General features: G+C 48.8%; 8 protein-coding genes, 1 long non-coding RNA gene and 1 pseudogene across 18 annotated transcripts; 9 read left to right on the forward strand and 1 right to left on the reverse strand.

Annotated features, from left to right (window-relative positions):
• Positions 1–13,039: 13,039 nt before the first annotated feature.
• Positions 13,040–43,566, forward strand: PRPF8 (pre-mRNA processing factor 8). The gene is made up of 43 exons (XM_058560126.1): positions 13,040–13,090; positions 13,282–13,392; positions 13,870–14,038; positions 15,043–15,207; positions 15,297–15,515; positions 15,648–15,860; positions 15,987–16,112; positions 16,206–16,311; positions 17,709–17,899; positions 18,028–18,147; positions 18,234–18,423; positions 18,556–18,675; positions 18,776–18,910; positions 19,268–19,397; positions 19,797–19,993; positions 20,122–20,328; positions 20,458–20,621; positions 20,773–20,899; positions 21,017–21,209; positions 21,491–21,678; positions 21,833–22,071; positions 22,296–22,442; positions 22,629–22,839; positions 23,030–23,146; positions 33,867–34,114; positions 34,216–34,395; positions 34,588–34,723; positions 34,839–35,008; positions 35,167–35,296; positions 35,417–35,563; positions 35,726–35,886; positions 36,194–36,385; positions 36,643–36,880; positions 37,021–37,149; positions 38,044–38,157; positions 38,239–38,412; positions 38,707–38,900; positions 39,633–39,872; positions 39,971–40,112; positions 42,357–42,497; positions 42,634–42,773; positions 42,876–43,078; positions 43,229–43,566. Exons 2-43 carry the CDS (start codon positions 13,293–13,295, stop codon positions 43,381–43,383), a joined length of 7,008 nt encoding a protein of 2,335 aa, XP_058416109.1. The 5' UTR covers positions 13,040–13,090; positions 13,282–13,292; the 3' UTR covers positions 43,384–43,566.
• LOC131417123 (small ribosomal subunit protein uS8-like) lies at positions 23,659–26,208 on the forward strand (annotated as a pseudogene).
• A 586-nt stretch (positions 43,567–44,152) lies between the features above and the next one.
• Positions 44,153–50,025, forward strand: RILP (Rab interacting lysosomal protein). 2 transcript variants are annotated; one of them, XM_058560130.1, is made up of 9 exons: positions 44,157–44,550; positions 44,622–44,715; positions 44,805–44,911; positions 45,001–45,246; positions 45,536–45,681; positions 46,075–46,197; positions 49,053–49,136; positions 49,405–49,519; positions 49,554–50,025. In XM_058560130.1, exons 1-9 carry the CDS (start codon positions 44,323–44,325, stop codon positions 49,797–49,799), a joined length of 1,389 nt encoding a protein of 462 aa, XP_058416113.1. In that variant the 5' UTR covers positions 44,157–44,322; the 3' UTR covers positions 49,800–50,025. The 2 variants fall into 2 exon arrangements, with proteins under 2 accessions (XP_058416112.1, XP_058416113.1); XM_058560129.1 differs by having other exon boundaries at positions 44,153–44,550; positions 49,405–50,025.
• On the reverse strand, positions 46,326–51,350 carry LOC131417124 (uncharacterized). Its single transcript, XR_009222683.1, has 3 exons — positions 51,145–51,350; positions 48,379–48,471; positions 46,326–47,117 (listed from the first exon to the last, which is right to left on the reverse strand). It is a non-coding gene; the product is annotated as an uncharacterized LOC131417124 (long non-coding RNA).
• SCARF1 (scavenger receptor class F member 1) lies at positions 50,368–61,488 on the forward strand. 2 transcript variants are annotated; one of them, XM_058560127.1, is made up of 11 exons: positions 50,368–50,513; positions 50,858–50,919; positions 51,165–51,266; positions 52,133–52,658; positions 54,948–55,166; positions 55,574–55,702; positions 56,498–56,601; positions 57,084–57,204; positions 58,583–58,704; positions 58,787–58,933; positions 60,050–61,488. In XM_058560127.1, the coding sequence occupies exons 1-11, from the start codon at positions 50,413–50,415 to the stop codon at positions 60,895–60,897; spliced, it is 2,481 nt and encodes an 826-aa protein (XP_058416110.1). In that variant the 5' UTR covers positions 50,368–50,412; the 3' UTR covers positions 60,898–61,488. The 2 variants fall into 2 exon arrangements, with proteins under 2 accessions (XP_058416110.1, XP_058416111.1); XM_058560128.1 differs by having other exon boundaries at positions 50,384–50,513; positions 58,824–58,933; positions 60,050–60,241.
• A 4,646-nt stretch (positions 61,489–66,134) lies between these two features.
• SLC43A2 (solute carrier family 43 member 2) lies at positions 66,135–103,781 on the forward strand. 2 transcript variants are annotated; one of them, XM_058560135.1, is made up of 14 exons: positions 66,135–66,229; positions 67,095–67,292; positions 75,172–75,379; positions 77,068–77,123; positions 78,262–78,338; positions 91,208–91,300; positions 93,460–93,593; positions 93,679–93,881; positions 94,359–94,505; positions 97,633–97,774; positions 99,191–99,320; positions 101,295–101,368; positions 102,629–102,752; positions 103,322–103,781. In XM_058560135.1, exons 2-14 carry the CDS (start codon positions 67,133–67,135, stop codon positions 103,481–103,483), a joined length of 1,710 nt encoding a protein of 569 aa, XP_058416118.1. In that variant the 5' UTR covers positions 66,135–66,229; positions 67,095–67,132; the 3' UTR covers positions 103,484–103,781. The 2 variants fall into 2 exon arrangements, with proteins under 2 accessions (XP_058416118.1, XP_058416119.1); XM_058560136.1 differs by lacking the exon at positions 66,135–66,229 and adding an exon at positions 66,274–66,707.
• A 13,173-nt stretch (positions 103,782–116,954) lies between these two features.
• Positions 116,955–154,991, forward strand: PITPNA (phosphatidylinositol transfer protein alpha). Its single transcript, XM_058560144.1, has 12 exons — positions 116,955–117,175; positions 121,082–121,112; positions 125,896–126,041; positions 129,493–129,584; positions 134,268–134,275; positions 135,337–135,411; positions 136,807–136,890; positions 139,577–139,654; positions 139,807–139,917; positions 140,716–140,838; positions 151,271–151,339; positions 152,414–154,991. The coding sequence occupies exons 1-11, from the start codon at positions 117,156–117,158 to the stop codon at positions 151,313–151,315; spliced, it is 813 nt and encodes a 270-aa protein (XP_058416127.1). The 5' UTR covers positions 116,955–117,155; the 3' UTR covers positions 151,316–151,339; positions 152,414–154,991.
• A 1,015-nt stretch (positions 154,992–156,006) lies between these two features.
• INPP5K (inositol polyphosphate-5-phosphatase K) lies at positions 156,007–174,949 on the forward strand. Of its 4 annotated transcripts, none has more exons than XM_058560137.1 (12): positions 156,007–156,338; positions 158,484–158,591; positions 158,925–159,033; positions 162,388–162,504; positions 162,861–163,036; positions 163,614–163,725; positions 164,474–164,583; positions 171,595–171,781; positions 172,690–172,827; positions 173,091–173,174; positions 173,343–173,447; positions 173,635–174,949. In XM_058560137.1, exons 1-12 carry the CDS (start codon positions 156,022–156,024, stop codon positions 173,692–173,694), a joined length of 1,623 nt encoding a protein of 540 aa, XP_058416120.1. In that variant the 5' UTR covers positions 156,007–156,021; the 3' UTR covers positions 173,695–174,949. The 4 variants fall into 4 exon arrangements, with proteins under 4 accessions (XP_058416120.1, XP_058416121.1, XP_058416122.1 ...); XM_058560138.1 differs by having other exon boundaries at positions 156,217–156,338; positions 158,484–158,638; XM_058560139.1 differs by having other exon boundaries at positions 156,217–156,338; positions 158,932–159,033.
• Positions 174,950–176,982: 2,033 nt separating this feature from the next.
• MYO1C (myosin IC) lies at positions 176,983–198,968 on the forward strand. Of its 3 annotated transcripts, none has more exons than XM_058560131.1 (32): positions 176,983–177,235; positions 184,147–184,302; positions 184,400–184,515; positions 185,064–185,262; positions 185,339–185,419; positions 186,903–187,082; positions 187,164–187,262; positions 187,472–187,585; positions 187,671–187,742; positions 188,155–188,274; positions 188,411–188,493; positions 188,720–188,825; positions 188,922–189,002; positions 189,304–189,395; positions 190,701–190,795; positions 190,876–190,922; positions 191,035–191,115; positions 193,178–193,283; positions 193,384–193,501; positions 194,097–194,210; positions 194,285–194,361; positions 194,712–194,780; positions 194,878–194,962; positions 195,063–195,222; positions 195,510–195,593; positions 196,303–196,396; positions 196,490–196,545; positions 196,676–196,811; positions 196,887–196,957; positions 197,070–197,167; positions 197,240–197,339; positions 197,754–198,968. In XM_058560131.1, exons 1-32 carry the CDS (start codon positions 177,161–177,163, stop codon positions 197,778–197,780), a joined length of 3,192 nt encoding a protein of 1,063 aa, XP_058416114.1. In that variant the 5' UTR covers positions 176,983–177,160; the 3' UTR covers positions 197,781–198,968. The 3 variants fall into 3 exon arrangements, with proteins under 3 accessions (XP_058416114.1, XP_058416117.1, XP_058416116.1); XM_058560134.1 differs by lacking the exon at positions 176,983–177,235 and adding an exon at positions 178,021–178,109; XM_058560133.1 differs by lacking the exon at positions 176,983–177,235 and adding an exon at positions 182,700–182,781.
• A 6,177-nt stretch (positions 198,969–205,145) lies between these two features.
• On the forward strand, positions 205,146–230,679 carry CRK (CRK proto-oncogene, adaptor protein). Of its 2 annotated transcripts, none has more exons than XM_058560143.1 (3): positions 205,146–205,483; positions 215,465–215,830; positions 228,059–228,142. In XM_058560143.1, the coding sequence occupies exons 1-3, from the start codon at positions 205,243–205,245 to the stop codon at positions 228,064–228,066; spliced, it is 615 nt and encodes a 204-aa protein (XP_058416126.1). In that variant the 5' UTR covers positions 205,146–205,242; the 3' UTR covers positions 228,067–228,142. The 2 variants fall into 2 exon arrangements, with proteins under 2 accessions (XP_058416126.1, XP_058416124.1); XM_058560141.1 differs by having other exon boundaries at positions 205,147–205,483; positions 215,465–216,000; positions 228,059–230,679.
• Positions 230,680–255,351: the final 24,672 nt, after the last annotated feature.

The following is a 255,351-nucleotide window of genomic DNA, read 5'->3' on the forward strand; positions in this document are numbered from 1 at the left end:
ACAAAAACATCTTCTTGAGTTTTCAAAGAAAAAGAAATGTGACAAGCCCATTGGAGGAATCTGTTCCCTAAGCGTGTGTTGAGGTTATTATTGATTCATTCCAAGCCCTACACCTTTTCTTTTGCCACTGTCAGAAATTCATGGTCCAGGTGAGTCTTCCTCTTAGTAATACTTGATAGTATCTATGAGAGGTGCCCAAGAACTTGATTAGGGAACTATGGCTGTTTCTGTGGGTTAACTAGGAAAACCCATACAGGAAGGGTGAGATTAGCTACTGGCATGGGTAGCGCATAAGTGGACACCTGAAGAGTTTGGGATCACACACAAATTTCCGTCATGGTGACCCAGTGAAACTTCAGGAGAGCAGGACTGGACTGTGATGATAATTGAGTAAGTGGATATATCATCAACTGGACCAGTTATAGATGGTGTGGAACAGATATAGATGATGGGAATCCAGGAGACATGGTCAACTGGGACCCTAGAAAAGAGATGCTCAAAAATACAGAGGCTGGCAGGTGCTACATTTGGTAGGAGTTGGGTCACCACAGTGGTGCCACATCAGACATCAACATAGCCAGGTGAAGTGGTCCTCAAGACTGACTCTGTGCCTACTGAGCTACTGGCTGATGAATTATGTGTCTTCTGGCACAGGGGAGGAGCTTTCCTGAGTCAGGGATATTGATATTTTATGGTCTCAGAACACTTCCCTGATCAAAAATTAATAAATTGCCATGTAAATAATTGCATCCGTCTTTTGTGAATGTGGTTACTTGGAGTCACTTTTCTTGGATCCAGTGATGTCCTGGTTCATAATGCAATGCTGGATTCTGGAAGCTTTGCTTTGGGAAGGTTTCCTCTTGGCACTAACTTTTTAACCTACAAATCCCTAAAGTGTTCTAAGATCCTCTACTGTCAAAAAGCAAACCCAATTTATTCAGTAGAATGGACTTAGAGCAAGAGAATGGATTCAGCCAAAGGTGGAAACCAAAAGAATCTTTTAGCCAAATTAATCTTGAGTTAACAAGAAAATCAATTAAACAGAAATCTCCATGACTGGGTTGTCAGGGCTTTACCTTATATAAAATCTGGATTTGTCGGGCTGAAAATTAGAAGCCTTCACTCTGCAAGAGATTACGTAAGGGAAGTTATTCTTTAATGAGAAGCTCTTGTATTGAAATGAAATGTACGTTTAGAATCATAAACTTAAAGTCGTAGCATACCAGGCCAGACATTTGTTGTGCTCCTACCACGGCAGTTACCTTTTATACCTTATCCCGTTTAATCCCACACAGCAGAGACTCATCCCATTTTTTAGATTGAGAAAACTGAGGTAATTTACTCAGGGTTACCTACCTAGTTAGTGACAAGGCCTGAACTCAAACCCACATATATTTTTTTCTATTATACCACCTGTGGCCAACATCTGCTTTTTTTGCCTGCCTAGCAGTGTAGGGATTTTTCTTTGAAAACCACACCTCTCTCACTCCCCTTCAATGAGCATGAGACCCAGGTCTAGCCAATCAGAACACCAAATCCTCTTTCCCTGAAATGAGCTCATGACATAAGCAGAACCTAGGAACCTTAGCATCTTGACTTCTGCTAGAACTTTTGGCTAAGATGTACTATGTGTACTAATATTGCTAAGCCAGCAGAATGTAAGTGAGCTTCCCTGAGCATGAAGCCAACACAGAAAAAGAGGACTCAAAAGATGGAGAGAGGGGGGCTGGCCTGGTGGCATAGTGGTTAAGCTCCCACGCTTTGCTTCTGGCAGCCCGGGGTTTGCAGGTTTGGATCCTGGGCACAGATCTATGCACCACTTATTAAGCCATACTGTGGCAGGCATCCCACATAAAGTAGAAGAAGATGGGCATGGATGTTAGCCCAGGGCCAATTTTCCTCAGCAAAAAAAAAAGAGAAGGATTGGCAACAGGTGTTAGCTCAGGGCTAATCTTCCTCATACACATACACAAAAAGATGGAGAGAGATTTCTAGCATCATTCATATAGCTGGATCAAGCTCTGCCTGAAACTAGAACTACCCCTGGACCGTTCAGTTACATGAGCCAAAAAACTCCAGGATTCACTTAAGTGAGTATGAGTTGAGTTTTTTTCACTTGAACAATGTCTTTATTAATACGTCACCTTCAAGATTATCCAGTCTTATCATTTTGTTTCGCAGAAAATTGAAGCCTAGAGAAGTTCAGTGACTTATCCAAGCACACCCAGCTAGTTTGTGGCATGGTCAGAATTCGAATCCAGGTCTTTGATTTGGTTCTTATACACTATTTTGCCTCTTTCTTTACAGAATGGCTGAGGAGTGGAGAAACTTCAAGGTAGAAAGACAGGAACCAGTTGACAACTGAAGATCAGTCAAATCAGATAACTGCTTCTGAAGTATTTTTAAGTCAGGATGCTTCTGTTTAAAAGCCAGAATTCTATTCACCAAGTATTGATGGCTACACTTTTCAGGAATGCAGTAACTTGCAGCACAGAGGTCTATTTTGGCTTTCCCTTGCAGACATGAACACCATTTAACTTGGTGGTGTGAGCACAGTCCTTCCCTGCCTCTAACGTGGTGGGGGACAAATCTTCACTTGCCACCTCTTCTGCAAGAACTGGACACAGAAGTGATTTTCAGACTGAGTGAACTCTTTCAACTGAGAAAAAGATGCAAGCCATGTGGGCTTAGCAGTAAAAGAATGGGAGGTTGTTTGTGTAGCTCAATATGAGGGTCCCTGGAAAGAGCTCCCTGCCTACCACCACCCAACCCCCCAAACCAGACTCTGGGGTGCTATCTGACATTCCAGGGATAGTAAATTATTTCTGTGGGTTAAGCTTTGCCCTCTGGTTCTGGCCTGCCTGCCTGTGCCTTTGAAAGTACTCCTTCACCTCTTTGAACTTCACTGGTCGGCATTGCTAATCCCAGGGGCTGAGAGACTGGCATGGCGGCTCTCCCTGAGCCAGATCCCAGGTCAGGGCACCGCTAAAGGAGAATGGAGAAACCTGAAGAAGTGGGGTGCCACAAATTCCTGCTGCTGCACCGATCCAAAACCACACTGCTCCTCGGCTATTCACTCGCTCCCCACGGCAGCTTGTCCAAACAGAATTTTCTTCAAGCTCCTGCCCTTCCTTCCCTAACCCCAGCTTTATCATAGAATCCAAATGTTTCCACCTTGGCAGCAAGCAAGGGGGGCGGGCATGGGGGGTGGAGGAAATGAGGGGAGAGAAACAGGGGGCGCAGCTTGGGGCAGCTGCAGCAGCATTTCCTTGACATATACTGAATTTTAAAAATTCATATGAACTTTGCATTCTGATTCAAAATCTATTCCTACTTGTTTTAGTATAAAATACCATTTGAAACAACTTAAGATTTATAATACCTGTTTTTACAAAATGTCAAGAGAAACTGTCAGTTTTAGGATCCAGGAAGATGTGCCGTTTCATTCTGCGGTTCCAACTATCACTGGCATTCTTCACTTTTCTTTATTTCTCCTTTCAACAAATATTTATAAAGGACCTACTATGTGCCAAGCACTTAGTAGAAGATAGAATAATGGGTAAACAAGCCGCAGCCCTGGCTTTAGGGAGCCTGCAGTCAGAATTTTGTTAAAGTGGGAAATCAGGAAAGTAGGAGTTGTTGAGAGGAGGGAAAGCAGAGGTAAGGGATGTAGAAACAGGTCATCCAACGAACCACAGACTGAGAATGAACAGATGACTGGTAGAGGATGGGAGTGTGGCATTCTGACATCCAAGGGGTTGTCCAGAAGCTAACCCAGGGTCTTTCCTCCTGAACCTGCACCATTTCCAGCATTCTCTCAGTCTGTGCTGTGGGGGATCAGCATTGGCCACCCCAAATGTGTCTCTTTGGTTGATTATTTTTAAGGACAAAAGACTCGGAAAGAAACTTTGACCTTCCCCCTTACTACCTAAAAGAATTTAAGATAGAAGGCCTGTCCCCAGCACAGGCCATCACCATAGATAACGCTAGGTATCGGTAGACTGTGAGGGTCCTCGCTAAGCCCATTCTTATCAAAGTTCTGTCTACCAAACATGTGCTTTTCCATCTCCATGTGAATTGCCTTCCTCCTCTTTGAAGTCCCAAACCACTATCCCCAACATCCTCCTTTGTCCTTAGTTGAAGATGATATTTAAGGTGGTTTTGGCCATTCTGGCCAGTTACTCAGTTTTCCTGGGGTTCTCCCATGTATACATGTTATATGTTGTTTGATTTTCTCCTGTTATTCTGTCTCATGTCAATTTAATTCTTAGACTAGCCAGAAGGACCTAGAGGGTAGAGGAATTGTCTTCCTCCCCTACAGTGCATAGCACTGCCATCAACTCACTGTGTAATTCAGAAGCTTAAGAATCATCCTCAGGGGTCAGCCCTATGGCCTAGTGGTTAAGTTCTGTGCACTCCACTTTGGTGGCCCAGGTTCGCAGGTTCGGATCCCAGGTGCAGACCTACCTCACTTGTCAGCCACACTGTGGTGGCCACATACATACAAAATAGAGGAAGATTGGCACAGATGTTAGCTCAGGGAGAATCTTCCTCAGCAAAACCAACAAACCAACAAACAAAAAAAGAGAGACTCAAAAGATCATCCTTAAGCCATGCCACCAGACCTCCCACTCCATATACACATATCTAATTAATTGCTGAGTTTGGAATGGCTTTCACATCTGTCCATTCCTTTTCCATCTCTGCTGTCTCACCCTGGTCAGAGTCACCATCATCTCTAGCCTGGGTGACATGATGATGACCTCATAACTGTTCTCCACGTAGCAGCCAGTCTGTGACTGTTAAAAATGCAAATCTGGGCCAGCCCGTGGCTTAGCGGTTAAGTGCATGCGCTCCGCTACTGGCGGCCCGGGTTCGGATCCCAGGCGCGCACCGATGCACCACTTCTCCGGCCATGCTGAGGCCGCATCCCACATACAGCAACTAGAAGGATGTGCAACTATGACATACAACTATCTATTGGGGCTTTGGGGGAAAAAAATGCAAATCGGATCACGATTGTTAAAGTGCAAATCTGATCACGCCATTCCCCTGCTTGACACCAGCCAGTGGCTCTTCCTCCTTTTTAAGATAAAGGCATAACCCATGGTATGGCCTGTAAGGTTCTACATGATCTCCCCTTGTCTACTCTCCACACTTATAGTACTTTCTGCTACATTCTTTGTGCGACCTTATTCAGTTTATTAAACGTGCCATGCTCCTTCCTTTCCCGGGACCTTGCACAGACAATACCCAATCCCTAGTAGGCTTTCCATTTTCCCTTGCTCCCATCTTTCTGGCTCCCCTCCTCCTACTCCATTCTCATTATGTTATACATTCTCACTTTTCAGTGCTCATCTTCAACACCTCTTTTTCCAAAGAAATTTCCATGACCCTCGCCTACAATTTGGTCAAATCTCTCTGTACTTCTCATTGGAAGCATTTATTACAAGTCTAATTGAAGAACCAATTATGGGCTTTGAGGAAAGCCTCTAAAATGAAATACGTAGAAAAAGAAAAAAAAAGGGAAAAACACAGAGAAAGCAAAGACTATGCATGGAGGATAAAACTTCAGAAAAGCTCTTATTATTTTCCTCAGAGAGACAAGGGAATATATTGTAACTGTGAAACAAGAGCATACTACCAAAAAAAAGCACTCAGAACTAAAAAGAGTACTTGGAAATTAAAAGTGTGACACTAGAAATGAAAAATTCATGGAAGAGTTGGAGGATAAGGTTGAGAAAATATCCCAGAAAGGAGGTAGAATTAGGAAAGAAAAGATGAGACAATCATGGGACCAGTCCAGGAGACCCAACACCAAAATAATGGGAGTTTCAGAAAGAGAGAAATGAGAATAGAAAGAAAAGAAAATCATCAATGAAATAATGAAAGAAAATTTCTCAAAACAAAAGAACGTGAGTTGCCCTATTGATGGGTCCACGGAATGCCCAGAACAGTGAAAGAAAATAGATTCACATCAAGTAACATCACAGTTAAATTTCAGAACATTGAGATTAATGTTCCAGAGAGGAGGGAAAAGTTATGTATGAACATCAGGAATCAAAATGACTTTGGACTTCTAAACACCACGCGGGAAGCTAAAAAGCAATGGAGCAATGTCACCAAAAATTTGAATGAAAATGATTTCAAACTAGAATTTGATACTCAGCCAGACTATCAATCAAGTGTGAAGGTTGAAAAAGGCATATCAGACATGAAAATCTCAAAAAATTTATCTTCCATGCACCCATCTCAGAAAGCTACTAGAGGATACACTCCACCAAAATGAGGGAGTTAACCAAGAAAGAGGAAGACACAGATATAGAAAACAGGAGATTCAACATAGAAAAGAAAGGATTTCCCAGGACAATGGTGAAGGGGGATCCTAGGAAGAGAGCTGTCCAACAAGCAGAGAGGGAAACTGGTATATACTACAGCAGGTCATGATGCTCTGGGAAAGACTTTTTTTGGGAAAAAGCGAAACGGATAGACTACCTTATATATCTGAACATTTGAAAAGAGATTTAGAAACTAATGAAGAGCTAGGGAGTAATTGGCAAAGAGTCCATATAAAACTAAGCAAATGCAACTATTAACTATAAGCAAAACAAACTGTTGTTTAGGAAAGGAAATGTAATCATAGTTTACTACATGAATGAGCTGCAAATCTGTGGGTACCATTTGTATAGAGAAGCATAATAAAGTTTTTTTGTTTGGTTGGCTTTGTTTTTTGTTTTTTTTACATTTTAATCTCATATAAATTGCTGACAATAGACACACAGATGGCAGCTGGAGGTGAGTGCACTCAACAGGGAGACAGGGAAGGTAATAACTTAGGGGGAAGTATGAGAGGAGGTGCCTGTTCTTTCCCTGCAGCCTGGATCCTTAGCAAGAGGGAGATGTCTGCCCAGGAGGTGGGGCCCAGCACAGCCCGCTGTACCTGAGGGTTTGGGAAGTAAATTAGTGTCTCAGAGGCTGGGCACTCAGTCCGATACTGCTGTGTCCTCCCACAGGGAGCTGAGGAGGGGCTCCTAGGTCCTCACTTCTAGAGCCAGACTACTTGGATTTAAATCCCAGATCTTCCACTTATTAGCTTTGTGGTCTTGGGCAAGTTACTTGACTTCTGTGTGGCCTGGTAGCCTCATCTGTGCAATGAAATAACAATAATAGGATTATCATGGGAATTAAATAAATTAATACATCTAATGTGCTTAGAACTGTGTATGACACAGAGTAAATGCTATGGAAGGGCTAGCTCTTATTATTACATGAACAATTATGTAAACATTGCTTATCAATCTCACCAAAATTATAGTATAACCATATTGGGAGGCCGAAGTAGTGGAAAGAAAGGGTACACATGTATATGGGAGGCTAAGGGGAGAGTTGGATTTCCATTTTCTGTAGTGGAAAATGAGTAGATAACGTCTAAAAGTAAAAAGTCAAAAAAGTAGCAATACAAGCTTATTACTTGGAGGTATGGAAATAAATGCCAAAATAATCAGCTAAAATTGGTGAAAGTGGTTTCTTCTGGGGAGGGAGAAACCCTCAGAGGGAGCATAGGTAGCTGTTCTTTGTAATAAATTTTTGTAACAAATTCTATGAGACTGTATGACTTTATAAAAACCAAAACTAAAAGTGTTAATTGTGTAACTGGTTATTTAATGTCCACCTCCCCAGCTAGAATGCAAGCTCCCGGGAGGCATAGCCTTGGTCTGGTCTGCTTTCCTCTGTATCCCGGCCCCCTGGCAAGGCCAGCGCCTGAAGGTGTGTGTTAAGCCTTTGTAGAAGGAAATCTTTAAGGGCATGTGTGCTTTGGAAAGACTTCCTGCATTGACTAGCAGTTTGGAGGAGATAATTTCTGATGTCCCTGCCAGTTCTATGATTCTAATCTACCTTCCTTCTCATCTCAATTTCTCTTAACCCTCTTACTGCAGTCCAAATTCTTGTCTTTCTTTTATGCCTAAATTTTCAAATGAATGGTCAGTTCCCATTGGCTCCATTGTTTCATGAATCTCCTTGGCAACCAGGAACCTTCCTCTCTCATTATTTTTCTGAAACTGCTCTCCTACGTCAGAGAATTCTTTCTCGTCAAGCTCGTGTCCTTTCTCAGTCGTTCTCTACCTCTTGCATCATCTAACATGACAGAGGGCTTCCTTTTCTTTTTCTTTCTTTCTTTCTTTCTTTTTTTTGAGGAAGATTGGTCCTGAGCTAACATTTGTTGCCAATCTTCTTTTTCTTTTTTCTCTCCAAAGCCCCAGTACATAGCTGTATATCTTAGTTGTAGGTCCTTCTGGTTCTTCTGTGTGGGACGCCACCTCAACATGGCTTGATGAACGGTGAGTAGGTCGGCACCTGGGATCCCAACTGGCGAACCACAGGCGTCCGAAGCAGAACTCGTGAACTTAGCAGATACACCACAAGGCCAGCCCCAAGGGCTTCCTTTTCTTGAAGTTCTTTCCTGTGGGTCTCTCCCAACCTTTCCATCTATTCCTTCCATGGCTTTTTCTGGCCTCCTGTCCAAGACTGTGTGTGTCTCAAGCCTTCCTCATCCGCTTTTCTGTTATTCTTTCTTCTGTGAACTGATCCTTTCTCATGGCTCTAGTATCAACTTTGATCTGATGATTCAATCTCTCCTAGACTGCCGCTTGTGTATTTCTAGCCAGAGGACTCCCTCATTTGTATGACCCACAGTTACCTCCAAGTCCAATTTTAAACTCCTCAAGGAATGAGGAGACTGATTTAGGTGAATGAGTGGTCCATAATAACGGCAGCTAGTATTTTCTGTTCAGGTCTGTTCCTGGCTTGGTCACTTTCCTACTCAACAGAGCTTCCTCAGATTAACACAGACAGACTATATTTGACCAGTTAAGAGACCTTAAATAAGAGAAGTTCTTAATTTTTTAAGTCTTAGTCTCTTCATTTGTAGATTATTTCATTTGCACAAGTGTTTTCCAGCTTTAAAAGAAAAAGCTTGGAATTCATTGTTAAATAGGTCAAATCATGGGCAAAAGTCTTGGAATTCAACACCAGCTTTTAATTTGGCCCAAATTTTTGCATCCAACATCATCTATGCTTCTTAGCATGAGCATAGAAGATGATATGGCTATATGATTAAGAATCTGAGCTCGAGACGCATTATTTACTGTCTCCATTATTTACTGTCTGTAGGAACTTGAGCAAATGGGTCAGCTCCTCTGCACTTCAGTTTCTTTGTCTATAAAATAAGGCTAATAATAGCACCTACCTCATTGGATTATTGTGACAGTTAAATGAACTAATGAATATAAAGTTGTTAGAGGGCCGGCCCCCTGGCTTAGCAGTTAAGTGTGCGCGCTCCGCTGCTGGCGGCCCGGGTTCAGATCCCGGGTGTGCACCAACACACCGCTTCTCCGGCCATGCTGAGGCCGTGTCCCACATACAGCAACTAGAAGGATGTGCAGCTATGACATACAACTATCTACTGGGGCTTTGGGGGGAAAAAATAAATAAATAAAATCTTTAAAGTTGTTAGACAGAACCTGACACATAGTTTGTGTAATTAATCATGTGACCCAAGGCAGATGACTCAACCTTTCTGAGGCTGAGTGTCTCATCAGTAAAATGGGGATAATAATAACACCTATCTTGTAAAGCTGTTTTGAGGATTAAATTAGCTTATTTATTTATTAACTCTTCATTTTGAAACAATTTTAGGCTCATGTGGAAGTTGCAAAAATAGCACAGAGCATAAAAATAAACATATAGATCATTGGGATAGAGTTGAGAGTCCAGAAACAAATAAATGGTCAGTTTATTTTTGACAAAGTGTCCAAGACCATTCAAAGGGGAAAGAATAGTCTTTTAAACAAACGGTGCTGGGACAACTGGATATCCACATGCAGAAGAATTAATTTGGACCCCTATTTCACACCATACATAGAAATTAAATCAATATGAATCATAGACCTACATGTAAGAGCCAAAACTATAAAACTCTTAGAGGAGCGCCGGCCCAGTGGCTTAGCAGTTAAGTGCGAGCGCTCTGCTGCTGGTGGCCCAGGTTTGGATCCCAGGCGCACACTGACGCTCGCTTGTCTGGCCATGCTGAAGCTGCGTCCCACGTACAGCAACTAGAAGGATGTGCAACTATGACATACAACTATCACAAACATACAACAACAACAACAAAAAACAAAAAAATAACTCTTAGAGGAAAATGTAGGAGCATATCTTTGTGACTTGGGTTAGGCAATGATTTCTAAGATTTGATACCAAATCTTAAGCAATAGAAGAGAAGATTTGATAAGTTGGGTTTAATTAAAAACTTTTGTGCTTCAAAGAACACCATAAAGAAAGTGAAAAGATAACTCAAAGAATGGGAGAAAAATTTTGCATATCATATATATGACAGGGAACTTGTATCTAGACTATATAAAGAACTCCTACAACTCAACAATGAAAAGACAACCCAATGTTAAAATGGGCAAAGGACTTGAAAACATATTTCTCCAAGGAAGATATGTACGTATATATATAGATAATATATATGTAGTATTTTATTACAACAAGGATGAATCTCAAAATCATTATGCTAAGTAAAAGAAGCCAGTCACAAAAGACCACTATTCTATGATACCATTTATATGAAACGTCCAGATCAGGCAAATCTATAGAGACAGAAAGTAGATTAGTGGTTGCCTAGGACTGAGGAGTAGGAGGTGGGAGGAAACGGGGAGTGAGTGTTAACGGGTACAAATTTTCTTTTCGGGATGATGAGAATGTGGAACTAGATAATGATGATAATTGCATGACTCTATAAATATACTAAAAATCATTGGATTGTATACTTTAAACAGGTGAACTTTATGAAATGCAAATTATATCTCAATAATGTTGTTTAGAAAATAGTAAAGAGATTTCCTGTATACTCTTCACCCACTTAAGAATTTCTTTTCTTTTTTTTTTTTTTTGTGAGGAAGATCAGCCCTGAGCTCATCCATGCCAATCCTTCTCCTTTTGCTGAGGAAGACCGGCCCTCAGCTAACATCTATTGCCAATCCTCCTCCTTTTTTTTTCTTCCCTTTTTCTCCCCAAAGCTCCGGCAGATAGTTGTATGTCATAGTTGCACATCCTTCTAGTTGCTGTATGTGGGACGCTGCCTCAGCATGGCCAGACAAGCGAGCGTCGGTGCGCGCCTGGGATCCGAACCTGGGCTGCCAGTAGCAGAGTGCATGCACTCAACCGCTAAGCCAGGGGCTGGCCCAAGAATTTCTTACATGACAATAGTAGGACAATAAAAACCAGAAAAATGACATTGGTACAATACTATTAAGGAAGCTATAGAGAATATTAAGATTTTACCAGAGTTTATAACAATATCTGGCACATAGTGAAGCTTACGCAGGTGGTAAGGACTTCACTACAATGACGATGATGAACATAATGATGATAATGTACATAATAATGATGATGCTGGACTTTCTACTGTAGCCAGATTGATCGGCTGCTGTTTTAGAGCATGCCATGTTCGTTTCTCTTTCTAAACTCTAACTGTAGCAGTTTCCACCACCTGGGATTCTTTTTTCCTTACTCTTTCCTTATCCCATCAAATCCTTCACATCCACGCATCTCCACCAAATCTTTTTTTTTTTTTTGTGAGGAATATCAGCCCTGAGCTAACATCCATGCTAATCCTCTTCTTTTTGCTGAGGAAGACCAGCTCTGAGCTAACATCTGTTGCCAATCCTGCTCCTTTTTTTTCCCCAAAGCCCCAGTAGATAGTTGTATGTCATAGTTGCACATCTTTCTAGTGGCTGTATGTGGCCTCAGCATGGCCGGAGAAGTGGTGCGTCGGGTGCGCGTCTGGGATCCGAACCCGGGGCCACCAGTAGCGGAGCACACGCAATTAACCGCTAAGCCACAGGGCCGGCCCTCCATCAAATCTTTAAAAGGCAAAAGATTTATTCCATCTGAAGAGAAAAAGACGCATCATCAAATCTTTAATAATGCTCCTCTCCCTCCTTTGAACTGTAGAAGCCTCCATACCAGCCAGCACTTGCCTGGACTCTCCTTTGCATTTTCCTCTAGTTATTTCACCTATGAATCCTGAATTCCCAACTAAACTGAGAGGCTATATGGGTTTCATTTCCTCTGCACCTTCCACAATAAACTTGGTGTGAATTCAAAAAAATTTATCCTTAAACTAGATTCAAAGTTGTTACCAAAGGATAGAGCAAGAGAGAAAACAAGGATGGCAGGAGATGGAGAGCAATTCAGGCAGTAAGACAGGCAGAGCCTGAGGGAGTCAAGAAGCATTTATAGGGTGTCTACTATACACTCCATAGTGTAATCATTGCCAGAGAGAGAAAAGAGGAACGGAGGAGAGGAAAAAGACACCCAGCAATGTTGTTCCCCAAGGCCTCTTTTATTTTTCTAGGTTCATTGACTAACTCTTCCTTGACTTCGCAGGCAGGATTAAAATGCTCTGCCCCTGAACTCCTGTACAGGGAGTTCACGCGGCACTGTAGGAACCTGGGTTTTTGCCTGCCTTCCCGCTACCCTGTGAGCTCCGTAATGTTGGCTTTTTCCCTGCTGTATTCCCAATCTCTGATACATAGCGGACGCTCAATAAATGATGGTTGAATGAACGAATGAATGAATGCATGAACAAAGGACTGATTGACTCAGAGCTACTATTGTACCCCAAGTCTGCATTTATGAGACTAGACACAGAATAATGTGCAAATTTTGACAAATTTATTAAAAATCTGGAAGCCTGGGTCTTTGACTGTCCGACGCCAGTCACGGATAACAGTGCGAGGTCGCCTAGAGACCGGAGACAGCCCCTGAAACGCGGGAGGCGGAGCTTACGGCTCCTCCGACCACACCCCTTCGCGTTCAAATCTTTCCGCCTATGGACCCGCCCCCTTCAGCCCGAAATGCAACTCTAATTGGTGAGCTCTGTAATCCATCTGAGCTCTTCGACGTCTATTGGATCCACTACTGAACTCCGGTTGCGCACTTCCCGGTGTTGGGAACGCAGAGCGGACGTAGGCTTGCCGCCATTGCGCTGCGGGGAAATCGGCCGACGGTGTGAGGGGCTTTGGGGGTGCGTGAGGGGCTTCAAGGGCCGGGCTGCGGGGGGCGTGGTTGGATCGGGCTGAGTGGCCCGAGGGATTGGGCAGTACGCACTCTGAGCGAGGCGGGACTGCAGGCCGGGGTTCTCGACGTGTTCCTGCTGCGCCTCTTGTAGGCCCGGGCCTTGTGGCTTGTTAATTTTTCCCTTCCGCCGCCCCCCAGATTCTCCGGGCATGGCCGGAGTATTTCCATACCGAGGGCCGGGTAACCCGGTGCCCGGCCCTCTAGCCCCGCTGCCAGACTACATGTCGGAGGAGAAGCTGCAGGAGAAAGGTGAAGAACGCGTGCAGGCCTGGCTACTTGGGGGCGGGTGTGCGCGTGCGCGCAGCGGGTTTGAACCCTTTCCCCGTTTTGGCAAGTGTCAAAACGTTAGGTGTCAGTTCCCTTATTAGCCCCATTTATTTTTTCGTCTGATCAAGTCTTTAAAAGCGTCTGTTATTTGCAGGCACTGATCCAACCAATGGGGATACAATAGTGATGAAGACAAACTCCTGCCCTGATAAGGTTTAAATTGCAGTGAGGGAAATAGACAATAAAAACTTAAAAAAAAAAATCTGTAACAAAAACGTCAGGCAGTGATAAATGTGATGAAGGAAAAAATAAAGCGGAGTGAAATGACGAGAATTGGCAGGGAGCACTCCAGCTGTACGCACAGCTCTCCCTCATCCAGACAGGAGCTTACCCTAGGGCAAGAGGTGGGAATGATTAGGCCAAGGGTGTGCAGTCCTTTAAACTGAGGTGTCTTTGTAGCCCGCAAATGGCAGCAATTGCAAGCCAAGCGCTATGCAGAAAAGCGGAAGTTCGGATTTGTGGATGCTCAGAAGGAAGACATGCCCCCAGAGCATGTCAGGAAGATCATTCGAGACCATGGAGACATGACCAACAGGAAGTTTCGCCATGACAAAAGGGTCTACTTGGGGTAAGGAGCATCCTGGAATTATTTCATTTGGAGCTTGGCCCCTTTCCCTTCTCCCTATCTCATAGGTCACAGTCCTGGATAGCTGCTCTGTCATTTTGGGACAGGCATCTTCTGTGACAGCCCATCTTGGTGGTTATAAGAGAAGAGGGAAAACCACTAGAATTCTGTGATAATTTCCAGATCTTCCAGTTATATTCTTTATTGCCCTAATTTTTCTTCTTGGTCTGGGACTGGAGCTTAATTTGTCCTGTTGGTGCTATGGTAAGATGTTCCTATTTTTGAATGGATTGGAGCCCAGAGCAGGACACTTTGTACATTCTTGTTGCCTGTAACTCCTCAGTGACCAGAATTCTGAGGTTCCGGATGTTTAACTCCTGAGGTGTCTATAATCTTGTTTTTCTCTGTCCCCAAGCTGATTGAGTATAGGTACAAATGCCTTAGCAAATCCCTTTTCTGTTTGGACACAAAAATGTTAGCCACTTAATGAGCTGGTCTAAGACAGACATGGAAGTTTTGTTTATTTCAAAAAAAAAGAAAAAAAAAGTGTATATATATGTTTTTTGAGAACTGTGCTAGGTGCTAGGGATATAGCAGTGAACAGGAAGTAATGGCCTTTTTGGAGCTTACGGTCTAGTGGCATGACAGATATGAGACAAATGGTTACAATAAAGTATGGTAAATATTGTATTATTATTTATGGGACGGTACAGAGAGAATAGAATGTGTGACAGCCTAAAAGCTGTCTTTAGAGGGACAGCTGTTGATTTAGAGGGACTGAAACCCAGTATTTTGGGACTGTGAAGTTTAAGAAGAAGAGTGACATAATTGGAGAGGGAGAGGCAGAGTTGCCGATCATGGCGGGCCTGTCTATGTTTGGGAGTTTGGACTTTGAGGCAGGGTTTTCCGTGGAATGTGATACTATGGTACCGTGTGGCTTCTGTGCACGGCACAGGTAACAGCTAACACTTTGTCATTTCTAATCATCTCTCTTCCTAACGTTGCAGTGCCCTAAAGTACATGCCCCATGCAGTCCTCAAGCTCCTGGAGAACATGCCTATGCCTTGGGAACAGATTCGAGATGTGCCTGTGCTGTACCACATTACTGGAGCCATTTCCTTTGTCAATGAGATTCCCTGGGTCATTGAGCCTGTCTACATCTCTCAGTGGGGGTGAGATAGTGCTGGAATATAACCATGTGTGGTGGTGGTGGTTGTGGGGCAGTGGGTAGAAACCATTGTGTGACATTGTTGGCTTCCAGGTCAATGTGGATCATGATGCGTCGAGAAAAAAGAGACAGGAGGCATTTCAAGAGGATGCGTTTCCCCCCTTTTGATGATGAAGAGCCGCCTTTGGACTATGCCGACAACATCCTAGATGTTGAGCCTTTGGAGGCCATTCAGCTAGAGTTGGACCCTGAGGAGGATGCCCCTGTGTTGGACTGGTTCTATGACCACCAGCCACTGAGGGACAGCCGGAAGTGAGTGACAGTTGGAGTTAACACTCCTGTGGGAGTTTTGGAAATCCACAAGGAGTTCTGGGAGAACAACGGGTAGTGTGGCTTGGCTAGCTGGTATACCTCCCTGATGCGGGCTCTTCTTTTTTTTCCTAGGTATGTGAATGGCTCCACTTACCAGCGCTGGCAGTTCACGCTGCCCATGATGTCCACTCTCTACCGCCTGGCCAATCAGCTCCTTACAGACTTGGTGGATGACAACTACTTCTATCTGTTTGACCTGAAGGCGTTTTTTACCTCTAAAGCACTCAATATGGCCATTCCTGGAGGCCCCAAATTTGAACCTCTTGTTCGAGATATCAACCTACAGTAAGTTGGAGAGAATAGGGATTTTAGGCACCTTGGGTTGAATAAAATCTACTCTTGATCCTTAAGATCTCCTTGTAGCTTCCAAACTCTCCAACTAGTCTGCTCATCCTTGATTTTGTACCGTAGGGATGAAGACTGGAATGAGTTTAATGATATTAACAAGATCATCATCCGGCAGCCTATCCGCACTGAATACAAGATTGCTTTTCCTTACTTGTACAACAACCTTCCACACCATGTCCACCTCACCTGGTGAGAGAGCTAGAACACAGCTGGGGGAAAGAAGGCTGGCATTTAGGTTGGGCCAGGGCAGGAGAACCTTGGTTGACTCTTCTTTCGTTTTAGGTACCACACCCCTAACGTTGTATTCATCAAAACGGAGGATCCTGATTTGCCAGCTTTCTACTTTGATCCTTTGATCAACCCAATTTCCCATAGGCACTCCGTCAAGGTGAGAGGAAGGGACATTTGACCTCAGCTCTTCCAAGAGAAATTTCCTGGCCATGGTTGAAGTGTTATTAGATAAAAGTGCAGCTAGAAGGGAGATGTGTTTTCCATCCTGTTAAGTGTTTCCCTTGAGCTATAAGCTAATTTCATAGTTTGGCCTTGGTTCAAACTGAGTTATTGGTAATCTTGGTTTCTGTGATTGTCTGTCTGGGCTTTATCATTACTCACTGGGTCTCTCTGTATAGTCTATTCTGATCTGTTTCCATAGTGTTCTTTTTTCTTTAGTTCCTTCTGTTGAGGTATAATTCACATAGCATACAATTTACCCATTTAAAGTGTACATACAGTCCAGTGGTTTTTAGTTTATTCACAGAGTTGTGCAGCTGTCACCACACACAGTTTTAGAATATTTTCCTCACCCCAAAAAGAAATCCGATAGCCATTAGCAGTCACTCTCCATTTCTCCTGAACCTCCCTTGCCCAGGCAACTGTTAATCTGTAGTCACAAGTCCCTTAACGATGGGGACACGTTCTGAGAAGTGCATCGTTAGGCGGTTTCGTCGTTGTGCAAACATCATAGAGTATACTTACACAAACCTAGGTTGTGTAGTCTAGTACACACCTAGGCTATAATGGTACTAATCTTGTGGGACCACTGTTGTATATGCCATCCGTCATTGACTGAAACGTCATTATTCAGTGAATGACTGTACTTTCTGTCTCTATAGATTTGCCAGTTCTGGACATTTCATATAAATGGAATCATATAGTAGGTGGTCTTTTGTGACTGGCTTCTTACGCTTAGAATAATGTTTTTGATGTTCATCCATGTCCCATAGTGTTCTTTTTTTTTTTTTAATTTTATTTATTTATTTATTTTCCCCCCCAAAGCCCCAGTAGATAGTTGTATGTCATTGCTGCACATCCTTCTAGTTGCTGTATGTGGGACACAGCCTCAGCATGGCCGGAGAAGCGGGGCGCGATGTGCCCGGGATCCGAACCCGGGCCGCCAGCAGCGGAGCGTGCGTACTTAACCGCTAAGCCACGAGGCCCGCCCTCATAGTGTTCTTAACATGAGTAGATTTCTTTCTCCAAGCCCAGCTTTTGGAGCTTGGGCAAGAAGTGATGGCAGTGTTTACCTCTTATGATATTGGAGCTCTTTTGGGAGGCCTTTGGTGGAGAGCCGGTTGGGGTGTGAGGAGTGATGCTTTCCTTGTTGGCCCTGGCTTGTTCTCTGCTCCCTTGGCCCCCTTTGCCCTGGCCATTTAGGGCTTCTCTTGTCAGGCAGCCCAGTTGCCATGGCAGATGTAGCCACTCTGCTTGGCCTCAGAGAGTTTCCCTTTCATCTCAAGCCTCTGCCCGGTTCAGTGGGAGCTGAACCCTTGGGGGTTCTTCTTTCAGAGCCAGGAACCATTGCCGGATGACGATGAGGAGTTTGAGCTCCCAGAGTTTGTGGAGCCCTTCCTGAAGGACACACCCCTCTATACAGACAATACAGCCAATGGCATTGCCCTCCTCTGGGCCCCACGGCCCTTCAACCTCCGCTCTGGTCGCACCCGCCGGGCCCTGGACATCCCCCTTGTCAAGAACTGGTGAGGCTTCTACCTCGGGGGATGGTAGTGGATATATAGGAGAAAAGACTCCAACTGAATGGGCATGTAGCCTTTACCCGATTGGCTGGAAGGAGAGATGGGCCAAGATGGTGGGCTTGTTTTCTCAGGTATCGGGAGCATTGTCCTGCTGGGCAGCCTGTGAAAGTGCGAGTCTCCTACCAGAAGCTGCTTAAGTACTATGTGCTGAATGCCCTGAAGCATCGGCCCCCTAAAGCCCAGAAGAAGAGGTAAGGTGCCCAAGAGCCCCTGCTCAGACTTCTTTTGTTCCAAAGATAATCAGGAGGCTAATTGTCCCTCTCCTTCTCCTTCTCAGGTATCTGTTCCGCTCCTTCAAAGCCACCAAATTCTTTCAGTCCACGAAGCTGGACTGGGTGGAGGTGGGGCTCCAGGTTTGCCGCCAGGGCTACAATATGCTCAACCTTCTTATTCATCGCAAAAACCTCAACTATCTGCACCTGGATTACAACTTTAACCTCAAGCCTGTCAAGACGCTCACCACCAAGGTGCCTGCATTGGACCTCGAGTCTCCTGGGCTTGAGGGATGGACTGGTTTTGCTCTGGCCTCTGAAGAAGGCATACATCCAGTCGGGACCATTGCCGATTAATGTTTTTTCTGTTCTTGGCGTCTTTTCCAGGAAAGAAAGAAATCTCGTTTTGGGAATGCTTTCCATCTGTGTCGAGAAGTTCTGCGTTTAACTAAGCTGGTGGTGGACAGTCATGTGCAGTATCGATTGGGCAATGTGGATGCCTTCCAGGTGAGGCTAGATAGTCCCAGTCCCTTTCCCAGATGGGGAAGCTTGGGCTGATCCTGGAGCTGGCCCTAGCTCAAAGCCTGATGGAGCGATTGTGTTGCAGCTGGCAGATGGGTTGCAGTACATCTTTGCCCATGTGGGGCAGCTGACGGGCATGTACCGGTACAAATACAAGCTGATGCGGCAGATTCGCATGTGCAAGGACCTGAAGCATCTCATCTATTACCGCTTCAACACGGTGGGACCCTGCCCTCATATACTCACTTTCTTAGATCCGTGGTAATTTTTAGCTCTAGTCAGGCTCTTTCCAGGGACCTGTTTGGAGAGAGGCTCTGAGTGTGTCATTATTGTCCTCATTTTGTGAATCTCAACACTTCCCCCAAAAGCCCACTTTTAGGTCTAAATAGGGAATCTCAGTTACTGGTTTCTGTCTTAAAATTGCTCACTCCGTTTTAGCTGTTGAGGTCCCAGAGTTTTTCCTTTTTTTCCCTTCATTGCCATACATGTGCTCCTCCTGCCCCTTGTCTGCCTAATTTTCTGTTGCTGTCTAAATGAGTTGCTAACTTGTATTCTTGACTCCTACTTGGGATTGTAGGGTCCTGTAGGGAAGGGCCCTGGCTGTGGCTTCTGGGCTGCTGGCTGGCGGGTCTGGCTGTTTTTCATGCGTGGCATCACCCCTTTGCTGGAGCGATGGCTGGGCAACCTCCTGGCCCGGCAGTTTGAAGGTGAGTGTTTTTTTCTGTGTCCAACTTCTCCCATTATCGTTTCAAGGGTAGATCATGCGTGTTGCCATTCTGTCCCCTGCCCTTGTTGAGACTGTGAGGATCCCTTCTTGCTGGATTTTCTTTAATTCCCATTCTCCAATGACTCTGACCTAGTATTCTCTTTCTTGGGCTTCTCTCCAGGGCCTTGAGGCTATCATGCATTTGCAGGATAGAAATTCCTCAGAAGCGCAGTTGTAAATATTTGCAGTAGCTTGTCTTTTTGCACTTGCTAGGCACATGGATGCTTTATTTATACTTAGTGATTACGTTGTAACCATGGTTAGTGGTGGGGGGTGGGGAGGGAAAGTAAAGACTCTCGTTAAAAGCAATGAATCTTGATTGTATCACTTTCACTTCTAGGCCGGCATTCGAAGGGGGTGGCAAAGACCGTAACAAAGCAGCGAGTGGAATCGCATTTTGACCTTGAGCTTCGGGCAGCTGTGATGCATGACATTCTGGACATGATGCCTGAGGGGATCAAACAGAACAAGGCCCGGACAATCCTGCAGCACCTCAGTGAAGCCTGGCGCTGCTGGAAGGCCAACATTCCCTGGAAGGTGGGTGTCTCCTCGCCTCCGAGGAGGCGTGGACATCATCTTTCTTGGGTTAGGATTACCACTCCCGGACTCCCTTAGGGGGCCGCGTGGCTCCCATCACTTTCTCATTGTGCCTTTTGCATTTTCAGGTCCCTGGGCTGCCGACACCCATAGAGAATATGATCCTTCGATATGTGAAGGCCAAGGCTGACTGGTGGACCAACACTGCCCACTATAACCGAGAACGGATCCGCCGTGGGGCCACTGTGGACAAGACTGTTTGCAAAAAGAACCTGGGCCGCCTCACCCGGCTCTACCTGAAGGCAGAACAGGAGCGGCAGCACAACTACCTGAAGGTTGGGCAGAGTAGGCTAGGCTGAGTGTGGGGGGGGTGGGCAGGAGGGTGGACTGCAGTGTTGGGACCATGCCTTGTTTTGGAGGGATTGGGCTCTAGTGGGAAGCTAATTATCCCATCCACTTTGCAGGATGGGCCTTACATCACAGCAGAGGAAGCGGTGGCCGTGTATACCACCACCGTGCATTGGTTGGAAAGCCGTAGGTTCTCACCCATTCCATTCCCCCCGCTCTCCTACAAGCATGACACCAAGTTGCTCATCTTGGCCTTGGAGCGGCTCAAGGAAGCTTACAGGTGAGGAGTAGAGTAGATAGGTTCCTGTGGGAAGGTGACGGGGCAGAATGGCATCAAAGTCAGAGTCTAAAGAAAGGAGGTTTAGTTTCAGTTCTTTCTGGGTTTGGCTTCCTCTTGGTTTTCCCATTCACCTTTCCTGTTGCTTTGTTAGTGTGAAGTCTCGGTTAAACCAGTCTCAGAGGGAGGAGCTAGGTCTGATCGAGCAAGCCTACGACAACCCCCACGAGGCATTGTCCCGCATCAAACGTCACCTCCTCACACAGAGAGCCTTTAAAGAAGTGAGTGAGATGCCTCCCAAGTTTTCTTTTGACTATGCTATTCATTCATGGCACTTGGGTGGCAGGTTGCCTCAGGTGATTGGTGGATTGGTGTGAGCCAGCTTCCCTGTCCCACAGGTGGGCATTGAGTTCATGGATCTCTATAGCCACCTGGTGCCAGTGTATGATGTGGAGCCACTGGAGAAGATAACTGATGCCTACCTGGACCAGTACCTGTGGTATGAAGCTGACAAACGCCGTCTTTTCCCACCCTGGATCAAGCCTGCTGACACAGAACCACCTCCTCTTCTTGTTTACAAGTGGTGTCAAGGTAAAACTTTGCTGGGATTGCCCCCTGAGGAAGGGAGGTGAATTGAGTTCTGCATCAAATTTCTCATCCGGGCAGCATAATTAGTTTATTCTCTTGCTACATGGTGCCAAGGAAATAGTGTTGATGTTAAACTGAGCAAAGCTGACACTCCTAGCAATCCACATGAATAAATGGAGTGGTAGTGGGATGTCATGGGGTTATGGAATATGATAGCTACCGTAGGCACTAGTCATGAAAGGGAATTTCTAACCTGCTGGAGACCTGTCTTACCTACTCCTCAGGCATCAATAATCTGCAGGACGTGTGGGAGACAAGTGAGGGCGAGTGCAATGTCATGCTGGAGTCACGCTTTGAGAAGATGTATGAAAAGATAGACTTGACCCTGCTTAATAGGCTGCTGCGACTCATTGTGGACCACAATATAGCTGACTACATGACAGCCAAGAACAACGTTGTCATCAATTATAAGGTATGTCTTGGAGGCAGGGTAGAAAGGAATTGGGGGGAAACTGGCACACTAAGTTAAGATTTGTCAAGGGGAAGATAAAAGAGGATGGGCCCTGGAGAAGCCTGGGACATGGCCATGGGTTCAGAATTGTTAAGAGTTATGTCTTTCTTTCTAGGACATGAACCATACGAATTCATATGGGATCATCAGAGGCCTGCAGTTTGCCTCATTCATTGTGCAGTACTATGGCCTGGTGATGGATTTGCTTGTGTTGGGATTGCACCGGGCCAGTGAGATGGCTGGGCCCCCTCAGATGCCAAATGACTTTCTCAGTTTCCAGGACATAGCCACTGAGGCTGCCCACCCCATCCGTCTCTTCTGCAGATACATTGATCGCATTCATATTTTCTTCAGGTGAGGGCTTGCCTGGATTCTTACCCTGCAGGGCTTTGAGGCATATGCCCTTCCTCTGGAAGTGGCTGTTGTATCTTAGTTGACTTGCCGCTAGGTTAGGGCTCTAAAATGGAATGAAGTCCTGTGAGTGGGTTGGGGGTTGGAAGTAGACTCCATCAGTGAGCTGTAGGTCTCCTGAGGTCCCAGTGTATATGGGTCTCAGCAACGCACCTTGCCTGGTGTAGGTTCACAGCAGATGAGGCTCGGGACCTGATCCAGCGTTACCTGACAGAGCACCCTGACCCCAACAATGAAAACATCGTTGGCTATAACAACAAGAAGTGCTGGCCCCGGGACGCCCGCATGCGCCTCATGAAGCATGATGTCAACTTGTGAGTCTAAGTTGGGGCTGTGGGAGCTGGAAGGATAGCCTGAGGGACCCAGAGAGCAATTAGAGGGAATTTATGAGGCTGTGTCCTGGGTGGGAGCAGTGTACTCTGTGGAGTTATCATCCATCAGGCCTTTGAAGCGAAGTTCCTTTCAGGAGACTGATAAGACCTTATGTTCTTTGTGGGCAGGGGTCGGGCAGTGTTCTGGGACATCAAGAACCGTCTGCCACGGTCAGTGACTACAGTTCAGTGGGAGAACAGCTTCGTGTCGGTGTACAGTAAGGACAACCCCAACCTGCTGTTCAACATGTGTGGCTTTGAGTGCCGCATCCTGCCTAAGTGCCGCACCAGCTATGAGGAGTTTACCCACAAGGATGGGGTCTGGAACCTACAGAATGAGGTACAGCCTGGGAAGGGGGCTAGGAGTGCAATGGCCACCCTGTACCTCCGGGGTAAATGGGAGTGAGGAACATTAGCACACTTTTTCATTATCAGTCAGTTGGGTGGATAGGGCTTAGTGGGTGAGTTAGAGTTGGTTCTTGCTCTTATGGCAGTTGCAAAGACAAGTTAACCTTGACCTTGTGGTTTAGGTTACTAAGGAGCGGACAGCTCAGTGTTTCCTGCGTGTGGATGATGAGTCAATGCAGCGCTTCCACAACCGTGTGCGTCAAATTCTGATGGCCTCTGGCTCCACCACCTTCACCAAGGTATATGAGGCAGTCACCCCCAGCGTCCCTCATGTCCTCTGCCCATCTCACATCCCTTTCAGCTCTTCCCTGGTTTGTTCTCCTTTCTTCCGAACTTTGCTCAGTGTCCCAGTCTCTGTGATTTTTGGTATAGCAGCCTAGTGTCAAATCAACTCAGTTATTTTCTGAGAATTCTCTGTAGGAATTCTGTGGCCTACTTCTGTGTAGTTGTGATGACTCTAAGTTAAGTCAGGAATAGAAGTGGGATTCTTTAATTTGAACAAAAATCACCATTTTTGCTTCTTCCCAGGGGCTTGTTATCCAAGTCGTATAGCTCATCTTTTAACCAGTAACATAGTGTGCATGTTAAAAAGCAAGTAAAACTAGTTATCTCAGTGTTTGTTTCTCCTTCAGTTGCTTCCAAAGGCCTAGCTGAAGGCAGCTGGAATTGAGAAAGAATAATCTGAGGATTTGTTAACTGTGTATACTTAAGTTTTTGCAGCTTAAAAAGTTAAAAGTTAAAAAGTTACCTTGCTCTTTCTGCTGTCTTTCCATGCCACCATAGTGGTGCACATGAATGTCCTGGCTGATGCTCTCGAGAGCACCAGTAATGCCAAAAAGAGGGACATGCTAGGTTTTTATTAGGTTGTGCTGCAGAGTCGTTGTCCGGTTTCTAACTGTGATAATGAGACAAAGTTGTACTGATGAATTTGAAATCATTGATGATCACAGAGCTGGAGAAATTGTGAATTTCAAGAGGAGGTTAAGAAGTATGATGTGATCTGCCCCAGATTTGATGTGCAACTGGAAGGTCTAGAGAAATAGCAGAATAATCTGCTCCTGCCCCCTCAGTTTGGTTTCATTGTACTGACAACTTCAGCTGGCATCATGGACTGTGAAGAAGCAAGACAAAAAACAGGAGGGAAAATTCTGGGATTCTTTTTCTAGGAACGTAATACATATGTAGAAATAAAATGTCTCAGTGGATTAAAAAAAAGGGTCATCACATTCTGGTTTCCCTTAGAATAACTCTTAGCTATAGCATTTTTCTTTCATTCTTACCTTCATGTTCCTTTAAATATGCAGCATATAAAGAATGCTTTAAATTTTTTAGTAATGCTTCTGTTAAGGATACATTTTCTTAATATTCCTTACCTAAAATCCCTCATGATTTTTTGGAGTGTAGTGCAAGGAAAAAGTATTTTTTTTAAGTTGATTTATTCCCTGCAAAGGTCTGATAACAAGAATTATGTAACTCATTCATTCCATTGATGTTTGTTGATAAGTACTGTGTTCAAGGCATTATGATTTCACTACATGTAAGATAGAGTCTCTGCGTTCATTGAGTTCACCTACCTAGTTGGAGAGACAGATGCATAGTTAAGAAAACTAGAATAGGATGTGGTGTTTCTAAAGCTATTGTATTATTTGGGAATTTGTGAGAACACTCGAGTTAATGACTCTAGTCCAGTCTGGGAGAGGGAGAGGAAAGGCTTCCTGAAACAAGTAACAAGTGATGAGGCAGGTGAGGGAGGGCATTCCTTCAGCCAGAGGTTATAGAGAGGTAACTAGTATGGTATATGTGGGACTATAAAAAGTTCAGAGTTTACTGGAGTAAAATTGTGCAGGTGGGACTGTTAGGAGATGGAGGCTGATAGATAAGCAAGAGCCAGATCATGGAGGGCCTGGCACACCTCGTTAAGAATCCTGTAAGGGTCTTAAGCATGGGAATGACTTTTTCAGATTTCTGTGTTAGGTGGTTCACTCTTGCAGCTGTGGGGAAGACAGATTTAGAGGAGTAGGATGGGAGATCAGGTTGGGGGACTACTGCTGATGTCCAGATGAAAATGAGAACAGTGAAAGTAGAGGTCAAGAAAGGGGAAGAGATTTGATAAGTAGTTAGCAGGTAAATCAGCAGAGCTTTGTTTTGGTGGGATGCTAGAGGGAATGGAAGAAGTCAAGATAATGTTCAGTTTTTGGCATGGGTGCCTAGATATTGGTGCCACTAACTGAAAGACTACAGGAAAAAGAGCAGCTTTAGGAGGGAAGGTAAGTGAATTTAGTTTAGGATGTAAAAACTTTGAGGTTCCTGAGAGCATCCAGATGGAGGTGTCTAGCAGGCATTTATTTATATCATATTTCTTCAATTCCAAGATAAATATATACATATGTGTGTGCGTGTGTGTATTTTTCCCCTTAGTGGTGCCTCTTAAATTGATGGTCTCTTAGATTTAATGAAAAATACTATGAATTTGAAGATCCAGGGAGAGAAATGACAAGAGCAAGTAAGAGCAGTCAGGGGTAACTTAGAGGTTCCTTTCGGATGTCCAAGTGGAGATACTTTGCAGTCTGAAGCTTGGAGAAGATGTCTGGGTTGAAGATGTCGATTTAGGAGTCTCAGCATAAAGGAGATGGTTGAAAGCTCCAGTGAGCAAGATTACCCAGGGAAAGTGTAAGGAGTGAGGAGCACAGAGCCGTAGGGAACACTGATTAGCAGTGTGGCCAGACTGGGAGGGTGCCGGGTCATTGGTGCCAAGGCTGTCAGGAATTGGGGCGGGCACTTAACAGTGTCAGTTGCCTAAGAGCATTTCAGTTAGATAAGGCCTGAAAAGTATCCATTGGATTTGGCAGTCAGGACGTCATTGGTGACCTTAGCAAGAGCTGTTTCAGAAATAGTGGGGATAGAAGCCAGATTGCAATGGGTGAGGCTTTATGGGAAGTGAGGGAGTGGAGACAGCAAGGACTGTTTATTTGCCAGAGCTGGAGTAAGAGGAGGAAGGACATTAGATGCCGCCTAGAGGGACATATAAGTCAAGGCAGGCGTTTTTAAATGGGAGTGACTTGAGTATGTTCACATTAAGAAGGAGCCTGTAGGGGTTCAGAGTGCAAGAGAGCAGTGTGATAAGTGATGGAGCAGTGTTCTGGAGGAGTTGAGTAGGGATAGAGTAAAGGGCAAGCAGCAGGCAACATCCTCTGAACCTAATAGAAAAGAGGTCTGGATAGATGTGAATGTAGATAGGTTTAGTGGGACGTTATAACAAATCTTGAATCTTTCAGCTTTGCCTGGGCTGGAGTGAGGGGCACGGGGTGCTGGACTTGAGCACGGTGGTGAGGGTATGATAGGATTGTTGAAGAAACTGCGCTGAGGGCCCAGATGGGTTTCAAGAAAATGAAGACCACTGTAAGTGAGTGTGAATTCTTCCCCAGAAGCACTCAGCTACTCATTGACAGGATGGGTAAAGTGGATAGATTATATTGGTGATGTAGGATTGTGGGTTTGCCACAGGACTGTTGTGGCATGGTAAGGGATTGGATGCAGGGGAAACAAGAGTGCTGGCCCCTATTGGAATCCTAGATCATGGGAGAGGAGAGAAGGAAGAGACCAGAAGAGGCCAGTGGCCTTGGGGAAAAAATGTAGGGATCAAGGGAATAGATGTGTGAGAGGTAAGAGCCTGAGTAATGGAGGAATGTCAGATGTTAGGGAGACAGCTTACAGTAGCGGTTATAATAACGGGTTCTAGAGTCAAATTGTGTTCAGATCACAGCTCTACCACATTACTAGTTGGACCTTGAGCAGGTCACCCACTCTGGGCCATAGTTCCTTCATCCACAAAATGGGAATACTAATATATTACCTAGCTCAGAGGGCTTTTGTGAGAATTAAATAATGCATATAGTAAGCTATATTGTTTGATAAATTGCTTAATAAATGTTTTCTCTTCTTAATTAGAGGAATCAGAGATTATGTTCAGATAGTAGAATATTGGAATTTGTTTCCCGAGATGTGTTAAGGTAAAGCAGTTCTTGTAATAAAATTTCTTGGTCTTCCGAGGTTGATAATGGAAGGGAAATCTACAGTAGGGCTAGAGGCGGCTAGGCCTTATGGCCCCATTCTTGTCCTCTCAAATTTTGCTTGCCCTTTGGACTCTCTTGTAATCATTGCTGCCACTACCACTTTAGGTGCTGCCACCATTCTTGCATTAGGTATGTGCAGTACTAGCCCACGCTTGGAGACAGGACCCTTCTCTTCAGTCCTAGTAGTAGCTATGAAATAAGGCTAGAATGTTTAAACACAACTTTGATAAGGGCCAGGAATAACAGAAGGAAAATAGAGGGGCTGGCCAGGTGGCGTAGCGGTTAAGTGCGCCCGCTCTGCTTTGGCCTGGGATTGGCCTGGGATTCGCAGGTTCCGATCGCAGGCGCGCACCAACTCACCGCTTGTCAAGCCATGCTGTGGTGGCGTCCCATATAAAGTAGAGGAAGATGGGCATGGATGTTAGCCCAGGGCCGATCTTCCTCAGCAAAAAGAGGAAGATTGGCACCTGATGTTAGCTCAGGGCTGATCTTCCTCACCAAAAAAAAAAAGAAGAAATTAAATACTAACAAAACCAAGAAAACACCCTGAATCCCATCATCCTAACATCAGTTTTTATTTTTCCACATTCCCTTTGAGGTTGGTCATGTCATGTGATGGGCAAGTTATGTAATTTGAATTTGTTTCTTTTATGAAGACTTAAAGGCATAATATATGTAAAATTCTTACCATGGTACCTAGTACATGTAGACACTTATTAAGTGTTATTTACCATCCTGCCTCCCCTCATCCCCAGGAACTTGTGCTATTCTTAAAGGAATATGGGACTTCTTGGGAATTCATATTATTCCCCTCCAGGAATAAAGCACTGGTAACTGCAGCAGAACTGGATGTTCTGTGACACAAACCATGTAGCTGGAGATTCCAAGGACCAAATACAGTCAGAGAACTTACTAAGCCTCGGAGTTGTGCTGCTGGAGTCTGTTTGCCGTTACCCCTAAATCTAGCCCATTCTGGCCCCTGGCTCCTTTCTGTAGTTCTGTTGGCTTGGTTGTCTTATCCTGAGCACAAGCTAGATGCTCACTGTAGCTTTTGTGATTTGATTCAGGCAATTACCTCACTCCACAGTCCCTTCATCCTGCCTGTCTGAATACTACTATTTGCTCAAGACAGATTTGTATGATAACTCCAGCCGATGTGATGTTTCACTTCAATAATTGTCCATAAAACATATTCTTTACCTTAAAGTCTTGATTATATCGTTTGGCATTTTGTGGTTTGCTGTCTTTTTTAATTGATCTTTTCAAAGAACTAGCTTTGGTTTCATTGATTTTTATTGTTTTTCTCTTGTCTATTTCATTGATTTCTGCTCTTATAATAACTTTCCTTTGCTTGCTTTGGGTTTAACTTGTTCTTAGTTTTCGAGTTTGTTAAGGTAAAAGGTTAAATGATCAATTTTGGACCTTGCTTTCTAATAGAAGTATTCAATACTATAAATTTCCCTCTAAGCACTGCTTTAGCTGCATCCCTCAGATTTTGATAGATGGTGTTTTCATTTTCATTCAGTTAAAAATATTTTCTCATTTCCCTTGTGAGTTTATATTTCATCTATAGGTTATTTAGAAGTATGCTGTTTAATTTTCAAATATTTGAGAGTTTTCCAGGTATTTTTCTATTATTAGTTTCTAGTTTAATTCCATTACAGTCAGAAAACATACTCTGTATGATCTTAATTTTTTCAAATGTATTAAATCTTGGTGTTTTTTTTTTGTTTTTTTTTTTTTTGTGAGGAGATCAGCCCTGAGCTAACATCCGCCAATCCTCCTCTTTTTTTTTGCTGAGGAAGACGGCCCTGGGCTAACATCTGTGCCTGTCTTCCTCCACTTTATATGGGACGCCGCCACAGCATGGCTTACCAAGCAGTGCGTCGGTGCGCGCCCAGGATCCGAACCAGCGAACCCCGGGCCGCCGCAGCGGAGCGCGCGCACTTAACCGCTTGTGCCACCGGGCCGGCCCCTAAATCTTGTTTTATGGCCTAGCACATATGTTCTATTTTGGTAACTGTCTCCTGAGTACTTGAGTCTGTATTCTGCTATTGTTGGGTAGAGTGTTTTATAAATGTCAGTTAGGTCCAGTTGATTGATTATGTTGTTCAAGTTTTCTAAGTCCTTAATGATTTTTTTGGTCTGTTTCTGTCAATTATGGGGAGTGGAGTGTTGGAAATCTCTAACTACAATTGTGGATTTATTTATTTACCCTGTCAGGTCCATCACTTTCTTTTTTTTTGGCCTCAGAGACACTGTTGGTTTTATTAAAGACATCCAAGCTTATAGCATAAAGCAGCATGACATTTTTCAAGGAAATTATATATTTTTTGAGCATGGAAGAATGTCTGAAGTTTAGACTGCTTTGGTAACTTTAAAATACTTAGTTGAAACAAAATTACCCCCATAACAATTAGATTGTAATTGTTTAAAAAGGCAAATAATCAGGACATTTTGTTGAACAAAGCTGAAAGTTGGGCAAAGTGTACTTTGCTTGCAGATGAAAAACTAACAAGGAGTCATCCAGGATATTATTAGCAGGCTTAGGGGAGCTGTCTCTTTGATACCAAAATGCAAACTGACAAACTTTTTGTCCAGGGAGCGTTGAACCTACATATGGATGATGACCAAGGAGTGTGCCAGGTGGAATGCTGTATCATGTACTGAAGGGACAGCTAGAGTTAGAAATGGACTTTACAACTGGTGCACTCTATAGACACTTCTTTAGATAGAAGCAACTCTGTTGATATCCCCAAAAGGAATATCGTTCTGTACCCTCAGGCATAATTATATCATTTTTTGAGTCTTATGCTTCAAGAGGTCCCTCATTTTTTGCTTCATGTATTTTGAAGCTCTATTATTGAGTATGTAATGTATTTAGGATTATTATGTCTTCTTAACGAGTTGACTCCTTTATCATTATGGAATGTCACTCTTCATTCCTGGTAATGTTCTCTGTTGTGGAGTTTACTTTGATAGTAGTACCACTTTAGCTTTGTTTTGTGTTTGCAGGGATGTTGTTTTCTGTCTTTCTGCTTTTAACCTTTGTCTTTATAATTAGAGTTCATTTCTTATAGACAGCATATGGTTGGATCTTGCTCTTTTTTTAAATCTAGTTTTTTTTTTTTAATGTTTTTTTTTTGTAAGGAAGATCAGCCCTGTGCTAACATCTGCCAATCTTCCTCTTTTTTTTTTTCTTTTTTTTTTTTTTTTGCCGAGGAAGACTGGCCCTAAGCTAACATCTGTGCCTGTCTTCCTCCACTTTATATGGTACGCCGCCACAGCATGGCTTGCCAAGCAGTGCGTCGGGGTGTGCCCGGGATCTGAACTGGCGAACCCTGGGCCGCCACAGCGGAGCACACGCACTTAACCGCTTGCATCACCGGGCTGGCCCCTTAAATCCGGTTCGACAATCTTTGCCTTGCAGATGGTCTAATAGTCCAATTAGGTTTACTATAACTGTCAATATAGCTGGATTTAAACCTGCCATCTTATTCTTTGTTTTTTATTCTATCTGCTTTTTTCCTCTTTTCCTGCATTCTTTTAGATTGTTTTTTTGTATGATTTTAATTTATCTCCACTCTTTACTTATTAGCTACACTTCATTTTATTTATTTATTTATTTATTTATTTATTTATTTTGTGAGGAAGATCAGCCCTGAGCTAACATCCATGCTAATCCTCCTCCTTTTGCTGAGGAAGACCGGCTCTGAGCTAACATCTATTGCCAATCCTCCTCCTTTTTTTTCCCCAAAGCCCCAGTGGATAGTTCTATGTCATAGTTGCACATCCTTCTAGTTGCTGCATGCCAGAGGCGGCCTCAGCATGGCCGGAGAAGCGGTGCGTCAGTGCGCGCCCGGGATCCAAACCCGGGCCGCGAGTAGCGGAGCACGCGCACTTAACCGCTAAGCCACAGGGCCGGCCCTACACTTCATTTTATTTATTTTTATTGGTTGCCCTAGGGTTTACAGTATACATCTGACTTACCACAGTCCACTGTGACCATTATTCTATTAATAATAATCACTTTACATATAATATGAGAACCTTACAACAGTATACTTAGATTCCCCCCCAATCTTTGTAGTATTTTTGTTATATGTTTTAATTGTACTTGTATTATAAACACCGCAGTACTTTGTTGCTGTTTTTGCTTTGTAACTATTTTACTATTCCTTTATGTTTTATATAAGTTACAAAATGAGAAAAAAAAGTCTTTTACATTTTATCCACATACTGTTTCTGGTGTTCTCCATTACGTTATGTACATCCAGACTTCCATCTGGTATTGTTTTCCTTCTGCTATCTCTAGAAGTTCCATTTGAGTCTTTAACATCTTCTGTTTCTCTCATTATGTTCGTGTTTCTTTTTACATACTCATAGGATTTTTAATAGCTGTTTTAAGGCCCTTGCTACTAATTCCATCATCTGAGTTGTTTTTGGGTCTATTTGTTGATTGATTTTTCTTCTGGTTATGGGTAATTTATTCCTGCTTCTTTGTATGCACAGTAATTTTTGATTGAATGCTAAAAATGTGAATTTTATATTGTTGATTACGGATCTTGTTATATTCCTTTAAAGAGTGTTGGGTTGTGAGGGCCGGCCCCGTGGCTTAGCTGTTAAGTGCACGCGCTCCGCTGCTGGCAACCCGGGTTCGCGTCCCGGGAGCGCACTGACGCACCGCTTCTCTGGCCGTGCTGAGGCCGCGTCTCGCATGCAGCAACTAGAAGGATGTGCAACTATGACATAGAACTATCCACTGGGGCTTTGGGGAAAAAAAAGGAGGAGGATTGGCAATAGATGTTAGCTCAGAGCCGGTCTTCCTCAGCAAAAAGAGGAGGATTAGCATGGTTGTTAGCTCAGGGCTGATCTTCCTCACAAAATAAATAAAAAAAGAAATAAAACTTAAAAAAAAAAAAAAGAGTGTTGGGTTGTGTTCTCGTTTGCTGTTAAGTAACTTGTGGATTGGTTTGATCCTTTGAGGCTTGCTTTTAAGCTTGGTTATGGCAAATCAGAGCAATCTTTTTTCCTGTGGCTAATTTACCTCCACTGCTAAGTTGATAACTTTCTGGAGATTCTCAGTTCCCGTGTTATTATAAGGTCTCTGCTCTGGCTGGTAGAAATACAAATTGTTGCCAGCCTTATATGAGCTGTGGGCTTGGTCAGCCTACTGCTTTCTGGTGGTTCTTTCTCTGGCTTCAGGGAGTTTTACCACATACAGATTGGTATTCAGACAAAAACACGAGGGGATCCCTTCATGGATCTGCAGAGATCTCTTTCTGTGTACTTTTTTTGTGTACAAATTCTGGCTGCCTTGGCCTTCCGAACTCTAGTCTCTTCAATTCAGTGAGGCTGTTAGGCGCTGTTTCCGTTACCCCTCCATGTATACAGCTTGGAAACTGCCACTAGGCATTAAGCTGGGGCAGTTGTAGGGCTCACTTCGTTTGTTTACCTTTTTTTAAGATTTGTAATCTATGCTGCCTAATTGTCAGTTGTCTAAAAGTACTGTTTTATATGTTTCATTAGTTTTCTGGTTGTTTCATTAGTTTTCTGGTAGTTTATAGTGGGAAGGCGATTTCTCTGGCCCCATTAGTTTTTATTCCCCCCATTAGTTTTTCCTCCCCATTAATTTTTAATAGTTTTTTTCATCTCTTCTTCTCCACCCACTCTAGGATTACTTACTGGATTTGGTCTTATTTTAACAGTGTTTATATTGCCTCAATTCATTTTTTTATTGAGATGACATTTACACTTTAAAAGTATTCAATTCAGTGGTTTTCAATATATTCATCAAATTGTGCAACTATTACCACTGTGTACTTCCAGAACATTTTCATCACCCCAAAAAGAAACCCTATACCCATTAGCAGTCACTCACTCCCCATTGTCCCTCCTGCCTAAGCCCCTGGCAACCACTAATCTACTTTCTCTCTCTATGGATTTGCCTATTCTGGACATTTCATATAAATGGAGTCATACTATATGTGGCCTTTTTTTGTCTGGCTTCTTTCACTTAGCCTAATGTTTTCAGGGTTCATCCATGTTGTAGCATGTATTAGTATTTCAGCCCTTTTCGTGGCTGAATGATATTCTATTATATGGATATACCACATTTGTTTATCCAGTTATCAGTGGATGGACAATTTGGTTTTTTCCACTTTTTGGCTATTATGAATAATGCTATTATTCATATATTCATAATACCATTATTTGGCTATTGTTAACATTTTTGCACACGTTTTTGTGTGGACATATATTTTCATTTCTCTTGGGTATATATCTAGAAGTAGGATTGCTGGGTCATATGGTAACTCTGTTTAACCTTTTGAGGAACTGGCAGACTGTTTTTCAAAGGGGCTGCACGATTTCACATTTCTGCCAGCAGTATATGAGAATTCAGTTTTTCCACATCCTCATCAGCACTTATCACTGTCTGTCTTTTTTTTTTTTCTGTGAGGAAGACCAGCCCTGAGCTAACATCCATGCCAGTCCTCCTCGTTTTACTCAGGAAGACTGGCCCTGGACTAACATCTGTGCCTATCTTCCTCCACTTTCTATGGGACGCCGCCACAGCATGGCCTGACATGCTGTGCATGTGCATCGGTGCGTGCCTGGGATCCAAACCCAGGCCGCCAGTAGCGGAACGCGCGCACTTAACCGCTACTCCACTGTGCCGGCCCCTGTCTGTCTTTTAATTATAGCCATTCCAGTGGGTGTGTAGTGATATCTCATTGTGGTTTTGATTTATACCTTCCTAGTGACATTGAGCTCAAATCTTTCTTGAGAATTAGGGAGAATGTAACTAACTAGATCAAGTAGTCCCCAACGCAACTGCCACCCTCCAGTGGCTCCTCTGTAATTTACTTCTTTCCACTGTCTTCAGATTGTGAATAAGTGGAACACAGCTCTCATTGGCCTTATGACGTACTTTCGGGAGGCTGTGGTGAACACCCAGGAACTCCTGGACTTGCTGGTTAAGTGTGAGAACAAGATCCAGACACGTATCAAGATTGGCCTCAACTCCAAGATGCCGAGTCGGTTCCCTCCTGTTGTGTTCTACACCCCTAAGGAGTTGGGTGGACTTGGCATGCTCTCGATGGGCCATGTGCTCATCCCTCAGTCTGACCTCAGGTAGGACTTCACTGAAAATCTTGCTAGACCCTGAGGGAAGGGAATGTTTCTTTACTTTTAGGCTTTATTTTTTTTCTAATCTTTGTTGTGCCCCAAAACAGGTGGTCCAAGCAGACAGATGTAGGTATTACACACTTTCGTTCTGGAATGAGCCATGAAGAAGACCAGCTGATTCCCAACTTGTACCGCTATATACAGCCTTGGGAGAGTGAGTTCATTGATTCTCAGCGGGTCTGGGCCGAGTATGCCCTTAAGAGACAAGAGGCCATTGCTCAGAACAGGTAGGCATTAGCAGTTCTGTTGGGGGATGGGGGTGACCTTTGAGCCCTGCATGGAGGGCAGGGGCAGAGCATGCCGTAGTTTTGTGGAAACAAGGAAGTAGGTTCTACCTCTGACCTTATCTTTGGCCAGGGAGGAATGCTGAGCTCTTCATATGAGCTCATGGTTGACTTTGATCTTTTTTCCTTTGGCAGACGATTGACCTTAGAAGATCTGGAAGATTCATGGGATCGTGGCATTCCTCGAATCAACACTCTGTTCCAGAAGGACCGACACACACTGGCTTATGATAAGGGCTGGCGCGTTCGAACTGACTTTAAGCAGTACCAGGTACATGGAGGGGATAATGGAGAGATTTTCCCTGAATTAGGAGAATCCATGGCTATGCCAGCACCTGTGGCAGTAGGCACCCAGAAGTTTGATTGTACCTATCCTCACCATCTAGGTTTTGAAGCAGAACCCTTTCTGGTGGACACACCAGCGGCATGATGGGAAGCTCTGGAACCTGAACAACTACCGTACAGACATGATCCAGGCCTTGGGTGGTGTAGAAGGCATTCTGGAACACACACTCTTCAAGGGCACTTACTTCCCTACCTGGGAGGGGCTTTTCTGGTGAGGATCCTCCTCTCCCCTATCACAACCCTCTGAGCTCATCTCTTTTGTGCCTTTGAGGTCTATTATGGTATTTCCCAGACAGCCACCTCCATAGGGTCAGCAGTGCTCTGAGAGATGGCAGGACATCACTCTACCTGGTCTCTTCTGCTTCCTAGGGAGAAGGCCAGTGGTTTTGAGGAGTCTATGAAGTGGAAGAAGCTAACTAATGCTCAGCGATCAGGATTGAACCAGATTCCCAATCGTAGATTCACGCTCTGGTGGTCCCCAACCATCAACCGAGCCAATGTGAGTGTGATTGGCAGACATAGGAGATGGGAAAATAAAAACAAGTGTTTCTGCTTCCTTAATTATGTCCTAAGAACCAAAGTCTCTCGATCTCTAGTGTCACTCTCTTTTTCCTGTCAGGTATATGTAGGCTTTCAGGTGCAGCTGGACCTGACGGGTATCTTCATGCATGGCAAGATCCCCACCCTGAAGATCTCTCTCATCCAGATCTTCCGAGCTCACTTGTGGCAGAAGATCCACGAGAGCATCGTTATGGATTTGTGTCAGGTGGGCTAGACTTGAGGGGAGAGGGTGCCACAAAACGTCAGGTCACCTAGCTCAGGAAATCCACCCTGGAAGCTCTAGAGGATGAGACCACATTGTCTTAAGTTCTCCAAGCCCTGAGTGGGCTTCCATAACTACTCATAACCTTTCCACCTTTGCCTCCAGGTGTTTGATCAGGAGCTGGATGCACTGGAAATTGAGACAGTACAAAAGGAGACAATCCACCCCCGAAAGTCCTATAAGATGAACTCCTCCTGTGCAGATATCCTGCTCTTTGCCTCCTACAAGTGGAATGTTTCCCGGCCCTCATTGCTGGCAGACTCCAAGTAAGTGCCTTATGACCCAGCCCTAGGCATCCAGGAGCTTTAGTTTACTGTTCTTCTAAAGAACAGTACTACTTTAGGAATTGTCTTGCCTGCCTTTCTTTCTTACTTGGAGCCAGTGCTAGCCCTGGATCCTAGCTACACCGTCAGTAAGGTCTGCTGATTCTCTGGAGGTCTTGCTGATCTGAAACAGGCAGAAGGGTTGGTTTTGAGATTTAGATTAGTGATTGTGAATTCTTGTGGTTCTGGGGACATTGGTTGTGCTGGTAGCTTCCTGGAGCCTGGACTGCTGACCCCTCTCCACCCTCAGGGATGTGATGGACAGCACCACAACTCAGAAGTATTGGATTGACATCCAGTTGCGCTGGGGGGACTATGATTCCCATGACATTGAGCGTTACGCCCGGGCCAAGTTCCTGGACTACACGACAGACAACATGAGTATCTACCCTTCACCCACGGGTGTGCTCATTGCCATTGACCTGGCCTATAACCTACACAGGTATGTTGGGGCTCAGAAGCATGTATTTTCTGTCAGCCTCATGCTTTAATTTACATGTGTTTTTTAGTTTGCCCAGGTGAGATGAAGTTTGGCCCTTTCCTTCTCTGGGTTACTGACTCTTCCCTGCCTCCATGTACATGAGCAACACTCGTTGTCAGCCTGGCCAATAGTCTTTTCTTCTCCATAGAGTTGCAGTTTCCTTGTTCCTGGGGCTGCCAGCCTGGTCTTAACTTTTCTTGCCTCTTCCACCCTCACAGTGCCTATGGAAACTGGTTCCCAGGCAGCAAGCCTCTGATACAGCAGGCCATGGCCAAGATCATGAAGGCAAACCCTGCCTTGTATGTGTTACGTGAACGGATTCGCAAGGGGCTGCAGCTCTATTCATCTGAGCCCACTGAGCCCTATCTTTCCTCTCAGAACTATGGTGAGCTCTTCTCCAACCAGATTATCTGGTTTGTGGATGACACTAATGTCTACCGAGTGACTATCCACAAGGTGAGAGTTAGAAGCAGCAATGTAGGGGTTGGGGACTCTCTGTTTGCCTATGGGAGGGTGAGAGGGCAAGTGTGTGCATATTGAGATGAAGGCAGTATGGTTGTGAATAGGCTCTGCTAACTGATGTAATTATTCTTTAGACTTTTGAAGGGAACTTGACAACCAAGCCCATCAATGGGGCCATATTCATCTTCAACCCACGCACAGGGCAGCTGTTCCTCAAGATAATCCACACATCTGTGTGGGCTGGACAGAAGCGTTTGGGGCAGGTGAGCAGGCTAAATGATAGAGAGGCTGTAGAACCTTGCTGCCTCTTGTTCTTTGGTATGTGGGAGTGTGTGGGTGTGTGTGTGAGAGAGCGAGAGAATCTCCTGTTTCTCTCTTTGAAAGATGGAGGACACCTCATTTAAACTTTTTCCCTGAATTACTTAACTTGGGAAGTATTCTATAGGAGGTCCAAGAGTGTGTGAGGTCCTTCATTACCTGGTCTCTCTGCTTCTAATCTCCCATCCCTCTCCTATCTGGAACGGGGCTACTAAAATCATCTTTCTAAAGGGAACAAGCATTCTTAAAATTTCACTTTCACCAACTCTGTTCTCTACCTCAAAGCCTTGGTAGCCTCTTCCTTCTTGCTGAATTAACTCTTCTTTGGCTTCCTAGACACTTGATATCTAGCTGGGCTATCACCTGTCCAGCCATAGTTTTCCTTCCTTTGTAGCATATTTCCGCCTGAATCAGTCCAGGATCCTAGTGTCTCAAAACCCAGATGCTCATCTCCACCTCTGTGGCTTTGCTCATATATCTTTCTAGAATGAGTTCTCTTATTTCCTCTGTTAATCATAGTCTTACTCATCCCTTAAGACCTGTTTCTTTGTGTAGCTTTTTATGACCTTTAGCCTTAATTTCTTTTGTCACTGACTTTGTGTAGTATGTAATCAGATACTGGCTTGTGCTATTATCTTGTATGAGTTTTGTCTGGCCAGCTAGGTTGAAAATCCCTTTTGGGCAAGGCTGTTTGGCACTTTTTCTGCACCTGTGAAGTACCTAAGATTCAATAGCAGTGCTCAGTGGAAACACAGTTTATTTCAAGACCAGAATCTTCTGTTTTAGTTGACCTGGAAGGGTGGAGACTCAATTTCCATTTCCTTCTCTCTTGCTTTTAGTTGGCTAAGTGGAAGACAGCTGAGGAGGTTGCTGCCCTGATCCGATCTCTGCCTGTGGAGGAGCAGCCCAAGCAGATCATTGTCACCAGGAAGGGCATGCTGGATCCATTGGAGGTGAGAGGTGGATGAGGTAGAAGGAAGGAGAGCTGAGATCGGCAGGTTCTGTTTCTAATCTTGGACTTGATCTTCTCTCAGGTGCACTTGCTGGACTTCCCCAATATCGTGATCAAAGGATCAGAGCTCCAGCTCCCCTTCCAGGCTTGCCTCAAGGTGGAAAAGTTTGGGGACCTCATTCTTAAAGCCACTGAACCCCAGATGGTTCTCTTTAACCTCTATGATGACTGGCTCAAGACTATCTCATCTTATACGGTATGAAGCCACCTCACGAAGAGGGTCACTCTAAGAGGGGTGGGTTTGGGGGCCACGAGAAGATCACGTGCCTTAGCTTTTCCCACAGGCTCCTTATGGGGCCTTTTCACATCTTCACCCTGTGGATGGGACAGTGACTCTGTGCTCTGCATATCAAGTTGACTTGTGGTGGGGTAGCGGGGTGGTACCTTAGAGTTTGAAATCAATTCCTGGGTTCCCTGAAAGGGTAGGATCAAGGAAAGGGGAAGAACATCAGGGGCTGACCTCCCCCTACATTGCCACATCTTTTCCTAGGCTTTCTCCCGCCTCATCCTGATTCTGCGTGCCCTGCATGTGAACAATGACCGGGCAAAGGTGATCTTGAAGCCAGATAAGACTACTATTACAGAACCACACCACATCTGGCCCACTCTGACTGATGAGGAATGGATCAAGGTGGAGGTGCAGCTCAAGGATCTTATCTTGGCTGACTATGGCAAGAAAAACAAGTGAGCAGTGGTGGTGGGGAGACAGGTGGAAGATCCAGAAAAGGTGAAATCACGGGCTCAGTGTATGGTTTCTGAGTTTTTTGAAACATTTAGGCTCAGAAGTTTCTCAAGAAATTGTCCTGGAGATGCCTATAGAAGAGAGGTGGGCAGTGTCTTCAGACAGTGTAGGAAGTATCTGCGTTTCAGGGCTTCAGTCTGACTCTCGGGCGTTGTTTCTCAGCGAAGGCACTATTGCCATTTTGAGCAGGGCATTTCTTTACTGTCCACACATTACAGGAAGTTTTAACATCCCAGACCCCCAGGTGCCACTGCTAATAGCACACACACAGCTTCTTTCCTTGTCTTTTCCTGTCATTATGGCAACAGTGCCACAAAAATGTCCATAGATTTCCAGATACCCCCTAGGGTGACTGACCGTTACTAACTCTGGTTGAGAACGTGTTCTAGGATTTCCGTTTTTGAGAATTGTCTTGTGCCAGAGAAAGTGCAAGCTATGGATGCTGAGCAGGTTTAAGCATGGCTCAAAGGTGCACAAGCACAGGGACATCCTGGGATGTGCCAGATCTTATCAGTATTAGTACATCTCCACTTCAGACTTCTTTTACAAGTGTCACTTGAGGATTATCTGGGGTAAGAGTGTGGGCTCCCCTGTCCCACCAGGTTACACTCTTGCCATTGAGGCATAAGTGACCAATGGGAAGGGATCCTTTGTGACCCACACTGTCCCCACAGTGTGAATGTGGCATCACTTACACAATCAGAAATTCGAGATATCATCCTGGGTATGGAGATTTCAGCACCATCACAGCAGCGGCAGCAGATAGCTGAGATTGAGAAGCAGACCAAGGAACAGTCGCAGCTGACTGCAACACAGACTCGTACTGTCAACAAGCATGGTGACGAAATCATCACCTCTACCACCAGCAACTATGAGACCCAGACATTCTCATCTAAGACTGAATGGAGGGTCAGGTACTGTAAGGGGCAAGAGGGGTAGGGATGGAAAGGCCTACTGGTGCTACCTAAGGTTCTTGGGTTGAGAAATGCTGGCATTACCTATCTGTTCTTAGGGCCATCTCTGCTGCCAACCTGCACCTAAGGACCAATCACATCTATGTTTCATCTGATGATATCAAGGAGACTGGTTATACCTATATACTTCCCAAGAATGTGCTTAAGAAATTCATCTGCATATCTGATCTTCGGGCCCAGGTGAGTAAGTGTGCTCAACTAGGCCATAGTGTGTGCCCAACATTTTATGTGCCTAAAACTCACCTGAAAGTTCTTGGAACTTGAGGTGCTGGTTTTAAGATGCGTGGACGAGAGGCCGGCCCGGTGGCATAGCGGTTAAGTGCGCGTGCTCTGTGGTGCTGGCACGGGGTTCGGATCCCGGGTACACACCGACGCACTGCTTGTCAACCCATGCTGTGGCGGCGTCCCATATAAAGTGGAGGAAGATGGGCACGGATGTTAGCCCAGGGCCAGTCTTCCTCAGCAAAAAGAGGAGGATTGGCAGATGTTAGCTCACGGCTGATCTTCCTCACCAAAAAAAAAAAAAAAAAAAAGATGTGTGGATGAGTAAATACATAAAGAGAGCCAAAACAACAAGGAGGGTTTTGGCCCCACCAGATAGTAAAACATTACAAAGGTATGGCAATTAAGAGAATGATGTGGGGCCGGCCCAGTGGCATAGCAGTTAAGTTTGTATGTGCCGCTTTGGCCACCTGGAGTTTGCCACTTCGGATCCTGGATGTGGACCTATTCACCGCTCATCAAGCCATGCTGAGGCAGCGTCCCATGTAGAAGAACTAGAAGGACCTACAACTAGGATATAAAACTATGTACTAGGACTTTGCGGGGAGAAAAGAAAAAGAGGAAGATTGGCAACAGATGTTAGCTCAGGGCCAATCTTCCTCAAAAAAAAAAGAATGATGTATTATTGGCCTAGAAATTACTGGAAGAGAATAGCATATAGTCAGAAACAGATTCATGTGTGTATAATAAATGTGATGTATCAAATCTATGGGATTAAGGATGCCTTAGGCTATTGACACAGAAAAAGGAGGCTAGATCCCTGCCTCACACTACTTATAAAAATAGAATCCACGTGGAGTAAAGATCTGAATGTAAAATACTAAACTGTAGACTATTGGAAGAAAATGTATATTACCTTCATGTTGAGATAGCCTTAAATAAGACACAAAACACAAAACCGTAATTAAAATTAATAACTTTTGTGTGACAAAGGGTACCACAACGACAAGCTAGAAACAGGAAGAGTTGCATAACTCTAAGATACAATGCATCACTCTAGAATAGGGAATTCTCAGAAGTTGATTTAAAAAAAAGTTAACTGTAGAAGAACGGGCAAAGAATATGAAGGTATTTCAGAAAAGGAACTACAGATGGCAAATATAATATGAAAAGATGCACAACTTTACTAGTAATCAGGGAAGTTCATAATTTATAAAACACCAATTTGGGGCCTCAGATTGGTGAATTTGAAAAGATTATTAATATCTCATGCGGGAGGGCCAGCCTGGTGGCTTAGCGGTTAAGTGCGCGTGCTCCACTACTGGCGGCCCGGGTTCAGATCCCGGGTGCGCATCGACGCACTGCTTCTCTGGCCATGCTGAGGCCACGTCCCACATACAGCAACTAGAAGGATGTGCAACTATGACATACAACTGTCTACTGGGGCTTTGGGGGGAAAAAAAAAGGAGGAGGATTGGCAATAGAAGTTAGCTCAGAGCCAGTCTTCCTCAGCTAAAAAAACAGAAGATTAGCATGTATGTTAGCTCAGGGCTGATCTTCCTCAAAAAAAAAAAAAAAATATGTGGGCAAGTTTATGGGAACATGAGTCCTCTTACTTTGCTGATGGCAATGTAAAATTTAACATACCACCTAGTGCTGGTTTTAAAGATATGTTCAGGGCCGGCCCCGTGGCTTAGCGGTTAAGTGCGTGCGCTCCGCTGCTGGTGGCCCAGGGTTCGGACCCCAGGGGCGCACTGATGCACCGCTTCTCTGGCCATGCTGAGGCCGCATCCCACATACAGCACCTAGAAGGATGTGCAGCTATGACATACAACTATCTACTGGGGCTTTGGGGGGAAAATAAATAAATAAATAAATAAAATAAATAAAGATATGTTCAGCTTGTGAAAATTCATGAGTTGTGTGCTCATTTGTTTATGGATACTGTACTTAAATAATTTACTGGAGAGAGTGTGAGCAGTACAGATTCCTGGACCCCACTCAAGAGATTCTGATGTAACTCTGTGATGAGGTTCACGTTTAACATTTTGAACAAGCACCCTGGGTGATTCTGCTGCAGATCTGACCACACTTTGAGAAATTGTCCTTGTTCTTGGGGAAGGGAATGAAACACAGGGCTGACAGCCCAGAGTCTGGGCTGGTACTGAGAATTGTTTTGGTTCTTGACCCTCTGTTCTCCAGATTGCAGGATACTTGTATGGGGTGAGCCCACCGGATAACCCCCAGGTGAAGGAGATTCGCTGCATTGTGATGGTACCACAGTGGGGCACTCACCAGACCGTGCACCTGCCAGGCCAGCTGCCCCAACATGAGTACCTCAAGGTCAGTGGGGGTGTGGGAGAATGGGGGCTTTCTGCTGTCAGGGTGGTGGAGGGAAGGCAGGCATGTTACTCTCATTGGTGGGATTCCTCTCTGCAGATGGGGCTTTAAATAGCTGTTCACTGCTCTTTGCCTACAGGAGATGGAACCCTTAGGTTGGATCCACACTCAGCCCAATGAGTCCCCCCAGCTGTCACCCCAGGATGTAACCACCCATGCCAAGATCATGGCTGACAACCCATCTTGGGATGGCGAGAAGACCATTATCATCACCTGCAGGTGGGCTTGGGCCCGCTTGGAGGAAATATGGTGGGCAGGCATTGCAGGCCAGGGCCCAGAGTGGTGGCCTGAGCTCTGACTCTGTCCTCGTCCCTCTTCCAGCTTCACACCAGGCTCCTGCACATTGACAGCCTACAAGCTGACACCCAGTGGCTACGAATGGGGCCGCCAGAACACAGACAAGGGCAACAACCCCAAGGGCTACTTACCCTCACACTATGAGAGGGTCCAGATGCTGTTGTCGGACCGTTTCCTCGGCTTCTTTATGGTCCCTGCCCAGTCCTCATGGAACTACAACTTTATGGGTAGGTAGGGGAGCACAGGAAAGTGGGGATGGGGTTAGGCCATCACCTTTAGCACCTGAGGCCTGGCTCTGGTTTGGAGCTGGCCTAGGGGCCTGGGCTGGGTGAGGCAGGTGGACCTTCTTAATACTGGACATTTCCTTCTACTCCAAGGTGTCCGGCATGATCCCAACATGAAGTATGAGCTACAGCTGGCAAACCCCAAAGAGTTCTACCACGAGGTGCACAGACCCTCCCACTTCCTCAACTTTGCCCTCCTGCAGGAGGGCGAGGTCTACTCTGCTGACCGAGAGGACCTCTATGCCTAGTTGTTTCCTCACCTCCTGCTTCAGACTCCTGAAAGGCTGGAGCCTTTTACCCCCCAGACGAGCTGGTGACATTCAGCAGCTTGGCCCCTTTTTCATCTATTTTGTGCTTGTTGTTGTGTTGTTGACCTCCTGGTGGCTTGTAATCCTGAACAAAGTATAATAATAAATTTTGTACAAATAGGAGTGTTTGAGTTTTTTTTTTTTGCCCCTGAGCTCAAATTCTGGGTGTAGGGATGGCAGGAGGCTGGACTGACTGACAGCAAGGTAGTGGGCTCAGCCTTGGGGGGTGGGGTACAAGGCTTCCCAGGGGCTGAGGCTCAATATCCTCCAGACTCAGGCAACTGAGGGGGGGTTGGGCTTTCACACTCCTGCTTCCTTGACCACATTTGCCATTTTCCCTCCAAAATACTTAGAAACCATCACCACTTTTCAACATCCCTTGGAGCAGTCCTTGCCATTTTCTGTCTCTGGAAGTTCATGGCTTGTTCTCTGCAGGTGTGGTGCGCAGCCAAGCTCCTTAAGCTTTGTGTCACTCCTGGTCAGGGAAACGGGCACATGGTTGGACAGCTGGCTGTCACTGGCCTCAGCCTCTTGTCTGGAGTGCTTGGCAGCCAAGTCAGGCCCCATGACTCCAGGCAGGGGTGGAGCATGGACTGGGCGTTGTGGGGAGGGCTTGACGGAAGTGACCACTTACCCTGAGCCTCAGCTCTTGGCTGCCTGGCTAGGAGTTGGTTGTCCTGCTTCCTGTGACCTTGGGGGCTTGAACAGGGCAGGGTCCAGGATGCCCAGGCCACTGTCTCCTTCCCCTTAATCGCTCCGCCCTGTCGCTTCCACCCCGCCCTGTACTGCTAAGCTGCTTCCTTGGCCGGGACTGTGGCTTTTTCCTGCCCCACTGGGGCTGGGGGCGCGGGGTGTCGCAGCCCTTGACCGTCTGAGAACATGGAGCCCAGGAGGGCGCCGCCTGGGGCGCACGGCTGGGGGCCTCAAGTGGCCGCGGGGTCGGGGACGGCCGCGGAGCTCGTGTACCATCTAGCGGGAGCCCTGGGCACTGAGCTGCAGGATCTGGCGCGCCGCTTCGGGCCGGAGGCGGCGGCCCGGCTCGTGCCGCTCGTGGTGCGGGCGCTGGAGCTCCTGGAAAAGGCTGCCGTGGGGCCCGTCCCGGACTCGGTGAGTCACTGCGCCCTCCCTCGCCAGCGCGGGTCCAGTGGGGCCCAGTCCTGAGAGCCTGGACTCCCCAGCTGCAGGTGTCGGCGCAGCAGGCCGAACTGGAGCTGCGGCGGCTGCGGGAGGAGAACGAGCACCTCCGCAGACAGCTGCGCTCTGGGCCACAGGGTGAGCGCGGGCCCGGCCAGAGGGACGGGGCGGGGGCAGGCCCAGGGCCTCCCTCCCGCGGTCCGCCGCTAAGAACGCCCCTTCCTCAGAGGATCGAGCTCTGCTGCGGCAGCTCAAGGAGGTAACCGACCGACAGCGGGATGAACTCCGGGCGCACAACCGCGACCTGCTACAGCGCAGCCAGGAGACCGAAGCCGTGAGGGCGGGGCGCGGCGACGGGCGCGGGGCGGGGTTCCCTCCGCTCGGCGCCTCGCCCGCCAGCCCCACTCTCTGCCCCGCCCCCAGTTGCAGGAACAGCTGCAGCGCCTCCTGCTGGTGAACGCAGAGTTGCGGCACAAGCTGGCCTTGGTGCAAACCCAGCTGCGCGCAGCGCGGGACCGCGAGAGCCAGCCAGAGCCGCGGAGCGAAGGGGCCGTGCAGCTGGCTCAGGAGCGGGAGCGGGACCAGGCCGGGGGGCCCGGGTGCGAGCAGAGGCAGGAGCCCGAGCCGGCGACTGCCGGCGCAGGAGCCCCGGGGACCCCTGAGGATCCGGCAAGTGCCCGATGATGTCAGTGACCCATTCCAGGACTCACAGCCTGCAGCACTTGGTGGGCACTCGGGAGAGGTTTGCCGTGCAGGCCCACTGGGAAGTTGGAAGGTGGCGCACAGTGTGCGCCCCCAGCCGGCCTCCTCCCCAATAGAGCATTGGTCTGTCATCTATTGTAGCTCTCTTGCCTCCCAAGTCTCCCTGCTAGTCACATCCTCTCGCCTTCCTGTGATGGCCGGGGGGCAGGGGAGGGCACGCTGAGGCTCCCCTCTGACCCAGCCTGTCCTTCCGCAGGCCGATGCCCCGCAGCAGCCGGGGCGCCCCTCCAAGGTAGGGCAGTGCAACTTCAGTCGAGAGGAGCTTGAGCAGATCCTTCAGGAGCGGAATGAGCTCAAAGCCAACGTGTTCCTGCTGAAGGAGGAGTTGGCCTACTTCCAGCGGTGAGGGCGCCAGGCAGGGGCTGGGAAGCTGAGTGGGGCTCCACTCACACCTGCTCCTGGGCCTCAGGTCCCTGGCCTCATTCTTTGGTTCATTGATATATTCACAGTGCCATGTGCCAGACCCTGTGCTGGGCACTGGGAGGACGTGAATCACACAGCCCCTGTCCTCCTGGAACGTCATCCAAATGCAGGAGGGGGCGGTGCAAAGGGTAACAGCTACTGCAGCAGCAGTCAAGGAAGTATTTCTAGGAGGGGTGACACCTAAGCTAAGGTCTGAGGGGTGATAGCAAGGCAGAGTGTTTCAAAAGGGGGGAACAACATGCACAGGTGCTTGGGTGAGACCTGCTGTTGGCATCCCCACTGCTTTTCCCTGCCCCTCCTGCTCCTCTGTAGGGAGCTGCTCTCAGACCACCGGGTACCCGGGCTTCTCCTAGAAGCCATGAAGGTGGCTGTCAGGAAGCAGCGGAAGAAGATCAAGGCCAAGATGTTAGGGACCCCAGAGGAAGCAGAGAGCAGGTAAGTCCCTGCCTCCATTCCCTCTAAGCCAGCCTCCCTCTCTTGTTCTGCTGAGCCTGATGACACGACATGGTTATGCTCTGCCCAACCTAGCAACCTCATGAGCCTGCTGACCCAGCCTCATCATCTTCTCAGTCTGTTGTCTCAGACTGATGCTGTCTCCCCCGTCTAGTGACCCCTTGAACCTGTCACCTAGCCTAGTCACTCTTGAACCTGCTAACCTGGCCTGGTCACCCCCTGAGCCTGCTGTCCAGCCTGCCCTGCTGAGCCTACCATTCTGGCTTGGTCACCCCTTGGGCCTGATTATCTAGTCTGGTCACCCCCTGAGCCTACCATCCAGTCTGCCCTTCTGAGCCTGCCGCCCTCCTCTCTGGACCGCACTGCTCCCACTTGCCACGCTCGCTGTGCATACTCCTGAAGAAACCTGCTAACATTGCTCCTCCACATTTATTTTTCGGTTCCCTGTCTTGGCTAGATCTGTTTGTTCTCAGAGAGGTAAGACTGTACGGTAGTCCCCCCTCATCCGCAGTTTCGCTTTCTGAGCGAAGTCAACCATAGTCAACCACAGTCCAAAAATATTAAATAGAAAATTCCACAAATAAACAATTCATAAGTTTTAAATTGCGGTCCATTGTGAGTAGCATGATGAAATCTTGCGCTGTCCTTCTCCTCCTCCCCCAGGATGTGAATCATCCCTTTGTCCAGCATATCCACGCTGTATACTCTACCTGCCCATTAGTCATTTAGCAGCCCTCTCAGTTATCAGATCAACTTCACGGTATCACAGTACGTGTGTTCAAGTAATCCTTATTTTACTTAATAATGGCCCCAAAGCACGGGAGTAGTGATGCTGGCAATTTGGTTATGCCAAAGAGAAGACGTCAAGTGCTTCCTTTAAGTAAAAAAGTGAAAGTTCTCAACTGAAAAAGGAAAGAAAAAAATCATGCTCAGGTTGCTAACATCTACAATAACTTGTATTACAGTATATTGCTATACAGTCATGTGTCACTTAACAATGGGAATATGTTCTGAGAAATGCCTTGTTAGGCGATTTTGTTGTGCAAACATCACAGAGTGTACTGAAAGGGAACAAAACTTCCCACCCCAGGGGCCGGCCCCATGGTGCAGTGATTAAGTGCGTGCGCTCCGCTGCTGGTGGCCTGGGTTCGGATCCCAGACGCGCACCCACGCACTGCTTGTCAGGCCATGCTGTGGCGGTGTCCCATATAAAGTAAAGGAAGATGGGCACAGATGTTAGCCCAGGGCCAGTCTTCCTCAGCAAAAAGAGGAGGATTGGCATGGATGTTAGCTCAGAGCTGATCTTCCTCACAAAAAAAACAAAAAAAAAACTTGTCACCACAAAATATATCTCTTTAACATGAGAATTATTTTTAAGAAACAAAAGATTCAGAGCCTGCCCTAATGGTCTAGTGGTTAAAGTTCGGCATGCTCCACTTCAGTGGCCCCGGTTCAGTTCCCCGGGACAAAACCACACCACTCGTCTGACAGTAGTTATGCTGTAGTGGCAGATTACACAGAAGAACTAGAAGGACCTACAACTAGAATATACAACTATGTACTGGGGCTTTGGGGAGGGGAAAAAATATGTATATATCCTGTAAAAGATTCAGAAAGTTTTTCTTGTTACTTCCCTCTTACCTGCCTAAAAGAATTCAGATTAAAAAACCTGTCTCAGGGGGCCATCCAGTGGTGTAGTGGTTAAGTCTGTGGGCTCCACTTCGGTGGCCCAGGGTTCACAGGTTCAGATTCCAGGCACAGACCTACACACTGCTCATCAAGCCATGCTGTGGCGGCGTCCCACATACAAAATAGAGGAAGACTGGCACAGATGTTAGCTCAGGGACAATCTTCCTCACCAAAAAAAAAAAACAAACAAAAACAAACAAACCACCTGTCTCAGGAAGCAGCTATCACCTTAGCATAATGAACTATGTGATAGACAGGGAGGAACCTAGAAAAGCCTGTTTGTTGCGTTCCCCTCTGTGTTCTTCTGTTTCTGTGTGGCCAGACACTTGTTTTCCAAACGTTTGTTGCTTTTCACCTACCTGTGAATTACCTTTCTTTCCTTTGAAGTCCCTGACTCTCCCCACCCACAATATCTTTCGTTTTTAGCTAAGGCTGGAATTTAAGGTGAGGGCTTCAGCCATTTTGTCTACTTACTCGGTTTTCCTGAGTTTCTCCCATGGGTACACGTTTTAAACTTTTGTTTAATCTGTTTAATGTCAATATAATTCTCAGACCAGCCAGAAGAACCTAGAAGAGTAGAGGAAAATTTATTTCTCCCCTACAGTACTTACACAAACCTAGATGGTATAGCCTACCACACAGCTAGGCTATATGGTACTAATGTTAAGGGACCACCATTGTATCTTCAGTCTGTCATTGAAACATCATTATGCAGCACATGACTGTAATTGTTCTATTTTATTGTTAGTTATTGTTGTTAATCTCTTACTGTGCCTAATTTATAAATTAAACTTTACCATAGGTATGTATGTATAGGGAAAAACATACTACATATAGGATTCAGTACTATCTGTAGTTTTGGGCATCCACTGGGGGTCTTGGAATGTATCCCCCACAGATAAGGGGGCCTAATGTAGCTGCAGCCTTGTCAGGGGCCTGCTATCTGTCAGGTTATAAAATAAAAGCCTCAAGATGGCCTTCATCTCCCCAGCGCCTCCTCTCCAGCCTTGGGGGCCCTGTGTCACTCTGTCCTCCCCTGCCTGGTCCTGGGGGCTATACAGAAGAATGAACACAGGTAGATTCCTGTGGTCCCTCAGGGCCTTGATAAATGACCCTTACATCTCCTTTCTCCTCTCTCCCTGCCTCAGTGACGATGAGGATGGCTCATGGCTCCTGCTCTCTGGCGATAAGGGAGACCACCCCCCACCCCCTGAGTCCAGAATACAGAGTTTGTATGTTGGGAAAGGAGGAAGGGCAAAAGTGGGGTGAAGGAGGGGCCCCACCATGGTTCTTTTCAGCATCCCCTTCCCACTCCACTGATGCTCACCCTGCTGTCCTGTCCCCTCCTGCTTCTCTGGCCCTGGCCCATTCTCCTCCCCACTACCTCACGCTGCCCTTTCTTCCTGTTGTATCTCCTTTCCTCCCCACCCACTGTCCTCAGGCCTTATCCTTGACATCTCTGGCATCCAGGCTCAAAGTACCTCTTGACTCTCCCCCCAGCTTTGGCCTGTGGTATCGGGGTGAAGCAGAGGCCGCTGAAGCCGAGACCAGCAGCACAGCTCCCAGCGAGCTGGGGGGAAAAGAGGAGGCCCCACAGCATCCCCCCTTGGAACCTGTGGGCAGCCCTACAGCCCCCAACTACTGACCAGCCCTGCTTTGCTGTCAAAGAACATCTTTGTTTGGGGGTCTCAGCTGCCCCAGAAGCCTGCCTTTGGTGCCCAACTGTGGGAGGATGTGTGACCTCAAATGAAGACAGGGCTCCCTCCTTCCCAGCCCTCACCAGGCTCTTTCTCAATCCTGACCTGAGCCAGGGCATGACAGGGAGCTCAGCCTACTCCCTTCCCTCTGTCTCTGTGCCAAGCCTCCAGGGCCAGATAAAAGTGCTGCCTCTCTGAGTCTCAGTTTCCCCCTCCATGAAACGGAGAGCTGACTACCTACCTCCCAGGGGTTTGTGCGGATGGCCTAAGCTAATGTAATAAAGCAACTGCCCGTGATACTCAGAACTGCTCCATGTCTGTCTGTCAGTGGTCAGCCCCCACCCAGCTCCGCCAGGAGCCACGGCAGGCTGCCATTTCCTCACAGGGTCTCCTTGGTTGTCACCAGGTGTGGAGGCTTCTCCCAGCTGAGGCCTCGCTTGGGGAGTATGGCCTAATGGAAAGCTGTGGCTCTCCTATGGCTTACCCTCTCACCCCACCCCCTTGCCTGTCCCCAATACTGGGGAGAGAGGGAGATGGGACACGACAACTTACACCTTCTTCTTCCTGCCCCCTCCAGACTGAGACCAGCTCCTTAAGCCCCCACTCAGCCCTCACCATTGGCTTTCCTTTCCTTTTCGTTTTTTTCTGGAGCTGGTCTTCCCAGCACCCGCCCGCCCTCTCAGGGAGGTGCCTCATGGCAGCCCGCCCCTCGGGCCTGGTTTCCTCAGGAAAAGCCTTAGGAGGAAGCAGGAAGGGGGTTGGGAGCTGTGGGGGCCAGACTAACCTAAGCCCTCCCGCTGCACTGGCTGCCATGGGGCTGGGGCTGCTGCTCCCACTGCTGCTGCTATGGACTTGGGGGACCCAGGGGTCCAAGCTGGACCCCAATGGGCAGCACGTCTGCATAGCCAGCAGGTGGGTCTTTTGGGAGTCTGATGGGGGGGTGGCTGAACTGGTGTTGCGGCAGTGGGGGGAAGGAGGATGTGAGGGAACAGGTCATGGGGCTGAAAGGAGTGGGGCTTGGGGACAGCCTGGAGGGTTGTGGAAAGCCCGGGCAGATGCTGAGAAGGCCAGGGAAGGAGAGGGAAGGGATTGGGGGCACTGAGGCTGTGACACTTGACGAGGCCTGCCTGATGGGGCTGAGGCAGCCTCCCACATCTCAGCCAAAGATAGCAATCCACCTGCGGAGCCAGGCTACCTGGCGCCCCCCGACACCCCAACCCACTCCGACCCTGGGCTGACCCCTCTCTGCCCCACAGCTCCTCTGCTGAGCTCCAGTGCTGCCCAGGCTGGAGGCAGAAAGATCAAGAATGCACCATCCGTGAGTAGCCAGGATGGACCCCCACCCCTGGAGAAGGGAGGACATAGCCCAGTGACCCCTTCTTCCTACCCTCTTGGGGCCTGTTTCCTCTCCTGAGCCCTAGAGCCAGAGTCCACCCTGTGACACACACCCTCAGCTCCACGGGAACTGGCTTTTGAGGGGCAGGGCACCCGGAGCCAGTGCGAGGGGCAGAGTGTCCCCTGGTCTCACTCCAGTCCTTCTGACCTGGGCGGGGTGTTTTTCAGCCATCTGTGAGGGGCAGGATGCCTGCCGGGAAGATGAGGTATGCATGAAACCAGGCCTCTGTCGGTGCAAACCTGGATTCTTCGGGGCCCAGTGCAACTCCCGTGAGTCCTGGGTCTCGACTGGAGGATGAAGTTGCTGGGCAGAACTGGGGGCGCGAGGAGGCAAAGCAGGTAGAAAAGTAATCGTAGAACAGCAGGGCCAGAATCCTTTCAAGCTTCACTGAGGAAATTGAGACCCAGAGACAGGAAATGACGCACTCCTGGGAGATGCCGTGAATCATCTGGTTTTTACTCATATCCACAAAGCCCTACCCACAGGTTCAGTTCTGGGCCCTTCACCTTCCCTTTCAACTTCTCAGAAAGGATGCTGGTGATTCCCGCAAATTGCAAAATGGGTGCTTCACAGTGCCCCCCCACATACACCTTGTCTATGTGTGGAGGGTGGAGGGAGGCCCCTCTCTGGGCTGTCTGCCCTCTCTGGCAGAAAGAGGGGCGTGGGAAAGGGGTGGTGGGCAGGATAGCCAGAGGGCAGCCACCAGGCATCAGAGTTGAGAGGAGACCTTGGGGAAATGTGGCTTCTCCTACGCCTCTGATGGGCAGCGTCCAGGCCGGAGAGACACCCAGCTCACCCCTAGTCCGGCGGGGGAACCTAATGAGAGGGAGGAGGGGCACGAATGAAGTCCCACCCACTTCTGTGTGACTCTGGGCAAGTCCCGTTCCCACTCAGGATCTGCGTGTGTTTTGGAATGTGAAGTGGGAGGCTGGGCCACCGCTAAGAGTTTTTGTAGTTCAGAGTCTGGGGCAGGAAGTGAGCTGTGCCCCAGGAGGATAGGCTGCCAGATGTTCCAAGGGTCTGTCCTGGCTGTTGGAGGGCGGGCCTTTCTTGTGGAAGGGGAAGCGGGCGGGGATCCGTGCCTGGCCCCGAGCACGCTGACCTCCTTCCGTCCCCTCCTCCCCGCCACTCCCAGGCTGCCCGGGCCAGTACTGGGGCCCCGACTGCCGTGAGAGCTGCGCCTGCCACCCGCACGGCCAGTGCGAGCCGGCCACGGGCGTGTGCCACTGCCAAGCCGACCGCTGGGGCGAACGCTGCGAGTTCGCGTGCACCTGCGGCCCCCACGGGCGATGCGACCCCGCGACGGGCGCGTGCCGCTGCGAGCCCGGCTGGTGGTTGCCCACGTGTCGCCGCCCGTGCCAGTGCAACCCGGCGGCGGCACGCTGCGATCAGGCCACCGGCTCCTGCCTGTGCGAGCCGGGCTGGTGGGGCCGCCGCTGCAGCTTCCGCTGCGCCTGCCACCGCTCGCCGTGCGCGCAGGAGACGGGCCGCTGCGCCTGCCTGCCGGGCTGGTGGGGTCCCGAGTGCCGGCAGCAGTGCGAGTGCGTGCGAGGCCGCTGCAGCGCCGCCTCCGGCCAGTGCGCCTGCCCGCCCGGCTTCCGCGGCGCGCGCTGCGAGCTGCGCTGCCCCGCCGGCAGCTACGGGGCGCAGTGCCGCCACAGGTGAGCCGGGGCGCGGGCCGGGGCTGCGGGCAGAGCGAGGGCGGGAGGGGCGGGGGGCCGAGGGAGATGCAGGAGAGGGAGATGCTGGAGAGGGGTAGGGGATGTGAATGAGAAAAGGGAGGGGAGGAGGGAGTGCGAAGGAGGGGAAGGGGATGAGAGAGAAAGGGGAGGAGGTGGGAAGAAGTGGGGGCCAGGGAGAAGGTTGCACGGTGCTCGCCACAAAAATATACACGGACGGGGTGCAAGGGGCGAAAAGACCCTCGATGCCCCTAGGTCCAGCCTTGCCCACTCCTTTCATCTGGTTACTGTTAAACCAAAAAATACTAGTACGTACTAGCAAACCATACTTAGAAACAGATGGAGAATGAATCACGTGACAGAATGACTGCAGGGTCCCTTTGAGACTCAGTGGCTTTCAAACTTTGACCGGCTCCACCCACATCAAGAAATACATCCCACCTAAAACACACACACACACACACACACGCACGCACGCACGCACGCACACACTATATACATATATATATACATATATATATGTATATAACTGAAGTAAAAGCTTAACCAGACAACACATACTTATCTTTACTACATATACAATATATAATATATGTATATATATATTGTATATATTCTGTAATGTTTTTTGTTCTCTCTTTTTTTGTTTTTGATGCTGGTCAGGATCCACTAAATTGAGTTTATGAACTCCCCTCCTCCCCCTCTAATGAGTCTGATCCAAGCATATGATCCCAGATAATTAAGTGTCTGGATGGAGAAACTTCAAGTAATTGTTAAGGATCAATGAGAAATTAAGATGGGGGCCACCCCGTGGCGTAGTGGTTAAGTGCATGTGCTGTGCTGCTGGCTGGCTGGGTTCGAATCCCAGGCATGCACCGATGCACTGCTTGTCAGGCCAGGCTGTGGTGGCATCCCATGTAAAGAGGAGAAAGATGGGCATGGATGTTAGCTCAGGGCTGATCTTCCTCACCAAAAAAGAAAAGGTTTATCTTATCTTAATTTCTTTTTTTTTTTTTTTGGTGAGGAAGATCAGCCCTGAGCTAACATCCATGCCAATCCTCCTCTTTCTACTGAGGAAGACTGGCCCTGAGCTAACATCTATTGCCAATCCTCCTCCTTTTTTTTCCCCAAAGCCCCAGTAGATAGTTGTACGTCATAGTTGCACATCCTTCTAGTTGCTGTATGTGGGACGCCGCCTCAGCATGGCTGGAGAAGTGGTGCCTGGGTGCGCGCCCAGGATCCGAAGCTGGGCCACCAGTAGTGGAGCACGCACACTTAACTGCTAAGCCACGGGGCCGGCCCTCTTGATGTAGTTTTTTTGTATGTGTGAGGAAGATCAGCCCTGAGCTAACATCCATGCCAATCCTCCTCTTTTTGCTGAGGAAGATTGGCCCTGAGCTAACATCCCTGCCCATCTTCCTCCACTTTATATGGGATGCTGCCACAGCATGGCCTGACAAGCGGTGCGTGGATGTGCGCCCTGGATCCCAACCCAGGCTGCCAGCAGCGGAGCGCACGCACTTAACCGCTATGCCACAGGGCCGACCCCTTAAAATAAGATAAACCTTATTGGAAAAGTTGCTAAGAGAGCAGATCCTAAGAGTTTTCATCCCAGGGGAAAAAAAAACGTTTTTTTTTTCTTTTTTCTATCTATATAAGATGATAGATGTTAACCAAACTTTTGTGGTAATCATTTCACAATATATGTAAGCCAAGTCATTATGCCGTACACCTTAAACTTATACAGCGCTGTATGTCAATTATATCGCAACAAAACTGGGAAAAAATTTTAAAGATAAGATAAACCTGAAATTATAGTGGTGAAGATAGACATTTTATGTTTTTATTTTTATGCATTTTCATGTACTGGGATAGAAGATAAACTCCTGAGGCCCATTCCTACCAGACCTCAGGGAGGCGTGAGTGGAAGGGAGAAAACGGAAAGGAGGAGTGGGGGAGCGCTGGGCAGAAGGCACGCTGAGGCTGGGGGGGTGACTTGGCTGCTCTGGCTGGGCTAGGTGCTCCTGGTGACCCTAAGACCCAGGGAAAGATGAGTCTCAGAATGGGGGGTGGAAGGAGAGGGCTGGAATCCTATTAGAGCCTGCAGAGATCATCTGTCCAACCTCTTTATAGTACAATATGGGGAAACTGAGGCTCAAAGCTGCCCTAGTGATCCAGCTGGGACTGGGATGCTCTCCATTGCCCCTGGAGGCCGGGGGGGAGCACTCTATCCATCTGCCCCCCAGTGTTCCCATGAACTCCTCTCCCCAGCTGTGGCCACTGCAAGCGGAATGAGCCATGCTCTGCAGACACAGGCAGCTGTGAGTCCTGCGAACCAGGCTGGAACGGGACCCAGTGCCACCAGCCCTGCTCACCTGGCACCTTTGGCGAGAGCTGCAGGCAGCAGTGCCCACACTGCCGGCTTGGGGAGGCCTGTCAGCCGGACACTGGGCACTGTGAGCACTGTGACCCTGGCTGGCTAGGACCCAGGTGAGGGGGCCAGGTTGCTCAGGGTGGGTTCCACCTTCCTTTGGGATCCTCACCCCAGCTGCTCCCTCTGGGATAGCTGCCCTTCCCCAACACACCCACTCACACAGCCCTCTGAGGCCTGCCTCCTGGCAAAGACTCTGAGGAGAGAGATGGGTGCTGATGAGGCCCTGGGCAGGGTTCTCTTCCAGCTCCCCCACCACTCAGGCTTCCTGCTCTCTTCTCTCTCCAGGGATCTGTCACCTATTGGGTTTGTCCCCAGGTTCAAGGCCCTGTTTGCACCTGAGCTTCACTGCTGAGGAGTGGACAACAGGGTCCCTGAGTCCAGAAGCATGGGGGAAGATGGGTAGGGCCCCCCTTTAGGGGCAGGCCTGCCCTGCCCCTCCATTCTGAGTCTTGCCTCACCTCAGGTGTGAAGACCCCTGCCCAAATGGCACCTTTGGGGAGGGCTGTGGCTTTACCTGCCCTCCCTGTGTTCAGGGGGCGTGTGATGCTGTGACTGGGGAATGCGTCTGCAACGCTGGCTACTGGGGGCCCAGGTGAGCACTGGGGCCCTGGCAGGGAGGCAGGGGCCTCAGTCAGTCCTCTGCAATCTGTTTCCTACACTTCCCTTCTTGGGCTTCTCCACCTCCAGGGTACCCCTCCAGCAGCCTTATAACTAAGAAGTTATTCCTTCTGTTGTGGGGTCTACATCTTCCAAAGGAGGGTCAGAGTGATGCTTCATCTAAAAGGCCTGGCTCCCTAACTAGATAGGGGAGTTATTTAGGGATAGGGCTGCAGATCCCATTGTTGTTTCCCTGATGTCTTCAGGTGTTAAAACATAATCAATGTCAATGTCTCAATGTCAGGTTTTCCACCTATACGACAGAATGTAGGATCAGATGGAAGAGATCTCATTTTATAGAGGAGACGACCGAGGCCCAGAGAGTTAGGGCCAGGGCTGGGCCTGGCTGAGACCTCCAGACCCAAGGATGTTTCTCTAAATGGCATTGGCATCTTGCTTATTTCACATTAGTGCTGGGGGGCAAGGCATGAGGATCATGAGCGGTGGACTCTGCCCAAGGGTTACCCCCTGGGGGGCTGGGGGCAAGGGAGCAGCTTGTGGGAGGTCTCTCTGGAAGACTGGCTTAGGGGCTGAGGGATTCTCCCAAATGCTGCCAGGGGTACATAGAATGTGGCTCAGAGGTTGGAGGAGTCTGCTTGGGCATCATCCAAGGAAGTCTGCGTGGCAGAGGGTGGGGAGCAGTGCCCAGATATCCACCTTCCCCTGTCCCCTGCCCACCTCCGTCCCTGCTCACCCAGCCTTCAGCCTGTCTCTGCTTATCACCTCACAGCTGCAACACTTCGTGCCCACCTGGCTTCCATGGAAACAACTGCTCTATTCCCTGCGAATGCCCAGAGGGACCCTGCCACCCTGTCTCTGGGGCCTGCCAGCTGGGTAAGGTGGAAGGGAGGGTGCGGGGTGCAGTAACCAGGGAAAGACTGGCCCTTTGCACGGGCTCCAGGCGCTCGTCACTTGCCAGGGAGGCTGGGCCCACTTCAGAGACATTCAATGCCTGAAATCAGTATGGATGCTTTGGGGGCCCCTGAAGATGTGACAGAACCCCTGCCCCCTGAGAAACCAGGCTAGGGCCCAGGAAATGAGCAGGCAGGGCTGGACACTGCGATGTGCATCAGGCATGAGAATTGGGGGCAAGAACTTGTGGAACAGGCCATGGACCCTCAGGAGGCGACAGACCAGCATGGAGGCTGCCTGGAGGAGGGGGCCTTCAGGCTGAGCAGAGTCTACATCTCTCAGAAGAGGGGGAGGGACCCAAGGTGGAAGATTCTGGGAAGGAGGCAACTCAGAGCTAGAGATGAGGCATAATGTATGGGAGACAGGAAGACCCTGAATATTTGACCATCCCCTGCTTCCCATAGGGTCTCACAGTCAGGATGCTGCCGTCATCGCAGGCATCCTTGTGCCTCTGCTGCTGCTCCTCCTGGGCCTCGCCTGCTGTGCCTGCTGCTGCTGGGCTGCTCGACTGGACCCCAAGGACAGGTGAACACTAGCTTGTCCTTCCCACCCCACAGCTCAGGCCATGGCGTGGGAGCAAGGTCGCATCTCGTTTCTTTCCGGAGGTGGGAAAGGCCTGGCCTTGTTACACACTTAGGTCTGAGGTAATGAAATAGGTGGCAGTGGCTGTGGCCTGGTCACCAGATCAGCTGCCTGCCTTCCTCAGAAGCCTTCAGTGGGAGAGTTTCCGGGTCGCATGAGCATGAGCAGGGGGCACCGGGCACCAGGCTAGTGAAACTCAAGCCCACAGCAGGAAGCGGAGGGTCTCTTAATGGGGAGCAGAGGAGGAGGGCAGGGAAGGCAGAAGCAGCCAGGTAGCTCTGGGCAGGGAGGGGAAGAGACCAGGCCTCAAACTCCCCAGAAAGGAGAGTGACACAGAAGTCTGAGCAGTGGTTAGCAGAGAATGTGGCTTTCCGAGAAAAGGAGAGAAGAGGAAGGATTTGGGCTTATGGGGCCTGCTGCAGGGGAACGTGGCTCGCCCGGAGCTCTGTTCCTTCGCAAAATCTCTTCACATTTCTTGGCTCCTCGGAGGCCCACAGTAGCATGGAGGTTTGGAGCAGGGAATGTGGGGGGCGGGAGGATTAGCATTCTCCATTCACGGAGGAGGACACCGAGGCCCAAGGTGACCCAGCTAGTCCCTGGTATGCACAAAGCCCGTGCCCTGTGTTCTGGACTCTTTGTCCGGTGCTGTCTTATTAGTTCATGCACAATCCTCGAGCACGTCCTCCTCCTCTGTGCTGTGGGGCGTTCACAGACAAGCAGAGCCAGCAGCCCCTCCCCTGGGGCATAGAGCCTGGGGGTGCAGAAGAAGCCCCTCATGTGAGGACAAGGACATGTGCAAAGGCTGTCAGAGGAATGGTGATGGGTGAAGCCATCACTTCCAGCTTGACAGTGGGGGCAAGAGCAGGCTTCCTGGAGGTGGTGCCACCTCCAGAGAGATAGGTGAGCTGGGACTCAGCTTGGATGCTAATAACACAGAGCTGCATTTTAGGGAACTCTACCAGGTGCCTGGCGCTGTGCCGGGTCCTGAAAAAAGCTCTGATAGATAGGAGCTGTTGTCCCCATTTCACGGATGAAGAGACTGAGGCCCAGAGAGGTGAAGTCTGAGCCAGAGTTGCTACCCAGGTCTCTTTGACTCTAGAGCCACGCTGCCCTCTGTGACAGGCCCCAATCTCAGGCCTGTGATGTCAACGGTTTGGAATTTACTCTGCAGTCATAGGGAGCCATTGACCTAAACATAGTCCCCCTGGCACCCTGTCTCCCTCACACTAACCCCGGGACCAGGATGGTCCTGGCCCTCTTCTCCTGCCCCCACTCTGCCCCAACCAGGAGTTATGCACTGACCACCCTCCCATGTCCTCAGGCCAGTGAGAGATGGAGCTGCTGTGTCCAGGATGAAGCTGCAGGTCTGGGGGGCACTGACCAGCCTGGGCTCCGCACTGCCCTGTGGTTCCCTCAGCAGCCACAAGCTTCCCTGGGTGACAGGTAAGTGGGTGCTGAGGGTCAGGGGCTGGGATGGGACAAGGCTTCCCATCGGGCTCTGTGCCTGACCTGGAGGATCCTACAGTCTCACACCACGACCCGGAGACCCCCTTCAACCACAGCTTCATCGAGCCACCCTCTGCCGGCTGGGCCTCGGACGACTCCTTCTCTTCGGATCCCGAGTCTGGAGAGGAGGATGAGGGTCCTGCCTACTGCGTGCCACCCCAAGAAGGTAGCTCCCAACAGCCCACTCAGTCCCTGAGCAGCCCTGCCCACCACAACCTCTTCCTTAGTCCTTCAGCAGACATGTATCAAGCGCCCATTCTGTGCCAGTCACTGTTCCTGGCTGTGGGACACAGGAAGGAACAAGACAGATTCCTGCCCTCACCACGCTTATGGTCTTGTGGGCAGTAGTTAGACACTCATAGGACAGAGTGATACATGCTTTGATGGGAGACATACAAGTAGGGGCATAATCCAGCCATGTCAGGGCTGATCAGGGTCAGGGAAGATGTCCCAGTGTTAGTGATATTGGGGTTGAGTCTGGCAGAATCAGTAGAAGTTAGTGAATGAAAGTTAGGGAGAGGAGGGAATGATGTTTCAGGAAGAGGGAACAGTGTCCACAAAGGCCCAGAGGTGAGAGGGGTATGGCTGAGCAGCATTGAAAGAGTTTTAGGGGCCAGCCCGGTGGCCTAGTGGTTAAGTTCGGGGCGCTCTGCTTCAGCGGCCTGGGTTTGCAGATTCGGATCCCGGGCCCAGACCTACACCACTCCTCAAGCCATGCTGTGGTGGTGACCCACATACAAAATAGAAGAAGATTGGCAAAGATGTTAGCTCAGGGCCAATCCTCCTCAACGGAAAAAAAAAAAAAGATACTGGAAATAAATTTCATTAAAAAAAAAAAAAGAGGGCCGGCCCCTTGGCTTAGCGGTTAAGTGCGTGCGCTCCGCTGCTGGCGGCCCGGGTTCGGATCCCGGGCGCGCACCAACACACCGCTTGTCCGGCCATGCTGAGGCCGCGTCCCACATACAGCAACTAGAAGGATGTGCAGCTATGACATACAACTATCTACTGGGGCTTTGGGGGGAAAAAATAAATAAAATCTTTAAAAAAAAAAAAAAGAGTTTTAGCTTGATAGAGTATGACTTTAGTTCAAAGTAGGAGGAGTGGTGAGAAAAGAGTGTGACTAGTAGTGTCCACCTGAACAGGCCCTTCTCCGGCCTCTCTGCATCCTCCCCCTCTTTCTTGCCCATCTTTGAGGGCTCCTGGAAGATGCTGGGCTGGGTAAGTGGGATGGATTGGGGTGGCCAGCCCAGCTCTAGCCAAGCTCTTCTGTCTCCCCTGCCAGGGATGGTCCCTGTGGCCCAAGCAGAGTCATCAGAGGTCAGCCTGGCTGGAGGTCCCTTCCCTCCCCCTGAGGATGCCTCCACACCATTCGCCATCCCTCGTACTTCCAGCCTAGCACGGGCCAAGCGGCCATCAGTCTCCTTTGCTGAAGGTACCAAGTTTGCACCGCAGAGTCGCCGAAGCTCAGGGGAGCTCTCCAGCCCACTCCGAAAGCCCAAGAGGCTCTCCCGGGGGGCCCAGCAGGGTCCTGAAGGCCAGGAGGCAGAGGAGTCCACAGGCCCAGAGCAAGCAGAAATGGACAAGGTCCCTCCTGCTGCTGCCAGCCCCAGGGATTCAACCACTGGCCACCGCCGGCTCCCACTTGGTGGCCGGACAGTGGCTGAGCGCGTGGAAGCCATCGAGGGCAGTGTCCAGGAGAGCTCAGACTCCGTGACCACTATCTACATGCTGGCAGGGACACCCCGGGGATCTGAGGGCTCTGTCCGGTCTGCCCTCCGCCGTTTTGGTAGCTTCCAGAAAGGCCAGGCAGAGCCCAAGGTCAAGAGTGCCATCCCTAAGCCTCCACGCCGGGCCCTGAGTCGGAACAAGGGCAGCCCCGGGCTGGCCTCTAGCTCTGCCAATCAGAGCCCCGGCTCAGCCCCAAATGGGGAGCTCACAGGGACCTTGGAGTCTGTAGGAGCTGGGCCAGAGGAAGTGGCCAGGGGGCTGGGGAACTCAGGGAGGGCCCAGGAGCCGGCCCCCGAGGGTATTCCCTCAGAACAGGATCCCCAGAAGCTGGCTGAAGAGGAAGGGCAGGAGGAACCTCAGTATGAGAATGTTATACCCATCTCTGGGCCACCAGAGCCCTGAGGACCTTGAATTTGGGGAGTGGGAAGACTATGGATGGGGGTGGGCATTGAATTGCTCCTGGATTAGATTGTGTTTTGTGTTGGAAAAAGATCCCAGGGCCAGGAAAGACATAGCAGAGCCTCTGCCCTTCCATGGGGAAATGTGAGTTAGAGGCCAGTTGGCTCTCGGCCCTGGCAGTGCTCTGGGAGTGGTCTGGAAGGCCTGGGCAGAGACCCCACAGGATGGGGTCAGGAAGGGGGAAGAGATGGCTGCAGGGACTTTTTCTCTTTGTCCTGGACTCTGTTTGCCCCCGAAGACTGTTCTTTCCTTCATCTGCAAAACATTTTTCGGAAATGGGAAATAACCTAAACGTTTGATGATAAAAGATTGGTTAAAGAAATATTTCTTATGATAAGGTCCTAAACAACCACAAAAAATCATGTTATGCAAGAATATTTAATATGGGCAACATGGGAGAATGTTCATGCTATACCGTTAAGTGTAAAAAGTAAGTTTTCTTTTTATAAATGTCATGTCTTTTTGCCTCAGGATACATGTTTAGATTCTTCCATATTGTGTATATTCTGTGATTGCTTTACACACTTTTTTTTTTTTAAAAGGATGTATGTACATTAAAAATATTCGAGAGAAAGGCATCATATGGCATTTTTCTCTGGGAGACGAGATTGTGGCTGATATTTATTTTCTTAAACTTTTGTATAATTTGCAAATTTTCTACAGTGAACATTCTTTTTACTTTTCTCCCTAGATTGCATTTTTTAAAAAAATTGTAACAAAGCAATGTTCTTTGTTAAAAACAAAAAGTACTAACATTACAGACATGTATAAAGTAAAAATGAGATTTCCCTTCTCCCCAGAGGAGTCTGAGGGACAAGGGAGGGACTAAACTTACTTTCCACTGAATGCCTTTTGGTCTTGTTCTGCTTTCTTTCCTCACATAGTACTTGTATTACCTAGTCAGGAAATGAAGAGTGGCCTCGCCTTCTATCCCAGGGCTCAGAGAAGCTCATGAACAGTAGAGATGCTTCATTTCAGATGTTTTCCTGTGCATATGAAAACAAAAGAGCATATTGTTCTGCAATTTGCTTTTTTACTTAACAATATATCCTGGATATCTTTCAATGTCAATAAATATAAAGCTACCTCTTTATAAAAAATGGCTACATGGGATTCCATCATGTGGAAATACACAGGTTATTTAAACCATCCGCTACGTATGGGGATATGGGTTGTTTCTAATTGTGTTGATACAATAAATGATGCAATGTACAACTTTGTCCATATTTCTTTTTGTACTTGTGCAAGTTTTTCTGTAGAAGAGTTTCCTAGAAGTGGAATTGCTGGGTTATGGGGTAAGAACATTAAACATTTGTATACTTACTCCAAATTGCCCTTCAAAAAAGTCGTATGGTTTTGTACTCACACAAATTATGGCAGCATCTCTCTCTCCAATCTGAGAGGTTAAAAATGGCAACTCATTATTTTAGCACAATAAAAATAAGTAAATAAAGTAATAGCATGTTAAAGCTTCTCAAAAAGTTAAAATCTTTGTATAGCTAAAAGGTTTTTGTTTTTGGTTTTTTTTATAATTTTTATTTATTGATTGATTTTTCCCCCAAAGCCCGAGTAGATAGTTGTATGTCATAGCTGCACATCCTTCTAGTTGCTGCATGTGGGATGCGGCCTCAGCATGGCCGGAGAAGTGGTGCGTCGGTGCACGCCCGGGATCTGAACCCGGGCCGCCAGCAGCAGAGCTGGTGCACTTAACCACTAAGCCACGGGGCCGGCCCCTAGTTTTTGTTTTTTAATCATCAAAAATACTATCATTGGGGCTGGCCCCATAGTGTAGTGGTTGAGTTGGGCACATTCCGCTTTGGCGGCCAGGGTGGTTCGGATCCCGGGTGTGGACCTATACCACTTGTCAGCCATGCTGTGGTGGCAACCCACATATAAAGTAGAGGAAGATTGGCACAGACATTAGCTCAGGACTAATCTTCCTCAGCAAAACAAATAAACAAAAAACCTATCATTAAAATTTGAATTTCTATGATTTTTCTAAGGTTGAGCTTCTCTTCATATCTTTAATAGTTATTTGTATCTTTCCTATAGATTATCTGCTTATATACTTTCCCCAGTTTTCCACTGAGGTGTTCATCTTTTTCTCACTGATTTATAAGTGCCTTTATATATATCAAGGGTAGTAATTCTTTGCCCAGTTTGTGATTGGTTTTTAAATGCTGTTTATAGTTTCCTTCTTTTTTTCTGTATAGAAATTTGAATTTTTGATTTAGACAGTCTTTTTTTTTTCCGAATCAAACTATACCACTGTTCTTTTTTTTGTGTGTGTGAGGAAGATCAGCCCTGAGCTAACATCCGTGCTAATCCTCCTCTTTTTGCTGAGGAAGACTGGCTCTGAGCTAACATCTATTGCCAATCCTCCTCCTTTTTTCCCCCAAAGCCCCAGTAGATAGTTGCATGTCATAGTTGCACATCCTTCTAGTTGCTGACAGTCTTTTTCTTTTTGACTTCTGGGCTCCATGTCACGCTTGGTGGAACGGTCTTCTCTATCCCAAAATCAGTGAAATAATCTACATTTTCTTCTAGTACTTTAGTGGTTTTATTTCATTATGATTTGCCAACAGTGCTGGTGTTGGGGCTTTAACACTCCTAACGAAACAGACTGGAAAAAAACCCAACAGACTTTCCGTTCAAATAGACTTGGGTTCAAATCTCAGTCCTTACATACTTGTTCTGTGACTTTGGAAATGTTACTTAAAGCCCCAGTTTTTTCATCTGAAAAATGGGGATAATGGCCATCTCCCAGGGTTATTGTGGGGATTAAATGACACAATGTATGTAAAATGCCTAGTAAATTTTTAGCTCTCGATAAAGAGTAGTTATTATTGGCATTACCATCATTCTCCCAGCTTTGACTCCTTTGTCCCTAGAAACTGATACCTTTCACTCTTTTCATTGTTCATGTTTTCATTCAATAAACTCATATTGTGCGTCTGCTTTGTGCTTACTTCTGTATTAAGGGCTGGTTATATGAAGTTGAATAAGACATAGTTCGTGCCCCTAAAGAGTTCATAGTCATCGGGAAGAGAGACAAACAGATGAACAGTCATAATTATAAAACAATGCAATCAGCCGATAAAGTGGAGAGTATTGTGGGGAGTGGTAAGGGAAGACTTCCTGGAGGAGATGCTGTCCAAGAAGAGATTTTGTTTGAAGGCCAGAGGTGAGAGAACAGCATGTGCAGGAACCACAAGCAATTCCATGTAATTGGAACATCTAGGACCAGGGAGGTCAACCAGTCTCCAGAGAGAGGAAGAGACTGGTGGGGAGAAGCCTGTGTGAGTCAGCTTGGAGAACTCAAACCTCACCCTGCAGGACAAATGGAAAAGAGTTTCTGAAGGATTTTAGCAGAGGTCAGATTTACCAAGGTCACATTTACATTTCCCATAGCTCATTGGATGGGGTGGGGTGGAGAGATGGATTTGTGGAGCTAAGAGTGGAGGCTGGATGAACAGCAGTCCTAGGGAAACAGATGGGCAAATTAGATAAATATATAGGAGATAGGGCTGTATTGGTGGAGTGGGGTGGGGTAAAGGAGTAGGAGAATAACAGCAGGTGCCCAACAAGCATTTGTTGAAAGGATGGTTCACAGTATCTAATTTCTGTAGATAGTGGTGCTATTATCTAAGAAAGAATGGGAGGAACAGTTTTGGCAGGGGGGAGAAAGTGAATAATTAAGACATGTTTTTGAAACAGTTTAGAGATGCATACGGAACAGCTGCCCAGAGACAGCACTCAGGCAGGTGGATCTAAGAGGAGGGAGGGAAGGACTGAAATTTGTCAAGTGGCAGTCACAACCTTGTGAGAGGGTGAGATTCTGCAAGGGAGGTAACTGGATGGGTAGGTAACCAGCCAGGATTCCCCAAGCCCTCAGCGCCAGGCGGGGTCTGAGCGAGGTTGCCAGTGGCGGGTTCACGGCGGCAGGGGGCGCACTCGCACTGGAGCACGTGGAGCATCCCATAGCCTTGGGATGCTAAGGCAGCTCCCAGAACGTGCTAGGGAGACCAACCCGAATCCGGGGGACACCGAGGGTCCTCTGAGGTCGGGGCTAGTGCCTCGGATCGGGGAGATGCAGCGGGGCACCTGAATCTCCAGAGCCCGCCCTCCATTCCCCTGTCCTGGCAGTTCCTCGGGGCAGGTCCAGCTCGCTGATCAGCCTGGGCGTCCGGACCCTTCCTGACCCCACGCGCTCTCCCGTAGGCCTGACTTGTGCTCACAGCTCGGCGCTGCCCCCAGCGTCACCCTGCAGAGAGGGCCCCTACCTAAAGGAGACTTCCGGGGTGGCCCTTTCCTAAACGGGGTGAGGTGGCGCATGACAGTGGGTATGGGGTGGTCAACTGAGGCAGGGAGCACCAAGATGACCGGTCCTGGTGGGGGGGTCCCCGAGGGCACCAAGGAGAGCGGGAATGGGATGAGGGGGTAACAGTCTGGATGGGGCACCAGAGGAGACACCGTCATAGGGGACAAAGAAGCCCCAAACTCCCACCTGAGGATCCCCGAGGAACACCTTCCAGGGACCGAGCAGATGGCACTCAGGAGAGGGGTCAGTGAATCCGGAGAGCAGGGAAGAGGCACACCACGCCTGGACAGGGGTCCGGGGATCCGGGATGTGCAGACAGCGCCTGGATGGGGGACACTGGGGACAGGAGAGCGAGGAATCAGAACACAAAGCCCGAGGCAGCCGGGATGGCAGCGCTGCGTGGGGAGGCGGCGGTAGCAGAGAGACCCACGCGGAGCCAGAACATCGGGGAGTGGTGCCCAGAGCAGAGCGGAGGCTGGGGCCTGTGTAGCGCGCCGGAGGAGAGCTGAGTGCGGGAGCCGAGCTGGGTGCGCGAGGAGGCCGGGCGCGCAGCAGTGGAAGTCCGGGGGGGGGGCCCCGAAAAGCCGAGCCGGGGATTCAAACCAGGGGCAGGGCTTCGGGGTGAGGCTCTGGAGAGGCGATGGGGCAATACTCCCGGGGGTTCCCACCCCGGCCGCGACTCCAGTTTAAGGCGGCAGAGCTGAAGCTCGGCCCCACACTGTCCCCAGCCACCCCCCCCCCCCCAGCTCTCTTGTTTGTCTTCAAGTCCGGCCGGAACCGGCTTCGGCTCGCTGCCGGGCGGGCGGGTAGTGATTGGTCAACGCCTGTTTCCAGCCCCCACTCAGCCAATCAGTGCGCAGCAGTGTTTTCATCTTCGGGTCGGAATAAAAGGGCTTGAATAAAAGGGGGCAGACAAGGCACCGGCTGGGTCCGATACACACCAGTAGGAGCCAGGTGAGTAGGTTCTGGGAGTCTGGGCCCTGGGCAAGGGTGCGGTGGGCAGAAGGCGCACGAGTGGGGACGGAGGGAGATGTGTGAATATGAGACCGGATGGATGAGGAGCTACCAGGGAAGAGATGACGAAGAGAGGAGAGAGCTAGAGGATGGAGGGACGGGGGTCCACTTCCATGGAAACGGGCTAATTGCCGAGGAAACGGCCTGGGATGGGGGTCGCGCGTGTGGCTCGCGCCGCCGGTTTGAACCGGCTTCGCCTCTCCCATGCGGGGTTCGCGTGGCCGCAGCGCCTAGCGACCTAGACAGCGGCCAATGGCGCGGCAGTTCCTGTGCCGCTGGGCCAATGAGCGAGTCTTGGGCGGGTCGTTCCGGAGCTGGGTGAGCTGATCTTGTGGTTGAAGGAACCGGCTCTGGGAAAGGGTCTCGAGTGCGGGTGGGAGGGCGCCTGTTAGGGTCCCAGGACAGTGGCAGCCCTCAGGTATGCCCCTGCCCAGGTATCCGCACCTCCAGCCGCCTCCCCTGTCAGCCCCCAAGCTGTGTCAATCTTGCTGGGAGCCAGGACTAATTCCACGTCCCTGAGCATGCGTTAGTCCCATCCTGCTTCCATGCCTCAGTTTACCTTTGAGTGAGCTGAGGGAGAAGTCGCCCTGCCTGGACGGGGCGGCTCTCCCGTAGCCGAGGGCAGACGTACGAGCCAGCCGCGGAGAGGGTGGCCCAGGTGCGGGGCAGGGCTGGGGCTTCCTTCTCTGCTCGCACTACAGCCGGGGTCGCGGAGGGGTGACGAGTTCCGCGCGCTGCGGCAGCGGCCGGGGGTGGCTGCATGGGCTGGGCAGGGCCGGGCGCTGACGCCTAGGTCTGTGCGCAGGTGGCTGCAGAGCGGGAGCCGGGCCGCCGCGCCGCACCATGGCGCCCACCCTGGCCACTGCCCATCGGCGCCGCTGGTGGATGGCCTGCACGGCCGTGCTGGAAAACCTCCTCTTCTCGGCAGTCCTCCTGGGCTGGGGCTCGCTGCTTATCATGCTCAAGTCGGAAGGCTTTTACTCCTACCTGTGTACTGAGCCAGGTAAGACGGGCGCCTCGGGCTCGGGGTGGTTCCTGGAGTGGGGGCTTTGGGAGAGGGCGGGATGGCGGTGAAGACCTAGCCAGCAATACCACCTCACTACGCAGCTTCTCCCCATTAGCAGAAGGCCCATTTGATCCTCACCCAGCTCTGCTGGGTACGTATCATTGTCCCGGTTTTGTGCATGAAGAAACCGAGGCTCAGACAGATCTTCTGACTTATGCAAGGCCACACAACTGGGGACTGTGATAGATCCAGAACCCCCGAGTCCAGAATGTTCTTTCCACCACCTGGGAACATTGCTGGGCTCCTCTCCTCCCAGGGCCTGGCACATCACTTGCCTTGCAGTAAACATGTTGCTGCCTGACTGTCAGAAAGAGGAACTCCTGACTTAGTGGCTGGGGTGCAGCAAGAGAGAGGAAGTGGTTTGGCCTCCACCCCATGGAAGGTTCTTCTAGAATCTAGATGTTTTTTAGGCCGTTATGGGGTCTCTTAAGGGTTTGCTGGATACGATTTCTTGTATATTTTTGCTGCTTTATGATTTTGCAAAGGACATTTCCTCCCGCAGGCCTTAAGAACATGTTGGTGGCCTTCCACCCCCCATGGTGGGGGAGGGGAAGAGAGGCAAGGGGGGTATTTATGGAAATGATACTAGGTCTGTCCTCTCCCTTTGCCACACCATTGGTGTTGCTGAATACAGACTGAGGATGCTTGTCTACAAGAAATCTAACCCCCACCCCTACCTTCACACGCCCCAACCCCATTTGAGGCTCCTAATTGCTGCAGGTCAGTAGGTGCAGCCCAACAGTGGGATCCAAGTGGCTCCCAACCTCTACCCTCCTACCCTGCTTCCTAGGCAACCTTCATAGGAAATGTTTCCCTCTGCCCTCTCGCTGTCCCCAACAGTGGCTACCTAATAGTTGAACTCAGTAATGTCTCCCCTCAGTGCCGTTGTCAGTCAGCCCCTGCCCAAGTCCCCTTAGAAGGAGAGAGCCCAAGTTTGACCCCTCGAATCACACCACCAGCGTGATTTTTCTTCCTAGAGTTCTAACTTTGGGGGAAGGGAAAGCTTTGGACCAGCTCATGCTGCCTGTAACCCTGTGTAGAATCTTCCATGTTTCCCTTCTCTGATCTTCCCAGGAGATTCCTGAGTGTTCCAGTCTCTAGAGAAGCTTCCCTGGAGAGGTTAAGGGCAGGAAAAAGGGAGGAGATACAGAGGCCACCTGAGGGAAGGCAGAGAGTATATCATTTATAACCTTTAGCCTTTAGCTACTGAGAAACGTTTCCTAATAGCCTAAGGGTTCTTGGCAGACCTTTCCCCACATCAGCAAGAAATCTTGGGAGATGGGAGAGTCATTCAGACCTTGTTCCTTGAACAGGCTTTCTGCTTTGCCTAACAGATGTTGGGAGATTAATGAGTCTCTGGAAGGAACAGGTTAGAGTGTTTGGCTCCTCCTCTCCCTCCCTCTCTCGTCTCAGATCGTGACCCTTGCTGCTTGCTTCCTGATGGGCTCTTTCAGGCTGCACAGAGGGTGTAAAAAACAGAAAGAAACGTCGTCATCCTCAGATGAAGCTTTTAGCATCTCATCCAGACTGGAGGACTATTATCATCTATACATATATATATATATTTTTTAGACCCACTGTGGTGTCAGATTCTAGGATTTTTCCCCAGTTTGTCCACTGATTTAATTTATTTTATGATATTGGCACCACTGGGACTGGTCACTTCATTCCTGCCTCAACCTTGGCTTCCTCCTTCATTTGAGTGGGAGGAGTCCCAGAGATTGTGCCGACGCAGTGCTGAGTCGGTGTTGAAGCCCTTGAGAGGCTTGATGGTCCTTCCTATAAACCAAAGTGAAGGTGAAGGGTCAAGATTGTGGGTTGAACATCAACTTCTTATCCCGTGCCTTTGCTCCTGCCTCTAATTTTGGTTTCTCTGACTATCTGGCAAACTGCTGACCCAGCATCCTCGCCAGGCAAGCCTGCTGATTCTACACAGCTTATCAGTCTGGCCTCCCTGTTCCTTGCTTCTTGAAGTCTGTGTAGCCTGTTGCTTTTTAGGGCCAGGAATCGCCGTGCCTTGCCTAACTGGGAGTGCCTAGAGGGTTTAGGATCAAGGTTTCTGCTTAGGTCTAATATTCTCAAACTGAACCGCAGAGAAGCAGTTAGACCATTTATTCAGCTTATTGAATTAGACTTGTGAAAAGCTGACCAGTCTACAGCTGATTGAGATGCAAATTTGTCAAGTTTTTGTTGCTTTTAGGACTCATGCTTTGGTTTGTTCTCTAAAGAAAATTTGCCTGAACCTGTTCAAACGTTCTCAGAACTCTTTCTTGGGATTCCGGCCAGAATCTGGCCACAGACATGGTGTTGGGTTCCAGCTTGGTGAGGTGGGAGAAGGCAAGAAAGAGCCCATTTCCCTGTAGCCCCTCACTCTTTGCCTTGCCCACCAGACAGTCAGGACTTTTGACAGGGGCTGGACATTCGGGCTTTGCCTCTGCAGTCCCCCTGGTGTGGACAGGAGACCCACTGGGATCCCAGCCTGGGAAGAACGGGGCTTTCCCAGTACTGTATCCTTTTGGCCTCTGGATGGCCACTGTAACCACCCACGCCTGACCTCTTTCTGCATTTTCTCTGTTGTCCGGTGGCCCACTTAGACAGGTCAGCTCAGGGGACCGATGCTACCTGTGGATGTTTAATCTCTTTCATCCAACCTACAGCTTCCCTAGACATTTACTGAGGTGCTGTGCCGAGGGTGCTGAGGGAGTCTGCAGTCTGCCAGCGTCAAACGAGTCATCACACACAGACTTATATAATTCCAGGTGGTGGTCGGGACTCCAATAGAGAGGCAGGTGCCAGGAGCGACAGTGACACTGGGGATCTGGTTCATCTTGGGTGGGAGGACTTCTTTGATATTTGGGCAGAAGTGTTGAGCGTGGGGAGGGGTGAGGTGGGAGAGGAAAGGGCAAGGGGAGGAGAGAAAGGACTGGCGAGGCAGGAGATGACTGGAGAGGTGGAAAGAGGCCTGGGAGGCCACATGGGGAGATTGGATTTTATTCTCAAGGCAGGAAGAAACGATGGAGGCCAAGGAGGGCGGTGATCAGATTCACCTATTAAATTCTTATGAATTGTTGAGAGCTTGCCACGTGCTGGGCGTTGGGTGGGGTGGGGGCTATGAAGGTGGGAGATGTGGCCTCTGCCCGAGGAAGTCACAGTCCAGTCCAGCCATGGATGCCAAGGCAGACCCCAGTTCTGTGCTCTTGACCACTGCAGTCACTCTGCCTGTGGTGGCAGGGGAGATGCACCCCTCACTGAAACAAGCAGGAAGCTGGGCCCTGAGGCCCTGATTGGGCAGAGGGGCTGCCGTCACCCAGGGAAGCAGGGCCAGGCCTCGTTCCCACCAGGCTGGGCCAAGGCTGCAGATGTGGACAGGAGATATTTCCAGCTGCTTCGAGACCCTCCCTTTGTGTGATCTCCTCCTGCATCCAAAGGACAGTGGTTGAAAACCCACGCTTTCACTTCATATTGCTGTGAATATGACTTTTCACCTTCTCCCCCCGTTTATTTTGGATTAAAAAAAAAATTCTGTAGTAACGGGTAAGAAAGTCTAAAGATTGGTGCCCACAGCCTCAGGATGTGTCACAGAGAGGAGCTGGCGCCCCTGGCCCTCCCCGCCGACCCTGCCTTCCTCCTCCCATTTCATGACCTTATTTCTCTCCCCAACATCCACTGGTCCCGTGTGGCTTCTTGGGTCCCTTTAAGGCCCTGCCCAGTTTGGGTTGGCTTTCAGGGACCTCATGAGAGGGTGTTAGGGGCAGTCCCATTCTCACTAGGTGACATTAAGGGCCACCTGGTGTTGCTCCAACACTGTGACAGCCTTATGCCGCCTCCGTTCTCGCAGCATTTCCTCTGAAACGCCTCTAACCCGGGTGGTGCAGCCTCAGCACAGCCTGAGGCTTAAAGCAGGAGCTTCAGGGTCTGACAGGCTGGACTCAAGGCCAGCTTCCCTGTGTACCATCTATGAGACTCGGGGCAGCTGACCTGCTCTGAGACTCCTGGTATCCTGTGTGGAATATGGGGTGCGGGTGGGAGGGCGCTAAGTGACACAGGAACAAATGCATTGAACTCAGCAGCCAGCACACACAGGCACTCTGACCACAACGGGGGGCTCGGCCCTCGCCTACCCGGGATGGCTCTCTGACTGCCTGTGTCCTGCCTCTTGTTTGCCCTGTGTCTGAGACTGACCTCTCACTTACATCCCCCCTGCTGGACTGAGATGCTGCTTCCTGTTGCCGGATAGACTAAGGATTTGAGAGCGACAGGAGATCCTGGGGCAGGGACAGGCAGCGCAGGGAGGGCCAGGGGCCTGTGCCGGGGGACGGGGACTGTCAGAGAGCAGCCAGTGAGAGAAAGCGGGTGCTCAGGGGTTTAGAGGGGCCTCCAGCCAGGTGCCCCTTTGCTCTCTCAAGCATCACCTGGCCAGCTATTCTGGAGGCTCTCTGCTCCCTTTGTTTCCGTGGGGTGGGGGGAGCCTCTTCTTTGACCTAGGGGTGTCAGGGGAGCCTGAGTGGGGTCATAGCACCCCCTTTTCTCCCCTGCTTTCTCTGTAAAGGTTTTGTGTGTGAGTCTTCTGTGAGTGGGCCCACACAGTGCAGGCATTGTTCTGGCTTCCCTGCCCCTGGGTCTCCTCCTAAGCAGCCGGACGCCTGTTCTTGGCACACTCTGGCCACACCAATTCATCACCTGTCTTCTTGGTTCACCTTCCCTGGCTGGGCTGGGCCACTCTGGCCACCCACTGTGGAGGTGTCTGTTTAATAAACAGGTGCAGGTGAGGCGCAGAGCAAGCTGGGCTGGGGTGAGGGCTAAGCTCTAGGCCGGGAGCAGAGGGGCACCCTGGGAGCCGGGCACTTCCTGGGTGCTTGTCTGTTTGTGTCTGTCTGGCCCACACTGGCCCAGCTGGGGACCTGGGTGTGACTGTTTGGGCATCTGCTGGATTTGTGATCATCCATGTGGGCTGTTTACTGCCAACAAAGCTTCTGGGCTCCCCGAAGGTTTAGTTCCCTCTGGGAGCCAGAACACTCTTGCACTGCTCCATGGACAGACAGGAGAAGCCATGCAGACTCCCCAGCCCCCGGCTCATCTGTTGCTGGACATCACTGCCTGGAGGCAGGAGGGCAGAGGGCTAGGTGGCCCTATTGGCAGGGATTTGTTTAAGGAGAGAAGGCTGGTGGCCTGAAGTGAAAGGTCCCTGCTCCTGTGTGTAGTGGCTCCAGGATAAAAGATGAGAGGGACAGATATCCTTCCCTCTATCTGACCTCTCTCATGAGCCCCCCTGTCTAGTTACAGGGGTGACCAGATCTCTAAACGATTCAAGATGTTTCTGCCCGCATCCCCACTTAGAGCAAATCGGAGAGACTGCCTTGGGTACATTGCCTTGGGATTTTGTCTTCTCTCTCAGTGAGTACAGTCATGGATTTCGGGGTCCAGCTGCGGTCCCCTCTGGGGAAACTGGGGGCAGGATGCCCTGGTGCTTCTACTCATAGGCACTGCTGCCTCGCCCCCTCACTCCCTGTCCAGCTCTGGCTCCCTGCTTGCAGCAGCAGACCTTGCAGCTCTCCAAGCCCTATTTTGTGTCTCCTAATGGGCTCCAGACCCTGCATGGCCACAATCAGGTCTCAGAAGCCAGCGATCCTGGACCCCGGGGCGTCCTCCCCACCCCTCCACTCTGTTGCACTCGTGCTGGCTGGCTCATATCTGCACACCAACTTGGAAATGGCTGTTGCTGTGCAGAGACCCTGTCCTTCCACTTCACGTCCAGTTCCTGTTGCTGCTGGCACAGCTGACACCTGAAATCAGTGCCAACCTGTGAAGCAGCTCTGCCTTTCCAGAAGCTGCCCCACAGTGGATGAGCAGTTCAGGCCTGCCGGCTAAGGCAGTGTGTGCGACAGTTCCGAGCTGGCTCCTGATGGGCTCAGATGACCCTGTTTGTCATGTGTTTTGGCTGCCTGGGTAGTGGGTCCTCTTTTGGAAAACAGAGAAAGCGGTGGGGTTGGGGGTGGGAATCTGACTTGTTAGGTTTTCTTTCTGTGGCTTCAGCAAGTTAACATTTCGGCTGTAATCTCCTTAAGTCCCCTCTGTCTTCAACCTGATCCCATATGTCCTATTTCCTTTCTTCTCTTTTGATCCTTTTGGCCGCCGTGATTCTATTCTGTTGTTTTCATTCATTCAGTAAACAACGACACAGGTGGTTGTGGTTGAGGTGCCAGGGACACCGGTGACTAGAACACAGACCCTGCCCTTCAGTGCTCCCAGCCCAGACTAGACATGAATTTATGCTATCACACAGTTATGGACCTCTGCTCCCAGTTACTACGTCTGGCTCTGCTGCCAGCTAGTTGCATCATCACCCCCGTCCTGAGCCCCCAATAATAGTAATAATAATAATAGCAATAACAATAACTCTTAGCTATTATTTATGGAGCACTTTCTATGCCTGTGTGAACTCTAGAATTTTATCTGGTTTTTCTCATTTATCTTCCCCAAAACTGTAGGAGGTAGATACTGTTATTATATTATGCCCATTTTACAGATAAAGAAATTGAGATAGAGTGAGATTAAGTCATTTCTCCAAGGTTATACAAATAGTAAATGGAGGAGCCAGCACTGGAACCCACACCTCGTCCTCCATCAGTGTGCCCCTGGCAGGGCTTGTTGGGCAGAAGTTGGCATATGACATAATTCACCCAAAGTGCATCCTTTTCTGTGACCTTGGGGGCAGCCCTGAGAGGCCTGGGCAGGCCTTTGCAGACCTCAGCTTTACAGCCTTGGCGCCAGAGGGCCGCAGTCGGGAGGCATGCAGTTATCTGAAGAGAGGTATTTCCTTGAGTCTCCTGGTGTGACCCCGCGTCTAATCAGAGGCTGCTCCTCTTTCTGCAGGATTAGTCAGCATCTCTTAACTAGCAGTCCCAGAGAGGAGAGAGTTCCTCAGCTGCATTCCCAGCAGCCTGTCCCCCACCCTTCCGCCCTCGGCTGCCACAGCACTTTTTCCTATTTCTGTTGTCTTACTGCTGGGTGGACCTTGGAGGGGGCCATTAAGGGCTGGGATTACAGCATGGGTATGGTCACAGGGAACAGGAACATGATGACCCCAGCAAGAAAAATAAGTAAGGTGCATCTCAACAAGTGAAAGCAAATAACTTTGGACTATTAAGAAAAAAAAACCTTTTCTCAAGGGGTTCTGCGACACAGTGTATGTGGTGGTTAAAGCTATGAAAGTATCAGGGAAGGAGGTGGCGTATGGACTGTATGTTTGAGAAGTCTGCTTTGCACTCACTCTTCCTCAAACTGACCAAGGAGACCCAGGGTATTACAGCGAGACCTGCAGCTTGTCCTTCCCAGGGGGACTGGGGTCGGCCTTCTGTGTACTGGCTGTAGCCTGTTTCCATGGACAGAGCTGCCGAGCAGGGTCTAGCCAGCCTGGGACCCCACAGCCAAGGCTGGGTTCTGAGGCCTGCTATTCTAGGGTACAGGTTACTCTAGAATGGGAATCCCAACCTGGGGCTCATGTGCTTCAAGGGACACATGAAGCCCCTGAAATTGTGGGTAAGATGTTGTATGCATTTTTTGGGACACAGGAGCATGGCTTTCTTTATTGGGTTTGCCAAAGTGTCTGTGACCCTGAAAAATGTTGAGAACCTCTGCATTATTGCTCCAGGGGACTTGGGCCAGATAGACATCCAGGCCTGCTGTGGGGTAGCCTGAGCCCTCAAAGGGCCTAAAGCCAGTCCTGCCATTCCCAGTGGGGTGACTCTGCCCCTCTGATCTTTGGGAATCCCTGCCATGACCCTGTGATCTGGGTTCCCTCCCTCTACACACACAGAGAATGTCACCAACGGCACAGTCGGGGGCACAGCAGAGCCGGAGCATGAGGAGGTGAGCTGGATGAATGGCTGGCTCAGCTGCAAGGCCCAGGACGAGATGCTAAACTTGGCCTTCACCGTGGGCTCCTTCCTGCTCAGTGCCATCACCCTGCCCCTGGGCATTGTCATGGACAAGTACGGACCAAGGAAGCTCAGGCTGCTGGGCAGGTCAGTGCAGGGTTGGGGGGCAGGCAGATGGACCCCTGGGCTGTGTTCCCTCCTCTAGGGAATCCTGGTACCTGCTCTTAGGTGCACTGTGGAGCTCCCTAAATGCCTGCCCAGAAGCAGCTTCCTACTCCATCTGCCTCCAAATCAGTAGGTACTGTGATGCTTGCAATGTGCCAGTACTGCATAAAGAAGGCACAGGGATGGGCCGGCCTGGTGGCATAGTGGTTAAGTTTGTGTGCTCCGCTTTGGCGGCCTGGGGTTCGCGCATCCGGATCCCAGCACAGACCTACACACCGCTCATTAAGCCATGCTATGGCGGCGTCCCACATACAAAATAGAGGAAGTTTGGCACAGATATTAGCTCAGGGATAATCTTCCTCAAGCAAAAAGAGGAATATTGGCAAGAGATGTTAGCTCAGGGCCAATCTTCCTCACCAAAAAAAGAAAGAAAGAAAAAAAAAGGCACAGGGCCCCAGGCCTGCCTGGAGTTGCTTATCATTAAAAACACTGGTTTCCACAGTCTTTCTGACCTTCCACCTCCATCAGAAAAAAGAAATTTTGAACACTTACTACCAATATAAGCACATGGAATTATCCATGATATACACATATGCCATTCTGAATGTTTTATGTGCTTTATGATTCATGTACAAAAAATATAATTTAAAGTGACTGAGATAGGGCCGGCCCCGTGGCTTAGCGGTTAAGTGCGTGCGCTCCTCTGCTGGCGGCCCGGGTTCGGATCCCGGGTGCGCACCGATGCACCGCTTCTCCGGCCATGCTGAGGCCGCGTCCCACGTACAGCAACTAGAAGGATGTGCAGCTATGACATACAACTATCTACTGGGGCTTTGGGGAAAAAAAATAATAAATAAAATTATAAAAAAATAAAGTGACTGAGATTAAAAATTATAAAATAGAAGTCCTAATATTTTTCCCCACCCCTGGCACCCTAGTGGATCATTTTGTGCCCTGGGGTGTGTGTCCCTGGTCTGTAAAGCTCCAGTCTGCCAGACTCAGGGTCAGTCCATCAAGCAGCTGGCCCTCTCAGTCCCATGGGGAATGGCCATCTTTTTTTTTATATATATAATTTTTTATTTATTTATTCTTCCCCCAAAGCCCCAGTAGATAGTTGTATGTCATAGCTGCACATCCTTCTAGTTGCTGTATGTGGGACGCGGCCTCAGCGTGGCCAGAGAAGCGGTGCGTTGGTGCGCGCCCGGGATCCAAACCCGGGCCACCAGCAGCGGAGCACGCGCACTTAACTGCTAAGCCACGGGGCCGGCCCCTCACAGTGTGGTTCTGTCCCTCTCCTGGCTGAGCAGGCCGGGAGAATGGATTGTACCCGCTCTCACTGCAGAGCCTTGGCCCTCTCCGGTCTGGGGATGGGAGGGGCAGTGCAGTGTGGTGTTGACCACGTCTGGCTTCAGGGCTTGAATTCCAGCTGAGCCACCTACCAACTAGGAGACCTTGGAGAAATTAGTTCCTGTTTTGTTTTGTTTTGTTTTATTTTCCTCATCAGTAAAATGGGGCCAATTATAAACCTTAGAATTATTGTTAAATTAATTGCAATAATGTATGTAAATTTTCTGAAAGTACCTGACACGTAGTAAATACTCCCCAATAATAACAACAGGATTAACAATAACAGTAGTAATAAATAAGGTACTATTTCTGCTTGTTTTTAGTGCTTGCTTCGCTGTCTCCTGCTTGCTGATTGCATATGGAGCAAGTAACCCAAACTGTAAGTATGCTTTTCCTCCACTCTTTTATCAGGGACTGGGGAGAGAGTGCCAGAGGTGCGCGCAGGCCCGCCTGCTCAGGAGGCTGTGCCAGGCCTGGTGCTCCCTGCTTAAGTTGGAAGAGACACCTGTTAGGCTTTTACCCAGTTCCTTATCTCAGATGGGTGGCTGAGTAAGTCAGCAATCGCACCAGACAGACATCTGAGAGAAGCTCCCAGGGTGTGTGAGACTCTCGTCTCATTGCCAAGCCAGGCCAGTCCCCAGTGGCCTCATTGATGCCAGCTTGAGAGACGAGTTCTAAGGACCAGGCCAGCTGCAGGGGTGTGCAGAAGTTGCGTCCTCTCAGGCAGCCCAGGCCAGCACTTTATAGATGGCTTAGGACCCACCTAGTCCCCAACCCCGTTCACGTGGAGCTGTTGCTTCACAAGGACTTTCAGAACAAATACCAAAATAGGACTTGAGTTTCACCAGAATCTCAGCCTGGCTCACCTACTGATTTGGGGTAGTTGTATTTCTGGTTTTGGTGAAGCAGCAGCTTTTTTTTTTTTTTGTGAGGAAGATCAGCCCTGAGCTAACATCCGTGCTAATCCTCCTCTTTTTGCTGAGGAAGACCGGCCCTGAGCCAACATCTGTTGCCAATCCTCCTCCTTTTGTTTTTTTCCCTTTTTCTCCCTAAAGCCTCGGTAGATAGTTGTATGTCATAGTTGTACATCCCTCTAGTTGCTGTTTGTGGGACGCTGCCTCAGCATGGCCAGACAAGCAGTGCGTCAGTGCACGCCCGGGATCCGAACCTGGGCCGCCGATAGTGGAGCATACGCACTTAACCGCTAAGCCACGGGGCCGGCCCCTATGTGAAACAGCTTCTTTAGGCCTCTTGCTTGCTGCTCACTCAGGTTAGTGGAGAAAGGAGGATGGGGATGCACCTTTTGCAAGAGCCGAGGATCCATAAGATAGGCAAGAGGAGGGTGGTGAGGAAGAGGCGGTTCCAGCTCCCAGGGGTCTGGCACCAACCCCTGAGGGCTGGTCATTCATTCAGCTTGCATTTGTTGGGAACCTGCTCCCTGTGAGGCGCTGGGCCAGGCCCTGGCCTCCCTGATGCTCAGCTGTGGTTCCTGCTTATGAGCTTTCGTTTCCTTACAGCTCTCTCTGTGCTCATCTTCATCTCCCTGGCTCTGAATGGCTTTGGTGGGATGTGCATGACTTTTACCTCATTAACAGTAAGTATCGATTTTTTTAAGGAGATTTCTAGTTCAGGAGTCTACTTGTGAATTTGAGGCAGCTTTTATTGGCTTCAATTTCCTCGCCTTCCATTCGCCTACGTATGTCTGGACATCCCAAGCGCTAGAGGGTTGCTGATGGTGAAGTGGCCTGGCAGTAAAGCCAGTTGCAGCCTCCCCAGCTGGGGAGGTCCTGGAGGCAGCAGAGCACAGCTCTCCAGCAGGCCCAGCCCCTGCCTGCTGACCTGGGCTTCGGTGCTGAGAAAGCCAGCTCACTAGCCATGTGTCCAGGGGGGACAGGAGCAGGGAGAAAAAAGCTGCCTCCCACTTTCATTTCTCTTGTTTTCCATGGCAGCTCTGGCTAACAGTACAGCCTAGAAACAAACCTCCCTTGGAATTGCCTCCTGCCCCTAACTGTTGCCTTTGTCCAGAACTGAGTGAGAAACTCAGGGGAGTCACATATGCTGCCTCCCTCCTTGGTTTTCTAAATGCCCAGGCACAGAGAGCCGTTCTGGGAGGGAGATGTTTTCTTGGGATGCTGAGCACCCACTTGTCGGTAGCACCAGAACACCACAGGGTGTGCTTTTTGAGGTGAGAGAGGCTGTGGGAAGGTCCAGGTTGAAAGAAAGAAAGTCAAAGAAGGCGAAAAAAGTCTTCCCCAGGAGGAAGAAGGGAGCTCTCTGTAGGCTGGCCCTTTGGGCTAGGGTACCTTTCAGAGCTGGGAAAGAAGTGAGAATTCTGGGCTCTTCAGAGAGATTTCTGTCCAACAGGAAGGTCTGGCCTGCCTCAGTTTCCCCGTGAAAAAGCTTCTGTGATGCAATACCTGCCATCACTGTTTGCGGTGCGCTCTGGTTTCTGGTTTCCCTTTCCACAAATGAGTCAGGCGTCATGCTGTTGAGGGGCCCTTGTTTAGCCTGAGGGAGCCCTGGGGACGGGTGGTCTTCTGGTAAGGTGCTTGAAGAGGTGCTGGCATCTCCGTGACCTCTCACCTGCAGGCTGTGAGCCAGAGATGAGGCCAGGCCAGGCCCGGGGTCTCTTCTACTCACCCCTCCTACACTTTGCCTTGTTAACTTTGTCCTGGTAGGAAGGAGTAACTGTCTGGTCTGGGTCTGTGGAGATGGAGTTCAGTGGAGTGTGTATTAGGTGAGAAGGTACAGCACAGAGCTGCGTGTATGCTTTACTCAGGAGTGGGTGACACGCACAAATCTCGGGACTCTGCTTGCCCTGTCCCTGGCGGTGTGAGGGAGATTTACTTTGTACTCTTTTGTGCATTTTTAGTTTTGATTTTTTAACCAGGTAGATTTTCTTTTAAATGGAGATCTCCCCCTCTCTCAAATTCTCAGGGAAAAACAAATATCGAAACTGTAAGAAATATGTTCAAACTGTCAAAAGTACACAGATTCCACTAAGTTGTGTCAATTGTGAAATAGGAGTCATGGTTCTGTCTGTTATTTGACAGCGTGAAAATGAGCAACTCTTTCATCAAAATGAAAAGTAAGAACCTGGCATCACCCCCATTATTTCAGTCATGCTATGCCTATGTCATGGCAGTTCTGGATTTTGGGATAAAAGAAAGAGGTGGTCCTTGAACTTGAGAAATTTATGCTCTGAAATACAAAAAGATACTATATTATAATAAAGCGTAGGACAAATGGATATAAACCACCAAACCATGAATCCCCTTTAAGAAAGCCTTTAAAATGAACTTGCAGTTGTCCAAGAAACCTTTATAGGAGGCTAGTAGGCCCATGAGGATTCTTTTTCTTTTCTTTTTTTTAATGATTCTAAAACAAAAATGTTTTTTAAAAAGTCAATACTTTAGAAATATAAAGTGTAGACTGTAAAATCCTATGTCTACCTTCATCAGTTTAGAATGTATCTTTTTAGTATTTCTAAAAATCTGCCTATACTAATGTTATTCTTTTTTAAAGAAATACAGTTACAGTTGCCTTTTTCACTTAACAATGTGTCTTTTATACCTTTTCCTACCAATACTTAGAAATCTACCTTACTATTTTAAACTCTGGAGATCTACCTCATTACTAAACAGTTCCATGTTATTCTATAATATAGATCTACCATAATGTATTTACCCAGTTTCCTACTAATGGACATTTGGGTTGGTTTCCAATTTTTCTGATTTATGATGCTGCTGAGGTAAACGTCCCTGTACGTACATTTCTGTAAAATAAATTCCTGGGAGTGGAATTGCTGGGCCACAGGATGAGCTTGTTTTAAATTTTAATATAAGCTGTCAAATGGTTTTCCCAAAAGCTTATACCCTGATGCTAGCATGTGTGAGAGTGCCTTCTTCTCCACACCCCTTCCAATACCCTATCATTAATGTTTTGTGTGTGTGAGGAAAATCAGCCCTGAGCTAACATCTGATGCCAATCCTCCTCTTTTTTCCTGAGGAAGACTGGCCCTGGGCTAACATCCGTGCCCATCTTCCTCTCCTTTATATGGGACGCCGCCACAGCATGGCTCAACAAGCGGCGCTTCAGTGCGCGCCCAAGATCTGAACCGGCGAACCCTGGGCCCCCGCAGCAGAGCGTGGGCACTTAGCTGCTTGCGCCACCAGGCCGGCTCCTCATTAATCGTTTAAACATTAGCCAATCTGGTGAAAAATGATATACCATGAGTTAAAAATTTTTTTCTTTAATTATTAGTGAGACGGAGCATCTTTTCACCTCTTGTTTGTGATCATTTGAATTTCCTCTGTGAATTGCTTCTTTGTGTCGTTTGCCTATTTTCTACAGGGTTGTTGATCTTTTTTTAGTGTTTCCTAAGAGCTCTTTCATATACAAAGAGATTAGCTCTCTTTCTGAGCGAGGAAGGGATCTTATTGTAGGGTTTTCAGGCCTTTCCGTGGTCCCTGAAGAAGCTTCAGGAGAGCTGTGTGCCGCCTTGAGATTACAGGCAAGCCATTTTGTGTGTGTAATGTGTTTACTGCAGGTGCATTTTTCTGGCGGAGGGTCCGTTGCTTTCATCAGCCTCTAAGAGGTCCGTGTGAAGGCCAAAAGCACTGCAGCCAGCGCGTTCCTGTTAGCTCCTCACTCTCCCCGGGAGGTAAAAGACTGTATGGGCTACGTAGTGACCAGACCAGGAAACTGGCTGATCATCACCTAAAGCATTTGGTTAGCAGGGACCTGTTTAAGGGAGGCCGGTGGCTTGTCCCCTAAGGTCCCCATTCTTGGGTCTAGAGCAGGAGTTTGCAAACTGCCACCCCCAGTCCAAATCCAGACCACCCAGGTTTTTGTAACAAAGTTTTATTGGAACACAGCCCCACCCACTTGTTTACGTGTTGTCTGGGGCTGCCTTTGTGCTATAGCGCAGAGTGAGGTAGTTGTGCAGAGACCACGTGGCCTACAAAACCTAAAATCTTTACTATCTGGTTCTTTACAGAAAAAGTTTGACAACCTTTGGTGTAGAGGTGCCAAGAAGTTTCTCAATCACTATTCCCTGTCGGAAGGCAGGGGCTGCCACCTACCCTCTCACCCCCACATCCTGCTGACCCCCCTTCTAGTTACCCACGCCAACTCCCTGTGCACTTTCTAAGTCATCTTTCCCCCTCCACCACCGCCCCAGTCTGAGGGATCTCGTTGGGCACTCCCCTGGCCCATGAGGCCTCAGATGAGGGCTCCCTGGCTGCTCCTCCCCCGAGCAGACCTGAAAGAGGAATGAGAAGCAGGTCAGCGAGGACAGGGCTGGAGCTCTTGGGCAATGTGCGAGGGCTGGCCGAGGCTTCTGCTGAGTGGAGCTGAATCTCATTCTGACACGGCCCCGGCCTTTAAAAAGCAGAACTGTCAGGATCGGCTCCCAAAGACGCCGAGCTAGCAGCACAATGGCACTTTCTGTTTGTGTCTCCCACCCATGTTCTAATTTGGGGGACAAAGGAGTTTTTAGGGTCACCTTTTGGAGATTCCTAAATCAAATCTCCTACAACCACTTTGGGGCCATGAATAATCACTCTATGATAACCTGGGAATCTGAAGGGAATGTGTTGCCATGGAAACCTTAATTTGGGGACTTTCTGAGTCCCAGGGGTTTTGTGTTGCATGGGCTGTGGTATAAATAAAGATGACCAGGGGCTGTGAGCTGTTACCCACATTGGTGGAGGGGGGGTTGGCAAATGCCTTTTCCCCACAGGCCAGGATGAGATGGCTGATAGGCCTCCCTGCAGAGCCTGAGGGGTCTATCCTCATGGGTGATCCTTTCCTCTGGAGTGGAGGCTCAGAGGGGCACGGGTGGGTCCCATGCCTGGGGGGCTGCCCGACAGCCGAAACTGGGTTTCCCAGGTCCCTGCAGCAGAGGACCTGGGCTGGGTGATGTGACATCCTCGGAGGAGGGTGCCAGGTCACTCCACAGGTGCAGAGCACTCCCCGAGGTGCTGAGCCTCACCTCCCCACTGGACATCTGGACAGCAGGCTTTGGTCTGTTTGCTCAATGTCTCGGTTTGTACAACCCTTTAACTCGCTTCATCGGCTGGAGCGCAAACACCAGCAGTGGCTGAGGCTGTGTCTTTGGGCTGCCACCCCGAGATCCAGAGCCTGGGTTGCTTAGAGATGGGGGCAGATGCAGCCAACATTGTGGACATATCTTTTCCACTCCATTACTCTGACCCCTGTCAGTGTGGGCGGGACGGGGAGTTCTGAGCTGAAAAGCAATTACAAAATGTTGCCAGGCTGCTTAACAAAAAATTTCTCTGTGGGCTTTTCCTATTTGATTCATCGAAGTCTGACTTGGAACCTGAGCAAAAAATAATTCCATGGGAGTTGGGATCCGAGTTTGAAGAGAACAGAATAAATATCCCGCTTTAAATACCTGAGCGCAGGGAGATTCGGGGTACAGCAATGAGGCAGATGCCCCCGGTGTGGAGTGGGAGTTTGGTCTTCCTGCTTTGCTGCCCCATTTCTACAGCCAGGAGAGAGTCCCCACCCACAGCACCCTGACCAGCTTTCCGGGAGCCCAGGTGCCAGGTGAGCAGGAATCTCCAATGCCCTGGGCTGGTTCTGCCTCTTGGTTTCTGTGCTGTGCCTCGAGCACCCAGAGCGGTCAGCTGATCGCCATTGGCCTGGGAGAAATCCACCCATCAGAGGGTTCCGCCTCAGGAACTGGTCCAGCCTGTGACAGGCTCAGCACGTTCCGGGTGGATGGAAAGTGCAGTGGGGGCATCAGCAGGGCTGGACCTGGCTGGGGGAATGGAGTCCCTCCTCCCCACCCCTTCCGCAGTGAAGCGGAAAGGTGACCACAAGGACCTTCTCCTGGCAGTGAGTGCTTGGAGCCGCCTGGTTGTTTGGGGTTAGGAAATAACCCAGCTTTGCTGACTCCGCTTGTCCAGACTGGTACCTGGATCCTGGCCTATACAGGTTGTACAGAGCTCTAGGTGTGTATACCAGCCGCCTGAGGACAAGGCTCACCTCTGGAAGGGGCCTTGGGGCATCCCCCTGAGGGCCAGGGTTGTGCCCCCAGCTGGTGGGCCCAGGAGACCACAGATATGGAAAGTCAGTGGCAGGGGGCTATGCGGTGGCCCTTTTGTCCCTGCCTGCCAGCAACCCCAAGGCCTGTCTTGGGGTCCCCTGGTAGAGAGGCATCTTAGAGAAGGTCCTCCAAGGAGCACAGACCACCTTCACCGCCCTGGAGCCTAGGCCTCTGGGGATCTTGTCCAGTAGCCCGGCTGTGTGGCTAGAACTCCAGGGGGAGGGGCCGCCTGCAGCTGCTGTTTTCTCCTCTGGGAAGGTCACACGGCTGGGGCCTGTTTACAGTGCAGCCAAGGGGCCGAGAGAATGACTCACCCCGGCATCCCCATGTGAGCCAGCCGGCGTGGAGGTGGGGTCTGCCCTGCGAGCCCACTCCAGCCCCAGCTGTGCAGAGGCAGCCGGGGTGGCCAGGAAGCACTGAGAGCCGGGGGAGGGGGCCTGCGCTCCCCACCTGGGAATGCAGTTGTGCATCCAGAGTCAGGAAGCCGCCTCTGCTGAGTGTGTTCCCCTGGCATCTGTCATTGCAGCACAGCTCCAGCTTCCCACTTGGCAGCAGAGCTAGTTCTTCCCTCTCCACCCGGCCCTTGAGGCCCGCACTAGGGCACTCTGCTCAGTACTCAGCCGTCACTCCATCACCAGTGCTTCTGAGGTGCCATTATGTGCAGTTGAGGTCAGACGAAGGTGGAAGGAGGGAGAGACGGAGGGAGGAGGGATGTAGAGAACAGCGGGAAGGAGACTCAGACCTGAAGATGAAACAGGAGAGTCCATAGGCAAATGAAAGTCCACTTGATGGTGAGGCCCTGGACCATGGGGAAGTTGGCCAAGGAAAGTCAAGGGGAGGGGAGGGGGCAGATAGGTCTAAAAAGAGCATCAGAAGGGATGTAAGAAATCTCAGGTGGGGAGAGCAGACAGAATGCTTAATAAGGAACACATAGAGGCGTGAGAGGTGAGGGTAATTGGCTTGGGGCCCATACTGAAGTGTGTACCCGACGGGCCATGTGAGGTTTCCAAGAGCAGAGATGCCCAGTGGCTATGCACATAAGCTTGACTTGCTTTGAATCAGTCCCAAATTTGACCCTTACCAGCTTGGGGGAGCCCTCTGACTTTTCTAATCCTAAAGTTTTGTACTCATTAAGTGAGGGTAATAAATGACACCTGCCTCGTAAGGTTGTTTTGAGGGTTTTTAAGATAATACAGAGAGTAGGTACTAAAAATAGTTGCTAGTATTATAATAATGCTATTATATAATATTATTATATGAATATAATTATGCTATATTGTATACTAGAAAATTCTCTGATCAGGCTGTTCCTGGGCACAGCAAGTGGGGAAATCTCTGGCAGGTGTGACAGCTTTGAGAGGAAGGGAAGGAAGCAGCTTAAAGGATAAAACACAATTAGTGTTAACATTTAAGAAATAATTAATGTCCACAGGGAAACCTTCTCTTCTGTGCTTGCTATTCATTTGTGACCACACATTAACTTACTGCCAGGATGTTTATGCTTTGAATTTCATTGGTCAAGGTCATCCTTGAGGGGCCGGCCCTGTGGCTTAGTGGTTAAGTGCTCTTGCTCCGCTGCTGGCGGCCCAGGTTTGGATCCCGGGTGTGCACCGACCCACCGCTTGTCGGGCCATGCTGAGGCGGCATCCCACGTACAGCAACTAGCAGAATGTGCAACTATGACATACAACTATCTACTGGGGCTTTGGGGAGAAAAGGGAAAAAAAGGAGGAGGATTGGCAATAGATGTTAGCTCAGGGCCGGTCTTCCTCAGCAAAAAGAGGATTGGCATGGATGTTAGCTCAGGGCTGATCTCCCTCATGAAAAAAAAGGTCATCCTTGATGTTCTTTTCAGAGAGATTTCATCTAACGCAAATGCTAGGTAGTTCCTAAAAGCTGAAATACACTTTGACTGCCTATTTAAACACTTCTGTTGGTCAAAAAACACCATGAACTAAGAAGTTAAATGATAAAGTAGGAATATATACTTGCGGTATATGGACAAACCTTGACTGTCTTTGATATATAAAGAGCCTATACAAAATCAATATAAAAAGATTAACATCCTCATAAGGAAAAAGGACAAATGAAGAATATAAATGACTGATTTTATTTTACTTATTTATTTTTTTTGTGAGGAAGATCAGCCCTGAGCTAACATCCATGCTAATCCTCCTCTTTTTGCTGAGGAAGGCTGGCTCTGAGCTAACATCTATTGCCAATCCTCCTCCTTTCCCCCCCCCCCAAAGCCCCAGTAGGTAGTTTATGTCATAGTTGCACATCCTTCTAGTTGCTGTATGTGGGACGCCGCCTCAGCGTGGCTGGACAAGCAGTGCGTCAGTGTGCGCCCGGGATCCGAACCCAGGCTGCCAGTAGTGGAGCGCACGCACTTAACCGCTAAGCCACCGGGCCGGCCCCTCAATTTCTTTTTTTAATCATGGGAAAATTTAAATGTACATGGTGTGAGGGAGAATGGTCTAATGAAGCCTATCTTGCAACTTCAATAATTTATCAACTCGTGACCAGCCTTGCTTCATTTCTGCCTCCACCCACCATCCAGATTATTTTGAAGCAAATATCAGTCATTGATTCGTTTCATCCATATACATGAAGAAATGGATTTTAAAATAAGGATATTGGTGAAGTGGCAAATATTCAAAATAATGATAACACACAATGTTGGAGTGGCTACAATGGAATAGATGCTCTACTATGCTGCTGGTCGGAGTAGCCATTGGTGTGAATTTTCTGGAAGGCAGTTTGGCACAGAGTATCACAAAAACTTATAAATGTGTATTCCTTTTTTGCTAATGATTCTACTTTTTTTTTTTTTTTGTGAGGAAGATCAGCCCTGAGCTGACATCCATGCCCATCTTCCTCCACTTTATGTGGGACGCCGCCAAAGCATGGCCTGACAAGCGGTACGTCGGTGCGCGTCCGGGATCCAAACCCGGGCCGCCAGCAGCAGAGCGCACGCACTTAACCACTACACCATGGGGCCGGCCCCCTAATGATTCTACATTTGGGAATTTACCTTAAGTAAATAATAGTTATGTGCACATATGTTTATCTTTAAGAATGTTCATTGAAATATTATTTATGATAAAAATTAAAAAGACCTGAGGTCCAACATCGGAGAAATGGTTGCATATATTATAGACCATCCAGATAAGGAAATACCAGACAATCGTAACAAATTATGTTAAAGGTGAATACTAAATTAGAAAACATTTATAATGTATCAAGTAAAAAAGAAAAAGTTTATAAAACAATATGTAGCATATGATTCCAGTTTTATTAAAAAGTTATAGGTATTTATAGGAAAAAGATTAAAAGGAAATATATCGAAATGGTAACATGACTGTATCGGTGATTTTTATTTTATTCTTTCTGTATGTATACTTTGTGCCAAATGTTTTTCAAAGGACGCGCATTGCTTTTCTAATCAGGAAAAATAATCATAATTTAAAATACAGGATGTAGGTGTTGATGGGAGGGCTGTATAGTATGGTTTGCCCTGAGGCTCCGTACTCCCCTAGAAATGGCCCTGGAGACCAAAATAACATGTCGGAGAGGAGCATTTTCTTGGTATTGCTAAGAATGTTCTAGGCAGGGCAGCAGGGAGGGCAGCTGGAAGGCCACTGCCCTTGTCCAGGCATGAGGGCGAGGGCCTCGTCCATGGGCAGATGGGAAGTCAGTCTCTGCTTCCAGCTTCCTGTTCTTCCCTGTCCTGGATCTAGTTTTGGGGAGAAGACTCCAGAAGATCAGGTCAGGGTTGCGTGCTAACTCCAAACCCCTGTTGTATTGGCCTCTAGCCTGGGTTAGGTTAAGGCAAATTTGAGCTTAAGTAGAAGGACAAGGGCTAGCTAGCAAGCTGTCTGCTTTTCTGGAGTATCCTCAAGGTCTGTGGAAAAGTTTGAGCCACTCTGTGCCCCAAGGTGACTGCAGCAACAAAAGCATTTCCCTCCCTTGACTCTGCACCAAGTGGCCTTTTCTACACTAGGCTCTGGGCCTCCATCTGCTCTTCTGGTTGGGTTCTGAACCCTCTTTGATCCCTTTCTTCCTTCACCTGCCCTGGCTGGAGTGGCATCCCGGGCGGGAATTGTTCCCTCCTTCAATACAAGCAGAACTAATCTTTGGATTCTCCCTGGGGCGGATATGGCCCCAGAGATGCCTCCCCTACAAGGCTGCCTTGCTGGAGTAGCTAGCATGGAGCAGCCCGAATATGGGAGCTCGGGAGCCGAGGCCTGTGCTCTGAACTGCAGCATTCCTGGGAGGCAGGTGTGCAAAGAGTAAGACCAGGTGCCTTTAATGCTCACCTGGGTGTGCCCGGCACACATGAGCACATCACATTTTCTCTGGCTCCTACCGGGGGGAATTTCCATGTGCTCCTTGTCCCCCTCTGACCCTTTCTGAAAAGCCTGAGTGGACAGAGAATCCATTCCGTGTGGGGCTGAAAGAAGGGCCCTTTGTGTGCTGGGAATTCTTTGGGGAGCCTGGATGGCTACCCTGGCCCCATGCCATAAATGGCTTGGTGGCCATACACTATAGATTTATTCATATTCCTTTTTAATCGTGGGATCCCAAAACATCTGAAGTCCCTTACTCATGTTTTTCAACAGTAATATTGAGATATAATTCACCTAAAGTATACAATTCACTGGTTTTTAGTATATTCACGGAGTTGTACAGTCATCACCATAATCAATTATATCACCTCGAAGAGAAACCCTGTACCCATTAGCATTTCCTTCCTGTTTACTCCCCACTTCCTCTACCCCATCCCCAGGCAACCACTAATCTATTCCCTGTCTCTATGGATTTGCCTCTTCTGGTCATTTCATATAAATGGAATCATAGGGTGGTCTTTTGTGACTGGTTTCTTTCACCTATCATGTTTTCAAGGTTCATCCATGTTGTAGCATATGTCAGTATTTCATTTCTTCTTATGGCTGAATAATATTCCACTGTATGGATATACCACATTTTGTTTATCCATTTATTCATTAATAGACATTGAGGTTGTTTCCACTTTTTTGGATATTATGAAGAATGCTGCTATAAACATTCATGTACAAGTATTTGTGTGGACAGTGTTTTCATTTCTCTTGGGTATATACCTAGGAGTGAAATTTCTGGGTCATATGGTTTAACTGTTTGAGGAACTGCCCGACCATTTTCCACAGTGCCTGCACCATTTTACATTCCACCAGCAGTGTATGAGGGTTCCAATCCCTCTACATCCTCACAACATTTGTTATTATCTGATTTTTTTATTATAGCCACCCTAGGGGGTATGAAGCAGTATCTCATTGTGGTTTTGATTTGCATTTCCCTGTGATTAATGATATCGAGTATATTTTCATGTGCTTATTGGCCGTTTGTATATCTTTTTAGAGAAATGTCTATTCAGATCTTTTGCCCATTTTTAAAATAGGTTATGTTTTTATGATTGAGTTGTAGGAGTTCTTTATATATTCTAGATACCAGTCCTTTAGCAGGTATATGATTTGTAAAAATTTTCTCTCTTCTGTGCATTGTCTTTTCACTTTGTTGATGGTGTCCTTGGAAGCATGAAAGTTTTTATTTATTTTATTTTATTTTTTTATTTTTTGTTTATTGCAGTAACATTGGTTAACATTGTATAAATTTCAGGTGTACATCATTATACTTCTATTTCTGCATAGATTACATTATGTTCACCACTCAAATTCTAATTACAACCCATCACCACACACTTGTGCCGAATTATCCCTTTCGCCCTCCTCCCTCCCCCCTTCCCCTCTGGTAACCACCAATCCAATCTCTGTCTTTATGCATTTGTTTGTTATTGTTACTATCTACTACTTAATGAGGGAAATCGTATGGTATTTGACCTTCTCCCTCTGACTTATTTCACTTTGCATAATACCCTCAATGTCCATCCATGTTGTCACAGATGGCAGGATTTCATCGTTTCTTATGGCTGAGTGGTATTCCATTGTGTATATATACCACAAAGTTTTTAATTTTGATGATGTCCCTCACTCGTTTTTAACTGTGGGCAAAACAGGCAGAAATGATGAGGGGCAGGTGTGTAGCCAAGTTCAGACTGCCTCCGTTCAGCAACAGCACGTTAGCTTGCGGGCGGCCCTCATGTGTTTCATGTTTGGTAAAACCCCAAAATGATTCCAGACAAATGGGGGTGGGGAACGTAGATTAGGTCCATATAAATGGCCTGAATGCAGTGAGACAGGTTAGCTATCAGAGAGCGATCCTCAACGCCAGGGATATTTTGGGTGTAGATGGGAAAGCTTTACAGCATGTGGTGCAATGTGGAGGTTAGTGGGAGAAGCCATGACTGGCGCTTGGGGGGATGTACTTTGCCCCACTTCTGTGAATCCATAACTGTTTTGTCATATTTTATCATGCCTGGATTTGTGTGGAATCGCCGAGGGATTTAGCTTCCAAGTCATGTCGGATGGGCCCAGAATGAGCTGATGTGAGATGCCAAGAGTGGCCTCTTTCTTGCCATTTGCCTTCTCAGGTGCCGATCACTGGGGCAGAATGTCAGGAGGAAAGGGAAAGCCCTCCTTGCACATAGAAATGGACAAGCAGGAATCCCAGGCCGTATCCCTGTCAGCCCCAAGGGGACTGTAGAATTCTGATTGGCACCTTCCAAAACCCTGTTCTCTCAAAACCAAAAGCAGCTTTTGCTGACATCTGGTCCTTCTGGGGCGTTGATATTTTTATTTATAAAACGACACTCGCATCCCCAAATAGATTCTTGTCTTTAGCAGGCTTTCTCCCTTTGAGGGATGCCTGAGGCTCACAACTTTGCTTGCTGGCATCTCAGTGGAACCCTGCAAAGAGAGGAAGGCCCCCGGCCTGTGCCGGAGCAGAGAGGGGACCCTCGCCAGCCAGGAAGCCCAACTACTCTGTCTTTACATCAGAGTCCAAGTTCTGCATTCCTCTCCTTCCCTCGCCTTATCAACCTCAGTCCAGGAAGGAAAAACTTTCAATTAGCAGTAATCACCGCAACCCCACACCCTGTGAATTACACAGGGAGAAGAGCAGATAAGAAATGGTGCCTGAGGGCCGGCCCCGTGGCTTAGCGGTAAATTGCGTAGGCTCCACCGCTGGCGACCCAGGTTTGGATCCCGGGTGTGCACCGACGCACCACTTATCCGGCCATGCTGAGGCCGCGTCCCACATACAGCAACTAGAAGGATGTGCAGCTATGACATACAACTATCTACTGGGGCTTTGGGGGGAAAAAATAAATAAAATTATTAAAAAAAAAAAAAAAAGAAATGGTGCCTGAGGATGCCTTGATTCTCTCTTCCTCTCCTTCTTCCCCTGTCCTGCCATTCTCTCAGCTGAAGTCTCCCTGGCTTCTTATCTTTCAGCTGCCCAACATGTTTGGCGACCTTCGGTCTACATTTATTGCTTTGATGATTGGATCCTATGCCTCTTCTGCAGTCACCTTCCCAGGAATCAAGGTGAGAGTGTGGCCAGCAGGTTTCCAGAACGTTTATTTTGACTAGTGTCTGGGCAGAGGCCTCTCCCAAGGCTCCTTCACCCCTCTCTGAAGAGGGAGGTAATTGTGGGTGCCGGGGTCCAGCCCCTCCCCACGACCCACACCTGTGAGGATGCACCTGGACACCACAGGAGTCAGAAAAGAAACCCACTGGGCCATGGGGGACAGAAAATTCAAGCATATCACTACAGGGTGTTCCTGCAGGCTGTCTTTGCGTTTTGGGGCTGGGGTAGGGAAAGGGGGTGGGTGTCCCCGGTTCTGAGTCCACTCCAGTCTCCCCACCCCCAGGTCTGCTCTTGTTGGGCTGTTACTCCCATTAGCCGGAGTGCTGCTCTCAGCCAAGTTGGCTCAGCTGTTTCCCTCCCAGGCAGGATTCTGAGCCCGTGGAAGTCACCCAGGGTCAGAATGGAGCAGACACCTCACAGTCCATCAGCCCGTTCCTACTCCAGACCCTGTTGCTCCTGAAGCCAGTGCTTCGGAAGGGGCTTCTCCCTTTTCTGGCAGCAGCACCAAGTAAAATCCCCTTTCCTAAGGGACATGGGAGGGAGGCCACAGATGAGAAGGAGTCACACATGTGGCTGGCCACCTAGGAATCGAGGGGCTTGGAGGGTCAGGGGCCAGCCCTCCTGTAGACTTGAGGGGTTCTCCCTCCTGGAGTGTGGAGGAGCCTACAAGTTCCTCCTCCTCCTCTTCTCAGTGTCTGTTGGTCCCCTCCCTGGGGACTCTAGTGCTGGAAATAAATGATAATAATGACAATAACAGGCTTCCCGCCTGCCAGGCCCTGTACTGAGCACTCTACCAGGATCACACCTGCTTAATGCCTACCACAACACCATGAGGGTACATGGCAGGGTTACGCCCATTTCACAGAGGAGCAAAGTGAGACATCCATCTGTTCATTCCTTGAGTATTTTTTTGGCAGCTACCATGTATATTCTTCAAGATGCTGGAGAAACGTCAATGGACAAGGCTAGCAGGTGTCTGTTTTCAGGGAGCTAGACTAACAATGGACAAACAAATGAATCAAGAAGTCAGTAATCTCAGCTAGGGCTGTTGAGTGTGAGCCAGTGATGGGAGTGGTCAGGGAAGGCTTCTTTTTTTTTTTTTTTTTCCAGTGAGGAAAATTGGCCCTTAGCTAACCTCTGTTGCTGATCTTCCTCTTTTTGCTGAGGAAGATTGGCCCTGGGCTAACATCCGTCCCCATCTTCCTCTATTTTATGTGGGACGCTGCCACAGCATGGCTTTTTGTGTGTGTGTGTGTGTGTGTGTGTGTGTGTGTGAGGAATATCAGCCCTGAGCTAACATCTGTGGCTAATCCTCCTCTTTTTGCTGAGGAAGACTGGCTCTGGGCTAACATCTGTGCCTATCTTCCTCCACTTTATGTGGGACGCCGCCATAGCATGGCTTGACAAGCAGTGCATTGGTGCACGCCTGGGATCTGAACCCCGGTCTGCCACAGCGAAGCACGCGCACTTAACCACTGCGCCACAGGGCCTGCCCCACAGCATGTCTTGATGAGCGGTACGTAGGTTCTTGCCCGGGATCCAAACCTGCGAACCCCGGGCTGCTGAGGTGGAGCGTGCGAACTTAACTGCTATGCCACTGGGCTGGCCCCGGGGAAGGCCTCTTTAAAGAGGTGACATTTGGGGGGCCGGCCTGGTGGTGCAAGTGGTTAAGTGCGCACACTCCACTGCGGCGGCCTGGGGTTCGCCGGTTCGGATCCCGGGCGCACACCGACGCACCGCTTGGCAAGCCACGCTGTGGCAGCGTCCCATATAAAGTGGAGGAAGATGGGCACGGATGTTAGCCCGGGCCCTGTCTTCCTCAGCAAAAAAAGAGGAGGATTGGCAGATGTTAGCACAGGGCTGATCTTCCTCACAAGAAAAAGAAAAAGAGGTGACATTTGGTCCAAGCTGGAGGCATGGGATTCATGACAAGCCAGGGCGAGCTGGGATTATTGGGGTGCAGTGTCTGATGACGAAACACTCAGGCTGACGGGGCTGTGCCTCCTCATACAGCTCAGCTCAGGGAGAGCAGAGCTGCCAAATGCCCCCTGCCCGCTCCAGCTTCCCTCTGCTAACTCTGTCCCCTGCCCCACCCCTCCCCCATTGTTCTTGTCAGGTCATCTATGACTTTGGTGTTTCCTTCATCGTCATCCTTGTGGTCTGGGCCGGCTGCTCCGGGCTAGTTTTCCTCAACTGCTTCTTTAACTGGCCCCTGGAGCCCTTCCCGGGGCCAGAGGACATGGACTATTCGTAAGTGGATGTACTGTCTGCCCTGCTCCCCTCTCCCGCCCAGGGTCCCGGGCAGCACTGACGGACACTCTCCTGTGGCCTCCAGGGTGAAGATCAAGTTCAGCTGGCTGGGCTTTGACCACAAGATCACAGGGAAGCAGTTCTACAAGCAGGTGACCACCGTGGGGCGCCGCCTCAGCGTGGGCAGCTCCCTGAGGAGCGCCAAGGAGCAAGCGGCGCTGCAGGAGGGCCACAAGCTGTGCCTGTCCACTGTCGACCTGGAGGTGAAGTGCCAGCCGGACGCGGCAGGTACTCGCTGCGCGGCCACACCTTCCAGTCCTGCCTGAGACGTCCGCAGGGGCATCTGCACCCACACCCACACCCTGGCCACGGGGAGGGGATGGCCAATCCAGATCTGGAAGCCACAGCCTCAGCCCCCCTCACTGGGGACAGCACCAGCTAAGGGCTTTGTGGGTGTCATTTCACTTAATTCCCACTTCGTCCCGAAAGGGTAGGCAGCACCATCTGCCTGGTTTCCAGATGAGCACACTAAGGCTCAGAGAGGGTAAGGGGTTCACCCAACTCATTTCACAACTGGGTGACCCAACTCCAGCACCCGTACCCTTGACCTCACACGGGCCCGTCCTTGCATCCACCATGGAGTGATTTAGTCACCAAATCGGGCCTCTCCTCCCCATGCGCCCGGCCCCTGGAGGGGGGTGGGCTCTGGGCCACAGCGGTACTGGCCCGGGCCCTCCCTGAGTGCCCATGGCCTTCTTCCCACAGCAGCCCCCTCGTTCATGCACAGCGTGTTCAGCCCCATCTTGCTGCTCAGCCTAGTCACCATGTGCGTCACACAGCTGCGGCTCATCTTCTACATGGGTGCCATGAACAACATCCTCAAGTTCCTGGTCAGCGGCGACCAGGACATAGGTAGGTGGCCCTGGAACTTGGTGCGCAGCCCCACAGGAGGGTACCCTGCGAGCGGTGGTCACTCCTGCCCGCCTGAGGTCAAGCCCACTGCCTGGCTGGCTGGAAGGGCTTAGGCTGGGCCGGACCAGCAGGGCCGTGAAATGGTGAAATCCAGGGGACTGACTGCTTGTCGGAGCCATTTCATCACAGCCAACCCCAACTGTTCCTTCACATCCCCGTCAGAGTTTCCCGGTTTAGGAGGGAGGGGAGGACTAAAATAGCTACATGTGTTTGGGCTGTGGGGTGTGTGTTTTTCATTGCCTGAGGGGGACAGTGTGTTTGTAACTGAAAACATTGAATAGAACAGAGTACACCTGAGAGCTTGTTGAAAGATGCCAATCAAACCCAATGCCAGGAATCTCCTCCCCCCACAAACCGCAGAGCTGGCACATGGAGAGGCTGGGTGTCCAGGTGGGGGATGGGCCGTCACGGCTGGAGACTTAGGAGCAATTGGGCCAGCACTGGGATCTGTGCCCTGAAGCGGGAAACAAGGCCAGGCAGAGGTTTCCTGTATGTGATCCAGTCGAGGCTTGTTAAGTCTGGTAAACAGAACTGATAACCCACATGCCACTTTCCCAAAACAGCACAGAAGGTCCTCAGCTGATTAGAGGTTTTGATTCTACAAAGAAAGTCAGAACTTCCTCAGGGCCTGAGCTGAGTCAGCTTTAGTCATCCCTAAGTGGGACAAACACATTCAGTAAATCATTTTTATTGCAATCTCATTGGTGTGCAACTTTTTTGTGGGTTTAATTGTTTTTCCCTAGGGGAAGATATCCTAGGAATCAAATACAGTTTTTAAAGGGGACAAGAAATCCAGCCTTAACAAAAGGGAAAGATGACTAAGGGACCCAGACAGCACTGGCTGCACTGTGAAATGGGAGTCCCGTGGTGAACTGAAGTGGAGGAACACTCACATAGTAAAGGCCATAACGAGCCCTACAGCGAAAAATTACCTGTTTAGCTTTGTTTTAGCCAATAATGTTCCCCCAAGTTGCTGCCACAGGAACGTTTTATTTTATTTTATTTTTTTTATTTATTTCATTTTTTGTGTGTGAGGAAGATCAGCCCTGAGCTAACATCTATGCCAATCTTGCTCTTTTTGCTGAGAAGACTGGCCCTGAGCTAACATCCCTGCCCATCTTCCTCCGCTTTATGTGGGACGCCGCCACAGCATGGCCCGACAAAGTGGTGCGTCGGTGCGCGCCCAGGATCCGAACCGGGGCCGCCAGCAGTGGAGCGCGCGCACTTAACCGCTACGCCACAGGGCCGGCCCCCACAGGAACGTTTTATTATATAACACTCATTAAAATCTGTGAACTGGGGGCCGGCCCGGTGGCGCAAGTGGTTAAGTGCACGCGCTCCGCTGCGGCGGCCCGGGGTTCGCTGGTTCGGATCCCGGGCGCGCACCGACGCACTGCTTGGTAAGCCATGCTGTGGCGGCGTCCCATATAAAGTGGAGGAAGATAGGCACCGATGTTAGCCCAGGGCCGTCTTCCTCAGCAAAAAAAGAGGAGGATTGGTGGATGTTAGCTCAGGGCTGATTGCCTCACAAAAAAAAAAAAAAAATCTGCGAACTGCACTTTGAGGAAAGCTGATGTATCATGTCTAAATACCTTCTCTTATAAACTCTCAGGCCCAGAGAGGTGGAGGCCTGAAGTGTGCAGAGAAAGGCCCTCACTGGCCCTTGTAAGGCAAATCTCCCTGCTCCTAAGTCATGGCCTTTTACTCGAGTTCTCTGAGAAATCTTTTGCTGCCCAAGAGGAATTTTTTCCAACTGTTTCCCACATTCAGAAAGTCAGTTTCAAGAAGTTGAGGAAGTTGGGCCAGGAAATTCGGTCTGTGGCTAACAGGGCATTGGTTTTGCCCATCCTGCTCCTGTGAGCTGTTCGCCAGACACCCATAGCCCGGCTGTGCCCAGAGGGGCTGCCTCAGGGTCAGGGAGCTGGTGGAGTGGAAGGGAGCCCAGCTCTGGCTGTGTGGGGGAGACTCATGGTGTCAGATGCTTGGCTGGGTGTCAGGGTGGATTCTTTGACCCCTCCCACCCTTGGAGGGTAGCAGGAGGTAACCATAACAGAGAGTGTTACCAAGGGCCTCATGACAGTGCGGGGCCCTGGTTCTGCCGCGTCTTCCACACCCACGCCACTTCCCCATCACAGTCCCCAGCGAGGTCACAGGCCTGATTCACCAGCCTTCCTGTGACGAGGCACCAGCTGCACATGACTGAGGCCCCAGCAGACAGGAAAACATCAGCAGGCGCCCGTGCTGGGCCCTCTCCTGCGTCCGCTCCCAGAAGCCTGGCTTGAGCTCTGCCTCCCCGGGCACCCTGAGAGTCAGGTGTCAGGTCTCGGTGGGAACGGTGTGTGCGCTGGGCCCAGAGCTAGCCTGCCTCCACGCCACATCTCCCTATAACTACCTGAGATTTCTGCTGCTAACCTCGCTCCTTTCTGCTTTTTCACTTTCGCTTTCTCGATGCAGTGATGGCCACTGGTAAGCCGGGGGGATTGTGGGAGAACACTGCAACATCCCCTCCCAGCCAGTTCTGTTCAACCAAGAAACACCTCGCCTTGAACTCCAAACATCCCTCTTGGCCAGAGCTGTGGGTGGGAGTGGGACAGTCAACTTTCAGCTTCTGTTTGCCTGAAAAATCCTATTGTAATTTTAAGGCTTTTTGAAGAGTGAAGCCCTTACGTCAGAGCCCCTGTGAGTAGTGCCTTCCTGTTATATTTCTAGAGGCAGAAAACTAATGGCCAGTCACACACAAAGCATCAGTCCTAAGCATTGGTAATTTTGTGGTTCCCAAGTCATAGAGACTTCCTGGAGCTTCTGGGGAAGGTCATTGTGACATACTGGATTTCATTAGCTGTTTCTTGGAAACAAGCAGGGGATTTGGAGAAGAGAGTATGGTGGCCTGCCCCTTGCTCCAGCTTTGACTTCAGAGGTTAAAGTCTCTGGGCTCCCCTGACAACCCACAGGGACGAGGGGGTCTGAGGAAGACCCCAGAAGGGCCTGTGGGGTCTCAAACTTTGCCTAGTCCCTGCCCTGGGCCTCTGCCAGCAGCCCCCGTGACGCAGTTCATCTTCCTCCCCAGTTAGCCTCTACACCTCCATCTTTGGTGTGCTCCAGCTGCTCTGCCTGCTGACAGCCCCTGTCATTGGCTACGTCATGGACTGGAAGCTAAAGGAGTGTGAAGACGCCGCCTCTGAGGAGCCAGAGGAGAAAGATGCCAACCAGTGCGTAGGCAGGGCCTGTGCCCCAGCCCCCGGCCCCTAGCCCCTGGAGAAAGAGACCCATGGAGTCAGGTGTCAGGCAGGGACAAGGTGGGTGGGTGAGGTTTCAAAGTCAGCAGGAGTGGCGCGGGAGGGGTCTGTGCACAGCTGCTTTTGCAAGGATTTTAAGACACTTGCTCACTCAGCTCAGCGCACATTTAGGTCTCTTGCTTCTTTATGGAAATTCTTCAGTGTGCTAAAGTTCAGGGAGCACTGAGCTCAATGAAAGAAGGGGAGAAGCCAGAGGATGTCTCTGTGCAGACAACTGGATTCAAACCATTCTGCCTTCAGGCCTGCTCTCAGACCCGCAGCACAAGTAGCACAGTGGGTAGATAGACATCTTTACACAGTCCTGTTTGCCTACAAGGTTTACTCCACTCGGTGTGAGTAGTAAGTGGCTATAACCGTAATATGTGTTGATAGACTTGTTCATGATTGTGATGATTAAACAAGGTACTGGAGCCCTACTTTATATAAGGGTTGGGCTCTAAGATCAGAGGATGAGTTACATGCTGTCTTCTATGACTCCACCTTAATATAATAAGCTGCTGTTTATTATATCAGGCCCTTTGCCAAGCACTTAATGCACACTATCTCAGTTAAGCCTCAGCACCGCGATGAGGTGTGTCCTAGCATTATACCCATTTCATAGATGAGGGAACTGAAGCTAGCAGTTTGAGGAGCTTGCCTGAGGTCACATGGTGAGGAAGTGGTGGGCCTGGGCCTCCCTGCACCTCTCTGAGCACTTGGCATTCATTCTTCCATGTCCTACAATTGTCCATGGGGTGTCTGTGTGGGTGGTGAGACTAGAATCAGTAATAGTGAATTCACAAGGAAATAATTATAGAGACTGCTCTGTTATCTAGGTCAGATCCTACAGCCAGGAGGTTGTTTGTGCCCATTCCAGTTCCATCTGCTGCATATTTGTTTCTCCTTCACCCCCTCCTGCCCCGCAAGGGGAAATCCACTCACTCCCTTATTTGGCTTCTCATCTGATTTATCATCAGCTCCCTGTGGGATTTGGGTGAAGTTGAAGCCAATAGTGAAGTGAGGCTTTGCCACAACCTTAACTTGGGCACACTCTACTCCTTCCCTCCCCATCACTGGAGCTCAGTCGTCGCTGAAGCAGTGCAGTGTGTTGATGACCGTCTTCTCAGATCTGACCTCTCCACTGAAGTTGACACTCAGAGCTCAGTCGAGAGGGTGCAGTGGGGAGTGTCCCTAGTGGTGGCCCAACCCCAACAGTCCCTAAAACGTGCTTGGGTGGTCTCTGAGTCTTGCATTGTCCACAAGATGTGTCTCCCTGGGCCTGACTTCTTGGGAGAGCCCATCCTCCTCCCGGGAGCCCCCAGCTCCTATGTGTGTTCTGTATTTCCACAGAGGCGAGAAGAAGAAGAAGCGGGACCGGCAGATCCAAAAGATCAACAACGCCATACGGGCCTTTGCCTTCACAAACCTGCTGCTCGTGGGCTTTGGGGTGACCTGCCTCATTCCCAACCTGCCTCTACAGGTGGGTATAGGGAGAGGGAGAGGTCAGGTGGGGTATGGGATAATGAGACTAAAAGGTGCATGATGTGTCATGCAAGCTATCAACAAAGAAGATGGTGATTTTTCATTCATTTAATCCAACCAACCAACCAACCAGCCCGCCATTATTTATCAAGGACCTTTACCTGCCAGGCTCTGTGCTCGATGCTGGGAGTGAGCTGTAAATGAAACTGGGATTGCTTTTCACAGAATACTCTTCTCTATGAATCATATCATTTTTCTTGGTCTTTTGAGCATCTTGCATGCCATGGATACAACCATCATACCATTTCCCGGAACTGTGGGGGCTAGTTGTGTGGCTGCTTGTTTTGCATTTGCTCAAACGGCTGAAATCTGATGTTCAAAGAGGTCTGGCCAGTCTGTGGCATTGGTAGGAACATTTGCTTCTCTGGTACAAGAATGCCCACAGGGTCTCTACGTTGTAGAGACTGAAAAAAGACTGATGATCACTTGGCATCTGGGTTCAAAAGCCTAATTCCTTTGCACAAGATTTCTGATGCTTTTGAAACCTGACTTTTGGCAGAGATTGTGAGCAAGGTAGATTTTGTCACCTGCCTAAGCTCCACCCTTAGGTCCATGAAAGTGTTCTAGCCCCAATCCCCAAATTTATGAGCTTTGAAGGGACGTGAGTTATGGCATTGCTTCCAGATGGGTGTAGCCCAAGTCCAGATGGTATCTTGGGCCAGGTCCAAGAGGAAAGCGAGAGTCCGTTCCTTTTTGCAAGTGGCCACAGGTTGAGGTACGTTGAACACCCAGGTATGCAACGCCCACGGGTACTGTGATGCGTATGTGCTGACACTGTGCGTGCAGGCCAGAGTAAGCCGTTGGAAACTTGTAGCAGTTCTGGGTGGGGGTGTTGTTGCATTCCTGGTGCCCACCCCCACCCCGGCCTCCTGGTAGCTGCCCTCTCTGCAAGACGCAGACCCTTGCCTTGACCACCTTGTCCAAGAGGCAGTGCTCAGTGGAAGACAGTCATCTGCCTTTGTTTTATTTAGTTCTTATTGAAAGAAAAATTATGAAAAGGCCACAAAACCTTGGAAGTGGAAAAGAGGAGCCTGCACGAGTATGTGCATGTACATTCGGGCACAGCCCTCTTTCAACTCCACAGAGAGCAGCCCCTGCCGCCTCCACTGCCCATATTCCTGGAGACAGGTCCTGGCTGCCCAGCAGGATGGCAGAGCTGTGTGCAAAAGGTCCTGGTGGCAAAGTGGACAGCTCTTGTGCCTCTCAGAAATCATTAACAAGTGCTTCTCGGAGCTTGCTGAGCCTGCCAGCTGCAGCCTTCTCGAGAAGCAGAACTTTCCTAGCAAGAGGAGAAGGACAGCCACCTGCCAATAGGGCCCGGGAGACCTCTGGGCACAGTCCTTGGGTCAGCAAAGGCAGGAGATCGAGTCATGATTAGTGACCTCCTACTTCGTGCTGCACCAATATATACAGCAGGCTCTAGGTGGGGGCGGGGGGGAGCCCTAGTTTTTAGCATTTGTCAGTTTCCATGGTGTAAATACTCTGATCATGGCTGATTTCAACCAATATGATGTCACCGATTGTGGAGTTGGAAAGAGATTCACAGTAACACACCATCATGTGGTGTTTCCACCGTACATATACAATAGACATTAAAAAACCTTAAGAGAACAGATAATAGTAAAACACAGTAAAATAATTAGGACATGATGAGTTTTAAGTATTCATTACCTTTGCTTTTAATATAAATTTGCTTAATTGCAAGTTTATAAAATTTAGTTTTTAGTAATGACTGTGTTTAACAACTGGCTCACAAAATTCCTGAAAATTCAGGAATTGGCCCTGGAGAGCTGGTAAGAACCAACTCCAGGCTGCCAGTGCTCCTTTGTTCAGAACCCCAGGAACTGTGGGGTGGGGGAAGAGGTGAGGGCCTTCACAGTCTTCTGCTCATGCTCTGCTTTCCCTCCCTCAGATCCTCTCCTTCATCCTACACACGATTGTACGAGGATTCATCCACTCTGCTGTTGGGGGCCTGTATGCCGCCGTGTAAGTCCTGGGAGCTGTGGGTGGCCTAGTGGCCAAGGGTGAAGGAATGACCTGAGGGAGGTTTGTGGTGGGACTAAGGTCGTGAGAGGAGCCAGCTTGCCCCCTCTTCTTGCATCAGGTGACAGGTACCAGGGCTTCTGTTGGGTGTTTGGGGAAGGCCATACCTGGCAGGAGGTGGGTCAGTGGGCAGACAGCTGGTTGCCCACAAGCTTTGGCATTTAACACGAAGTCAGTTCTCCCAGCCAGGGTCAGTGCCCAGGTGTGGCTCATTATTGCCTTGGGGACAGCTGCTCAGCCGAGTCCTGGGGCTGCCCCTGGCTGCTCATGGGAAAGGCAGTGGTGGGTTCTGGCTGCCCAAAGCTAAAAGTTGACGTTCAAATGGCCCTCAGCAGGGGCAGTGATATGGATAACTGAGCCCAGGACGTATCAGACAGTTCTCACCCAGAGCCTCAAAGGGCCTGATTTTGCCCATAGCCTCCTCAGGCCTCGGCTAAAGGAAAAGGAAACCTGCCTCCTCTTCCAAGAGGCCAGAGGTGCATAAGGAACCACAGTTGTTCCTTCTTCTTGGGCTGGAGCTTGGCTCAAAAACTGGAACCCAGACACCCACCCGCTGTCTCTTTCTCACTGAAGACTAGCTTCTTCCTTGCTGGGAGCCCTTTCCCACCTCTGGGGCCACAGAGCGTGACGTTTGCTGAGATTTTGCTAGAATTTCAGCATCTCTCTTCCCCTCTCAACTGCATCCCACGGGGGTCATTCCAGGTCTGCGTGTCCCCCACCCCCGCAGGCATGGAGGAAGTTGCGGCTGCCCTGGCAGGGTCTGAGGGAGTACTGAGAGCTGTGATGCTGAGTTTCCGTGATTACACAATGCTCCTCTGGACGAGGGTACAGCAGAGCCAGGCCCAGACTCCAACCTGCTGCCTGGCCTGTTTCCCAAGCTGCGGACTCCTGCTGGCAGTACAGTTTCCACTCAGCTTGGCCAGACACCCATGGGCTCAGGACACACTTGGGTGGGGTGGGGTCCACCCCAGAGTCTTGGGCCTCAAGCTGGGCTGAAAGAGAAATTTACTTTGCAGGACCGCTCAGCAGAAAGTAATCCAAGGGTGGGCACCCACCATTCTCTGAGGCTGTTCCTGCCTCTTCTCTGGCACTGAAGGTGCAGCCTGAGGGCACCAGTGCACCTGGAGCCAGGCTGAGGCCGAGGAGCACTTGGAAAGCTTGAGAGTGGCACCTGTGGTGACAGGTTCTCTATTGCCCCGGCAGGTACCCCTCCACCCAGTTTGGCAGCCTCACAGGACTGCAGTCTCTGATCAGTGCACTCTTCGCTCTCCTGCAGCAGCCTCTGTTTCTGGCCATGATGGGTCCCCTCCAAGGAGACCCTCTATGGGTAAGAAGGGTCGGGGGACAGTGGGTTACGGGCATCTGCCCCACTCTGCTGACTGGGAGCTGGGAGGCATCACTCAGGGGCTTCCTGAGCCCTGAGGACAGGCAGTTTGGAAATTTTTTAGGACCGATTCGGGGTCCCCTTGTGAACAGTGGCTGAGCAGAAGGAGAAAAGTGTCCTTTCTGGACTTGATTTTGGGATAAATAGAACCGAGTTGCTGTCCCCGCCCCTCCTGTGAGCTGGGATTCTTCACCAGGTGCTATGAGCTTGTCCCAATCTCGGCCCTGCCCCTGGAGGTTCAGATCAGCAGGTCCGAGGTGGGGGGCCGAGGCCCTGCGGGCTGCTGAGTGGCCCATGGACAGCTGGGGAATTCTGATGCTGGAATGTGGAACAACTGGCCCTTGGATCTCTTGAACCTTCCAGTTTCAGTTTTTCCTTTCCTCTCCTGTGACCTCCTTCCCTTTCCTAAACCTGAGTGTGAGGAAAGGTCTTGAGCCGGGCTCTGCAAAGACCTCGGCCCCCACCTGGTCCCCTGCCCCATGTGATGGCAACTCTCATCCCTGCCTCTGCAGGTGAATGTGGGGCTGCTGGGCGTGAGTATGCTGGGGTTCTGCCTGCCCCTCTACCTCATCTGCTACCGGCGCCAGCTGGAGAGGCAGCTGCAGCAGAAGAGGGAAGACGACAAGCTTTTCCTCAAGCTCAACGGCTCATCCAACCGGGAGGCTTTTGTGTAGCACCCAGCACCTCAGAACTGTGGGCTCCTGCCCTCGCTTCAGTGACTCACTGATGTCCTCCTCCCCACCCCAGAGGACCCTCATGCACCCCCAGGATCCTCTCCTTCACCATGTTGGAGTCCACGCTCCCTCCCAGGGCCCTAGTCCTGCCTCGGAGCTCTGCAGTAGGACAGGAGAGGGCCCAGACCAGACGGGCAATTTTCCTACTGCTGGAAGCAGGAGCTGCCCTGGGCTTTGCTGTGCCACCTTCGAGGGGCCCTGGGACCTTGAGGCTCCATGGTGCCTGCAGGAGGAATTAGGAGGCTCTCTTCCTCAAGTGTCTGGATTCTGCCTCTCGCCAAAGCAGAGGGGTCTGCCATCCGCTGCCTGCCACCTGCCCCTCGACTGCATGCCCACTGACCACGCCTGCCTGAGGACAAAGGCTTGCACTGTCTGCACCCCCCTCGCCTGGCCCCTCACCTCCTCCCCTGGCTAGTCGGAGGCTGCCTAAGGAAGGAAGGACCCGCTTCCTGTTGTTGGTGCTAACTCCTTTGTAATTCCAGCCCCCCGTGGCCTGTCCATGGCCTGTCCTCCCATTAAAGGCCTGCGGAGAAGCCCCCCTGGCTTAAAGCCTGGGGAGGGGATAGAGGGCTGGCTGGTCACACGGAGCCATGGATAAGGCTGTTCAGCAGTCTCTCACCTCCTCTCTCAGGGCCTAAGTGGGGAGCAAGTTTCCACTGCCACCCTCCATCCAGTCTGTGACCTGAAGGGAATTGAAGGGGCCCCAGTAGAGCACCCCCTGACACCCAGCTGTTTTTGTGGGGGTGTAAGTGAGGCTGTGGCTGACAGACATTGAGGTCCAGGCCTGGGTAGGGAGGTGGATTTGTGAGGGGCTTAGGGGTGTGTGTACATGGGGGATGTGTGTATGTGTGATATGTGTGAGCAATGTGTGTGAGGTGATGGTAGGTAGGGGCTCTGGGTGTCTCTCCTTATCCTTCCGGAGCCGCCCAGGGGCCAGCCAGGCCTGCAGCAGGCCCAGCAACTGAGTGAGCCCCGCTCAGGGCCTGGAGCTTGTCTGAGCCTGTGGGGTTGCAGCGCCCCCTGCTGGCAGACTCCCCCAGAGCCCTGGAGCAGTTTAAGCGGGAGAGGCCGCCCTTTCTGTGCCAGGCAGGCCTGGCTTACCAACCCACCCAACTTGACTGTCCCCAGAAATGTGTCTGAGACTTGTTGGGAGTGCTGAGAGGGGTGGGTTGATTTTTAGGTTTATAGTTTTGTTTTTTTGCCTTTAAGTTTTATCAGATTCCTTTTTATAAAGCAATAAATCCATTTTCCTCCTGGTAAAGGACACCCCTGCTAACATATCAGTTAATGGCTACATGTGCCTGTTTTATGCTTGAGAAGAGAAGGCAAGACAAGACATCCTGTCACTGGCCATCCCCAGTCCTGCGCAGCTGCTCTCCATCTCTGAGTGATTGCCGTCTTGGGAGGGGCAGTGGGCCAGGAAAAGACCTCCCCCACCTCACCTGCAGACTAACTGGGCTTGTGCAGACATCTTAAAAGCGGGGGCCACTCCCTCCTCTGCTACTTGTCCCAGCCAAACAGGCTAATCCTGACCCCCTGTCATCCCCTACCCAGATTTCCCCTCACAGGTCAACTACCCTGAGGGTTCAGGATACAGGGGGACCGCAGGAGAGTCTCAGGCTCAAAAAGACAGGCAGAATGTGGGGGTTGAGGGATGGAGCCCGGGAAGGGGCAGACCCAGGCCCACATTCAAGCTCCGCATTAACAGTCGAGCACCTTGAACACACCTAATCTTCCTAGGCTTCAGTCCACTCGGATATTAAAAACAAAAGATATTTGTTTAAAACAAAAAGAACTAGATCAACCTTTCCTAAAGCATTCCTCAGAACACTAATCCTATGAGATATTAATGGTTATTCTAATTTAAAAAGCAAGTTTTACAGTCAGATTTGGGAAATGCTGAGTTCAAGGCAAGTGTGTTTGTTTACAGCAAGCACTGGCAGCACTTTCAGCGTGCTCGTGGACTTTGTGGCTCTCCAAGAGGGAGTGTGGTATGTTCTGAGGAGTGGTTTTCACAGTCAGAGCCATCCTCCAACTATGGCCCCATGCCCACCTGCAGCAGGAGCTCCTGGGCTGCTTGTTAAAAATGTAGATTTTGGGTCTTCCCTCTGACCTAGAGGGAAACTAATGTCTACATTTTGCTAAGCCCCACCTGGTGATTCTGGTGCCCCGCCCCCCTGAAGTTTGAGACCTAATGATGAAGAGGAGTGAGGTTTGGGGAAATGCTGATTAGCCAGAGCCCTTCCAGCTGGGAAAACATTGAGGTTGTATAGACATGGCCTATGCTGTCCCCAGCAGTGCCCTGGCCCAGCCAAAGTGGGAGCTGCTGCCTCTCTCCCACCCACCCGCAGGGTGTGGGCACTTTGTGGAAAGAAGGAGGCACTGAAAAATGAGAGTGCAGGGTGGGAAACAGGCTAGGGCCAGCTATGCCTGGGGATTAAAGGCATGAACGTGGGAGCAGGGAACCAGATGGCTCAGGTGCCACCTGCACTCCCACCCCTTGACAAGGGCCAGTCATTCTGCTCTGACTATACAGAGCTGGTGGCTTACATATTTTCCTGTTATTACTGAATCATGATAACAATCCAGGAGTTAAATAGATACTATCATCCTCATTTTACAGCTGGAAAAACTGAGGCCCAAGGAGGTGAAATAACTTGCTTAAGGCTAGAGCCAGGACTCACATATGGTTCTTAAGTCATTGGAGCAGCCAGGGCCCTCTAGAGGACATACCATGAGGCGTGGCAGCCCCAGGGGCCGCCAGGCCTTGGAAGCAGGGCGGCAACAGCCTGAGGAAGGGAGCAAATCCAGGCATGGTCTGCATTTCTTGGAGCCGAGAGCTTCCTCGGAGAGTGGGGTGAGCTCTACTTAGTAGAGTCATCTTGGCCCTGGAGGCTGGTGAAGTCTGGTCACCCCACACCTAGAGGGGAGTGCCCTGGGATAGGGAGGAGACCACGGGCTGATCAAAGGCAGAGGGCACCAAGAGGCTGGGGCCCTCCGTCTTCCCTTTGTCCTCCAGGCTCCTGGTGGGAAGGAGCAGGAAGTGATGAGGCCCCAAGGTTTCTATCAGAGTGAGGAAGGGGGCTGGGCCAGCCTCAGGAGCATTGCCAGGAGCCCCTTTCCTCTCTGGTCTCCCTGAACTCGGGTCTAGGCCTTCTTTTGTGGTTGGCTTCCTCCAAATCCCCCTGGCCTCTGCCTGCAGCTCCCACACCTGGGCCTGTACTAGGGAAGGTTCCGACCCTCCTACAGGCCACAGGTATGGTTGCAGGCCCTTGTGGGTTCCTTTCTGTTTTGTTCCGTATCCTGTCCCGTCTTGTACCCAGTATCAGCCTGGTCAAAAGAACTTCTGCTCCAGCCCTCCTCATCATGGCCCTGGGTTGTGTGGTCTGAGGAGGGCATCACACTGCCCTGTGCCCCAACGACACCGAAAACGGGGGGGCATCCAGTATTGGGGGTACGTGTGCAGGACTGTCCCAGACGGCAGCACAAACAACACATTCATCCCAGTGGAGCTTTTGATGCACTTTGATGTCAGCCTGTGTGAACTGGAGCAGATGTGCAACTGGGGTGGGTGATGGGGCTGGGGTCACGCTGTGGGCATCCTATGGTGAGGGGCTGCTGTCAGAGACCTCTCAGAAATCTCAACGGGATCGGGCTTCAGGGCTGTTTAAGCAACAGCTCCCTCCCTCTGAAGGATAATACGGTGGGTTCTCATGGGCTCTTGGGGCAGTGAGGTACCTTATCTGTTCCAGTTACCAGAGGCCCAACTCAAGGGTAGAACCCATTTCCCCCAAATATAGATCGTGGGATAGGACGACGAGGAGCCCAGGACCCCCCAAGTGAGGGGGTTGGCTTTTCACAGGCTGCAGTCCTCGCCTGGGTGGGGGGGTCAGGGTGAGTAGGCCGGCTCTATGAGCCTGTCCCCAACCACCCCCTGTCCTGACTCACCCCACGCCCTGGGGTGAGGATGGAGCTCCCTGAGTATCATGAAGGAGGTGCAGCCTCCTCCACTTGGGTGGCCTGCCAGCATGGAGCCACCCTCTATGCCCCTTGGTCTCTGCAGAGAGCATGTCCAGTTCTGAAGTTAGTCATTCTCAGCCTCCTGGGCAGATCTGAGACTGAACTGGGGTCCCTGGCAGCTCCCAGCCCCCCGACCCTTCCCACAGTGAGGCTCCATCACCCTGGGCTGAGGAGACAATGAAGGGAAGAGCAGAGGTGAGATGCCCCTCCACGTACTATCTCGGTGACCTTAGGCAAGTCGTGAGCCTCAGTTTCTTCACCTGTAAAATGGAGGTCACACCCTCACCGTGAGGTTAGGTGAACTGGACCTAAAGCACTTGTAGTAGTAGACCTGGCACTTCATAGGCACTAACAGGTAACAGCATTATTCTGACCCTGGAGGAGAGCAGATAGCACAGGGAACAGACCACCCCCGCCCCCCATCCCCTCCCCTATCATAGGACACCCACTTTAGGCAGCTCTGACTGGGACAGACTCGTGGCTAAATAAAGGGAGTGAGGCCTGCTTCTGCTGACTGCTACCCCTCTTGGAACCCTTCTCTAAGCAAAGCCTTAAGAAGTTGTCCCCTCGTTTGCTTTTATGTCTTTCACATTGCGGTAAGAGACTTGGCCAAAAAGCTTCTCAAGATAATCTCTAAATGGTGGGTGCTCAGGCACTCAGACGGGTTTGTTGTGCGGGGTGACCCAGATTATGACAGGCAGCCCCTCCACACTACCTCCTGGTAAAACCGCTTGGCCATGCCTCTGCGTGTTCGTGTGTGCGCGCGCGTGTTGAAGTCTGAGATGTGTTCCAGGCGTGTCAGCTGTAGACATGTTTAGAGGAGTGTGTAGGGGCTTGTCTGTGTGCCTCTACCTGGGTGGAGGAGACGGGGAGGGTCTTGCCTCGCAGAATCCCTTTCCATTGCTGGAAAGGCCTAGGCAGGCCCTGTCCTAGGACTCAGCCCAAGCCCTCAGTGGGGACCTGAAGGGTCCATCTGTTCCCCGTGTTAACCACTGTCAATGCAGTGTCACTGACAACTCAGTAGCTGACCCTGACTCTTCCTGCCCCTTTGCTGTTTCTAGCACCTGGCTTACTTCCTGGCACACAGTAAGCACTCAATAAATGTATGCTGAGAATGACTAAGAACTGTTTCCTCCTTGGTTCCTGTCTCTTTCTCCCTAAGTCACACATCCCCTTAGCCCTTGTCTCTTGCCCAGATTCCTTGTCACTGGTCTGACACGTGTCTTACCCCCACCCTTCCCCGATGCTGCCTTCACCATGGCCCAGCTTTGCTGGTTTGGCCTTCTGCACCGCCACTTGAAGAGGTGGGGGAGGACAGAGTAAGGGGCCTCTTGGGTGAGAAGACCAAGGCTGCCAGTGAATTCTGGTTCTAAGGGAGGGAGCTCATCCTTGTCCCTTTTCTTTTGTCCTAAGGCAGTGGTCGTGGGCATGACTGCTCCTCCTACAGATTTCCCACCAAGCTGGCCACTCCTGCCAGGGCCCTGGGCAGTGGCAGCAGGCGGGAAAGAGCCACGGGGCCTCCCCAGAGAAGCGCCAGGGAGGGGAGGGGAGACCTGATTGTCTGAGGCCTGGCCCCTGACCCTGTGTGGGGGCAGAGGGCTTGAGGCCCAGGGGAGGAATGTGGATGGCCTCAGGGCCAGTGGGGGAAGGGATGAGCAGTGGCCCCCCCACTCCCCTGCACAGCAGAGGTGCTAGATGGATGTGGGTGGGGGCTGCTCCTTGTCAGGATTGCAAACTCAAAAGCTGGGGCTCTGGGGCTGGCTGGGTGGCAGTGGTTAAGTGTGCGTGCTCCGCTTCAGTGGCCTGGGGTTCACAGGTTTGGAACCCAGGCACGCACCATTGCACCGCTTGTCAGGCCATGCTGTGGCAGCATTTCATATAAAGTAGAAGAAGATGGGCACGGATGTTAGCCCAGGGCCAGTCTCCCTCAGCAAAAAGAGGAGGATTGGAATCGGATGTTAGCTCAGGGCTGATCTTCCGCACAAAAAAAAAAAAAAAAAAACTATGGCTCTGCCACTTCCCTCTGTTGTCAGCTTTCATTTTCCCGCATCTGATGGAGACAGCGCAGAGAACTATATCTCTTGTATAAGTAAAGCCACAGCATCAGCTCTTTGGTGATTCTGGGGCAGCTAGACCTTGACCTCCATGCCAGGGACACAAGAGGACTTGGTGGGGACTGTGGGGACCTGGAGGCCACAGCCCTCATCTAACGGGACAGCCTTGACACAGTTCCAACCAATTATGCCCAGGTGGAAATGAGCCCAGTGTTGCCAGATCTTCTGATTTTTTTAAGAGAAGCTGGAAATCCTGAGTTTATATAAAATATCCCCAATTTCAAATGTTGGCTAAAAAAAATTTTTTTTAAATATCACAGCTGCTCAGATAGCTTCTAACCCTTTGCAGGCCAAACACCACCAGAGGTAGAGAAAGAGAAGAGGAGGAGGTAAAGGGCCTCCTTGCCTCTTTTGGGCGCCCAAAGCGACCACTATTTCCTCAACTCCAGCAGCGGCTATACTCGTCTTGCATTAGATTGTGGTCCTACATGGGCTGGGACCTTCTGCTTTTACCTTTGTCTCCCTGAGCCAAAGAGACAGCACAGAGAACTATTTCTCTCTCGTATAAGTAAAGCCACAGCATCAGCCTGGAACATGGTGAATGCCGTTGAGTGAGCAAATGGGTTCAACACTCCAGTCTGGCTTCCAGAGTGGCCCCCAGTCCCTATTTAGGGACAGGGAATTGTCAGGCAAAGTGCAAGGCAGAGTCAGCCTGCCCTCACAGGCCTGAGTCCCTGCCCACAGCCTGGCCTGGCTGACACACTCCTCTGCCCAGTGGGACGAGGCGGGCAGCCAGGGACATGCATTTGTCTGTTCTTTTGTCTGGTGTCTGTCTCCCCACTAGAATGAATGCTCCTTGAAACATGCTCTGCCTTGGTCACTGTGATACCTCCAGTGCCTCAAATGATGCCTAGCAGAGAACAGCTGCTCAATAAATATTTGGAGGATGAAATTTAAAAAGAGAGAGACAGATAGAAATAAACCAAAAAGAGGCTGAAACAGACTGAGACAGAGGCTGGGAGAAGAGCATGCTGTCACCAGCCAGGAAGGGACAGAGCAGAAGATGGAAACAGTGAAACAGTCTCCCCAAGATACCCAAAGATGGGTTACAGGTGTGGCTGTGGCTGAGGCAGTGACAAGGGCCAGCCAGCCAGGATTAACCGTGCAGGGGCCAGAACTGTAAGATGCACAGACACGAAGACAAAGGTGAGAGAGAGACCAAAACAGAACAGAGAGAGCAGACAGGGGAAAGGGAGAGAGCTGTCAAGAGAAGACGAAAGAAACAGGCTGAAGGGGCATTACGAGAGTAGGTGACAAAGGGCTGGGGAGAGGAGAGAGAGGCCCAAAGAGGAGAGAAAGGAAGAGAGGTAAAGAGAGAGAGGGAAATGCAGAGAGACAGAGAGATAATGAGAGATATTGAAGAGAGACAGAGGGAGGAGAGACAGAGATACAGAGAAGCAGAAAGAGAGACAGAGAACAAAAAGAGAGGGCCAGCCTGCTGGTGTAGCGGTTAAGTGCGCACGCTCTGCTGCGGCAGCCCAGGGTTTGGATCCCGGTCACGCACCGACACACTGACGCACCGCTTGTCAAGCCATGCTGTGGCGGCATCCCATACAAAGTAGAGGAAGATGGGCACAGATGTTAGCCCAGGGCCAGTCTTCCTCAGCAAAAAGAGGAGGATTGGCGACAGATGTTAACTCAGGGCTAATCTTCCTCACACAAAAAACGAACAAAAAGAGAGAGAGAGATGAGAGGTACAGAGGAGGAGACACAGAAAGAGAGACAGAGAGGCGAGATAAAGAGAGATAGACAGAGATATAAAGAGACATAGAGGAGAGACAGAAAGAGAGAGCCAGAGAGATGGAGATAAGATAGAGAGGTACAGATCGAGAGAGAGAGAGGGAGAGAGACAAGGAAAGAGAGATGTGAGAGACAGAAAGATCACTGTGACACTGGAGATTCCCTTCTTTCTCTCCTTTTAAGCCTGGACCATGTAGAAGTAGCTTCGAGGGGCAGTAGTGTCCCTCCTCCCTTTCTCATAACACCCCAGTAATAACACCATGGAAATGTGCCATGCATGGCACATAACTGCTTTACGCACACTGCTCCCCCTACTGATTCCCAGCAATCCCACGAGGCAGGCACTGTCATCATCCCTATTTTACAAATGAAGAAGCTGAGGCACAGAGAGGTTAAGTAACTTGCACACGGTCACACAGGGGGAAGTAGTAGGGCTGGGACTCCAAGGTATTAGGCACCAGAGGGTCTGTTCCACAGTGGGGCTGTTGGCTCACAGTGGGGCACAGGTGGAGAGAGCTGTGGCCCCTGCATGTCTGGGCTAACTCTTTTTTTTTTTTTTTTTTTTTTGATGTTTTAATGGTTTCTAACATTGTGAAATTTTGGGTTGTACATTTTTGTTTGTCCATCACCATATATATGACTCCCTTCACCCCTTGTGCCCACCCCTCACCCCCCACCCCCCCACCCCCACTGCCCCTGGTAACCACAGTCCAGTTTTCTCTGTCCATGTGTTGGTTTATATTCCACATATGAGTGAGATCATACAGTGTTTGTCTTTCTCTTTCTGGCTTATTTCACTTAACATAATACGCTCCAGGCCCATCCATGTTGTTGCAAATGGGACGATTTTGTCTTTTTTTATGGCTGAGTAGTATTCCATTGTATATATATACCACATTTTCTTAATCCAATCGTCTGTCGAGGGACACTTAGGTTGCTTCCACTTCTTGGCTATGGTGAATAATGCTGCAATGAACATAGAGGTGCATAAGCCTCTTTGGATTGTTGATTTCAGGTACGTTGGATAGATTCCCAGTAGTGGGATGGCTGGATCATAGGGCATCTCTATTTTTAATTCTCTGAGGAATCTCCATACCATTTTCCATAGAGGCTGCACCAATTTGCATTCCCACCAGCTGTGTATGAGGGTTCCTGTTTCTCCACATCCTCTCCAACATTTGTTGTTTTTTGTCTTGGTGATTATAGCCATTCTAACAGGCGTGAGGTGGTATCTTAGTGTTGTTTTGATTTGCATTTCCCTGATGATTAGTGATGTTGAGCATCTTTTCATGTGCCTATTGGCCATCTGTATATCTTCCTTGGAGAAGTGTCTGTTCATTTCTTCTGCCCATTTTTTGATCGGGTTGTTTGTTTTTTTGTTGTTCAATTGTGTGAGTTCTTTATATATTATGGAGATCAACCCCTTGTCTGATGTATGTTTTGCAAATATTCTCTCCCAGCTGGTTGGTTGTCTGTTCATCTTGATTCTGGTTTCATTTGTCTTATAAAAGCTCTTTAATCGCATAAAGTCCCACTTGTTTATCTTTTCTTTAGTTTCCCTAGTCTGGGTAGGCATGTCATCCGAAAAGATTCCTTTAAAACCAATGTCAAATAGTGTGTTGCCTATATTTTCTTCTATGAGTTTTATAGTTTCAGGTCTCACCTTCAGGTCTTTGATCCATTTTGAGTTAATTTTTGTGAATGGCGATAGCACATGGTCCACTTTCATTCTTTTGCATGTGGCTGTCCAGTTTTCCCAGCACCATTTATTGAAGAGACTTTCCTTTCTCCATTGCATGTTCTTAGCACCTTTGTCGAAAATTAGCTGTCCGTATATGTGTGGTTTTATTTCTGGGCTTTCAATTCTGTTCCATTGATCTGTGTGTCTGTTTTTGTACCAGTACCATGCTGTTTTGATTACTATTGCTTTGTAGTATGTTTTGAAGTCAGGGATTGTGATGCCTCCTGCTTTGTTCTTTTTCTTTAGGATTTCTTTAGCTATTCGGGGTCTTTTGTTGCCCCATATAAATTTTAGTATTCTTTTTTCTATTTCTGTGAAGAATGTCATTGGGATTCTGATTGGGATTGCATTGAATCTGTAGATTGCTTTAGGTAATATAGACATTTTAACTATGTTTATTCTTCCAATCCACATGCATGGGATATCTTTCCATTTCTTTATGTCATCATGGATTTCTTTCAATAATGTCTTGTAGTTCTCATCGTATAGGTCCTTCACCTCCTTGGTAAGATTTATTCCTAGGTATTTTATTCTTTTTGATGCAGTTGTAAATGGTATTATCTTTTTGAGCTCTCTTTCTGTTAGTTCATTATTAGCATATAGAAATGCAACTGATTTTTGTAGATTGATTTTGTACCCTGCAACTTTGCTGTAGTTGTTGATTGTTTCTAATAGTTTTCCAACAGATTATTTAGGGTTTTCTATATATACAATCATGTCATCTGCAAATAGTGAGAGTTTCACTTCTTCGTTACCTATTTGGATTCCTTTTATTCCTTGTTCTTGCCTAATTGCTCTGGCCAAAACCTCCAGTACTATGTTGAACAGGAGTGGTGAGAGTGGGCAGCCCTGCCTCGTTCCTGTTCTCAGAGGAATGGCTGGGCTAACTCTTATACACACCTGAAGCAAAGAAGCAAAGCTTGCTAAAGTAAAAGAGACGTGAAAAAAACAGAACTAAAAATAAAATGTGGAAAAACAAAATATACAGGCTTTGTTCAGATGCCAAACTTACCTAAAAGAAACTACAAAATAATATTTTTTAGATAATTAGGGAAATCTGAATATGAACTGGAGATGAGATGATATCAAGAAATTATTAACTTTGTTAAGTATGATAATGGCATTGTGGGTTTGTAAGAAAATATTCGGGCTGGCCCCGTGGCTTAGCGGTTAAATGCGCAGGCTCCGCTGCCGGCGGCCTGGGCTCGGAACCCGGGCGTGCAACCACGCACCGCTTTTCCGGCCATGCTGAGGCCGCGTCCCACATACAGCAAGTAGAAGGATGTGCAGCTATGACATACAACTATCTACTGGGGCTTTAGGGGGAAAATAAATAAATAAAATAAAATCTTTAAAAAAAAAAAAGAATGTTTCAGAAAAGAGATGAAGCAAGAATGGAAAAATGCCATCAACAGCTGAATCTAGGTGATGAGGACTGGGGGTTCCTTAAGGCCCTCAAATGGCTGCCTCTGCCCATGGAACAGGGCACAGTTCTCTGGCGTGGCTCTCAAGGCCCCATGCTCAGTCTCACCTGTGTGCCCACCATATGGACCACTCAGGCTCTAACCACAGGCTTTACTCTGGCCTCCCCACCCCTTAAATTCCACTCACCTAGAATCCTGCCTCTGTACCTTTGCAAATGCTAGTTTCCCCGTGGAGATGCCATCCCCTCTTCCTAGCCCCTAGTCCCTTGTCCCGGGACTCTTCCTACCCCGCTCCAGCCCAGCAGGCCGCTCCTCAGACCTTCCCCAGCATTGTTCCTTGTGTCATACACGTTCACCTTTATCACAAGCTACCTCCAATCACTACGTACAGTTTCCTGCAAGTTTGAGGCCCCGTCTCCATTTGCATTTTATTTCCCCTGGTGCCCAGCACAGCCCTCCAAGCTCCCTTATCTCAACTCATGACTAAGAGCCAGCTTAGCAACCACGCCTCTTGTCATTCAGGTCTCAGTCCAAGCATTGCCTCCTCTAAGAGCCTGACCACCCAACTAATGCGGCCCGCCACCGCCCATAGTCACCCGTCCAGCCTCTTCATAACATTTACCGCTACCTGTGGTCATTTCTTTCTTTGTCTATATTCCAGTTCCTCCCACTAAACAAGGGAAGGACCTCATTCTTCTTGGTCACCCCTGTATCCTGAGTGCCTAGAAAAATACCAAGGACAGGGCCAGGAGCTCAATCAATATTTATCGAGTAAATGAGCAATTGTAGTTTTCCCAACTAAACTGCAAGCTCCCAGAGGGCAGGAGAGAGCCAGCACACAGCAACTGTTAAATAACTATTCACTGATATTATGTAGGAGAAAAATCCCTATGCTGGGGGGTCAGGGGACCAGGGTCCAGGCCACTCAATCTTGGACTTTGGGTCATATGTCTTCTCTCGGCCTTCCTTCGAGGGGCTTGGGATTGGATTTCTGGGGCAATCCATACTCCCACTCTAGGATCTGATGAATGAGTGGCCAACACATGCAATACTCAGGGCTGCCCTGGGGCACCAGTCACAGCTTGACAGCAAAATGGCCACCTGCTCCACCCTCCCTTCCCAAGTCCTTATCTTGGGCAGTCCACTCACCATCACCCGGGTGCCCCTCAAGTCCAACACTGGAGTCATTCATTATCTACCCCTGTGCAAATCTGCCTTACCTGTGTTCTCCTGAAGGCAGTACTGTCCACCCAGCCTCCCAGGCCAGAAACCTGGGTAGTTTTCTCCCCTCCTTCCTCACTCTCACTCTCTCAGTCAGTCAACAAGTCTCGATGATTTTAGCTCCTGAATCCATCCCTTCTTTTTTTTTTTCACCCCTTCCCACCACTGCCCTAGTCCATCTTTGCCTGGACTTCTGCAGCGGCCTCCTAAGGGTCTCCCTGCCTCTGCTCTGGTCCCCTCTATCCCCTCTCCACCCAGCCATCAGAGGGAGCCTTCAAACACCAAACCTGCTTAAAACCCTTAAACGCCGGCCCGCGCCCTGAGGATGGACTCCAAATACCTTATTATCACCCACCAGGAACTGCCTTATCTGGCCCCAAGCCTCTCCCCACCTAGATCTCCTACAGCTCCTCAGCCCCCAAACTTTATGTCCCAGTCACTTCTTTCAGTTCCCCAAATGCACACGCTCTCCCTCTTGCCTTCATATTCACTCTGCCTGGGACGCTCTTCCTCTCCCAGCCCCTGGCAGATCTCAGTTGAAAACCTCTTCCTCCAGGATGCCTTTGCTAACTACACCTCCTGAGTGTACTCCCACCAAACCTATGTTTTACCTCTCACTGCCCTTTTCATTCTAACTGCCTGGCTCTATCTCCTCCACCCACTCACCCACCATCCCAACTAGACCCTGAGTTCCCTAAGGGCTGGACGGTATCTGCCTTGTTCACGCTCTCAACAAAAGCACAGCAGGCACTTAGCAAATACTTACCGGATGAATGTCAAGCACTTAGAGCACGTGCAAGTAAATTTGGCTATTATCAACATTTTTTTGACACAACCTTTTCCTAGCTCTCAACCCACCCCACCAGAGAGGTCCAAGCATACAAGAGCATCTGCTCTGGCTGCAGAAGAACAGGCACACTTGGGATTCTATCGGACACCTCGGCGTCTGCTCCGCCTACCTCCCGGGAGTTGCGCACGCCGGGGATCCACCTGGGACGCCGACGCCACGGCCCATTTAAGGATGGAAGGGGGCGGGCCCGAGAAGGCTCCGCCTCCGCGCTGAGGTCAGCGCGCACGGCTACGTGTGACGCTCTGGTTGCCGCAGAGACGCCCCGCCCCCGCGCGGCGCTGCGGAACCGGAGCTCCGGGCGGCGTCGGCAGCGGCGCGGGAGGTGGCAAGGCCGGGACGCCAGGAGCCGGCGCGGCGACCGCAGCGCGAGCGGTGGAGACAGAGCAGACCACGACGAAGGCGCACAGGCAGCCGGGCCGGGCCGGGCCACGGGGAGAGCGGCCGCCGGGAAGCGGGCGGGAGGCCGGGCGGGCAGCGGGCAGCCGCCGAGCCGCGAAGCGACATGGTGCTGCTCAAGGAGTAGTGAGTGTCCGGCCGGCCGTGCGGAAGCGAGGAGGAAGGGAGAGTCGGGCATGACGACCAGGGAGGCTGATGGCCCGGCAGAGGGGATGCAGCGGCCGGACGGGGCCCGAGGGGATGGAGGGCGCTGGATGGGCTGTAGGGCGGCCCAGCAGGGGCGGAGGGCACAGTGAGGACCGGACGGGGCCTGAGATGGGGCCAACGGGGATAGAGAGTGACGGACAGCACCTGAGGTGGGGACCAAGGGGCAGTGAGGGCCGAATAGGCCTGAGGAGAGGACGAGGGGACAATGAGAGCCGGACAGGGCCTGAGATGGGGTCAAGGGGACAGTGAGAGCTGGACAGGGTATGAGGAGGGGCTGCGGGGATCGAGAGTACTGGATGAGATGTGGGGTGGTCCTACTGTGGGTGTGCGCTGAGGGCCGAAGGGACCAGAACTGCAGGAGTGGCTGAGAGGACCGGTGGGAGAGGGAGGAGTTGTCAGAGGGGCTGATTGAACAGTTAGGCAAGGGCAGGCAGGGCTTGAGAACTGGCCCGCGCTGGGGAGAGTTTTGGGGACTGAACAGTACTCAGAGACCCTGGAATATCAGATAAGAGAGCTTCAGGAATGGAGTTGAGATGATGGGGAGGAGTGCTGAAGGGAACCTAGAGTATGAGGAGTGGCTGCCTTAGGTATCAGAGAAAGGGCTGTAGTAAGTGGACACAGGAAAAGGACTAAGGGGTCAGGGCCAGCCTTGGGTGACAGGGGAAGGGTCTAAGGAGATAGCAGAGGGGACTGATGGTGTGACGTGCTCAAGTGGTAGTTGCAGAGGAGAAGGTAGTTGGAGAAAAGCTTAGGATGATTGCTTGGGACTTGGGGACACTTGGGCGAGGAGTCCAGAAAATATTGGGCAGGGGCTGAAGTGATGTGAGGGAGTTATGGTGATGGAGAGGGATAGGATGTTACCAAGGTAGAGAACAGTTTGGAAAGAGAGTAGGTCTGTGAATAAATATATGTATTATTGGAGTGCAGGTGGGGGCAGGGGCAGCCTATCTCTAGGAGATTCTCAGTCTTGGTGCAAAGAGATGAGGAAATTGCTTTGAGGAGTTGAGGAGGTTCCCGTAAAGCCATTAGTTAAGGAAAGACAGTGAAGAGTGAGGGAGTTCTTCAATAGTGACTGGGGGGTGGGAAACTGGTGACTTCTGGAAGGAATTGCAGAGAGATGGGCTTGCTCCTGAAATCCAGGGGATTGGATGACAGGTGGGGATGTTTGGATTGCTAAATCTTTCAAATACGAGATGATCCATCCCTGAAGCTCATGGTTCCAAGTAAACCTCTCAGGACTTTTTTTCTTTTTGCAAAGAGGAGAGATTGAGTGTGTGACTGCAGAATTTACAGTGAAACTGTGCTTCCCTGGAGGGGAGGGAAAGTGGGCAGCATTGGGCCAAAAGCCCAGGGAGTCCGGAAGCGGGAGATGTCCAAGTAGAGAGCAATTGTAGGAACTCAGTTGGTGGCCAGGCAGGGGTGCAGAGAGCTGGTTCCATTTTGTCAGTGAGGGCGCTTTGCCCCATCCCATCCAGCTTACTCCTTGGAGGGATTTAGGACATTTAGGACATAGTGTGGAGCTTTGGATAACAAAGGGAGTGGTGACCCAGGTGTTCTCCCAGCTTGACACCTCATCTGAAGAGCATTATTTTGAAGCCCCTCCACCTCTGTTTCTTGACATCCAGTCCGATGTTGATCCAGCCAGAGCTCGGAGCTTTATGTCGTGAGGAGGAAGAACCTTGGGGTGCTCGCAGGAGAAGAGCATGGTGCACTTTGGATTTCCATCTTGACTGTCCAGACAACAGGCTTCTCCCATTCTCCTCATCTTTTTTCTTATTCCCAGATGAATCCTAGAATCTGTAGAAACCCATAGTTTTATAAAGAAAGTCAGGCAGAAGAGGGAGGGGACCTTCAGAAGAGATCTGAGTGAGTTTTGAAGAGAGGTCCTCCCTTCCCATTCTTTATTCTCTTCCCCTTGAAGCCTGCCAGGAAAAGGTCCAAGGTTCCGGGGATGCAGAGACTGCTTGGCATCTATGTTTCTTTCCTGCCCAACTTGTGCCTTGTGCGTGCTTGGGCACCTGTGTGCATCCCCGGGCGGGGGATCAGGTCGGGGGCATCCGAGACACTTGGCTATGGCTGCAGTGCCGCAGCTCTGGGAAGGGTGTGAGTGAAGGTCACACTGAAGTGAGCACAGCTCCACTCTCGGCCCAGCACTGCCTCTGTGGCACTATCCTTTGGAATTGCACCCTATTGCTGCTGAAGTGGTTTTGCTCCCAAGGAGCCAAGGAGAAACGTCCGGGTGTGCAGCTTACAGAGGTGTAAGCGGCCTCAGAGCATCCTGTCAGGAACTGGCCGATGCTGGTCTCTTTTGGGAGAGGCTTGGTGCCCACCCTGGCTCTGAAGGTTGTCCCTGTTGATTTTTCTGACACTTCCTCTAACAGGATTCTCTTTGATTTGATTTCTGCAAAGTCTTGCGTGTGATTTTTACTGCTGTTCTTGAAGATAAAAAGCTTATTGTTTTCTAGGAAGTTTCTTCTGAAGGTGCAGAAATTGTGGCCTCCAAGTTGGAAGTATTTTTCTGCACCATCGGCTTTCTCTAATGAGAGGAGAGCATTAGTAGCAGCATCCAATAACCTGCAGGATTTACGTTATTTGAGTCATTCTGGAGGAGGGGAGTTAGCAGGCAGTAAAGACTTGGAGCCCATTTTGTTATTTCTGCTACTTTTCTGCTTGGTGTCTTACCTTTAGTGTGATGTTTTTCTCAGACCCCTCTGTGTGCTCCTTGCTACCTGGGGGACCTTTGTGGAACTAGAAAATAGTGAGCGGACTATTTAGCAGCCTGGAGCAAGGATCCCGAATGGTGGAACCACTGCATAGGAAGGAGAGCACAGCAGCTCATGCTTCACCAAGCACGCAAGATGCAGGAGGGCCAGTGGGTTCCAGCTAGGGTCTGGGAACTGAGCATCTAAGCCTGGGAGCTGGCTTGATTTGTATGAATACAACCGAGCATTTTTGTCTCGGCTCTCTGACCTCGCAGCTTTGAACTGGGGGTTGGCTGTTGCTCTGCATTACAAATGCAAACCACTCAGAGGAGTGCCACTAGCCCTCACACTTCTGTGGAGTTCTGACCAGTGTGGGGACTTTGCTGGCCATTAGCTTCTCCGTTAGGTTGTTGGTGGTACCTCTAATAATTGCTGGTCGTTGAAATGAAGGAGAAGGGAAAGAAAGTGATCAGTTGAAGTGCCTTTGGACAGCGCCTGGAGGTCAGGACACAGTTGGGTGTCCTCTCTTGGTGGCTTTGTGATAGTAGCTTGTATTGTAATATCCTGCTCCAGATCAGAGATGGTTGGTGCATGCTCTTATGGTAATTAAGCCTCCAAGGAGCTTGGCCCCTTCCTAGCCTTTCACCTTGAGGGCTGTCGTTGGGAGGTTGGGTCCACAGAGATATAACTCCCCAGGGCCTGATTCTTTGGGTCTGAATTGTCATCTTGGCTTCAGAGTTTGCAGGGATTGGGTCCTCCTATGTTAACCTCTCCGTTTTACTAAATTCATTGGCAAGTTTTTCTAGGGAAGCTATTAGTGGGGGAGAGGGAGAAGACAGCTCCAAATGTGAGTCAGAGGCCTGGGAAGTAGCTGGTGGGGGGACAGGTTTGCACTGAATCACAGGGTTCTAAATGGGATGCCAGAGGGGCACAGAGGTTCCTAGCCTCGAAGCATTCAGGGGGCCGTTCTCTGCTGGATTTTTGACAGTGAGGATAGTGTTGTGTGCAAAAAAACAATTAATACTGTTCTAAGATGATCCTTTAAGAGCTTTGGGCAGGTTTTAGAGCCTGAAGTTGACACTGTTTTCCCTCTCTTGTTGACACTGTTTTCCCTCTCTTGTAGTCGAGTCATCCTGCCTGTGTCTGTAGATGAGGTAAGTCCTTTTTCTTCATTTTTCTTCGTAGTTGTATATAATTGCTTGTGACCATTAGCTAAGTTGGACTCTTTGTATGGTTTTCATGTTTATTCTAACATAGAGATAATCAGTACTCCATGTGAATTTTCCTGCTGCCACTTTCAGTTGAAGGAAGGTACTTACTTTGTATTTCGAGGCAACTGTGCAGCCTACCTCAAGCTCTTGGCATTCTGGATGACTTTGAATAGAGACTGAACCAGCCCTTCTTACCTGCTGGGACTGTGCCTTTTTGGGGGCATGCTATTGAAGGGATTGAGTGTGTGCATTTCTGGGACCTCTATGACTCAACTGGGAAGTGTGCATGGCTGTCTCTGGTTGTGCAACAAACCAGCAGGGCAGGAAGTCTCCAAGGCCCTCTCTAGCCACACGCTAGGTGACTACTGGGAAGACCAAGGCCCAGAACCCTCCTTTTATGAAGGCAGACAATAACAAATGGGCTTGGCTTGCCCTCTGTCCTTTTATGGTTCTTGGGCCTGACGTCCCTGTGTATGGGGATCTGGCAGGATTTGCCACAAGAAGGTTCATAGGCCTTGCTGACTCAGAGTTGGTCTCTTGGACAGCAGAAAACTGTCACAGAGCATCCCTTGTCCCACCCTTTCTCTGAACTTCCTCTGCTTTCCTCTCCTGACGCAGCCTTATTCTTTGCTTGTTTGTGAATCCACAGGCCCCCCGGCTTCCAGTTAAGCTCAAGTTTGAGTGAAGTTTGTCAGCCAGTCTTGTGCCCTCAGTCACTCTTTCTTGCAGCGTCAGCATGAAGCTCCTGTGATAACTTCCACTCTGTTCCAAATATGAAATGGACCTTTGAAAAATGAAATCAGGCCAACAGAGTCCGCAGCACACTTTATTTATTTATTTTTTTTTTAAATAATTTTATTTATTTATTTTTTCCCCCAAAGCCCCAGTGGATAGTTGTATGTCGTAGTTGCACATCCTTCTAGTTGCTGTATGTGGGACGCGGCCTCAGCATGGCCCGACAAGCGGTGCGTCGGTGCGCGCCCGGGATCCGAACCCGGGCCGCCAGCAGCGGAGCGCGCGCACTTAACCGCTAAGCCACGGGGACGGCCCTCGCAGCACACTTTAGATGAGACAAATATTCAAGCTTCTTGGCCCCCAAAGGGGATGGTCAGGCATTGGCAGACAATCCCAGAGGATTGTCTCTGGTGGTGGCCTGCACGTCTGATAAGAGCTGTGGAGACCTGTTAGAGGCCAGAGATGGACCTCTAACATAATCTGGGAATTCTCAGAAAGGAGGTTAAGAGAAATGAGACTGGGGAAGCTGGGGAGAGGGGATGGCTGGATAGATGCGGTGATCCCTGGAGGCACCTGAGATGTATGTGGGGCCTAGGAACCACCTGCTTGGGCTGACAGCTGTTGGCTTGGGGGGTCCTACTAACCTCCCTCCTTTGGGGGCCTTGTTATCTTTATGAAAAATAGCAAGTGATGATTTTCCAAATCAGGAGACCAAGCAGGAAGGCCTAGCATGTCCCTTACCCTGAAACTCAGCTCCTGGGGGATCTGATGATTCCCTCTCTGATGTACAGGATGATCCCACCCCCTCATCAGGAAGATGTCCCCCGGGAACCCAGGACTACCTCACTGTGGCATTTGGGGGTGAAATGGGTCTCTCTACAGGGAGTTTCTTGATGGAATGAAGGGTAGGAATGTCTCTGAGAAATGCCACAAACTCAGGAGAACCAGCACTATCCAGGAGCACTTCTTGGATGCTTTGTAGTGAGGTCAATGGGGCCAAGAATGGAGGGAAAGGGGAATTTAACCTTGATAGCATCCACAATTGGTGGGTTTTAGTTTGTGATGGTTTTTTTTGCAGCACTGAGGAAGTTGTGGTGGGATGAGCAAAACCTAAAGTCTAAGCAGACGCTTGGGAAGCAAGTGCTGGGTAGGATTCATCAGTCTGCCTGGTGCTGGTCAATCTGTTCTTAGTTAGAAACCACTGATGAGAAAGCAGTGCATGGCCTGGGTAGGGTTGGAGCAGGAGCTGCTGTTTTAATGGCTTGAACCTTAGTTCCAGAAGATCAGGAAATCTTGAATGGGAGGCTGAAGAAGAAACAAGTAATGATCAACCTTCTCAGAGTCTTTGTCAATAATCCCATCCTTTGTCAATAATCACAGTTCCCATGGGAATAGCCCAGCATCATGTTGGACTCACTTCCTAATTGGAGGCTGTGGTTTGAGCCTCTCGGAACTTCCTGATTTGGGGGGAAAAGAGAAGGAAAAGAGAAGAAAAAGAGAAGGCCATCTCTTTATAACCATCTGATGACCTGAATCAATATTTTGGGGTGGAATTAGCTTCTGGCTGGCCAGAGCCTTTGGCCTAACGCTGCCTAGGGTTTCTAGGCATTCTGCAGCAGAGCAAGAAAGCCTTGGCTGTTTGACATGGATGTGTCTACTAGTGGTTCCAGGCTCAGGTTGCCGCCCCCCACCCCCACCTACTGTGGGCAGGGCTGGTTTACTTCTCGCTTCCAGAGATGCATGGCACCATCCCCCTACGATACCTGGCCTCACAGGGCCCGGTGGATGGGACCAACAACTGTGCTGTTTTTCATGATAGGTTTCATGTCAGTGTCTGAGGCCCACCCAGTGCATCTTCCTGGGCTCCACTCCCAGATTGCCAAAGTGGTGGAGTCTCTGTTTTTCTTAGCTGGATGTCTTAGTTCTTTGGGACAAAGGAATAAATCTCAAGTGCAGGGAGCATTGTCCTAGACCTGAGCAGGCTGGAATCCCTGTCTCTTCGGGGGGCTCTTTATCTGATTTAATGGTCTCACCACCACCCCCACCTCCACCCCATCTGAGTCAGACTGCTTTTTGCTTTCCCAAGGTGAGGAGCCACTATGCCAAAGGGAACCCTCTGACATGAAAAGTGTCCCTCACTTGTAGCTTGTGGAGGCCAGTCTTACTTACTCCTTTGGATTAACAAAACTGCCTTCACTTGTCTCATTGGGATTAAAGGATCAGAATATCAAGAGAGATTAAAGGGGGAAGATGCCAGCCCAACAAGCTGATCCTCTTAGAGCCTGCCCTCTGATTCCTGCAGCTGAGGAGGAACCAAATGAAAGGGATTAGTGTCTGCTAGGGGCCCTTCCATAAGCAGCAACCCAGTCCCCTCCACCAGGCCCTTTCCCCAGCCTGCCCTTTAGGATTGCTGAGTCAGTGGTTAGATGTTCTTATGACTCTTCTCTGAAACAGAATTACTGCTCCTTCTTAGGATCCCCTGGCTCAGCCAAACCCTGGCCCACTTGATAGGGGCTTTCATGTGTGCCTCAGCCAGGGGTGGACTTGGAAAGGTGCAGAGACAGCTTGGGGTTCCCTGGGGGCATTGAGGCAGCACTGGTGTTGCTCAGGATTAGCAAGGTCAAGGTGACAGGCTCTCACCCAGATGTTCCTCTTTTTGGGGTTAACTGAGCCTTGATCACTTGCTTGGGCCTTTCTGTGGCATTTTGTCCTGTAGTTTTGCTTTGGAAGTTAGGGCTCTTTCAGCTTTGTGGTGAACAGTGAATTGTCCTGGTCTGCTGCTTCGCCTTCCAGACTTTGCCCAGAAATTTTCCTGCAGTTCTTACAAAGTTGCCTGGTAAAGCAGGCTTCCAAGTTTGAGGTGAAGCAGCCTGGGAGCTGCCTCTGAGCCTTGCTGTTGCAGGCATTGGTTCAAGTGGCAGCTGCCCAGAGATGCAGCCTCTCTGTTTTAATCTCAAAGGGAGAAAAACTCTTGTCTTTCACTCCTGGGAGTACCAGGAGCTTGGAGAGGGGGTATAGAGGGTGAGGAAAACCTTTATCCCCCACTTCCCCAACAGGTAATCAAGTGCCTTTTTTTCTCATACTCCCTGAACTGTTGTGCCTCGTGGCACTGGCAGATGTGCCTGGTGGCACCTCCAGATAGCTTCCCTCAGAGAGAAGGAGGCAGAATGGCCAGGCCTGGGCACTGCCCAGGTCATTCGCCCTAACATTGAGTTGTCCTGAGGGGGTCAGAGGAGGCCAGTGCTCTTGACTGGTGACTTGATAGGGCGGCATGTGACCCAAATAAAGGAAAACTAGGCTTTTGCCATCTAGTAAGTGCCAACATGCAGGGTGCACCCAGCCAGCACAGACTGAGGGGTAGGAATCTGTGCTATCTAATATGGGAAGCAGGGCCCTTGCTTCAGCCCCACCGGGAATCTGGAAAGCATCAAGTTTAGTTGCCTGCAAGGCTGTTCTCTGAGTTGCTGGCAGAGTGAGGAGGGGCCGGTCACTGGAGAAAAAGTAAGTAGATGAGCCAGTTTTACAGCAGGGGTTGTGGATTTCACAGAGCACTGGGCAACTTTCTTTGACAAAAAGTCATGTCGTAGAATCTGTTTAAATGAATGGGATAAAGAGACTTTTAGCAACAAACCCAGATCTTGTTTTAGGGTCTTAATACCAGAGGCAGGTGCAGGGAAAAAGCTACCTTGGACTTGATAATCTGTTTTCTGGACAGTGGTGTGAGGTTAAGTATTTTTCACCTGCCTCCTTAAGCCTTGAGGGAGGAAGTGAAAATGGGAAGGATGAAATTAAACACAGGTGATGGCCGTGGAACAGTGTTCACAGTTCCTTTGGGTGAATTTGGGCAAGGTCCTGTGTGAAACTGCAGAATGAGCTCCCAGATGAGGGGATCCCCAAGTGATCTAATTGGAGAGTTATCAGCAGCTGGACTGTATGCAACCATAAAGAAGATTCTGCATTGACAATAACTCCTGTCTCTTTGTTCCTTTAGTATCAAGTAGGGCAGCTGTATTCTGTGGCTGAGGCCAGCAAAAATGAAACGGGTGGTGGTGAAGGCGTGGAGGTCCTGGTGAATGAACCATATGAGAAGGACGGTGAGAAAGGCCAGTACACACACAAGATCTACCACTTACAGAGGTATGTGGCTGCGCAGCAGAGCCCAAAGGCGGCCTGGTATTGAAGTGGAGATAATGGATAACGGATAATGGTTGCTCAAGTTGCTTCATCTGTGAAAATGGGTGTAGGTGGTACTACTTTGCTCATTTAAAGGTATTTTTTTGTTTTTTGTTTTTTAATAGAAGTAATAAAAAACCCACTAGGCTCCTAGTTCCCAGAGGTGATAGTTTTTAGTTTCCTGTGGGCCTTTCCATTGTCTGTGAGTATAGAAGTAGACGTGTGTGTGTGTAAATGAGTGTTCATTTCCTTTATTGTTATTTTACATAGATGGGATCATACTATACATACTGGTCTTGACTTTTCTGATCTTTTGTTACTTATCATATCATAGCTGTCTTTTCCTCTCAGCGTCTTCTGCCTCATTCTTGTGAAGTCTGCATAGTACTGTGTTGTACAGCTGTGCTGCATGTTGTTTCACCAGTCCTTTCCTGATGTATATTTATAGTATTTCCAGATGTTTACATACAGTGCTCCAGTAAAACTCCCTCTGCACAAATCTTTTTTTTTTTTTTTTGGTGAGGAAGATTGGCTCTGAGCTAACATCTGTTGCGAATCTTCCTCTTTTTTTTTTTTTTTGCTTGAGGAAGATTGTCCCTGAGCTAACATCTGTGCTGGTCTTCCTCTATTTTGTATGTGGGACGCTGCCACAGCATGGCTTGATCAGCAGTGTGTAGGACCACGCCCGGGATCCGAACCTGCTAACCCCAGGCCGCCAAAGTGGAGCGTGTGAACTTAACCACTATGCCACCGGGCAGGCCCCTGCAAAAATCTTTTGATGTACTTGTGTGTGTAAATCTATAGTAAATGTTCCTAAAAGTGGAATTGCGGGGTCAAGTAATATTTTAAATTCAGGTAATATTTTAAATTTTGGTACCTCTTTTTGGATCAAGGGCATAAATATTTAAAAGTGAAACTTGAATTGATTTGTGTACCAAAGTCCATAGCAAACCACACAAATTTGCTCTAACCAAAACAGTAATATTTCAGTAAACTATAAGCTGACTCAAAGGGTATTGAAAGCCATAGTAAACATACACTAGCTTGAATGGCGGTTGAACCAAGCTAGTATCAGAACTATCCAGTACCGGAAAAAATAAACCTGATATATTTATTAAATTGTGGTAAAATATACATAACACAAAGTTCACCATTTTTACCATTTTAAGTTTAGTGGCATTAAGTATATTCACATTGCTGTGTGACTTAAACCTGCATCTTAATTTCTAGCCATTAAACTGAACTGAAACCAATTTCGTTTTCATTTGGTAAAGTCATCTTTGATTTAATGTCGTCTGCCGCCCTGGAGATGTGCAAGTGCTAGCCCAGAGGGGTCCAGGACTCTGTGAGCGAGGAGCCACGGGGAGAGCCACACCGTGAGTGGGGACAATCTCACCACGATCTTGTTTCCTTGCCAATGTCCTCTTTCCTCCATGCCTCCTCTTCATCCTCCTCCACCCCTACACTGAGTTGACTGCCTACCAATCTTACTGAGCTCTTAAGAGCTGATTAGAATAAGGCTCAAGATATGCCTTCCTGGTAGTGCATTTGTACTTTTTAAAGAGGACTTTCTTTGAAAAGAGGTAGTGAGGTTGATAGAAGGGGCCACTTGGTTCCTCAAGACACAGTTGGTCCAACCAAAGTGGCAGAGAGGAGGTCTGTACATGTGGAGGGTGGGACCTGTCTTGCCTTCTTCCTTACAAGAGAGGTGTAAACTTTGAGCTGCTACCACTACTCTTTCCTTAACCCCAAAACACCTAACTGCAAAGTAACCCATACCAACAGTGCTGGCTGCCAAGACCACCTCTCCTCGGGAGGACCAAAGCCTCCTTGTCAGCCATCTGGTTGCCCCAGTCAGAGACTTGGGTTCACCACCACCCTCTTCCTCGTCCCTCACATCAAGTCAAATTCTTTGGACTCCATCTCCTGAGTATTTCCAGGGTTTCCATTTCCCTCCACCATCTCTTGCCTGGATTACTACAGCAGCTCCTAACTGGTCTCGCTGCTTTCCAGTTCTCTGCACAACTTCAGGTGTTCTGTCCAGAAGACAGATCTCTTGTTCCCCAGCTTAAAAGCTATAGATGGCTTTCCTTTGCCCTTGGGATAAAGTCCATACTCTCTGACATGACCTACAAAATCTTTTATGATCGAGCCTCTGTGTGTTCTCTTGTAGTCCCTGCCTCATACCTTACACCAGCTACTCTGAACTTGTCTTTCTTTCTCCCAGCTTTTCCCACCCCACTCCCATCCTTTTGTCTGGCTCAGTCCTAGTCACTCTCTACTCTGTTCCTTTAATCCTAACTTTCCCTGAGGAGCCTGCCCATGCACCGTGCTTCCTGCGCCATGTTCTCACAGTGCTCTGCACCTCAGAGCCCTGTGCTCACCCACCATGGCACTGCCTGGCTAGTTGTACTCCCCACTAGAACATGAGCTCCAGGAGGGCAGGGGCCACGTCTGTGTGATTTGTGTGTGTGTCCTGGTGCCTGGCACATAGAGATCCTTCCCTGAGTGAGTGTGGCAGTGAGTGCGTGAACCTCCGAGTGTTGCTCCGAGTGCTCTGAGTTAGTTCTCTACTGGGTTAGCTCTTTTTTCTTAGGCCTCAGGCACTAAAGCTGATGAGATTGTTGGAGTGTGCTAAAGACTGCACAGATTGCCAGTTAAAAATGAAGGAAGAGGAATATATGCACTTTTTTCTAAACAAAATGGGAAGAGGGTGAAGGGGGTCAATTGTGACTAGACTTATTGTGGTAATCACTTTGTAGTGTATACAAATATCTAATTATTATGTTGTTTGTACACCTGAAACTAATATAATGTTATATACCAATTTTATCTCAATAAAAAAAAGAAAAATGCTTATACTGTATATGCTGTTCTGTAACCTGAGATAAGAAGGAATGAATAGAAGAAAATATTTTACCCCTGTGAGGCAGATGGCCCTGAGGCCCTCCTGGCCTCCCAGAACTGATGATAAACAGATCAGATCATCTTGGATCCCATATTCCAAGTTTGTCAGCCAGTCACCCTGGCCCATAAACCTAGACTAGTACATTCTTGGAGGTATCTCATCCTTGCAGTGTATGGTATAATGCCCTGGGCCCAGTGAGCTCTGGAAAAATGCGTAATGATAATGTAATGACTGATAAGCCGTGGCGGGTAGCCTGGGGTTTCACCTGCTGTCCTGTTCCTGGTCGGTGGTGGGGAAGTTGTGAGTGGATGGTAGTAGCCAGCCAAGCTGAGGTGTCTTCTGACAGGCTTCTCACAGACAAGAGTAACCTGCTTATCTCACGGAATCTTGCTTGTCAACTCCCTGTTGAAGAAGCTGGAGCTGTGGCCTGGAGAATTTGATGTAAAAGGCCATTGTCTTCTAACTCTCTCCTCCATTTCTCTTCATAACCCTTTTTTCTGATTATAGCAAAGTGCCCACGTTTGTTCGAATGCTGGCCCCAGAGGGAGCCCTGAATATACATGAAAAAGCATGGAATGCCTACCCTTACTGCAGAACTGGTGAGTGCAGACCTGGCTAGAAGCCAGAGTTTGGGCCCCAGGGTGGACGAAGGGTGTGGTCAGGTAGACCCAGGGGTGGGAGTGAATTGGGGTTTTGCGTCCCACCTTCATTTTCCGATTAAGCCAGTGAAAGGATGAGTTTAGGGACTCCCTCAGGCTGGTGGTGAGTGTCAGTGCTGTCAGTACCATTTGGCAGCCAGCTGGGTGGGAACCACCAGCTAGTCATGGCCCAAGATGCACAGAACCAACCGCTCTTATCTGGGGATGGTATGATAATTTTGATTGTTTTTACTGATTATAAAAGTAATGTTCTCTGTTTAAATTTTAGAAAATGCATACAAACAGAAGAAAATAATCACCCATGATTCTCCCATCCCTGGATAGTCACTGTTAATATTTTAATGTCTTTTTTTCTAGTCCTTTTTTTTAATGCTTACGTATACACATATATATAAAATCTTCAGACACATTGTCTAGACAAATTTTGGATCATATCATAGTAATTATTAAATTGCTCATTTTTACTCAGTAAATGGAGAACCTTTTCCCTGTCACTGTGTAGTCTGCTATTTTTAAAAATTTGTAATGGCTGCATAGTGTTCCATTGTATGACTGTACTGTGGTCTTTTTAAATCACTCCCTTATTGTTAAATACTGAAATTTCCAGTTTTAATGTGATATATTTGTGTTTGGCTTGAAAAGCAGTGTTGAGGCCCAGGGACTCTTGAGGCAGTCATAGGAAAGGACCTATCAGGTGACCTTCCTGCCCTGGGCAAGGGTCAGGCCTAGACACCAAGAAACCGTGGCAAAGGAAACATTGATGTTGTTGGGGAAAAGTGGAATAAGCCCAATTTTTTATGACAAAGGATTTAGAAACAGCTATTTCCCAAATATGTTATATAACACATAGAGTGTGCATGCCAGATTTTGGTGGGAGGGGGACAAGGAGGGGGTAGACCACTACTGAGAGCCGTGAATCGATGGCTTACGCTAAACTAGCATGTTCTGTAAGTTGAAGGTGAGAGTAGGGATGGAATTATTTTCTTAATCTTGGCCAGTCTGTTATCTGGAGTTTCTGGAAAGGAAAGATTTGAACCTCCACAGAGAGCTTTCTATTCTAGACATTCTGGGATTCCCTTTGAATAGTTCAGACTCTTAGCTTTCCAGGATTCCTAGGTCTTGAGGGCCATCTAGGAGTAGACCTCTTGGAGAGCCCAAACTGGTATTGATCCATATCCTGGGCCAGGGGGCAGCGGGGTGGGGGGCCTCCCCAGAAGTCCCCTGGAACTTGTCTGTGAGGTGTGTGGCCTTTCCCCCAGCCAACCAACATTTGTTTGCACAGCCAGTCTGTCTGTTAGGTTCTCCTACCAGCCTCTGCTTACGTGTACTGCTTCCCTTGCCTTATTTGTTGAAACCTGGCACTCCCTAGATTGTATCTGATGAGGGTGCTCCACCCATGTGGTCCTTATCCTGTGGACTTTGGGAATGACTAAGTCTAGAGCACCGGGCTCATTGCTCTCTCCAATGCTCAGTGTCCCCATACGGGTTCGAGAACCTTGTATCAGGAGATGAACAATCATTGGTGGGACCTGGGATGTATAACACTTAAGAGTTTTATTGCTGTCGCTGAAAATGCTAACATCACTACTCCCTAAGCATCAGACAGGAAGCTGTTAAATACTTGGAAAAGAGACATGCCATACTTTCTTAAAAGACAGTGTGCACTGTGGCTGGGTGTGTCTGGTCTAGGGCCAAAGGTGAATTTTCTCAATGTCTAAGAGAGTTGCACTCAACATGTGTCATAAGAACCCAAGCCAGCTTGGCATAAAGGAGGCAAATGGATAGCATGGACTCCTCCGTGTCTGGGGCAGGGTTCTGGGTACACAGCTTGTGCCAACTGAGAGATGCCACTGTCTTGTGTGTCATTCTGGGGAGATGTACTGCGGCTGACATGGACACTTTTCTAGACGCCCAGTGTTCATTCGTATATTGTCCTGATCCTTGGCCAAAAGGAAAAAAAAGGATAAAAGTAATTTCTAAATACTAGGTGAAGAAGAGAGGCGAGGAGTCTATACAAAAACTGAAATATAATAATGAGTAATGTACGCCTGAAATTTACACAATGTTGTAAGCCAATATGACCTCATAAAATAATAAAAAAAAAAAAAAAGAGAGAGAGAGGCAGAGAGCAGGTTAGAGAAGGTTGGTTTCTTCTGTGGGTGCTAACCTCACAGTCAGAATCCACCATCGTACTGAATGAGTATGTCGATTCTTAGATCTGTTCAGTCAGACACTTGCTCTTTTAAAATAAGAGATAGAAACAAGGAAGGCTACTTTCCAGTTCCCTCTGGGAGTTGATAAGAGAAAGATTATTGGTTCAAACATCTAAGCTTGGCCTAAGTTGATCAAAGTTTGAGGTGAGATAGATACAGGAGCATGGAGTAAAATTCTGCATGCCTTTTGGAAGGCTCTAACCTTCTTCTGAGTGGAATGAAGATGGATTTGGAATACTGTACTCATAATCAGCTCTCTCTGTCCTCTTACTTTATTTCTCTCTGTCTGTTTTCCCCTGAAGCTGATGGGTTGGGATGTGAGGAAGGAGGGAATAAGATGGGGGGTGGTCTGTGAATGAAAGTAGGAAGAGGAATATAAATCTTTCTCCTTTTGCCTCTCCCTCTAACCTTAACCCTCAGCTGGATACAGTCTTGCTAAGCCATGGTTTTAAAGTACCTTATTCGTCTTATTTGGAGAGCCCTAATTTCCAACTGCAAAGGGTTTCCTGGGACTTTTCTGGCGTGCTCAGGGTTGTAGTTTGAAGAAAAGGGAGTACTGTGAATGCAGAGGTATTTGTAGGGGCAAGGGAGGGCTAAAGAAGGTTTGAGGAAGATTGGTCACCCTAGTTAGCATTAAAGGCCAGGGAGGGTCATCACCCTCATAGGTTCAGAAACTTAATTTGTCAGAACTGAGTGGATCTGTTTCTCAGGGTCTCATAAAGACTAATGTATACAAACTCCTTATGCCAATATATTAAGTTATATTGAAATACAGAATTACTAATGAAACCAGATATTCCTGTTTGCTGATTAGGGCGTTCTTTCCTTCTGGACTCTTCTACATGGGAAACCAAAGTGTAATCAGAAAACCAACGTACTGAAAAATGTCCACTCACTTAAGTGATCAAACTCTTGTGGCTGTTAATTAGCACATTCTGTCCCTACAGAGGCCAAACTGGAAGAAGGTTGCTTAGAGAAGAGGGATTGAAAATCAGGTGGTTAGTTGGAGAACCTTAGTGGCTAGTGTCATCAAACCAGGCCAGCCTCACACTGCTGTCTCCACTCTAGGGAGGGGGCTGCCACATGTGCAGCCCAGACTCCTGCTCCCAGGACAGCACTGGAGAATTTCTGCCAAACTGGCCTCTTTGGATTCCCGCTCGATGGATATTGTAGACATCATTTCCCTTTTTGTTGACGTGATTTTCTTCAAGCTGATAACAGGGCAGTTATTTCAATAGGCCATTTAGTTATAATCTTAATCTGGTGCTTTCCTCCAAGTATCTTTCATTGGATTCCGGGAAATTACTGATAGTCTCTTGGGTTGTTTCTATTCAAGGTGGATCTTATCCCTTACATTTCAGCTTTTGCTCGTTTCAAGCTCAGAGGTAACCTTAGTTTCAGTTTTAGAGTTAAGGAGTTTGACTGTTAGTCACATGTACTGTCCAAACACGGCAGCGTGGCATTCATCAGAAATTGAGATAACTCCTAAATTCACAGGGTACAGAATGAACTGGGCTGTTGTCAGGAAGAGAGCTAGTCCGTTCCCCAGTAATGTTAGAGCTACAGTCATTTTCTCTGATAAATAATTGAACTGTGCTTTCCGAGGGGGTCTCGTTACAATGAGCAGGAGTCTAGAGGGTTAGAGGTTTGGTTACAGTGAGAGGAAGGATGCAGAAGGCAGATAGGCAGCGTCTGGCCTAAAGTGCCCTGCTCTGTGCCCCGGGAAGTGGGGGGACACCAACTGATACTCCAACGGCAGAGAAGTGGGTCTCAGTGCTTCGGCTCGTCGGAGCCAGTCCCCTTTCCTTGCCCAGCTGGAAAGAATCCCGAGGAGCTGATAGTGGCACCACTTTAATTAAATTCCATATTTGGGGGCTGGCCCCGTGGCTTAGCGGTTAAGTGCGTGCACTCCGTTACTGGCGGCCCGGGTTCGGATCCCGGGCGCGCACCAACGCACCACTTCTCCGGCCATGCTGAGGAGGCGTCCCACATACAGCAACTAGAAGGATGTGCACCTATGACATACAACTATCTACCGGGGCTTTGGGGAGAAAAAGGGAAAAAAGAGAGGAGAATTGGCAATAGATGTTAGCTCAGGGTCGGTCTTCCTTAGCAAAAAGAGGACTGGCATGGGTGTTAGCTCAGGGCTGATCTTCCTCACCAAATAAATAAATAAATAAATAAATAAATTCCGTATTTGGTCTTTTGGGACTTCTGTATGAGTGCAACTTGAGGGTTGGTGCATTTGAGGTATCAGATGCACTCAGTGGGGCTCGGAGAGGGCCTCTGGAATAAGCCCCAGGGAGTGGAGAACTCTTTGCCACCATGGTCTCTGGGGGTGAGGGGCAGATATTTATTCATCCTCATTAACCTTTCTCTCTCTTCTTTTCATGTCCTTGCCTCGGAGCAGTTATTACAGTAAGTATTTCCAGGGGGGTTGGAATTGCAGATGATTTATAAGAAAAGAAGAAATGAAGATAGACCTGCACTGGAGGTTCCTGGGTATTCCTCTCTTTCTCTTGGGTGACTTTTGGAGCTATTGAGGCTTAATCCTTTCAGACCTAATGAGGAACCTGTTAATTGGCAAAGTGGCAGTCAGGACTGTGGCATCCTCGCTCTGGGTCTCCGTGCACAGAATGACCCAAGGCTCTCCCCGCCCCTCCCCATGTCATGCCTTCTCAGGGTTGTACAGAAACTTCAGCTGGCCGGGTTGTGGCTTTCCTCTTTGGACATCTCTTGACCCCAGTAAGCACAATTGCACCCTTGGTGAAATTGTGCAGTCAGCGAGGTTTCTTTTCCATGACCATCCCCTGAGTCATTGCCCCTTCTCTCCACCTTTCAGATTCTCATCCAGGCGCTGTGTCCCTGCTGGTAAACGTAGGCAGTTTCTGGATGCCTAATTCCTGCTGAGGAGTTAGTGGGTTAATGTGTTCCTCCTTTGAGTAGTTCCAGTTTTTAAAAAGCACTAAGAGAAGACGACAGTAATTAGCAGGAAGGGTTAAATTGCAGAGAAGAGAACTTCAGCCCTTAGCAAAAGGCTGGCGGGGGGGAATGGGGCAGTGGTGAACCTTTTCGGTTGGTTAGGAGGTCTTCCTGTGTTCTTCCCACACTACTAATTAACCATTAGGACACTGTGCATAAGGTAGTATGGCAGAGTGGTTAAATACCTGGATTTTTGAAAACAGACAAACCTGTTTTTTAAGCCCAGCTCTGTCATCATCTCTGTGGCCTTGGACAAGTCACTTCACCCCTTTGAACTTCACTTTCCTCATCTGTAAAATGAGAGTGATATTACCACAGACCTCGCAGGCTGGGATAGAGATTGAATGAGATAATGCATGCCTGTGGCTCCCAGTAAAGCTAGCTGTCATTACAAGGCAGAGGCTGGAGTCTCTCGACTGTCCGGGATCCAGTAATGGGGGATGGTTACTCTCCAACTTCAACCCTGGTGACTCTAAGGTATTTTTTCCCCTTTCCAGAATGAGTACATGAAAGAAGACTTTCTGATTAAAATTGAAACCTGGCACAAACCAGATCTGGGTACTCAGGAGAATGTAAGTAGCCCCAAGGACTCCCAGGCCCCAGGGTGCCTGTTGAGGCTGTGTCCTGTTCTCCATCCCTGCTGTGGGATCTTCTCCATGGTCCCCTTTTTCCTGGCCAGGAAGATGACAGCCTGTGCATAGACTTGTCCTATTAGCATGGGATTGCTCTGTCTCTAATTTGCAAAATATGATCTCTAAGACTCCTTATAGGGCTTTCTTGTAGTGCTGGTATTGGTCTAAAATGCAACTCCTGGCACAGAGGAGCTGTATTTTTAAAACATCAAATTACAGCCTCTGTAGAGCACAATTTGCCAGTAACTCCTCAAATTTAAAATATACCTATCCTTTACCTCATCTATTCTACATCTAGGAATTTATACTACAGTTGTGTTTTCACATGTGTGAAATAATTTATGTACAAGGCAATTCATTGCAGCATTCTTTGTGTAGCCGAAGATTAAAAACAACCTAACAGCTCATCAGTAGGACATATTAAATAAATTGTGATGCAACCATATAATGGTATAGTATGCAGCCACTAAAAAGATCCAGTAGGGGACAATCTTCAGGATATATTGGTCAATGAAAAAAGCAAGATGCAAAACAGTGTGTATATGCGCTACCACTTGTATTAAAAGAGAAATCTCTGCACATGGATGTTTGTACGTTCATAGAATCTGGTAGCATGGTCTTACTGGGAAGGGGACTGCGAGATAAGGAAGAGAGTTACTCTTTATCACATCCTTTTGTACGTTTTGAATTTGTATCCTCATTTCGTATCACATACATGTCCAACCTGTTTGAGTTAATTTTTGTGTGTGTGTGTGTGGAGATCAGCCCTGTGCTAAACATCTGCCAATCCTCCTCTTTTTTTGCTGAGGAAGATTGGCCCTGGGCTAACATCCGTGCCCATCTTCCTCCACCATACATGGGACACCGCCACAGCATGGCTTGACAAGCGGTGCGTCGGTGTGCGCCCGGGATCTGAACCAGCGAACCCCGGGCCGCCCCAGCGAAGCGTGCCCCTAACCGCTTGCGCCACCAGGCCGGCCCCTGAGTTAATTTTTAAAAGCATCAAAATAAGCAGTATATGCTAAGCAGGCAACATCTCCACAAGTGTTGACAGTCTTTACAAAGGGGGAAATGACATAGATGCTGTTGGTAGCCCTGTGAGTGTTTTGGCCTACTGTTGTAGTGCTTAGCCTGAAAAATCAGAGCCTTAGTTCTCAAATGTATGTTCTCTTATAATCCATCCTCCCATTCCTTTGAATAATTTTGTATGTAATTCTTTACCAGTAGGAATCTCACATCTATGGCTATGGGAATAGCAGTCCCTAGGTATCCTGCTGGGTAAAGGATGCTTTGTAGCTGAGAAAAACTGCACAGTGGTCCTCCTTGTTCCCACAGGTGCATAAACTGGAGCCCGAGGCATGGAAACATGTGGAAGCCATATATATAGACATAGCAGATCGCAGCCAAGTACTCAGCAAGGTAAGAACCGTTTAGAGATGTGAGTGGCCTTGAGATGCAGAAATGACTTCTAAGGGCCGGCCCCGTGGCTTAGCGGTTAAGCGCGCGAGCTCCGCTGCTGGCGGCCTGGGTTCGGATCCCGGGCGTGCACCGACGCACCACTTCTCCGGCCATGCTGAGGCCGCGTCCCACATACAGCAACTAGAAGGATGTGCAGCTATGACATACAACTATCTACTGGGGCTTTGGTGGAAAAATAAATAAATAAATAAAATTATAGAAATGACTTCTAAGTGTCAGAGAAACCAAGGAACCATACCCAACTTGGCTCAAAGGGAAGTTTTCTCTTGGGTATTGTTTGTTTTATTTTTTATTTTTTAAATTTTTTTGTGAGGAAGATCAGCCCTGAGCTAACATTCAATGCCAATCCTCCTCCTTTTTTGCTGAGGAAGACTGGCTCTGGGCTAACATCCATGCCCATCTTCCTCCACTTTATATGGGACGCCACCACAGCATGGCTTGACAAGCCGTGCGTTGGTGTGGGCCCAGGATCTGAGCCTGCAAACCCTCGGGCCACCGAAGCAGAGCATGCGCACTTAACTGCTACACCACCGGACCGGCCCCTTGTTTGTTTTATTTTTAAAATGAGTGTTAAGAGTTCCCTTGTCTTGGGGCCGGCTGTGTGGCTTAGCGGTTAAGTGCACGTGCTCGGCTACTGGCGGCCCTGGTTCGGATCCCGAACGCGCACCGACACACCGCTTCTACAGCCATGCTGAGGCCGCGTCCCACATACAGCAACTAGAAGGATGTGCAGCTATGACATACAACTATCTACTGGGGCTTTGGGGAAAAAAAGGAGGAGGATTAGGCAATAGATGTTAGCTGAGAGCCGGTCTTCCTCAGCAAAAAGAGGAGGATTGGCATGGATGTTAGCTCAGGGCTGATCTTCCTCATAAAAAAAAAAAAAAAAAAGAGTTCCCTTGTCTTGACTTGGGAATACCATCAGGAACGTAGTGGCCCAGATGTATGTGTCCTGTTTGGCCTCTGGAAATTATCGCTGGACAATGTAGGTGCTGTCGGTCGTCCTGAGGGTGATTTGCCCTGCTGAGATGACACTTAACCTGAAACTAGTTCTCAGGTTATTTTTCCAACCCAGTAATTAAAAAGCATTTATTGCCTGCCTGTTACGTTTGGAATACTCTGTTCTTTGGGTTCCAGGTAAGGGGTACAAAATATATGAAAAGGCAAGTCCCCTGCCCTCAAGAAGTTGGTGATGGCTTCTCAGAGTAGCAAACATGGCAGCAGGCGCCTGGAAAGGACAGTCCGCTGCTAGACCACAGACTGGGAGAGAGCAGGGACCGTGTCCAAAGACTCACTGCTGTGCTCCCAGGAAGTATTTGTTTAGGGAAGGAGAGGGTTAGGTCCCCCTCATTCAGTACTCTTCCTCTTTGACAGAGGCCTATTGGGATCAGGGCACAGGACAGTGGCTCTCTGCCCCTTGGTGGAGAATAAGTGTTTGCTCTCTGTATCCAGGGGTCTCATGCCTCTTTCCTGGAGTCCCTCTGTGTGCCTAAGATATTTTGATTTGTGCATTTCCAAAAAGATATGAAAACCATCTTGTGCTTCCTTGCCTGATATCCTCACCCCCACCCTCAAAAGATCAGTGGATTTTTCAAAAAACTTTTTATTGAAGTATAAATTATGTAGCAAAGTGAATATATCATAAGTGTGCAGCTTGATGAATTTCCTCAAACTGAACAGTCCCAGGTATTTATCAAACAGAAATACTAGCAAAGAGTATGGTTCTCTGAGTATTTTGTCAACTCTGGTTGTTTCATGTGAGTGGAGAGAAGCAGAGGTGAGGAAGATATATTTTTTTACAGTACACATAATCTCCTAAGCTTTGGGAAATACTTTATGACTGTGTGCGCATGTATGTGTGTGATTGTATCTTCGTTAGTTTTGTTAAGTAGATGCTATAATGAGTTTGCTTTTCCTGAGCCCACATTAGTGAATGCAGAGGAGCAGCCGGAGACTGAACTTTTGTTACAGTTGATTGACACACAGCATCGACTGCATGGTAAATGAGTGAGGTGAGACTGACAGTAGTACACAAGAGGAGAGAGTCTATACATCAAACATTTCTAGTAATGATTTTATTAAAACAGGCCAGTTTAAAAACAAAAAACAAGCCAGAGGGAGATGGGATTAGAAGATTTCAAGAATGATGGCAGCCAGTTGGTTCTCAGCTCTGGCTGCATTTTAGAATCACCTGCAGAGGTTTAAAAAAAAAATCCATGCTACCTTCACCAGCAGATATTCTTATTCACTGGGATTTAGGTGGAGTGGCCCAGAAATCATATTTTGAAAAAGCCTTCCCTGGCGATTTGGATGCTCACCCCAGGTTGAAAATCCCTGTCTGAAACAGTGGAAATACGTGCCTGCTCAGGCAGTCTGGTGTCACTTTCATACTGGTAAAATTGAAAGCAAAACCTGGCAGAGAAGATCACACAGAGCTCTCCTCTCAGGAAAATGTAAACTGTTCTGTATCTTGTTTAACATTTCCCCATATTTTCTGTGCACCAGCAGCATCAAGAATGGAATGAGCTGTAATGCTGATGGAAAATCTGATCTCTTTCTCCTTCTTTCCCTCCTCCTCTCTCTCTTTCCCTCCTCCCTCCAACTCCAATTCTACAACTTCTCTCAGGATTACAAGGCAGAGGAAGACCCAGCAAAATTTAAATCTATCAAAACAGGCAGAGGACCCCTGGGCCCCAATTGGAAGGTGCAGTTCACACCCTCACCACCAGGGGGCTGGGCACTGTGTGGGTGGGCCTCTCCTCATGGAGGAGGGGAATGGTTGGGACTAGGCTAAGGGAGAGCCAGAGGTCTGCCCTCTTAGTCACCTGCCTACCTGTGGGTGTGTTTCTAATACAGCAAGAACTTGTAAATCAGAAAGACTGCCCATACATGTGTGCATACAAACTGGTTACCGTCAAGTTCAAGTGGTGGGGCCTGCAGAACAAAGTGGAAAACTTTATACATAAGGTAAGTGACCAGGGTGAGGTCTTCCCAGTGTGTGTGTTGGTGGGGGGTGTTTTGCCCAACAAGAGAAGATCATACAACCCATGTGACTTGTATCCTAGGGTAGCCAACATCAGAATATTTCAATTTGATTTCCCAGACCCTCACTTCCACTTGCACTTAACTGTCTTTGCAGTTTAATGCTGTCCATCCATTAAACTGGTGTCGACCCAGGGCACTGCATGTGACAGGGAAGGAAACTGAGGCAAAAGACAGAAACAGGAAGAGGCTTGCTATGCTTGAATGACAAAACTCAGTATCTCTCTTTTCTTGAAGCCAAAAGGCAAGAGGCACTGGAAGCCAAATTCTCCAGTACCCAGAATTACTGAACTGGGCAGACCTCAGGAGTTTTTATAGCCTTTTCTCTTTTCTCATTCTTGGGCCACATTTCACAGCTGCTGGCAAGTTTTAACCTGGCTGTAGGCTCCAGAGACAAGGAGGAAACTTGACACAGTTGTTTTGGGCCTTTGGCTTAGCTGTAAACTCACGGACTGCCTGTCTTGGTAGCATTTTGGGCACAGGGCCTAGCTGTGAGGTAGGCACCCGTCCTCTTCTGGGGGCTCCCTCCTACTTGAAGCCATACGTGTTAGACATGTGAAGGCAAAGGTCACTGACCTGTGGGACTGGAGGGCTGGTGCAGATAAGCCAGCCAGGCATCACTCCTCCCAGTAAAGGTGGGTATGGGTGTGGAGATCATGGGGAGGAGGGCCACAGCAGTGGGCTTCACTTCTGAGTTCTAACTTGAGTCCCTCCTTTTTATAGCAAGAGAGGCGTCTATTTACAAACTTCCACAGGCAGCTGTTCTGTTGGCTCGATAAGTGGGTTGACCTGACTATGGACGACATTCGAAGGATGGAAGAAGAGACGAAGAGACAGCTGGATGAGGTAAGTGGGAGCCCAGAGGAGACTGAGGCTCTCAACTAGATAAATAGGTGAACATTAAGGAGGCTGTCGTGCTGGGGCAGTTCACTGAGGGCACCGTCCCGTGGTTCTGGGAACCTGTCACTGTCTACTGTGGGGTAAGGTCTAATGCCAGGCAGTGTGGGAACTATAAGGAAGAAAGTAGCCTGTGCTCTTGAATTTGCAGTCTAGTTGAGATCTTGGCATATCCAGAGATACAAGCATGGCAGTAAGTGCTGAATGCCAAGTGAGTAATACAGTTGCTTGGTGGTTCTTCAGAGCGGGGTGGGGGAATCGTGCTGGGCTGCAGAGTTGGAGGTGACCCTGTGAGGAGGCGGGCTGAGCTGATCCATGAACACCACGCACGTTACCCACAGAGGACAGCAACAGCACACACACAACTAACTGCTCTAGAAGGTTGTTTTGAGCTATTTTTAGAGTTTAGAGGCTTTGTTTTTTGTGGGGTTTTTTTTGGCCTTGGCATGGATCCCAGAGGGAGGGTTGTCTGCTCCAGAGCCTGAAGACCTAACACTCCTCCTGCCTCGTTTGGGGATGCTTCCCTGTGAGGCTCACTTTGAGGAGATTGTTAGTGAATAACATTCAAGTACTTCCTGGGTGCGAGGCTGTCTCCTGTGATGCTCCCAATGCCTGGGAGGAGGCACATTGTTATCCCTGCACTCAGGTGAGGAGGTGGAGGCATGGAGAGTTCAGCGCCATGCCCAGGGTCGCACGGCCTGCAGGTGACATGGTCAGGGTAGAAGCCATAGCTCTTAATCACTTGGCCTCTTCTCCCTGTAAATGCCATTTGGGCCCTCCTGTCCTTTCAGGCTAAAAATAAGGCAGGAAGGTCTGTTTCATAAGAACTGCCATCCCTTTCTCCCTCCTTGCCCTGGATGGGTTGGCATGGTGCCTGGGTGTCTAGCAGGCGTGGCTTTGCACAGTCATGCCCGGCTCTCTAGCAGAGTCTGAGGTGAGACCCAGGCCTGGGTGCCATGGTGCCCTACGCTACACGGATGCTCCCACTTCACAGTGCTGGTCTCGGGTAGAAACTGGGCCCAGGAACTCTTCCTTCCTCTGGAGCCCCGTGGGGAATTAATTTTACTCTCTAGGATGACACTTCCTGGGCTGGCTCAGTGGTTAAGTGGTGTGCTGAGTTAGTTCCTGTTGAAGGCAGATGTTTTGGCTGTTCATTCAGCTACATTTGGCAGGGAAGTGGCAGAATTTTGGACACAATTCTTGATTGTACTGCTAAGGATCTTCAGGAAGTGGTAGATGTTAATGTCCAGGGCTCTGGTGATTCTGACTATATAAGAGAGAGGCCTAAGTCTTTTGGTCACCCTGATCCTGACAAAAAGAAGGAAAAAAGTTACCAAACAGAGGAACACGGAACCTTTGGGGTTTAGCCTGGAGCTTCAGCCACCCGATGCTTGACAAAGGCCAGCCTAAAGCGTGCTGGGGTTCATGGAAGTGTCTGCTGACAGCCTTTCACTGTTTGGGTAGAATTCGAATTCTTGGAGCTGGGAGAACTCTCCAGAGGATCTACTGGATCTGCCTCCCTCAGATCCAAAGTTTGAGAGCCCTCATCATTAGGGAGTTCTGTTTTAATCCCCACCCTTTGTCTTTGCGTGTTTCTCCATTCTATGGAGAATTGTGCCAAAAGCTGAGATGATCTTTGTCCTCCAGGATAACTGCAAAGGCAGGAAACCCTCTTTGGTGTTGGAATTTTTAAATTAGTTTGCAGTGGAAAAGAAAGCAAAACCAAGTCCATGTCATCGTGGGACATGTTTTGACCCCTTTAGCAACTGTACCAGACATTTGTGTGCTGACTGCACCTCTGGCCCACTTGTCATCTTTCTTTTTTTTTTTCCTCTTTCTAAAAATATTTTTATCAGAGTTTTATTTTTATAGTTTTATTTCTTTATTTTTTTTTCAAACCACTTTATTGAGCTATGATTGACATACAGAAAGCTGCACATATTTAATGTAAACATCCTGATGAGTTCGCAGATAAGTATACGCTCACGCTCGTGAGACCATCACCACAACCAGTGCCGTAAACATATCCATCACCTATTGATAGCTTTTAAACTCAGACAGTATCCAGGCTTATGAGGAAGAAGTGTCCTCCTCTGCCCCTGCCGCCCCCAGAAGCAGCCACTTACAATTCTTACAGTTGTTTCTTTTGTTAATTACCTCCATATTTCCAAATAATATGCTTATCCTCTTAATCTTTCGTTTCTCAACTTTATAATTTTATTTATTTATTTATTTTTTCCCCCAAAGCCTCAGTAGATAGTTGTATGTCATAGCTGCACATCCTTCTAGTTGCTGTATGTGGGACGCTGCCTCAGCATGGCCGGACAAGCTGTGCGTCAGTGCACGCCCGGGATCCGAACCCGGGCCGCCAGTAGCGGAGTGCACACACTTAACTGCTAAGCCACGGCGCTGGCCCCATGTCTGTATCATTAAGTTTTGTTTTGAGTCCTCACATGGATAGTTTGCTTTGGTTGGTGTGTGATGTGCGTTGTACAATAACGTAGTTGATGTCAGTCCTTTCTCATTCATTTTGTTCCCACGCGGTGGACACTTTGATCTAAAGATCTCTTCAGTTCTAGAAAAAGTTTTTGAATTATCTATTTCATAATTTTCTCCCCTCTGTTTTCTTTGTTCTCTTTCTGGAATTTTTATTAGTCAGAAGTTGGACCTCATGAATTGACCTAATTTTCTTATGTTTTATCTCCTTTTTTGTCTGTTTTCTGGGACATACTTTCCAATGTTAACTTCTCTGTCTTCTATTGAATTTAAAACATTTTTAAGCATTTCTTGTTCTGTGTTCTTTTTTTAAAATACTTTTTCTTTTTTTCTACATGTGTTATCTTCCTTTTCTGAAGCTGTGGTTTTGTGTGTGTGTGTTTAGTTTTTGGGATATCCCTGCTGTAGCCCTGAACATTCCTCGTTTCCTCTGAGCTCCTTTTTCCTGTCAGACTCTGTTTCGTGCTAGGGGCTTTCCTCAAATCACTGGTGGTCCTTGGCTGTCCGTTCACATTTAAGAGTAAAGCTCTAAGAAGCTGGTGGGAAGCTCTTCGAATCAGTGGGTGGGCTTCATTGAAAGGTACTTAGGTGGTTACATTGGGGTCCCTGCTTCAGGATCCTGAGTCTGTTTTTCCTGGGCTGCTCATTTTGCCTCAAGAGGACTCCCTAGTCTCTTGCTTGCAAGGCATCGTCAGCCTTCTGGGAGCTGAGCTGGAGAAGGTCCTGGTGGACTCACCATGCCATGGGTTGGCTTTAACTTAATCCCTTCATATTCTGCATCATGCCCACTTTGCCCCTAGCTGAGCTTGGGGTCCCAGGTTCAGGCTTCTCTCGGCGCCTCCAGAGAGTAAACCCCCTGGCTTTGCTGTGGCAGGAGGGGGGTGGTTGCTTGACCGTGAGAACTGGGGGAGGGAACACCAGGGCACGCCAGGGCCCAATCGTTCTTTATTTGCACTTTCAAATAAGTCACCTGTTTCCAGCACCCCCTGCACTCCCACTTTTAGAGGTGCCTGGTGCTGCCAGTTCCTGAGCCTTTGGAGAACCTGCAGCATAAATTGATCTGCTCTTTTTGGGCCCCCGTCCTCACAGGCATTTAGGCATCAGCTCCTGCTGCTCTGCAGATTGGTCACTACTCATCTGTTCTTTTTTCATCTTCCAGAATGTTGTTACCATCTCTTCTCTGCTGTTGTCTCCTCTGCTCTTGTTGTCTTTTTGGTTTTATATCTTTTTTTATTCCTTTACTGTCATCGTGGTAGAGTTTTGGGGAGGAATAGCAATAAATGCGTGTATTCAATCTGCCATGATTAACTGCAAGTTTGCAATAGGAATTATGACTGTTATTCTTTAAACCAATGCCTAGTAGTCTAGTGTGGGTAGATTTTTTTGTGAATTATGAGGGGTCATTATAAGGCCACAGTCACCACTGCTATAACTCTAGTCCCTATGGGGGTGGACCCACCATTCTTGGATGAGGCTCAAGGATTTGAGAAACAAGGGATCAAGAGATTAGTCCTTTGCCCTAAAAAGAAAAATATCAGGAAGTGCGTGCCTGTAGGAGAGCAGTCTGTCTCTCTCTCCCTCTCGCCTTTTTGCCCTCTCCCTTGCTCCTGCTCTCTTAAGAGACTCATAATCTCAGAAGTGGAAGGGACCTTAAGGTCATTTAGTCCAATTATATGTCCAGTGCTTGAGTCCTCTCTGAAGCTTCCCCACCAGTCTGTGCTTGATGACCTCCTGTAATGGGGAACTCACTATCTCTTGAACATGGTGGTATTATTATTAATAGAAACTAACATTTATTGAGGTCTTACTGTGTGCATGTCATGTGTGGTAAGCATTTTACATGTATTGTGTCATGAAATCTTCATGGCTACCTGTGCCATAGGTATTATTTTCATTTTATAGAAAGAGAAACCAAGGCTCAGAGAAGTTAAAGATACCTTCTGGTTCAGTGAACAGGTACCTCCTGGGCCTTTGGCCATAAACTGTAGATAATGAGACTGGGAGAAGAGAACTCATTTTAAAAATTTTAAGAAAACTTATTTCCCTATTTATTGGACTCTCTAGAACATTTGCTGAAAAACAGCAAAGATACTGTATGTTATAGTGCCTGATTAAGATTTCTGCAGCATTTTCTTGCCCAGCCTGCCTGTGTAGGCCTTCCTCTCTAAGTCCCTGTTGGCTCCATGATTCCTCTAATCCCTCCATAGCCCATCCCTTCTGGACTTGGTACTTTGTGATGGAGCTGAGAGGCTGCATGACACTCTTGCTCTGCCAGCCCACTTTGGGGCTGTCTCTGAGCCTCCTTGTAGCCGGTCTCCCTGTCCATTTGTTTGCATGTGAATCTGCCTGTCCCTTTCTCATCACCTGAATTTTGATGCATAAGGCCCTTGCTCCATCCTATGGCTCTTTGACTGATGGATCACCGTCAGTTTTATTTTAAGTCTTAAACTCTGGACTGGTTACCCAGAGACTATGTAAGTATCCCTGTGCACTGAAGTGCCTGGCAGGACACTGCATTCCAAAGTTTCCAGTTTGGGATTGTGGGAAATATAGGTTCTGAGGGTTGGGCTGATAAAGAGAAACGACTCAGTGCCTAGCTCACCTGCTGAGCCACAGGAGACTGGCCTCTGAGATTCCCATTGCGTCTGCAGAGGGCAGAGCTAGGTCTTCTGAGGCAGAGGGATCCCTGTATGTGGAGGATGACGCTGTCCGGTGGAGTCTTAAATCCCTCTGACCTGCCTAGCAGTGACTGACCCTAGGGCAGACCACCTGGAACATTGGCCAACATCTTGAAATGTGAGTGTAGCTTTACTTTCTTTTTAAATACAGTTTCATTTTTCAATATTAAGGTAATATATAAGCATTAAACGTTTTTTGGAAAATAATGAAAAGTAGAAAGAAAAAAGTCACTTGTACTCTCACTATTTAAACATTTAACATTAAACTATTAAACAACCATTACAAACCTTTTAAGTCTTTCTATACACTTTTACTAAGTTATGATTGTATTGCATGTGCCGGGTGGTTATCTTACTTTTTTCTCTGAACATTATAACAAAGCATTTCCCGCTAAAAAAATTTCTTCACTCACATGTTTCTGACTGTAAGATACATATTGCCCTATACTCTGCCATTACCCCATGTTGGATTTTCCTGCATGTTGCTTTCAGGTTCTCTCGCTGTTATAAATAATGCTGTGATGAAAATTTTTGTGCACTCAGTTTTTTGGGTAATTAGGATTATTTCCTTAGAATGAATTCCTACAAATGGAATTAGAGAATTTAAGACTCTTGTTACTTATTGCCCAATTTATTCCCCAAAGGACTGAACCTATTTATAAAGAGAGTGGCTTTCTAAAGAGGTTCTAAAAACAGTTCCACACGTGCCTCATATCTGTGTTCCTTCAGGATTGCTAATTGGTTTGTAGTTGCTTTTCAGTGTCTTAAACTGATTTTTTTTTTTTTACTGTTTTTTTATTGGGCTTATTGAGATGATTGTAGGATTCATATGCAGTTATAAGGAATAATACAGAGAGGTCCGTTTCTCCCAATGACAACATCTTGCAAAACTATAGTACAGTATCACAACCAGGATATTGACATTGATACTTTTACGAGTTTTTTTTAAATCAAAGGGTATTTCATGGGGCGGCCCCGTGGCTTGGCGGTTAAGTGCGCGCGCTCTGCTGCTGGCAGCCCGGGTTCGGATCCCGGGCACGCACCGACGCACCGCTTCTTCGGCCATGCTGAGGCCGCGTCCCACATGCAGCAACTAGAAGGATGTGCAGCTGTGACATACAACTATCTACTGGGGCTTTGGGGGGAAAAATAAATAAATAAATAAAAATTAAAAAAAAAAATCTTAAAAAAAAAAAGAGTATTTCATACTTAATAGTAAAAGTAATTTTCAAAAGATATAGAAAAATATTAAAAAGTAGAAGTCCAAATAAATAAATAGATGAATAGAAGCCCCTCTCCTTCAACCCCTGGCTTCACTCCCTGGAGGAAACCACTGTTAAAAACAAACAAACCAGGACTGGAGTTTCTATTTTCATGTTCCTCGACTGTATGTGTATATATAGCCTGCAGTGACTTGATCTGAGAAACACTGCAAACATCAGATAAAATCTCTCATGTCGGTTAGGCCCCAGGAAACAGGAAATAAGCATTCTCAGAGCATTTCATTATAAGAATGAAATAATGCGTTTTTATTTCAGTGGCACCCTCTAGGGGAGACCTTGTCTCCGAGAGTAGGGGAAGCCATCGTGTTCCCTGATAGGAAGTTGCATCTTGTTTCAAGCAGTAGGAAAACGGGACCTGGCTTTGCATTAGTAAATTACAGCAAGGCAGTGAGCTTTCAGGGTATAACAAGGATCTGGTTGAGGCCCAAGGAGCTTTGCTCCCATGATATTAAAATCTTAGCCTCTCTGATTATTGAAAATTGATGTGAATAGTCATTAGTAAGCAGACATTTAATGAGCACGTTTTTGTCTTTTAAAAAATATTTGTTTTGGGGGCCGGCCCCGTGGCTTAGCAGTTAAGTGCACGCGCTCCGCTGCTGGCGGCCCGGGTTCGGATCCCGGGCGCGCACTGATGCACCGCTTCTCCGGCCATGTTGAGGCCGCGTCCCACATACAGCAACTAGAAGGATGTGCAGCTATGACATACAACTATCTACTGGGGCTTTGGGGGAAAAACAATAAATAAATAAAATTAAAAAAAAAAAAACAAAAGTGTGCGTGCTCTGCTGCGGCAGCCCGGGGTTCACCGGTTCAGATCCTGGGCGTGCACCAATGCACTGCTTGTCAAGCCATGTTGTGGCGGTGTCCCATATAAAGTGGAGGAAGATGGGCATGGATGTTAGCCCAGGGCCAGTCTTCCTCAGCAAAAAGAGGAGGATTGGCAGATGTTAGGTCAGGGCCAATCTTCCTTACCAAAAAAAAAAAATTTTTTTTTTTGAAAGAGTTTCAAACTTAGAGAAAATGGCAAGAAGAATACAAAGGACTCCTGTATACCCCTTTACCCAGAGACCTTATTTCTTTAAAGCAAAGGATACAACCCAGGATCATACATTGCACCCTTCTAGTGTCTTTCAATCTGGTGCAATTCTTCAGTTTTCCTAGACTTCCATGACTTTGACATTTTTGAGGGTTATAGGCTATTCATTTTGTAGAATGTCTTTCACTTTGGGTTTGTCCAATGATTCTGCATGATTAGATGCAGTTTATGTATTTTAGGCTAGAATGTCATAGGTTGGGTGTTCTTTTCCTTGTATCCTATCTGACTTTCTTTTCTTTTATTTTTTGTGAGGAAGATCAGCCCTGAGCTAACATCCATGCCAATCCTCCTCTTTTTGCTGAGGAAGACTGGCCCTGGGCTAATATCTGTACCTGTCTTCCTCCACTTTATATGGGACGCCGCCACAGCATGGCTTGACAAGCAGTGCGTTGGTGCGCACCCAGGATCCAAACCCGGGCTGCCAGCAGTGGAGTGCGTGCACTTAACCGCTATGCCACAGGGCCGGCCCCCTATCTGACTTTCTGTAGTTACTTTGTTCACCTGAAGTACAACCAAGTGTTCCGGGCTTGTCTTGTTCTTTCCCTGACCCAGCCCTAGAATCAGCCGTGTTTCCAAGGAGCCCTGTTCCTCTTAGTGGTGGGGGGTGTTTGGGTGCTAGGTGTGCTTATTACTGTTGGGGTGTTGCTGCTCCCAGGCCTTCTTATAGGACAGAGCTAGGGAACTTGTACATCTATGTCTCTATCTTACATATTCTGTTCACACAAATACTTCCAATTCATACCTAACATCACAAGGTTAACTTTTTGTCTTTTTAAAAATATGACAGTGCCCTTATCCTTAACATATTTCTGTCATGTTGGGAAATCTTGAATTTGTTGAATCTTTATAAAGTAATAATTAACAGATATTAATATGGATAACTGAAGTTAGAGGAGCAATAAGAATTTAAAGACATCATTCAGGAGGGTGAGTTTTGAGCAAAATCTACAGGGGACAGGCATTCCAGGTAGAGCTAGGAATAAGCACGTACTGGCTTGGTGTTGGAAAATAGACTTTCCTGTGTGGAGCAGAGGATCTTTTCTGGGGACAGAGAAAAGTAAGGCTTCTAAGACTGATTGATTCTATGACTCACTTATGGTCCATCTCCTGTAGGTTCTGATTCATCAGGTCTGGGGCACAAGAATCTATAAGAAGTAGCCCAGACAATTATTTGATCAAGTTTGAGGAAACTCTGGCCTAAAACACCCAGCTAAGACATTTGGTGTAACTATGGTAATAGTTGTCAATAGGGAGTTGAATATCGGGACCTTTGGGGAGGACCGGGAGAATTTTTTTTACCATGCCCAGGTTCCACATGGACTTACTGATTATAAGAGTTGGGGATAGGAGTGTGTGAACAATAGATGGGTTTGAAATGTGTCAGGAAGTGTATTTTGAAAATGTTTCCCAGTGGAGAACTACTGCTACTGAGATAGAACCTCTGCAAAATGTGGCAGTATTAAAGTTTTAGTGAATAAAACGTAACTCTAAGGAGGGCTGGATCTTAAAAGTCCAGGTTCTTCAGAGCTTGTGTACACATACGTCCCTTTTGCTACAGGACGCTGTTTGGAACAAAGAAATAACAAATAACATGTACAGAGTGCACACTCCATGCCAAGGACCCTGCTATGCTAAGTACTCTACACAAATATCTTTATTTAATCTTCACAATAACCCCATGGCATATGTACTATTATTATCTCATTTTATCATTACAGAAATTGAGGCTTAGAGAGCAGTGAAGTAACTTGCTCAAGGTCACACAATTAGTGATGGAGCCAGAATACAATTCAGGCAGTTGGATTCCAGGGGTCATGCCCTTATGTGCTCAAAATCTGTTGAATGAATAAAGAATGAAAGTTGAGCAGAAAACTCATGGATGGTGAAGAAATATCTGATGTGAAGTTAAAACACAACATATGTTACAGACATTCTGCAAATAGAATAGAATTTTCAAGTTGGAAAGGATTTGAGAGAGAGATCACCTCCACAGTGTCCCCAATAAGAAGTTATGTCCACTTCTGCTTGGAAGGTGCCATGGCAGGGACCAGTCAGTGCTCCCAGATAAGACCCCACCCTGTTTTCCAGCAGCCTTGCACTTCTGTTAAGCTGAGCTCTACCCTGCTGCACTTGCGACCCCTGCGTTCCTGTGCCAAACTCTGGTGCCACACTGCCCACCTGATTGATGGGCGAAGCCTCTAAGCAGAGCTCAGGAGAGGGAATTGCTGTTCCCTCTGCCTGGAACGCTCCCCCCCAAGCCCACTCCATGGAGCCCCAGGATTTTCCCCCTCACTTCCTTCAGGTCTCTACTCAAACATCACTTATCGGAGAGGCCTTCCATAGCCAGCTTATAAAATAGCACTTCTCTAGTCGCTCTCTATCCCAGCAGCCCTCAGCCCCACCTGACATGTGTTAGTTTATTTGTTCTCCCCAACCTTGCCCCAGAGTGTAAGCTCCTTGAAGAGAGACTTTGTTTTGGTTCACTGCTGAATCCTCAGGCCTGGAGCAGTTGCTAGCACAAAAGAGATGCTTCATAAATATTTGTGGAATTAATGATTGAAAGAAAGAGAGCAGCTTAAGAACTATACCCCAACACTGGGACACAGGGGAGAGAAAAAGAAATCATGGGTGGTGGGACCAGTGACATAGGCTGTAAATGGTATAGCTTTGGCTGTATGTATGCAGAATTCTGTTCTTCCAATTTGCTTTGTGCACAAAAAATGTTCTACCCTACCCATTGGGAGGATTGAGGAGAAGGTGGAATATATTTGTGGTGGAGTTCCATCAGTGGTAAGAGCCTTCAATATTTCCTGCTTTTTCTGTTCCAGATGAGACAAAAGGACCCAGTGAAAGGAATGACAGCAGATGACTAAAGCCACTCCTCCCCCTTCTGCACTGTATGTACTGAATTTCTGACTGAGCACGTCATAGATGCTAAAATCAGTTTGGGTTCTCAAGGCCTCAGCAGCTCACTATGGAGTGAGAAAACCTGCTTCATTCCTTGTCTTGCCCTCTAGTAATAATGATGACTGCCATGCTAAACAGCTCTCAGGCTTCCATTGAAAGAGGTTATGAATATTAGGACATTTCAGGGCCATGTGATTTTATAAAGAACCGCCCAGACAGGGACATGGACAGGGTGGTGAGAAATGGCGCTGGGGTGGGGGCGGTAGATGCAGAATTGAACCTTATCTGCAATGAATTACTCTTCCTCTAAGAACTTGAGCCATTTCCAGATGAAGCTGGCATTCTGGGGTGCTCCCTAACACCCCCTGTGCCAGAGTCGGTTCCTAGCTCCCAACTGCTAGCATTCCCTGCCCCTCTCTTGGAAAATTTGCTGGCCAGAAAGCTTTTCCTAGCTTTCATTGTCGTGTCTGGTACTTCATTTCCTTCCTCTTTATACGCCTGATCCCATACTAAGTAGCTGTCCTCATCAGAGGCAGCATCTTTCAGATGCTTGGAGGGTATTTCTGCCCAGGTCATAAGACCAAGATGGGATGTCCCGTGTCTCAGGTTGTTACTCTTCCCCAAGCCCCTTCCTTCTATTAGCTCCCAGTGCCCTGAACACCTCCAGACTTGCTGTTATTCCAGCTGCTCAGAGTGGGCTTGGTCATGGAATGAGAAACCTGGCCCTGCTCCCTATCAGGCTCTGAGAGAAAATTATTTTATCAAATAAAAACTGCCTGTCCTCTAGCGCTAAGGAGGCCTGGTCTCACCAGCAGTGCTGAGAACCTCTACTCGCTCTCCCTGCCCTGGGTGCCTGAGGAGAACTGGGAGATAAAATGGTAGGATTAGTGGATTGTCACAGCACCAGCTTCTCAGTCACTGCTTGGACCTTAGCTTCCTCTCTCCCCTCTACCCCCACCACTCTGACTGGCATCCTTCCTCCTTTTGAAATTCCCCCATCAGTGATGATTTATATGTTTCTATTTTCCTTTGTTGCTTCCTTAATAATTGTATTTCTCTTCTAGTTTTGCAAGACAGTGGTCAACAGGAAGGCCCAGCAGCTCCACCCTCCCGAGTGACAGGCCATCTTCAGACGCAGCCTTTCTGTGCCCATTCTTCAGGCAACTTTCGATCCCTTACTGTAGCTAATTCTAGATACCCCTTAATATTGTGAACAAATAGACCGTCTGGTATTATGAAGCCCGTGTGCGCGGGAGCCTGCTCCTCTGAGATATGTGGCGTGTAGGTTGCTGTATTTACAGCTCCTCCCTCTCCAACCATTGTGTTCTCAACCCATTTCTGTGTGTCCCTCCCCTTTATTTCCAAGTGACATTTTTAGTCTTTCAAAATAGCTGCCTTTTGTGATGTGGTGATTTAAATGATTTGTTTGTTTTCAACCTTGGGATAAACTGAGGTATTTTGCTGCCTGGGCAGATCTTTGCAATTTTGAGTGCTCACCTGGGGAGAGGGGATGAGTTAGAAATACAGGGGTTTTTTCCCCAGTTCCACAGAACAGCAGTGTGGCTTCATAACTCTGACCTCTGCTCCCAGTAACCCATTGTTAGAGCACTCTAGGCACCAAGGAAGTACCCACCACCCACACTTGAAAATTTAACATATACAAATAACCCCTGCCCCAGGCATTGCATCTCTGGTCACTATTAGAAACACCTATGGCTTCTTGGCCCTCCTGTTGCCCACTCTCTCTGAATCTCTGCAGAGCCCATAATATGCCTGGGTCAACTCTCCGCCTGGAGGAACCTGCCCAGTGTGGCCCTTAGAATTGAGTCTGCCCCATGTAATTAGTCTGCCCCCCGAGGAGCTCTGTATGTCCATGCTCCTCTTCCCTTTTGGGCTGGTGCTGCCACTCAGCAATAATCCTTCTTTCTCTGTGCTTTCTTAGATTCCTGTCCTCTGTCTTTGAGGCTGGTCAGGACACACGAGTCTTGATCTTTTCATGCTGCACAAAATGAGCATGCAAAAAGCTTCTTTCCACCAGAACATGTTCCCTCTTGTCTCCAGTTGCTAAAGGAATTTGGGGATCAAGAACTCAGCCCATCCTGCCCCCATGCTGAGTTCTGTCCTGGATAATCAAAAGCAAGTAGTGATTGTAGTGCAGAACTCTACCAGAGTGGGCCAGTGAGAAAGTCCAGGCTCCAGGGGAATAGAAGCAGCTGAGTGCTGCATAGTTTCCTACGACTTGGCAGAATCTGAGTATGCCTTCGTGGTGGGAAAATCTGAGATAGCTGTGGTTTCACCTGACATTTCCCAAACCCTGTGAAGGGTATTGGCTGACGTGCAGTGATCCGAGCCCATGCTAGCCTGGGCTCAGCTGCTACTGAGAGAGACCAAATCTCTGTTGGGGGAGCGAGAAATAGGATGGGAGAATTTATCCTTATGTTTTTGCCTGTTGGTTTTGCCTTACTCATTTCTAAGTGCAATAAGGTAGTGTCTCACAGTGTGACATCCTAATGGATGCTTCCCTGTGGCCCTCCTGGGGCAAGAGTGGACAGACTCAGACCCCTCAGGTGTTAGCTCCGACCTTCATTGAGGCCCCTTTGGGACCAGGAGATGTCCTGTTACACCTTCCTTTTGGTCTCCTCACCTTGTGGGGTCTATAGTAATGGATCTGGGTCAATTCAGTTGGTTATTAGCATCCCAACTGCTAGTAGCCTTTATTTGACTGAGAAAGTTGAGGAGGCATTCCTACTGGAGAAAAATGTAAATGTTTTCCTACAAGCTCTATATTAGCTATAATTATATTTGTGCTTAAAGCTTTCCCTTCTTCATTCATCAACTGAAGTCCACATGTGGTTATCCTGGGAGATACAAATGGTGATATTCTAAGCAGACAGTTGTTTATGTGGTTTGAGGGTCAGCAGATCTTGGTCACCTTCCTTCAGCTCTTCTCTGAGATCCACACATATCACTTCAGCTCTAGTCGGGGCTCGCGCTTATCTGCCTTTTCTCTGGCTCCTCCCACCTCCACCTGTTGCCCCAGTTTGAAAGCATCCACAGAAGCTGAGCTAGAATTTCCTTAGGTCAGCTGGATCTGGGGCTCCAGCCCACATAAACATAAGGAGGGATGTCCCTGGTTTATTCCATACCCATGGATAGTGTTGCTGCTGGGCAACAGTGTTGGCTTCTTTTAAGTACTCCCCTTCCCTCCTCACCCACCCCCCAAACTGACTAGCACTCAGAGAGGCTTATGATGAAAGGCTCAGCTCCAGGGCTAGTACCTGAGGATGTGCCACGCCCCTTCAGACCAGCTGCTTCCATTAGATTTCTGGGGTCATGGTCTCAGTTGGAAGCAGCAGTGCCTCTGTAGGAGAGGTGCTGGGCTCTGGCCTTCTTGCAGAGAGAGGTCAGGGACAGGGTCAGTATTGTGGGCATGTGTATATCTTCCCAAGTTCTCTTACAGTCCCTGCTGGGACTCCCTGACTTATTTTGGTTGGTTCCTAGTGCTACTTCTTTTACAAAATACACTTTGTAGAATTGATTAGATTACCTTGTTTATTTAATGTGAGTTTGTGCCTTTTTGTCTCAATCTTCCAATACAGGTATATTGGGGAAAAAAGCAGTCTAATAAAATCCTAGACAGAGCTTTCTGGAGTCCAGCTTATTGGTGATGTCCTTATACCCATTTTACAACTTAGATATCCTCAGACTCTTGCTGATGTCCCCCGTTTTACCAGGGAAGGATTAGGGAAAGGATAAGATGTCTCTGAAAAATTTTGCAAGTGGATTTCTGTACATTAAGACATCCCCTTGTCATTTTACTCATGCAGACATCACGTATCTCTCAGTAATTTGGCCATTTTGTACTGGCAGTATTTCCTTTTTGCTTTTGGCTCCCCTCCTCTTCACGTCTCCCTCTTTTTCCCATCCTACCAAACAAAACATTTTAAGTAGGCATTCTTAACCTGGCTTCTGGGTCTGTGAATCTCATGAAGCTTGTTTGTAAAATTGTGTGTGCATTTTTCTGGAGAGTCATAGCTCTCATCAAATCCTCAAAGGAATCCCATGCATCCTCCAACCCCCGCCAAAAAAAAAAAAGATTAAGAACCCGTGATTTGAAGGAAATCATAGTTAATCTTTGGCAAAGTAAATAATCTTCATTTCATGTTTGGTAGTAAAATAGAGGCAGTGACTTATTTTTCCTTCATTGATGGCTAATGTTCTGCGAGTCCAGGAACCCCCAAACGTCCAACGTGAAATAGTTTGAGTTTGAAAAGCGAAAAACACTTGAAAGTGGGAGTGGCGAACTAGGAAGGGAGGAGCTCGGTGGCCAAGACGAGAGAGATTACCTGTAGGTGGGGGGGGAAGAGACTGGTCTACAGGCAGGACAGTGGCCTGGACTACCACTCCCCCCTTCGCCCTTTGGGCCTCTGGGCGTTGGGACGCTGGAGGGAGACAGCGCAGAGGCCGGAGGCCTCAGACTCGGTATTAGTGAAACGGGACAGGGCCGTGAATACCCCTTCGGGCGTGGCGGCGGAAGCCGGAAGACGGCCCCTCCCGGCCGGCCTCGCGCGGGGCACCCTGGGAGCCGCGGCGGTGGCAGAGGCGCTCGAGGCGTCGGCGCCTAGGCCGCGCCTCGCGCGCGCCGGTGAGGCAGTGTTGCGTCGGGGTTCCGATGACACGGAGACACGCCTCTGACGTCCCGGGTTCCCTGAGCCCCTTTCAGCCTTGGGCCGCTTCGCGCTGGTCAGAGAGTCCCGCCTCTTCCCCCGGGCGCACCACCCAGGGCCCTCCGTGCGCTCAGGCCCCGCCTCTGACGGAGGCCGAGGCGGAGGGTCAGATCCGGAAGGAAAACAATCCGGCGAGCGTGAGCCGACCAGGACGTGCTGCCCGACCGGGGCCGGGACACGCGAGCCGGCCGGGCCACCGGGTGGGGACGATGGAGGCCGTGAGCCCATGGAAGCGGACCGAACCGAGAGTCAGCCAGCTCAGGTGAGGAGGGCGGCTGCAGGCAGGCCGGTCCACTCCGGCGGGACCACTACCTCTGACCAGGACCACTGCCTCTGACTCAGTCGGGGCTGCGGATCTGGGGCAGAACCAGACTGGGAGAGAAGGGACCGGGCCTACAGGGCTGCTGCTAGTTCAGAGGCCCTCCCAGATTCTCCCAGGCCAGTGTCGAGCGGGTATGTTTGGCCCAAGCCCCGCGCCCCATCTACACTCAGGCCACCGAGCTCGTTCCCACTTGGGGGCCCCAAGCGGGTGTTAGAGTTGGCTTCTGGAGGAGGCAGCAGTGTTGGGCTGTCTGGAGTTAAAGACATTCTGTCCTCAGCTCTAGAGTAGAAATCTTTTGTGTGTGTGCGTGTGTGAGGAAGATCAGCTCTGAGCTAACATCCATGCCAATCCCCCTCTTTTTGCTGAGGAAGACTGGCCCTGGGCTAATATCTGTGCCCATCTTCCTCTACTTTATATGGGATGCTGCCACAGCATGGCCTGACAAGTGGTCCATCGGTGCGCGCCCAGGATCCGAAACCAGGTCGCCAGCAGCGGAGCACGCGCGCTTAACCGCTACGCGGCGGGGCTGGCCCCCTAGAGTAGAAATCTTGTTCTTACTTTTTGGTCAGCATGTACATCATGGGATCTGCCTGATCCCGTTGTGACCTCCTGAAATCCGAAATCAGATTTAGATAAGATCCTTTAGTGAAGTGGTATAGCCTGGTCCCATGCTTGCTCTTTAACGAGGAACAACGCTAATCACTAACTTAGTGCAGGTCACAATGCAAGGATTTGCTGCTAATCGTCGGACCTGAGAGTGAGGGCAAGAAATCCCGACTTTTGCTGTCCATCCTCTTAGAGCAGGTCCCTGGGAAAACAAGAAGCCTTGGAGTAAAGGGCCGCCTTCCTTAATTCTCTGTTGGACAGCAGGGGGAGATCATAAACAAACGAAGCACAGAATCTCTGGGCGAGTGCCTGGGAAGGTGGTTTTTGTATTTTGTTGATCTTCATAGGGAGAGGCAGGAAGTTGCTTTAAGCTGGCCAAGAATTTCTTCAAAGTGTGCTTTTTAGAACATGGACCTCTAAGAACAGAGTCTGGTGGAGAAGAGATGTTTTGGGACATCCTGCCCTTTTCTCCCACCTCTCCCGCCCCCCGGTACCCTCTCCCATTCTAGATCTGCTGCTGCTTCAGGTCCTCCTCATGGTGTACCTAGGACTCACCTGAGGCTTGGTGGCTGTTCTTGGTCTCTGCAGGGTTTGTAGCTCCCACCTGCTCCATATGCAGCAGTCTGGGGCTTCCTTGGGGTGTTGCTGTAAATATTCAATTGAAGAGATCTGCAAGTCTCTTCTTCCCCTGAGCCTGACAGGATCCTGTGTTGTTGAGAGCTGCTGGTCAAGTTCTGTTGCTTCCCTAGGGCTTATATGAAGCCGAGGTAGAGGATGTTATCCAGCTGATGACTTTTCCCAAAAGGGGATAGACTCTTGAGAGCCATGTTAAGAAACTTGTTATTTAGAATCTTTTCCTTAGACTCTCTGAAATGCATGGCAGAACTGGTTGTGCTCCAGGGATCTGCTAGGAAGGAGTGAGGAAGGGAATGTGGTGTTATCTCTGTTATTTTTGAAATTCCCCTGTCTTGTAGTGCTGAGGCCTCTCACAAGGTGAAAACTGAACCTGCAGAATCTTTGTGGTGGTCTTAGGAACCTGTGGGTTGAGGGATGGGGGGGTGGGAAGTTGTTGACTGAGCCATAGATGATCGCTGAGATGTGAATGGCTGGTGGAATTAATAAATTCCTGACTATCCACCCCATCTCCACCCTTTCCCTTGCCTGACCCTAAACCTTTGGGCCCACTTTGGCAGCTGTCCTAATGTCAGCAGCACCAGTGCTGCCAGGTGTGAGCAGCTGTTGGCATGCATAGAGGAGCCAATCCAAGGTGGGAATTTCCTGCTTCAGAGGACAGAGGTGAAGACATAGGGCTTGTAGTTCAGTGGTCCTATTCCCACCACCAGATGTAGAAACTTGCATTTCCTGTTATGATTGCAGTGGATTGTGCTGCGGCCATTAGCACACCTAGACCCCTGTCCATTACCTGCACAAGGTCTTATCCTCCTTCCTCCATGACCTCCCTTTGCATCCCTTCCACAGCATACATGTTGTGACGTGGAACGTGGCTTCTGCAGCACCCCCTCTAGACCTCAATGGTCTGCTTCAGCTGAACAACCAGAACCTGAAACTGGACATGTATGTCATTGGGTAGGTGTCTGCAGGGCGCCTTCACCCATCCCTATATCTGAGATCAGGTAAGCCTGACCAGTCCCAAGTTGTCCCTGTGGGGAACCGCTGTAACTTTTACTCCCTCGCTCTGGAGGCTGAAGGCTAGGAGCTTTCAGCCTGCATCAGGGCCAGTTGGTGTGTCTTGTCCTGGGTCAGCAGTGGCAAAGGGTTGGCACTCAGCAGCTAGGGGAGGGAGAGATCGTGGTCATGAAAACCCAAGATATGAAAGTGTGTTGAGGGCAGTACTAAATGTCTGTGGCAGGGGCAGTACCCTCCAGGCCAGGGGGAGAGCCTCTGACCTGGGGTGGCCAGTTTGCAGGAAATGAACTCTGGGATCATGAGCCTTCTTTCTGACACTGCCTTCGAAGACCCATGGAGCAGTTTCTTCATGGATGTGCTTTCCCCTCTGAGCTTCGTCAAGGTAACTTACAAGTTCATGAGCGATTGGGAAATGTGTCTCACCTCTTGTCACCAACCCCTAGTCCTTTGGTCTCCCACTCAGGCTTTTATGCTGCTTCCCGTTTATTTAAAGGCCTAAACCTCAGTTGCCCCTGGCTCCCTGGGGCTCCTCCCTGCCTTGTGTCTTTCCAAGGTAGCTGGAGCTGAGCTTGGACCTGAGGAGTTAGTTTAATACCTTGATATTTCTCAGATTAGGAGAATTCCTCGGGAGGTGCAGGGGGGCTCATTAACACCTCAGTGCCTACCCCACCCCAGCCTCTAATCTCTACTCACGTGCTCAGCCTGAAATCTCTGAGTATAATAATAATTGCTACCATTTATCGAGTGTCTACTTGGTGTTAAGCATTATAAATAAGCTCTTTATATATATTGTTTAAAAATCTTAAGAACTCTTTTGAAATATGGGTATTTTACAGATAAAACCAAGACTCAGAGGTCACACAGGCTATCTGGAATTTGAATCCAGATCTTTCAAACTTTATAACCTATGTTCTTAACTACATACTTTATTGCTATACTGGTGAGCTCTGAGGCTGACAGGTATCCCATGGCTAGCCTGCTGGTATCAGAGAGTGTCCTCTGATCACAGGGGACATGCACCTCAAATTCTCAGGGGCTCAGAAGTTAGAAGAAGGGAGATAGGTGTGGAGGAAAAGGGTTCTCAGTCTGAAGGGCCAGTATTCTTTGGGGAATCTTTAGACCATAGGAGAATCCACAAGAAGGCTCTGGAGGGGCCAGCCCAGTGGCGTAGTGGTTAAGTTCACACACTCCGCGTCGGTGGCCTGGAGTTCGTGGGTTCCGATCCTGGGCACAGACCTACACACCGCTCGTCAAGCCATGCTGTGGCGGCGTCCCATATACAAAATAGAGGAAGATTGGCACAGCTGTTAGCTCAGGGACAGTCTTCCTCAAGCAAAAAGAGGAGGATTGGCAATGGATGTTAGCTCGAGGCCAATCTTCCTCACCAAAAAACAAAGACCCCAGATTCCGAGATCTACACCTTTCTGCCCTGCAAGCTGAGGGATGAAACACTCCCATTCAAAGCACTTAGTGCAGTGCTTCTAGAAAATACCAGCATTCCTCTATTCCCTTCCCTAGGTGACTGGATTTCTTCAGAATTAATTCTGTTACCCTAGTTTGTCTAAGGGTGCTGAGGCAGGAACTGTGAGTACTCCTGAGGAGGCCAGAGCTGGGAGGAGGGAGTACAAGATTTGCTCCTGCTACTGAGGCTGGAACAAGCCAGCCACTGAGCCCTTGGCTCCCTCCAGATTAAACTTGGGCCTCTTTCTGCAGACTTGGAGCTAGATCCTCTTGGAGGGCAGAACCACTTCTGTCTTACCACCCACTCCCTTCCCAAGACTGGAGCCCTCCTTGTACCTCGGCTAACTGGCAAGGGATTGGTAGAAAGGAATTGAGCCAAGGAAATTAGCTCAGCTTGTGGCATGGACACAATCCATTCTACCCATGCGGCCTCCCGAGGTTGGGAGGCCAGCCTGAGGACCCAGCACTCAAAGCAGATGACCCTTTTTCCCCTAGCCAAGAATTGATGTGAAGGGGTGAGCCCTGCTTGCAGCTTGTTCCTTGCATGGGAATTTGCCAGCCACAGGTTGTGAAGCCTGGGACTGACCCTGTTTGCCAGTTCCAAGGCTCCCCAGCTGCTTCCCTCTAGTCCATTCCTTAGCTCCTCCCACTTAATTTCCTCCAACTGGAACTCCCCCTGCAAGTCTCCTGCCTTTCCCCACAGCCCCACCCATTCTCCCAGTGTAAGGTTTTCCTGCCCCACCCCCACCCCTGTCCTCCCCGCCCCACCACTTCCCTACTCCTTCACAAAGTAGACTGGTGCCTTTGTGTTGGAGCCCAGTGGCCCAAACCTGCTCTGTGGGTTAGGATTAAGCTTGAAACTCTTCCTGAGGCTTTATCAGTTCCCTGAGAGTCAGTCCCTCGTAGTCCAGCCCTTCCCTCATTTTCATCATCATATGCATGTGAAGGGGAGTGGCCAAGACTGGGGGTGGAGAGTGGGGTTGGGGACATTTGTAGCAACCTCTGCCCAACCCTAGGTTCTCACGCCTCCCTCACTCGGTCCTGGGCTTGGGGTTCCCCCTGCTTTGACTTTTCCACCCTGCCAGAGCTCCTGGCCTGCAGGATCAAGTTTCATAATTCCTGGAAGGCCCCAGTACATGCTCCCCACCCGGGGATTTCCTCCTTGGCCTCTGCACCTCATGCTCCGGAAACAGCTACTCGGGTGGTGGGTGTAGACAGCCTAAAGCTGATTCCCACCCCACCTCTGTGGCTGCAGAGAGCAGGGATTTTGGCAGTCTTTGTCTTCTGACTTTATCCAGGTAGTTTTACTGGTTCCTTAGTCTCCCTGAGCCTCAGTCCATCTGCAAAACAGGGACAGTGCTTCCTTAAAGGATTGGTGTGAAGATTAAATGCGACCTGAAGCACTTCAGTAGATGGTAGCTATTCTCCCCACTCTGGGAACACTTGTCCTCTGAACTCATTCTCATCCCCAGTGTGTTGCCTTCAGGGACATCCAACTGCTCACAGTCTATAATTATTTTTCAGAAGGATTTTTGTAATTATTTTTCACTCAGGTGTAACGTATGCAGAAATTAAGTATACAGTTTGATGGATTTTTATATGTATATACACCCATTTTACCACCAGTCAAATCAAGATACAGAATATTTCCAGCACCCCAGAAGGCTCTCCCGTGTTCCTTCCCTGAATTTAGTTTTAAGAATCCTTAAACCAAAAAATAATAGCTGCCAGTTAATCCTTCCAGCATCTATGAGATAGATTCCTACTTTAGCAGTGAGAAAATAGGCTGAGAGACTTGCCCAGTATCAAATACTAAGAGACAGAGCTGGGATTTGACCCCAGATCTGGCTAACTTCAAAGCCAGTGCCCTTAGCCACTATCCTGTATAGCAGCATTCCTCTTTGAGGCACTGGCCCATGGGGATGGCAGCCCAGCATAGCCATAGGACCTCAAGAGGGCATCCGTGAGAGGACAACCTAGGCATGCATGGGGCTGGGACTGGAGAGTTGATGCCTTCCTGGTGGCAGGGTGCCCCGGCAGCCTGTCTTCTCTGCCCTCCATCCCTAAGCCCAGGGACAGAAACTGAAACTTGCTCAGCTCCCAGAATGCATCATTCGGCAGCTAAAGGGAATGAAACTTGAACTGAGATACCATAGACCCTGGGGCAGGGTATCTGTGTGGCTCATGGCTCTCTAGAACCCCTAGCACAGGACCTGGCAGGGACACACGTGGCCTGTAAAGGGAAATGAATGACCATTGCCCCCCTGTCCTGCAGGTCTCCAGTGTCCGCATGCAGGGGCTCCTCTTACTGGTCTTTGCCAAGCTTCAGCATTTGCCATTTATCCAGATCCTCTCTACTAAATCCACCCCCACTGGTCTTTTTGGTTACTGGGTAAGGACTGAGCTGTTGTCTGGGTCATGAGCTGGGAGGCCTCCTATCATGGGCTGGGAAGGGCTGGGGGCTTTAGAGCTGGACAAATGAAAAAGGGGGTGAAATGAATCTTGGCACTCTGTCTAGGCCAGTGTTCTGCATACCCACTCTCCCACCTCAGGAGGGCTTAGCATCCCTGAGACCTCAGGCTGGGTGAGTTAGGCTCTGGATGGAGAGGTCACTCTGGGAAGCTGAGTGTCTGGCCCTGGGAGATTCTGCGGGAGGTGAGGCCAACTCCCCTCAGGCCTAGGATGGGAAAAGAGAGGTGTGTCCCACCCACAGCAGCTTCCCACCCTTCTGCCCATCTGTCCTACCAGGGGAACAAAGGGGGTGTCAACATCTGCCTGAAGCTTTACGGCTACTATGTCAGCATCATCAACTGCCACCTGCCCCCGCACATGGACAACAATGACCAGCGCCTGGAGCACTTTGACCGGATCCTGGAGATGCAGAATTTTGAGGGACATGATATCCCCAATATCCTGGACCATGAGTGAGCGTGCAGTTGTGAACTGCCGCCTCTGCCCCTCCCCGATGCCAACCCAGGCTAGCGTCCCCTGCCCAGTCTCTGTTCCCCAGCCGGAGGCAGTTTGTGCTCTGTATCCCACCCTTCCCAGCCTCTTTCCTGATGCCCCATCTGCTCTCCTATCCCTGCCTGGGGTGTAGGACCCTTTCCCTGGTCCCTCTGTCTTGCCTAGAAACCCTGGACACTTCCGAACATCCCAGATTAAGAACCCCATGGTTCCTGAGGTCCGAAAGGCTGGTTCTCAGCCTTGTCTGGTGGCCAGTTGAGAGAGAGGGAAGGAGGGCTAGAGCCTGCTCCCTATTTGCCACTTGCCCCGTGGGGCTGGTCTCTTGGGCTTAAATGGTCGGGGAGAGGCCATGAGAATAGTCCCATTGGCCCCATGCCCTTGTGTTCACCTGATCCTCTCCCAGTATCTGGCTTCTCACCTGCCCCCTCAAGCTTCCCGCTCCAGCACCCCTGGAATGAGCAGGCATGAGCCACCTGTTGCTCTTCCTGTCCCTGACTTCATCACAGACCCTCAGGCTGCCTTCCTTTCTTTCTGAAGCCTCATTCTCTGGTTTGGAGACATGAACTTTCGGATCGAGGACTTGGGGTTGCACTCTGTTCGGGAATCCATAAAATATCGATCCTACAGTACCCTGTGGGAGAAGGATCAGGTATCGAGTGATGGGAGGATCCAGTGGGGGATCTGAGCCTGTGGTGGAGGTCCAGTGTGAAATTTGGGGAGCATTGCTCAAGTTCCCTAGCACCTGTTCTCCTCTCCCAGGCCTCTGAAGTCCCTGTTCCCTGGCAAGGAAGAAGCTTAGAGGGCTTCGCAGCTGGGGGTGGGGCAACCAGTTCTGTCAGGGCCTGGTCTTCACCTGGAGGACCTAGGGGACAGCTGCTGGGTATGCGCTGGAACAGGGAGCCAGGAAGGGCTTTGCCTGCCGTGGCCCTGCACCACGCACCAAGCCTCTTGTATCCCTGTTGTCTTGCCCATCCCCAGGCTTGCTTGCCTCGTGGAGGATGAGATACCACCCTTTGGGGGACCCTGGCTACCCCAGCTTCCCCTCTGATACGTGTCTGCTAGGGGCTCCCAGAGAAATGGAATTCAAAGCCTAGTCCCTATAGTCCAAGGACTGGGAAATGGCAGGCAGTTGCCCCGCCCACCCCCCAGTGTGCCCCCCAATCCCACCTCCATCCCCCCGGGACTGTGGGGTAATGTCTGCAAAAGGATTCAGCTGCTCTCCTGGGGGTGGGTTGGAGATGGGGTGCTGAGGCTGCCACTGGGGCAGTGAAGAAGTGAGGTGGTGTTGCTTGACTCTTGCCCCGCCGTGATGGCATGTGCTGATCCCTTGAGTGGAGTGTGGTGCTGGGCCACTGGGTCGGGACTACTGGGAGATGGGACTGTGCCTTTCTCTACAGCTCACCATTGCCAAGAGACACGACCCGCTGCTCCGGCAGTTCCAGGAGGGCCCCCTGCTCTTCCCGCCCACTTACAAGTTTGATAAGAACTCCAACAACTATGACACCAGGTGAGGGGGCTCCACCAGAAGAGGATCAGCCTGCCATGGATCTGGAATTAGCTTGTGAGGAGGAAAAGAGGGGCCCAGAGGCCTGGGAAATCAAATTGTGTTGGCCCTAGTAGCAGTGGGAGCTGCCTCAAAATAGAAGTGTTAGGGAAGCAGGAATAAGTCCAGCCATCACCTCTCAGGAGTGGCGCCTCCTGCCCCCTCATGACGTGCTGACTGTGGGAGCTGTCCCAGATTATCCTCAGAGCAGGAAGCGGAGGCAACACTGGCAAGAGTGGGGGTGGGAGATGGCGCAGGTAGGGCCCGAGGAGAAGGGGGAGGCAGCTGATTCCTGACCTGGGAGGGACTGCACTTCAGCATTCTGGGAACCCCTGCCCCCACTCCCCAGGGCTTTCTGGTCCTTCACAGACAGGGGCAGAAAGCTTGGCTCAGCCAGTTAGTGGTATTAAGTCCCCCTGCCGCAGCTGTGAGTGGGTCAGGTACTATTTAGGAAGATGAAGTAGTAGTCGTCAATGGAGAATTTCATGGGGACCAATATAGAAACAGTGCATCTAGTAGTTAGAAGCACAGCTCTGCCCCTCATCAGCTGTGTGACCTTGGACAAGGTATTTAAAACTCAATTTTGTCATCCATAAAATGGGGGTAATAACAGTATCCATCTCATGGGGTTGAGGATTGAATGAGACCTTGCATATGTTTAGCCCAGTGCCTGGCACCTGGGAAGCACTGTGATACCTGCTGTTGTTATTTTCAGATTCATGTCTTCAGCTGGTAGTTTTACTGAAAACCTTTCTAAAAAGCTGAGAAGGGGCCAGGTAACCACCAACACCTTAGGCTTAGGCAGAGGAGCAAAAGCAGCTCTGGCAAGAGGTCTCTGGCCCAATTTAGGGCAAGGATCCTCATCTCTTTGAAGAAAAAGAAGAATCTCTTACATGTAATGGGGCTTTTTGTTTTACCTGGAGCAGCTCCTTCATTTATTCCTCCTAGCAGGACTGTCTTATGAGGGAGGTAGGGCAGCCCAGGCCTCTGGGATTTAGGGAGGGGAATAGGTATCTCCACAGCCAGGCCAGGGTGGGAGGTAGAACTGCTGGCCCAGTACTGAAAGTGGTATGTCAGAGCCACAGCGTCCCCGCCAAAGAAGGGGGAAGAGGGTAAGCCATTTCAAGAGTGTGAAGCAAGATGGAGTGGGGTCATAGTCAGGGCAGTGCACACAAGACGAGGCCATGAACACTGGAAACGGGGTCCAGCCTGGGCATAAGAACAGACCAGAAAGGAGGTAAGAGGGCAGGCTCCTGCTGACCAGCTGGCCTGGGTCCACAGCTGCAGGGAGACTGCTAGTCTCCCCAACCATCCGTTGGAAATGAGAGTCATCAGGGAAATTATAAGGCCTCAGTGGGACAGGCTGGGGCCTTGGGGGTGAGACCCTCTACCAATTGACTTCAAAACCTCACTCTGGCCAGGTGTCCTTTTGCCCCCACTCCCAGGTATGATAGGGAAACCACCAGGAGACTGGAAGTCATTGCAAACAGCTGGGTCTAGGCTGGAGTTGGCAGGGACTGGGATTGGGTAGAGATGCTCTGAGATGTTAAAGGACCTCCCTGGCTGGCTCAGCTCATGGTGGTGGAGCTGGGGCTCAGACCTGATCCTCTGGACTTTGTGGCCCACGACACTTTCCTCTAGCCCACAGTGCCTCTGAATTCACAGCCAGTGTTGCCAGCAGCAGCAAAAAGGAAGGCAGGATCAGGACAGCAAAAGCTTGATAAGGAGGAAGCAGATACTTATTTCCACGTAAAGATATAATCCACGTTGTGATTGACATTATTGAGTACTTACCACATGCCAGGTATTGTGCAAAGGGCTTTGCCTGCATCACTTCACTTAATTCATATCGTATCCTCATTAGGTAGACACTGTTGTTATTTACCCTTTACAAAAAAGGAAACTGAGTCTCAGAATATCTAAGTAAGGTAATAGCAGACTAAGTGATTGAGCAAGAATTTGAACTCGAGTCTGTGTGACTCCAGACCCGTGCACTTCTTGCCTGGAGCCCAGGAAATGAAGGAATGTCTGGACGGGAACAGGGGACATTACAGGGGGATATCATAACTGAAATATTCCCAGTGGGGCCGTGGTCCAGAGGCAGCTGGGAGTTCCTGCGGTGGGCAGGGCCTGAGCCCCTCATAGGAAACAAACATTCCTGTCTAAGCAGACTGTTATTCATCCTTGAAAACCCAGTTCAGACACCATCTTTACTAGAAAGCCTTCCCTGACGTTTCCTCATCTCTCTGTGAGTTCTCTCCTACCCTTATGCTGCCTGTAAGCCTTGCATACACCATGCTTTCAGTGTTGGTTTTAAGACACAGTGTGCCTTTTCTGCTGTATTATGAATGCCTAGAGCACAGAGACAGGATCTGATTTATGATCATCCCTGCTATGTAGCATTGTGCCTGGCATATGTTTGAATTAAGAGTCTGAGAGGATAAAAAGAAAAGACATGGTATTTAAGGAGCAGCCAGTCTAGTAGAGGGACCCATCCGTAGCAAGAGATCCAAATAAATACTGTCAAGTCCAGGAGTTGGCCAATAGAAGATTCCAGAATGCTGTGTGGAAGTACGAAAGGAGGTTGAAACGAATGGTAAGGAGATGGGCAGCTGAAGCCTGGAGGAGTCAGTGAGAGTTGTTGTCAAGGAGGTCGCAGAGTTGAACAGAAAGGGCAGGCATTCCAATCAGTCAGCAGCACTGATGAGAGGCACCTTGAGTGGAGCCTGACCCAGCTGTACAAAGTAACTGCAAGTGAGTTGTGTGCAGGGCATGGTATGCAGCTTTGCCCAGCCACAGCAATGTCCCCGAGCCAAGATGTAATGAGAAACGAGGTCACTCCATTACAGGGGAGGGTGAAAGGGCTCAGGGCGGGAAATCCTGTTAAAGTCAGGGATTGCAATGGTGTTTTGTTACAGTCGACGTGAACCCTGTCAGCCTCTCTGCTAGGCAATGAGCAGAGGATATTATGATCAATCTAGTCAAGACTCGTGTCCAGAGTTCAATAAGACGCTTAGAAGCCATCTACAGGGAGCTGAAGTTAAAGTATTTTCAGACCCAGAAATAGAACACATCACTACTTTGGGGTCAGTAAATTGCCTCCGTTTTCTAGGCTCTTAAGCCAAGAGAATCGTACAGAGCTACTCAGTTTTAATTTTTCGAAAGTAAAGACACACTAATCTCCAGGAGCAATTCTTATACTGTCACAACCCTTCAGCTAAAAAGCATTAGTGAGGTCCTGTTCTGGTAGTACACACTATGAGACAGTTCTGGCTGCTGGGAATTGGCCACAGGGCAAGCTAGAGGAGACAGTGGAATGCAGGTAGGGGCATGGACTTCATAGTCGGCAAACCTGGGCAAGCATCCAGCTTCCACCTGGACACGGTGACCTCTCTGAACTTCAGTATCCTGTAGAAGGAGAAAAATGTGACCTGTAACCTTCTTCAGTGTTGGAAGGATTAGAACTGTCTATGACACACCTATCATGGTGGCTGATGCACAGAAGGACCCCATGTTTAGCTATTATTATTGTTAGAAGTGGAGAACTAGGGAAATATTTGTAATATTTAATTTGTATGTATTTATTTTGCTTATTTCTTGTCTTTTGCTTGTCAAACAAGCTCCTCAAGGACCTTGTCAATCCCATTTTTCAGATCCCCAGTTGCCTGGTGTATAATAAGGGCTTAGTAAATCTTGTTGAAAGAATCAATAGTATAGGTACCCAGTGACGAGCCTGGACCAGGCCATGGAAAAGGAGGAGAGGGAGACAGGCCAAGAGGTACTGAGGAGGAAGGAGAGACAGGCTGTGGTCAGGACTTGGGGAAGATCCTGACGTGACAGCAAGTATGGGCTCTTAACCATAATAGGGAAGTTGGGGAGGGGGGATGCTTTGAAAGGGAGAGTGGTACTTTCATGTGGTTCATCACCAAGTTTTAAGCATTTCTAGGCACTGAATGTCCAAGGTTGGTTCAGCGATTCAGTGTCTGTTGTCTCTGGGTTGGAAATACCATATTCTGATGTCCTCCGAACACTGCTCAGAAGAGTGAAAGGTTGAAACAACCCAAGGAGCCCCAAGCAGATATGGTTTAGCCACTTACCTCTTCTTGACCACTCCCTTGATGCACCTTAATTTAGTTAATCCTTGCAATGGCTCTTTGAAGTAAGTACTGTTATCACCTCATTTTAGAGTTGAAGAAACTGAGGCTTGCAGTGGTGAAGTCACTTGCCCAAGGACACACAGCTTTTTTTTAAACTAGATTACCTGTTTATTATAAAAGGATATATGGGCCGGCCCTGTGGCTTGGTGGTTAAGTGCGCGCGCTGCGATGCTGGTGGCCCGGGTTCGGATCCCGGGTGCGCATCGAGGCACCACTTCTCCGTTCATCCTGAGGCCGAGTCCCACATACAGCAACTAGAAGGATGTGCAGCTACGACATACAACTATCCACTGGGGCTTTGGGGGGAAAAAATAAAATAAATAAAATCTTTAAAAGGATATAACTCAGGAACAGGCAGATGGAAGAGATGCATAGGACAAGGTATGGGGAAATGGGAAGGAACTTCCATGCCCTCCCCAGGCGCCACACTCTCCCCAAATCTGCACATGGTCACAAACCCAGAATCACAGCTCTTAATTAGCAGGGTAGAACCTTCGCCTGACTGGTCTCTGATTCTAGAATCAGAATTCACCACCGAGACACCATCTGCCTCAATTGCTGGAAAACTATTGCTGTTGTGACAACAGGATGTCAGAAATTTTTATTTAAAATAGTAATTGAGGGGCCAGCCCCGTGTCTTAGCGGTTAAGAGCACGGCACTCCGCTACTGGCAGCCCAGGTTTGGATCCCGGGCGCGCACCGATGCACTGCTTCTCCAGCCATGCTGAGGTGGCGTCCCACGTACAGCAACTAGAGGATGTGCAGCTATGACATAGACTATCTACTGGGGCTTTGGGGAAAAAAAGGAGGAGGATTGGCAATAGATATTAGCTTAGGGCCGGTCTTCCTCAGCAAAAAGAGGAGGATTGGCATGGATGTTAGCTCAGGGCTGATGGTCCTCACAAAAAAAAAAATAAAATAAATAATAAATAAATAAAAATAGTAATTGAATAAAAGCAAAAGACAAAAATAGCATTTCAAACTGATCATAAGCATATGAAACTGTATACATTAAGATTAGATGCACATTTTTCAGGAGAGATCTTGGGGTTTTCTAGTTAGTCTGGGTTTCACAAGTGGTTGTTGAATACCTACTATGTGCCAGGCTCTGTGTTCAGGCAGAGGATACACAGGAGACTCCAAGAGCCAGTCCATGCCTTCCGAGTTTACACACCAATTGATATGCCAACGAGAAATAGGAAACTACAATATAAAGGAATTTCAGGAGTACTGGTGTAGGGCTGGCCCTGTGGCTGAGTAGTTGAAGTTCCACACCTTCTGCTTCTGTGGTCCGGGTTTGTGGATTCGGATCCTGGGCACGGACCTATTCCACTCATCAGCCATGCTGTGGAGGCATGCCACATACAAAATAAAGGAAGACTGGCACAGATGTTAGCTCAGGGCTAATCTTCTTCAAGCCAAAAAAAAAAAAAAAAGAGGAAGATTGGCAACAGATGTTAGCTCAGGGGGACTCTTCCTCACCAAAAAAAAGAAGTACTGGTGTAAAATGCTTTGGAAGCAAAAAGGAGAGGACAGGGACGACTTTATGACAAAGACAGTATTGGAATTGGGCCTCTCCCTGTGAAGAAGGGTGTTCCAGGGAGCAAAAACTGCAAGAGGGAAGGTCCAGAGGCTTGAGAGAGTGGCCAGGGTGGAAAGGGTCTGGGGCAGTGGTGGGAGATAAGGTAGAACAGGGGCGTCAGACTCCTGAGCACCTTGAAAGCTATGCTTGGGGACTTGAGCTGTATTCTGGAGGCAATGAAGACTGCTTGAAGGTTTTAAAGTAAGGAGTCATGTGACCAGGCTTTACTATTTGGATTCATTCAAAACCAAGGGGGAGCAACCCAGAAACAGTAACTCCCCCCCCCATTCCAGGACTTGGAGGGGTTTCTGTTTGGAGAGCGGGACCTGAGTGCCCTAGTACCTAGTAGCTTGGGCAGGGCTGGGTAAGGAGTCAGAGACTTGCCTATCTGGGAGCAACTACAGTTACTTAGGGGAGGAAAGCACTCTTGTCTCCAGGGGCTGTACAGCCTCTCAGGCTCCTCAGGGAAGTTGGTAAATGAAGAACAGGTGGGAGGTCTCTCAGCTGACTCTTGAAAACAAACGATCATAATAGCCAGTGTCTACAGAGAGCTTATTTGTACCAAGCACTGTGCTAAACCTTTTTTGTGCTTTATCTCATTTAATCATCTCAGCAACCTTGTGAGGTAACTACTATAATTATCTCCATTTTACAGATGAGAAAGCTGAGGCCCAAGAGGGGTTGGCCTGGTGCAGTCATGCTGACTGGCCCTAAATTGTAGCTCCTCCGCTCAGTAGCTGTGTGACTTTGGGAAAGTTACTTCCCCTCTAAGACTCAGTTTCTCCACCTGTAAAGAGTGAAATAAAGGGTACTGATCGCAGGCCTGTGGTGAGCATTCCCTAAATGCTTCCCCTTCCTAAGGTAGCACCTTTAGTCAGTGGGAAGCCAAATTCAAGGTCAGATCTGTCCAACTTCAAAATCCAAATCTCAGCTTCTTTGATCTACTGCTGCTTTTGTTAAGATATAGGAAAAGCTTTGAAATGGGATGTTTCCGAGTCACATTTGATTCGTAGGAATGTAGATGAGGCTGAGGGTCCGTGGCTGAGTCCGAGAAAGGCCAGCGTACCTTTGGTTCTGTCGGGCACCCTCCTGCCTGCGCCATGCCATGATCCAGCTCAGGTCTCATGGCCACTGACAGACCCTGGTGTTAGGGGCTCCAGCAAGCTCATGTGGTTACCTTCCTGCTCTCCTACCAACCGTTTCTTCCCTTCCCATTCTTCCTCTTCCCACACCTAGTGAGAAAAAACGCAAGCCTGCATGGACTGACCGCATCCTGTGGAGGTTGAAGCAGCAGCCCCAGGACAGCTCCCACACCCCCAGCCTGCCAGCCCCCAACTTCTCCCTGTCTCTGAGGAGCTACGTCAGCCACATGATGTACAGCATCAGTGACCATAAGCCTGTCACCGGCACCTTTGATTTGGAGGTGAACTGCCAGGCTGCCCAGCACTTGGCAGAGGAGCAGCCATGCTGGGCCACATCCCCAAACCCTCTAGCCCTGGATTCTAATGTCAGCAAATCCTCCAGGGGAGACCTGCAGGAGGACATAATTGCCTTTCCTCCCAGGTCAGGTACCCCAGCCCTTCTTAGGAGCTGTTGATGGCTCTGTCTGTCAAAAACATGTTCAGACCCTTTGTGAATAGGTTTCCATTTCCTCTCGGTACTGTCCCTTGGGGCAAATGAGTTCCATTATGCTTATTACCTACTAAGTGAAGCAGGACTTCCTTTTATTTGTCCTAAATGTATCTGGATCGGGTTGCAAAGGAAGCTCCCTCCATCCTTGTATCTGGCCATCGAATGACCAAGGCAGTGTTGACCTTCCAGCTGCCGGTTACCCTCAGCCATCACCTTTTCATGCTGGTTTGTATGTCTTTCCACCATTGTGTCCTTCCACATCCCTATAGCTGTTCTCATCAGAGCCACACCCCCACCCCACCGTGCAAAATTGGTTTTGGGCCTTTGGGTCAGGAGCCCTGGAGGCCTGAGAGCAGCTACCTGGCTTCTTTCTTAAACCTGTGAGCAACTCCCTCATTCTTCTCCACCTTCACCCCTCAGCACTTAGCTTTCTGCTTGGTTACCCACTTGGCTCTCAGCCCCATCTCTGTGGCAGGACCAGCCACCCCTGACAAGCCTCGGGCCCATTCTCTTTCCAGCTGGCCTACCAAGGTCCGATACTTTCTCAGAACAGCCTAGTGGAGTTCTGTGCCCACCCCGCTGGGTGCCCCTCCTCCCCCCACTGACCCTGACCTATTGGAAGGGTACAGTAAAGACATTCACCTCAGAGAAGGGAATGATGCTATGGAATTTCAACCCCCTTCCCACCCCTGTGTATAGCTGAAGCCATTGGTATCTGCACCACTGATCACCCTGATGCCCGAGGGCTTGTGGACCATGGAGAAGGACGCGTTGATCAGCTACTCCTTGACCCCAGGCTTCCTCAGCAGCCCCTGGGACTGGATTGGACTGTATAAGGTGATGTGGCAGGCGAGGCAGGGAGTCCCTGAGCCACACCCCTCTGATTGATCCATCCTGAGGGCTCACGGGAACTGGGCACAGAGACTGAACTCACCCTTGTCCACCCCAGGGGTCCTTGCCCACCTAGAGGCTGGCAGTGAAGGAGAGAGAGGCATCCAATATGATGGCCAGCCCTAGGAATGAGACGACCCTCTCCTTCAGATTTGCCGTAGGTCCCACGTCCTCCATGACCACTGACCCCCCGACCCTCCCTCCCACAGGTGGGACTGCGCCACATTAATGACTACGTGTCCTATGTCTGGGTCGGGGACAACCAGATCTCCTTCAGCGTCGGGCTGAACCAGGTACCTGCCTCCCTTCCTGAGATAGGTATTCCACATTTCCAGCAGGTGGGCTTGCCCGAGCACTCCTGTCTTCTGGAAGGAATAGAGAGCTGGATAACTTGTCATTGAGAGCTGGGTGGGGCCCAGGACCATGGAGCTGACCCCATTCCTGTCCATCCCCCGCTCCAGGTATACATGGACATCAGCGATATCCCAGAGACTGAGGATCAGTTTCTCCTCTGTTACTATAGCAACAGTCTACATTCTGTGGTGGGGATAAGCAAACCCTTCAAGGTAGGAGATGCTGGTGGGGTCAGGGGAAGGGTATCACAGATGATGTGAGCCCATCATCAGTTCACCGAGGCCACAGGCCTAGGAGCCAGCCCACATGGTGGAGCCGCATCAGTTGGGGAATGGAGTGATGACACGGAGGAGAGCCTGCTCTTCTCCCTTCCGCTCACCACCTGCTTTATTCCTGCAGATCTGGCCTCGCTCGCTCTTTGGGGAGGATCTACTGGATGAAGCCCAACCACAGTTCTGAGCTGGGACGAGTGAATCCAGGGCGGAGGCCAGAGCTGGCAGCCAGCTCTGCCTACCACTGCCAGGAGCATTGGGGACCCAGCCCAGCCCTCTGAAGAGGGAGCAAGTATCCTCCACCTCCCAGGGGGAGCTCTAGCACACTCCTTTGCTCTCTCCAATCTAGATCTCTAGAATCAGCCTCTTAAATACAGGTTTTTGGTACTGAGATGTGAGTGAAACCAGCTAGTTTGTCAACAGTGAAGACTTGTGGACAGTCCACCAGATGTGGGAAAGACCCTCCAGCCTGCATCTCATTTTTTGATTTTCCCCCCACACACTTCTAGTCCTGCCCAAGCAGGCCTGCCAGGCACATGCCCCATCTGGCACAGGCCTGCATTCTTGTCACGCCATCCTGGGCCTCAGGCTGCCTGGGAGGGGGAGATACATTTGTACAGGCTCCATAGACTGGTTAGCACAAGCAGCACTGGGTTCCAGGAGTCTTGGCATTTTGTTGCCTGTCCCCCTGAGGGATGGGCAGAGGGTCTGGGATCCTTGCTTTCAGCAGAAGCAGTATGACTAAGTGGGCAGGATGAGGGGTCCCTCCACCCAGGCTCTTTGGTAGGGTTGTGGACAGGTTGATGAGCGTCCTTCTGCCAGCACCCCCTCGCCCCCATGGAGTATGAACCAGAAAGTTCCAGGGCCTGAACAGAGAATTGGACCCAGGTTCACTTCTGCTGGTGGGTCAGGCTCCATGCCCCCAACCTGCCCTCTTGTGAAGGGTTGGCCAGGTGGTAGAGGAGCTGTGGCCACAGGCTTTTCCAAGATAGTCCTTGCCCAGCTGAGCTCATCTGCCTGTACCCTTGCCTGCAGTCATTGGCCAGAAACCTATCTAGACTGCTCTGGGACCTAGAGGTGGGGGCAGGCAGAGAGGAGAGCCAGAATCAAGACATTTTGGAGAATCTGGCACTGGGGGTCTTCAGAGAGCATTCTCCAGGTGCTGCGTGGACAAGGTCTGTCCCCACTCCCACCACTTGCCTCCAGCCACTGGTGACTCAACAGCCCTTCTCGCAGGAGAAGACACCTCAGGGAGCCCGCTCTGTGACTGTCATGCCCATCCTATGATCTGAGACAGGGCCACTCCAGTTGCTGTACGTTCCATACTCCACCCTGGGAGCTGTGGGTACCATCTAGAACTGTCCCCTTGGCTTTAGAGGGCCGTGGCTGTCTGTGTTCTGTGTCTGTTGCATTGGGGCATAATTAGAAACATGGCTTTTACACTTGTTTGTGACTCCTTCATGATGGTGGTGGGAGGGGGCACATGGTGATGGGCCGTTGCTAGACTCTAGGACGAGGGCCCTGTAGATCCAGACTAGACTTTCTGTGTCTGCGAGTGACAGATGTTGCCTGGGTAGGAATGAGATGAGGTTCTGGGATGGTGGCCCTCTGGGTCCCTGGCCCAGTTGGGGCATGCTACCTATGCTGTTGGGCACTTAGTTTATTCCATTGCTAAATAGAATGGGTTTCTTGGAACTCAGAAAAGGTGCTTACTCTGCTCTCACTGGTCCATCCCTCCTTACCTGTCACTCTCTCACACCTTAGTCTTGACCACTGGTCCTGGGTTAAGCTATCCAAAAATGTCACCATCTTTTCTCTCTGTGCCGCCTCTCCCCAGATCCCCATACCCCGAGGTTCCCATTGTAATCTCTCTCCCTGTCCCCAACACACACACACCTGAGGAACCCTGAGCCCTCGCACTTGCCCACCTCATTCCTTCTCACGTGCACAACCATTTGTTTGGCAGATGGGGAAACCAAATCTCAGAGAAGTGGCATGAGCCCTCTGGAGTTACACAGGCAGCTGTGGTGTTACGCAGGACCAGAAACAGGACTGGGGTCAAGACCTAGGTTTGAATCAGTTCCATCTCTATCCACATAGGAGTCTCAGTTGTCTGTAAAGTACAAATAATGAACCTATTCACAAGATTATTGTGAGAGAACAATTGCAAAAAACACAGAGCAATCCTATACCTACCTCCTCATTCTGATTAATGTAGCCCTGGGCCTGGGTCTCAGGGCTTCTGACTCCAGGGCTCCCCCGTTTCTCCTGCTGTGGAGCATTTTTGTCCTCCACGTGCCCACCTCTCCCCTGCCCCCTTAAGTCTTCACAGACCCCTACCCCGCCTCCTGTTGCAGGGCGCTCCTTGCCTGGGAGGGGTGAGTGCAGCAGTGATTGAGAGGCGGAAGGGGAAGGGGGAGTGCTCTCCCTCCTCTCGGCCCCAGTCAGGATATGGCCGCTCTGGGCCCAGCCATGACCCGCTGGGTGGAAACAGGAAATATGTGAGACTCCGTGTGTGCTGGGTCTCTGCGCCTGGCTCCGAGGCTGATAAGGGCCATTGTGTGGCTGCCGGGGATGAGCCTGCCTTGGATAGATGTGCTTCCCGGAGGAAGGAAGGAAGCTTTGCTGGCCTTTCCTGGGCGGGGGAAGCTGTGGGGAGGAAAGGGAAGGGTGCCTGGGGGAAGATGCCTGCCCGAGGGGCTGTCAAGACCAGCAGAGGCCCACTGGCCTCTGCCCCTCCTATGCCAGTGTCTCCCTCTGGAAAGGTTGCTTTCCCTCATCCACTTCCCCCTTCTCACTTCCTATAAGGAATGGCTGGAGACTAGAGGGCTCAGTCCCAGGCCAGGAAAGTGTCAGCTGTGATTTAGCAACAATAAAGACAGAAAAACAGGAACATGCTGGTTAGGGGGCACATGAGGGTACTATGGAAAAGCAAGAAGCGAACAGAGCTAAGGCTGCCCACAGCCAAGGAACCCAGGGACCAACCTCCCAAGCGCTTGAGGCTCCAGAGGAGGGTGGGACAGGGGCTTCCTCAGAGTGTCCCCTGCCTCTCCAGCTAAACCCCTCTGCCCAACATGGCCATCCCCCACCAGCCCTAGCCTCTCAAACTCAAGGGGCTCACTTGCTGCTGTGGGAGGCAGGCAAGCTGGGGAGCATGCAGGAGGGGCAGTGCCTATTGATGGATCCTCTTGGCTTAGGGCAGGATGTGCGTTCTGGTTTGGGGAGTGGTCACTGTGCTCTCCAGCTTTCACCAGTGAGTGGGCAGCGAGAGAGGCCAGCCATGGAGCTGCTGGGGGGAAAAGCCTCCTACCCTTTGACCTGGAGCCCAGGGTCCCCCACGGTGGCTGCACTGCATCAGCTCCTCTGGTTACCTGGGACAACAGGCATTTCCTCCATCCCTCAGCCCCTCCTCTTCCTGCCCCAACCCACTGGGCCAAGAGGCCTCCCAATCAGACCTGGGCTGCTCCAGCTGTGTCCTGAGGAGCTGGACCAGACACATCCCCTGGGGCTGGAGTTGAAGCTGAACCAAGTGGCCATCCCGGCGTGAGACCAGATTCCTGGCTCCGGGAGCAGCCAGAGCCAGTGGGCAAGCAGGCAGGCAAGCTTTTGCTCAGAGGCCCCAGTGCTCTGCACGCTGGCTATCCACAGGCAGAATGGCGCTGCAAGTGGAGCTGATACCCACCGGGGAGATCATCCGCGTGGTTCATCCCCACAGACCCTGCAAGCTTGTAAGCTGGGATGCTCTGGGCTGGGAGGAAGGGTGGCAGTGTCTCCCCAGGGCCCAGTAGCCCCTCTTAAGCAAACCCCTCAGGAAAGTGGTGAGCAGTGGGGAGGGGTTCTGATCCTTGGTGGGACCGGAACAGATTGGACAAGAAGGGGTGAGGGTTTAAGCACCACTAGGGGCAGGGTTTTTCGAAGCAGGAATCTGAGTTTGAACCCCTTCTCCTCTGGTTCCCTGATCCTCAGGGGGCTATGAACTGGTGACAGGGCTGCTCTGAGATCAAAGGATCTATGCGCTCCAGGCGCATAGTACAGGCTCAGTTAATGTCTCGCCTTTCTCCGTCTGGCCCAAAGAACTGGGACTGGCCAACTCAGAGCAGTAGCGGGGTGGGGGTAGGGGGGAGTGAAGGGAGGTAGTCACAAAGGGACAAGAACTGACCCGGCCTGGCACGCAGGGGAGGGTCGGGTTTGCTCTGGGGATGCAAAGGGGCCCTAGAATGAGGAGGGAGAGAAAGCCATCAGATGCACCCACCCACCCAACACTGCAGCGAGTGGGCCGGGTCTTTGGCTGGAAGGGGGGTGCGCGCGCGTGTGTGTGTGACAGTGACGCGCCTCGTCCCAGGAGCTGGTTGCGGAGTGTGCGGCACCAAGTCTCCGCGGACGCGGGCCGGGGCCAGGGCCAGGGCCGCCAGGGCCGGGCGGGGCCGGAGGGAGCGCGCGCGCGCGCGCGCGCCGAGGCCTGGGCCCTGCCCGGGATGACGACAGGCAGCGGCCCGGCCCCGGGCGGGCCTTGGGCGGGGAGAGCGTGCCAGGGCCGAGCACTGGGGAGCCGGCCACGCCGCCCAGCCTGGCCCCCGCCCACGCACGCGAAGAACCGAGACGGTGGGTACACGGGGCCCGGGCGCCGGGCGGCCAGCAGCCGCGTGGCCCGTAGAGGCCTCCGCTGGCGGGTGGGATGGGGGCAACGGGCAGGCGGCCAGGCGCCGAGCTACCGTGCGGGAGGCGGGGGTCGCTGGGGCCGAGGGTCGGCTCGGCCCGGGCCGTACGTGGTCCCAGGACCCGCTGGCGCCGGAACTAGGCCGGGTAGAGACTTAGATTACTTGCGGGTAACGTGAGGGCGGGAAGGAGCAGCTGGGGTCCCGGGACCCAGGCACCCTGCGCGCCCTTTGGGCCCCTCCACCAGCCAGGCTCTGCCTCTGGGTTCCGCACAAGCTGCCCGAGCCCCGCCCCTTCCCCTTCTCCGCCCCCCGGACCCAGCCGCGCCAGTGGCTTCTGCGCGCCTCGGCGTGAGTGTGGTAGATGGGGGCCTCCGAGATGAATGAGAGAATGAATGGCTGGCCCAGGGCCTTATGCAACTCCCAGCGCGCTCCGGCCTCCTGCTCACACTCCCGGGCTCTGTGATTCATTCATTTATGCAGGCGTCTACGAGGGGTTATTGAGCCCCGACTGTGTGCCGGACTGGGTGTACGCTCCGGGCGGGAGCAGGCTACTGGGAGAGACCCACAAGAAAACCGGCGATTAGAGCGCAAAGCGATAAGGAGGGGGCTGTGTGTTGGGGATAGTCGGAAGGGGTTCTGGAGGAGGTGATACCTGAGCTGAGTCTTCAAGGATGACTAAGAGTCAGTCAGGTGGGGAGGAGGGAGGGTGCGCTGGGCCAAGGAAGTTGCAGGTGCAAAGGCAAGAAGCTTAGAGAGCCACATGTGGCTGGTGGCAGGGGTGGGAGCAGCTTCTCCTGGCTCTGTGTGGTGGTGAGGGAGGCATGGGGAGAGAAGGGACTGGAGAGGGCCACCCCTATGGTCACACAAGAATGCAGGAGCAGGGGGGTAAACTGAGGACAGAGGGGGCTGCTGGAGTCTATACTCAGGGGCCTGGCAAGAAGCAGTGGGTGTGAAGTACAGGCTCGGCACATGGGCTTGGCACATGGACCGGTGCCCTATAAACCTTCACTCTATTAACATGAGATGTTAATTGATTGATTTGCATTTGTAAATACCACAGGCTGCTGTGGGGAAATGGATTGGAGGAGGAAGGCAGGGAGGCCAGTTTGGAGGCTGCTGCCCGGTCAGGAGTGGAGCAGTGATGGAGGAGCAGGGGGTGGGGGGTTTGGCGAGTGTTGACTCTTGGTGTGAGGAGTGGAGGGACAGGACAGGCCTTTTGAGGTCAGGTGGTGATGACTAGCTGGAGGTGCCTCCCTTCTCTCTACCTACAGGATATTAAACAAGAAGGATAGGGGGCAAGGTGCTCTGTTTACTTCTGCTGGACCCCCAGGCAGAAGTGTCTAGCAGGCCAAAGGCCCATGGCTCCGAAGCTAGAGTGTACAGCCCCTGACTGGGGTCCTGTGAGCAATTAGGTAGAGCCCCTAAGGCCCCACTTTTCCTCCCCATTGCCCCTCACAACGGTTCCCTTGAGTCTAGAACAGTCCTTGGTGGGGCAGCCTGGGCCCAGACCTAAGATATATTCGACAAAGATAAATTGAGGACCTGTTCTGCACCCAGCACTGCGCTGCAGGTGAGAGAGGCTAGGGTTCTTTCCACTGCCCCAACAGGTCATGAGGCTGCCTCTGTGGAAATCAGCTTATAGCAGCGATCTGGGGGTCTTCAGAATACCCTCTCAAGGCCTGGGTGGCCCTGGGCTGGGGGAACATTTGAGGCTGCCCATTGCCCTCCCCTCTCCTCCAGAGGTCAGGCTTGGGTGCACCTGGCCCACACTAGGTAAAGGGCTCTGGATGACCCAGGTCTCCTGGGCCTGCCCCATCCCTGCCTTTGCTGGAAACATCTCCCTATGTGGGAGGAGACCCAGAGGCAGCCTTGGGAACTTAAGTCCTGGGTCACTCAGGGGCCGTGGCAGCACCCCAGCCTGCAGCCAGCCCCTAGGTCCGGGGCCATGCTGGGGGCCCAAAGGCCATGGCCCACTCCCTAGCTGCTACTCCTAAGGCCTACTTGTCAGTAGTCACACAGCATGGACAGGGTTGTGTACAGGGCACTGCAGTCAGGAGGGCATTGAGGAAGGTCACAGCCTGGCAGGGTAGTGTGTTAACCTTTAGGAGAAGCTTGGAAATCTGCCAGCCCTAGGCTGGCCTCTCTCCCTCAAGGCAGCCCTGCAGGAGGAGTGAGCGCTAGAGTTCCCGTTCCAACCCCATCCCTCCTTTTACTAGTCCTGAGAGCTTAAACAAGTCATCCACCTGCTCAGCCTCAGTTTCTCCGTCTGTAGAAGGGGAGTACTAATACAGACCTCCTGGCTTGGCTGGGGGCATTGAAGGGAGTACCATAAGAGCGCTCAGAAGACAGGAAGCGCCTGGCGCTGCCTAGTTCGTCGCAGCATCTGTCACCCTCGGGTCCCCGCCTCCCTACCCCTTCTCCCCGGCTCGCGCTTCCGTCCAGCGGGGCGGGGCGGGCCCGTGGGGGTGGCGGGGGCTGTGGCCTGCCCTCAGGCCCGCCCGGTAGCGGAGACGCCCCCTCCTTCCGGCACCCGGCGGCGGCCGCGTGGGCGCCAGCGGGCATCCCGGGAATGCGGCGGCGCGGCTCGGGGCAGCGGGCCGGCCGGCCGGACCCCTCCGCACGCGGATTCTCCTCATTCCAGCCGCTTGACGCGGCGGCGGCGGGCGGGGCGGGCACTGCGGCGGGAGGCTCCGCCCCGCCCTCCGGCCCGCCAGCCGGGCTGCGCCAGCCCCGGGCCCCTGCCCGCAGGGGAGCCGCGCTTCTGGGGGGCTCGCTCGACTCCCTTCCCCGGTCTTCTAAGGCACCCCCCCACCCCGGGTGGGCTGGAGGCTGAGTCCCCTCCCCGCTCCCGCCCCCTTCTGCCCCTAGGGGCACCGCGGAGGGCGCCCCCTCCCGCCCTGAGCCCGCCTCTGCCGGTGGCGTTTAATACCCACTCTCTGCTCCCACCCGTCTCCCAGCTGCGCGCGGCGGCACCCAGTCCCCTCACCCCTCCAGAGGGCCCCATCTCCCAGCTGGCATCCCCCGCGGGGTCCCCTGGGCCGTGGCTCCAGCAGGGCTGTTGTTCTCGAGGTAATGAGCCTTTTCCACGAGGCTGCAGCCCGCACCTGCCGCAGCCTCGCCCCCTCCCCGGGGAGCCTGGGTCCCAGGGCGGGGCGCGCTGGGGCTTTGGATCCCGGCTCTACCTTTTCCCCCCTACGACAAGTCAGTGTCGCCCGTACTGCGCCTCAGGTTCCGCATCTGTCAAGTGAGGGACAGGTAAAGCTCTTGAGAACCCTTTGTAACTGGCAGACACGCCTGAGGGGCTTTCCCCACTAGATAGGAAGTGTGCCCCGTCTGTCCCAAGCATGTGTGGAATGAATGTCTGGCCGAGAGAGGGAAGTGATGTTTATTGAGGGCCTAGAGGTGCCTTAGTGCTTTATCTTAGCCTTCTCAACAACCCTTTTAGGCAGGTGTTAGCCTCATTTTAAGGATGAAGAGGCTCCGAGAAGTTAAGTTAGTTGCTCGCAGTCACACAGCTTGTAAGAAACAGCCCAGCCTTTGTAAGAACTAGCCGTCACCACCCCCACCAGGGTGGCATCTGAGCTAGAGTTTGCCCCTCAAGCTGGTGCCTCCCAAGAGCCTCGCGAGGGTGGGGCTGCTGGGGGCTTGTCTGGGAGAGGGAGGGCGTCCTGGGCAGAGAGTATGGAGGGATCCAGAGGGATCCCCAGAGGGAGACACCCTCCAGAGGAGAGAGAGAAGTGAGGCGCTCCTGGGGCACAGAGGCCCTAGTTGGGGTGCCCGGGATAGGGGAGAAGGGTATTGGCCCCGAAGGCTGGAAGTCAGACGTGGATTTCCCAGATGGGAAACTGAGACCTCCGTAGGGGCCGGGCACATGGTGCTCTCGGCAGAGGCGCCCTGTGGCCGTCTCTGTCGGGGCGCGCGCTCTGTGCTGACGCGGGAACCTAAAGAGATTTTCTTGGGGTTTAAGGACGCGGGGCCCACCCCCTAGAGAGTGTATGGGGGTGGACAGTGTCCGGCAGAGGCTCCGCCCGCTTGGGCGCGCAGGCCGTATTTGGACATTTCGTTCTATTTTTAACTTTCCCGGGACTCGAGGTTGGGTGAGGGGGGAGGGAAATCCTGCTTCCTCGGAGACCCAGGGGCCTCAGCCGTTGTCCCGCGCCTGGCCTGGTGCGTAGTGTAGACACAAGCCCGGAAGTGAGTTCCGGGTCCGCGTAGACGCGGCGGCCGAGCGGGTTCCGGGCCCCACCCTGGAACCAACGACGTCCCTCCTGGAAAACCTGACTCAGGCGGAGCCCCTGCCCGGCGGGGAGTCCCGCCCCCACCCCCGCCTGCCCCCACCCCCGTCCCCACCCCCGCCCCGAGATCCCCCCTAGTTCCTACCCCACCCCCACCAGCTGCAGAGGGACCCCGGAGTCCCAGCCTCGAGGGAGGCGGGGGCGGCCGGGGAGTCCCGCGCTTCGGAGGCTCGCGGAGGGGGCGGTGCGGGGGGCGGGCCGGCCCCTCCCTCGCTTACGCCGCCGCCGCCGCCGCCGCCGCCGCCGCCGAGCCCGAACCGAGAGCACGGGCAGCGGAGCAGGGCGCCAGGCCAGCCGGGCAGGATGCGCTACCGGGCGTCGGTGAGCAGAGGTGGCGGGCAGGACGAGGGGTCCCGGGCGTCCCTCCCTGCCTCGCGGCGCCGCCTCAGCCCCTCCAGGAAGCGGGCGCGGCCCAGGAATTTCGGGTGGAAAAACGTCCCGGAAAGTTGCAGGGGGAGGAGGCAGAGGCAGGGAGGGCCGCGGGGCGCTCGGACCCGGGGCCAGGCGAGTAGCCCCCAGGGAGGGCTGAGAGCACAGAGACCCGTCACCCGGAGGGCAAGGGGGCGGGAGCTTCGGGGCAGGATTGGAAGGGGGGCGTTGAGGGACAGACCTGGGAGAGGCAGGCACCCCGGCCAGATGGGGAGGGTGCCCCGCGCTAGAGATCTGGGTGGTCTGTGGTTGGAGAAGACCTGGTGGCCTCTTTGGGATCTACACCCCCTCTCATCACCGCCACCTTGCTCTTCTCTGACCCTTCACACTCTTGGTGTCAATTTCCCAGAGCCCCCAGACCCTCTTTGAAGAGTGTGGTGTGGGGAGAAGGCCTTGTTAAGCCCGTTCCTCTCCTCACCCTCTGATGGACTCTGAGGCAGCTGGGCTTTCCGTGGTAAAACCCCCACTCCCTTGAGGCTTCTCAGGGCCCTCAGTGGAGGAGGGTGTCTGCAGAGCCCAGCAGCTGGGGGGGAGGGCGGGGCCCAGCCACAAGAGGGAGGGCCCCCTTTCTGGGGTGAGTGTTGGGCCCAGCTGGGATGGGAGGCCCTCTGGGGGAATCCCTCTCCTATGGCCTGGGGATGGCCTCTTGCTTGGTCCCCAGATACTCTCTCCCTGGAGATTTTGGTGGTTGGGGTGGGAGAGATAGCCCCACCCTTTGTGCAGAATTCACTTTGAGCCATTCGTCCTCTAAAGTACCTGTCACACACGGCCCAGAGCTAAGGGACCTGAAGTCACCTGGTCTAACTCAACTCCTCCTCCTTGAGGAGGAAGCAACCCAGAGAGAGGAGGGGATTTGTCCAAGGTCAACACAGCATTCTTTCTGTTATTCCAGGGAGTTCCTTCTCATGACCCCCCTTTCTCTACACAAAACCAGCACCTCCCTGGATTCAGTGGCCTTGCTCCCATGCCCTCTGGGTCCTCTGTGCTCCAGTGTCCTATGTCCAAGTCCCATGTGCCCCGTGTGTTTTTCTGTGTGACCCGTGTCCTCAGTGTTCCATGTGCTGGCTTCCTGTGACCCAGGCCTGCTGTACCCAGCATGGTCCGTCTCCTGGGTGTTCTCTGGGTCCTGTGTCCGGGCCTCCTCTGTCCGTGTGCCCCTGGTTGCCCTCTCAGTCCTGCAGGCTGTGGTGGAGGGGGAGAAGTGGCCTTCTCTTATCCTGCTGCCTCTGACCCTCTCCTGTGGCCCATTCCCTGCAGGCCCTGGGCAGTGACGGGGTGCGGGTGACCATGGAGAGTGCACTGACTGCCCGTGACCGGGTTGGGGTACAAGATTTTGTGCTGCTGGAGAACTTCACCAGTGAGGCAGCCTTCATCGAGAACCTGCGGCGACGGTTCCGGGAGAACCTCATTTATGTGAGACCCAAGTGGGAAGACAGTGGGGGTGCTGGGGGGGAGAGAGGCATCAGGGGCTTCTGGGAGAAAATTCTGACCTTTCTCCCTTGACTCCCAGACCTACATTGGCCCTGTCCTGGTCTCTGTCAACCCCTACCGGGACCTGCAGATCTACAGCCGGCAGCACATGGAGCGTTACCGTGGTGTCAGCTTCTATGAGGTGCCACCCCACCTGTGAGTGACCCCTCATTTCCATCTGAGATGACCTCGTCTGACCCTCACTCTAAAATGACCCCCGACCTCCCACTTGAGATGAATCACTCTTCACATCCGTGAGGAATCCCACAATCCCTCACCCTGGTGTGACCCCAATCCCCACCTGAGATGAATGTCTCAACTCCTTCTGGGTGGAGCCTCCCTAGCCCCCACCCCAACTCACACCCATAACTTATTCCCCCAACTCTACCTGGGCATGGCCTCCCAACCTTAGGGGCCCTCTGACCCCCACTTCTGAAGGACTTCCCAGCCCTACCTGTGAGAGACCCCAGCTTCCCCCTGAATGACCTCCAATACCCCCACCTGTGAGTGATCCCCTGAGTCCTCCATCTGAAAGTGGTCCCCATCCTCAACTGTGGAGGATCTCCCTTGACCCAGCCTTGAGGGTCCCCCAAGGGTACACCCAACTCCCATCCACAAGGGAACTCCAACCAGATATGAGAGTGGCCCCCAGTCCTACCTGTGGGACTCCCACCGCCTGAGCTCCTGACGAGCCTCTGCCCCAGGTTCGCGGTGGCCGACACTGTGTACCGGGCACTGCGCACCGAGCGCCGGGACCAGGCAGTGATGATCTCTGGGGAGAGCGGGGCAGGCAAGACAGAGGCCACCAAGCGGCTGCTGCAGTTCTATGCAGAGACCTGCCCAGCCCCTGAGCGGGGGGGCGCTGTGCGGGACCGGCTGCTGCAGAGCAACCCTGTGCTGGAGGTGAGGGGCCGGCAGCATCTGGGGGGGGGGGAGAGGGTGGGAAGAGAATGTCCCTCATCTCTCCGTCCACTCCGAGGCCTTCGGAAACGCCAAGACCCTCCGGAACGATAACTCCAGCAGGTTCGGGAAATACATGGACGTGCAGTTTGACTTCAAGGTACTGTGTGTGTGTGTGTGTCAGGGCTGGGAGAGTGGGATTCCCATTCGGTAGGCACCCACTGGCCAAGGCCTTGGCACCAGCAAATATTTATTTAGTGCCTGCTGTGTGCCAGGCGCTGTTACAGGTGCTGGTGGTACAGCAGTGAAACAAAAATCCTGCCTCTAGGGAGATAGATGATAAACAGCAAAAGGTAATTTAGGTGACAAGTGCCATGGCAAAGAATAAAATGAGATAAGCAGTAGGGGCAGTTGCTATTTTAAATAAGGCAGATAGGGTAGGGCTCACTGAGAAGGTGGCATTTTGGTAAAGGCTTGATGGAGACAGGGGAGCAAGATATACAGATACCGTGGGAGACAGTTCAGCCAGAGGGAATAGCCAGTGCGGAGGCCCTGAGGTGGGAGGGTGCTTGGTGTGTTCAAGGACGCAGGGAGGCCAGAGTGGCTGGAGAAGAGAGCAAGGGGTCAAGGAACAGCAGAGGAGGTGGGATGGTGCAGACCCTTTTGAGTCTTTGTAAGAAGTTTTTTTTAGGGCCGGCCCCGTGGCTTGGCGGTTGAGTGCGCGCGCTTGGCTGCTGGCGGCCCGGGTTTGATCCCGGGCGCGCACCGACGCACCGCTTCTCCGGCCATGCTGAGGCCGAGTCCCACATACAGCAACTAGAAGGCTGTGCAATTATGACATACAACTATCTACTGGGGCTTTGGGGAAAAAAGCGAGGAGGATTGGCGGTGGATGTTAGCTCAGAGCTTGTCTTCCTCGGCAAAAAGGAGGAGGATTAGCATGGATGTTGGCTCAGGGCTGATCTTCCTCACAAAAAAAAAAAAGAACTTTTTTTTAAACTCTGAGTGGAAGGGTGGCCGTTGGAAGGTTCGGAACAGAAGCGTGTCATGATGTGACTTTCCTCTTAAAAACTGCTCTGGCTGCTTTGTGGAGAACAGATGGTAGGAGAACCAGGCCAAGCAGGGAAACTAGTTACGAAGCTGACGATTATTAAATCCAGGTGACAGATGACAGTGGCTGGGACCAGTTTGGTGGCGGTGGAGGTGGTGAGGAGTGGTTGGATTCTGGATGTTTGGAAAGTTAAGGCAGCAGGATTGGCTCTCTGATCGGACATGAGATGTGGGAGAACAGAGGCTACCAGGAGGACTGCAGACATCTTGGCCTGCGCACCTGGAAGGGTGGAGTAACCATTGACCAAGCTGGGAAGAGAGGCGCTAGTCTGAGGAGGGGGACACCAGGAGGTCTGTTTCAGGCCTGTTGAGTCTGAGCTGCCAGTCGGACATCCAAGTGGAGCTGCCAAGTAGATGGGGCTGAATGTCCTCATTCCTTAGATGAAGACACTGAAGCCAGAGGAGTGACTTACCTGAGCCCACGCAGCTAGTGGCAGAGCTGGACTTGAGCCCACGAGCGCAGGGGAGGGAGGGGAAGATGGGCTCCATTCCTCAGTCCCCTGAGCCTTCACCACGTCCCGCCCTGCCCATAGGGTGCCCCCGTGGGTGGCCACATCCTCAGTTACCTCCTGGAGAAGTCCCGAGTGGTGCACCAGAATCATGGGGAGAGGAACTTCCACATCTTCTACCAGCTGCTGGAGGGGGGCGAGGAGGAGCTGCTGCGCAGGCTGGGCTTGGAACGCAACCCCCAGAGCTACCTGTACCTGGTGAAGGTGAGTAACTGGCGGGCAGGGCAGGTACCACCCAGGGAGCACAGCGCCGGGCCGGGTAACCCAGCTCTGCCCTTCCTACAGGGCCAGTGTGCCAAAGTCTCCTCCATCAATGACAAGAGTGACTGGAAGGTCGTCAGGAAGGCTCTGACAGTCATCGACTTCACTGAGGATGAAGTGGAGGTGAGCCCTCTGCTGGGGACTCTCCCTTTCCTCCCATCACACCCTGAAATTCTCAGTCCACTTTTCCAGCCTATTTCCACTTATAGCCCCCTTTTCCTCTCAGACGCTTTACCACCCATTCCCTGCTCCATCCGACCACCCACTGGTTACCCTCGTGGGACTCTCAGCCCCTCCTGTGACTCCCACTTGCCCCTTGCCTGTTCCCCCAGGACCTGCTGAGCATCGTGGCCAGCGTCCTGCATTTGGGCAACATCCACTTTGCTGCCGATGAGGAGAGCAATGCTCAGGTCACCACCGAGAACCAGCTCAAGTATCTGACCAGGGTGAGCGGGGTGAGCAGCGGGCGAGGGCAGAGCAGCTGAGGCGAGGGGGGCACACCCTTACCATGCCCACCTCCTCCCTCGGCAGCTCCTCAGTGTAGAAGGCTCGACGTTGCGGGAAGCCCTGACACACAGGAAGATCATCGCCAAGGGAGAAGAGGTGAAGCCAAGCCTTTGCCTCAGGAGGTGGGGTGAGGGGTGCAGGTGTTCCGGGGCAGCCCCTGCTCCCACCGTTCCCCCTTCCCCTGGTCTGCTCAGCTGGTCCTCTCAGCAATACTGGAAGGATGGAAGGCAAGTGGCTCAGAGAGGCACAGGGAGCTGGCTAAGGTCACACAGGAAGAGGGTGTTGGAGTCAGGCTGGAACCAAGACTCCCACCTCTAGGAATGAGGCTTCTTGTCCCTATGCCACCTTCCCTCTGGTGTGGCCACTGTGTCCTCCTCTGATGCTCCCCACCCCCCAGCAGGGAGGGCAGAGTGGTCATAGTTTCCTGGGGTTCAGCCTGAGCCGGAAGGGGAGGAGGATGGGAAGGGGTCTGCAGCATTCATCGCCCTGTCACACTCGGTGCCTGCAGCTCCTGAGCCCGCTAAACCTGGAACAGGCTGCATATGCACGAGACGCCCTGGCCAAGGCTGTGTACAGTCGCACTTTTACCTGGCTGGTCGAGAAGATTAACAGGTCGCTGGCCTCCAAGGTGAGGGCTTGGCCCATGCTGCTTCCAGGGCAGCAGGGAGGGCAGTTCAGGGGGGACTGGGGGTGGGAGCTGGCGGACATGGGGACCCACGCTCTCGGTTGAATGGGAACCCATGCTCTCGGTTGAATGACCCTAGGATGCTGAGAGCCCCAGCTGGCGGAGCACCACGGTCCTTGGGCTCCTGGACATTTATGGCTTCGAAGTGTTTCAGCACAATAGGTCAGCAGCCCCCATGCCTCTGCCTGTCTCTCCTCCTGTCTCCTCTGTCCTGGTGCCTCTCTTCTGTCCCCCTGCCTCTCTCATTCCTGCCAGTCACTCCCCCAGCCACCCCAGGTCCTGCCCTGTGTTTCTTCCCTCAGCTGCTCTGGGGCCTCATGCCATCTGTCCCCTGCTTCTGGTCCTGTGTCCCCCTCGAGAACTGTGGCCTCTTCTGTTTCCCTCATAGCTTTGAGCAGTTCTGCATCAATTACTGCAACGAGAAGCTGCAGCAGCTCTTCATCGAGCTCACCCTAAAGTCGGAACAGGAGGAATATGAGGCCGAGGGCATCGCGGTAAGTGCAAGCCTGCGGGTGTTCCCTGGCCCACAGGTCTCACTGGGAGACGTCCCAGGACCCCAGGATGATGCCTTCCTTCCCTTTACCCCTCAGTGGGAGCCTGTCCAGTATTTCAACAACAAGATCATCTGTGACCTGGTGGAGGAGAAGTTCAAGGGCATCATCTCCATTTTGGTGAGTCCTCTGCTCCTCCAAGGCCTTGTGTTCGGGGCTGGGTGGGAGGACATCATCCCCTTCCCTTTCTCTCCAGGCCTGTCCATAGAGGGCCAGAGTTTGAGGCTGAGCAGGGGCAGGGCAGGGCTGTGCATGGAGGGTGAGGTGAGGTGCTGGCTGGGTCAGGAAGCTGTCTACAGGAGGCTTCCTGTGATCTACCCCTTTCCCCTGCGTCTGTGCCTCCCGGCACAGTGCCCCTGAATCTCCTGTGCTCTCCAGCCCCTCCCCTGATACATGCTGCACCCTGTGCCACACCCTCTAGGATGAGGAGTGTCTGCGCCCTGGGGAGGCCACAGATCTGACCTTCCTGGAGAAGTTGGAGGACACAGTCAAGCATCATCCGCACTTGCTGACGTGAGTGGGCTGCAGGGCGCGCTTGGGGGCGGGGGTTCCCCTGAGGCAGAGCATCCCCCACAGTCCTGAAACACCAGCCACAAGGAGAGGAGCAGGGCAGGTGCTCAGTCAAGGACGGGAGCGCAAAGCCCAGCTCGTGGTCTCCACAAAGTCAGGAGCTAGGAGCGTGGCTTCCACTTTATTCTTTGTTGAGAATGAAACTTGCTAAGATAAGGAATCCCCTACAGTGGGGAGAGGGAGAGAAGAAACAAACCCCCCTGTCCCAGCTCTGGCCAGCGTATTTTGTGCACGTCATCTCCGCTAACCTGAAGCCACCTTGTAAGGGGGTGTTTGTGGTGCTTTCTCCATTTTACTGAGGCTCAGAGGTGAAGTCATTGGCCCACAGTTATCGCACATCTAGTAAGCTGCAGGGCTGACACTTGGTCCCAGGGCTGCGAATGCCGAAGCCCTGAGCACTTTTTGCTTAATAGTATATTAAAAACCTTTTTCTGATTGTAAAAATAATGTTGCTCATTAGAGAAAAGTTGGAATGTGTGCAAAAGCCACTTGTAATCCTGTCACCTAGAGGTCATCACTGTTAACAATTCAAGGCATTTCCTCCCTGCCTTTTTCTATACATTTTTTTTTTCATAGTTGAGAATTCATTGTGTATAAGGCTCGGGATAATGTTATATCCTGAGTGTTTTCCTGTATCATCAAACAGAAAAATTTCCTCAAAACACTTCCTCTGATGGCTGTAACCCACAGATACTCTGCTGCTCTCACCCAGCCTCTGGGGTCCCTGGGCAGCCTCCAGGTTTCTGCTGGGAGAACAGGGCTGCCACAGACATCTTTGTGTCTTAAATCTCTGCCTGCATCTCTGGTTAGTTGCTTGGAATAGTTCTCAAAAGTAGAAAATGGGCTAAAGGGTATAAACATGTTTAAGACTTAAGTAATCTCTTGAGGCAGATTCCATTCTTAAAATGCAGTGGGCAGCCCTCAGCCCTCTGAGCAGTCGTGCAGCAGGCAGAGGCAATGAATGTAACCCTCTGTCCAGCGAGCCCTGGCAGTGCGGAGGCCCAGGTCTCGGTCCTGGCACCGTATGACTCTGGGCAAGGCCATCTTCCTCCCTAAGCCTCAGCAGCCGCCTCTGTGCAGGGAGGCCGATGAACTTGCCCTGTCACCACCCAGCGCAGTGGGCTGTGGGGCGGCCCTGAGCATGCTGTTCTTTACTGGATGCCTGGTTCCTCTCTCAGAGTCTCTTCAACAGGCAGGGGGCACAGCTCTGGCCAGCAGTCTGTACCTTCCTCTCCCTGTCACCCCCAGGCACAAGCTGGCCGACCAGCGGACCAGGAAATCCCTGGGCCGAGGGGAGTTCCGCCTTCTGCACTACGCAGGGGAGGTGACTTACAGCGTGACGGGTGAGGATCCTGGGGCTCGGTTCCCTCAGTGGGCGGGGGGGAGGGGCTTTCCCTCACCTCACATCTGCTCTCCCTCCTAGGGTTTCTGGATAAAAACAATGACCTTCTCTTCCGGAACCTGAAGGAGGTGAGGAGGACCTCAGGGAGGGCTCCGGGTTTGGGTCCTGAATGACCTCTGCCCCAGGAACTTGTCCTGCCTGCCCTGTGCTCCCACCTTGACCCCTGCTCTGCCCTCACAGACCATGTGCAGCTCGGAGAGTCCCATTATGAGCCAGTGCTTCGACCGGAGCGAGCTCAGTGACAAGAAGCGGCCAGAGACGGTGTGGAGGCGTGGGACCCAAGGGGGCATGTGTGTGCACGGGGGCGTGGACGAGTGCCTGCACGAGCCTGGGAGTTGGCAGTGTGCGTGTGAGCTCGTGTGTTTGTTGGTGCCTGTGTGCTCATCTGTGTGTGTCTAGGAGGCTGCCCTTGGGTGCATCTGTGCCTACTCCTGTGTGTGCATCTGTCTCTAAGTGTGGACCCATGTGTGTCTGTGTGCATGTCCATATATGTATATACACCTGTCTCTGTGTGGGCGCTTGCAGGCATTCACCTACTCAGCAGACATTTGTAGCAGACATTGTTAGGCACTTAGAATCCAAAAATGAATAGATGCTCTCATAGAAATGTGCACGGAGTGCTTTGGAAACTTAGAATACAAAGTAGAAGAGGTGAGGGTCAGGGAAGGCTTCCTGGAGGAGGAAGCATCTGAGATAACTTGGGAATGAGTAGGTGCGTGTCAGATAGACCTATGGGAGGGCACTGCAGGCAGTGAGAGGGCACACACAGACATACAGTCCACAAAAGACCAGGAGGTCGACAGGAAAGTGACATTACCGAGGAGTGAAGCTGGGAAAGGCAGGTGTGGCCAGTAGGGTAGGATGCGGGGAGAGCTCCAGTGAGCTGGGCAGGGGGTGGCTGCTGGGCTTGGCAGGAGGAGGGCCAGGGCAGCCCAGGAAGAGCGAGGTCAGTCGGGAGGTAGAAGCCAGAGTGCTACATGTCCCAGTGGGCTGAGACCCCCTGGGACCCTTCCCTCCACTTCCCACCCACCCCCTGCCCTGAGCACTCTCATGCTCCCAGCCTCACTATCCCCCCCACCCTCCCGTGAGGACACAGCCACTCCTGTCCAGACCTCTCCAGCAAGCCGCAGAATCATATATCCTTTGATCTCCTCCAAGTGGCCTCCAGGCAGCAGACTCCACTGGTCTATAATGGGCCCTCAATTGCTAGGTCCCTCAGGCCTGCTCCTTCTGTGTCCCTAACTCAGGACAGGGATCGCCCTCCACCCAGTCCTGCAGGTCAGAAACCTGGGCAGCATCCCTGACCCTCAGTCTCCCCCATCTCTCTCATCCAGACAACCACTGGATCTGCCCATTTCTGCTCCCTGAATACTTCTCAGCTCCTCCCACTTGGCCCTTCCCCATAACCACTGCTCCAGTTCAGTCCTCTGAGCCAGCCAGACTCCTCCCTCATCTCCTGGCTCCACATATCTGCTGTAGAGATAGTCCAAATGCAGATCTGTTCCTGTCATTCCCTCACTCCAAATGCTCCTTGGCTCCCTATTTCCCTCAGGATAAAATTCAGTCTCCCTAATGTGATTCTTGACTCCTGCCGTGATGCTGCCTCTGCCTGCCTCTCTGATGCTCTCTTTTTATTCCCATCAGGATCCTTGTACTGCTCACAGCTCCCTGTGCACATCAGGCCTCCACTCAGGCTGCCCCTCTGCCTGAATGTCTTCCTCTCCTCTCTTCCTTTTGGCTCTCTCCTACTTATCCTTTAAATCTTAGCCAAAGGGTCATTTCCAGAAGGCCTTTCCTGATGCCCCCTACCCCACAGACTGGATTAGTTGCCCCTTCTTGGGGTTCCAAGAACCCCCGGGTATACGCCCCTGCCATTAATGGGGTCACGATGGATTGCAAGTCTTTGCTGCAGAGTCCGCTTCACCCAAGCCTGAGATCCTTGAAGGGCCTACAGAGCAGTGTATAGGGATAATGGATGAATACATAGATGTAGGACATATCGTTTAGGAATGTGCCCTGAGATTCTAGAAAGAGAAAGAGTTGTTGCCAAAGGGAGATGTAGGGTTGAAGTTGCAGGGAGACCTGAGCAGGATTTTTAGATGGGAGCAAGGTTCCTAAGCAGAGGTCTGTAGCCCAGCTAGAGGGATGTGGGTGGACATAGTCCGGCCCCTTCCTCTATTGTGAGGGAGGGGTGACCGGAGGAACTAAGGGCCCAACCAGGGCAGGGGGTAGTGGTGCTGCTTTGCCCCAGGAAGGGACGGCTGCAGGGATCAGCGGCCTCAGCCCAGCTCTGGCCAACCTTCCATTCTCTTCTGCTGATCAGGTCGCCACCCAGTTCAAGATGAGCCTCCTGCAGCTGGTGGAGATCCTGAAGTCCAAGGAGCCTGCCTATGTCCGCTGCATCAAGCCCAATGACGCCAAACAGCCCGGTAGGCCGCTCCCGCCGCGTGGCCGGTGGGGGCTGTGCCTCGCTGCAGAGGCGACGGGCCGTCTGAAAGCCCGCTGACCACCCAGTTATCCCTCTCTCAGGCCGCTTTGACGAGGTGCTGATCCGGCACCAGGTGAAGTACCTGGGGCTGATGGAGAACCTGCGCGTGCGCAGAGCCGGCTTTGCCTATCGCCGCAAATACGAGGTTTTCTTGCAGAGGTGGGGGCGGGGCCTGGCTCAGCGCCAGGGAAGGGGGTGGACAGCAAGGAGGCTCCTAGATCCTGGGAGGGAGGACTGAGATTCCTGGCCAGTTTCAGAGACTAGGATGCTGAGGTTCTGAGCTGCTGAGAGACCCAGGTCAGGGACCCCTCCATGCCGCAGATCTAATGTCAAGCTCAGTAGAGAAAACACTAGCGCCCCAGGCCCTGCCCTCAGAGCTCCTGGTCAGGGGTCAGTGAGGCCTGCATCCACATGCCTGTCACCACGAGATGGCCAAAGCCTCTGAGAGGACAGTTTCCCATCGGCTCAGAAAGGACAGAGCAGCTGGGTGGTTATCCTGAGTTAGGGGTTGGGGGAATCAATCAGGTGTGAATTCCAACTCTGCCACTTTCTAGCCCCAGGGCCTTAGGCAGGTGAGAATACCTGTTCCCTTATCTTTAAAGTGAGGTAGTGACAAGGTGACCTCCCAGGCTTTCTGTGAGCTGCAAGTCAGTGGGAGTGCCCAGCAGGTGCCCAGGAAAGCTGGTTTGGTCCCCCAGAGAAGGGCACTGGCTGGGGTGGGGTTTGGATGCATTTCTGCTCCTCCTGTCCCCAGGTACAAGTCGCTGTGCCCAGAAACATGGCCCACATGGGCAGGACGGCCCCAGGATGGGGTGGCCGTGTTGGTCAGGCATCTCGGCTACAAGCCAGAAGAATACAAGATGGGCAGGTGAGTGGTGCCCATGCCTGTGTTTGGGGGGCACGGAGGTGGCCACCAGGGGCTGATCACTGCTGCTGTCCTAGGACCAAGATCTTCATCCGCTTCCCCAAGACCCTGTTTGCCACAGAGGATGCCCTGGAGGTCCGGCGGCAGAGCCTGGGTGAGAGGCCCCACCCTTCCTGTCCCAGGGGATCCGTTCTGGGGAGCAGGAAAGAGATCACTGCATTGGGCTTCCTCTCCAGGAAGTCCACCTCACCCACGTTCAGCCGCCCTCCTCCTTACCAGCTCCAGCACCCGCCATCTGTCCTGCCCCTGGGTACAAACTCGGGGCATGTTCCCGCGTTCCTTTGTCCCCTCCTACTCTCTTTCATTTACTCTCCCTTCGCTTATTTGTCCTCTCACCAATAGCTTGTTCAACCACTCGCTCGTTCATGCCGCTCAGTGAGCAGTGCCAGGCCCCCAGCTGGTTCCCCTGAGCTCTGGCCAACTGACTTTCTTTCCCAACCACAGCCACGAAGATCCAAGCCGCCTGGAGGGGCTTTCACTGGCGGCAGAAATTCCTCCGGGTGAAGCGATCAGGTTCGGCGGCCCAAGGGTCTTGAGGAGGGGCAGGGTCTGGGACCAGGGTGGGCCACCATGGTGAGGAAATAAGGCCAGCCGTCTGTGGTCTCTGCAGCCATCTGCATTCAGTCGTGGTGGCGTGGCACGCTGGGCCGGAGGAAGGCGGCCAAGAGGAAGTGGGCAGCACAGACCATCCGGCGGTGAGCAGGGGAGTGCCATGAGGGGGCTGCAGAGCAAGGTGTGTGGGGGGCTCCATTGCCAGGCTTCTCACCCCCATCCCTGTCGGGCCCCCAACCCCAGGCTCATCCGTGGCTTCATCCTGCGCCACGCACCCCGTTGCCCCGAGAACGCCTTCTTCCTGGACCACGTGCGCACCTCTTTTTTGCTCAACCTGCGGCGGCAGCTGCCCCGGAATGTCCTGGACACTTCTTGGCCCACACCCCCACCTGCCCTGCGTGAGGTCCGTGAGCCCTTGCTGCTGACTTAGGGACCCTCAGAGTGCTCAGCAGAGGGGCCTAATAATCCTGTGGCCAGAGGAGCGGTCAGGAGGGCTCCCAGGGAAGGGAACTGGAGCTGGGCCATGGAGGATGAGTTCTTTTGAGAGAAACAGCTGAGGAATGGAAGGGTTGTCCAGGTTGAGGAGGTGTTGCTTAGGCAAAGACCGGCTGGCGGGCACATGCCTCTTGTCTTCAGAGGGAAGGGAGCCAGCTGTCTGGGTGCCCTGACCTCCCTCCCTCGTGCCCACAGGCCTCGGAGCTTCTTCGGGAGTTGTGCGTGAAGAACATGGTGTGGAAGTACTGCCGGAGCATCAGCCCGGAGTGGAAGCAGCAGGTACGGAGCCGAGGAGGTGGGCATGGGCTGGCAGGGGGTCAGGGGAGCAGTGGGTGCCCACCAAGAGTGCTGGCCTGCAGCACTTTACCCCTGATTTATCATGTAACCTTGAGTGGATCCCAGCCCCCATTTGGCTTCATGTATGAAGCAGAGGCCGGAGTAGATTTTGGGTGGCAAATAGGGTTCATCTTCTGGGCCGTCTCCACTGGACTGGCAGAGGCTGTCCAGAGCCCTGCGTTGAAGAGGCTGCAGCTTCACTCTGATCAATTGGTAATGTCTGCCATGGTTCCAGAGACAGACCTTGGTGGCTCATGTGCCTTGTATTTGTCAACTCAGTCTTGCATGATGCTAAGGGACCCACCCAGTTCAGAAAGCTTGTAGTAGTTTTGAGTGTTAGCAATCAGCTAGCTTCTCAGGGACTCCAGGGCCTGATATGGTGGGGAATTATCCCCGTAGTCGGGCTTGGATCCTGACAATGCTGTCATGACCCTTCTGGGGAGCCCTCTGCCTTAGTTGGTGGGGACAGGGAGTGAGGAAGAGGAGGGGCGGATGAGAGTGTTGGTGGCCGGGCCCAGCCTCCTGGTGCTGGGGCCAGAGAAAGGGTGAGAGAGGCTGTCTCAGTTCCTGAGGCTGGCCTCCCACCCCCACCATGCCCCCCGCCTAATGGTCCCTACCCCTTGTAACCTGCCCCCTGCCCTTGTCTCCTCAGCTGCAGCAGAAAGCCGTGGCTAGTGAGATCTTCAAGGGCAAGAAGGACAATTACCCCCAGAGTGTCCCCAGGCTCTTCATCAGCACGCGGCTTGGTGAGCCCCTGACTTTCCAGTGCTCAAACCTTCCATCACCATCCTAGTCTCCTCTCTCCTCCTCTGACTGCCCTGTCCCCATCTGGGTTGCAGGTACAGATGAGATCAGCCCCAAAGTGCTGCAAGCTCTTGGCTCTGAGCCCATCCAGGTGAGACCCTGCCTACAGCCCTTAGTCCAGCACAGTTCTGCTGCCCGAGGGCTGGACGGGGGCTCAGGGCCTGGACAGAGGGTGAGCCCCCTCAGCGCCCCCCACCCCTCACCACACCCTCTGTCCCCAGTATGCAGTGCCTGTAGTGAAGTATGACCGAAAGGGCTACAAGCCCCGCTCCCGGCAGCTGCTGCTGACGCCCAACGCTGTGGTCATCGTGGAGGACGCCAAAGTCAAGCAGAGGATTGATTACGCCAACCTGACCGGTGAGCAGAGGCCAGGGCTGCAAGGGAGAGCCCTGCTCTGACCCTTGATCCCTGACCTCAGCCCTTCCCCCTCAGGAATCTCTGTCAGCAGCCTAAGCGACAGCCTCTTTGTGCTGCACGTGCAGCGTGAGGACAATAAGCAGAAGGTACCCATGTGGGGCCTGGGGGGGTGGGGAATGAATGGGAGATTGGGGGGCAGGGGGTCGGTTCTCTAGCTGTTGGCAGGGCCTGACCCCTTGCCCTGTCTGGGTCCCCCAGGGGGACGTGGTGCTGCAGAGTGACCATGTGATTGAGACACTGACCAAGGTGGCCCTCAGCGCTGACCGTGTGAACAACATCAACATCAACCAGGGCAGGTGAGGCGGTTGGGGTTGGGGGGGCCCATGCGTGCACACGTGGGCAGTCCTCATGCACCCCCTTGCCTCTAGCATCACGTTTGCAGGGGGCCCCGGCAGGGATGGCGTTATTGACTTCACACCTGGCTCGGAACTGCTTATCACCAAGGCCAAGAACGGGCACCTGGCTGTGGTGAGTGGGGCCTGGCAGGCAACACCCTGCTTCCCTGCTGATAGCCCAAGGGCTAGGGTGGAGCCTCTGGTGGCCAAGGCTTCCTTGGCAGAGGCTGGGCACCTCTCCCATGGGTCTCATACCACCCCCTTCATCCCATTGCTCACTGAGAGCCGTAGGAAGGGGCCACTTGAGCCCCCACAGTGCAGAGGGTCATACAGATGGCAGCATGGGGAGGTGGGGAAGACCTAGGTGTGATGGGTAGGAGGAGAGGCCCCCTCTGGCCAGGGCAGGGATTCCTATGGGAGTAGGATCAGAGTCTCTGGACCGAGGCCACTGGACCCCCAACTGCTACTGCATGTATCTAACCCATGGAGACAAGTGGCTAGAGAGCCTCTGTCTGCTTCTGCTCACCCGCTGGGCTTCTCCCCACAGGTGGCCCCACGGCTGAACTCTCGGTGATGAAGGCGCCCACTGGACCCCCTCCCACCTCCCAATGCTTTGCTTGTCCCCTCCTCCCCTTCCCGGTTACCAAAGACTCGAGCTTCCAGACAGGGACCCAGAGACACCTCGAAGCCCACTGACAAACTCCTGTCCCCTGCTCACCCCTCTCTTGAGGGAGCAGCGGGGCCAGGGAGCTGCCCCAGGAGTGGGCCAGGCCGGGCTACAGCAATAGGAAAGCTGGGGCCAGAGGCAGCTGTGCCAGCCCCACTGCCAATGCCAAATATCTGAGAGAAGGGAACTTTTGCTGAGGTTTTCTCTGAGATTTTTTGATGCTTTGTAGGAAACTATTTTTTAAAAAAGCCATTTTCCCGCCCCAAGACACACTGGATGTGTTTTCCCTGACTCCAGCAGGGCAGGGAATGTCACTGAGACGTGGGGCAGTCTGGGCCCTGGTGCCCTCTTCACTGCCCAGGCCACTGTCCTCGTTCCCTTGGCATCTTGTCTGTCTGTCTGCCTGCCTGCCCATCTGTACCCTTTGCAGCCCACTCCAACATCTCCCTGGGGGCTGAGACCACCCTTGCCTGCCCCCTTCTTCCTGCCTTAAAAATGCCCTTTCAATATCATCATCTAGCCTGAGGGCATCCTGGAGTGGGAGAAGGAGTCTTAGACTGTAGAATATGGAAGACTCTGAGAGATCATCTAGTCTAGCCTCCTGGTGTGACAGAGCAGGAGACAGAGGTCCAAAGAGGGGAAGGGACCTGCCCTTCATCCAGCAGGTCGGGGCCTGTCCTCAACACACCTCACTGCCTCTCCCAGGGACAGGGGCCCCAGGAAGCAGGCTCATGTCTTAAGGGTGCATGTGGCTCTCTGACCAGCAATCACCGTTGGGGGCCACCGGGTGGGAGGAGCACTCCTGCCTAAGTCCATGCCTTAGAATGACAGACACCCTGCTCACGGACTTTGGCCCCAATTCAAAGATGTAGGGCCTTTCCTGGCCCTTGACCCCCTCCCTGTCCTGGGAGCCTGGGGAAGGGGCTGGCCTTGGGAGGAGCTGCAGGGGCATCACCTCTTTCTGCTGCTTCCCCCCCACACCTCCCTAGAGGGCGCCGGGGCTGCGCAGCTGCCTCTGGCCTCTGTGGGTCTCACCCACTGCTGACACTTCTGCAATCCAGAGAAACACTAAATAAAGCAATATGTGTTTGCCAACACTGGTCTCTTTGTGAATGTTAGGAAAGGGAGAGGACCCCCAGAAGGTAACCAGGGGTCTTGTATTACGACTTTTGCCTTGTCACCAGAAGGAAGGAGGCAGGGCTGCCTCCCCAGGGGAAGGAGCAAGAGTGACCAGTAGCTGCAACATGGCCTTGCTCTTTCATTGACTGTCTGCCGAAGGGCTGCTCAGCCTGGCCCAGTTCTGCGGGCAGGGAGGAGAAGCATCACACTCGGTCCCTGCCCGTGTGGTCCTCAGCTGGTGGACAGAGCGCAGCCCAGTGTGGGAAGTACAGGCACCAAGGGACACACTGATGAGAGACTGACTCAGGTCAGGGGAGGGAACACTTCACAGAGAAAATGACATTTGAGATGGGTCTCAAAGGATAGTCTCCAAATTCTGTTGCAAGTGACAAACTCAATCCAAACTGGCTTGGGCAGAAAAGGGCATTGATTAGCATTAGTGACCCACCCGTCCCCGGGTAGGGCTGCTTCCAGGCACTCAAACAGCATTGTCAGGAATGTGTCTGGAACCATCTCTTGGCTCAGCCTTCTTCTATGGTGGCTTTGTTCTCAGGCAGATTCTCCCCTCGTGGTGTGGTGGTAGCAACAGCCACCAGCAGCTCCAGGCTTTCATTCTATGAGTTGAGCATCAGAGGCAGAAAGAAAAAGGGCCTCTTTCCAGTGATTCGAGTCTCAGAGCCCATCCTCAGTGGGCCAGCTTGAATGAGGTGCTCTTCCAGGACCCAGTCATTGCAGTCAGGGAAAAGAGCGTCTGCCAGGCCCGAGCTGTGTGTCTATCCCCTTCCCCAGACAGAAGCGGCATGAACCACACCTGACCACAAGGACCAAGAGTGGGGGCAGGTGACTTGCCAAAAGAAAATCAGAGTGTTACCTCCATAAGAAAGGGAACAAGGGCCAGCCCAGTGGCACAAGTGGTTAAGTGCACGCGTTCCACTGCGGCAGCCTGGGGTTCACCAGTTCGGATCCCGGGCGCACACCGACGCACCACTTGTCAAGCCATGTTGTGGCGGCATCCCATATAAAGTGGAGGAAGATGGGCATGGATGTTAGCCCAGGGCCGATCTTCCTCACAAAAATAAAAGAAAGGAAGGAGGGAGGGAGGGAGAGAGGGAGGAAGGAAGGAAGGAAAAAGAAAGAGAAAAGAAAGGAAGGAAGGAAGGAAAGAAAGAAAGAGAGAAAGAAAAGGAACGAGTGTTTCTAGCTGAAACCACAGAACTCAGCAGCAGATAGCTAAGAGTTTTCCGAAGCGGGGAGGGCCCCGTGGGCAGAAGGAGTGGCACCTACAGGGCTTAAAGGCAAGGAAAGGTTTTGTTTGAGGTCAGGCTACGCTATGGAAGACTATCTTGGGCTTGACACAATCCTTGGAGCAAACCTAGATTTTGACACCTCCCCACAAATTAATTTACAGAAAAATTAAAGCACCACAATAATCTGTCCACTCTATCAGTAGTAAGAGCGGCTCCAAGAAGCCGACAGATAAGATAAGCATTGTTAGGTGCAATTACTAGCTTTATAACCGTAACAACACTCCTTTCTCCAGCACCCTGGAATGCAAATGAGAGTGACGTCACAGTCATAACCCAGATGCAACTGAGGACCCTGTCCTTTTGAGAAGTAATCAAGAATGGTTTGCACCCCCGGCTACCATCCTGTGGGAAGTCCAGTGCCCTCCAGGAGCTATCTGCCAATTGTAGGAAGCTAACTTTGGCTCTGGACGAGAGCCTCCACCTGACTCCAATTCATTATTCATTCCTTCATTCGACCAATATGTACTTACTGCCTACTGTGTGGGAGGCTCTCTGCCAGGCACTTGGGATATAGAAGGAACAAAAAAGACCAAAATCCTTGCTTTTATGGAGCTTATATTCTAGAGAGGAAGAGAAGACAAGACAGAAAACAAATATGTAAAATATGTACTAGATTAGAAGGAGATAAGAACTAGGAAAATAAATAAAGCAGAGACACAGGGAGGGGGAGAGGGAGAAGTGGGTGTGCAGTTTGCAGTTTCAAATGGGCTGGTGAGGGAGGGCCTCCCTGCGGGGCAGCACTGGGGCAGAGACCTGAAGCAGGGGAGCCAGCGACCATGGATATCCAGCAGAGGGAACAGCAAGTGCAAAGCGTGGGGGATTTTTAGAGAAAAGGTCAGTGGGCCAGAGAGGAGTAAGCAGAGAGAGAAGAGGAGAAGAAAAGATGGGTGCATTTGCATCTCACCTCCTTCAGATGTTCTTGATTTTCTCAGCTCCACGAGGATGGGGACAAGGAAGTTGGCACATTCTTCTGGACTCCTCCCCACAAAAGGCATCTGTGTGAGCAGCTTTCCTAAAAGATGGGGGTATGAGGGAGATTTACATTGCTGCAAGGCAGATAACTCACTCTCAACAGTCCTACGGACTGTTGCCATTGGGAGCATCTCACTGCCCTTTCTGGGAAGGTCTGGCCTCTTGCTTTGGTTCCCAGCACGCTTTGCTCCCGAAGGCCCTCCTTGAGTCCCCTCATATTTCTCCCCAGAGGTTTCCCCTAGTGTCTGCCTCCAGATCTTATCTTTGCACTTTTTTTTTTTTTTTGGTGAGGAAGATCGGCCCTGAGCTAACATCTGCCAATCCTCCTCTTTTTGCTGAGGAAGACTGGCCGTGGGCTAACATCCATGCCCATCTTCCTCTACTTTATATGGGATGCCACCACAGCATGGCTCGACAAGCAGTGCATAGGTGCGCGCCCAGGATCCAAACCAGCGAACCCTGGGCTGTTGCAGTGGAGCGCGAGCACTTAACTGCTTGTGCCACCGGGCCGGCCCCCTCTTTGCACATTTAAAGACTGGTCCTTGTCACTGCAAAACTAAGGGCTACCCACTGGCAGGTGGGGCATCTCTCTTTGTCATAGTCCAGAAAATCCAGCAGACTTGGAATTTCTCTGTCTCCTTTCTCTCTCCTTGTCTCCACATATTTTGATATAAATTGTGCCTACCTTTTCTCTTTCTCTCTCACACACACTTTGGAAGGTGATACTGTCAGTTTTCTCTCTAAATAGCAATTTTTGTCATCTTGATACAAATAATCTTTCTGTTTGCTTTTTTTTTTTAAGGAAAAGTGGATATAAGTAGCCCAACTCCAGAGGGTTCCATTTACATAGTACCCTGGCGTTGTGCAATGCACGACCTGTCTGCATAGCTGTATGAGGCAGCTCTGGTCACTTTAGGCGACATGCAGCAGGCAGGCAAGCAGGTCATTGACCCCTGCTCCTCCTCCATTGCTAAAATAAAGAATGCCTTTCTTTGGTTAGGAGGGTAGGAAGTGGAGGACTTTGGTGCGGTTTTTCTCTTGCGCAGGGCAGCCTTTCCTTTCTTTTCCCCTTTTGCCCCTGCTTCTCCTTCAGGTCCCTTTCCCCGACCCCTCCCACATACACCCCCCAGCACCAGGACCCCTTCCTAAGCAAGGTCACATTCTTTGTAGGGCAGATCTTGGGCTTATCAGGGGGCAAAAGCCACCATTATAGCTGCAAATCCTGGTGTATGAAGAGGAGAGGAGGAGGAGGAGGAGAGAAAGCAGGGAGGGGCAAGCTGGGCTGGCCTTCTGCTTGTCCCAGGGCCACTCCTGTTCCTACCTGTTGGCTCCAAGGAAGAACACACTCAATAGTTCTCTGCTTGGGGCTGAATCTCCTCTCTTTGCCAATCTCCTTGCTTATTTTCCAGTTACAATTTGTTCTCCTCTTCCCCCCTCCCTCCCTCCCTCTTTCTTTCTCTCTCTCCCTCCCTCCCTTCCTTTCCTTTCTTTCTTTCTCTCTCTCTCTTCCTTCCTTCCTTCCTTCGTTTCCTTTGTTCCTTTCCTTTCTTTCTCTCTCTCTCCCTCCCTCCCTTCCTTCCTTCCTTCCTTCCCTCCCTCTTTCTTTCTCTTTCTTCTTCCTTTCCTTCCTCCTTCCTTCTTTCTCTCTCTTTTTCTTCTTCTTTTAAAGTATTCTTTTCTGTCATGTCCATGTGCCCTAGGGAGGGGACTTAGAGGCATGGTTTCAGAACCCCACAGGCAGTCTCTGGGTATGGTCCTGTCTGAAAGCCCGGCCGTCCTGGGAAAATGAAGACCAAGCACTTCTCTTTCCCAAAGGGCCGGAATTCACACTGGGGTGGTTTCTGCTGCTGGCTTGTGGTGACATGCTGTGACTAAGCCAGGGTCACGATGAGTCACCCATATCAGGGAAGGTGCCCTTGCTCCCCTCCCCTTCCCAGAGCAGGCTCGGAGGGGTGTGAAGTAGGTCCGGAAGAGGTGTGTCATTCACGTAAGACCAGAACCCAGGGCTGACTGATTTTTTTTTAATGTCTATTCCTACCATCCTCCCTCCACCTCCTACCCTCTACCAGAGGTCTGAGGATATAGCAGAGTGACCATAGCTCCCTTCTCCTTCCAGGATTTGAATCCCAGCTCCCCACTTAGCAGTCGTGTGTCTCTGGACAAGTTACTTAACCTCTCTGAGCGTCATCTGTATAATGGAGATAGTTGTAAAATACCAACTCATAAGGTTGTTGAGGGGATTAAATGAGATCATCCATATAAAGGCAGTTAGCACTATGCCTGGCAGATAGTATTCCTTGAATAAATGTAAGCTATTATTATGAAACATATATGGAGTGCCTTCTGTACTAGATGCTTGGCCTTTGAGGAGCTCTAGCATGGGACACAGACCTGTAAATGATTACAGTACAACCAGTAAGAAATGGAGATAATATGGATGTACTGCTATTGATGCAAAGAGGGAGAGATGTGGTGATTGGGAAAGCGGAGGCATTTGAGTTTCGAGATCCCAAAAGGAGTGGACAGGCATTCCAGGAAGAAGAGACACAAGGTTACTGTGGGAGAAGTGAAGATGGGACCGTGGCTCAGTTTTATGCTGTGAGCTAAACCGGGAGTTGTTGTTGTTGGTTTTTTTTGGTGATGAAGATTTGCCCTGAGCTAACACCCGCGCCAATCTTCCTCTATTTTTTGTATGTGAGATGCCTCCACAGCATGGCTGATGAGTGGAGTATGTCCATGCCCAGGATCTGAACCCGCGAACCTGGGGCTGCCGAAGCAGAGTGTATGGAACTTTAACCACTAGGCCACGAGGCTGGTCCTAAACCGAGAGTTTTAACATCTGGAGACTGTTAAAAGTTTTACACAGGGTAGCCACAGACTCAGAGTTGTAATTTAGAAAGTTCACACTGGCAGATGTGCAATGCAATTAGGGGCAGCAAGACTATAGAGCACCAGTGAGCAGGTTGTTCACAGGAATACAGATATAGGTATGGGATACAGAGATAGAGATGATTATGATGGCAAGGAGTGTAGAGCACACCCATGGCCACAATTACGGTTTAGAAGAATCTGGGCAGATGACTTGAGAGCCTCAGTAGAGCCTCCATACTTCTGGCTTGGCATACTCTGTTCCCTTTGTCTTGAATGCCCTTCCCCACTTGCCGTTCAACATTCAGCTCAAGCCACCTCCTGTGGGAAGCCCTCTTGGATCGCTCTACAGGCTGGATTAGGGGGCCCTGCTCTGTGTTCCTGGAGTCCCTAGTCCGTTCCCTGTCATAGCACTTGGCATTCCTTTGTCTTTGGCTGTTTCCTGGTTCCTCCCACTGGTCTGAGAAGGCGGTGAGGGAAGGATCCAGCCTTGATCACCTTTGCACCCGCAGGGCAAATGTGGTGTCAGTAACTGTTTGCTGAATGAATCAATGAAAACAAGAACTTGAGCCGGCCTGGGGAGAAGCTGGAGGAATCATCAGAAAAAAGACCGTCTCAGGGAGCTCGGGCCCTGAGGCCATGTCATCTTTGCTACTCTAATTCTGTGTCGGAGTCGCTGCCTAGAAGTTCTGGGCCTTCCAGGATCTCGAAGCCTGGCGGAGCTAAGAACCGCGTGGGCAACCGGGCGAATACAAACCTCCGCGGACTGCCGGCTGAGGCCCCGCCTCTCGGCCCTGGACTCCACCTCTCCATCCTCTGCAGTCCCAGTCCCTGCCAGGCGGCGACGCCCATGAGGCCGCATGCGCAGTGAGAAAGCAAGCGGTCCCTCGCCCTTCTCCCAATGGCGGGCGGCGGTCCCCTTCCCGGCGTCCTCCCGGGGGCAGGGAGCGCGTCATTTCCGGTGGGGAAGGCCCGCGGCCGCCGCCGCCATTTCGGGCGCTGCTGTGAGGCTGAGAGCGGAGCCGGTCCGCTGGGCGGCGGGCGCCGGGGCTGGAGGGGCGCGCGGGGCGGCGGCGGCCCAACGTGTAGGCGCGGAGGCGGCCATGGCGGGCAACTTCGACTCAGAGGAGCGGAGTAGCTGGTACTGGGGACGGTTGAGCCGGCAGGAGGCGGTGGCGCTGTTGCAGGGCCAGCGGCACGGGGTGTTCCTGGTGCGGGACTCGAGCACCAGCCCCGGGGACTATGTGCTCAGCGTCTCGGAGAACTCGCGCGTCTCCCACTACATCATTAACAGCAGCGGCCCGCGCCCACCGGTGCCGCCGTCGCCCGCCCAGCCTCCGCCCGGTGAGGGACGGACGGGACGGGAGGCCCCGGGCGGGGGTGAGGGCCGCGGAACTCCCCAGCCTGGCCGGCTGCTCCTCGCGAGCTGACCCTCACGAGGGACGTGGGCAGAGGGCTGGAGTGACCATGGCAGGGGGCAGCCTGCTGCCGGGGCTCATTCCCACCGACGAGCGGGAGTGCGTGGGGGAGGAGGAGCCGCTGACCCAGGCCTTCTCTGGGTGTGACTTGGGAGGACAGCCCAGGGGAAGGGGAACTGCCTCGGTCCCAGGGTGGGGCTAGCGCCTGGGCCAGGCACAAGGGCAGAGCCGGGCAACGTGGGGACAAAGAACTGAGGGGGATGTTGGCACTGCGGGGGCATCGCTTGGCAGCGGTGCCCAGAATGAGTCCGATAATCTTGCAAGTGGCTTTTTAGGCTTGAAACATTTCCTGCAGTGTTGGAGAGCCGGGTTTGGCTATACTCCCCTGGTGGCCTTTGGTAGGAAGTCACCACATACTGGCCCGGAGGGATGGAGACACCTTCAGGAAACCGGTCAGCTTTTTCCTTTCTTGGGCATTTTTCCAAAATACTTTTACCGTCCTCTTCCCCCGCGGAGGACGAAGGTGGTGAGCTGAGTGCCTTGGTGATAGAAGAAAGCCCTCCACGACCAGCCCACAGTAAGGTGACGCCCAGCTGACCGTGTCACAGAGATTTTAGTGTCCAGAGACTGTCCTCCACAATTAGGGGGTTGTAGTTTTCAGAGTGTTTAACGGAGGAAAGATTTTTTTCAGGAAATAAACCAGAAATAAGGCAGTGGAAACAATCCCTTCCCTGGCAGGGAATGGAACTTCATTTTTCCTTGGACTTAAACATTGTCAGTCTTCTACTTTAGGGCGTCTCCGTGCTCAGTAAGTTGGGGCTGTGGCCTGAGTCTTGCTAGGTATTGGGAACAGACCCCACCAAGCTGATTCTCTGAGAATTTAAATTATCTGCACTGGATGTTTCTTGCCAAGCATCATTGAGGTATGACTCTCTTACCCATGCCGTTGGAGGTGTTTGGGAAATGTTAAGGAGATTTTTGCACATAGTACTTGAGATTTGTGAGGGACACGGTAATTCTGAGGTTGTCGTTACCTGTCTAACAGCACAGGAGTTCTGGTGTCTTCTCACTGTTCCCGGGTTGAAGCAGTTTCCTCCTCACCAGCCCAGTCTAGATCCAAGCCAATCTCGTGTGAATTAGGAGGCTTCTGAGCCAGCCTTTGCAGACATGCCCTTTTAGCATAGTCCTAATTTAGGTTTATTCACTCTGGCCAGAAATGGGGGGACAGGATAATCAGTCTCTTTGTTGTTAACCCTTGCCAATTTTTAAAAAGAATGTGGGATCTTTAGTCCACAAATTGTCCTAGGTCTTTCTCAGTCTGGTAGGTTTAATAGCATTATGACAGGAGATGATAATATTGATGTAACATATATTTGCCCTAAACCAGATATTTTCTGCTGTTTACAACCTGCACAGTATCTAGGGTTTTGCATTATAGTTTAGTGACATGATGGCAAACTGTCACCGAAGCTCAGTTCTCAACCTTCTGTATGTGTATGTGTTCTGTTGGTTGCAAAATTTGGAAATGGCAGTAGGCAGGTTTGTTTGAGCTTTCTCCACATGTTGGCATTATGACTTTATATCGCAGCACTTACTTTGGTATTGAGCTCCACCTTTTCATAGCAGATATGAGTTCAGATCCTTGGCCCAAGAGAGAAGGTGAAGATTGCCAAAGTTTGTGGATGGGGTGTGGAAAGTTCATGGGCATTGTGGTAATTCTTTGTGCTGTGTACCCTATTTTTCACATAGGATCCAGTTGCTGTCTTTATCAAGATAACTTAATCTTTATTCTACCCCTCCTACATGAAGCTCTTTTCCTTTTGAAATCACACAGAGGACTTTCTTGAATTTTAGAAAGGCATATACAATATTAATAGCTAACATTTATTGACTGGTTATTCTGTGCCAGGTACTTTGCTGAGTGCTTTATGTGCCTTATCTCATTTACTGTCTGTAACAATCTAGTGAGGAAAGTACTATGATCTCCATTTATTAAAATATTTCCATTTTATAGATGAGGAAAGTGAGAGAGATTCAGTAACTTGCCCAAGGTCACACAACTAGTAAATGACAGAGCCAGAATTTGAACCTAGGAATTCTGACCTGAGTGCTGACACTGTTACACTGTACTCTTTTCTGTCAAAGCCAGTTTCCTTTTGAGATCTCAGCAGTGCACATGGAGGACTCAGTGCTTTTGTCTGTGTCCTAGGGTCTCAGGTTCTATTTAAAGACCAAAAGGAAAGGATCACAAGAAGAAACTGGCTTTAGTGTTCAGACAATACACATCTGCTATCTAAAAGTCAATGATGAAGAGGCTTTTAAAATCTTTATTTGGCAAATGGAATATGGAAAATGAGCTTTTTGCTTAGGATTATATAGTATATTTTGTGGACATAATACCTATGTAAAATATGTATGGAGTGGCCTAGATGTAGTTTTTAGAGTCATAGGAATGGAATAGACCAGGTATTCTCAACCTTTTCCAGTGAACCTATTTGAACTTACCTTAGGTGTTCAGGTCCTACAGGCTACCGATGCTGCCGCAGCCTGGGACTATCCTAGCTGTGCCCCAGGGCCATAGGGCAGGGTTTGGTCAAGTGTCCTGGTCATACTCTGTCAGGTTGGACCTCAAGGTGTACCTCTTGGGAAGGCTTTGCAATCATTGATCTGCTAGTTTCTTCCTCTTGGAACAATGAGGTATCACTAGACCTTGACCAATAGACAGTCAACAAAACTGAATCAGTATGAGTTGGAAGAGTAGTTAACAAGCTTGAGCTCTGGAACCTGGATTTGAATCTCACTTACGTGCCACTTACTGCTTATGTAACTTTGGACAAGTTCTTTAACTTCTCTCTGCCTGAGTTTCCTCATCTGTGAAAGGGAAAATAGTAATACTGACCTCATAGAGTTGTTGTAAGTGTATTAAATGCTTAGGCATGGGGCTGGCATATCGTAAGTACTCAATAAATATTAGATATATTAATCTTATGAACATATAACTATGAGGTTGTGGGGGGGGGAGTTGAAGCAAAATGGAAATCTATTGTTAGCTTTGAGAGGCTCACAGGCATGCATGGTGTAGGTTGGTGAGCACTGGTGAAACAGCATGTCTTAGGGAGTAAGTGCTGGGGTGGAGTGGGGTGGGGTGCATCAGGAAGTATGAAAGGATCTTGGATCCAGTACCTGGAAATAGGATGGCACCTGCTGTTCCCTGCTCAACCCAGAGCCTCCCACCTATTGCCCTAGTGGGTGAGGAGAACATAAAAGCTTGCCTCATTTGGGGGGTCGGGGAGCAGAAGCTAAGGTGGTGATTGTTTGTGCTGCCTCTTCAAGGTGGTGCTGGGCCAAGCTGCTTCTCTGGAGATCCTGTGGGACTGCTGATTACCCGCTGCCCCCTTTTTGTACCTTCAGCTTCTGTGTCATTTGTTTACCTCATCTTCTTTGCAGTTCACAAACCTGATCCTCATGTCTTAGTCTGCAGTATCAGAGTATCCCTCCATCCAGTGGTTCTAGAGAAGTTCTTCAGTGAGTTACTTACAGGTTTTACACCAAAGAAAATTCCATGGTAAAAGAAAGTAGGCTTATTTATTACAAGACTTCTCCAAGCCTTTACTATGCTCATGTGAAATTATGACCCTCCAAAAGAGGGGCAGGTATTGGATATTGGGTTTTTTAAATCTGTCTGACCACAGAACTTTTTGAGAAACATCTTGAGATTCTGTGGAATTTTCTCTGGGAACCAGTGCAGCAGATTCTGAATTTGAGGATGAATTGAAAATTTCTAAAGGAATTCAGAAATTTGGAGGGGTATTAAACTGAATTTGCTTTTTATTGAGCACCTATAATGTACCAGCTACTTTTAGGAACTTTAGATAGATACTTGGCCTCATTGGCCTCATGAGAAGATAAATGACAGCTCATACAGCTAGTAAATGGCAGAGCCAGAATTTATTCAACCCAGTCAGTCTGAATCTGCCAAGTGCCATGCTGACACCCACCATTTTTAGAAAGTTCTATTTGCTTAGGAGACCATGCATCTTTTTTTTTTTTTTTTTGAGGAAGATCAGCCCTGAGCTAACATCCATGCTAATCCTCCTCTTGTTGCTGAGGAAGACCGGCTCTGAGCTAACATCTATTGCCAATCCTCCTCCTCCCCGCCCCGCAAAGCCACAGTAGATAGTTGTACGTCATAGTTGCATGTCCTTCTAGTTGCTGTATGTGGGACACGGCCTCAGCATGGCCTGAGAAGCAGTGCCTCGGTGCGCGCCCAGGATCCGAACCCCGGCCGCCAGCAGCGGAGCACGCGCACTTAACCGCTAAGCTACGGGCCGGCCCAGACCATGCATCTTGACACCTTTTTAGGATACCTTCTCAGATGGAAGTCAGTGGCCTCTTTTTAGCCCTTTGTACTGGGCAGGTGGCGGGGAGTGTTTATCTAAGCAACCTCTGTAAATACCATAGGCAGAGGAGAAGGAAGAGAAGGAGTGGGAATTAAGGAAAGAGGAGGGGAAGAGGAAGTGCTGTGAGATCAAAGAGAGGCTGATAATGGAGCTCCTGTGTTGGTACCCATGCCAGAAGTGACCTGGCCTGTTGTAGCCCACAGAGCTCTTGGGTGTTCTTCATAAAACCTTCAGGGAGTTGTAAAAACTGGTGTAACCCGAGGGCTGAAATGCTTAGAAGTAGTGAGTTGAGCATGTACAGAAACCAAAAGGATAGCTAACTGCTTGCATTGATTTTGATTTCTGGATGTTTTAGTTCATAACTGCACATTCAGAGTCCAGCACAGGTTTGATGTACAGCAAGTCATTGAGTTTTTCCAAGTCCCAGCTATGGGAACCCTGTTGTTGGTTCTGTTCTCTAGACAGACTGGCTGTATCTCCTTCCTTTACCGCCCTTCTGTTTCCTGCCTTTGGGTGTTTGTGGTTGGAAGGAGATGAACTAGGGAAAAGGAGCTGGAGCACATAGCTGTGGTGAGGTGTGGGCTTATTGGGGACTTAATGTATGTTCTGTTCCCCTCCTTTCCTTTCTGGAGTTTGGGTCAGTGAAGCTTGATTGCCCATGTATCTAACTGCTCCAGCAGTACACAACAACAGGTGTTCCTCTGTGGATTATTAAAGTGTCATTAGAATAGAAAAAGGGGCCTGCCCCGTGGCGTAGCGGTTAAGTGCGCGCGCTCCGCTGTTGGTGGCCCGGGTTCGGATCCCAGGCGCGCACCAAGGCACCACTTGTCAGGCCATGCTGTGGCGGTGTCCCATATAAAGTGGAGGAAGATGGGCACAGATGTTAGCCCGGGGCCAGTCTTCCTCAGCAAAAAGAGGAGGGTTGGCATGGATGTTAGCTCAGGGCTGATCTTCCTCACCAAAAAAAAAGAATAGAAAAAGAATTTATAGGTGAAGTAATGTCAAAGATTTCCTTTGGTGTTTTACTTTTATTTCTGTGTCTGTTGGGATTGCCAAGCCAAAAAAGGAAAAATCATAGTGGGCCCAGTTGATACCGTGTAGCATTTGAACAAGAAATGAATGGAACCAGCTTCTTACCTTGACGGCAGATGAGCTGTCAGTTTCTTTCTTTTCAGAATTCTCTCACTGATCTTTTTAAGGGACTTGGCTTAGTGGTCTTACTTGTTTTTCTAAACCCTGTCCTCCCCCCCAAAAAACACATTTCACTTGGGCTAGTAGACTAATGGAGGAACCATAACAATGGATGACAGGGAGTGGTTGTCTTCCTTCTTAGAGTGAAAAGAGTACCTTGGAAATGTTCAGGGATGGTCAGAGCTGCTCTTTCATTGTGATTTTGTTGTATCTGAGAATAGTTTGTTGTTGCTAATATTTTCTTTAAGAACACATCTCCAACTGAAAGTGAAAGCCAGGGGGAAAAAAGAATGTCTTCCTAAGACATTCTGCTTTCCCCGCTGCTCACCAACCACACTGTGTATGCCTTTGTATCCCCAACTATGCCATGAGCTTCTTAAAGCTGGGAACAGATTTTCATTTAATTTCTTTCCCTCACTTCAGAGTTATGTTCATTAAGAAAAATATCTAACACTTACTGAGCACTTACTGTCTGCGAACTGCTGTCCCAAAAAGGTGACTAGTGAAAACCATTTTCGCTGTTGCACCTTGGCATGTAGTTGAGTAAACTCTAGTAAGGGAGCTTTTCTCCCCAGGTGTCATCAGGACCATTTTTTTAAGTCTTGAGTGCTCTGCTGGTGTGAAGGTTCTCCCTACCACTCTGCCCCAGAGGCTCTCTTGACCAGGCAGTGCTAAGTACATCTCCTTGGAGTTCACACTGACCATGTCCTTAACCTGGTTCTGCAGGCTGGAAGGAACACTGAATTAGCCTAGTGTTGGTAGGCAAGGTGGCCAGGTATCTCCTTGCCTACCAGATTTGAATAGGAATAACTCCCCGTCAGTGATCTACTTTAGTGAAGAGAAACTCCAGAATATCGCACCACCGTGTTCTGGTACGGTCATAACCAAAATCATCTCTCCAGTCGTGCACTTGGAACTATTGAAGTTGCATTCTGCTGGTACTGATGAGTGTTTGCCATAGATGGACAGTCCTGGGTCTGGGCATCTATTTCAGCATCTTGAGTTGGAGAGAGAGCCAGCATTACTGAATGTGGACTATTAACTTGTTATAGCTTACAGCCGTGAATTCCATAGATGGACTTTTGCAATATAAGAAATGTGCAACTGTCCTTTAAATTGTGTCTGGGTGTCTTATTATTCATTTGGGTGAAAAGAGAAGGCATTCATCAGTATTCATTCTGTATTGAGGACTTTTGGTTAACTTCCAAAGTTTATCTTTTCACCTCTCCCCAGTAGTGAATTTTAAATGTGTACTGTTTCTGGTCATTCTGGAAGAATTGTTTTCTAACATTGAGCAAAATAATTGGGTCTCGTTTTTTCAGAGTGGCAAATTAATTTAGACTACTAGGCTACCACAGTGTTCCTATTTCACAGCATTAATTGCTGTGGCTTTTTTAGATGAGTGGGCCAGTGTTAATAGGAATAGAGAGGGTAGATAGGTCATGTTCTCTTATCAAAGGACTTGCATAAGTAAGTTTCACAAAATAAGTATAAATAGTCAATAAATATGAAAAACATCAGACAAAGATGATATTTAAAAAGAGATAACATTTCTCCTTATTAAATTGGCAATAATTTAAAAAATGCTGTTTTGGCACAGATATGGAGGAAATGGGAGCTCGTAAACCACTGGTGGGAGTGTAAAATTGTACAAACTTTTTAGAGGGCAATTTGGCAACATAAACTTTAATGTTCTTACCCTTTGATCCAGCTATTGCATTTCAAGTTTATCCTAAGGAAGTAATAAAAAATGTTCATTAATAGATAAGAACAAAAACCCTCATAACAGCATTGTTTGCACTAGTGAAAAGTGGGGAGTAGTTTATAGCCATTAAAAGTCATGTTCTTGGGGCCGGCCCGGTGGCGCAAGCGGTTAAGTGCGCGCGCTCCGCTGCGGCGGCTCGGGGTTCGCTGGTTCGGATCCCGGGCGCGCACCGACGCACTGCTTGGTAAGCCATGCTGTGGCGGCGTCCCATATAAAGTGGAGGAAGATAGGCACCGATGTTAGCCCAGGGCCGTCTTCCTCAGCAAAAAAGGAGGAGGATTGGCAGATGTTAGCTCAGGGCTGATCTCCTCACAAAAAAAAAAAAAAAAAAAAAAAGTCATGTTCTTGAAGAATATGGGGAAATTTTTATTATATAAAATAAAATGTTTTTATAGGAAAAAAGCAAGACACAGAGCTATGTATAGTAACCCAGTTATAAAAACCTTTGTATGTTTATGACATACACACACACAAACATATTACATATATTAAAATCTGGGAGGTTATAACTCAAAATGCTGAGAGTGTCCTGTGGCAGGGTTAAGTCTGATTAAAAAACAACAAACTCGGGCCGGCCCTGTGGCTTAGCAGTTAAGTGTGCGCGCTCCGCTACTAGCGGCCCGGGGTTCGGATCCCCGGCGCGCACCGACGCACCACTTCTCCGGCCATGCTCAGGCCGCGTCTCACATACAGCAACTAGAAGGATGTGCAACTATGACATACAACTATCTACTGGGGCTTTGGGGAAAAAAAAAAAAGGAGGAGGATTGGCAATAGATGTTAGCTCAGAGCTGGTCTTCCTTAGCAAAAAGAGGAGGGTGGGCACAGATGTTAGCTCAGGGCTGATCTTCCTCTCTCTCTCACACACACACACACACACACACACACACACAAACACAAACAACAAACTCCACAAAAACCAATTTTTGTGTGTGTGTGAGGAAGATCAGCCCTGAGCTAACATCCATGCTAATCCTCCTCTTTTTGCTGAGGAAGACCGGCTCTGAGCTAACATCTATTGCCAGTCCTTTTTATCCCCAAAGCCCCAGTAGATAGTTGTATGTCATAGTTGCACATCCTTCTAGTTGCTGTATGTGGGACACGGCCTCAGCATGGCCAGAGAAGCGGTGCGTCGGTGTGCGCCCGGGATCCGAACCCGGGCCGCCAGTAGCGGAGCGCGTGCACTTAACCGCTAAGCCACAGGGCCGGCCCCCCAATTTTCTATAAAGCTATTTATTACTTTATTGGGAAATCAAAAAGTAAAAAACCCAATAAAGATGATTTGATATTTTGGGTGCTTAGCAGAGTGCAAGTAAAAGGTTTGTATTCCTCATTAGAAATTTTGTTTCTTATTTGAACCTATATATGTTCATTTATTATCCTTCAATTCCAGACTCTCAAGATAGAGAGGGAATACATTCTGAAGTATGCCCTGTGTCTAGAGCTGCACACATCTTTGTGTCACGTGAATTTTAAGCATTCCTAATGTGTCCTTTCTCTTGGACCCTCAGTGTGTCATCAGAGGTTGAGGATTTTAACACTTCTTCATTTTCCCAAGCATCCTTGTTTACCTTTTTTTCATGACCTGTTTGCTTCTAAGGGAGCAGTCTAGTTCCCGTGTTTTATTTAAGTGAAGACCTTAGGAATTGCTTTTTAAACAGTTAGCTTCTTAGTTTCTCTTTTTAGGCTCCTTGGTTCTTTTGCCTAATTAAGCTTTTTTTGGCAGTCAGAAATGAAATGGAGATCAGCAATCATAGATAAAAAAGATAGTCTTAAAACTTTTTCTTAGGAATTGTATATTTTTAGATGTGAAGAGAATGAATATATGAGCCTAATGTAGATAGATACCAAGTTCTTCCCACCTCTTCCTGGAATAGCTGCTGGAACCTGTGAAAAAGGAGAGGTTGCTACATGTCCTAAGGTTGAAAAGAGATTGCAATAAAACCTTTAACCTTGTGCTACTCTGTAAATGGGATAGCAGTAGAGCATTTTGGGAGAATGAACAAAAAGTCTACATGTTGCTTTGTCTTTGATCCAGTATGGGAGCAAGTCCTGACTGACCTGGTCTGTCATGGCCTTCTGTTCCTTCTCTGCTGCAGGCGGTGATGGGCATCTTTCTTCTCAGGAAATGTATCAGCTACAGAATATGATTCAGTTTACTGTGAAGGGAAGGGATTATTTTTTTCTAGACAGTTTTTTTTTTCCTGATTAAATATTGACTAAATATGTGTGGGAAATGCTTAAAATCTGCATTTCAGGGGCCAGCCTGGTGGCCTAGTGGTTAAGTTTGGTGTGCTCCGTCTTAGGCCCAGGTTTGGTTCCCAGCCATGGACCTACACCACTTGTCAACGGCCATGCTATGGTGGCACCCCACATACAGAATAGAAGAAGATTGGCACAGATATTAGCTCAGGGCAAATCCTCAAGCAAAAAGAGGAAGATTGGCAATGGGTGTTAGCTCAGGGAAAATCTTCCTCAGCAAAAAAGAAATCTACATTTCATCTCCAGTGTAATACATCTTTAAATAATACCCTGCTCTGTTTTTTTCCAGGGGTGAGCACCTCCAGACTCCGAATAGGAGATCAAGAGTTTGAGTCATTGCCTGCTTTACTGGAATTCTACAAAATACACTATTTGGACACTACAACGTTGATAGAACCAGTTTCCAGATCCAGGCAGGGTAGTGGAGTGATTCTCAGGCAGGAGGAGGCAGAGTATGTGCGAGCCCTCTTTGACTTTAATGGGAATGATGAAGAAGATCTTCCCTTTAAGAAAGGAGACATCCTGAGAATCCGGGATAAGCCTGAAGAGCAGTGGTGGAATGCGGAGGACAGCGAAGGCAAGAGGGGGATGATTCCAGTCCCTTACGTCGAGAAGTATAGACCTGCCTCCGCCTCAGTATCGGCTCTGATTGGAGGTAACCAGGAGGGTTCCCACCCACAGCCATTGGGTGGGCCGGAGCCCGGGCCCTATGCCCAACCCAGCGTCAACACTCCGCTCCCTAACCTCCAGAATGGGCCCATTTATGCCAGGGTAATCCAGAAGCGAGTCCCTAATGCCTACGACAAGACAGCCTTGGCTTTGGAGGTACATAATGTGCAAAATGTAGAAAGAAGAGATCTGTTACAGGGTCTCCCTTTCAAACCTCTTAGAGCTTTGTAGGAATGCTGAATACAAGCACCAGCGTTGTGATGTTGTAGATGTCACACCATTAAGTACTGATTTTGGCATTTAATGTTGGGTTTTCTCTTTTTTATAGAAAACCTATATTGGAATGAGTAAGCTTAAAACTGTATAACTGAATGTTCTGATTGATCTACTAAACATACTTTGACTGCTTTAATAACACTACTTGAATTCGCAGAAATTAACCTAAAATATTTTTTCTTATCCATGTTCTAATCTCTTTCTTTCTGTTTATCATTGTCTAAAATAAAGTGGGCTCACCAGATTTAAGTATAATAAGTGGTCTTTAGCAAAGCACTTAAATGGGATTTTCCCACAAGAACATAATGTTTTTACTTTAGGGGGCATGGGGTTATTTATTATTGAGTGATTGTTTTCATCAAGTAAGAATTCAAGGGTAACAATAAAGCATAGTACAGGTGTGAAGAGACACCTACCCAAAAGTATTAATTCCAAGGAGCAACCAAGGTTTACTTGGTTTTTGTTGTTTAATGCGTTTTACAGGCAAGAAGCCAGTTCTTCCTGAGAAATATTTTTGTCTTTTACTGGTGAATAGTTATCCTTGGTAGCCCATCTCCTTTTGCTCACCATTGCATTCTGTTTATTCTTTTATTCCTCTCTTCAAGAGCTTTGTCTCTTATCTCCTCCCTCCCTCCCTCTCTCTTGCTTTCTTCCTTTCTGAGTTATGCAGAGCTAGTGGTTCAGCATAAAAGCTAGTACATAAGTGGCATACTATCCCATATTTCAGAGCCTACTGATATGGTAACTTGAGTGTAAGCAGATGGCTAACTTTCATTAGCACAGGGTGAAGTTATGTGAGCACAGATTAGCAGAGAAGGGGCAAAAATGTATTCTTGTAAACTAAAATCACTAAATTTTGTTTTCTTTGGGTCATGTTTATACACTGAGGAGTAGGAGCTGCCCTCTGTCTAAGTGGGAGTGTTAGCCCACAGAATAAGCTAGAATTTATTTGAACCAGTCTCCGATATTACTGGATTTGAATTTTTTCTTTTACATTCTGGATAGTAGATGCAAAGGAGGGTTAGTTGAGTCTTAACAGGTATGACTGAAAAATGTGTGTTTTAAAGTGTATATTTTTTGAGATCATGTTGTGACTTAAAAGTATCGTGTCCCTGCTTTAATGAGAAATGAACTGTATGTTGCCTAGGTCACACCACTTTTTCCCAATTAGAGTTTGGAGGATAAGGAAAACAAAAGTTTTTAGCCTCATGTTTTCATTTAAGTTCAGGTGATAGCAGCATCCATCACAGTGCTGTGCACATGACAGATGTGACTCTTGACGGTTATTGCAGCACTGGGTTGGAGTGTGAAAAAAGCATTCCTAGACAAGCCAGCTAACACCCAGGAGAGAATAGTTATCACATTAATTTTGCTTCCATTTGCATTTCCTTTCTCAAAGAGAATTGTTTTTAATGATGCCTGACTTGGTTAGAGGCTTTAGTGCTCAAAAATGGTTGAGCTGCTCTCCCTGCTCTGAAACATAAATCTTGTGAAATAAAAATTTGAGTATGAAACTAGTTTATGATTTCAGTAAGTTTTCTTTTTTGGTTGGTGGTTTTGAGCCACATACGTTGATTGCTGAAGATGGCCTCTTGCAAGTTAGAATAAGTACCCCAAGTAATAGCTTTAGAACACCTTACATACTTAAAAAAATTGTGTTAGTTTAGCATCATAGAATTCTAGAGCTGGAAGGGCCCTTCGATATCCTTATTATATGAAAAAAACTGACGTTTAGACAGATTGAATGGGTTGTTCAAACTAGTTGGAGGTGGAGATATGAACTCAGATCCGCCTTGGTCCCTTTTTTGTTTTTAATTTATTTAATTGTATTTGTTTATTTATTTTTGTGAGGAAGATCAGCCCCGAGCTAACATCTGATGCCAATCCTCCTTTTTTTCTGCTGAGGAAGATTGGCCCTGAGCTAACATCTGTGCCCATCTTCCTCTACTTTATATGGGACGTTGCCACAGCATGGCTTGACAAGCAGTGCGTTGGTGCACGCCCAGGATCCCAACCTGCGAACCCTTGGGCTGCCAAAGCAGAGCGTGCGCACTTAACCGCTTGCGCCACTGGGCAGGCCTGCCTTGGTGCCTTTTCTACCATACCCAAATTCATAGTTTTTTTTTTTTTTTTAATTAATTAATTTATTTTTGTGAGGAAGATCAGCCCTGAGCTAATATCCATGCTAATCCTCTTCTTTTTGCTGAGGAAGACTGGCTCTGAGCTAACATCTATTGCCAATCCTTCTCCTTTTTTGTTTTCCCCAAAGCCCCAGTAGATAGTTGTACATCCTTCTAGTTGGTATATGTGGGACGCGGCCTCAGCATGGCCGGAGAAGTGGTGCGTCGGTGCGCGCCTGGATCTGAACCCGGGCCGCCAGTAGTGGAGCACGCGCACTTAACCGCTAAGCCACGGGGCTGGCCCTACCATACCCAAATTCAGTCTGATTCTTTTTGTTTTATAGCGGTGCTGCTGCCTTGTTCACTGCAGCTTTTGTCTGGTTTCATTGAAAGCATATCCTCAGTTTTACAGTCTATTCAGGGAGGTGCGGTTCTCTTTTCCCATCTCTGGTTTTTCATAGGAGCTGATGCCTAGTCCCTATTGATGTAAGGCTGGGAGATAAGGTTAGGAGACTCTGGCTTTCTGACCTTATCATTCTAGTAAGAAAAACATTCATTGCTCTGTTTGACCCACTATAAATCCAGATCTGTAGACCAGCAAGGTACATTTTAGTGGAGTTTTTTTTTTTTAAGATTGGTCCTGAGCTAACATCTGTTGCCAGTCTTCCTCCTTTTTTTCCTCCCCAAAGCCTCAGTAGGTAGTTGTATATCATAGTTGTACATCCTTCTAGTTGCTCTATGTGGGACGCCACCTCAGCATGGCTTGATGAGCAGTGTGTAGGTCTGCGCCCAGGATCCGAACCTGCAAACCTGGGGCTGCTGAAGCAGAATGTGCAAACGTAACCGCTACACCACCGGGCTGGCCCGTTAGTGGAGTTTTAACTTGAAATTGATATGTGAGAATCCTTGCATTTTAGAATTGGGCAGGACCCTGGAGATAATATATTAGACCAGCACTCTGCAGACTGCTTCTCAGTGTCCTGAGTTCCCAAGGGGTGCCTAGGGAGAGGGGTGGATGGGGAGGAGGATGCAAGTTGAGGAGGAGGCAAGGCTCTGGGTTTCCTCCCTTGCTTCCACCAAAGCAACTCTGTTTTTAACTGTGTTGTATATTGGAGTCGCTATAAGATTTTCTTTGAAGAAAGGGTTTCTGTACTTTAAAAAAATAAATTTAAAAAGCAGTGTTCAAGAACCACATGCTTTCACCTCATGGATGGATATTTCCTTTGTGGTATATTTGCTGTGACTAGAGTCTCCCACTAGAATATAAATTGTTAGATATTTTCTCTTTTCCCACCCACCAGATTTCTCTAGAAGGGATGAAGGCTGTGGAAACAAGGGATTAATGCTAGCTAACAACCAAAGTAGGGGTATTCCTAGGGCCAGCCCCGTGGCTTAGCAGTTAAGTGCGCGCACTCCGCTGTTGTCGGCCTGGGTTCGGATCCCAGGCGCACACCGACGCACCGCTTCTCCGGCCACGTTGGGGCCGCGTCCCACATGCAGCAACTAGAAGGATGTGCAGCTATGACATACAACTATCTACTGGGGCTTTGGGGGGAAAATAAATAAATAATCTTTCAAAGTAGGGGTATTCCTCTGCCCACTGTAGTTCTCTGGGTTAATCAGTCAGCCATATTCTGGAGGAATATAACAGAACAAGACAGACACCATCTGTTCCATCCTGGAGCTCCTAATGAGGACAGATTTTAAACAAATGCAGATATGCTGAGTGTTTGGAAGGAGAGGTATTGGAAATAACACTAGAATAGTGCAGAGGCACCTTTGGTTTTCTGATCTTAGATTTGACCTCAAATTTTGATCTTAGATTTTTGTTTCATGGCCTCTTGGGCGCTGGAATAGTGATAAATCTTATCTTCTAAATTGCAGGTGTTAAAGTTTATTTTAGGGCCAGCCCCATGGCTTAGTGGTTAAGTGCGCGCACTCCGCTGCTGGCGGCCTGGGTTCGGATCCCGGGCGTGTACCGACTCACTGCTTCTCCAGCCATGCTGAGGCCGCGTCCCACATACAGCAACTAGAAGGACGTGCAGCTATGACATACAACTATGTACTGGGGCTTTGGGGGAAAAAAATAATAAATAAAATTATGATTGATAGCGTCTAAAAAAATAAATAAATAAAGTTTATTTTATACCTCTATAGACTGTCCAGGATAATCACATTATCTTGAAATGTGCTAGTCATGTAACTTCTATTCTCTGATTCAACCTGGCATTTTGCCTTTGACAGATGATAATGATAAGACTTCAGAGTAACTAAGGATCTTCTTGGGTATGCTTAGGCTTGGACCTGTTTGTCAGAGCACAGATAGGGAGGGTGTAAAGTGTTTTGGGTCCCTGATTATATGCAGCAGTGACTACATTAACTCCACATCTCCCCGTGTGGAATTCTATAAAACCTAAGTTGTTAAGGTATTTTGACCTATTACTGGCAAAAAAAAAAAAAATGAGATTGGAAGGTATAAGAACATGAGTGGCAAGTTCTTGCTGTGTCCAGTTTGTCTTTTTCTGGAATTTTAGCTATAGGTTTTTTTCCTGTGCATTGAGACAGTGTCTACTTTCCCTCTCCCTTCCATCCTTTTTGGACATCTTCATTTCAAATCAATCTCAGTGGGAGGAGACTTGCAAGTAACTAATCGGGCTCTCAGACATCAAAGGTAGGCCCTCTGGTATCTTCACAGATGATTTTTATTTTTATTTAAAAAAAAACTTTTTTTTAACTTTATTTATTTATTTTGTTCCCCCAAAGCCCCAGTAGATAGTTGTATGTCATAGCTGCATATCCTTCTAGTTGCTGTATGTGGGACATGGCCTCAGCATGGCCGGAGAAGCGGTGTGTCGGTACGCACCCAGGATCCGAACCCAGGCCGCCAGCAGCGGAGCGCGTGCACTTAACCGCTAAGCCATGGAGCCGGCCCCCACAGATGATTTTTAAACATCTATTTGAATATCTCTATTTTTGGGGAACTTGGTATCAACCAAACAGTGTAATTCGGAGGTTCCAAACTTTCTTGGTTCATAGCACCCATAATGTCTCAGTAATATTTCACAGTGCTCCAGGCCAAAAGAAATACCTAACGGTTCCATTTAGGCACCCCTCTGAGTTTGCTCCATTGCCTCTGCCACTGTACAGTTTGGGAACCTCAGTCTAGTTCATTATATTAGTTTTTTAGAAAATTCTTGGGGCCGGCCCCATGGCTTGGCCGTTAAGTGCGCGAGCTCCACTACTGGCGGCTGGGTTTGGATCCCGGGCGTGTACCCACGCACCGCTTCTCCGGCCATGCTGAGGCGGCGTCCCACATACAGCAACTAGAAGGATGTGCAGCTGTAACATACACCTATCTACTGGGGCTTTGGGGAGAAACGGGGAAGAAAAAGGAGGAGGATTGGCAATAGATGTTAGCTCTGGGCCGGTCTTCCTCAGCAAAAAGAGGAGGATTGACATGGATGTTAGCTCAGGGCTGATCTTCCTCACCAAACAAACAAACAAACAAATAAATAAATAAATCATTCGTTCATTCATTCATTCATTCTTTTAAGCTAAAATGTACCTACTATGTGTGATCACCTCCCCACCTCTCACCACGGGGATGGGGAACTTAGTTTCAGGTGTCATCAGTTGTTGAGCTAGAGAAGATCTTCTCTGACTTGGACTAGAACAGGGTAAAATCCGTCTTTTAGGTTGTGGTGGGATACTTTGTCTCTTCACCTGGAAGTCTACCAGTTAAATCATGAAGACCTGCAACTTTCCACCAGTACAGTGCATGCCCATTTCAGTCCATCTCTGAGACACGTGAATCATTAAAGCTGAACTGTCCTCACTTGTTTTCGTTGATTTGAAAGACTGTAGATAGGCCCTAAATATTACCTATTCCTTAGATCAGGGGTCTGCAAACTTGGTTTCAGTAAAGGGCTTTACAGGTCATATGGTCTCTGTCACAACCGCTCAGCTCTGCCATTGTAACAAGAAAGCAGCCACAGACAAAACAATAAATGAGCTTGCTGTGTTGCAATAAAACTGTTTACAAAAACAGACAGCAAGCTGGATTTGGCTCATGGGCCATAATTTGCTGACCCCTATCTTAGGTTGCTATAGTTTTCTTAACTCTTTTTCTCCTTCAGCCAAATCTTAAAATGTTTACTAAATGCATTCTTGGTGTGTTTGAAAATGTTTGAAGACAAGGCCCCCGTACGCCATCTCTGTACTTGCTTTTCCTTGGCTTTATTTATATGAATTTGTACGTGTTTCCTGCCCTGAGCTCACTGGAATCTTGCAGCAAGTCTGGATCAAAGGAACGCTGGCAATTGTTGATGCCTTTCCTGTTAGATAATAGGGACAAAACTAGAAAAGCAGTCACCTGGGGTTATACTGGCAAGGGAGGTCACACAGTTCCCTGATGTCTCCTGTTGAGTGAATACCAAAAATTAATGCCGTTTGGCTTCCAATTTCTTTCTCATTATCGTTGGAATTCACTGGTGAAGATCAACTGGGTAATCTTTTGCTTCTGGACCAATTCTAGATGTGACGACAAGTGTACCAAAATCGTGATTGACTTTGGGAACTACACAGAGCTGGGGAAGTATTTATTTATTTTTTGTGAGGAAGGTCAGCCCTGAGCTAACATCCATGCCCATCTTTCTCCACTTTATGTGGGACACCACCACGGCATGGCCTGACAAGCGGTGTGTTGATGCGTGCCTGGGATCCGAACCTGGGCCGCCGGCAGCGGAGCGCGCACACTTAACCGCTACGCCATGGGGCCGGCCCCAGAAACCAGTATTTATCAAGTTCTCTGGGAGTGAAGAAACTGAAGTAACCACATCCAGTCCTCTTTACAGATGATACCATGGTTTACTTCCAGCCTTGCTGCTAAGGATGTGGCACAGGATTGGGAGACTGAACAACTGACTGGTAACTAAAACAGTACCTCAGTGGTGAAAGAATCATCACTGTCTCTCTTTTACAAGGTGTTAGTGATGTCTGCCTTGTAAAAAGAAAGGTTAACTGCTTTGTACTGCTTCAAGTCCTTCATAAGGTCTTTTTTCGTTGGTAGGCAAATTAGGATTTTTTTTCCATCTATTACTTGAATTTTGAAATCAGTAGTGTTAGAACTACGGTTATTACTGCACTCACTGATTAGTACATTCCTTTGTACCTTAAGATCGTAACATTTCTGGGGCGAATATTCACTCTTGGTTTCTTTGTCTTTGAAATAGTACATCAAGTTTCAAACTTATACATATCCCCCTCACCTTCCCTGGTTTGGCCTTTGGGAATTCTGCTTTAGTGGTTTGTTGCCTTACAGGAGGAGGAGCACAAATTCTGGTGTCATTTCGGACTTGGAGAGAGACTGCACTTAGTGGAGCACCATGTTCTTAGACTGCCCTGCCTTCCTTCGCTCTCCCCACCCTCACCTTGCAGACTTGACAGCCACCCTTCCAAACTGTTGAAGTGCTAGGGCCTCATCTAGTCTCTAAGGATAGTCATGTTGCCTTTGGGACTGTACTTGACCCTAGAAGTCCCCCTGTGCTTTGAATATTTCAGGAGAAAAAGTTCATAGGGTACAAAGGGTTATTTATTTATTTATTTATAATTTTATTTATTTATTTATTTTCCCCCCAAAGCTCCAGTAGATAGTTGTATGTCATAGCTGCACATACTTCTAGTTGCTGTATGTGGGACGCGGCCTCAGCATGGCTGGAGAAGCGGTGCGTCGGTACGCGCCTGGGATCTGAACCCGAGCCACCAGCAGCGGAGCGTGCACACTTAACTGCTAAGCCACGGGGCCAGCCCCAAAGGGTCATTTAATTTTAGTAAGGTCTTCCTTGAAATAATTGTACTTGAAGGCCACTTTAGGCAGGTTAATTAGGCCAATTAACTGCTTACAACTTTTCTCTTTTATCCATGTAAAAATCAGAATCGGGGGCCGGCCCTGTGGCGTAGCGGTTAAGTGCGCGTGCTCTGCTGCTGGCGGCCGGGTTCGGATTCCGGGCACGCACCGACGCACCGCTTGTCAGGCCATGCTGTGGCGGCATCCCACATAAAAGTGCAGAAAGATGGGCATGGATGTTAACTCAGGACCAGTCTTCCTTGGCAAAAAGAGGAGGATTGGCATGGATGTTAGCTCAGGCTGATCTTCCTCACAAGAAAAAAAATAAATAAAAATCAGAATCATTTCAGAGTCATGGCGTAGCCCTTCTTTCACCCCCTGATGTTTGGACCTCTCTGCCAAGAACCTAATCAACTGTAAAACAGATTTTGGATCTCGGAATATGGTGTGGTTTTCCTGAGCCTTATTCTATAGAGTAGACCCAAAAGATTGTGTATGTTAGAGATGGCTCAGATGTTGTCCAAAGGTCTAATTTGCACGTAATTCCTCCTCCCTAGTAACATCTTGCCTTATAGGAACCTCTACTCATTTCTCCCTTCGAACTCTAAAAGAAGAAAGGTCTGAGGGCAGATCAGCAAGTTTTTTTGTTTGTTTTTTTTTTGTGCGTGTGAGGAAGATCAGCCTTGAGCTAACATCCGTGCCCGTCTTCCTCTACTTTATATGGGATGCCTCCACAGCGTGGCCTGACAAGCGATGCGTTGGTGCGCGCCCAGGATCTGAACCCGGGCCTCCAGCAGCGGAGCGCGCGCGCTTAACTGCTAAGCCCCAGGGCTGGCCCCCAGATCAGCAAGTTTTGACCTGCTTGTGGAGAAGCTAGTGTGGTTCTGTGGTACTGATAACAGCAAGGGGCTGGGCTGGTCCACATTTCAACCTACTCTTCACTTCTTAGAGCTTTGTGGGATGTGATTTGAGATGGCACTTTGAATGCTTAAGAATGAAGACAATATAATATTGAGAGAAAAGAGAGGTATTTAAATGTAGATTTTGGTATCAAGTAGAATGATGTGCTTGAGGATGTATCCTGAAGAACTGTCTTCTACAAAACACCTAGAAAAGCTAGATAAAATATAACAAACATACTCTTCTTTTCACCTTTTTATTTAGATTTGAAATCATTCAGTAAAATGTACTAATCCTAAGTATACAGCCTGATGAGTTTACATGCATATACACCTATATGATAACCACCCAGATGAAAGTATAGAATGTATCCAGCCCTCCAGAATGTTCCCTAATGTCCCTGTGTGTGTTTTTAATATCTGTAAGATGATGGATTCAGATATAACAGCTATTAGGGTTGTTAACTGGGATGTCGTCAAACCAGCTTCTTAAAAGAAACTGTCCCCTTTGTCCTCATCTGGAGGGAAACCTAACATGAGTGGCAATTTAGATTTTTGGCATGAGCATAAACATTCCCTCAAACATTTTTCTCTTTCTTAAGGTGCAGGGACTGACTTATATTATCCGGGTCCAGCTACCAAAAGAGCACTTAGTGTGACGTGAGTGTTTTAACAGATAGTACAAATAAATACTAAAAATGGGGAAAAGAAGTGCTTTTTATTGACCTTAACATAACAAGGGGCCAGCAGCACAGGTGCATTAATTCCAGTAATATGTGCTGAGTGTGAAGGGTAGGGAGTCAAGGGTAGCTGACAGGTCAGAAATGAGGAAGATTCATTAAGGAATATCAAATGTTACAGAGCTGATGTTAAGCCTAGCTTTGTGCAACACTGCGAGAGTTTTATAAAGGGAGCAAGTGAGATAAAGTCTGAGAACTAGAATTGGGGAAGAAATCTTTTAGACTGTTTTTATTAGCAAGGAAATTTTCACTTGATATCCTGGTCTTCCTCTCCCCAAAGACTGTGTGAAAATCTTTGCTTGTCATAGTTGGCCTGCTTGGATGTCAGGAACTTTGAATTGAAAGATTGCTGGGGGGCTGGCCCCGTGGCTTAGCGGTTAAGTGCGCGCGCTCCGCCACTGGCGGCCCAGGTCGGATCCCGGGCACGCACCGACGCACCGCTTCTCCGGCCATGCTGAGGCCGCGTCCCACATACAGCAACTAGAAGGATGTGCAACTATGACATACAACTATCTACTGGGGCTTTGGGGAAAAAAAAAAAGGAGGAGGAGTGGCAATAGATGTTAGCTCAGAGCTGGTCTTCCTCAGCAAAAAGAGGAAGATTAGCATGGATGTTAGCTCAGGGCTGATCTTCCTCACAAAAAATAAAAATAAAAAAAAATAAAGATTGCTGGGAATAAACAGAACCCTGGTGCCAACAGCCTGTAGGGGTTGGATCTGCTTGCAAGGATGGATGTGCAATATCATCCATCCCTCTTGTCCCCTTACACCATCAGCCTTAATCTTTACAATATCAGCAGACTCAGCAGCTACTACTTTTCCTCACCCTTGTATCTTATCCGTTGTCTCTCTGATATTCCCTGGTTTCTATCTTCCTTTCTCAGCATACTGTGACCCCCACAAACACTTTAGGACTCGGTGGTTTTCAGATAATTCTTTAGGAAGTTACAGATGAGCCAGTAAGGAGGCAAGCTGTTTCCTCTGTGAGTGTGATCAAGCTCGTTCTAGAGAAGGCACTGGGTCTAGACTTGAGTTGGTATTGCCCCACAGACATTCTTAGGGAACCCGTGAGCCCCTGGGAGCATAATTTGAAAGTTCCTGGTGTAATAGAGAGAGTATAAATAGGCTTTGGAGCCAGATAGTGTCTGGGCTCAAATCCCAGCCCTGCCACTGGATGTGTGACCTCAGGTATATCATGTAATTGCTCTGAAACTCAGTTTTTTCATCTGTAAAATGAAAATAATTCCTGTCTTAGAAGGTTGTTATAATGATTAGAGAATAATTTCTATAAAATACCCTTTATAGTACTTTATGAAAGTTCAACAAATAGTAGTTACTGACTTAATAAAACCAAATGAACAGTTATGCTTAGAAACCACTTAATATGCTCAGAACTCAGATGTTGGTAATTGAAGGATAGTCATAAAATTCTTTAGTCTGATGTCATCTGGGGCCTTATCTCACCATTGTTCAATATTTTGTCACAGAGTGAATCCGTTTATCAGACTGACCTTGTCTTAAGTTTCATAGCAGGATAGAGGTGAGGTATATTCTGGATTGTCAAAACTTTATATTGCAACAGGAAGCTTTTTATAATAGCACCAAGAACATGATGTCCCCTTATTATTAATGAACAGGTACCAAATAGCATTGAGGGAGCAACAAGGTCTGTCATTACATGGAGGAGTCGGGTAGGGGGACTGGCAGGCAGTGGCGTGCCAAGTAGAGCTTACTGAAGAAGTTGGAGGCTTTTCAGGGGGCTGATGGAATTAGGAGTTTTGGTCTGTACCTTCCCAAGTGGAAAGGTGATGAGAACACTTCATTTTCTGGGACCAAGTGAAGTATATTTCCCATGATTGCCTTCTGCTCTCCAAGCAGTAGCAAGCCAGAATATGTGTATGAGAATGGGCTGGGGGTTGTGCTGCTGCTGTATGCCAGTGAGGGGGTGGTGCTTCTTCCCCTAGGCCAGGGCCTGTGGGGCAGGCAGGAAGCTAAGGGTAGTGGATACAAAGAAAAGGCATACTATCTCACTCTAGTTGGGGTTGCTCATCCAGAGACACTTGGGATTTCCAAAAAATAGCATTTTCTAGGATCCTTTCTATTTTCTGTACTCTGTGTATTTTCCTGCACTTCCAAAATCACTTCTTCTTTCTGCCTGCATTAACCATAAGTAATCAGTCTGGTGGCTGGGGCTTGGGAGGCAGCGAATAGCCATTTCTGTAATGTCAGCCCTAGAGTAATCACGTGGGCAGGGTATGCCTAACCAGAGAATGGAGTTTTTCAGCTTATGTTCATAACTGGAAATAAAGTGCTCTCCTTATTCTCCTCCTGCAGGTCGGTGAGCTGGTAAAGGTTACGAAGATTAATGTGAGTGGTCAGTGGGAAGGGGAGTGTAATGGCAAACGAGGTCACTTCCCATTCACACATGTCCGTCTGCTGGATCAACAGAATCCCGATGAGGACTTCAGCTGAGTATAGCTCAACAAACAGTTTTGCTGACAGATGGGAACAATCTTTTTTTTTTTTTTTCCAATTGCCATCTATACAATTTTCTTACAGATGTCAAAACAGTCTAGTTTATATAAGCATTCTGTTGTTACCTGTGACCTTTATTAGACTGAACTACTCCATCCCTAGGCTCATTTACCATATTCAGGGTACGAAACTGGAGGGCTTGTGTGTTAACTTCTGATTTGGCAATTTTAGGTGGTAGCAGCAGCCATGCCTGAGTGTATCAGAAGGGATAGGTGTCTTGACTCCTTTCTCTCAGGCACTGCACATCAGCCTGTGGAAAACTGATGGACAGGAGAGGAGTGTTGCACACTGCTTACCCTGATTTATTCAGTGGTTTTGTTTTCATTCTGAAATCATGCTATCAAATGGCCGTAGACTGTTCCCTTCCACCCCCATGAAGTAATCATGCACCATGTGAATAGTACCCAGTGGGATTGCTTTTTCATTTATAGAACATGACCATTCTATGACTCATTCTGACAGTTCAATCCTGAGAATTCTGAGGACACTACTAGAAGCATTTGTCTTCCTTCCTAGTCAATGCTTCATACTTTTTCTTGGGAATCTTTTAACCCTTGTCATTCTTCTTCCCCAAACCCACAGATAGTTAACTCTCAAGATAAGTGTTTATTTTCATTCCAGATGACAAGCAGGATGTGCAGAGCACTTTATTCAGTGCATAGCTTTAAGCCAGTATTGGATTCACTGAGTTGACAGCCAAACTCCCAGCTCTCTGCCTTCCCTCAAGGGGTCATAGTAGGTTCACACTGCTGCCGCAGCTAAATAGACTTCTGGCTAATGGGATCCAGCAGGGCCATTTCTCCTGAGGGCCAGTATCTTATTAGAATTCTTAGCTTCTACTTGGAGTGGAAGGACCAATCACTTAGAATATTCCATAGAAGGTTGTGGGGCCAAATTCTGCCCTTTGCTTTATGTGGAACTTGTATAGAAGTCAAGTTAAAATTACATGAGTTTGGGGATAGGGTTAATGCTTTGAAAAATGTTTGACCCAATCGTGAATTACTTATGTATTATTCATTTCACATGGCCAGAATAGTGCTTGAAGTGCATTACATTATAAACTACCTTCATTTTTGGTTCTTTTTATGTTCAACTTGAGTTTACAAACCCTTTAAAGTATGGAGTGGTTTATATGTGGTCGGGTGCTCCAAAGAATAGACTTCTGAGACCAAAAATGATCTAGGCTATTTAGACTACAATATGAAACTTGCAAAGTTAGTTTTCAGTCTAGAAAGGCACTTACTGGTCTGTGTTGTGATATGACCAATAGAAACACCTTATATTTTGCTTTGAGCCTCATTTTAGAAAAGTAATGTATCTTTCTAATTGTTTTGCATAGGTTAATGATTAATTTGCATTCTTTGAACATATACCAAATCATGGTATCCCAGTGACTAACATAATGCCCGGCACAATTGGTCTGCAGATGTTTGTGTGAGTGAACGAGGGGCATGCAGAAGCTCATTATATGGCACAGAGAAGCCAGCTGGCACAGGATTACATGCATTACCACAAGCAAACTAATGAGTTGACGCTAATTTAATATATTTTTACCTCACACTAAGGTAGTGCTTGATAAAGACATTAATACTCGACTTTTAAAATGTTAGCACAGAGCTATGCACATAGTGGGTGCTCGATAATGTTGAATGAACAGATTTGCAATACTAGACTTAATTCCATCTGACTACTCTTAAATTTTCTGTTAGAGTATAGATACTGTAAAATCCAAATACACATTAAATCTTGTTTTCCTGAAAGTATGACATCTAAAATATTTGTAGAAAAACCTTGTCACAACTGATTTGAATGTTTATATTTTCTTTTGACTTTGATATTGGCCTGTAATGTCTCTTTTCATCATATGTAATATTAGTGGAACATGCAACTCTACCCAAATCATAAGAATTTCTCAATGATGGGTTGTCCGAAGCCATTACATGAACTATTGGATTGGATTTGGCTGGATGTGGCAGTTGTTGGACCTTAAGAAATCAAAGGACTTCTTATAAGTATCTTCCAAAAGCAAATGCTAGAATCCTATTCAAGTGCATATGTACATTGTCACTGAGCAAAGTAAACTGAAATTGGCTGCTATATTTTATATATAATCATTTCTGCAAAAGCCCATTTTTTGGATACTAATATTTGACATGGTTAATTCTTATTAATTTGTTGGAATTGTTTATTGTTAATATTGCAAATAGATAATTTTTAATTATCCTTAAGTAACATTTCACTTTTAGTGGTTTGAAATGGGTAATAAGCAAACCAGTTTGAAATAAAATATGAACATGTGCCATTGTATTATAACACTATACACTTTCTTGACAGTTAAATTTTAAAAAAAATGTTTTTTTTGTAGCATGTATTGTATATGTTTATAGTATATGTAGTAAATAAAAATATGGCCAAATGTTTGGCTTGGTGATCTTTTGAAGAAAGTAATCTTTGAATATGTATCTCAAAAGAGCTAAATCTTTTATGCTTAGAGACTAAGAGGTGTTTGCCCTCAGCAGCCTACAAATAATCATATAATCAGATAAACAATTATACACTCTCTGTGGATACTCATGAAAGGTGGGATTAATCATTGATGATATTTGGAAAGGTCTCCAGAAGTCACGAAATACTGATTTGAGGGGAACATAAGAAGAATGATTGTATAATGACCAGGAGGGCCGGCCCTGTGGCTTAGCAGTTAAGTGCGCACGCTCCGCTGCTGGCGGCCCGGGTTCGGATCCCAGGCGCACACCGACGCACCACTTCTCTGGCCATGCTGAGGCCGCATCCCACATGCAGCAATTAGAAGGATGTGCAGCTATGACATACATCTATCTACTGGGGCTTTGGGGGAAAAAAATAAATAAATAAAAAATTATATAATGACCAGGAAGCTGGAATGATGTGGACAGAGAACATCCAACTTGTCCAGAAATGGTTATGTGAGGATGTAAAGAAAATAAGGATGTGGTAGGGAGCTTTGTAAAGCAAACAAGAAGTTTGGATGTTATACAATAGATTCTTAAAGTGTTAGTGTAGATATCCAGCGTAATTTCTCTGTTTTTATGTAAATAGCACATTTTCAGGGTAGATAATTTAGAAAATACAAAAAAAAACGTTGAACATGTTCTTCCCATCCTTTCTCAAAGCACATATATATATATATATCTGTCTGTATATATATATATAGACAGATACACACAGTGTGTGAATATGTATACCTAAAAGGTTGACATTATACTCTGTAGTTTTGTGTTCTATGGGTGGTGAAGTTTTAAAATGAATAGGACAGTCTGCCAGTTGTTACATGGTATTCTGCCTTGGACCCAAAACACAACATCTAGTTACTGCTGTAGACATATTAAGGTATGCCAACCCAGAGTTAAATAAAGAAAAATACTCCGAAGAGAGTCTGCTTTGGCTTATACAAGCTTAACAGCAAGGTGATTTAAGTATGTTTCAACTTTTTATCAATAAAACAAATTGCTAAAATCTTGCTTTAATATGTTGAGGAGTGTTATATAGCCTGGAGTGTTCATACCAGCTCTTATATTTTGTGACCTTGATCTTCAGATTAAATTCTATTCCTGTTACAGATATGAAGAGAGAAGAGGCCCCCTTCATAGAAGAAAATGTGGAAATAGTCTTCCTAAGTTTGGCAGGAGGAGGCTAAGAATTTGGAGCTCTGCTGCCACACATGTCCTGAAGAAAAGGAAATGGGGGAGATAAGGTAGGGGACAAAGGAGAGTTAGCCATCAAGAAGTGAGGTTCAGAAAGAGCAGTGCTTGAAGATCCGCTAGGGATACAGGATGAAGGCAAGCAGAAATACATGCATGCCCAGGCTGGCTTTTGGTCCAGGGGATGTTTCCAATATTTCTGTGGTTGGCCTGATTTACTTTGATTTTAGACCTGTGTTGAATCCTAGCAAAGTGGCCATTCACAAGTTGACTATATGGTCAAAGGTAAACTGGCTTGGACAGAACTTTTCCATCCTCCACTTCAGATGGGGGAGATTTTGGACATTTTAGCTTTCTGGAAATGGGAAGAATAGTTATATATTAGACATGTGCAGGTAGGCTTGTTCAAAGCCCCTATTCCCTTTGGGAGAAATTCATGGCATTTCTAGCCTCATTTCAAGCTGGTGGGGCATGTGGGCTTCTCCATGGTTCTCAGTACCAGCAAGGAAACTAGGAAAGTGGAGGCCTGAGCTGAGGTCTCAGATGGGTTCCTGCTTTCTCCTTTGTGCTGAGAAAGTGTATTTGACTGAAAGTGAACATGAGTTTGGTACTGTGTAAGAGTATAGTAATACTGCTTGTTGAATACCTCTGGACTGCCCTAGCATTTTGGTTATAAAGGATTGAGCTTCCTGGAGTTGCTCTGCCATTTGTACAGATTCCTATACTGACTTGGTGCTGCCTTGCTCTCCTCCTAGCCCTGCAGCCTGAGTCCATGGGTTCCCATGAGCCCTTCATAGCTGGGGGCCGTAACACAAAGTCTTGGCTGCTTTAGCTGGTGGTGTCATGGTGTCCAAAGATTACCTACAGTGTGGTGATAGCAACCTTAACCTCATCATCATTTTGTAATTATTTGTTTTGAGAGGGTATCACATGAACCCAAGGATACTTCTGTTGCCACAGAAAGGGGCCACTCTAAATATGAAGTATTCATCTATCATCACCAAAGGGTGGTTTGACTCCGTATTTTGTTGGCTTTTTAGCTGGCAGGGCTAGCTGGGTGCTTCAGTGACTAGGAATTTTGATCAGATTTCCCCAGTTCTAAGTGATAGCCCCTATGGAATGGACTCAGCCCTTGTGAATCTTACATTCTAGGAGTAACAGGATGAAAACCACATCCATAACCCCCACAGGGGCTCCTTGTGGCTTTCTTAAAGTAAGTGTTTGGATTATAGCCCCTCTTGCCTCCTCAAATGAGTGTCCTTGTTTTGTATACAACTATACATGGCACTCAGTAAACATTAGCTTTGATTATTCTGCTTAATGTTCCAGTTTGCTGCCCATTTATAGATGTCCCTCTCCCCCACATCTAGTTCATCACCATGTTCTGTCAGCTCCACCTCCAAAATATTCTCTGTTGCACATTTGTGTGCCTCCACTGCCGCCACCACCCAAGCAGCCATCGTCTCTCCTGTGGACCACTGCAACAGCCTCCTTCCTGGTCATTCACTTTCCCCAATCTGTTCATTGAGGAGCAGCCAGGATGATCTTCCCACAAAGCAGACTTGATTATGGCACTCCTTTGCTTAAAACTCTTTAATGGCAGCTTCTTAATCATAAGATACAATCTGCATTCCATAGAATGGCCTACATGGCAGGGCAGTGCTGACCTCTCCTTCAACCTGTCTTGTTCTCTGAGCTCCCATCAGGCTTTCCTTTTAGCTCCTCAGATAGGTAAGCCCTTCCCCATTCTAGGAAGCCCTGTCCCTTCCCCATCTCCCTTCCCCCAACTCTGACTCTTGGTTCCACCTGAAATGTCACTTCCTCAGAGATGCTTTCCCTGAACCCCTAAATCCCATCCCTAATCATCACATCATTCACCTTCACAGCACTCCTCAGATTATAATTATATACTTCTGTGATGATTTCATTCTATCTCCTTTGTTAGACAATAAATAAACTAGCAGGGCAGGAGCCACATCTGATTTACTCATCATTCCATCTCCAGATCCCAGCACAGAGCCTGGCTCATAACAGACAGTACATATTTGTTGAATGAATAATGTTTTCCTCAGCAGGGTGGGTGAGGAATAGGGACCCAGCCAGTTATCTCTCAGCTGCTGTCCTTAGCACCCCTGGTCCTGTGTATGCTCCAAGACGGTAGGTTCATTTTATTTTATTTTTATTTATTATTTTTTTTGTGAGGAAGATTAGCCCTGAGCTAACATCCATTGCCAATCCTCTTTTTGCTGAGGAACGTTGGCCCTGGGCTAACATCCGTGCTCATCTTCCCCTACTTTATATGGGACGCCTCCACAGCATGGCTTGACAAGCGTCGGTCCGCACTGGCATCCAGACCCCTGGCCGCGGCAGCGGAGCGCGCGCACTTAACTGCTGTGCTACCGGGCTGGCCTCTGTAGGTTCATTTTAATATTGATCAGAGTAAAACCCATTTAGAAAGGTCCTTCTGTTGCTGAAACATGAAATGCTTTTCAAAGCCCAGTCTCGAAAGTTGGAGTGCTTCCCTGTGGCCATGTCCCTTTTCCTTTTCCATAGAAATGGAGGTGACTGGATCACTTAGAGGAGAGCTATATTCATACAATGAAGATTATTCACTGGTTATATGTTATTTTTAATTTCTAGCTTTAGCCATACTTTTAAAAAAGCTGAATCCCATTGCTTAAAATGTCAAGATTGTGTGCAAATTATTTTGTTCTAAAATGCTAATTTTATTGGAAGTAGCTTAATATAGCCTAAACATTATTCAAAGTAATTACCTTTTTTTTAATTCTTTTTTTTTCTTTTGGTGAGGAAGATTGTCCCTGAGCTAACATCTGTGCCAGTCTTCCTCTCTTTTGTATGTGGGACGCCGCCACAGCATGGCTTGATGAGCAGTGTGTAAGTCTGCGCCTGGGATCCGAACCTGCGAACCCTGGGCCGCCAAAGCGGAATGCACGAACTTAACCACTACACCACAGGGCCAGACTTCAAAGTAATTACTTATTAACATGTTATCATTTAGGTCTTTCAATAACAGACCTCAGAGGCAGCAACTCAAGAAGTAACTAATGGGCGGGGTCCTTGTGAATTCTCTCTGTGCATTATCGTAAAGGGCATGACCCCATTCTGATGTCAAGGTGGGTTGGAAGTAGAGAAAACTAACCTGCATCTGGGGCCCAAATGCTTTTAGGAGGCTTGTGATATAACAAGAAAAAAGGAGAAAGCCAGATCCCATCCCCAAAAAAGAACGTAACAAGAGGAGGGCCGGCCCTGTGGCTTGGCAGTTGGGTGCGCGCGCTCTGCTGCTGGCGGCCCGGGTTCGGATCCCAGGTGTGCACCGACGCACCACTTCTCCGGCCATGCTGAGGCCGCGTCCCACATACAGCAACTAGAAGGATGTGCAGCTATGACATACAATTATCTACGGGGGCTTTGGGGGGAAAAAATAAATCTTTAAAAAAAAAAAAAGACTGTAACAAGAGGAAGTGGTTTATTTAAATTCTTTGGCCACATCTTTTCTCCCGCTAGAATCAAGGTTCTTTCTCTACTTTCACTTTTTCTTTTAAATAAAAAATTGCCCCCGTTTCTCATTTCCCTTGTTATGCATGCCTGTGGGGTTAGGTTTATGTCTGAACCAGCTAGTTGCTTCTTGTTCCTTAGCAAGATCTGCCATATGATCAAGGGCAGTCTTTTGTTGTTGTTGTCATGGCAACCTGCATTTCCATAAGCAAGAACTGAGGGAAAACATTTGTTTGGAATGATTTGTGGTAAATTTCATTGTAATGGAAAGATACAACACCAACTTGATGGGCTAGCAGCTAGAATTTGGAACAACAGAATGGACTTTTCCTATTCCTAAAAGATCTCATTAAAAATGAGATCTATTTGAATAAATACCACTTTTTGCTATCAAAAAAACTGCAATATACTTAGAAAAAAAGGAATGAATGTGATGATCTTTAGTTCTGTCCTTAATCATATTTTCAGTAGCAGTTAGGTTGTGGGGTGTGTGTGTGTGCCTGTTCTTCTAAAGCAAAGTTTATTGATCCAGAATCTTTTGATCCCTAGGGGATTCACAGATCGACTCATAAGGGTTATGGCAGAGATTCCTCACTCAAATCCACATTCTCGGGCCGGCCCCGTGGCTTAGCGGTTAAGTGCGTGTGCTCCGCTGCTGGTGGCCCGGGTTCGGATCCCAGGCGCGCACCAACGCACCGCTTCTCCGGCCATGCTGAGGCCACGTCCCACATACAGCAACTAGAAGGATGTGCAACTACGACATACAACTATCTACTGGGGCTTTGGGGGTAAAATAAAAAAAAAAAGAAAAAAAAATCCACATTCTCTTTTTCCTGTGCACACTGCTCAACTACGTTTCCCAGGCTCCCTTGCCATTACATATGACCATGTGACTGGGTTCAGCCAATGGACCATGTACAGAAGAAGTGCCTGCACCACTTTCAGCCTTGGCGCATAGAAACCTCCCACAGGTACTCCTCCATGCTCTTCATTTCCATCAGGCAGGAATGGAGATGACACCCAGGGCAGAGCCTTCATCCACCTGAGCCCTAAATGACTACATGGAGAAGGGCCTCTCCAGCTTAGTGACCAGCTTAGTTAGCAAGAAAGAAACTTCTGTTTAACTATTATATGTTTTAAGGTCTAAGAGCAGTTAGCCTACTCTGACTAATAGAAGGGAGTTGAATTGGTTAGGTGAGAGGTTAACCACTGGCAGGTTGTAATGACTGCATGATGCCAAAGCTTTGTAGAAATCCATATGATGCTTCAAGCATCTCAGATAACCAATGAATAATTCTTTAGTATAAGTCAGTCCCATGTAATATCTGAAATTGAAATTTAACTGGGCATCCTGTATTTTTATTTGCTAAATCTGGCAACTCTATCCTTCGTCTGCCCTTTAGAGAAACACTGCTGCAGGGCTGCTGCTCTTCCTTCCAGGGGAATTGAATTCCTTCTGAAGCATAAACAATCCATACCAGGACAGCTGGGGCCAACCAGCTCATTCCGTAGCTCACATTCTTGTCATCTTTGCTTATTGCCCCAAGTGAAAGTCCCTAGTCACCTTTCTTTTTGTCACTTGCATCCTCAATCTGTACTGGTTCTTCTCTTCTCTGACCATACCTACTCCCATTTTTGGACTTCACTCCATCTTTGAAGCCCTTGCCATCCTGTTATGCTCCTTTCCCACTTGACTGTCATCAACCGACCTTCTTATTTATGAAAGATTTTGACATCTGGCTCACAGTATTTCTTCACCCCAAGGCCTGCTATGATCTGGGGTGACCCAGCCATCACTTTGGCCTCTCATTTTTTTGACCAATTCAAATCCATTATCTTGTACTGTTACATCCCTGGAATCTTATTTATCTTACTCTCTGACCACTACCTTCTGCCTTCCAATTCTCGCACTATTTTCCCAAAGCCCTTGTTCTTCAATTTCAAGGAGACTTCTAGTCCCTAAATTCCTCAACTATCAGCCAGCTCCTATCCTTCCTTTTTTTTCAAGTTAGATGCATATATTATATATAATATATAAAATATTGTCAGGTCTTAGATATATTCAACTGCCTACTGGACGTTTCCATTTGGATGTCCTGAAGACACCTCAAACAACATATTCCAAACTGATTTCATCATTCCTTCCCCCATCTGCTCCTCATCCACATTCCCTATTTCTTTTTTTTTTATATAATTTTATTTATTTATTCCCCCAAAGCCCTAGTAGATACTTGTATGCCATAGCTGCACATCCCTCTAGTCGCTGTATGTGGGACGCGGCCTCAGCATGGCCAGACAAGCGGTGCGTCAGTGTGCGCCCAGGATCCGAACCTGGGCCGCCAGCAGCGGAGCGCGCACACTTAACCGCTAAGCCACGGGGCCGGCCCTACACATTCCCTATTTCAATGTCTATATTTGGCCAAGCCAAAAACCTGGGGACCATCTTTTATTCCTTCTTCTCTTCACCATCCTATTTCTAGTCATTTTCCAAGTCCTAACTCCTGAGCATCTAAAGTCAATCCATTTATCTCCATCCCCACTGCTGCTACCTTAGTTAAAACTGCCAGTGTCTCTCATCTGGATGACCTCAACGGTTATCTAACTGGTCTCCTGCCTCTCTCTGGTTTTGGCTCCTCCAATCCCTCTGTCACATTGCAGCCCTGGGGAGCTTTCTATAAATCATATTATGTTAGATTATATTCTCCTTCAGCAGATATCTAAACTCCCTGCAAAGGGATGCAGAGCTCTTTATGTTCTAGTTCCTGCTTCTTTTTCCAGCCCCACCTATCCTCACTCTCCTTTGTGTACTCTGGGCTCTAGCCATACTGAATTTCTTGTCCTTACTTTACTACCTGCTCACCCCTTTAGACTTTTGTACAGTCTGTACCTCTATCTGGCTCATCTTCTCCCTCACCTTCAATTACCAGTCTTATCTGACACTGTAATGTGGGTTACCTATATCCTCTCTTGGCATATCCATATCCTCTCTTGGCAATATGTACTTAGAGTTGTAATGTCACAGTGAACTGAAATTGCCTGTGTATGTGTCTGTCACAAGACCAAGACTGCTCATTGTAATATTTCCAACATCCAGCCCTGCTTGACACGCAGCAGATACCCAGGGTGTGTATTTTGAACAAAAGAATGAAAAACATGGGATAGGTGGGCTAGAGGTCATCAAAAGCCAAGTGGGAGCAGTGGATGGTAATAATCCTAGGGACTTAAGAAAGTTACCGATCAGTTAGCTTTTGCAGCCAAATAAACCACACCAATACTTAGTGGCTTAAAACAACAATCATCTATTTATCTTACAATTCTGCAGCTCAGCAATTTGGGTTGCGCTCAGCTGGGCAGTTCTTCTGGTCTGGGCTAGTCTCACTCATATGTCTCAGGTCAGCTCCCGGTTGGCTGGGGGCTAGCTGGTCTTGGATGGCCCTCAGCTGACAGTTTTTATCTCTGCTTTGTGTGGTCTCCCATCCTCCAGCAGGTAGCCTGGACTGGTTCTCATGGCTCTTGACAGGCTTCCAAGAGAACAGGTGGAATCACACAAGCCCTCTCAAGTCCTAGCCTTAGAACTGACGCAATGTCAATTCCACCGCATTCTGTTGATCAAAGCAAGTCCCAAGGCCAGATTCAAGGAGGGATGAAATAGACTCCACCTCTGGATAGGAGAAGCTGTACAGTCATATTGCAAAGGGGTGTGGACATAGGAAGAGTGAAGGATTGTGCCCATTTTTGCAATCTACACAGCTACCCCATATTAAGCAAAGAAACTAACTAAAATGTGAAGAAGCACAGATTACTAGGATGCATCATCACTGGATGAGTCAATATCCAAATCTTCACAGTTTTTCTTCATTTTATTTTGTAACTTGAAAATTTTGCATGTGTAAGCATGATTTTTAGTACCTGCCAAAGTAGTTGTTTGGAACTGGGCCATGGGAACTATTTGAGAAGAAAGGCACATGGAAAAATATCACTGAGAATGAAGACAGTGAGCTTCATAAGGGGTGTTGTGTCCACTGTATTAACTTGTATCTGTTGCGTCTCACATCATTAGCACACGGAAAACACTCAGCAAATATTTATTGAATGAATAGTAGTAAACCTCTATTTGCTATTGTAAAGAAGAACCAAATATCTAGTCTTACTAGCAGTGCTGCTGCTTGTGGATGTGCAAGTTATGCCCTTCCCAACGACATGGGGCAGGGAGGAGTGGGGCTGAAATCCAACCTTTGCTCTGCTGGCTGAGAAGCAGGCCTGGTCCCTGGCTTTGTCTGCCTGCAGGGGGCATCATTTTAAATTCAAAGGCACATTTTGCTTGCTAAGCAGCAGGCCCCTAGGGATGCATCTGTGTGGAAGGGGCATCTATTTTATAAGTCTCACAAATCTCCCTATGGGTTGGCAGGGCCCCGGTATTCAACCTAAGGTAGCAAAGAACTGGTTACTGGGGAATATGAGACGGCACAAAATGCACAAAGCAAGAAAATAAAGTTTAAGCACAAAACTGGAGACACTATTTTTTGGGGCGGGGAGGGGCTGTGAGGAAGATTAGCCCTGAGCTAACATCTGTTGCCAGTCTTCCTCTTTTTGCTGAGGAAGATTGGCCCTGAGCTAACATCTGTGCCCATCTTACTCTATTTTATATGTGGGACGCCTGCCACAGCGTAGCTTGATGAGCAGTGCATAAGTCCACACCCGGGGTCCAAACCTATGAACCCCAGGCCACCAAAGTGGAGCATGCAAACTTAACCGCTACACCATGGGGCCGGCCCTGGAGACACTATTCTTGTCAATGGACCAAGATAAATGAAGGATTGAGAGAAACAGAAGCAAGAAAAAAACAAAAACTTAGTGAGGTTAATATGTCTGAATCAAATTCGGAAGCTAACTGAGAGTTAACAGAAAGACCAGAACAGTGAAGCACGCAAAATATGATTTATTTCTATAAAAGGCAAATCTATAGAGACAGAAAATAGATTAATGGTTGCCTGGGGCTGAGAGTAGGAATGGGGATTGACTGTAAATGGGCTCAAAGTTTCACTTTAGTATGATGGAAATGTTTTAAAATTAGATTGTGGCAATGATTGTACAACTCTGTAAATATACTAAAATTCATTGAATTGTATACTTAAAATGGGTGGATTTTATGGTGTGTAAATTATATCTCATAAAGCTATTTAAAAATATTGTCCCTTATCAGTGTTAGCATCACTAAAAGTGAACAAGACATTGTATGTCTGTGATGTGATACAACAGGAAGCTCACAGCAAGCACCACCACTGAAGCATTCAAACCAAAAAAATGTGAACCTGACTCTAATCCAGCTCTCTGTTTACAGGAAATATGAGGAATAGAGGAACAAGTTAAATAACACCATAATGAAGCAAAGGAACAAATCTAGAATGTGAGATATTATACAAGACAGAGGGCCCAGTTTCTTCTCAAATAAATGGCATGAAAAAGAAAAGAGACAGGAAGGGAAATCTGTTATGGATAAAAAGAGACTTAAGGGGCTGGCCCCATGGTGTAGCAGTTAAGTGCCCGCGCTTCACTGCTGGTGGCCCAGGTTCGGATCCCGGGCGCGCACCAATGCCTCGCTTGTCAGGCTATGCTGTGGCAGCGTCCCACATAAAGTGGAGGAAGATGGGCACAGATGTTAGCTCAGGGCCAGTCTTCCTCAGCAAAAAGAGGAGGATTGGCATGGATGTTAGCTCAGGGCTGATCTTCCTCAAAAAAAAAAAAAAGAGAGAGAGACTTAAGACACCCACCAACTGATGCACCGTGTGAACTTAGTCTGTATCCCGATTCAGGTAAACCAATCGGAAAAAAGCACTTGAAACAACCATGGGAAATGGAACATGGACTAGATATTAGATAACGTTAAGAAATAAATGTTAGTCTTGTTGGATGTAATAATGATATTGCAGTTATATTAACATCTGTTAGTAATACTGTGGAAGACAAAAAATGGTCCCCCAAAGATGTCCACTTCTTAATCCCCGGAACCTGTGAATATGTACCTTACGTGGCAAAAGGGATTTTGCAGTTGTGATTAAGTTAAGGACCTTGACATGGGGAGATTATCCTAGATTATCCTGGTGAGCCTAATGCAATCAGAAGTGTCTTTATAAGAGGGACACAGGAGGAGTCAGAGTCAGAAAAAGGAGATGTGACAATGGAACCAGAGGTTGCAACGAGGCAGTTTAAAGATGGAGGAAGGGGCAATGAGACAAGGTATGCAAGCAGACTGCAGAAGCTGGAAATGGCAAGGAAATAGATTCTCCTCTAGAGCCTCCAGAAGGAACACAGCTCTGCTGACACCTTGATTTTAGGACTTCTTATCCCCCAGAACTGTAAGATAATAAATTTTCATTGTTTTAAGCCACAAAGTTGTGCTAATTTATTACAGCAGTAATAGGAAAATATTACAAATATCTTCATGAATATAGCCTTTTGGTTCAATTGAATTATTTTATTTATTTATTTATTTTGGTGAGCAAGATCGGCCCTGAGCTAACAGCTCTTGCCAATCTTCCTCTTTTTGCTTGAGGAAGACTGTCCCTGAGCTAACATCTGTGCCAATCATCATCTATTTTGTATGTGGGTCACCACCACAGCATGGTTTGATGAGTGGTGTAGGTCCTCGCCCAGGATCCAAACTGTGAACCCCAGGCTGCCGAAGCAGAGTGTGCGAACTTAACCACTACGCCATGGGGCAGCCCCTCAATTGAATTATTTTTAGCACAAATTCCCAGGAATAGGATTATTGGGTCATGGCTATTACCACATTTGAATATATGCTTTCCAGAGAGTGTTTATATGTACTGCACAACAATGTGAATGTGTTTAACACTACTGTATACTTAAAAATGGTTAAGATGGTAAATTTTGTTATGTGTATTTTACCACAATTAAAATATTTTAATTTAAAAATTATGGGCCGGCCCCGTGGCTTAGCGGTTAAGTGCGCGCACTCTGCTACTGGCGGCCAGGGTTTGGATCCCGGGCACGCACCGACGCACCGCTTCTCTGGCCGTGCTGAGGCTGCGTCCCACCTACAGCAACTAGAAGGATGTGCAACTATGACATACAACTATCTACTGGGCTTTGGGGAAAAAAAAAAAGGAGGAGGATTGGCAATAGATGTTAGCTCAGAGCTGGTCTTCCTCAGCAAAAAGAGGAGGATTAGCATGGATGTTAGCTCAGGGCTGATTTTCCTCACAAAAAAATAAATAAAAAAAAATAAAATAAATAAAAATTAAGTAAATTTTGTAAAACGTATATCTCAGGGGCCGGCCCAGTGGCATAGTGATTAAGTTCGCGCACTCCACTTTGGTGGCCTGGGGTTCACAGGTTCAGATCCAGGGCGCGGACATACGCATCACTCATCAAGTCATGCTGTAGCGGCATCCCACGTACAAAATAGAGGAAGATGGGCACAGATATTAGCTCAGGGCCAATCTTCCTCAGCAGAAAGAGGAAGATTGGCAACAGATGTTAGCTGAGGACTAATCTTCCTCACCAAAAAAAAGAGGTGGGGCCGGCCCCGTGGCGCAGTGGTTAAGTGCACGCGCTCTGCTGCTGGTGGCCCAGGTTCGGATCCCAGGTGCACACCGATGCACCACTTATCAAGTCATGCTGTGGTGGCATCCCATATAAAGTAGAGGAAGATGGGCATGGATGTTAGCCCAGGGCCAATCTTCCTCAGCAAGAGAGAGGAGGATTGGCATGGATGTTAGCTCAGGGCTGATCTTCCTCACACACACACAAAAAAGGTATATCTCAGTCATTTTTTTGTATATTTTTATTACAGTGAGAATGAATATATTTACATTTATTTACCCCTTGAATTTCCTCATGTATGAATTATCAGGTTATATCCTTTGCATATTTTATTTATTGGATTTACTGTTTATATAAATAGTTAATTTTTATTTTTACTTTCAATGCTGAAAAAGCATTCTTCCACAGATCACAGACATTTTATTCTACCTTATACTAGTATTTCTATAAGTTGGTTTTTAAACTTAGCTCATTAAATTTGAAAAATAATTGATGATGTGGCTTATCTGGTGGCGTAGTGGTTAAGTTCGCATGCTCCGCTTCGGTGGCCCAGGGTTCGCAGGTTCGGATCCTGGGTGTGAGACCAATGCACTGCTTACCAAGCCATGCTGTGGCAGGCGTCCCACATGTAAACTAGAGGAAGATGGGCATGGATGTTAGCCCAGGGCCAACCTTCCTCAGCAAAAAGAGGAGGATTGCAACAGATGTTAGCTCAGGGCTAATCTTCCTCACACACACACATGAAATTGATGAATGGCATAAAGTATAGACCTAACTTCTCTCTAATTTACTCTTGTCCTCAAGCCACTTATTGGATAATCCTTTCTTATTGCTATGTCATGGAATCTTGAGAGGTTTGGAAGTGATGGGTTTTACATGTGATTTGGAGAATGGCGGAATCTATATCTGAACCAGCCACAAATGTAGAAGGGTGGAGATGCGATGGATTGCTCATGTGCCCATGCCTTTCTGGGCACCTGACAGGAGGATTGAGGACAGATGGCAGGACTGAGAGGAAGTGCCAAGGGAGCCATCTGTACTCCCATCTTTTGGAATTATAAGAATGTGGGTATTTTCCTGAGCGTCAAATGGACAGGACAATAAGTTGCTGGGCTGAACCCGCTTGCCTGTAATCTACCAAGAGGTGAAGTCCCGCAGAACCTGCCAAAGAACTTACACAGGTGTCCCCAGGAGAACCAGTCACTGACTGCCTGCCATATGTATACAACTAAGGAGAAGTTATTCCCTCAATGCAAATATGGTTCCAGATTAGGAAATTTATTAATATAATTAGCTATATTTACTCTTAAAGAAGAAACCATAGTTCATAAAAATAGAGCCTGAAAAAGCATCCAGTAAAAAAGTCAACACTCATTTTTAATAAACACTCTTACCAAATTAGAAATAGAAGAATCTCTTTAGCTTGATAAAAAAAACTATTTATCAGAAACCCATAGTAAACATCACCCCAATGGTGAAATATTAGAGACATTGCCATTAAAATCAGGAATTCAACAATAATACCCATTTTTATTTCTCTTATTCAATATTTCTCTGAAGCTCCATGTCTATGCAATAAGAAATGAGAAGTAAATAAGAACTACACATATTATAAAGGAAGAAACAAAAATTTCAGTACTTCACTCTGAAAAGCCAAGCCAATTAACTGAAAAACTATTAGAACTAGTAAGAAAGTTCAGTAAGGTAGTTGGATGCAAGATAACTATTCAAAAATCATTGATTCTCATATACCAGCAGTAACAATCAGAAATGAAAAGCAGGGGGAGACCCCATTTATAACATCAGTAGCCTCCCAAATACTTAGAAACAAAATTAACTAGAAATATGTAAAACTTCTATAAATCTAACTATACAACTATAATTAAGATCATACAAAAGAGACTTGGAAAAAATGGGAGAAAGGTATTCCTGAGTGGGAAGACTAATTTTTGAAAACATTTCCAATTCTCCCCTAATTAATCTATAAATTCAGGGCAATTCCAATCAAAATCAAAATGAATCTTGGGGCCGGCCCATGGCGTAGCAGTTAAGCACTCGCGCTCCGCTGCTGGTGGCCCGGGGTTGGGAACCCCGGGCGCGCAACGATGCACCGCTTGTCAGGCCATGCTGTGGTGGGGTCCCATATAAAGTGGAGGAAGATGGGCATGTATGTTAGCCCAGGGCCAGTCTTCCTCAGCAAAAAGAGGAGGATTGGCGTGCATGTTAGCTCAGGGCTGATCTTCCTCACACACACACAAAATCAAAGTGAATTTTGAGAGAACTTTTCAAGTTGATTCTCCAGTTCATCTGGAAGATTAATAGTACAAAATGAATGAAGTTTTTGGAAAAAAACACTTATCTTACCAGATAGGAAAATGTGCTATAAAGCTATTGTAATACATAATATCATACTGAAATAAGAATAGACAAACAGATCAGTGAAACTAAATAGAGAGATTCTAGGACACAAGAAAACTTGGTACATGGTAAAGATGCATTTCAAATTAGTTTGAGAAATAATGGATTTTTTTGTGTGTGTGTGAGGAAGATTGGCCCTGAGCTAACACCTGCCAATCTTCCTCTTTTTGCTGAGGAAGACTGGCCCCGGGCTAACATCCGTGCCCATCTTCCTCCACTTCATATGGCACGCCGCCACAGCATGGCTTGACAAGTGGTGCGTCGGTGCAAGCCTGGGTTCCGAACCGGAGAACCCCGGGCCGCCACAGCAGAGCACGCACACTCAACCGCCTGCGCCACCCAGCCGCCCCAATAATGGATATTTTTAAACGGCATTAGGCCTATTGATTTTTTTTTAAAAAGATCTCCATCTTCCCAAAACACAAAATTTCAATGATCTCAAAGACCTAAATGTTAGAAGCAAAACTGTAATAGAACAAGAAGAAAGTATAGGCAGATACTTTTGTACTGTTGAATGTCTGGAAGACTTTTAAAGCATGACACAAAATTGAGAGGCCCAAAAGGAAAAGATTGAAGGATGTGACTACAAAATATTTGAAACTTCTATAATTTAAAAGTCAGCATCAAGTTAAAAGCCAAATGACAAAGAAGAGGAAAATACTTGTATCACATAAAGCAGCCAAAGGAGTAACATCCATAAAATATAAAGAATTCCTATAAATAATAAAGAAAAGACAACTTAGAAAAATGTACAAGGATAGCAATAGACAAGTTACAGAAAAACACAAATGATAAAATCCTCAACCTCATTAAAAACCAAAAAAAAGCAAGTTAATGAGACATGATTCTCACCTCACCTATCAAATAGTCAAAAATTAAAAATATGATAATATCTTGTGTTGGAGAGATGTGGGATACTGGCAGTCTCACATACGATTGGATTATGTATAAATCAGTTTAACATTTTAAAAAGGCGATTTCACAGTGATCTTAAAGATTAAACTGTGCATACACAGGAGGCTTCTGGAGCTTGAGTAACGTTCTGTTTCTGGAATTGGATGCAGTTTACATGAGTTACCTTTATTTTGTGAAAAGTCATTCAGCTGTGCACTTACGATCTGTGCACTTTTCTGTTTGTAAATTATCATTCAATATAAAATTTGCCAAAAAAGTGTGCGTACTCTTTGACTTAATAACTTCCCTTTTATAAAATATTTTTTCCTTCTAGAAATACCGTGAGGGGGCCCACCCCGTGGCTTAGTGGTTAAGTGCTGGAGCTCCGCTGCTGGCGGCCCGGGTTCGGATCCCGGGCGCCCACCGATGCACCGCTTCTCCCCCCATGCTGAGGCCACATCCCACATACAGCAACTAGAAGGATGTGCAGCTATGACATACAACTATCTACTGGGGCTTTGGGGGGAAAATAAATAAATAAATAAAATTATTAAAAAAAAAAAAAAAGAAATACCGTGACGTATGTGCAAAGATATAAGGGGTTTGTTGCAGTATTATTTGTAGTAGCAAACATTTTTTTTTAAAGTATGCAGATTGTTTTTTGTCTTTTTATTTATTTTTTAAATATTTTTTAAATATTTTTTAAATAGTAGTATATAATTAAAGACTTTAATGAAAATACAAAAAAAAAGCTGAAAATAAAACGTCTATAATCTCTAAACAAAACAACCTTTTAATGTATTTTTCTAAGTATAATTGTATTTTTAACAATGCAATAAAACTAAATATGTGATTTTATTTCTTGGTTTTTACACTTAATCATACCTTGTGATAATTTTTCACCTGACGGCATATCTTCGTAAATACATTTAAATTGTAAAGGTAGTAGGGCCGGCCCGGTGGCATAGCAGTTAAATGCTCACGATCCACTGCTGGTGGCCAGGTTCGGATCCCGGGCGCACACCGACGGACCGCTTGTCAGGCCATGCTGTGGCGGCGTCCCACATAAAGTGGAGGAAGATGGGCATGGATGTTAGCTCAGGGCCAGTCTTCCTCAGCAAAAAGAGGAGGATTGGCATGGATGTTAGCTCAGGGCTGATCTTCCTCACACACACAAAAAAATTGTAAAGGTAGTATATATAAAAAAATTAAATTCAAAAAGATATAAAATAAAAATAGCCTATTTTTATACATAAAAACACAGTAATAACTTTTTTTAAAAGCATTAAACTGCAAGCTCCTGGAGGCAATGACTAATCATATTTTTTAATGTTTTATTTCCTTTTTGTAGTGCTTAGTACACTGCCATGTATCTGTGGATATCCTACTCAAGACAAGTCAAGTGAGTTCTTGTTTCTATTAAACCAAATTGTTCAATAAAGTTGGGAGACTCGTACTTAAAGATGTAACCTAATGACCTGGTGATTGTTTTAAAGGATTTTCAGTGGAGTGTGACATATCCATGAACATGGCAGGGGTGGGAAGTGCAGTGCCATACCATGAGAGCCACCTCAGTACAGCATCATGATCTTTTATATCTGTTTATGATCCCAGATGCTATATCAAAAATGGTTCTGTTTATATTTCTGTTGCCCTATCAACAATTTCTGTCCCTTTGCCTTCTGTTTGTTGAGAGAACAGGCAGTACAGTCAGAAAATCAATCTAGGGGCCGGCCCCGTGGCTTAGAGGTTAAGTGCGTGCGCTCCAGTGCTGGCGGCCCGGGGTTCGGATCCTGGGCGCGCACCGACGCACCGCTTCTCTGGCCATGCTGAGACCGCGTCCCACATACAGCAACTAGAAGGATGTGCAACTATGACATACAGCTATCTACTGGGCTTTGGGGGAATAAATAAATAAATAAAATTATTAAAAAAAAAAAAAAGAAAATCAATCTAGGTTTAAGATTTCTGCCTTCTTAGTAGTTTCTTAGGGAGAGGCACCTTTGGATAGACTTCAGCCAGTCTTGAGAGACACTGTTCAGGAGAGAGGACCCAGTAGTTAAAAGAAGGTTACCCCTGATCTCCTCGTGTCTGTGACAGCCCTGTGGTCAACCTGGCAGCAGGCCGGCTTTGTAGCCTGCGGTAGGTTTTGTGACCTTGTGGCCCAACTCTCTTATTTGGCCACCCCTATTGGCCCCTCATTTCTCTTAAATGACCACCCTCTACCTCTTAACTGCTCTTCTTCTCAAGAGAACCCTACCCTTGCTGCTTCCACTTTCTCACCTTCTTTGTGTTTCAACCAAACGCAGTCTGGCTTCCAAAAATCCTTTCGAAACTGCTCTTGAAGGTCACTAATGACCTAATTGCTATATCCAATGGTGTTTCCTCAGCTAATCTTGATGTCTCTGCAGAATTTAATACAACTGACCACCCCTTTATTTTTGAACTCTCCTCACTTGTATTTTATGACACTAACTTCTGACTCTCACTCAAGCTTGAACCATAGAAACATTAATAAATATAGATAATGTTAATTGAGTATCAGGTACTTTCCTGTAATCACCCACTTAATTCTCATTTGTGGAGAATTTCCTCATGAGGAAAATATCACCCCCATTTGATAGGTGAGAAAACTGAGGCTTGAAGTTGAGTAATTGGTTCCTATTGCACAGGTGATAAGGAGCCATTGAACCCAAGGAGTGCAAGAGCAGAGCCCAAGACCTTAGCTGCTGTGATGTGTCCGATAGAGCTGGAAGGGATTTCTAGAGGTCAGCAAATTCAGCTGCTGCTTCTGCAAAAAATGCCATTGGGATTTTGATAGGGATCGCATTGAATCTGTAGATCACTTTGGGTAGTATTATTATCTTAACAATACTGAATCTTCCAATCCAAGAACACAGAGTGTTTTGCCATTTATTTATGTCTTTAATTTCTTTCAGCAATGTTTTGTAGTTTTTCATGTATAAGTTTTTCACTTTCTTGGTCAGTTTATTCCTAAGTATTCTATTATTTATGATGTCATTGTAAACAGAATTGTTTTCTTTTCTTTTTTTTTTTTGTGAGGAATATCAGCCCTGAGCTAACATCCATGCTAATCCTCCTCTTTTTGCTGAGGAAGACCGGCTCTGAGCTAACATCTATTGCCAATCCTCCTCCTTTTTTTTTTTTTCCCCAAAGCCCCAGTAGATAGTTGTACGTCGTAGTTGCACATCCTTCCAGTTGCTGTATGTGGGACGCGGCCTCAGCATGGCTGGAAAAGCGGTGCGTCAGTGGGCGCCTGGGATCCGAACCCGGGCTGCCAGTAGCGGAGCTCGAGCACTTAACCACTAAGCCACAGGGCCGGCCCCAGAATTGTTTCCTTAATTTCTTTTTCGTATTGTTTATTTGCTACTGGGTAAAAATACAACTGATTTCGTCTGTTGATTTTGTATCCTCCAACTTTGCTGAATTCGTTTATTAGATTTTTTTTAAGTTTTAAAAAAATGCATCACTAGCACTTTATTTTATTTATTTTTAAAAATTTTTTGTTTATTGCAGTGACATTGGTTTATAATATTGTATAAATTTCAGGTGTACATCATTATACTTCTATTTCTGCATAGATTACATCATGTTCTCATTTATTAGTTCTAATAGTTTTTTTTGTGTGTGTGTGGAACATTTAGGATTTTCTACATATATGGTCATGTCTGTGAACAGAGATAATTTTACTTCTTCCTTTACAATTTGGATGCCTTTTATTTCTTTTTATTGCCTAATTGCTCTGCCTAGAATTTCCAGTGCTATGTTGAATAGAAGTGGTAAAGGGGGCATCTTTTCTTGTTTATGATCTTAGGGGGAAAGCTTTCAGTCTTTCACCACTGAGTATGATGTTAGCTGTGAGTTTTTTGTATTTGGATTTTGTTATGTTGAGGAAGTTCCCTTGTATTCCTAGTTTATTATTTTTGTATCATGAAAGGGTGTTGACTTTTGTCAAATGCTTTTTTGCTTCAATTGAGCTGATCATCTTTTTTCCCTTTATTATATTAATGTAGGATATTAATTACATTAATTGATTTTCTTGAAACATCCTTGCATTCCTGGTTTAAATCCCACTTGGTCATGGTGTATAATCCTTTTTATATGCTGCTGAATTTAGTTTGCCATTATTTTGTTGAAGATATTTGCACCTATATTCAGAAAAAATATTGGCATGTAGTTTTCTTTTCTTGTAGTGTCTTTGTCTGGCTTTGGGATTAGAGGCCAGTTAATGCTGGTCTAATAGAATGAGGTGAGAAGTATTCTACTTTTTGGAAGAGTTTAAGAAGGATTGGTGCTAATTCTTCTCTAAATGTTTGGTAGAATTCACTACCGACAGGCCGGCCCCCGTGGCTTAGCGGTTAAGTGTGTGCGCTCCGCTGCCGGCGGCCTGGGTTCGGATCCCGGGCACGCACCGACGCACCGCTTGTCAGGCCATGCTGAGGCCGCGTCCCAGATACAGCAACTGGAAGGATGTGCAACTATGACATACAACTATCTACTGGAGCTTTGGGGAGAAAAAGGGAAAAAAAGGAGTAGATTTGGCAATAGATGTTAGCTCAGGGCCGGTTTCCTCAGCAAAAGGAGGAGGATTGGCATGGATGTTAGTCAGGGCTGATCTTCCTCATAAAAAAAAAAAAAAAAAGAATTCACTACCGAAGCCATCTGGTCCTGGGATTTCTTTGTTGGGAGATTTTGCCTATTCCTTTTTTTCCCTATTGTGATAAAATATACATAACATAAAATTTAACATTTTCATCATCAGTTAGTGTACAGTTCGGTGGCTTAAGTATGTATGTTCACATTGTTGTGCTGTTGGGAGGTTTTTGATTACCGATTCAATATTCTTACTTGTTATACATCTATTCAGATTTTCTATTTCTTCTTGAGTTAGTTTTGGTAGTTTTTATGTACTATGTCTGTTTCTACACACGACATTTTGGATACCAAATGTGTGGATTTTCCACACCAAGCAATTTTCCAATTCTCTGTGGACACCAACTTAGTGTCCTACAATTTAATTCAATTCTGACACTACCTGGAGTTAGCACAGACCCACAAGACTCAGGTTAAGGGCTCAGTTCCACAAGACCACCCCTCACTTCAAACACCGATCTCAAGTATTGGTCCCACACCCACACTTCTTTCTGACTTAGCTACAAATCAGGAGTTCCCATGACCTCTTCCTCAGGTTTGATAATTTGCTATAATGGCTCACAGAGCTCAAGGAAGCACTTTACTTACTCTTACTGGTTTATTATAAAGGATATTAATAATTTTTTTATTATTATTTATTTTTCCCCCCAAAGCCCCAGTAGATAGTTGCATGTCATAGCTGCACATCCTTCTAGTTGCTGTATGTGGGACGCGGCCTCAGCATGGCCGGACAAGCGGTGCGTCGGTGCGCGCCCGGGATCCGAACCCTGGGCCGCCAGCAGCAGAGCGCATGCACTTAACCGCTAAGCCAGGGGGCCAGCCCTATAAAGGATATTATAAAGAATGCAAATGAACAGTCAGATGAAGAAACACACAGAGTGAGCTTCTGTCCCTGTATGGTTTGGGATGTGCCACTCTCCTGGCATGGATGTGTTCACCAACCTGGAAGCCCTCTGAGCCCCGTTAAGTTTTTTACAGAGGTTCTTTTACCTAGGTATGATTAAGTCATTGGCCATTGGTGACTGACTCAATCTCCAGCCTCTCTCTCATCCCTGGAGGTCAGAAGTTGGGTGAGTGGGGTTGAAATTTCTAATCCTCTAATCACCTTTGATTCCTCTGGCAACCAGCCCCCATCCTGATGCTATCTAGGGGAACACCAAGAGTCACCTCATTAGCATAAACTCAGGTATGACTGAAAGATGCTTATTGTAAATAACAAACAAAACTCCTCACCCCTATCACTTGGGGAAATTACAAGAGTTTTAGGAGTTCTATTCCAGGAACCAAGGACAAAGACCAAATATGTTATTTCTTATTATTTCAGGATGTCACAGTGTTTTTCTAGGAATTTGTCCATTTCATTTGTTATCCAATTTATTGGCGTACCAGTGTTAAAAATACTCCCTTACAATCCATATTTCTCTTTCTTTCTTTTTTTTTTTGGTGAGGAAGATCAGACCTGAGCTAATGTCCATCGCCAATCCTCCTCTTTTTGCTAAGGAAGACTAGCCCTGAGCTAACCATCTTACTCTATTTTGTATATGGGATGCTGCCACAGCATGACTTGACAAGCATTGAGTAGGTCCGTGCCCGGGATCTGAACCTGTGAACTCTGGGACGCTGAAGTGGAGCGTGCAAACTTAACCACTATGCCACCAGGCTGGCCCTTAATCCATATTTCTGTAAGGTCGGTAGTAATGTCCCCACTTTCTTTTTTTTTTAGGAAGATTGGCCCTATGCTAACATCTGTTGCCAATCATCCTCTTTTTCCTTTTTTCTCCCCAAAGCCACAATACATAGTTGTGTATCATAGTTATAGAGTTGTAGCTCTTCTATATGGGACGCCACCTCAGCATAGCTTGATGAGTGGTGAGTAGGTCCGTGCCCAGGATCTGAACCGGCAAACCCCAGGCCACCAAAGCAGAAGGTGTGAACTTAACCGCTACCCCACCAGGCTGGCCCCAGCCCACTTTCATTTCTGATTTCAGTAATTTGACTCTTCTTTTTTTCTTAGTCAATCTTCTTTTTTTCTTAGTCAGTCTTCTTTTTTTCTTAGTCAATGTATCTAAAGGTTTTTCAATTTTGTTAATCTTTTTAAAAAACCAAATTTTGGTTTGTTGATTTTTTTTCTATGTTATTTATCTTCACTTTAATCTTTATTATTTCTTTCTGCTAGCTTTGGGTTTACTTTGTTCTGTTTGTAGTTCCTAAGGTGTACAGTTAGGTTACTAACTTGAGATCTTTCTTTCTTTTTTTTTTTTTGTGAGGAAGATCTGCCCTGAGGTAACATCTGCCAATCCTCCTCTTTTTGCTGAGGAAGACTGGCCCTGGGCTAACATCCATGCCCATCTTCCTCCACTTTATATGGGATGCTGCCACAGCATGGCTTGCCAAGCGGTGCGTCGGTGCGCACCCGGGATCTGAACCAGTGAACCCTGGGCCGCCGCAGCAGAGCATGCGCACTTAACTGCTTGCACCACCGGGTCAGCCCCGAGATCTTTCTTTTTTAATGTAAGCATTTACCACTATAAATTTCCTTCTTAGTACCATTTTTGCCACATCTCATAAGTTTTGGTATATTGTGTTTTTGTTTTTATTCATCTCAAGGTATTTTCTCACTTCCCTTGTGATTTCTTCTTTGACCCATCAGTTATTTAAGAATGTTATTTCATTTCCACATATATGTTAATTGTCCAGTTTTCCTTCTGTTATTGATTTTTAGCTTCATTCCATTGTGGTAGGACAAGATACTTCATATGATTTCAACTTTTAATATTTAAGACTTGTTTTATGGCGTAACATATGGTCTTCAGTTCCTTAACTTTACAGATGAACATGAAGCTCAGAGGTGAAATGACTTGCTGAAGGTCACACATTTATTTAGTTATAGAATTAGGACTAGAACCCAAGTTTTTGATTTTCAGTCTTTTACCATTGAAATTTAATATTTGTTACAAGTGTGAAGGGGCTTAGTTTGGAATGCAGTAAGGAGCCATCCAGTCTCCTCTGCTGGCTCTTCTGCTTTCACCTATCTCTTAAAAGTAGGTATTTTCCAAGGTTTTGTGTATGGTCCTCTTCTACCTCTACACACTCTCCAGCTGCTTCCACGGCAGCCTCCCTTCAGTTTGGAATGCCAGTCCACCTTTCCATTTCCACGCTGGTTATTTCTACCTGTGAGATCTTTGAGAACCTTAGAACCAACATGTGCTAAAAGGAACTCGTGTTTTCCTCTGCATTCCATCACCAAACTTTCCTAGTATTCCTACTTTTTGTTAATGGTATTGCCATTCAGTATCCCAGTGATTCAAGGTGGGAAGATGGAAAGTCAATTTTAATTTTTTGTCCCCTCACAAGATCTCTACATCTGATCAGCTACAAACTCTTCTGGCTTCCGTCTGCAGTACTTACTATTCCTGTTTGTCCTTTCCTTCCTATTTTCACTGCTACCGTCTATTACCTTTTGCCTGCATTATTGTAGTATAGCCTGAGAATTTATCCTCCTCTTTAATCACTGCTCTGTACAACATATTAGTTTTCTAAAGTATAACTATGATGGTGTCATCCTCCATGCAAAATCATCAAAAAATAGCTTGTGCCCACTGAATAAGGTGCAAACTTCTTAGCTTGCCATCCAAGGCTCTTCATAATTAGGTTCCAACCTACTTTTTATTCTACATTTACTGCAGACCCCACCACACAGCTTATGTTCTAGTTACCTGAGCTTCAGTCTTGCAACAGATATGGTATTGAGTACAAGGTGCTAGGAATCCATTGGGAAGCAAAACAGCTTCTTTCCTGTGTGAAGCAATTTCCCTTCCTGTCTCCTCAATCTTAATTTGATCTTCGTCTCACTCTTCTGCACCTTGCACTCCAGACCAGACTCCTTTTTTTTTTTTTTTTAAAGATTTTATTTATTCATTTTTTTCCCCCCAAAGCCCCAGGAGATAGTTGTATGTCATAGCTGCACATCCTTCTAGTTGCTGTACGTGGGACTCGGCCTCAGGTTGGACGGAGAAGTGGTGCCTTGGGGCGTGCCTGGGATCCGAACCTGGGCCGCCAGCATCAGAGCGCATGCACTTAACCGCTAAGCCACGGAGCCAGCCCCAGACCAGGCTCCTTGAACAACTTCCCTGTTCCTATCCATGGTGGGCCTAAGGGGAAAAAGAAAGCTAAAGGGCAGGAAAAAAAAAAGATGGCGAAGTGCGAGGGTGAAGTTGAGGTGTGAAAACTGGAGCCCCCTTCTCCCACCAACCATAGCAGGTCCCAACTCTTTACCTGGGGTCAAAAGGGTCTAAACAGGCCCAGGATGGGGCTTGGCTGAGAAAACAGGGCAAAGTAGGAGAG

This window comes from Diceros bicornis, chromosome 18 (genome assembly GCF_020826845.1).
Source record: "Diceros bicornis minor isolate mBicDic1 chromosome 18, mDicBic1.mat.cur, whole genome shotgun sequence".
Taxonomy (NCBI): Eukaryota; Metazoa; Chordata; class Mammalia; order Perissodactyla; family Rhinocerotidae; genus Diceros; species Diceros bicornis.

Bases quoted from the DNA above. Each gene is read 5' to 3' on its own strand.
- RILP (XM_058560130.1), top strand. From the start codon at position 44,323: ATGGAGCCCAGGAGGGCGCCGCCTGGGGCGCACGGCTGGGGGCCTCAA. The intron at 44,716-44,804 runs GTGAGCGCGGGC...CCCCTTCCTCAG, and splicing joins GCTGCGCTCTGGGCCACAGG to AGGATCGAGCTCTGCTGCGG. The intron at 45,247-45,535 runs GCAAGTGCCCGA...GTCCTTCCGCAG, and splicing joins CGGGGACCCCTGAGGATCCG to GCCGATGCCCCGCAGCAGCC.
- MYO1C (XM_058560131.1), top strand. From the start codon at position 177,161: ATGGCGCTGCAAGTGGAGCTGATACCCACCGGGGAGATCATCCGCGTG. The intron at 185,263-185,338 runs GTGAGGGGCCGG...GTCCACTCCGAG, and splicing joins AGAGCAACCCTGTGCTGGAG to GCCTTCGGAAACGCCAAGAC. The intron at 187,586-187,670 runs GTGAGCGGGGTG...CTCCCTCGGCAG, and splicing joins AGCTCAAGTATCTGACCAGG to CTCCTCAGTGTAGAAGGCTC.
- SCARF1 (XM_058560127.1), top strand. From the start codon at position 50,413: ATGGGGCTGGGGCTGCTGCTCCCACTGCTGCTGCTATGGACTTGGGGG. The intron at 57,205-58,582 runs GTGAACACTAGC...CCATGTCCTCAG, and splicing joins CGACTGGACCCCAAGGACAG to GCCAGTGAGAGATGGAGCTG. The intron at 58,705-58,786 runs GTAAGTGGGTGC...AGGATCCTACAG, and splicing joins CAAGCTTCCCTGGGTGACAG to TCTCACACCACGACCCGGAG.
- SLC43A2 (XM_058560135.1), top strand. From the start codon at position 67,133: ATGGCGCCCACCCTGGCCACTGCCCATCGGCGCCGCTGGTGGATGGCC. The intron at 77,124-78,261 runs GTAAGTATGCTT...GTTTCCTTACAG, and splicing joins TGGAGCAAGTAACCCAAACT to CTCTCTCTGTGCTCATCTTC. The intron at 93,594-93,678 runs GTAAGTGGATGT...TGTGGCCTCCAG, and splicing joins CCAGAGGACATGGACTATTC to GGTGAAGATCAAGTTCAGCT.
- CRK (XM_058560141.1), top strand. From the start codon at position 205,243: ATGGCGGGCAACTTCGACTCAGAGGAGCGGAGTAGCTGGTACTGGGGA. The intron at 205,484-215,464 runs GTGAGGGACGGA...GTTTTTTTCCAG, and splicing joins GCCCGCCCAGCCTCCGCCCG to GGGTGAGCACCTCCAGACTC. The intron at 216,001-228,058 runs GTACATAATGTG...CTCCTCCTGCAG, and splicing joins AGACAGCCTTGGCTTTGGAG to GTCGGTGAGCTGGTAAAGGT.
- PRPF8 (XM_058560126.1), top strand. From the start codon at position 13,293: ATGGCCGGAGTATTTCCATACCGAGGGCCGGGTAACCCGGTGCCCGGC. The intron at 18,911-19,267 runs GTGGGACCCTGC...TTGGGATTGTAG, and splicing joins TCTATTACCGCTTCAACACG to GGTCCTGTAGGGAAGGGCCC. The intron at 19,994-20,121 runs GTGGGTGTCTCC...TTGCATTTTCAG, and splicing joins AGGCCAACATTCCCTGGAAG to GTCCCTGGGCTGCCGACACC.
- INPP5K (XM_058560137.1), top strand. From the start codon at position 156,022: ATGACACGGAGACACGCCTCTGACGTCCCGGGTTCCCTGAGCCCCTTT. The intron at 163,037-163,613 runs GTGAGCGTGCAG...TTCTTTCTGAAG, and splicing joins CCCAATATCCTGGACCATGA to CCTCATTCTCTGGTTTGGAG. The intron at 163,726-164,473 runs GTATCGAGTGAT...CTTTCTCTACAG, and splicing joins CCCTGTGGGAGAAGGATCAG to CTCACCATTGCCAAGAGACA.
- PITPNA (XM_058560144.1), top strand. From the start codon at position 117,156: ATGGTGCTGCTCAAGGAGTA. The intron at 126,042-129,492 runs GTATGTGGCTGC...TTCTGATTATAG, and splicing joins AAGATCTACCACTTACAGAG to CAAAGTGCCCACGTTTGTTC. The intron at 136,891-139,576 runs GTAAGAACCGTT...AACTTCTCTCAG, and splicing joins GCAGCCAAGTACTCAGCAAG to GATTACAAGGCAGAGGAAGA.